This window comes from Pantherophis guttatus, chromosome 4 (assembly GCF_059756535.1).
Source record: "Pantherophis guttatus breed Tessera chromosome 4, ASM5975653v1, whole genome shotgun sequence".
NCBI classification, from domain to species: Eukaryota; Metazoa; Chordata; class Lepidosauria; order Squamata; family Colubridae; genus Pantherophis; species Pantherophis guttatus.
In genome coordinates this window covers 129,754,522-129,984,593 of record NC_142066.1, presented here as the reverse complement: position 1 = coordinate 129,984,593, position 230,072 = coordinate 129,754,522, and the positions used below count along the sequence as shown (strand labels likewise).

The 230,072-nt window shown below is 38.4% G+C and overlaps 1 protein-coding gene across 1 annotated transcript; it reads right to left on the bottom strand.

Annotated features, from left to right (window-relative positions):
* Positions 1-44,739: 44,739 nt before the first annotated feature.
* CALCR (calcitonin receptor) lies at positions 44,740-213,554 on the bottom strand. Its single transcript, XM_034402015.3, has 13 exons — positions 213,057-213,554; positions 126,744-126,828; positions 114,888-115,035; positions 108,069-108,179; positions 92,071-92,183; positions 90,475-90,566; positions 88,747-88,873; positions 71,086-71,239; positions 69,329-69,389; positions 69,173-69,239; positions 66,442-66,660; positions 58,239-58,280; positions 44,740-45,425 (listed from the first exon to the last, which is right to left on the bottom strand). Exons 2-13 carry the CDS (start codon positions 126,789-126,791, stop codon positions 45,204-45,206), a joined length of 1,404 nt encoding a protein of 467 aa, XP_034257906.1. The 5' UTR covers positions 126,792-126,828; positions 213,057-213,554; the 3' UTR covers positions 44,740-45,203.
* Positions 213,555-230,072: the final 16,518 nt, after the last annotated feature.

The following is a 230,072-nucleotide window of genomic DNA, read 5'->3' as shown; positions in this document are numbered from 1 at the left end:
TTTAATTGGGTACACACTAGCAGTGGCTGCCGAGTCAAAATCTGTAAAATGGCAAGTGTAGGAATGAAATTGAAACTCTACTTGAAACTTTTTTATAAGCCAGAATTGCACTCACAAAGGTAAGTAACTTGACCATGATGCTATGTCTGCCTTCTTGTGTTTCAGGGATACTGCTGGTTCATATATTACAGTAGACCATAATATGTCTAATTTTAGCTTTGCAGGATGTGTTCACCAGCCACTGCATCTATTTATAAGTGAGATAGCTAATTTATGAGCTCTGGGACACAGGTCCTCGCATCCCTTACCACTGGCTATGCTGATTGAGATTGCTGCAAATTATATTTTCCCAGCCTTGGCCTATATAAAACGGATTAGCATTGTATTGAAAGCTATACTAGGATAGTAACTGAGACACAATTAGCCAGGGTAAAAATAAGAACATTCTTGGGAGCGGGGAGGGGTTCATACCTATTTAGTTTTCCTGGACTGGCAAGCATTCCACTTGCTGGGCAGAAAATTTATATCTGTTAAATTAGCCAATATTGGTATGCCACAAAGCGTAGTCTTTACAGAATTCTGGGAGATGAACCTTCACATTTGAGACAGGGTTGCATCCAGATCAGGGTAGATTATGACAGCTTTCTATTTTAGGACATGTTTGAGTCTGTTTCTGTTTTTATTTTTTTTCCTTTTACAAGATTATTTTTAATTATAGTAAACTTCTTGGACAATGCAAATACATGAGAAAAGCTGGGTACAAGTTTAGACAGATTAGTAGTTCAACGCATGAGTAATTCACTGGGGAGGCTTCCCCATCCTTTTTTCTTCAATTGTTGCTAAGCTGTAAACTGACTTACTTTATCAGATCTCTTTAATATGGCATTTGTGAACACATAATGATGATATGTGGGAATAACCTTTGGAGGAGACAGGAGGAAAAGCCTCAGATTATTCCATGGTCAAATATGGTGCAGCTTAGCCTTCAGAAAGAATGGGATGTGTGGCAAATGTGATAGTGATCATTTATTTTTAGGGCTATATCTGTTTCTTGGGTTTTTTTTTTAAAAAAAAGGTTTGTACAGAATTTCACGCTTCACAACCCTGATGTGGCCCTCACTCAAAAGTTGTTAAGAATAGTAAGAAAACTATTCAGTCACTACCAAAACTTAATTCATGCTTGTGGAGAAGCATTCCTTATGCATACAATGACAATGCCCTACAAACTATATCAAAATAAAGGTTACATTGAGATTGCGTAAGGCTTGGGAGGAAAAGACTAGCCAACTCTAAAGACAAGATTCAATTCTCATCATTCAGAGAATACTTAAAAGAAAAAATATATAAATCTTGGGGGGGGGGGTGGAATCTGAAGAGAGAATTTATTTATTAACCTGGCAATAGCTTTTTACAGCAGTCAGACACAAAACTATCCAAATTTTGAAGTTCAGTCACTCCAAGATTAACAGCCTTCTTGTAACTATCACATTCCAATAACAATATGCTACAATATACTTCCATAGATGTATACTATAATATGCTGTCCCTTTCCAGTAATAGTTTTAAGAATTCACTTCCATCATTTTTATGTGTGTCAATTCCTGTTTTTTCAATTGAGATTCTAGAAAGGTGTCACTTCCTGAATAGCTTTCAATCAGTTTTAGAAAGTCATAAAGCCTGGAACAGCTTCAAATGGGAGATTATTTATTTTCCCCTGAACATATAGTATACAGCATGTAACTAGAGCAGTGATCCCCATCCTTTCTGGCTTTGCAAACTGGTGTGTGTGTGTGGGGGGGAGAGAGGTAATGGTTATGTGCAAACAGCAGACAAGTGCCCACAGCTCTATTTGCATGAGTGGCAGATACACATACCTGCCATTCGCAAAAATGGAACTGTGCATTGCACTCACCCACTGCTTACGCAAGTAAAGCTGCACAGGTGCAATGCTCAACCACTGCTTCCTCAGCTCAATTCCTTACAGTCAAGGCCCAATAGTGGCCCAGAGCCTGGTGGTTGGGGACTCCTGAACTAGAGGACTGATTAGTACAGGGGTGCTCAAACTCAAGGCCTGTGGGCCGCATCCGGCCCTAGGGGTTTTTAGATCTGGTCCACGGGGCTGCCCTGGAAACAGCGAAGGACTGGCCTGCTATGCCTCTGCCAGCGAAAACGGGCCCCCAATCTCCATTTTTGGCTGGGATGGCCTCCTGCGACACTCTGCCAGTGAAAACGGAGCTTGGGAGGGCAGCATGCTGTTTTCACTGGCAGTGGGTTGCAGTGGGCCATCCCAGCCTAAAACTGAGACTGGGACCTTGTTTTTGCTTGCAAAGCACTCGGGACACCACAGGCGTCCTTGATCTGAGGGACATCAAGCTGGCCATGTCCACTTTGGCCACATCCACCCCATCCCGCCGAGTCCAAACACAACCTGATGCGGTCCTCAATGAAATTGAGTTCGACACCCCTGGATTAATAGTTAATAATTTTAGCCTTCCCTTTTACATATATTGATAAAACTCATGGTCCAAAAGATTGGGAAGTGGTTATAATGGATCTTAAAACAACAACAACAACAACAAAGCAAGATCCAGCAAACTATCATCTTGAGCCTCCCCTGGCACAAATTTTTGGAAATTTGTGGAATGACTCAAGAAAAATATATATTTATCCATCCATCCATTATCCATCTATTCAGTTTTTATGTCTTACAGCTCCTGGGCAGTCAGGTTTTAGATCAAAATGTTGAATTTTAGAGCAAGGCTTAATGTTATTACATGAAAATTTAAAAATATACAAATACTTTTTCAGCATGTTTTTAGTTTTAAGCAGGCCTCTGACTCAATATTGGGAGAAAAACGATAACACAAATTAAAGGCCCCTACACTATCAATTAAAGGGGGTCTGATGTTTCAGTGATTAAAGATGCTGAGCTTGTCAGCTGGAAAGCTGAAGCCTGGGTTCAAGACTCCAATGGTATGGAGTCTTGAACCCAGCCAACCCAATACAACCCAATGGGTTGTATTAACTGCACAGCTTTTGCCCACCTAGCAATTTGAAAGCATGCAAATGTGATAAATAGGTACCACTTCGGTGAGAAAGTTCCATGCACCTTGGCTTCTAGTCATGGAGGCCACATACAATAACCACAGAAATGTCTTCAGACAATGTTGACTCCTTCAGCTAAGAAAAAAAGATGAGTACCACCTTCTAGAGCAGTGATGGTTAACCTTTTTGGCACCTCGTGCCAAAATGAGTGTGCGCATATACGTGCGCGCATGCTGGAACACCGGAACCAGGAAAAGAGCAGTTGGCTGGCACATGCGCGCAATAACATCCAGAAGAGTAGCTGGTGACAGCATGTGTGCCCACAGAGGGTTCTTGTGTGCCACCTCTGGCATGTGTGCCATAGGTTCGCAATCACAGCTGTAGAGTCAGAAACGACTGGACAAGGGAAACGTTCACCTTTACGCTATCAATCGTCAATAGTTTATTCTTAAATGAGCATTAATACCAATGAAGGTAGTACAGAACCAGTCCTTGCAACAAAAGGAGGGAAACAGATTTTAAAGAAATATATATAATTAAATTATTATTTTTTTCCTGAAGAAAACTGAATATACTGAACATTCATGAGAATGTTATCTGGGAAGAGTTTGACTCTGTGACTCCGGATGACGTGGATAGGATTTTGGGGAGACTTAATGCGATCACATGTTTACTGGACCCGTGTCCCTCCTGGTTAGTACTGGCTTCCCAGGAGGTCTCACGAGGCTGGCTCCAGGGAATTATCAACGCTTCGTTGAGTGAGGGTCACTTCCCCGCTACCTTGAAAGAGGCGGTGGTGAAGCCTCTCCTCAAGAAGCCCTCCCTGGATCCGGCAGTATTGGCTAACTATGGTCCTGTCTCTAACCTTCGCTTTGTGACGAAGGTTGTTGAGAGTGTGGTCGCACAACAGTTCCCACAATTCCTGGAGGAAACATCCTATTTAGACCTGTTCCAGTCGGGTTTCAGGCCTGAGCACAGCACAGAAACGGCATTGGTCGCGTTGGTTGATGATCTCTGGAGGGCTCGGGACAGGGGTTGCTCCTCTGTTCTGGTCCTATTAGATCTCTCAGTGGCTTTTGATACCATCGACCATGGTATCATGATGCACCGGTTGGAAGAGTTGGGGATGGGGGGCACTGTGTTACGGTGGTTCTCCTCCTTTCTCTCAGACTGGTCGCAGTTCGTGTTGGCAGGGGGGTAGAGGTTGATCTCGAGACCTCTCATCTCACCTCTTGGAGTGCCGCAGGGGTCGGTCCTCTGACCCCTTCTGTTCAACATTTATGTGAAGCCTCTGGGCGAGATCATCCGTGGCTTTGGGGTGAGATACCACCAGTACGCTGATGACACCCAGCTGTACATCTCCACCCCAGGCCACCCCAGCGATGCCCTTGAAGTGATGGCCCAGTGCCTGGAGGCTGTACGGATCTGGATGGGGAGGAACAAGCTCAAGCTCAACCCTTCCAAGACTGAGTAGCTGTGGTTCCCGGCATCCCGATATAGTCAGCTGACTCCATCGCTGACTATCGGGGGCGAGTCTTTGGCCCCCGTTGAGAGGGCGCGCAATCTGGGAGTCCTCCTGGATACACAGCTGTCTTTGGAGGAACATCTGACGGCTGTTGCCAGGAGGACCTTTTGTCAGGTTCGCCTGATTCGCCAGTTGCGCCCCTTTCTTGATCGGGATTCCGTGTGCACAGTCACTCATGCCCTCGTCACCTCGCGCCTGGACTACTGCAACGCTCTCTACATGGGGCTCCCCTTGAGGAGCACCCGGAGGCTCCAACTGGTCCAGAATGTGACCGTGCGGGTAATTACGGGAGCTGCATGGTGCTCCCGCATAACACCGCTCCTGCACGAGCTGCACTGGCTCCCAGTGGTCTTCCGGCTGCGCTTCAAGGTGTTGGTTACCACCTTTAAAGCGCTCCATGGCATAGGATCTAGTTATCTCCGAGACCGCCTTCTGCCACTGACGACCTCCCATCGACCTGTGCGCTCCCACAGAGAGGCCTCCTCGGGGTGCCATCAGCCAAGCAATGGAGGCTAGTGACCCCCAGGGGGAGGGCCTTCTCTGTGGGGGCACCTACCCTCTGGAATCAGCTGCCCCCAGAGATAAGGAGAATCCAAGACCTCCGTGCCTTCCGCCGTTCCCTTAAAACTTTCCTTTTCCAACAAGCCGGGCTGGCCTAACAATGCCTTTTAAATGATTTTAAATTTGTATGCTTCTTAAATTTTTGGCCAAATTGAGATATTTCCTTCTAATTTGTTCTTAATGTTTATATTATGTGTTTTTATCTGGCTGTACACCGCCCTGAGTTCCCAGGAAGAAGGGCGGTATATAAATTTGAAGTAAAATAAATAAATAAAATAAAAATATATTTTCAGGTTAAATCCAAACTAAAAATGCACATATAAGAAAAATTATGATGATAGAATCCTGACTAGTGAATACATTGTAATGTAAATAATTACATTAAAACTTAGTAACTAATAATTTAAATCATTATTTCAAGTTGTAGTCATTTATATTCCATTTAATTCAAATTAAATCTACCTCAGTTTAGAAAAACAGCTTAAAATGGCCATTTATAGAAAATTCTATGAAGTGGGGAAATGACCCATTATGTCACAATGTTCCATGTCTATGGAAGAATAAAGGAAGAGCTTGAAGTCCACTTTACTTTTCTAAAGTCCTTGTTCCTTCATGTAAAAGGACATTAGAAGACATAAGCAGGCATTAGCACAGATCAAATGGCTGGATCAAATAAATGTTTGGATAAACTTAAATAAAAGATTACATTTTAGATTAGGGTGTTGTTGGTTTGGGTCTTTTTGCCTCATGTTTTAAATCAAGGTATTTGCTTCATTGTGTCCGTAAAATGGAGCTGCAGGTTATTTCTCTTCTTCGCCTTTGTTGTTTTTTCTTGCCTGTAGAAATAGATCTTCTCTGTATAAAGCAGAATCCTGATCTGCTTTATGATCTCAAGCTCTCAAGATCAGCTTTATGTCCCAGTAAAACAGAAATTCCAGTTGCTGCCAGATCTTGGGGTTCTTTCTTCAATTTGGAAATTAACTGTCAGCAGAAAGCTCTTCATTTGAATTGTAGGCCTCATTTGGATGAAGACACTCATGGTTTATATTCCTTTTAGAACCCAAACAATTATTAATGATACAGCAACTCGGGTATTTTGCAATAAATATGTCAAAAGATACTATCTTTGTTTTCTAGCACACACAAAAATAATACATTTATCAGGGTTGCCACTAGTGATGATTTGGGCTTTGAGCTAGGCAGGCTTAGAGGAGATAATGAGGCTATAATTCCATTTTACTCCCAATAATCAGTGTGTAGTTAGCCAATTTTCCCAACACCTGGAGACACAGTATGTCTCTGAGAATTCTAAAAGCTTGCCCTAAAAACAGTTCATCAGGTCTATAGTATAAGTAGGTTATCCTCTGTCCCACTGGGTAGTTCTTTTGGGCTATAATTACATCCTCTCCCAGTAAAAAGGAGAAAGTGGGATAAGAAAGGAAAATAGAATTACTTTTTTATAACAGAGTGGAATAGCTAGATATTTCAGAGTATGGCTTTCATCAACCCTGTTGAAGATGTGTGTATCTTAAATTAATTTTTAATCTATTCCAAATGATTTCGTTTATGAGTTTCCCTCCAAGCTTTCATATGAGCTTCCAGTCTTGCTGTTTTGTGCAGCTGCAGGAAAGTCCCCCTGCTGTCCTATTCCACCTTCCAGTGGAGCTAACCATCACTTCTTCCAGCTGGCAGACAGAAAAAGCACAAAGAAGGGCAGTCAGTCAGCCATCCAGCCGATTCCCAGCTTTGCTTTCCTTTTTTGCTGAGTTTGCTTTTTGTTAAGAAAAGTGAAATATAAAGGAAGGAAAAACTCATTCGTGCAACTTGTGGAAAAATGCAAAGCTGCCCCGTAGAACATTTGGGATGGCAATAGAGTATAGAGGGGAAAAGCCAACATTCTACTTCTAAGCAACATTCCATTTTTTCCTCATCCCTTCAATCCACTGCTCAAGCAGGAGACCACATACTATTCCAGACAAATGGCTCTCCAGTATCTTCTTGAAGACCTCCAGTGATGGAGCATCCACAAACTTCCAAAGGCAAGCCATTCCACTGATTAATTGTTCTCATTGTCAGAAAATTTATCCCTAGTTCCAAACTGAATTTCCCTTTCATGATCCCAATAAAGGAGAATATTTGTAGTTGAAATAAGGGATCCTAGAGATTCGTGAGGACCCTGTTTAATCCCTCACTTGCTGCAGAGTTTGTCTCCTGGTTAATATCAGGTGATTAAAATTCCCCATTACTACTTGGTGTGTTTCTTGCACCCTTAGCTAACCGATTAGCAAAAAGTTCTTTTATTTCCCCTGCCTGATTGGATAGCCTGTAGTATACCTATGAAAATGTCATTCATTTTCCTTTTATATTAACTCATCTGCATTCATGAAGATTTTATTTACGTTTATGGTTTTATACATTTCTGTAGTGATTCTTTATATATAATGCAACTCCACCTCTTGTATTAGATCTGTTTCTTTTGAACAATTTATATCCTTTAAAAGGAGAATATTTGTAGCTCAGGGTTGAAATGAGAGATCCTTGGTTTTATAATTTATATCCTTCCAGCAATACATTCCAGTCATGAATTTCATCTCACCAAGTTTTGGTAATAACCTGTCTACCCTCATGTACTAGGACTTCATAAGTTCATCCTCCTTGTTCCTTGTACTTGAGCAAAAGTGTATAGGCATCTGAATGTATATGGTCAACCCTGTGTTTGCTTCCTAAATCTCCTGTTTTATATATGAATTCTCCTTCCTTCTCACTATTCTCTATTTTGTGGTTTGATTGGTTGTTTTGGTGTTTATATGTGGGATTATGTCCTAAAGGTTCATCCTACCCTTCCAGTTTTAGTTTAATGTCCAGTTTTTTAACTGAATATATTTTGGCACCTCTTCTAATAGGAATATATCATAGGCCACTTTAGAGTAGCATATTTGCATTTGCTTTTGTCATTTTTGGAAGGGTTACTCATTCATTCATTCATTCATTCATTCATTCATTCATTCATTCATTTATTTATTTATTTATTTATTTATTTATTTATTTATTTATTTTTTAAACTTTTATGCCACTCTATCTCCGAAAGGACTCAGGGCAGCTCACAACAATAAAAACAAGCAAAATCAATGTTAAAAATACCCAATAAGATTATAAAATTAAAATTAAATTAATTTAAAATCCCCTTTAAAACCCCTTCAGTCCAAACCAGCCAGGCGAAATAACCATGTTTTAAGGTCACAGCTGATTCCACAGGGTTAGGTTCACCCACAGAGAAGGCCCGCTCCCTAGGGGTCGCCAGCTAACATTGTCTGGCCGACGGCACCCCAAGGAGGCCCTCCCTGTGAGAACGCACCGGGCGATGGGGAGCTGTCGCTGGTTGCAGATGGTCTGCCAAATACCCCCGGCCTAAGCCATGTAGGGCTTTATAGGTAATTACCAGTACCTTGAATCTCACCCAGAGGGCAACCGGTAGCCAATGCAGGTCCCGCAGGAGAGGTGTAACATGAGAGTGTCGGGACACTCCCATTACTACCCACGCGGCTACATTCTGCACCAGCTGAAGCCTCCGAGTGGTCTTCAGGGGCAGCCCCATGTAGAGAGCATTGCAGTAGTTGATCCAAAATATAATTTGTTGTTATATTTTACTTTAATGTCATGAACCCTCATCTTTTCTTAAATAAACTCATTGCGTGTTTTAATTGTCTCTTTGTTTTCAGAGCTTTCTAAGGAGAAGCCCATTCATGTTTCCAATTAAGAAGGTTTACTTTTCTGACCAGATGCGTGTTGCTATGTCTGATTTAAGCAACCAGAATTATGACTTACTTCCAAACTTTGGAAGTTTGGGAACAATGAATACTTGGCATTGGAAATATTTCTGTCCATATTTGTTCATTGTTTGTTGCAGTTTGGGATTAAAAGGGATCCATAGCATTTGTATCTTTGTCTACTTAAATACCAGGGGAAAGTTCCTACCCCTTAGATGCATCATTTTAGATAGCAAGTGGCGTATTACTTTACATAATTCTTGGGACTGTCCACTCAAGTTTGGCTTACAAATAAGAGTATCAGTAAAAGCAGGAGGCTTGAAGTTATCTGTAACCATGTCACACTGAAAAGTACACTGAATAGGGTCACAATTTCCATCACTACCACAAATGGTAGGATGTATTACAAATGACTGTTTTGTGACTGCTTCATTTAGAAGCCATTTGTATCAGTAATGAAAACTTTATGACTAGCTCTTGCATTTACAATCTTTCCGGATCTATAAAGCAAAGAAAAACTGAAATAAAATCATAAGCCCAATCATGATTTCATTCAATGACCATTTTGCTTAATGACCAAGTTGCCACTCTCAAGTGTAGTTATTCTATATTTCTATTTAAAATATAACTTTCATTTGTCAATTATGTTGGATATTTATCCCACGGTTGGGTAGGTAATATATAGAAAAACTATGTTTGTGACTTTCAATGATAAAAGAAGAATGATTGGCTGTGCTATGATCAGGCAGCCATAAAAGTAGACAGGAAGCCCGGGAGCTCCTGCTCCTGCTATTTGATGATTGTTCTTCTGAGGAGGGACTGTGTGTGACTGAAGAGAACTAGTCTGTGAGTATCTGTGTGTTTAACCAGCAACGTATCTCTTTGCTGTCCAGTCTGTTGCCTCCTATGCAGAGGGAAGTCTTACCCTCAACACTGGTTATGGGCCCAGTCTGTATGTACCAGTTACAGCAATAGGGGAATTGCGACACCCATTACTCCTCCAGGTGTTCTGATATATTTCATATCCTGGTGAGGATGGCACACAGTCAAGCTTCAAATTTATCGCTGGTTACCCGCCTGGATGGTACCAGCTACAAATCCTGGTCAACCAAGTGCGGTCTACTGTTGCACAAAGAGGGGCTATGGGATGTAGTGCAGAACCCACCAGATGTGGCCTCCTGGAATGCTGACGATGCCGAGGAGTTCCAGAGGAAAAATGAGAGTGCACTGTGCATAATTGGTTTGACTCTTGACGATACCCAGACTGTTCATATTGAGAGTGAAAAGTCTGCTGCAAGATGCTGGGGTAATTTGAGACGACTTTATGTTCGTGACACTGTGGGGACACAAATTAACATTACACAAAAGTTATTTTGCACACGACTCCTTAAGGGTGGTGACATGTTAACACACCTGAATTACATGAAAGGCATTTTTCGACAGCTACATCAGAAGGAGGTGGTTTTTTCTGAGCAGCAACAGGTTTATATACCGTTATCATCGCTGGATGAGAGCTATGACGACGTAGTAACATCATTTGAAGTCCTCACACAGCAAGAGCTAACTTTGGCCAATGTAACCTCACAACTACTAGAAGAGGCCAGAAGAAGAAAAGAAAGAAAACAGCTGAGAGAAGAACCTGAGTCGACTAATGTAAATGCAAATGCAAATAACCATGTATATGCTGTGAAACATTGTTTTAATTGTGGCAAGAAGGGTCATATAGCCAAGTTTTGAAGAAGGCTGAAACAACCATGATTAGAGATAGGAAACAATGTAATGTAGCTATGTCTGATAAGGCACCAGTTAACCACGAATCGTGGGTTATTGATAGCGGGGCGTCGCTGTGCATTATCAGAACTAGAAACTATTTTGTAAAAATGTTGCCTAGTAATAATAAGATTTCTTTAGCAAACGGGTGGAAGCTAAAAGCATGTGGTGAAGGAACGGCGATATGTCCATACGTAAAAGAAAAAATGCATATGTTATACGTTCCAAATCTAAACTTTAATTTATTATCGGTTAGAGTATTAGTTAAGCTAGGATATGCAGTAATTTTTAGGAATAATGATTGTTTAATTGAAAAGGGTGGAACGAAGATTACTGGAAAATTGAAAGATGGTTTGTATGTATTATCTAATAATCATGTTACAAATGCTGTATACTCGAATGTCAAACCACATGACGAATGTGTTCACTTGTTCCACAGAGGAATGGGGCATATCAGTTTTAAGATGCTGCAGAAAACTGTTAAATTAGTTGATGGGTTGAAGCTGAAGCCATGTAACCAGTATTTAAATTGCAATATTTGTAATCAGCAAAAGAGCAGAACATTCCCTGCCAATAGATTTGACGGATTTAAAACGAAGAGACCACTGGAAGTGGTATTTGCTGATCTAATAGGGCCAATGAAAGCTAGTCTAGGGGGTGTTTGTTATGTCCTAAGCATCGTTGACCATTACTCCAGGTATGGTTTTTGCTACCTATTGAGGAATAAGACAGATACATTTCAGTATTTTGTTCAGTGGATCAAGTTTGTCGAGAGAAAAACAAAGCAAAAAATAGTTACCATTGTAACTGATAACGGTACTGCGTTTATAAACACGAGGTTTAAATCAATGTTGGACAATGCTGGTATAAAACATAAATGTTCAGCTCCATATAGACCACAACATATGTCATATGTTGAGAGGAGAGGACAAACTTTACAAGCAATGATGAGAACAATGTTAGCTGATGCAGGTTTACCGGCCAGTCTATGGAGAGAAGCCATAATGTGTGCAAATACACTCTTGAACAATGTCGTAAATACAACCACTAAGAAAATTCCCCATACTGTATGGCATGGAAAGAAGCCGGATTTGAGTTACATTCACACATTCGGGTCACCTGCACGGGTCACCTGCATGTAAGGGCCAGAGTAAGGCACAACAATTAATATTTGTTGGTTATAATGCAAACCACAGGTCCTACAGATTTTGGCTAAAAGGAACAACAACGGTAGTTAACAGTGCGAATGCAAAGTTTATGGAACATGTAGGGTGGAATGAATTGGGGACTGAGAATGAGATTATCATTGAAACTCAGACTGAAGCTACTAACGACATACCAGAAATACAGAACAAAGAGGTAGTACAGGAACAGGTGAAGGTGGACAGACCATCTGTAAATCCTGATCTTCCAAGAAGGTCGAATAGAGTAACAAGACCACCTGATAGGTATCAGGCAACAATGGTCTATCAAATAAACAAACTTCCTACAACATATAATGGGTTAACCACGTTTCCACCTGAAGACCAGGAAGTGTGGAGATCTGCGATGACTAAAGAACTAAATTCTTTGCAGAATTTAAATGTTTATGAAACTCTAAAAATACCACAAGGTAAAACTATACTCGGTAGTAAGTGGATATATAAAGTAAAGACTGGTATAAAGGTTGAACCAATATATAAGGCTAGGCTGGTAGCTCAAGGATTTAATCAATCTCCTGAAGATTATGATGAGGTATTCGCTCCAAGCTTAAAAGCTATTACACTAAGAGCAGCGTTGGTATGGGCAGCTAGATATGAATATATAGTTAATCACTTGGACGTAGAGACTGCATACCTACATGCACCACTACAGCACAAACTCTATTTAAAGAAACCCTCAGGATTAGAGGAGAATGGGACATTTGACTGTTGGTTATTAAAGAAAAGCCTTTATGGGTTAAAACAGTCAGGATACGAATGGAACCAGTGTATTGTAAGAACATTAGAGAAGATTGGATTCAAAGCAGGATTAGCAGATCCATGTTTATTTAGAACGGAGAGAGATGGTAAAGTGTCATTATTACTTCTTTTTACTGACAACACAGCTTTGATTACAGAAAATGAACAAGAGACCAGCAGGATTGTTGATCAATTAAAAACTCATTTCAGAATTAAAAATCTAGGGGAGATACAACAATACCTGGGTTTACAAATTGAAAAAATCAGGGGAGGATTTAAATTATCCCAAACTGATAAAATCAATAATTTATTAAAACAATTTAGGATGGAGTTATGTAAATCATCAAAGACACCTATGGTTCAAGACTATTGTAACACTGATGTAAACAGTCCGTTATTTCATAAAGGGATTTACCAGTCGCTGGTTGGCAGCTTATCATATATCAGCAATTGGTCTAGGCCCGATATTTCTTATAGTGTTAACCAATTGGCTAGGTTTAACAAGGAACCTACAGAAAGACACTGGCAGGGAGCAAAACGTATCCTAAGGTATTTGAAATATACCATTCATCATGCATTATATCTACAACCATCAGAAGATTTACCCATAATTGCTTATGCGGATGCTAGTTTCGCAGCAGATGTGAATACAAGGAAATCAACCTCAGGAATCGCTATATTTCTGGGAAAGTCTTTGATATGGTGGCATTCAATTAGACAGAAGCATTTGAGTATGTCTACAATGGAGGCAGAATTTTCTTGTTTATTATGTACTGATCTGATTAGTATTAAACTACTGATGCTAGATATAGGAATAAATATAAGAGATCCTATAACAGTACACGAAGATAATCAGGCAGCGATTCAAATGGCGACGAATATAGCTGTGAAAACTAGAACGAAGCATACAGATCTTCAGTATCTAAATGTAAGAGAGCGTATAATGAACAAGACGATAGAACTTGTATATTGTGCATCGGAAGACAATGTGGCTGATCATTTCACGAAAGCACAAGGAAGTAGGAAACAAAAAGATACATGTGAACAATATGGTTTGAGATTGTAAATATATTACACTACCTAAAGGGGAGAATGTTGGATATTTATCCTATGGTTGGGTAGGTAATATATAGAAAAACTATGTTTGTGACTTTCAGTGATATAAGAAGAATGATTGGCTGTGCTATGATCAGGCAGCCATAAAAGTAGACAGGAAGCCCGGGAGCTCCTTCTCCTGCTATCTGATGATTGATCTTCTGAGGAGGGACTGTGTGTGACTGAAGAGAACTAGTCTGTGAGTATCTGTGTGTTTAACCAGCAACGTATCTCTTTGCTGTCCGATCTGTTGCCTACTATGCAGAGGGAAGTCTTACCCTCAACAAATTATACTGTATATACTTGAATATGTGCCAACATTCCATTGCTTTACTTTGCTTGGTGATACATTTTCTCTTTTTTGACATTGCAAAAGTGTCCAAGGCTTCCTGACATATAATGAGCAGAGTTGTGCACAGATCATAATCTTGGGTGTACAGTAGCAGTGGGGTTAATCCCTACTGCCAAACTACATTTAGAGTAATTGTCCCAAGGTAGCATTGTTCGAAGTTAAAATTCCTCCCAATCCTGGCACTCTGACTTTTGAATTTTTGCTTAGTTAATGAACCATTCTAATTCAATGAGATGCAGAGTTACTTAGATTTAAGTAGATGGCTCCAATTTTTTTAAAAAATCAAATGTCTAATTTGCATGTCCTCGTTTCATTGGGACTAATTTTTATATTAGCAGAATCTTAAAAGAAGCTAATTATAAGCATTATTAGAATCTTCTTCCTGAGTCCTAATGAATCACTGTCATGATTTGAATTGACATTTTAATAACAGGATGCTGTGCCAGCATGAAATTAATTGAATTTGCCTGAGGTTTTCAAGGAGAGGGAACTGAGAATTTTTGACAATAGTGTCCAATCCACCACCCAATTCTTGCTTCTTGCTTGTGACCTATTGATTTATTTTCAAATATGAAAGCTACTATGGAGGTATAAGCCTCAGAAAATTATACTTTAACTTGATAATGAAGCAAAACATGTAAATATTTCTGTGCCATAGATTACATATGGGTGAAAAATTGAAAATATTGATCCCTAATGGGCCTGAATTGATAGAAGAAAAATAATAAAAAACAGAGTAAGCTTTTCTAGAGGAAAATAGAAATAGCACTTAGACTTATATATAAGCGGTTTACAGAGTCAGCATATTTTCCCCAACAATCTGGGTCATTTTACCAACCTCGGAAGGATGGAAGGCTGAGCCAACTTTGAACTGGTGAGAATCGAACTGCTGAACTGCTGGCAGCAGTTAGTCAGCAGAAGTAGCCTGCAGTACTGGATTCTAACCACTGTGCCACCACGGCTGTGGTGCTGATGAGCATTTGATGAGCATAAAAAAGCAGAATTATTTACACCATTTTATCAAAGAAGTTGAAGAAAAGATCTATGAAACATAGAAATCACTGAGGCACCAGGATAACCTAGATAAGTAAAACCATCATTTATTCTTTATCTGTTATGTTATGCATAGTTTGGAGTTATTTTTTAGTACAGAAGGTATTGAAATATTTTCTTGTACTCTCATCTTTTGGATAATACAACCATCTGTTTTTGAAGACCTGTGTTAACAAACAAACCAACCAAGGACAAGCTTGAAGTTGATGTCTCACTGGCTCCGTATCTGGATGTCCTATGCCCATGATGGCGAACCTATGGCATGCATGCCAGAGGTGGCACACAGCACCCTCTCTGTGGACACGTGAGCCATCGCCCCAGTTCAGCATGCATGTGTACCTCCCACTGGTCAACTGGTCTTTGGGTCTCTTCCATGCATGCGCAGGGGGCAGGCCACGTGTGTGGGGGTTCATGTGCATGGGTGGGGAGCTGTGTGCACATGCGTGGGAGGTGGGACACGTGGGGCACAAGCACACATGCATGGGATGGGGCACGTATGGGGGTGCGCATGCATATGTGGGGGCGGGGCATGTGCAGGGGGGCCAGGGACCCATGCAGGGGGGTGGGGTGCATGCAAGGGCACGTGTGCATGTGCGGGGACCACGCACGCCTTGCATTTTGGGGGTTTGGCCGCACATGCTTTGGGCACTTGATCCGGAAAAGGCTAGCCCTCACTGTCCTATGCTATGTGTCAAAACACAAACATGCCCAATATATTCTGTGGGAATATTAAATGATTATCCAGCGCTCACCATAATTCATCCTGATCTTTTTGACAACTTTTTAAAATCCATAGTTGTCTTTTTTCTAAGGTATATTCAGTTTGTAAGTCCTGCATTTCATCGATTTATTTATTTAGTATATGGCAATTTTATCCATGCTTGGTGAGGACAAAGATAAAACATTTGCAAGCACCTCTACACAAATCAATGCTTTCTATTTTGTTACTGGTTCCACTCTCTCCTTTCCTATCTAGTCAGGTTAGGGCCGTAACTCAGTGGCATAGCATCTGCTTTGCATGGTGAAAGTCCATTTATCCACCACCTAAAATTAGGGAACCACCTAGACTAAATACTGTGCTAGAAAAACTAGTTAGCTACCTTGATAAAAGTAACCTATTTTATTCCTAATTGTGACTAGAAATAAGAGTGCAGCACAGATTTTTTTTATTGAAAAGTTTTACAGAAAAAAAAGGATTCCCCCGCGATATTTCCCCCACCCTTTCCTTCCCCTCATTCCACCCTCCCCCCCAGACTTCCCAGAGCAAAATACAAGGTATTTCAGTTAACAATCATAAGCTAAATTAACCTACCTATCCTCAGACTACTAAATCCCCCCCTGAAACCTTAACTCCACTATAGATAACATAATACTTCTAATACTTAATGTTCATTCATAAGCTATTTGATATTTTCTTGTCTGATACTTATTTCGAATATAATCAATCCATCTTCTCTATTCCAATACGTATCTTTCTTGTGTATAGTCCTTCAAATACGCTGAGATTTTCGCCATTTCTGCTAAGTTCGTTACTTTCAGTATCCACTCTTCAATAGTAGGCAAAAAGTCCTTCCAGTATTGCGCTACCAACAGCCTAGCTGCTGATATTAAGTTCAAAATCAATTTAGTCTCTAATACTGTACAATCCGTCGTTATACCCAGTAGAAACAATTGAGGAGTAAATTTCAACCTTTTTTTCAAAATGTTCTGCATCACCCACCAAATTTTATCCAAAATGCCTTGATTTTCTTACAGGTCCACCATATATGATAATAGTTGCATCATCATATTCACATCTCCAACATTTAGCTTGCAAATTCGAGTACATACATGATAATTTTTTAGGATCTAAGTGCCATCTATAAAACATTTTATAAAAATTCTCTCTCAAATTTTGTGCTTGCGTAAATCTAACATTTCTGACCCAAATCTTTTCCCATGTTTCCATCATCACTGGTTCCTGAAAGTTTTGTGCCCATTTTATCATACAATCCTTAACCAATTCCGTTTCTGAATCTATTTCCAATAAAGCATTATACAACCTTTTAATATGCATCTGATTTTGATCTCTAATCTGTTTCACCAGATTTTCCTCATTTTGCATAACACCAATTTTTTGATCTTCCCTCCATCTAGCTTGAAGCTGACCGTACTGAAACCAAGTATAAATTATCCCTTCTTCTTTTAATACATCTAAAGATTTCAATTGCAGCTTACCCCTTTCCAAAAGAAGAAGCTCTTTATAAGTAATCACCTCTGTTTTTTGCTCTATACTTATATTTTCTATTGCATGTCTGGGATTTGCCCATTCGGGTATAACCGGTATCTTTCTCCACTATGTCACTATTAGACCAGTTGGAACATCCCATCTGTATGTCACTTGTTGATTTCTCAGCTCATTTACCAAAAAGCCAAAGTCCTTTCTACTTCTCAACATCTTTGGAGGGATCTCTTTCAAAACCACCACTTCTTGCCCAACCACCTGAACCTTATTCTTGTAGGAAGCTTGTAAAATATCATTTCTGATCCTCCTGGTTGTAAAATAAATCACCACATCTCTTGGCAGCTGTCTTTGTCTTGCCAGCCAGGAGTTAACCCTGTAGATTTTATCAATTTGGCTTGCCACATCTTCTGGTCTTTCTTTAATTATCTCTGCAATAGCATCTGCACAAATATCCTTTAAATTTTCTTTGCTGTTTTCTTTCAGGCTTCTCAATCTCAAGGCAAATTCCATGGACCTGTATTGTAACATTACCAATTCATCAACCACTCTCTCTGTTTTAGTAACAAGTTTTGACAATCCTGATACTGCATAAACAATATCATCTCTTATTTCATCATGCTTTATTGCAACCACTTCTTTAATTGACTTTATATCCTCCTCAACTTTCTTTAATTTCCCTTCCACAAGTACTGTTAAGTTATTCATTGCTGTAGCTTGATTATTCATGGCTTCTTTCATTGCTGTAGCTTGATCCTTTCAAAGCCACAGAGTTCCTTGAACAATTTTGAAAAGTTTGTAATTTATAGTCTCTAATTTATCAGGCAAAATAGTCTTTTCTCCACAAGCTCTCAATTCCAGCAGCTTTAATCTCAATAAGCACTTTCGCTACTGACTTTCACTCTCACACCCATAACAAAGGTGCCATCTTCAGCCTCCAGCTTCAATTTGAAACAATGTAAGTCCGGAGTTAAGCTTTGTTACTTTACAGCTTGTTATCCTGTTTCCGCTCTGCCTGCGCTTGTAATCAATCAAACTCACGGTGACAGCAGGATTGGTCGCGGCTTCTAGCTTTGTTTGCACAGAGTTGTCCCGGATTCGGAGCTTCTTGGCGGGCTGACTGGGGAGCTCTCACCCTCCAAGCCTCTGGAATTATTCCAGAGGACTTTCAGGGAGCTCTACTCTCACCCACCGGCTCTCCTCTCCTTCTTCTCCCGAAGGGGAGGTTTTTCAGCCGCCAGACAGCCGATTTGAGCTGTCAAAGCAGCTTTTACGAAGTCGCAGGGCTGGCGGTCTAAGGAGACCGTCCACAAAGCCTGCGGTGCCAACTGGAAGCCAGTGCAGCACAGATTTTGAATGTTAGGGAGCCATATTAGAATCAAGGAATTCTAAATTTAAATATTTATTCACAAAGTGATCTGATTCTGGAAATCCTTTTGCTTACCTCACAGTGTTTTATGGGAATAAATTAGAAAAGAGTGAACTTGAGCTCTTTGAGGCAAAGCTGGAGAGTAAGTAATGAAAACTTGTAGAATGGCCCTACACACATGGGGGGAAACACACTGGACCTGATTTTTGTCTCTGGACAGTGGCTGAGTGATCTCGAGATAGGGGACATAGTCATCGAGCCCTTGTCATGGTCGGATCACTCTCTCCTTCGCCTTGATCTTCGAACCGCTTCTCCCCGCCACAGGGAGGTGGAACCGATAAGGTGGTACCGCCCCAGGCGCCTGATGGAACCTGATAGGTTCCAGACAGAGCTTGGGCCAATGCCTGAGGTCCTGGCTCACGCCTCGACTGGAGACTTAGTGGCCGCCTGGGATAGGGCGGCCGCTGGAGCTCTGGATTGAGTCATGCCTTTGCGGCCTCTGACCCGGCGCCGATCTCACCTGGCTCCTTGGTTTACTGAGGAGCTGAGGGAGATGAAGCGCCGGAAAAGACGCCTAGAGAGTAGTTGGAGGGCCAGTCGCACTGAATCTGACCGGACACTGGTAAGATCTCATATTAAGAATTACCTAGTGGCGATAAAAGCAGCGAAATGTACTCATCTTGCTGCTCTTTTTTTTTTATTTACACTTTATTGATTTTTTTTAAGACCGATAAAATATAATAACAATTTTGTTTTTTTTGTTTTTTTTAATTTTTTTTATTATTAAAATATAAACACAGATATAAAGACAATACAATACAAAGACAAACAAAAAACCCACCACCTACAAACCCACCTAACATTTTACATTTACGCTTTTGTCATCAACAGAATATATGTCATTGAGCTTATATAGTTTAATAAAGAGTAATTATTAAATGTCTAATTCCAATGTTATAACTTTTCACTACCAATTTACATTTCTTATGGGTTCATCTCCTTGTGAAAGTCTTTACCCTAATTTCTGTCCTCTACATTTTTGCTGATTTTCCTTTCCAGCCATTGATACCATTGGTGCCATACAAGATAGTATTCGCTTTCTTCCTTTTCCTGGAGTTCCAGCGTCAATCTGTCCATTTCACCACACTCTGTTATCTTTGCAACGATTTTGTCTTTGGATGGGAGTTGGTCTGATTTCCAGTTTTGCGCGAACAGTAGTCTTGCTGCTGTCAAGATATGTATGATGAGATATTTCGTTTCCTTAAGATGTTGTGCCGTTATCATGCCAAATAGAAAAAATTCTGGACTGTTTTCTATTTGAATGTTCGTTATTTCTTCGATAATATTTTTTATATCTTGCCAATAGTGTTGGGCTTTCCTACATTTCCACCAAGTGTGATAATATGTCCCCTTTTTTGATTTACATTTCCAACACAACGCCGAAGTGTTTGGGTGTATTTTGGCAAGTCGGGCTGGTGGTAAGTGCCATCTATAAAACATCTTAATGAGGTTCTCCTTGTAAGATGTGGCTCTTGTCATTTTTATGTTCTGCTTCCATAATTTCTCCCAGTCTGCCAATTGAATATTATGTCCTATGTCCCTGGCCCACATTGTCATATTATGTTTAACTGTTTCTTCTATTAATTTGTCTCTCAAAAGGTAGTTATATGTTTTAGTAATCATTTTCTGGTCTGCTCCTAATAAAATTCTGTCCAGTTCGTTCAGATCTTTTGCAATTCCATATTTGATTTTATCCGTATTGTATCTTGAGTGTATTTGAGTGTAGTGCCACCAATCAATATTTATATCGCCATTTTGGAGTTGATGTCTTGGAGTGAGTTCTCCTTCATGATTCAGTAAATCTTGGTATCTCATCATCTTTCCGATTTCAAGGGTATTTGGAAATATCAATGCCTCCATCGGGGACCACCATTTTGGTATTTTAGTATAATAAGTTTTCTTAATTCCCTGCCAAATCTTGAAGAGTGAGGCCCGAATTATGTGTCTTTGGAAGTACATGTGTTGTTTGTCTGGTCCATCCCATAGGAACGCGTGCCATCCTCGTATGAGATCAAAGCCTTCTAGATATAACATTCTTTTGTCATCTAATCTCATCCATTCTTTGATCCAGGTCAATCCGGCTGCTTTATAATATAGCTCCCAGTCTGGTACTGCAAGGCCTCCTCTGTCTCGTGTGTCTTGTAGCGCTTTAATCTTAATTCTGGCCTTCTTTCCCTGCCATATATAGGTCATTGTAATTTTGTTGAGATTTTTGAAGAAGTCCCTTCCTGGATGTAATGGTACTACCTGGTATAGATATAGTACCCTCGGTAATATATTCATTTTAATTGAACTGATTCTGCCCATCAATGACAATTGTAGCCTGTTCCAGATTTCCAGGTCTTTTTAAATTTCTTTTAGTAATTTCGTGTAATTGTCTTCTTTAATCGTGGTTGCTTTCGCCGTCAGCCAAATACCTAAATATTTTATCTTCTTTACTAATTGGATTCCTAATTCTTCTTCTAATTCCGATCTCTGAGTCTGGGTCATATTTTTCGTCATTAGTTTTGTTTTTTGTTTGTTTATTTTGAGGCCCGCGACTTCCCCGTATTGTTCTATCATCGACATCAGTCTGGGTCCAGATCGTCTTGGGTTTTCCAAGTTGAAAATTACGTCGTCTGCAAAGGCGAGCAATTTGTACTCCTCTCCCCGGATCTTGAGTCCTTTGATTTCTTCCTCATTCCTTATTTCGTTTAATAATACCTCCAATGCTATTATAAATATTAGCGGTGACATAGGACATCCTTGTCGTACTCCTTTCTGAATATCAAAAATTTGTGTCATGTCACCGTTTATTGAGATTTTTGCTGTTTGTTGGGAATAAATTTTTTTAATCAGATTATGAAATTTCTCTCCACAGTTCATTAGTTCCAGTTGTTTTGTGAAAAAAGACCAATTCAAATTGTCGAAGGCCTTCTGGGCATCAAGGGAGATTATGGCCATTTCTCTGTCTATCTTCTGATCATAGTATTCCAGAATATTTATAATCATTCAGCTCTTTGAGGCAAAGCTGGAGAGTAAGTAATGAAAACTTGTAGAATGGCCCTACACACATGGGGGGAAACACACTGGACCTGATTTTTGTCTCTGGACAGTGGCTGAGTGATCTCGAGATAGGGGACATAGTCATCGAGCCCTTGTCATGGTCGGATCACTCTCTCCTTCGCCTTGATCTTCGAACCGCTTCTCCCCGCCACAGGGAGGCGGAACCGATAAGGTGGTACCGCCCCAGGCGCCTGATGGAACCTGATAGGTTCCAGACGGAGCTTGGGCCAATGCCTGAGGTCCTGGCTCACGCCTCGACTGGAGACTTAGTGGCCGCCTGGGATAGGGCGGCCGCTGGAGCTCTGGATTGAGTCATGCCTTTGCGGCCTCTGACCCGGCGCCGATCTCACCTGGCTCCTTGGTTTACTGAGGAGCTGAGGGAGATGAAGCGCCGGAAAAGATGCCTAGAGAGTAGTTGGAGGGCCAGTCGCACTGAATCTGACCGGACACTGGTAAGATCTCATATTAAGAATTACCTAGTGGCGATAAAAGCAGCGAAATGTACTCATCTTGCTGCTCTTATTGCGTCATCAGATAACCGCCCGGCCGCCCTGTTTAGGGTGACCCGCTCCCTGCTCCACCAGGAAGCGAGGGAGGACCCCTTGGAGGGAAGAGCCAAGGACTTTGTTCAGTATCTGTATGACAAAATCACTCAGATTCGGGAAGATCTGGACTCTGACTGGGTAGATCCAGTGGGGATGACGGAGGCAGGTCCTGAGAATGTTATCTGGGATGAGTTTGACTCTGTGACCCCTGAGGACGTGGACAGGATTCTGGGTAGACTGAATGCGACCACATGTTTGTTGGACCCGTGCCCCTCCTGGTTAGTGCTGGCTTCCCGGGAGGTGACGCGAGGCTGGCTCCAGGGGATTATAAATGCTTCATTGAGTGAGGGTGTCTTTCCCGCCGCCTTGAAAGAGGCGGTGGTGAGACCTCTCCTCAAGAAGCCTTCCCTGGACCCGGCAATATTGGCTAATTATCGTCCAGTCTCCAACCTTTGCTTTGTTGCGAAGGTTGTTGAGAGTGTGGTGGCACGACAGTTTCCCCGGTACCTGGATGAAACGACGTATCTAGATCCAGTCGGGCTTCAGGCCTGGGTACAGCACGGAAATGGCATTGGTCGCATTGGTGGATGATCTCTGGAGGGCTCGGGACAGAGGTTGTTCCTCTATCCTGGTCCTATTAGATCTCTCAGCGGCTTTTGATACCATCGACCATGGTATCATGCTGCACCGGTTGGAAGGGTTGGGGGTGGGAGGCACCGTATTACGGTGGTTCTCCTCCTTTCTCTCCGACCGGTCGCAGTCTGTGTTGACAGGGGGGCAGAGGTTGACCCCGAGGCCCCTTATATGTGGGGTGCCACAAGGATCGGTCCTCTCACCCCTTTTGTTCAACATTTATGTGAAGCCGTTGGGCGAGATCATTCGTGGTTTCGGAGTGGAGTACCATCAGTACGCTGACGACACCCAGCTGTACATCTCCACCCCAGACCACCCCAACGATGCCCTTGAAGTGATGTCCCGGTGCCTGGAGGCCGTACGGATCTGGATGGGGAGAAACAGGCTCAGACTCAACCCATCCAAGACCGAGTGGCTGTGGTTTCCGACGTCCCGATATAGTCAGCTGGTGCCATCGCTGACTATTGGGGGCGAAGCATTGGCCCCCATGGAGAGGGCTCGCAACTTGGGTGTCCTCCTGGATTCACGGCTGTCTTTAGAAGAGCACTTGACGGCCGTGACCGGGAGGATTTTTCATCAGGTTCGCCTGATCCGCCAGTTGCGTCCCTTTCTGGATCGGGACTCGTTACGCACGGTCACTCATGCCCTCGTCACCTCCCGTCTGGACTATTGTAACGCTCTCTACATGGGGCTCCTCTTGAGGAGCACTCGGAGGCTCCAACTGGCGCAGAGTGCGGCCGCGCGGGTGGTGATGGGAGCGACGTGGTGCTCCCATGTAACGCCTCTCCTGCGCGAGCTGCACTGGCTCCCGGTGGTCTTCCGGGTGCGCTTCAAGTTTTGGTCATCACCTTTAGAGCGCTCCATGGCTTAGGACCTGGTTATCTACGGGACCGCCTGCTACCACCAATAGCCTCCCACCGACCAGTACGCTCCCATAGAGAGGGGCTCCTCCGGGTGCCGTCGGTCAAACAATGTCGACTGGCAGCCCCCAGGGGGAGAGCCTTCTCTGTGGGGGCACCTACTATCTGGAACGAGCTCCCCCCCGAGATACGGAGGATTCCAGATCTGCGTACCTTCCGTCGCACGCTTAAGACGTTCCTATTCCAGCAAGCCGGCCTGACCTAAACTTCTCCTCTTTTAAATGGGAATTTTAAATTTGGTTTTAAATTATTGGGGTTTTAAATATGGTTCAGCCAAATTTATTTAACTTGTTTTATCTCTATTTTAAATTTTGTATTTATATGTTTTATTTCATGGCTGTTCACCGCCCTGAGTCCTTCGGGAGTAGGGCGGTATACAAATTTAATAAAATGAAAATGAAAATGAAATGAAATGAATGAGTGCTGCAAAAAAAATATATCAAAGGATAGATTTCATCAGAACTGTTCTTTAATATTCTCAGGTAGCTTGTTCTAACTTATTTTAGGTCTGAAGATGAAGAAAATGTAGGACAACCTACAAATTAAGGACCTTTTACTGTGATCCTTTACCATTGACCTGAGGCTAATGGCAGTTGGGGTTCAGCAGCATCTAAGAGTCAGAGTTTCCCCATTTCATATAACCTTCTTTAAAGACTCTACTCCTGCTACTCTTTTGTCTTTCCTCAAGCCATTTTAGAGGTTTAATTTGCAAATGTTTAGCATGGTTAAAAGGGACGCAGTGGCTAAGATACTGAGCTTGTTGATCGAAAGGTCGGCAGTTCAGCGGTTCAAATCCCTAGTCCCCATAACGGGGGGAACTCCCATTACTTGTCCCAGCTTCTGCCAACCTAGCAGTTCGAAAGCACATAAAAATGCAAGTAGAAAAATAGGGACCACCTTTGGTGGGAAGTTAACAGTGTTCCATGTACCTTTGGCATTTAGTCATGCTGGCCACATGATCACGGAGACGTCTTCGGACAGCGCTGGCTCTTCAGCTTTGAAACAGAGATGAGCATTGACCCCTAGAGTTGGGAACAACTAGCACATATGTGCGAGGGGAACCTTTACCTTTAGCATAGTTAAGTGAGTCACAGTTTCTGGAATCAATCATGATGTGGAATTTTTAATTATTTCTATATATTTTGGCAAAAGAATACAAAAGTGATATTAGCTTTGGTGGGTACCATCTTGTCCAGCTATTTTGAATTGCACAGGGCTAACCAGATACATTTTGAAAGCGCACATACATTTTTTAAAATCTTAATAAAAGTTCCTAATGGAAGCATTCAAATGAGGTTATAAAGCAATAGAGCTCACAATATTGTCTTTTTATGTTGAATGGTATATATTTTAAATAACTACTTCTTAGGCTACCCACTTTCAGAGTTTTTAAGATGAAGAGATCTGCTTATATTAGATGATTGAGATGGGTTTATTCTGCAGGTCTATTTAAGATTAATCAGTAGTTGTTTCCCAGAACAACAGACATTTTAAACGATTTTCAAAAATGACTATGATGTTCAGCAGAAATGTACACCAGAGTTTTTAAAAGCCTGCTGTGTTTATTGATATTTATTAACTGCATCAATGAAACAGAAGGGAGGGCTTTTTTTGAAGGTGATGATTCCATAGTGATCACATGGCCAGTCAGAATACATGGAGTTTAAAAATTGAGGTTTTTATTTTTGAGGGTGCTGGGTTCAATTTTCATTTTCCTTCCACTGGGGCCCACAGATCTCTTCTATGAACAGAATGTATAATGCCAAGGAATTGCTCATAATGGGGTGTAGGAAATGGGAAAATAATACAAAGCTGTTGAATGGAAATTGCAGTTCTCTTCAACTGGAGGTGTTTGCTGAGAATAGTTAAATGCTTATTTCCCAGAACAATTGTTGCTCAGGTGTTCATTCAGCATGTTGTTGTTGCATCTTCCCTTCCAATATTCCATAATGAGCAAAACAAGCTCAAACATAGACATGCCTCTACTTATCAATCCAAGGCTATCCTGTAATTATTTTTATCCATTCCTGCAATCACTCCATATCATTTTGATTTTCTGCATTCTTATTTCTCTGTACCTCAGGACTATTCAGTTCTTAAAATGCACAAGCACACACACATTAATTGCTTGCCTTTCATTTAGAGCACTATTCCCTGTTCCTGGAGTGTTGCCTTTGTGGAAAATAAATATTTATGGTTTTTCAAAAGTTTCTTCCAAGAAAGGCTAGGCCATTTTAAAAAGCTACTTCATCATCACAGATTTTGCCATTAAGTAAAGAAGATTTTTAAAAACCTATAGATAAAGTTGCCAGTGTATTGAGATATTTATAAAATACGGGAATATTTTGTTTTATGACTAGGCATATAACTCGAGTGTTGCTTGATTATTTTAAGGTCGGTTAGGCCAGTAGATGCCCTCATTATTATCCAAAGAGCCACGGTGGCACAGTGATTAGAATGCAGTACTGCAGGCTACTTCTGCTGATCACCAGCTGCCAGCAGTTTGGCAGATCGAATCTCATCAGGCTCAAAGTTGATTCAGCCTTACATCCTTCCGAGATGTGTAAACTGAGGACCCAGATTAGGGAAAATATGCTGACTCTGTAAATTGCTTAGAGAGGGCTGTAAGGCAGTATATAAGTCTAAGTGCTATTGCTATATTGCTATTTGATTTTCTCTGTCCCCCCCTTTTAATTTTCAAATTCTAATTCCCAGGGTGAAAAGGCGGAAGGTGGCCTGTTACAGAGAATGTACTAGGGTCTGGGATAATTTTTATTTACAGCAATGACCTGGGCTATATATACACTCTGTATACATTTTCAGAAATAACTCACACTGTTTCCTAATGCTTTGGAAGTGCATCAAGTTCTTGGCACATTATTTCTGCCTTACAAACAATTCAGCCACCTAGATTTTATTTCATTAACCTGTTTTTCTGGCTTCCAAGAGTCACTGTTATTGTGTTTTGTTTAGCCAGCTAAGACTGGTATTTTTCGGCAGAGAAACAAAACTGAAGAAATTAGTATCAAGTGGTCAGAATAAATTGTGGGTGAGCGAATTTCATTTACACACACACAAAAAAACCTGCCCTTGATGTCTACTTTTTTAACATCTCTTTGAATCCTTTGATTATAGGAGAGCTGCTCCAATGGCAATTTGTTAATTTGTTTAATTTGCATTGCTTTGTCAACGGAGAACTTAGAAATATTTGGAACTAATTGGAGGGCAAATACATATTAGTTTATGTAGTCAGCAAACATCCCAACATTTCCCCATTCCATTTTAGACCTACTATGAATGTATCACGTTCCCTCAACTTGAGGTTGATCTTGGTGACATCATGGAGATTTATGGAAATGGCCTGCTAGTACTTTTATCTGGGATGTAGTTTGTTTTAATTACTGCTTAGTCAATATTTCTTGGTGGTCTCTTATCCTGTCACTAATTTGTTTACTTTGAGAATCAGCCAAAGTCCATGCTATGGTGGGAATATCAGTGTAGAAATACAAAGATCTAAAAAAGAAACTGTTATAAAACTTGGCAGATGGATGGACTGTCCAAAATAGTTTAACTTTATTAAATTTATCTTGTATGGATATGCAATAAAAACAGGTGTTTGAATGTTTTTTATATCCTCGTTTTCAATATTTTTTTCAATGGATCTGTTACAAATAATTAATCCCATGTTGGTGATTTCCAAATACTGTATTAGAAAGAATTAGATAGTATTTCCATCCTTTCTATTTTCACTCTTTCTTTTTTTTTGGGGGGGGGTATGTTTTGACTGCATTTCTTGTGAATAAATAACCCACAACAAAACAAGATTTTTTTAAAAAGCCAAAACAGAAAAAAACCCCACCCAAACCTGAACAAAGTAGGAAATTATTTGTGAATATTTAGTCTTTATATTTCCAGAATAAAATAATAAAATCTTACTAGTGCAAAAGGTTATGGCTCAACTTTCAGTGTATATGGATTCATTTTTATTGCCATATATATTAATAAAGCCTGCCTTTTTCTGGATTATAAACTACTCTTCTCTGTATAGTATGTATGAGACAGAGATGATCGTAGTGCAGTTAAATAATACAATATTTTTTACTCATGTCTCCACTTTATTCAGCTATATGTCTTGGTGTAGATTGTGCAACAGATAATTCTTTCAGAAAAAAAGGGCAATCTATACAGCAAAAAGAGAGTATGATTGTGTGCCATTTCTTTATATTGCATGAAGGAAGAATGATATATATATTCTGACACAAAACCATCTCAGTACTCAGTACTTTTGTCACTAGGACTGCTTACTTTCCCAATCATTGGTCACGCTCCCAACAGCCATTGTCCTGCCATAGTACCTCCCCACATGTTGTGGAGCTCTGAATGTCCACTACAGATTTTTCTTGAGAAAAAGTAGCTTAGTGTATACTATCCAGTGTTGGCTATTAGCCCACGTCTGACAATAAATGAGACAGAAAAAAATCAGCCTGATTACCCACTAGACATGCTCTAGAGATGGAGACCAAGCAGTTATATGAGGGCTAACTAAGCAGAAGTTTTCAGAGTCAGGCGTAGTCGCAGTCCTTACGGTATTGGACCACAGTATTTACACTGGTATGGTGTACACTCCCTGGAAGTCATTCACAGAAAGGAGTGCTGTCCAATTTTTATCTGAAAATTCCAGGGATTGATCCAAATATCTTAACAAGGAACAGGAATACTTTTCCTTTTCATAAAATGTTCCTCAAATGCTATTTATTTGCAGTGTTGTATCATCGGTGTCTGCCAGTCCACTTCATCAGCCACAACTGATTCCTGAAAATAAATTTGCTACCACCATACAGTACAGTAATGGTTAAGATTGGCTTAGGCAGCCCTTTTTCTGAGCAGGCTTTTAGAGTCATGTTTGTGTGTGTGTGTGCTGTGAGAGACAGAGAGATCACAAGTAAAGGAGCATTCCCCCCTCCTCCTCCTACCATGACAGAATTTTAAGGAAGAGAGAGGTTGCACATTCCTGGTTTTGAAATTTACAGCCAGTTTGGAAACAAGTTCAAGCTAAACATCTTACCAAAACAACATGTACAAAAATACAAACCTAATACTTTTCACAAAGAATCAACTGCCAAATAGAGTAAACCGGAAAAATTAAGATTCTAAAATCATGCAATGCTGCTATTCTTTTTCTCCTAAAAGAAACCCAAAGGCCACAGGCAAAATCAAATTAGGAGCCTATTGAAAAGTGTTCCTTTTATCTCATGATCTCTTTTGCAGAGATGGCTTGAACCAAAGAGTATTTATGGCAATATCAATTTCTTTGCCTTTTATTGTGTCTTGATTTTTTTTTCATTTTCCCTTTAAAAATATTCTACAATGATAGAGAAAGAACCTGAAAATAGTTCTGAAAAACACATCCATTGACAAGGATACAGTACATGCAGGCAAATTAACCAGTATAGGATTGCGGGATTATTGGATTTGAAAAGGCTACCCTGGAATAGTTATCTGAAAAAGCTTTCCCACACTATATCAAGAATTAATGTCAAAATGTATTTACAACAGTTGTAGCATTGCAGGACTGCGACTGTCATTTGCAACTTTTCCAGTGGGCTTCTGATAAACAGAGCCAATGAAAGAAATCAGATTTGTTTAATGACCACAGCAACATAAATCTGCAAATCAGGTTTGACTGATTTAATGTAGCTGTGGCTGTGGCTGTGGAAATAACAGACTTCAGCTAAACCCTAGTAAGATGGAGTGGCTATGGATATCTGGAGAGTCAGGGCCTGGATTGGAGTCTTATCATCTTTAGTTCCAGATTGAGTAGCACTATCCCAGACAGACCTGTTGCACAATTTGGGGGTTCTGGTTCTCCTAGATTTGCAACTCCTGCTTGAAGAGCAAGTGACAGTTGCTTGTTAGACCTGGCAATGGTGAACAGCAGGACAATTGCAGAAAGAAACAGATGAATTAATTCTGGTTGCACAAGACTAAGCCTTACAAATGCATATAAAACTAGACAACAAAGACAACAAATGCCATCTCTGCAAAGAAGTTAAAGAAACAGTGGATCACTTGGTTAGTTGCTATAGGAATAGCATAGACCCGTGATGGCGAACCTATGGCATGCGTGCCAGAGGTGGCATACAGACCCCCTCTACTGGCACGTGCACCATTGCCCCAGCTCAGATCTTTGTTGGGTTTCTTTCATGAGTTCCTGTTTCCCTGCAAATGACGAAACAAGCTCACGAAAGAAAAACATCTGTTGCCGAGCTGCTGGTGTTGGTCAGCTGGTCTTCAGGCGCCTGCTGCGTATGTGTGATTGTGTGCACATGTGCAAACTGCGCACTCGCACACACGCAGTTTTGGCACTCAGTGTCTAAAAGGTTCACCATCACTGGCATAGACTGATTATGAACAATGCAGTGGTGGGTTGCCCCCGGTTTGCATCGGTTCTAGAAAACCAGTAGTAAAACTGGTGGGAGGCTCCGCCCACCAACCCCAACATCATCAAAATGCTTCTGCACTTGTGCAGAAGAGTGTGCACATGCACACGTGCGTGATCAAAGCAACTGCGCACATGCAGCCCGTTGCGAACCGGTAGTAAAAGTAAGTAGAACTCACCCCTGGAACAATGGCATGACAATCTATCAACAATGGTACATTGGAACATCTGCAAGAAATACTATCTGCCTGCAAACAAGAACTGATCATAAAATAAAGTAATAGAAAATGAAGAAGCTAAAGTGCTCTGGAATTTTAGAATTCACAGATAGACACCTGCCATATAATACCCCAGACTTAACAATTGTCAATAAAAAGATAAAATGTATGGATAATGGATGTGGCACTACCTGGAGGCAGCAGAATAGAAAAGAAAGAAGTGGAGAAGATAGCAAAATACAAGTACATAAAATTAAAACAACTGTGACAAAAGAAAGCAAAGGTAATACTAGTAGTAGTCGTAGACGCCTTGGGTACCATCCCAAAATAACCGGAGCACCACCATTGACAAAGTCACTATATAGTCAATTGCAAAAGGCAGCTTTACTTGGAACATCCTGCGACAATACCTTTAACACCATCAAACACCAACATCTGCTTATCCAGAATTTTGGGAAGAATTGATAAGTGGATAAAAATACTGCACCATATCTGAACATCTGGCTGACTGTGATAAACCATAATAATAATAATCACATAGCTTAGCAATGGAAGCTCCAGGCCCAATTATAGTCAAAAGTCAAGGACTACCTGTATCATATTCTTTTGGTATGAAAATTGTTTTCTATGCAAAATGAAAAAACAGGCATGCATGCACCTGTCAGTTTTTGAAAATATTTGAAGTGAATTTTGTGAAATTGAGTACCTGCAATCATTCAAAATTGCTAAATTGGGAAAAATTGAGCCGATCTCGTTTTCAGAGATTTGATTTTTTTTTTCAGGTGGATTTTCAAGGAGCTGTTGATTGCCTTTCAAATGTATAAGCATTTGACATTTAATTTCAGAATAAATAGATCTAATCTAATTGATCTAATTTCATGTAGATCACAAGATCATCTGAACTTAAAGATATGCCTTCTTTTCCTGGAGTAGATTTAGTACATGTTTTTCAGGGATAGGATGGACAAATAACTATTGTGAAAATTGCTTCAAACCCACTTGGGATCTCTTAAGCACCTTCTCATGAAAAACACTGGCTGCATTCACACAAACACATTGGGGACTTAGAGAATGGTTTATAGAATCTTGTATGTAATTCTAACTAGATACATATCTATCTAATTCTAACACAGTTCATCAATTTTAATGGATTATGGATTATGAATTCCAATACTTATGAATGCCAAACCATTTACTTGGCTAAAAATATCTCATTGCATTAGCTATATCCTGTATTTGCTACAAATATTTTCTTCTTGTTTAATTCTAATATTATCTCTCTAACACCTGGAAGTGCTGTTGAAAGGTCAGAATGCTTAACTAAATGACAATTGTTCGACAGATAAAAAGTACAGTATGCATGGCTTGTTAGAGCTATTCTGTTTCAAACAACTATACAAGTGGTGAAATATTGAACCATTGAAAATAATTTTATCATATTTAATCTCTTGCAACATAATTGAAGTTATCATTAGTATGTGTTTCCACAAATTGTGTGTGTGTCTGTGTCTGTGTAATGTAATCTACATGGGTCCCACCAGTAAGAAGCTAATATTTCTTTTGTGCATTAGAATTTGTTCCAGCTCTCAAAAGTATCACTACCATAAAGTTTTCCTAATTTGATACCTTCTAAACATATTGAGACCGCTATTCTCTAAATTAACTGCCTGAAAATTGTTTAAAGAACTAAAAAGACTGTCCTAAGAGAATTAACATTTTAGAAGATAAGGAAAATTTTGTGAGAAAAATTTTTGCTTTGTGAATTATTGATATTATATCATCTGTCTGTTAAGGCATTAGTATGTAAAGCAGCAGCCCCCAACCCTTTGGGCACCAGGGACTGGTTCCACAGAGAGGTTTTTTTCTGCAGACTGGAGGGAGCGTGGTTTTGTGTGCTGCCTGCATCCCACAGATGGGACTTTGCTTGTCTGCGCCACCTGTTTCTCGCATGGTGCTGGTCCACAGGCAGGGGTTGGGGACACCTGATGCTAGCCAAGAAGAGTTATAATATGTGATCTCTCTCTCTCTCTCTCTCCTCACCTATCTTTTCATCTATAACTACCATACTTTTGAAGTGTAAAATGCACTCCCCCCCCCAAAAAAAGAGGGTGGAAATGTTGGTGTGTCTTATACACTGAATACAGTCATTTTTGGCCTCCCGAAACCTCGCCCCGAGCATCCCGTTTTACCCCAAAATAGGCCCTTTGTCGCAAAAATGGGATGCACAGAGAGTTTGGGAGGCCTGCAGTGCTCCTGGGGGTTGGGAAGGGCAAAAATGCAATGTGTGGATGGGTTGGAAGGCCAAAAACAGGCCCTTTTTTCACAAAAACAGGATGCACAGAGGATTTGGGAGGCCTGCAGAGTGCTCCTGGGGGCCAAGGAGGAAAAAAAACCAGATGTGCGGAGGCCAAAAACTATTTTTTTCCCTTGTTTTCCTCTTCAAAATCTTGGTGCATCTTATACTCCAGTGCATCTTATACCCCCGAAAAATACGGGTATTTGTATTTCACAAGCACCATGAAAGTGTGCAAGTGCTAGGATTTCCTGCATTCTTGGTTTAAGGACACAAAATTTAAGAAGGAGTTATCCATTGTTATCAAAACAAAAATACAAGGGCAAAGCCTTCCACAGGGAGGCTCAAAAAAAGTCAGAATGGAAGCCATGACTCTGTAATTGCTGTTTCTCGCTTGACTTTTTTTGATGCCTAGGTTCAAAGCAATGGAATAATCTGGAGAGCATTGGCCTCTGCCTTTGATGAGGACACTGACCTCCCAGCAGCCAAAGGGATGCAAGTTTCTTTCTGCATTTATTCTCAACCCTCTATTGAATGTTACCATATCTTAGTCTTATGGTGAATACTTATTGTCTAAAGTTATTTTCTTTTGCTTTGTTCAATAAATCTTTTGGGCTTTTATTCATTTATGTTTTATTGCATTTGAATCTACAGACTTACTCTCCACATTTTACTGTGGCAAAATAGCATACAGATAGAGGAAAGGATGGAAATTGCTTTTTCAATCCAAAGACAGAAGACACAGAATCCAAAGACAGAGGACAAAAAATGAATGCTTACTGGAATCAACAAAGCCAGGATAGAATGCCTATAGAAACTGACTTCTTAAAGCAATAGTCATCTCCTGACAAATGTAGGCTTATAAATGGAAATGTTTTATACTTAGTCACAGTGACAAGGCTAATCAGAATCTTGAATAAGAAGGTGGGTGCAGCAACCACAGGAATCTGGTCAGAAGTCAAGAGAATGGACAGATATCTTAAGATATCTAGAGAAATGTAGACACTGAGCCAATAGCAATCCAGATTGATGAGCTATATTAGGGGTCTGCAACCTTAAATACTCAAAGAGCCATTTGGACCCATTTCCCACAGAAAAGAAAACATAGGGAACTCCAAAACCTGGGTGGGCATGACCAGCTTGATGTCACTCACTTCCACCAGTCATATGACCGCCCCCCAGCCACCCCTACCCAGCTGGTCATTAGGGTGGAGAACCAGGAACCACAAACACCGGGAACCACAAAATCCTTTTAACATCTCTCTCTCTCCCCTCCCTCCCTCTCTCCCCCCCTCTCCCCCTCTCTCTGTATCTCTCTATCTCTGCCCATGGCCGCATCTCCATCCCCCACCGTCGCCCTTCCCTTTTCAGGCCAGGCAAGGAGTGACTGGGAGGGGAGGGCAAGGGGTGGGGCTGGCCAGTGGTGGGATCACCTGACAGGGAGCCACAGCAGAGGGCCCAAACAGCTGCATGTGGCTCTGGAGTCGCAGGTTGCTGACCCCTGAGCTATATGGATGCAAAGTGGGCAAAAGACAGGCCATATATACAAGTGTGGACATCATTTCCTGCATGGACATGGGAAAATCAGGCAAGCAGAAGATATCAATTGTTACCTGGTCATCCACTGAAGCAATCAATTCTATTTTCAATAAATCAATAATAATTTGAAGTTTTCAGGCTCAAAAGAATGTTTATCTTTTCAGGGAAATAATACAGAAGGGGTTTGCCATTGCCTGTTGCCTACAGTGCTTCCTTTAACACAATGGCTAGTCCTGATTACAATAATCTAATTCTCTAATTCTGGGGGAATCTCAGCAAGATCCTTTCAGCTGCTATCTAATTCCCTTTAAATAAGTCTGCTGCCAACTGTTTTATCAGCAGGAGGAGTCTTAGGGGCAATTTTCCCTTTCCTTCTGTAGATCCAGTAAGAGACACTCATAATATCTAGTTATATACAGACGAACACAGCTTTACTTTATACTTGCATGAAGAAACAGATACAGAGCAATACAGACAGAATTACCAAGGTATCCATAGATAAACAGAACTTTATAGAAGAGGAGTTTTCAGTTCACTGGGAATGAAGCTCTTTGTGGGAGAAAGAGTTGATCAGAGATTAAGGCGCCCTTAAAGGTGCAGGATATTTGAAAAGCAAAGTACACATTTACACAAATTCATCTAAGTTCAGCTGCTATGAGTTCATTTGAAGATCCCTCTTTTCATGCTTCCTGTGTGATCCCTGCATTTTTCTGGGAATAGTGCAAGGCTTGGTGTAGATGTTAAGTTTTGTCAGATTCTGAGTAGTAGAATTGAAGAAACAGAGAGCTATCATACTATCCACCAATAATCATTGACTTATTTTATATTGATCAGTTGAAGGTCTTTGAATCCTAGATTTTGGGCATCTGAAGGACAAAGAGGATGGAAATAATATCCTGACCTTACTATGCAAATTATATAAATTAAACACTTTGTGTTATTCGCATGATGACCATCAGAATGACATCATTGTGGCTTTCATCAAGGGCTGGCTACATATATATTTTCTGCCCTGTGCAAAATCACATTATAGCATCCCCTATATTCCGGCTCATCTTCCAATTTTGTTAGGAATTTCAAAAAGGCACCCTCTTCTTTTTCTTTTAATTTTTGAGCTTTACACATCTTCAGACTCGGATTTTTATTTTTTTTTTGCCTTTCTTGGAAGTTTTACCCTATTTTCATAGTAAATCATTTTAATTATGTCAACATGTATTATTTTCATATGGCAACAATTCCATGAAATTATATTTAACTCCCAAGCAGGTGCACTCTTTCAGAGTGTGCCATTATTGCTTTTTCTGTTTTTATTGTGGTTTTCAACTTTAATATTCCCTAAAATTTTGCATCTCAAAGCTAATATTTACTCAGCCTTAGCCAGAGCATGCCTTGTTTATATTAAATGTTTTATGGGCTTAGTTCTAGCAAAGCTAGGTTCCCAGTTTTCTGAAGTTTTAACAAAATAATCTAGTTTTTTTTAATAGGGAAACTAGAAGTTTAGTTAGATACTGATTAGAACAATCAGTATTTTTTGCTATCCCAAGAGCATAACTGTTGTGATCATCTTCTGATTCAGAAAGTCATGCTGTAAAAGCATCAACTTTGGTCTTCCATTTACCTTTATCTTTTAGATAGAATCAGAGTTTTTTCCAGAATATTGAATGAAGAAACTCTTTGAGCATTGCAAACTGATATCTTCTTATTAACTTCACCCCAGTCTCCACTGCAGCCATAATTTATATATAGCTGGAGGGACTATGTATGATGGGTCCAGGAGGACCAGTTGTACCCTTGCCACAATTAGAAATAATAGAAATAAATCAGAAATAATAGAAACAGAGAGGCCACTATCCGCTTGGAAAACCATGTTCACTAATAATTTCAAGCTATCTTCAAAAATACTTTGTTTACTTGGCTTTCTAACTTAACCTATGGCTGATAACCTGTTGAAATCAAGGCTTGGGGGCAGTTTGCTTGCTTCTCTTAACCTACTGGCATCACAAGACTTTTCTAATTGTTGTCATCTTGTTGTTTCCCAGGTAGAACAGTTTTGCCCTGTGGTTTAGAACTGGGTAAGTCCACCCTTAAGGGTTTGTTCACATTTGAAACCTGCAGTTCTGGCTTCTTCACTATGACCTTTGGAATCCCTAGGCTTACTTGCACTTAAAAAAAAAATGCTAGTCCACTCAGGCCTGAGTAATTAGAAGAACCCAGAGTCTATGCTTCTGCCCTTTTAAAATTTTACATTTCAGCTGGGACACTGCTGAGTTCTTATCTGGTCCTGGCACTTCTTTAACTCAGTTTGAACTCTTTGGTAATTACTGTGGATGACTTGAAACTGTCCCATTTTTGCAGAGAAATATGCTTCATTCAGCTCTTCCCTTTCTTGCTCTTGTTAATACTAATGTTATTTTCTACATGATAGGCAGATTGTGATATGCTAATTTTTGTGACCAGGTTTTATTGCTTATTGTTACCATTAGTTATTTAAAACATTTATATAGTTGCCCATCTTCTAGCCAACTTTGGATGGCTCCATTACAAATAAAACAGTACAGTAGAAATAAAACTTGTACTGTTTGATTGGAGATGGCTAGGTGGGAATCATTTTCTCCTTTCTCAATGAAATCAAGGTTCAGTGACCCCAAATAAGAAAAAGACACATGAACAAAATTGGTGGACTATTCACACATTACATCTGATCTCTATTGCCATTTTAATGCAACCTGTAATACCATTACCTCCTATATACTCTGGGCTCGCATCCCAGGACTTCTTCCACAGCCTGGCATGTTCAAGGAGCATGCAACACTATTGGTTAAGTTAAGTACTACAATTTGTTTTCATTATGAGGCAGTTTCTCTTAAGGCAAATTGGCAAACTCTGCTTCCATTCTAATGTTAAAATTAGAGAAAAACATGGGACTAGTTCTCAATCAGAAAATAATCAAGAGTATAGAGACAGAGTTTTAATGCAAACCTGAGCACACGTAAGTCAGAAATAATAGACTAATACAACTGTGTAATCAAAATCTTTTCTGTACACAGTATTTCGTCATGTTGTTCTTTTTCTCATTGGAAGTTCATAGTTCTTAAAAACTTTCTCTCAACCATGGCTAAATATGTTCTATTTTTTCATTCGTCAACAACCATCATCCATAATTTTCTTCTCTGCCTCTGCCAGCACATTTCCCCCATTTCTGGATTGCTAAATTCTATGTTCTTTAAAATACAACCCATTGTTCTCTATTTTTAAAATAGATTAAGAAAATTATGTCAATATTCATACACATTTTTGCCAAAATATAGAGTGCTCAACATGAAAAGAAGTTGATTATATGAAACTTTGGACTGTGGAACTATAGCATTCATAGAAATGGCTTACAAAATCCTAATTAAGATTGTATTTATAATGCCTAGTGTGTAGTTTCCCCAACTTACATTTATTTTAGTTATGACTATAAGAATTGGGCTGTCTTCTTTCTGGAAGGAAATTGCCAACTTAAATAGCCTTGAAAAAGAGTAGTTAAAAGATTTTGAAAGGGGTAGTTTAGGTACACTATTCCACACAATACAGAAAAAAAATCTTCTGCTCTGTTTTTTTGGGGTTTTTTGACTGGTATATAGGAAGAACTCATAATTTCTTCAGAGCTGTTTCCCAATATAATCCCATCTTGTTTATTGGAAAAACTGGACCCAAGGTATGATGCACACACTTATAATTTTAAACTAAGTTATTAAATGAATAGAAATGGAGTGAATGGGGAAAATGGCACCTATTCAAAATTTTTCTTTACTTTCCATGGCATTTATGATTGCTAGATCAATGCTATGAAGTTCAACTAACGTTTCCACAGTTTTACTCCACATTCTTGCAAACAAGTGAATGGACTGAGTTACTCAACAATTGAGGAGGAAAACATTTCAATACAAGCACCAGACTGTATTTCAGTTTTATTCCCTGTAAGTTTTAGGATATTTCCCATCGAATGACTTTGTATTTGTGTATTAAACTTGCTAACACTGGTGGGATTCAAATAATTTAACAACTGGTTCTCTGTCCTAATGACTGGCTGGGTAGGCGTGCCCGGGTGGTCATGTGATTGGGTGGGTGTGGCCAACTTGATGTCACTCATTACATCCAGCCCCACCTCCTGGCCACTTGCTTCAAAGACAGAAGTGGGATTCAGCCGGTTCAGACCAGTTTGGGTTTATCCCACCATTGGCTGTTTTTCGGCCCGTTTTGAAGTCCACAAGTCTTAAAGTTGCCAAGATTGGATACCCCTGAGCAAGATGTTCTGATAGATCAGTGTTTTTCAAATTTGGCAACTTTTAAGATCTGTATGGGCAGGGGCGGGGGCAGCCAGTGGTGGGATTAGCCAGTTTGCTGAACTGGGCATTATTTTAACAACCGGTTTACCAGAACTGGTCCGAACCAGCTAAAGCCCACCTCTGTATGCTAACCACCATCATTATTGCCAATTAAGACTCATTCTTCAGGGTTGGGGAACCTTGGGGAGCTGCAACTACAAAGAGAAGAACCAACAATAAAAACAATTATTACTGTGACCAATTTGATCCTTGCAAGGAAGAGTTACATGTGTCAGACTGCAGCTTGTAAAAGATAAACTGATAACAAGTTATAAATATTCTATGTCTTTTCCTATGCTGAAATTAGGGAAAGAAACAATAGCTATGTGCTGTTTCTATAAAGAAAATTTCCTACCTCCATCTGCATGCAGATCTAAACAGCCGGGAAAAATACTTTGAACAATAGATGAGTCACAGGTGAAACTTTAATCCCCAGAGCTATTTACTTAGGATCCCAGATTACTTTTAGACATGTCTTCTATTTTTCCATCCTTCATCCAGTGCATATCTAGAAGGCCCGTGGGCTCCAGAAATGCCTTTGGTTAAACACAAATGGTAATTAAAGAGAAAGAGAAAAAGCAAGTGTTTTCTTCCATGAAATTCATTTGCTATACATTGGGATTTAAAAAAATAATTATGCACTATGGCAGCAGTCATTCCTTTTGGTCATAAAAGTTCACGTCTTCAGCAAATGCAATTGTTGTACACCATCAAAGATATTTGAATGACTCAGAAATAGGCTTCAGTGTGCATGTATTATTTTTTTCAGCTGCAGTTTATTTTTTACATTTTCAGCATGACTGTTGGTAACAAAGAAAATATTCCAATAGCATGAGGTATTTGAAATATGGTCAATAAGAACCCATTCATTCTGTTTAAAGATTTATATGATAAGGATTGGCTTGGGATAGAACTTCTGAAATACTTTTTCTTGAACAAAATAAATTTTCAGAACTTTTTTTTTTAATAGTCAAAACAAGATTCAATGAATATAGTAACTCGATGAATCAGAAAGCTGAACATTTTTTTCTAGATAAAAATGACAATAGTAGGAATTTCCATGGATATATAGTACATTATGTAAAATTCAATTATCTATGTTATAGTTTTTAAAATGTATCATGCACATTTTCCGTCAATGGCTCATTGTTGTCCTTAAAATGATACAAAATTGTTACTATGACATAGCTTAAGAAATCTACAAATGGTCATAAATATAGAATTTCTTTTAAGTGATGTTTTATTAAGAAAAGAATTCCTCAGTTTTATTCATCTAGCAAAAATATATGCATTTCTGTGATGGTTGTAGGGTAGGCCACCAATTTAAAATCCAGCCTTTTTGACCTGAATCTTTTATAAATGTTAGGGAATTGGAAGATAAATATATCTTTCAAACATTTCTGATTTAAAGGCAAGAACCAGTTTTTAAAAAGATAAATATAACAGGCAGCTCATTGTACAACTTTTAGGTATAATTAGCTGATAAATCACAGTTCTTATTTTGCAGTACGAAAGGCATAATCCAAACAGCTAAGCATTTTTAACACCCCTAGTTTCAGAGTGTGACTCAAAACATAGGCTTAAATGCATTTTAGTAAAATACACAATACTCAGATATGGTTGAAATGTGTCCTTTTTTCCCTCTTTATCTGACAAGCTTAAAGCTTTTTTTTCTTTTTCTTTCTAGCAGACAAAAAATTAAAACATTGAGGTCTTTACAGTTTCACAAGGGATTGTTGTTGTTTTACTATAACATATAACTGTAATATTCCTTAGCTATTTCCACAACCAGTCATGATAATCAATGCAACATTATGACCTCAAATGTGCAATATTCAGGAACTCTTTAAAAATCTTTCCCTCACAATACTATATATGTAAGTTCTCTTGAAGGTGTATGATAAAAATGAATGAAATTCTAATATCTTAACTTTCATGTTTAAAATAGCTTTTCTAAACTGATGCCTACCTTATAAGATTTACACTTTTAGACAGACAAACAAGGGCTGACCAAACTGTATGACTAGCATGCTTACAATACAAATCATGCAACATGGCTTGTATGTGATAAACAAGAACAAAGAAGCCCAATCTAAACTCTTCAGATTCCATTAGTCAGACATTATAAGTATGATCATAAGTATATGAAAGGCATCAATTTGCATATATCTTCTCAAACCTATTTCTATCTGTATGGAATATCTAACTTCCATGTCCAGGAGCTATCTATTCCCCCCCCCTTTTTTTGGATTTACACAGTATTCCCAATTTCTAGTCTTATATGCAAATGGCAAGAGCTTCCAAATTGAACTTAGACAACTGAAGTGCTTGATGTTAGAAGAAAACAGAAAAACAAATGTTAAAGAAATCTTGTGGAATGAAAACAACCAAGGGCATATGCATATACAGGAGAGAGCAAAAGGCAAGGGCACAAGTACAATGAATCAGGAGGGTCAGTTCTTTCAATAAGGCTTAGACATTATTCCAAACTACAATAATACAATTTCCGATGGAATATATACAATACTTTAGATTAGGAAAGTTGAAGTGAATATTACAGTGTTTATAAAAGAACCAGAGATGTTGTGACAGTCAAGAGCACTTCCTTCAAAAAACAGAATTTTTGATCAAATGGGAAGAATGGAAAAGAGCATAAACTACCACAGATAAAAGATGCAAAAAGACCACATAGCAAAAACATTTTAGAAAACCATTAGCAAAACATTCTTCAAATACATTCAGAATAATAAATTAACCAGGCCATGTAGCTGTTGCATGACAGGGAAATTAAAGATGTGCTAAAGAATAATAATAAAACAGTACCGAAACTGAAGGATTATTGGCTAATGGTATTCACTTCTGAAGATATAGAACAGATGCCAAGCTGGCTTTTTCAAAGGAAAAATTATTTATTGTTATTTATTAAATTTGTTCTCTACCCATTTCGCTGCAAGGCGATATCAAATTGGGTGAGTTGAGACCAATGATATAAACAGAGATGAGTTTATAGTTCAGATTGACAGGCTGAAACATCCTCAGTTCAGATAGTCCAGAAGTTGTTGAATAATTTAGGAAACTTTATTTTTATAAAAACTAAGCATCCCTTTCATCTTAATCTGTTGTAGATATGCCACAGATTAGTATCAGTTTCCTGACTAGATATTAAACAAAGTGATTTTTAAATCCATTTTTAAAAAAAAAGGATTGAGGGGCAGGAAGGGAAACTAAGCTAGTTTAACATTTGTTTGAGGAAAGTGGTTAAAATATTAAAGACAAAGTAAGCAAACATATGAAAGAATAAACCTTGTGCAAATAGAGATCTTGCCTCATTACCCTTCCAGAAATTTTGTAGGTATCTTCAAACATGTAAAAAGGGATTCAATAAATAAAGTACACTTTTGAGTTTTAAACAATCTATGCCAAAGTCTCTCATCACATGGGATAAAGTGGGTTAAATACCATAACCCAACAGATACTATGTACTTTGATTTTATAAAAGGTTTTAGTAACAGTCCTCATAAAAGGCTCCTGAGTGAAACCTAGTTGTCATGGCACAGAGGCACTATTATAGGCTGCCAGCTGATCCAAACCCTCCAGACAATAGGTTCTACAGGCAGTTCACATGCTGCAAAATGGAATTTCTTAAGGATGAGGGTTGTTCCAGTGATTTTTAACTTGTACATAAATGATCCACAGATATCTCTATCATCCATCTATCCATCCATCCATCCATCCATCCATCCATCCATCTATCCATCCATCCATCCATCCATCCCTATCTATCTATCTATCTATCTATCTATCTATCTATCTATCTATCTATCTATCATCTACCTACCTACCTACCTACCTACCTACCTACCTACCTACCTACCTACCTACCTTCTCTCATCTTCTCTATTTAACTATTTATCTATGTAATACGTATATATGTTGATACATTCAGGTCAGTCTTGACTCTTGGCAGCTGCCTGGAGAAGTCAATGTAGGGTTTTTGTTTTGTTTTGGCAAGATTTAGCTATGACCGAATGATAGTCCCAGTTGCTTATATATTCAACTGGGATTAGTGCTATTAGTCTCTAGCCTAGCATTTTAACCACTTTCCCAAATTGGCTCTTTCTAAACTATCTAGTATGATAAAATTATAAAAGAACTATGAAAAACTTGAAAAGAATCCCATTAAACTGGATTAAAATGCTAAGAGCATTTTGGATTTGAAATGCTAAGAGCAATTCAACAAACAAGTATAAAGAAATGAAGGCTGGCATAAAAATTCTAGTGAAATCAAAATAGAAGAAGATTCAGGACTCACAGAAGGATTTTTCTCCCTGGCTATATTAGGAAATTTGCCACCAGTCTTTGTGATAACACAACTAACAGGTGGTTTTAAAACACAACTAACGGGTAGTTTTCAAAGAGGACTGCACAGGATTAATTGAAGTGCAAGCTATTAATTGCTACTAACACTCAAGGCTGTGTACACAAACAGCATGCTGGTTGCTATGCTATAATAGATAGTAGAAAGGGGATATTGGTCCATTGCTCCCAACTTACACTTATGAACTTTCCAGACACATCCAGTTAGTTATCCTGTGACTCTGAATACTGATGAAATGGGACTTCTAATTGCTTTCCCGTAACCCAGCTATTTATTTGTTCAAATTATACTTTAGCTAACAAAAATTTAAACAACTATTTGTAACAGTGAAGCTAATTGCAACCTGTTCTCAAAGTTGAAATATAATTGGAAATATTAAATGCATATAATGTATAAATGATTCTTAAATTTATTTTGATCATAGTATATGCATTAGAAAATTAAGTAGATTTTTTTGAAGTGTTTTCAAGGGAAAAATAATATGCGAGTATAAGACGCACTGGATTATAAAACGCACCTACCTTTTTTGGTGAAGAAAAGAAGAAAAAGAAATCTGCCTCTGCCTCTGAGCAATTTTGCCTCATTGCAGCAAACAGCCTGTTTTACTTTCATTTTTGCATAGCTTGATTAGCACAAGCGAGAAAAAAAATCTGCTCCAGCAATTTTCTTCCTTGCAGCAAGCAGAACAGCTGAGAGCAAGACAGCTGAGTGTCGGGAGGCTGATCCAATCAACTTGTGCTAATTAGGCTGTGCTGAAGCTAAAAGGAGCTGCTTTTTCTTGCTGTTTGCTGTAAGGAGGTAACTGCTGGGGGAGCAAAGAGTGGGGGCCAGTGGGTGGGCGGGGCTGTATTCGGTGTATAAGATGCACCTAAATTTTCACCCCCTTTTAAGGGGGAAAAAGATGCGTCTTATACTCCGAAAAATACGGTACATTGCAAAAACAGACTCTTTTAAAATTAAAACTATGTCAAACTTTCTCATGTGCAAAATTAAGATTTAGGTGCAGTTGAATCCAAAAGTGACATGGAAATCACTTTTCTGTGCTGCTTAAAATTTCAATAATATTTGTATGGAATAGTATAAATAATAATTTTAATTACTATTGATACTATAAATTCTATTTGTGAATTTCAAGAAGAAAAATTTGAACTGGTTCTGACTGGCAAAATGAATGAATATTTAGAGTCAGAAAAACATCAATGATAATATCAAAGAAGAACAAAAAAGAAAGGAAGAAAGAATTAAAGAATTAAAGAAGCTATTTTCCAAATCAAATTCTCACTTTATTTCTAGAAAAAAAAAATGGTTCCCTATCTCTAATTTTTTGGACTGAAAAATATGGCTGACAAATTTTTCTTGAAACAATTTATATATAGCTGATGTAGTGAACAAGACTCTTGAATCCTCTCACTGGACTTCCTGACACAATATTATATTCCTATGATAATATTTAATTTCTTTTTTCTAATCTTTATGATACAATAAATAATTTACCTTCATTTCTATCTCCTGCTTGATGTCAGAATAATACTGAATAGCTAGTATCCTGTTGTAGTAATAAAAATTTACATGTAGGACATACAAGTTGGCTCCAAGTTGTGGGGGTGGGGAAAATCACTATGACACAGCATTTGGACTTACTGAAAATAAAATAATAAAAATGCTCCAATATAATAACATGTTTATGATTCAAAATAGCACTAGCTCTTTACCATCTCCAATTTGTACTTAATTCGATTTGGATAACAAGACCTTTTGTAGAAATAATGCAATATCTAGTGGGATTTCTGATGCAAAGTTTTATAACTATTGCATCCTCATTTTATATGGCCAAGTTCTGGGACTAGCTTTTATCTCCTTTTCTTTTGAAAGTGTCATTGGAAACTGGGATCAGTCCCCATGTCTGAATCTCTATCAGACGTTCATGAACTGGTGCCACAAGAGAGCTGAATTTCTGCACTTTGCATATGATGGTTCCAGCTTGCTGAACAAGTATGCACATTGCCGGGGCTTTACAGTCTGCTCCTTTGTGCAGAAATAAAATATGGAACCCTTTAATTATAAATTAAGCAGATGTCTCTCCAGATTTTAATGCAACAAGTTCAGAGTCATGTATGTACTTTCCATTCAGATGCTCACTGTTGGAATCACGATGATATAGATAAACAGGAACCTCCGTGATAGATGTTGCTGTGTAGGACGTAGATCGTGTAGAGCAATGATCACGTCGCCTTTGACCCCACTGAGTTTTATACTGCATCCATTGCCGTTTCAGAGTTCCTTGGACCTATAACAAACATATACGAGTTTCTTAGCAAATACCTGTGAATTAATTTTAAGGGGAAAAAATGGCTGATTCCTGAAAAACATATTTAGAATGGAAATCACTTCAGTCAAAATACTGCTCAGTTTTCTCAAATAGTCTTCCCATTTGTTACACTATAACTCCCCTAGCAATGATCACACTTTGTATGGATTATAGGAGTTGATATCCCACATACCAGCCTAGGGGTGGTTGCCATAATCAATAAGTGACCTCAATAACAACTTCAATGTGATATAAACAAGCGCATGTGGAATTCAGTTCATACAAAAAGATTGTTTCTTGCCTCCTTCCTAAAACATGCTCTTCCCTTGTTAGAATATACTTAGAGATCAGAAACTCTCCCAAACTGTGTAGTATATGCTTCTGGAAATTGCATATAGAAAGAACAAGACATCAGGATCAATCCTTCTTGTGCCCGAACAAATGTTCCTTCATTCAAGCAGGGCTTCTGCCTTCTATTTTGCCTTTCTTGGAACCAACGGTGCCAGAAGCTATGCTTCTTTGTGAATTTTTGGGGAAAGAAAATATTAGCTATCCAATATATGATTCTCAGAGGAAATTTAATGCTCCTTGTGGTATTGCTTTTAATATCTTTTAACCTGCAAATTGCTAGAGAGAGTTAGTTATTGTCCAGAATCTAAATAGTAGTAAAATATTTTTTTTTCTGCTCAAAAAAATAAAGGGAACACAAGCAGAAGACATCCGAGATCTGAATGAATGAAATAGCCTTATTAAATAGTTTGTTTGTTACATACAGTAGTTTTGTGTTCCCTTTAGTTGTTTGAGCAGTGTATAAACTACTGTATGTAAAGAACAAAGTATTTAATAAGGCTATTTCATTCATTCAGATCTCGGATGGCTTCTGCTTGTGTTCCCTTTATTTTTTTGACCAGTATATATAAAGAAAACAGCAAGTTCACACAGCTCAAATTAAGCCCAAGTGAATCTTTGAAAAGAGGTCAAAGGAGTCCCACAAAAGTCAGTTAACTAGCTAGCCCTGCTAAAGAGTTTTTTTTTAAAAAAAAATAAGGTAGCATTATAGCTAAAATCTATGTCTTGTGACACAGCCAACAACCATTCAGTGTGGAAGCAATATAACATAGTCTCATACAATGGAATTTTGAAATCTTTCATATATGGCTTTTATTGTATTATTTTCCTGGTTCTCTTTCCAAATATTTTTATATGAGCCATACATGCCAACATCCACTTATGCATCCATTCTGATTTGTAATTCTTGTTACAGATGTGTTTTATTCTTCAAATCTAGATTCCTGTTCCAATGTCCCCAAAGTCATGGACAATAAACAACCATTCAGCAAGTCCAAAACTTTCAATATTTAGGAGCTTCGGGAATCAGAAATGTCCATTGTGATTAACTCAAAGGGCATCCAGACCATTCTCAGCTACTCAAGCTTTCTATTTTAATTAACTATTTTAATCAAGTCCTTCCAGCTGCTAAAGCTTATGCCCACTTATTGCCTGAGATTCAGTTAAAGCCATACAATGAGATGAAAATATTAGGCAAAGTTCAACCCAAAGTTTGGAAAATATTTCCCAGATCCTGTGCTGCATTTCAAATGTAGTATTTAGACAAGAAGAAAGAGCCACTAGAGTTGAATCTGGCTTTTAGATTATTATCTTTAATTTTTTTAAGGATTTGTTATACAGTTTGATTGGCCCTTTAGTTATAGGAGACATTTTTTGTTCCACATGAAAAAAGAAACATTACTAAGAAGTTATAATTCTGCGGATTTGCTTGGGATACCTCTTTGCCATTTGAATTAGAGGAAGCCAATTCAATTTGGAATTAAAGGAATTAAAGGAAGGCCATTGGTAAAGTGTAGAAGGCAAACTGATTACATAGCTTGCACCTTTGATGTATTCATTAATAACCAATTTCGAAAATATAAACCAGTCAGCCATGTGGACAAAATCATTGTTCCAAATTTAGAAGAGCTTCATACTTCACTCACTTTAACACTCTCTCCAATGTTGGAAGTGAACAACAGGAAAATTAATTTTTCCAAATGATTGTGCCCCATTGATGCAGGGGCAATTCAATCCAAAGTGTGTTATATGGCCAATTCTAAGCGACACTCATTTGCAATTGATCTCTCTATAAATTCACAGGACATTCTGACATCCAGTCAACCAACCAATATTAAATTCTTGGCTCCACATCAGGGTTTTGATACAAACAAAGGAGGGAAATCACGCAGAGCATGGTTTCCAATCGCCCCCCCCCCGCCAACCAATCTCTTAACAATAGGTTCCCTTATGACAAGCTTAGAATGCAGAAGAGTTCAGTTTTCCCAGGTGACAGTCCAACCGCTTCTCCCACAGAGATCTGATAATTTTAAAAATTATTTTCCCCTTCCAAAGAATACATCAACATCTGGGCCATTTTTAGCTCAGCTGTTTTGCTGGTTTCTTCTACCAACCAAATTTGGTTCCATTCTGTTTAGTGTTCAGGGTGTTAGCCTGCTGATGGGCAGTCTTAAGCTCTTTCACATACTTTCTTGCTAACATTGTATTGCAGTGAATAAAATTGGATTCTTCAGGCTATTCGTTTTTAAAGAAATGCTTTTGGCTTTTTCTGAAATGATATCATCCTTGGTTAGTAATAACTCACTCTCATTTATCCTCTATTAATAATAAATTGTTAAAAATCAGTCTGAAACAACTTTCTCTTCCTAAACCCCAAATCTCAGTGATTATCTCCTCCTCAACTTTAAAGGGTAGCTAGCTTCACAGAATGGTCAGGCTGCATAAATCTGACAACACCGAAATTGTAACATAAAGAATATCTATATAGAGCATGTAGATTAAACTTTATATTACAAATGTATCTGGAATGTTTATAGAAAGTATCTATATCCAGTTCTCTACTGGTTCTTCCTTTCAAAATGATTCCGTAAAAGAGAAAAATGGGCAATGATCATAATAAGCAACATGAATTTCAGGCTGGAAACTATGAAAAAAGACATCTTTCTTTAAATTGAAGAAGTATCTTATTTAGTTTCATGCTTCTTCACTAGGTGGGATTGAATTTAGGCTATTACACAAGTTTGCAAGTTAATTGACACGAATTTCACAGGTTTGATAGCCCTGAAAAATTTAGGCAACTTATTTCTGACTCAGTTGCCACATATATGAGATCTCAGAGTCATTGCATTTCTATGGTTATATTAGCCTTTGAAATGATTGGCCATTAAAGGAAATTCTGACCTCACTCATTTTAAACTAGTGAGTCTTTAAAAGAGAAAGAATGCTTTATAGACATGAAACTGTTTAATTCTTATTTTTTTTTGGTAAATGCCAAAAGTCATAATTGTGTTTTCCCTTTTTTTTTCTGTAAAGCAGGCTTTTCCTGATTATTGCAGGAAAACTTACAACCTATAGAAGTTTGAGATATCAAAGTTCTTTTCAGTCATTATTTCTAAGTGTTTCTAGAGATGATGAAAATAGAGATGATTTTTACATTACTTTGTGGACTAGAGGAATGAAAACATATAGAAGTGCCATTAATTATATCAGAGTCCAGTAAACTTATTCTTATAGAATAGAATAGAATAGAATAGAATAGAATAGAATAGAACAGAACAGAACAGAACAGAACAGAACAGAACAGAACGGAACAGAACAGAACAGAACAAGAGTTGGAAGGGACCTTGGAGGTCTTCTAGTCCAACCCCCTCCCTACACCACTTCAGACAAATTGTTATCCAATATCTTCTTAAAAACTTCCAGTGTTGGACCATTCACAACTTCTGGACGCAAGTTGTTCCACTGATTAATTGTTATAACTGTCAGAAAATTTCTCCTTAGTTCTAAGTTGCTTCTCTCCTTGATTAGTTTCCACCCATTGCTTCTTGTTCTACCCTCAGGTGCTTTGGAGAATAGTTTGACTTCCTCTTCTTTGTGGCAACCCCTGAGATAGTGGAACACTACTATCATGTCTCCCCTAGTCCTTCTTTTCATTAAACGGTTCCTATGTTTTAGCCCCCAGTCCCCTAATCTTCTTTGTTGCTCTTCTCTGCATCCTTCTAGAGTCTCCACATCTTTTTTACATCGTGGCGACCAAAACTGAATGCAGTATTCTAAGTTTGGCTTATCAAGGCATTATAAAGTGGTATTAACACTTCACGTGATCCTGATTCTATCCCTCTGTTTATGCAGCCTAGAACTGTGTTGGCTTTTTTGGCAGCTGCTGCACACTGCTGGCTCATATTTAAATGTTTGTCCCGTAGGACTCCAAGATCCCTCTCACAGTTACTACTATTGAGTGAGGTACCACATATACTGTACCTGTGCATTTTGTTCTTCCTGTCTAAATTCAGAACCTTACTTTTTTCACCATTGAATTTCATTTTGTTAGATACTATGTTTCCCCGAAAATAAGACCCTGTCTTATATTTTTTTGAACCCTGAAAAAACGCTTGGCCTTATTTTCAGGGAGGACTTATTATTTTGGGGAGCAAGATGGGTCTCCCCTTGCCATCTTACCTGATTTCCAGCTCTGCGTTTAAGTATTTTCGGAGGGGGGGTTATTTTTCAGGGGGAGGCTTATTTTAGCGCATGCGCACAAAAGCCCGATTGGGCTTATTATCAGGAGATGTCTTATTTTCAGGGAAACAGGGTAGTGCCCAATGTTCAAGTCTGTCAAGATCATTCTGTATTTTAAGCCTATCTTCTGGAGCTATTCTTGGCTATTCCTGCCAGTTTGGTGTCATCTGCAAATTTGATGAGTTCCCTATCTATCTCCTTATCCAAATCATTGGACAGACTCAGTCCTGTCTTTAATTTACTGTCTGGTGTTTCCTTCAAATTATGGCCTGACATGTGAGGTTTCTCAAACAGAACAAAAAGGAAAAAAAAAACACCTAGAAACTTGAGACTTACCAGTTCAATAGAGATATAAGCAGTGCTATGAATTAAGTAGTATAGCGTTTTTGAACTCACATTCACTTTAGTAATTTTTTTATCAATATCAAAGATTTTTCCACATAAAAACTATCTCCTGGATTTTCTCTGAGACGCTCGCCCCCCACCTAACAACCTACTTACATATTTATATTTTGATGGTAAAACTTTTAGTTGTTACTCTTGTTAAACAAAAAAATCTTACAGGACTACCCATAAATCCCAGTTTAATGTCTTCCCATCCTCCCTTTAAGCAGTTTTTTAAAAATGAAGATTAAATAAAAATGCCAATAGATTAAACTCACCAAGTTACAGAATTGGAAGGCCAACAGAGCAGGGGTGGGTTCTAAATTTTTTTACTACCGGTTCTGTGGGCGTGGCTTATTTTGTGGGCATGGCTTGGAAGTCATGTGACTGGGTGGGCGTGGCTAGCTGGTCAAGTGACTGAGTGGCCATGGCTATGTGTATAGGGACTACTCAGAGGGCTGAAAAAAGTCATTTCTGACAGGTCCTCGCACTTTTGACTGGTCCTCACACTTATGGCCATCCTCACATTTATGCCCGTGCAGCATTCTTAATAACCATGTCACTCATTTCACAACTGCTTCTCTTCACCATGGTGATAAGATAGGGCAAAAACGTAAAATGTGAGGACAGTCATAAATTCGAGGACTGGTCAAAAGTGTGAGGACCAGTCAAAAATAACTTTTTCAGCCCTCTGAGTAGTCCATATGCACAAAAGGACTACCCAGAGGGCTGAAAAAAATGATTTCTGACAGGTCCTCGCACTTTTGACCAGTCTTCGCACTTATGACTGGTCATCATTTATGCCCATTGTAGCATTCTTAACAACCATGTCACTCATTTCACAACTGCTTCTCTTCACCATGATGACAAGATAGGGCAAAAACGTAAAATGTGAGGACAGTCGTAAGTTCGAGGACTGGTCAAAAGTACGAGGACCAGTCAAAAATAACTTTTTCAGCCCTCTGAGTAGTCCATATGCATAAAAGGATACAGCAATAGAGGGATGAAGGAAGGGAAGGGAAATTAGAGTAGGAGTGAGGGTAAGAGAGGGAGGAAGAGAGGAGGAGAAGGAGAAAGGAAGAGGAAGTAGGGAGGAGAAGAAGAGGTGGTGGGAAGAGAAAGTAAGAAAGAAAGAAAAGAGAGAGGTTGTAGGTTTGAGGAGAAAGATTGCTGTACAATAAAAAAGATGAAAGGGAAGAAAGCCAACCCCAAACAAATATAAAGATATTAAGATAAAGAATGAATTGTTAAACTTTAAAGAATAAAAAAGAAAAAATATGAATAAATAGCAATAATTAGAAACACACATACAAACATACAATGTATTTTCTTTGAACAGAGTATTTGGCCGGTTCACAAATTTAAACAGTGTTTAGTCATTTCAATTAAATTTACAATTTCTATATTTCCTTTTTGCCATATTTATTCCTCATCTATTTTTTAAAAAAACCAATATTACCCTTCATCCTCATCTCTAATCTTAATCAAATTCAATTTTTCCCTTCTATTCTATATTATACCCCTTCCCATTGTCATCTATTTTTATATCCATCCTCACATTGGTTAATTATGTAATTATGTAATACAGTTAATACAAATACAACATTTTAATATAAATCAATTAGTTATATAACTATCTTTTTTGTATATTAATCAATATGAACATGAATATTCCAATTATTTCCATGCAATCCAATTTCTTACAGATCAATTGATTATATTTACCAATAATAATAAACCAAATAATTTCCCCCATATATTCCTCCAAACCACAACTTAACCATTTCTGCTTTCAACACAATATACAACTAATAGTATCTCAATTATTACAATTCCCTAGTTAAATAGAGCTTTTTTTCTTTTGTGTTTTAAAATCTTGAACTCTCCTCTTTTGCCCTAAATTTCCCATTGTTTGCAGTTTTGCACCTACTTTTTTAGTGAGGAAAAAGAAAAAGAAATCTCTCTCTGCCTCATTTTGTCACGTTGCAGCAAAGACCTTGCTTTACTTTCAGTTTCGTTTTTTCAGCATAGCTAGGGGAAAAAAAATCTGCTCCAGCACTCTGCAGCTAGCAACAGAGCCCTGCCCAAAACAGCTGAGAGCAAATCAGCTGAGGGAGGCCTATCTAATCAACTTTTGCTAAATTAACCTATGCTGTAGCTGTAAGGGGCTGTTTTTTCTATTTTTGCAGGCACCGGTCTACTCATTTGTTTTCTTTTAACACTGATCAGCTGTAGGGCGGCCCTTTGAAGCCCCAAGAGTTTGAACAGTTTTTTTTCCCTCTGGCCAGCAGCTGGGACTCAGGAGGCAGCATAGATTGGGAGTGGGAGGGGTAAGCGAACGGCTACCGGGCCGGGAACCGGTTCGGGGGCATGGCCAGCCAATCTTATTATCAGTTCTCCGAACTATTAAATTTTTTTATTATCGGTTCTTGCGATAATGGTGCGAACTGGGAGCAACCCACCACTGCAATAGAACCATTGAGTCTGACTCCTCATTCAGTGCAGACATCCAAATGCAACCATCTATGATACTTGATTTTTTGGTTTTTGAGTTGGGCACATTCAACAAAGAAGAACCCTCTCTTTCCCTAAGAAATTGGGGTGTTTTTTTTTAATAAAACTGTTCTTATCATAAGTTTAGGTTGAATGCAGATTTAATTATATAGAGTGTACTCGTAATCAATGAAATATTTATTTCAGTGGATTTTCAAATATATAAAGATTCAGATTCAGCATATTTTATTTTCTCATTTTTATTTAAAGGATTAATATTTAATTTCATCTTGTTCCTTCTAAAATGTTGAATTCTAGATACAACTGGTACTGAGAATTTGTAAATAACTAAACCTGCAATATTTGTTCCAAATGTAGTTACAGAACAATAACTTTTGAAATCCTTCAGTCTATCTTGCACAGTGTACTGTACAATGGCCTAAAAATATGTAATTCATCTTATGATAAAATGTAACTTTCATCTCATCATAGTTAATCTCATTTTGTTGCAAAGTAATTGTTTTCTTTCTTTAAGAAAAGTTTCACTGAAAAAAAAATGAAAGTGAAGAATCTGTGCAGATATCTTCCCACTGTCATGGTTATATTGTTAAAATTAAGTTGCGGAAACGGAGTGTTTTCAGTGATTTTATATATATAAGTCACAACTCAAGGCAGCAGTCCTTATACCATTATGGGAAAATGGATGCCCAATCTTTTCTTGAAAATGTCCAGCACTCACAACTCTGGATGGCAAACTCTTCCATTGATTAATTGTTCTCATTGCCAGGAAATTTGTCCTTAGTTCCAAGTCTGATCTCTCCTTAAAGAGCTTCCACCATTGCTTCTTGTCCTGTCCTCGGATATGTTAGAGCTGAGTTCCCCAACCTTTCTGCCTTTGTGGACCAGTGGGGAGGGGGGTTGGGCAAGCATGCATATGCTTGCACAAATATAGCACAGATGCACATGGTCGCCCACTTCCATGGCCTGGTTCCGATGGGCTCAAGGCCCAGTCATGGGCTATGGCCTGGAATTGGGGACTCCTGATTTAGAGAATAAGTCAACTCCTCTGTGACAGTCCCTCAAAAGTACTGGAAGGTAGCTATCCTGTCACTCCTAATCCTTCTTTTCATTAGGCTAAACATACCTAATTCCCTTAACTGTTCATTGTATGCTTTAGGCTCCAGATCTGTTATCATCTTTTGTTGTTCTTCTCTGCACTCTTTCTAGGGTCTCAGCATCTTTTTTATATCGTGGTAACCAAAACTGGATGCAGTATTCCAAATGTGGCTTCATTAGTGCAGTACAGGGCAGGACTATCACTTCTTGTGATCTTGATGCTATCTCTCTGTTCACACAGCCTATGACTGTATTTTGTGTGTGTGTGTGTTGCAGCTTCAGTATAGTTCTGGCTCATACTTAACTGGTTATCTACTAGGTCATTTAGTTCCCTCTCATAGTTACTACTGTTGAGCCAGGAATTGTCTTTTCTATATTTGTGAACCTGTGAAATTATTGAGAGTCAATGCCTAGTCCACAACACTAGTGCTATATATTTCAGGAAGCCTGCTAGCAAGTAGGTTGTCGTATTTTCCCCCATATTTGATCTAAACAGCCGCACATTGGTTACTGCAATCTAAATGCATAGCAATTAATGACACAATTCGACAACATTTTGGTGTGGCAACAATTATAGAGAAGATTAGAGAAGATCAGCTCTGCTGGTATGGACATATCCTGAGAGCAGCACCTTCCACCATTGCCAAGACAGCTTATCAAATAGAACTTAATGGCTGGCTACCTCACAGGCACCCAAAACAGAGATAGCAAGATACCATCAACAAAAATATGCAAGTTGTGGGCCTGCGCCCTGGAGATGCAGCTAACTGTGCAAAGTGGCACTCTGATCAGAAAAGCGAATCTTGCTCTTGCAGGAATATGCTAGGTAGAAGAAGATGATTTAGTAAGGACATAAAGATTTACTATATCAGGATCTTCAGTCTCTAGTTAGGGATGTTTCTACTTGTCTATCCATCAGTAACCATGAATGCCCAGAAGAATCATCAAATCACACATCCCAAATCATACATAGGTAGTGTCGCTTCCTTGGATTCTGGAACTGATAGAGAGACTCATGATAGAGAAATTCTAAATCTGTTTTTCTTGAATTTGATTTCAGAATGTTTCAACCAATCCAAACCTTCACAGCCACTAGACCCTGACAAGTGCTTCACAACCTCATCTGGGACAGGGATATACTATTCAATATCAAAAACATACTTTAAAGAACTATGGTGGTGCAGTGGTTAGAATGCAGTACTGCATGCTATCTCACTGTTCACTGCCAGAAGTTTGATCCTGACCGGCTCAAGGTTTTTTTTATTTTATTTTATCTCGAATTTATATACCGCACCTTCTCCCGAGGGACTCAGGGCGGTGTACAGCCAGATAAAAAACATACAATATAAACATTAAAAACAGTTAAAAGGATATATATTAATTTGGCCCCAATTTAAGATAACAGACCAATTAAAAATTAAAAAATTAAAAATATGTTAAGCCAGCCCGGCTTGCTGGAAAAGGAAAGTTTTAAGGGCACGGTGGAAGGCACCGAGATCTTGGATTCTCCTTATCTCTGGGGGCAGCTGATTCCAGAGGGTAGGTGCCCCCACAGAGAAGGCCCTCCCCCTGGGGGTCACCAGCCTACATTGTTTGGCTGATGGCACCCTGAGGAGGCCCTCTCTGTGGGAGTGCACAGGTCGGTGGGAGGTCATTGGTAGCAGCAGGCGGTCTCGAAGATAACTAGGTCCTATGCCATGGAGCGCTTTAAAGGTGGTAACCAACACCTTGAAGCGCACCCGGAAGACCACTGGGAGCCAGCGCAGCTCATGCAGGAGTGGTGTTATGTGGGAGCACCAAGCGGCTCCCGTAATTACCCGCGCGGCTGCATTCTGGACCAGTTGGAGCCTCCGGGTGCTCTTCAAGGGGAGCCCCATGTAGAGAGCGTTGCAGTAGTCCAGGCGCGAGGTGACGAGGGCATGAGTGACTGTGCACAGGGAATCCCGATCAAGAAAGGGCCGCAACTGGTCAATCAGGCGAACCTGACAAAAGGTCCCCCTGGCTACAGCCGTCAGATGTTCCTCCAAGGACAGTTGTGAATCCAGGAGGACTCCCAGACTGCGCGCCCTCTCTGCGGGGGCCAAAGACTCACCCCTGATAGTCAGTGATGGAGTCAACTGACTATATCGGGATGCCGGGAGCCATAGCCACTCAGTCTTGGAAGGGTTGAGCTTGAGCCTGGTCTTCCCCATCCAGATCCGCACAGCCTCCAGGCACTGGGACATCACTTCAAGGGCATCGTTGGGGTGGCCTGGGGTGGAGATGTACAGCTGGGTGTCATCAGCATACTGATGGTACTTCACCCCAAAGCCACAGATGATCTCACCCAGTGGCTTCACATAAATGTTGAACAGAAGGGGTGAGAGGACCGACCCCTGAGGCACTCCACAAATGAGAGGCCTCAAGGTCGACCTCTGTCCCCCTGCCAACACGAACTGCGACCGGTCTGAGAGAAAGGAGGAGAACCATCATAACACGGTGCCCCCCTCCCCAACTCTTCCAACCGGTGCAGCACAATACCATGGTTGATGGTATCAAAAGCCGCTGAGAGGTCTAATAGGACCAGAACAGAGGAGCAACCCCTGTCCTGAGACCTCCAGAGATCATCTACCAACGTGACCAATGCCGTTTCCATGCTGTGCCCAGACCTGAAACCCGACTGGAATGGATCTAGATAAGATGTTTCCTCCAGGAATTGTGGAAACTGTCACGCGACCACACTCTCAACAACCTTCACAACAAAACGAAGGTTGGAGACAGAACAATAGTTGGCTAATACTGCCAGGTCCAGGGAAGGCTTCTTGAGGAGAGGCCTCATCACCACCTCTTTCAAGGCGGCAGGGAAGTGACCCTCACTCAACGAAGCGTTGATAATTCCCTGGAGCCAGCCTCGTGTAACCTCCTGGGAAGCCAGTACTAACCAGGAGGGACACGGGTCCAGTAAACATGTGGCCGCATTAAGTCTCCCCAAAAAGGTTGACTCAGCCTTCCATCCTTCCGAGGTGGGTAAAATGAGGATCCAGATTGTTGGGGGCAAAACTCTGTAAATCGCTTAGAGAGGGCTGTAAAGCACTGTGAACTAGCATATAAGTCTAAGTGCTATTGCTATGAATCTAGGGAAGACAAAATGTACCATAAGTCCCAGTAGTTCTTTCCCCTAGGCCCAGGTATCGCTTCAGATTATGTAAATATGGACAACTGAACATGAATTTAGATGCTGATGTAATCAACTGTATCAATTAATTCAATGCGTTATTCACAGTTATCATGAATCCCAGTCATACCAAAACTTTTCAAAGCAATTGTCCTTGATGTTGGTGAGTTCTTGCTGTGAACATTTAATATTTTGGACCTTCAGGAGTTTTTTTTTATAGGTAGTCCTTGACTTATGACCACAATTGGGACTGGAGTTCCTGTCACTAAGTGAGGTAGTCATTAAGTGAGTCCTGTTCAATTGTTGCCATGGTTGTTAAGTGAATCACATGGTTGTTAAGTGAATCCAGCTTCCCATGTTGACTATGCTTGTTGAAAACTGGCTGGGAAGGCTGCAAATTGTGATCATGTGACCCTGAGATGCTACACTCATTGTAATTACATGCTGGTTGCCAAGAGGCCAAATTCTGATCATGTGACTACAGGGATGATGCAATGGTTTTAAATGTGAGGACCAGTCATAAGACAACTTTTTTTTAACCACTATCATAATTTTGAATGGTTGCTAAACAAATGATCTTAAGTCAAGGACTACCTGTAACATGGGTTAAAATCTTTTGTTTTACTTCCCCATACTGAAACCATAACTTTTTTCTACCTGATCCTAAAGATTTTATTCGTTTCCTAAAGATTCATTTATTCATTGTATTTTCATTAGTCACACTACAGTAGCGGCTTGCAGAGTAATAGGCAATAATAAAAGCTCATAAAAATCCTTATAAAATATTTCGACACAGCAAATAAAACAAACGGTAAGTACTAAAACAGCAGAGATAAAATGGATTAGTAAACTATGCGTGCAGCATTAAGATAAATGTTAAAAGATCTGAGCAATGCCTGACTAAAATTGACCTGGCTCAAAATATCAACCAAAGTATTTCTGTCATTTATTAGGAGTAATTTGTTTTGTTTTCCAAGCTAATCTAACGTGAAGTGTAGTTATCAAACTAGGACTAAATGGCAGTACTAAATGACATGAAATGAATTTTTTTTGCTTACCTCTCCATTGAAGAAACAGAAAATAGTTGCCACAAGTAAGCCCTGAAAAGAAAAATGAAAAGCAAATTATTCAGATTGTTTCTATGATTATAGAATTTATATGTGTGTGTGTATTAGAATAAAGTAAATCAGATATATTTTATAACATTTCACTATATGCAGGTATAGTTACAGTATAATAATTCATAATTCAAGAATTCTGCTAAAGAGCTATCTAACCTAGCATCCTGTTACAGAAAACAGACAGCCAGGTCACTTATGAACTAATCATCATCTGTTTCTCTAATACAGGGCTGTCAAACTCATGTCGTCACAGTGGCATCATGTGATGTATCAGGACTTTTTCCCTTAGCTAAACCGGGTATGGGCATGGTCAGCCCATGACGTATCCGGCCCAGGGGCCACGAGTTTGACGACCTTGTTCTAGTTTCTTCCTCTGTTTCTCTAATCTCCTTTTAAAACTATTTAAAAAGGGATCTTGAAGTCCTAAGTAAGAAGGATGGAAATGAATGTCTCGATACTGTTCTGCTTCAATGGTACTTGAGTCGGTAATTATCACCACACATAATGAAAAGAAATTCCATTATTGATCTTCAGTTACATTTTCATATTGATGTAAAACACTTCATTTTGTCTGTCCCGAATTTCACAATTTATTCCTTACATTTAGTGTTCCTTGATCAGAGACAAAACAAAAGAATATCCTGAATGGGGTCAAGGTGGAGTCTCAAAAAATCAAGATGGCGCTTGAAATCAAATTCCAATTCCATATGTATAACATATTTACAGTATGTATGTATGAATAAAAAGAAAGGGAAAAAAAACTCCATACAATTATGCCTTCGGCCCTTCTTTCTATTGAGTAATTATCATGTTGAACTTTTCCCCAAACACTTAAGTCTAAACCCCTACTCCTTTTTTAACAAGAACTGAACCAGTAACACTTCTAAGGAAATGGAGTGGGATTCAACAATGGTCATCATGACAATGTCATGACTTTTTGACACCCCCTTCTCTGCCTCCTGTGGATGCCTCTTATGTAAAATAAAATGTGGCATTTTTCAAGTACTCACTCTTTCTTCCCATAAAAACCAAGTCATTTGATAGAAAGTGGCATTTTCACAAAGAGTGGAGAAATTTGTGGAAAGAAATTATCATTTAAATGCAAACTTACAGGGAAAATTAATGGTCTGAAAATACTTATTTCTTTTCCAAAAGAATACAGGACAAGCAGCTTAGAATTTTGGGACATTTGAAAAAAATAAACACACCTATTTGGTGCAAGCTTTATTGATGGCAGCAATTGCGATATTCAACCAAAGGACATAACAGCTTTGGATTGGGTGATCTTTTGTCAGCAGAACAGCAGAACACGTGTATTTCCTTTTCTTTGCTTGTTATTTTCTTGTCCCCATTTCTTATCTGCTATTTTAAAATAGAAGTGGAAGTTCTAAAATCCCATCAACAGGATTGCTATTAACCGAACTACCAAAATCCAACTCTTCATTAGATGGCACAAGGCTATAGGAAACTCTTTGCTGCCATCCAGAGGACATCTGGATTGTTGTAGTTCAGATATTTCACTCCTACCCTTTGATACATTGACAAAGGGTCCCTAATTATTTCTTGCCGCCCTTACAGTAATGGTGTGTTGCTCCCGGTTCGCACCAGTTCGCAAGAACCAGCAGTAAAAATTTGTAGTAGTTCGGAGAACCGGTAATAACATTGGTTGGCCACGCCCCCGAACCGGTCCCCGGCCCCGGTCGCCGCTCGCTTACCCTGCCCACCTCATCAGAGGCTTTTGGGTTTTCTTTATTTTTAAAAGCATTTTTTCTACAACCTCTTTGGCTGAAAAATGCTTTTAAAAGAAAAAAAAAAAGCCTCTGATGATCGCGTGGCTCAGCTGGGATCATCAGAGCCTTTTAAAAACATTTTTTAACAACCTCTTCGGCTAAAGAAGTTGTAGGGAAAAAAATGCCTTTAAAAGTCTCTGATGGTCCCAGCTGAGTTGCCTGATCATCAGAGGCTTCTCAAAGCATTTTTTTCTGCAACCTCTTCAGCCAAAGAGGTTGTAGGGAAAAAAAATGCCTTTAAAAGCCTCTGGCAATTCCAGCTAACTTGCCTGATCATCAGAGGCTTCTAAAAGCATTTTTTTTCTGCAGCTTCTTAAGGTTGTAAAAAAAATGCTTTTAAAAGTAAAAAAAAAAAAAGTTGGCCACGCCCACCCAGTCACATTACCCGACAAGCCACGCCCACAAAATAAGCCACGCCCACAGAACAGGTAGTAAAAAAATTTAGAACCCACCCCTGCCTTACAGCCCATGCCAGTCACAAGGATTAACACCTGCATTATGATGTGGGAAATGAAGCAAATTGTAGAACTCGTCCTAAAATAGTCTTAGCCTAGATTTTAAAAAGCTATTTTCAAACCCAGTGGAAATAAAACTCTGGCCTTATGGGTCCATACCCAGCTTGTAAATTCCTCCACCTGTTGCAGCCCTCACTCTTCTGAAAAAATATTAAATGCAGATCGGAGTTATTAAAAGGCTGCACATTTGTGCTTCAAAAATAAACACATACACAAAGAGACATATTGTGTGTGTCTATGTGTATATATATAAAATAAATTCTTGCTGTGTGACATTCTCATTACATACACATCCACACACCTGGAAATAAGTACTTCTGAATTTTCTTAATTTTCATATACAATTTAGTAAATGTATATAACATTGCAGTCCTGCATCCTTTTGTAATGGCAATCTTCCTCTTTTTAAAAAATATTTCTATCTTGTTTATAAAAGCATTTTGGGTCATATAATTTCATGAACATATTATATTTTGCACAAGTATAATCTAATCTGAACGTGTTCAGATGGTTTTGAAATAAGATTTTAGTTCACTATTCTGTAGGCAATACTATCAAAGGCAATACTACAGCAATGTAAGAAATAGTGACGAGGTTAAAGGCAATAAATGAGGTAATTTCAAAATAACTAATGCTCATTAAAAAATAGCTTATTTTGCTTTATAACAGTTTGAACCTGAAACTATTATCCTTGCCTAAAACTACTGTTCTTCCATCAATGCAGCCTTCTCCAACTGAATGACTACTAGATTTCTTGAAAACTACAGCTTCTAGAATTCTGAACCACTAGATTATCTGGTCAAGTTTGCTATGAATCTGGAGAATGGTAGTTCCAACAAAGTCTCAGTTTGAGAAAGAATGCACTGCAACATGGCAGCGCTGTGGTGATTATTCAGGGGGAAAATAGTGAAGAAAAAAAAATACATATCCAATAACTCCAGGAAGAAATGACTAGAAAATAGGTATGATGTAATCAGTGGACACATTATAATGCATTTATTCCAGTATTTTAAGGCATTATTCCAGAGCGGTTTTAACATAATTCATCTATGTTTTGCTAGAGATAAGGTACAATAATGTAGTAATTATATCTCAAGCATCATAGGACAATACCCCTGAAGTGCTGTTCCTACTTGAACAATTTTGTAATCCAAATTCTGGAATAAGGGGGTTGCATGTACTGAGCTTCCATAACTTCATTACAGCATACAAATGCAAAAATGGCAATTCAGTAGTACTAGAATCATTCTGTTTCTTCCTGTCCCAGCTCAGCCATTCTGCTATGGCTCACACAGAGCCATAAGGTAAGGTTTGTAAGGTTTGAAGCAACTTGAGGTAATATATAATAGAAGCTAAACAAAAGTAACAATGCTGGCATCATACATTGAAATGTAATTTGAAAGACTGTCCTCTTCTGGGGAGTTATCGAAGATTGTTTTTAAGATTAATAAAGCAGTAACTCCTTTAAAAGCCAAACACACTTGTTTCCTATCATTTTTTTTTAACCACAAATTGATAATAAATCACAACCACAGCATTGTATGGAGATTTACACAAACTGGCAAATCTCAAACATAGGCTTTGGGAATTGTGTATGGCTTGCAGACTCAGGGTTTGTCCTTCTGACAGAGTAGAATCCATGGTTTATAAATTACAATATCAACAGATTAAAACGAAACCAAAGTACATTGTGGCTCAGTCAATGAATGACTATCAATGGAATTAAGTGATACCACAGCATATTCAGAAGAGCAGATGATACTTATATTCAGGGCTTTTAATTAAAAGGAAATCACATGATTTCTTCAATACTATCCATGGGTTTGACTTGTTCACAAAATATGTTCCATTACAAACTAAATATTTTGAGTAGGTTTTTCTTATCTTCAGTGGCATTCCATTTTACATGAAATACTGATGATCTTAACAGCTTTCCATTAAATAGATTTAATTACCCAATATCAAGCTAAGTATGCATGGGCTTTTGTAAAATTTTATTTAGCATTATTCCAGAAGGATAATTCTTGTATGATCATCCTCTTGAGAGTAGTCACAATATTCTATCTTGCCTAACTATCTAGTTTATTTCTTTGGTTTATTTGTTTTTAATATCTTATAGAGGCAATAGTAAATCAACAGATGAGTTCACATCTTTTTGCATTGTAACATATGTATAAGCTTACATATATTATTATAGTTTGGAGAATGCATGTATTACAAGCTAATCAACACATTACTGCAATAATATAGGAGTCAATTTAATGTGCTTTGCTTTCTTGCAGAATACACATTGATCTAGATTAAAGGAAAATGTGACTCTTTCTCGTGCCAGCATTGCATTATTTGCAGGCCACACAACTTTTGAATGCAGGAAATCATATTGTTGATCTATCCTGATATTAGGAGACTAGCATATTGCTGCATAATTTTTGGTCTGATCTGATCTTGGTTTGATATCCTGGCAACATAAATGTTGCTGTTTGCTATAAATATACACAGCTAAACATAGTTTTTTAATATAGCTGAGATGTATTTAAATTTCCTTGGAGCATCGGCAATGATTTCAAAGTCTGATATTATCTAAATGCAAATATTTGCTCAGTGAACTGTTACTTAGCAATTAGTTATTTATCTCTACTGCTGAAGGATTTAGATTATTTCCCATTTTGGTGGCCTAAGAACCATCTATAGCTAGTCTTCAGCTTACAATCACAATTAGGACTGTAACTTCCATTAGAAAGTGATGTGGTTGTTAGTTCTGCCTGATTTTACAATATTTTTGCCCTGTTTGTTAAGCAATTAACTGTGGTTGTTACAAATCTGAATTTGTTTATTGGAAGCCCTCTAGGAAGGCCAAAAATGATGACCACATGACTCTCAGTGGCAACAACTGTTGTAAATAGGTGCTTGAATTTTGATCATGTGATCCTGAGGGATGCTGCAACCGTTTCAAGTGTATAGACCAAGGGACCTCAAACTTGGCAGCTTTAAGACTTGTGGACTTCGACTCCCAGAATTCTCCAGCCAGCTATGCTGGAGAATTCTGGGAGTTGAAGTCCACAAGTCTTAAAGCTGTCAAGTTTGAAGACCTCTGGTATAGACTGATTGTAAGTCATTTCTTTCAGCACTGTCATCAACTTTGAACAGTCAGAATTACAAATGGCTGTACAATGCTGTAGGTGTTTGATTTAGGACTAGGAATGATGGAGCCCCACTTGAGAGAAAGGAAGAAAGAGATTTTATGCAGATCTTGTAATCATGGAAAGAAAATATTTATTTTCACAATTGTTATTTATTATTTTTATCAGATGGGTGGGAGGTCTACTGCAAACTTAGGCCTCAGGTTCATAGGCATTTTTAGACAGATCTGCCCAACAAAAATGGGCTGCCAAAGCATGATTTTAAATCATTGCAGAGAGAAGAAAAATCTTACTGCTTTTCTGACTTCATATAGAGAAGAACTGAAACAGGGCTAAAAACAATTTTTTTCAGTTTTGGGACCATATCTGGTTGTTCCACTTGGAAAAAACAGTGCTAGGATGCGTAAAATTAAATACCATTCACTATCTTCCCCAAATCAAACTTTTAGGAAAAAACAACAACAAAAGACCTACAAAGGGATGTAATTTATTCAAACTGTACCAAGGACATTTCTTATGTTAAAGGAGGTTACAGTAGGGAAAGATTTCAAAGCCTGCACAGGGAAAATGCATGAATAAAAAAGTAATCATTAAAAAATGATTTTCTGGCAATTTGCATTAACTGCTCTTTATATCAGAGATGCTCTAAATAATCACAGAGATGATCTTGGAAAAGCATGTGACAGTTAGGATGATTTAAGTCCAGGAATAGAAAAGAATATTAGAGAGAAATTTATATTAGCTCTGCAGCACCGGTGGGTTCTACTTACCTTTACTACCAGTTTGCAACGTGGCCAGGTGCGTTCACTTGCTCTTCTGCGCATGTGCAGATTGTCATTTATGACGTCCGGGTGGGTGGGCGGAGCCTCCTGCTGATTTTACTACCAGTTCTATAGAACCGGACAGAACCGGGAGCAACCCACCATTGCTCTGCGGTAATTCTCTTTGGTGTAAGAGGGAGGGAGTGAAACACTGACTATGTTTCAGGATTCTATTACTATCAATAAAGTAGGTTTCCAATATTTTTTATGGAGTCTGTTTCCTGACTAAGTCTACATTGAAGGGCTGACAGATGCTTACAAAGATCCCACAAGTCAGAAGGTATTAATTAATGGACCAGATTACTGACATACAAATGTATAAAATAAAATATGCCACATTTTTATTGATCCATTTAACTCTAGAAGGGCTAGCCCACTAGTGTATTATAAAACATCTTGATCTAATTATTACCTACAGATATTGAAGCTGCAGGTAGGGAAGAAAAGAAGTTTGCCATATAGGCACCTGTTGTTCAAATGAGCTATAGGAAAGGTGTGCGCACTTTTGATGGCTGAGGCCATCTTTAACTAATAATAAATATGGGAAGATTATGTCGCATCTCCATGGGCAGGGAGGATTATCTGAGTTTTCTTGTCCTTTCCCTCCAAATATTTTTTCTTCCTAAACTCTTCCCAAAAGTGCAGGGTCCACTTTTTTGTATCAACAAAATATTGATCCATTGTTTGCAACAGCAATTGACTGACCAGCTTTTTGCCCAGGCTTGACACTGCAGGTTGAGTGAAACTAACTAGCCCAAAGTCACCCTCTGACTCACTGCAGCCACCAAATCAAACAGTGATGCAGTTTGTTAAAATGTGGAACTAGAACTCACAATCTCCTTAATTGCTAGATCAAACTGGCTCCCTCAAAATATATTATGCTTATTTACTGGATTTTAAAAAATAAATTTCCATTAAGATAACAAGAAACCATGCCAGTGATTTTCAACAACTAGGTCACTTTGGAAGTCACAAAAAAGGAATTAAATGGCTGCATGCAGTTTCAGCTTGCATTTGTCCATTCATTGCCATATGGATCCTTGTGACACTGCCATTCCTTTACAGTTTTCAAGGTGCAGTATGTGGTCTTCTTGATTTTTCTGTCAGTTACCATGAATGAGGAACCCTGGGAAAAGTATACCAAGCACTGGAAAATTTATACCAAGCACTTTCAGGATGACCAATGACCAATTAGCAGTATCTCAGACTAGCAAAAAAAAAGTGGAATGTATTCATGGCCTGTCAGCCAAAGTAGCCCTTTTCCCATGGTGTTGGGAAAAGCACTTATGCAATCTAAACTGATTATATACCTAGTGACAATTCTCATTCAGACTAAATTTGCCATTCACATTTTTCTCCATCCTTTGGATTTGCAGGTACAAATATTTATTCTTTCCAAGAATATATTTTTAGATGTGAATATTAAACTCATTATCTAGGCAGTTAGACAGGGAGGTAGTTACTTGCCAGGAAGAAAGAGTATACATTTATTCTCTCTTCTTCAAGTTAGTTTTCCCTACATACTATAAATCCCTGCATAATCTGTCTTTTGTGTAAAATAATATTTCTACATTAAAAAATAAGGGATAGATCTAAAATTGTGTCTCCATCTTCCGTAAGATTCTATGTTTACTCAGTTAATATGCAAAAGAACTCAGACTAAATTATCTCACATATTTATGTGTGGATTGTTTTATTTGGAAAATAACCCATAAATCAACTAATCTGCTGTAAAGTTGATTTATTCTCATTGACTTTAGTGGCACTAATCCATTATCTGAAGCCAGCTGTGTTTCCTGGGAAAATATTGTTTTGTCAAATAAAACCTACCAGCATTACCAAAACAAAAAAAACAAAAAAAACCATAAACATACCTGATAGTGCATTAAAATATGCATGATGTAATCATATATTTCTCCAGCAAGTTTATTTTCTGGTCTCCAGGGAAAAATGACAAACTGAATACCTAATAAGGGCACAAGAATTAAAGTGGCTCTGACAGCTTTCATGTACATATTGGATTCAGCCCGATGTGTATCTCTCAGTTTTGTAATGAGAACTCGTACAATGTTGAGCAAAAAGAAAAAATTGACCTGGAAAAAAAATGTGTTACTTTTATTCTTATAAAAAATTAAGCATAGGTAAAGACATATGAATATTCCAATATAAAGAAAATATTACTCTCATTTTCATTTGTAGCCAACAGGGAATTTAACTCACAACAAGGAAATATGAAACTTTGCAGAGATATTTGCAAAATGTTTGTAAACCCAACTAGAAAAGGGGGCACATACAAGCAATATCTGTCTGTCTGCCTGTCTTTGCAGCTTCAGCAAAAGCCTATCCATTTATCCATTTTGTGCCAGAGCACCTCCCTAATCATGTGGGAAGCCTTCACCTAGAATAACTCCTTACTTGGTTCCAATCTGAACATGCCAACAAAAGAGTGAAAAGAAGATACAGGGCCAAACTGTGTGCTCTGCTCTGTTGCCTGCACTCCTAAACCTGTCTCAGACTATTAGTAAAGATTTACTCATTTCGAGTCAAAGCACCCTTCTCTCTCCTTCAATATCTTCAACATCATAATCAATGCATTTTTGAAATAGCAAAAGTAGTGTAATATGAAACCCAGATAATAAAGAAGGTTTGAAGAAGTTTTTCCCTTCTCCCCCTTAGTAGTAATTAGGCCTTTAAAAAAAATGATATATTTTATTTCCCAGTGTGACTCAATATGGAAAGATACATGTATCAAACCAGTGGTGGGTTTCAAAAATTTTCGCTACTGGTTTGGTGGGCATGGCAGGTGGTGGGCATGTGACTGAGTGGGCGTGGTCAACTTGACCTCACTCATGCCCACACCAACTCAGTCACATGACCCCCCACCTAGCCATGCCCACAGGAAAAGATAGGAAAAATTTTGGAATTTTGACCTATCTACCCCTGCCCTCCCTTCGCCAGTTGCCCCCATTTCCCCTCCTTCAATGGCCCCGGCCCTAGCCCTGTTTCCTCCCCCACCACTAACTCTTTGTTCAGGCTACTTACATTCTGTGGCAGCTGGTCCAGAGTCCAGAAGGCAAGCTGACCAGAGTTTTTGGCAGCCCCCAACCAGGCACCACTGCTGGAAAGTGGCTGGCAAAGAAGCCGCAGGCCACCAAAAAGTACCAGACGTCATGGAAAAAGCTGCTGCCGTCGCTGCCATGTTCTTCGCATATGCACATCCCATTGGACTTGCAAGGCAGAGGGATGCGTGTGCGAGAAGAACATGGCGGCGGTGAAAATGGTGGGCGGGGCGAGCGGTGACCGGAGGACCATTTCAGGGGTGTGGCCAGCCAGCCATCACTACCGGCTTGCTTATTTATTTATTTATTTATTTATTTATTTATTTATTTATTTATCAATCAAATTTCTATACCGCCCTACTCCCGAAGAACTCAGGGCGGTGAATAGCCAAGATAAAATACAGATAATACAAACATTAAAAATCCATTAAAATTATTAATTTTTTTGGCCAAAACAAATTTAAAACACCCAATTTATAAACAAATTTAACGATTTAAAAATTTAAAAGGGAGAGTTAGGCCAGGCCAGCCTGAAATAAAAATGTTTTAAGAGCACGACGGTTTGGTGACCTTGGCCAAATTTCCACCAATGGTTCACACGAACTGGTGCAAACTGACTGAATACCACCTCTGTACCAAATCATATTGGTCTTTCTGATACTTTGGAGAGAATGATTACAGTAAATCTTGATTTGATTGAAATTTTTGGAAAACCAAGAATCAGGAATGGTATTCCCTTTCAAAGAGTAAGATGTAGTAGGATATTATGCACAGCAGCTGGTTATCACAATCTGTTACACTGAAAATATTTATGCAGTCTTTCTATTAGGAATTAATGAACTGTATGCAACAAGTAACTTATTTTTAATGGGGTTTTTTCTAGGAGTTTAATCTTTGCTATATTTAACATAACTATGATCAGAATATAAGCTTTTATCAGATGCTCCAAATTATAAACGCAGGCATTATAAAAATCTGTCCAGCTGTTAATTCCTGATCTTTTTTCCTAAGTAGCTGTATATAATGGTTGCGATCTCTTAAGAATCCAAATTTTAGTCTGTTACTTCAGATTAAAGGCTCATCCAAACCAACATTCTGCATCAGACAATGGTCAATCCAACACATGGACAAAATGTGCAAATATGGAGATCAAATAGGTGAAAAATAACCCTTCTGCATTTGCTAGGACTTTTTTTTACCAAGTAAATACATATTATACCAAGAAGATTCCAACTACTCAGTGTACTCAGAAAAATTCCCACTCAAGTTCAAAACATTGGATTATGGTACCATGTTATTGATAGATTTTTAGGATCCAATTTGCTTCTCTAACCACGAAGACAGAAATCTGTTTCAAGTCAAGATAATGGTTCAGAAGTCTTAAGGACAGAAGGAACCATGGAATTGGATGATTGTTTTTATAAAGTACTTAGCTATCCTGAATACTGTGCTGAAACAGGGGACAAAACATCTCAATAAGAACAATGAAGTATAGCAGAATTAGTTAGTGTTGAACTCACAATAAAGTAGCAAATAATATTCTCACCAATAAAGCTGCCATAACAGGCCCATGAACAATGTACAGCAAATATGTGTCGACACTAATCCAACATCTGGAAGAAAATAAGTAAATTAAATAATGAATATATATATATATATACAGATCCTAATTAAGTTTTATATAAAGTAGCACAATACTCACTTATCATTGAAATATCTGGCTCTGGCCACAGCGTGAATTGATGCTGGCACTAAAGGAAAACCTAAAATAATAAATCATATATATCAGATTTCATATTATTTTAGATTCGATTATGGGCATGTATATATCTGTATAGGTATGCCTTAGAGACACGGAGTTGGAAAGGAGAATTTAACCTAATACTCTTCTTAGTCTTGGTATTTAATCAAACTATTCCCAGATCGTCCAATTTGTTCCTGAACAGATCCAGTGAAGGGGATCTTAATAATTGGTTCCATTTTTAAACTGCGCTACTGTGAGAATTTGCTTGTTCTAGCATGCAGTCTCAATCTGGATTGTTCTATATACAGTACATTTATATCCTGCCATTGTTCCACTAGCTCAAGTTAGCCAAAGTTATGCATTAGTAAAAAGTAAAATTAAACAGATATGTTAATTGACTACAGCAACAGCAACAAAAATGAATTGCATAACTAGATAGGGATTTGAACAGTGACCTTCAGATCTTAATCTAGGTTTAAATGAGCTTTAAAGCTGATTTAAGCCATCATGAAAAAACAAAAGAGTCAAATAAGGCAGTAAGTCCTGCAGCAACTGTGAGAGAGACCCAGATCCATTCCAATTGACAGTGGCACTTATCTGCTGTTGAATTAGCCTTCGCTGGCTAAGTCAAGAGATTGACCAATGGGTCATATAAATATATTCCATTTATATGACCAATGGGTCATATAAATATATTCCCACTCAACAAGGATTCCCTTTTAATGTATTTTTTATGCAACTCAATGTTTATCAAGGAAGCTTAAGTATATCTTCAATATTTCAAAGATCTCCTTTTAAATGGCTATTACTGAAGAGGAACAAGTTTTATCTGTTTAAGAGATGTAAGCACTGATGGAAATTGTATGGAATTATAATGATAACACAAACAGTTATTTCTACAATGCATTTTGCTTTAACATTGCCTTGCAGATCACTGTTAAATTATATGTGAAAGAATAAAAATGGACCAAACAACATTTTATATGATAAAAGTTCTGGTTTGACTGAGATACATTTCTTGAAATAAATGTGAGCTATCAAATTCACCTTGACTTGACTCCAGAGCTGGGGCACATCACTGTGAGGCAACCTTAAAAACTGCTATCCTGATTGTATGGATTTTTTTTTCCACCTACAAATCTTAAAAGAACTAAAGGTCACCTCCAGAAGTATATTCCCACAAAAAAGAGCAATTGTGCAGTCTAGGAGTGTTTCTTGACCACCAGCTCTCTCTTAGCTTTTAATCGTGAGTTGAGCACAGTGAACAATGATGGGTAATGTATTAAGTGAAATGTTCTTCAATCACTCAAAACAAAGGTCAAGAAATCCTAAGGCATGTCAAATTACTTTGACATCTGAAGCCAAAACCTCTACTAGACTCTCCCTGATGGGAAAAGCAATATAATGATTAAAGTAATCTTTTGCTATATCCTGTCTATCCTTTCATTTGAGAGGATATAAAAACAAATCCCAAAGCCATCCAACTGACTTTCTTGTGTGTGTGTCTAGTGTTAGCATCTTAGCCACCCTACTGTTCCAATCTGCCATATTGGTTCTCATTCATTTGTACAAAGATTCTACACAATTTTTTTTTGCATAATAACTTATAGGAGCTGTCTTTTCCTGTGGATATTTGCATGAGTCAAAGTGGCAATTACTTTAAAAACTCTGTGACAAAATGAAATATTTTAACAACTGGGTGGAAGACCACATACCCCAGCCCAGGAGATAATACCAATGCAAGCGCTGTTCTTCAGCAAATACTGCCACCACAATCAGTGTATGAAGATATATTCCTTCACAAAGCATCCAGAAGTAGTTACAGCCCATTGTATATTGGTGAAAAAACTGAAGCACTTTGCAGCTTATCTGTCAGAGAAAAGCAGCAGACAGATGTGGAACAGATAACAATGTTTATAAATGAATAAGGAAACATCATAATAGACTTTCACAAGTTTTTCATGCTATTAAATCAATCTGTATCCTTCAGCATCTTCCAATGACTGAAATTCTAATGTATCAGACATACTGACTAAAGCTGTCTCCTACATTAGGGCTTTGTGGAAGAAACCAACATGTCAAACACTAAAATCAACAATCCATATAACCCTTCAGAAAAGGAGATAATAAGGAAGATATTAATATGCTCAGAAATGGATAGATTAACATTAGAATTTAAAAATAAAGGAGACACAGAATATTATGACACATGGAAAAGATTTTATCAATGGCTGGAAACACAAGGTGGGAGTTGGAACATGAAACAATTAGGCTAAGTAGATCCGGAATGAAACATTATATATGTACCACAATGAATACGCTGGTCAAAAATAATTGTACAAAATTAGCACTGTGTAAGAAGTATAAATGTTATATGTCTTTCACTTTGGTTTTTATGGCAGATGAATCGCTAGGATGGTCACACTATGTTCGATATACTTATATGTAAATAATAATAATAATAATAAAAAAAAACCCAATTCATATTTCAGATATTTTTGCTCTGATACAGAATAAATGTGTGTAAAATTCAGTAAAATCAGGAACTACACTACCTGAATTCTTCACTAGTCCACAGTAATCTGGTTTTCTTAAAACTTTCTTTGTCTTATAATAAGCATTAGGTGGTGCTATATAGCTAGAATGATTTTTTGAAAACAAATTATTTTTAAAAAACTTGGCTGGCTACTGAAACTCAGTTTCATGAAACCACAGATTTCAGTATCAAAAAAATGGCAATAACAGAAATAATAGAAAATTTCCATATTATTGCAGTAGTATCTCTTGGGTATTGGACTAGGATCAAGTAGACCCAGGTTCTAATCCACTTTAGCAAGAGAAACCCACTGTCTCTTATTCCAACTTCATTAGATATTTATTGTGTAGAGAAAAATTGCTGTACAGAATGCTACATTTAAAACATCAATACATGTTAACCAAAAAAAAAAATTCCCTGAAGTTTCCTGGCAAAATACACCCATAACAAATAGTCAGACAATATGTTCACATACTGCAATAAAATTGGTCTTGGAATTCCTGCCTAAAAAATGTTATAACTTTTTGTTCATCTCAGGCTAGGGAAGGCTGAGAATGGTTTAGATATAGCAGTTCTAGAACAGTTTGCATACAATGGAAATGCTTTATTGCTGGAGACGCTTTTAGAATAACCTTTTCTATGGGACAGGACACCAATATTTACTGCACTCTCATTTATATAGGAAAATTAAGGCTTTCCCTCAAAATAACATTTTATCAATATGACTACATATTTGTGGTAAATCAAAGATGAACATACTATACTTCATATACATCTGTATCCTTAACATATTGTTGCTAAAACTACAACTTTAAAGAACTGGATTTACATTAATAATCATTTTTCCACCCTTTCTAAAAAATGCAGTAACAAAATGCTGTCTATGTAGTAAGAAGTAAAGTCCAATTTAAAAAAAACCAATCCTGGACGTGGTGGGACAAAACACTATCAGTTTTTTTCTCAGGAATAAATATTTGCAGACAGTAGAACTCATCAGGAATTAGTTTTCAGATCTATTTTTTATTCTCAAACTTTGAGTGATGTGACATTCACAAAGGACACATTTTCATTATTTGTTATTCTCAAAGTTATTATGAGGCAGGTTTCCATATTTTGATTTAATTTTATTTTTGATGAATAATAGGAATATTTTTGAGTGAATGCATTGGTTTTCTGCTTAGCAGGTCTTAAGTCCATGCTGGCATTACATTATATTTAACTCTTAAATCAGAGATGAAAAACTGGCCTTTTTCTAAGTGCCTCCATTTTAATTTAAGTCTATAGGTTTGGCTTCCTACATTAGATTAAACAACTGCCATTTTGGGGATGGTCTATAAAAATTTACTGGCTTCGTTTCTTTGCAGAAAAGAAAAGGTGATGATATCTTTTGAAATCCTCTGCTGTTCCTGAGGATGCTAAGACTTGGTCCGTATAGTTTTGGTAGACAAATGATGGATGGATATTTGCAGCACATAATGAATAAGAATGTTCAGTGATAACATATGCACATTGTTCAGTTATTCTCGTATGGATTGTCCTATCTATCTACAACCTTTTTTAAAAATGGGTGTATTCACTAAGACTCCTAGCTTGTCTTTCTCAGACATGTCAGGAATTGGAAGCCAATAACAAAACATGTCAAACTTCACCCAGCTGGGCAAGATCAAGAATACAAGAACACATAGATGTTAATCAGATATGTTAATGCTAGCTCTGGGGATAATCAGAAATTGTGAAACTTTCTCTCCTAACATATAGTGGATTAATTAAGGCAGTCTCTCTCTGAATAACTGAAATGCTTCTTCCAAGTTTTCTTTCCAGTTGAAATAAATTGCCACTTACCTAAATAATCCATTAAATTACTCACTTGCTACCTTGTGGTTATTAAGGTCCACATTCTCTTCCATTTCCTTCCTAATATCCCATAATCTTCCACAAAAGAAGCATCTCTATGTTTCTTATGCACTGGTTGATATGATCATTAATACATTATTTCCCCCTGAACACTGTCGTAAAGTATCAGTAGTTTCACTGTATGCTAAATAAGCTATTCTGTGGGTATTTGAGGTAACCTTTTCTTGTTTATATTGATCCTCATGGCTTGTAGAATATTTCAAAGATTGACTGGCAGTGTTAGTACATAATGCTCTCTGATCATGATGGAGCATTGTTTAATCAGAGCATGTCTATATCTAAAAAAATCACCAATAAACAATTTCTGGCTTTCAGTTCCACTATTTTGTGGACATTTTATTAAACTGTTCTAAAGAGCAGTTAAAAATGTTCTAACTGGATCTTGGCATATGTCTATAAATTTTATGTGATTATCTCAAAGTGTGCTGCTGCATTTTGTAGGTATATTGATCAGAGTACATTGGTGTCTGCATCAAATCAACAAAATCTTGCATGTATCTTTTCTTCTATACACTATTCTGTTTTAAAAGAAAAGACATATCAAAAACAGCTTCACTTTGGGTTCTAAACGAGTTCCTGCTGGCATATACAGGTAAACTCATTTAGTGATTATCTTCTACAGTGACTATATTTGCAGTAACAGTGTTGATGAAAAAGTAACTTTGGGACCAATTTTCACATTTACAATCTTCTCAAGTCTTTAAAACAAAGGAAAGCTGAGGTAAAATTGTAAGCACAATAGCAGTTTCATTTAGCAACCAAATTGTTGCTCTTAATTGTGATCATTCAAGGAGGACAGCCTGTAGGATGTCTCTAATAAAAAAACAGAAAGACTACTAATGCTGTATGAAGCATCCACATGGCCATACTAATTTTAGGAAACTATGAAGCATAGCAATAGGGAAGTCAATGCATGAACTAAGATAACATGAATAGGTTCACATACTGTGTTAAACCATAACACAGCTTGTTTAGCTCTAGCTGGACTGTGATGGGAACCTAGCCATTGTAGTTTCTAAATTATGATTTGCAATAGCAAGAGCAGTATCAAGCTTACATACTACTCCATAGTGCTTTTACACCACCCTCTAAGCAGTTTACAATGTCAGCATATAGCCCGCAACAATCTGGGTCCTCATTTTACGGACTTCAGACGGATGGAAGGCTGAATCAGCCTTCCATCAGTTTACCTGCAATACCGCATTCTAATCACTGTGCCACCAAGGCTCTAGCTTTATAAATTTACAGATTTATATGTTGCATAAGTGGACTAATTATTGTCTAATAAATTATAATTAAGCAAGCCATTGTTTTGTAATGGTATTCAAGCTCAGTTTGTGTCGTTAGTTTGATATTTTTAATATGAAAACCAGAATTAGCTGTTTATAGCTTTAACAACTTTAATGAACTACTTTAAAATTATAAATGACTGATGGAAAAATAGGCTAATTTCATTACTTTTGAGAAAATAGTGCCTTCGGTATCCTCTTAAGGACAATATCTTGACCACAGAAACACAACAGAGAGAATAAACTGAATGCATAGGAGAAAAAATACAACTGATTTGCCTATAGCACATGAGAATGCATAGAAAAAGATGCTAACAAATTATTGTTAATAAATGTGTATCTTCCACATTTATTATACTTCCACAATGTATCATCTACATTGTCTACATTGATCAAATGTAGTCTTCAATTTACAATCATTTGTTCAAAGTTACAATACTGAAAAAAATGACTTAAAAGTGGTCTTCACACTTACAACCATTACTGCATCCCCATAGTCACAAGATCAAAATTTAATTTGATATATATCTCTTCTAATGACTTCCATGTGTAAGCTCTTATATCAAATTTTTAGATTTTTTTAATATTGATATGATAGATTTCTGCGGTACCTAATTTTATTAAATTTCACATAATACAACATTTCCTAAACATAACCAGTTTTCTGTGCTCAAACAGAAATGCTTAATTTACCACAATACTGAAAAAAATGACTTAAAAGTGGTCTTCACACTTACAACCGTTGCTGCATCCCCATAGTCACAAGATCAAAATTTGGGCACTTGGCAACCAGCATGTATTTATGTGGTTGCAGCATCCATGGTCATGTGATCTTTCTAGTTGGCAACCGGTAAGCAAAGTCTATGACGGAAGCCAGATTTGCTTAATGTAACATGATTTACTGAACAATGGTGGCAGAAAAGATGGCCAAATCAGCGTGACTCACTTAACAACCATTGCTTAGTAATGGAAATTCTGGTTCCTATTGTGATTGTAAGTGGAGGACTACCTGTACTGAATTTAGAAAGGTGCCATGTACTGAGATACCTTGGTCACTCAACAACTCTATAAGTGTGTCTACATTGGTCAAATGTCACTCACTGAATGTTATGTTTTTATATTCTGACCTGCTAAAATAACTTCACATCTAAATACAGATGTATCATAACTGTATTCTCTAAGAAAGTTTCAGCTAAACTGATATACCTGTTCAATTAAATGTTGAAAATATGGAAACCAATTGTCTTGTAACGTCAGGGCTTTTAACTTAGCTTCCACTATTTATTCAGATTTTTTTCCTTATATTACTCAACATGATCTTTCTCATAGTAACGTCCAAATCTATTAAAGCTTCAGTTTCCAAACTTCCAACCTATGAAGGGAATGATTGGTTACAGAAGGATGCCTTAAGATTATAACCTCTACTTGTCAAATATTCACTTTAATCATTCAGTCAAGCTATAGTATGGATTACCATGGATTTCTTTGATAAATCAAAATTACTATATTCAAACCATGAATCATATTTAATGACTTAACCAAACTGAATTCATATAACAGCAACACATAAAGCAAACTGCATTACAGCTTATAATATTAAGTAAACTGAGTATGATGTATTTGGCTTCCTGATTTAATGTATGATGTATATTTCTAGTTTAATTTGATATATATCTCTTCTAATGACTTCCATGTGTAAGCTCTTATATCAAGTTTTTAGATTTTTTTTTATATTGATATGATAGATTTCTGCGGTACCTAATTTTATTAAATTTCACATAATACAACATTTCCTAAACATAACCAGTTTTCTCTGCTCAAACAGAAATGCTTAATCTCTGTTGAGTTCTGATTTAAATTCAGCAACCAACCTGACTTAATTCGCATTCATTCAGTTCAATTTATGGCTTTTGGATAAATTTAGTCTCTTGATATATAATAGGTCTGGGAAAGCTTTTAGACAAGGCATAAGGGATGTGTTTAGTTAGTGCTAAAGTTTCATCTCATCAACTTTATAACAAAGGGAAAAAGGCTAGCATGAGGAACTCAGTCCCAGTACTATATAGTATAGCCTTTATTATCATTGTACATCATGTACACAATGAAATTGATTTTAAGCTCACTGGTGCAATCCATGAAAAAAAATACAAACAACATAAATAGTATAAAGAATAATTCCTATGCAAGTAATTAGGGGGGGGAAAGAAAAAGAAAGAAAAAATAAAACTAGTCATATGTTTCTGCGTGTGCGTGGAGTGATTGTGGTTGTGTTTAAGAGTCTGACAGCCCAAGGACAGAAACTATATCAAAATGAACAGCATTAAAGAAATATTCAAAATGCAAGAATGGTTTGTCTTCACTTGAAAACATTTGTAGCATTTTATGCAGAAATGGATCAAAGTTATATATAGTCTGGACTATGTTCACATTTCAGCTTCTTTCATTCAATCAAAATGTGATCAGAAGTCTCTGACTGCAGTAGCAAAATCAGAAGCACTTAAAAGCCCTTTCCAGATTTGTCATTGATATAGCCTTGAATTATCAGGAGACCATATCTTCTACTAAGAGCAGAAAAAAAAAAAACAAGAAAAGAACAACGAAAACAGTTTTGGAACAAAAGCAAATATGTGTTTGGTTCCAGTGGATGGTAATGCTTTATTGGCTGGAAAAGAGCTCTTCATGGTTGTTGGCTGTTGTCGGTTCTGACATCTGTTATTACAATCATCTAGATGCTTCTGAAAATATGTTGGCTGTTTCACATACTCCCGTGTAAATCAGACTTAATACAAACTCAGTACTGAAAAAGCACTGGAATTTAGGTTACTTCATCATGTTTTGCTTCATTAAGATACGAAACAAAGCTCTTTGAGCAGTTAATCTCTAACACATATATCTCATAACTACATTTTTTGGAAAAGCAGACATACTCTTTTGTACATCACTTCAATCAGAATAGAGCTGGAAGGGAACTTGGAGGCCTTCTAGTCCAAAGCCTTGCTCAAGCAGGAGACCCCATACCATTTCAGATAGGTGGTCTTTTCTTAAAAACCTCCAGTGATGAAGCAACTACAATTTCTGAAGGCAAGCTTCAATCAAAGTTTATTCTTTTTACTCATAGGATGCAAATTTTATTTTGTTTTCCCCCAAGTAAATATATTCAGTGAATTGCCTTATATTCAGTATTGAAAATCACGGGACCTAAATGTCTAATTTTTTGTGGATATTGCCCAGACTATCAAGCCATAACTCTACTTCATACTCCAAGCAAAATAACTTGATGCCAGATTTGAAAGCAGCAATAAGTCAAGCTAGATATGAAATCCGTTCCTTAATTGCAAGTATGCCCTGACCCTAATGAGTTGAGGCTGAGGTAATGGGGTATCGACAGCTAATGTATAAACAAACAAAACAACTCTAATTCTTATTAGTATCCATTCTTTGTAGATAATTTCTTCTGACAACTTTTTCAAAATGAATTACAATTTTTTGAAAATGGAGTTCTTAATTTCAAATAAAATACAAACGGCACTTATGTACAATATAAACAGATTGTAGCTATAATTAAAATTTGGGAGTAACAGGATGACTTTTGCAATGATGTTGTAAGCAGAACAAGGATTTCACATTGAATTAGCTCCAGCGCTACTGGATGAATCATACAGATTTCTTTAACTTGATTTCATCTAGATATGTTGGACTTCAACATCCACATTTTCCAACAAAAATCAACAATGGTGTCCCAAAACAACTGAAAAAAGACTCAGTTGGGGAAGCCTATAAATACAATTATTATCCAAAAATAATTATGTTGAGAAGGATCTAATTAATTTTTTATATGTACTTGAATTTCAGAATTCAGAATAAATACTGATTTCCACAGGTAATCCAGTACAACTAGGCAACTTGTATGATGAAATCAACATAGAAGAAAACTGTTATTCAACAAAAATCAATTTATAGGACTACTCCTTATTTTATTTAAATAGATAAAACAGTGGGTGGCATATTATATCTCCAGCATCTCTCAGTATTGATCATGCTAGCTAGGACTCCTAGGAACTGAGATTTAACAACCGCTAGGACAGTGATGGTGAACCTTTTTGGCACTGAGTACCAAAAAGGTTGCGCGGAAATGTCACCAGGTACACACTTGTTGGGGCCGCGCTTCGGAAAACCCAAACTTCTGAGTTCTAACATGTATGCGCCTGATGATCAGCTGGCTGGCATGCATGCACAGACTGATTTTTGGCACTGCCGCATGGGCAAAGGACAGCTGATTGTCACACTCGCATACGTGCCAGAAACCCGGAAGACAAACAGGCAAGGCCATGCATACTGGGTGACATGGCTTTGCATGCCACTTTGAGCACGAGTGTCATAGGTTCACCACTGCGGTGCTAGGAGACTATATGTTGTCGATTAAAAAAACTTTAGATACAGAAGTATTTGCATTCTATACAAATGATTGCATGAGGAAAGAATAAAAGCAAAAGTTTTTATAATAGCAATAGGGACATTTCAAAATTATTTCAATCTATAGATTAAACATCATATTTCTAATACTGGATCAGCGATTTAAAAAGTGTATCTAGGCTTAATATCCAAACAGTGAGATAAGGAAGTAAGGCAGGTCTTTCTGTTGTTGTGCCACATGGCATAATCCTGGAAACATATGTCATTTTGTGAGTGACCACAATTTAACACAGCTGCTTAGAAAATGGTGACCAGTTCCAGGATGATGCCACATGGCCCAGCAAGGCAGCAGCTTGCTATGCTTTCCTAACCTGAGTTCTACTGCAGAATGTTGTGAAAGGCTGTAGAATACTCCGGAACGTGTGGCAACATAATAAGACACTGCATTGCTGGGCTGCATGGTGTCATCCTTTAAGCAACCACCACAATCAGTGCAGCCACTTGAAAAATGATGGCTGCTTCCAGTTACATGGTCCAGCAATGCCACAATCTGGTCTCTTTCCCTAATCCGAAATGGATCTTTCCCTACTCTTTGAAAAGTAAGTGAAGAGAAGGAAGATGTGGAGCTCAGTGGGGTGGGAGGTAGGTACAAGGTCTGCAGGAACATAGTAGAGTGAGGTGAGGGAATATGGTGGGGGGGGGACGGTTGGTCATAAGGGCAAATGATCATGAGGATATTACAATGGCTGTAACTTTAGAAACAAGTATCTTCTCAGGTGTCCGCCACAACTTAAATGATTACTAAACAAGAAGTCATAAGTGACGATTATTTATATAGCTTGTATATCTTTTCCTCCATTTATATTAATTGCATTAACTTTTTTTTAAAAAAATAGGCTTTTGTAATTTTTAATGTTTTTAGGAAACAGAAAAGAAAGGATAGTTTTGAAATTCCCCTGAATATTGCTATTCATATCTGTTAACCCATTTACACTGCAAACCTATTCAATAAGGAAAAAAGTAATAAATAAACTATCTTCCATTGGAATGAAATAGCATAAGAACTTGTTGGCTGGAAGTATTTGGATCGATTGTGTTCTCAGAGTGAAGAGTTCATTAGAGCCCCCAGCTGCTTTAGGAAGTGACCCGAATTTCTTAAATGCTGATGCAGAAAGCAAATAAAACAAAATACAATACTGAGAGAGGCAGTACATGGAAGCAGAAGAGAGAGAGCTATTTTTCACAAGGGGGAAACACAACAAATAAACAGAAGGTGAACATTGTGGAGCAACACACTTATTCCAATAAATATCCCACCAAAAGAGAAAGATAAACATTTGCCAATATGGAAGGCCAGAATCCTTCTATATACTCCACTGTTCATATCTTCTTGGCTAGTGGGATAATAGAAAGTTGATTGTGTAGTCAGAAGAGAGGCATAGTAGTGGTGTCCACAAATAACCTTTTCCTTTGATATGTTGCTTCTTAATTGCACAAAGTTATTATATAGGAGAATGGTAAAGCCAGCAGCCTAAGCCTGGAACATCTATTCTAAGCTCTCAGAATCTACCAACTCATTCAGCTACTTATGTTGATTAGGCCTTAAATTGCAGCTAAACTAAACAACTGCAGTTAGTTTGATGTGCAACCTGAAGATGCTTATTTCAGAGCCTGATATTCAAGTCCATAGATTAACAAATAACTTTGTGAATGCCTTACAATTCTAGTCTCTTAAAAAAAACACCAATGGTTCTGCGGATGTAATATAATTACAGAAAATTTGCTACATTTCTTTTAACACTGAAAATAGCTTGAGGGTCTACCTCACGTTCTGCTGATATCCAAATTGAAGATATTAAGATACTTTGTTTGGACCATGCAATTTATATAAAACAAAGCTGCATTCATCTTGGAGCAATTAAATTTTCTTTGCTTCACAGATCACAACCTTTAGATTCCAACTTAAATTCAAAGTTATCCATAGCTTCAAATAAATAACCTTTTGCCCTCAATTAAGCATCTTTAGTTTTAAGTCAGTTTTATGTGAGAACATAATATACTTCCTGGTAATACTGCTATGTATTTTCAAATGTTAAGCCATTCACCTCAGTCTTTTTCTAATAGAAAATGGACAGTCAAGATTTCTTCTTCAGGTTGTTGATTAAATTCACTTTTTTCATATCAAAGTTCCCGTTTCCCAGTTTTTGAAACATTATCAATAATATACAACTATAGTGTGACATTTATACAACCTCAATGAAAACAATTTTGCTCATTCAGGCATTGATCTTATTAGTCTTTTTCCCACTGCAGCTCACATGTATTCCTCTATGAGAATTATAATCTTTTCCATCTGTTATTGCCCAATAACTTAAATTCACAGGATTGGTCTTAAGAAATGATAGGCTTGCAAAGGAAAAGAACTGATATACTGTAGTCACAAATAGCAAGTATTATTAGATGGGCTAATAGTATTAGATGGGCTAATAACATGCTAGCCAAACAAGGCGAAGAGGAATGAAATTTTGACCTGTTTTTAAAATTATTCATATAAACTAAAATAAGTCACCTTCGTGTCAGGCCTAGCTCCTGCAATTAGAAATATTTTCGTATCACTGTCTTTTAAGATGGGCTTTCCCCCATCTTTCTGGTATAGTCTAGTCTAAAGCCTTGCCATTCCATGGCAATGTCTAAACCTAAACTAATCTGTCAGTAATGCACAAATGGTTGTAATAAATTCATAAATAAAAGCATAGTACAAACAACTACTGTATGTATGTGTTCTCTATATTTTTCCAAATAGTACATTCTGGTGATTGCATTTCAATGGAAAAACGTGAATTATGTCAAGTTTCTAATGAAATATTAGGGGCGGTCTGGTGGATCAGTGATTAAAATGCTGGGCATCTCAGCTGGAAAGTCAGCAGCTCAGTTTCGAAACTTGAGCGCCATGCGATGGGGTGAGCTCCAATCCTTGCCCCAGCTTCTGCCAATCTAGCAGTAAATGCAAGTCAATAAATAGGTACCACTTCAATGGGAAGATAACAGCATAATGTCATGTGGGCCACATGAATGCAAAAACATCTTCAAACAGTACTGGTTCAATGGCCTTGAAATAGAGATGAGCATCTCTCCCAGAGGTGGTATGTATGTATGTATGTATGTATGTATGTATGTATGTATGTATGTATGTATTTATTTATTTATTTATTTATTTATTTATTTATTTATTTAATTGGATTTATATACTGCCCTACTCCCGAAGGACTCAGGGCGGTGAACAGCCACAGAATAAAACACATAAATACAAAAATTTAAAATAGAATAAAAACGAATTAAATAATTTTGCTGAGACAAATTTAAAATACCCAATAACAAATTAAAATTTACATTTAAAAGGGGAAAAGATTTAGGCCAGGCCAGCTTGATGAAATAAGAAAGTCTTGAGCGCGCGATAGAAGGTGCGCAGATCCGGGATCCTCTGTATCTCCGGGGGTAGCTCGTTCCAGATCGTAGGTGCCCCCACAGAGAAGGCTCTCCCCCTAGGGGCCGCCAGTTGACATTGTTTGGCCAACGGCACCCGGAGGAGCCCCTCTCTATGGGAGCGTACTGGCTGGTGGGAGGCTATTGGTGGTAGCAGGCGGTCCCGTAGATAACCAGGTCCTAAGCATGGAGCGCTCTAAAGGTGATAACCAAAACTTGAAGCGCACCCGGAAGACCACCGGGAGCCAATGCAGCTCGCACAGGAAACGTGTTACATGGGAACGCCACGTTGCTCCCATAACCATCCACGCTGCCGCACTCTGCACCAGTTGGAGCCTCCGAGTGCTCCTCAAGGGGAGCCCCATGTAGAGAGCGTTACAATAGTCCAGACAGGAGGTGACAAGGGCATGAGTGACTGTGCGTAGGGAGTCCTGATCTAGAAAGGGACGCAACTGGCGGTTCAGGCGAACCTGATGAAAAATCCTCCCGGTCACAGCCATCAAGTGCTCTTCTAAAGACAGCCGTGAATCCAGGAGGACACCCAAGTTGCAAGCCCTTTCCGTGGGGGTCAATGATTCGGCCCCAATAGTCAGCAATGGCACCAGCTGACTATATCGGGACGTCAGAAACCACAGGCACTCGGTCTTGGATGGGTTGAGCCTGAGCCTGAGCCTGTTTCTCCCCATCCAGATCCATACAGCCTTCAGGCACCGGGACATCACTTCAAGGGCATCGTTGAGGTGGTCCGGGGTGGAGATGTACAGCTGGGTGTTATCAGCGTACTGGTGGTACTTCACCCCGAAACCACGGATGATCTCGCCCATTCGGCTTTACATAAATGTTGAACAAAAGGGGCGAGAGGACCGATCCTTGTGGCACCCCACATATGAGGGGCCTTGGGGTCGACCTCTGTCCCCCTGTCAACACAGACTGCGACCGGTCGGAGAGAAAGAAGGAAACTAGTATGACTAGTTCTGGACAACCGGTAGCGGAAGTTTTGAGTAGTTCAGAGAACTGGTAAATGCCACCTCTGACTGGCCGCGCCCACATCTATGCTCTGTCTCCTGAGTCCCAGCTGATTGGGAGGAAATGGGGATTTTGAAGTAATCTTCTCCGGAGTGGGGAAGGAATGGAGATTTTACAGTATCCTTCCCCTGCCACGCCCACCAAGCCACGCCCACAGAACCGGTAGTAAAAAAATTTTGAATCCCACCACTGATCTCTCCCTATAGTCAGCACCAACTAGCAAAATAAAATCTTCAAAGACTCCTTTATCTTTTTTTTTTCTAATGAAATATAACTGTGTTATATGTAGGGAAATCTGAAATCTAGGTCCTTTCCCTGATGGAAATTGCTTGCCCATAGGGATTATTTTATGAGAAGAGCCAGGAGCAAAGAAAAGGATTACCCTAGAAAAGAAATTAAGTTTCCCATATAAAAAATATGAAAAGCAAAAGCATACTTATGCATACTCATTTGACTCTTGACAGATGTTGTCACAACAAGAAATCTTTCAAAACAGATTGTTTGGTATTCTGTACTAACAGATCAATTCTGACTTAATTTATGTTGGAGGCTTTGATTTAAAACTATAACTGTAGTAGTTGCATCCCACCATACAACTCCTTCTCCTTCTCCTTTTTCTTCTCCTAGCCTGCTCTTCCTCTTCCTCCTCCATTAATTTCCTTGTTTCTCTGCTTTTAGAAAAACCAGATATGAAAGTGAAAAGAGACGTACTACCTGATGTTCCAAAACTTTCTGTGAACCCTAACAGTCTTCAGTTAGAAGAATCTTGAACCTATTACCAAATTGCAAATGTTAATGTAAGATAAGTGTAAGATACTAAATTCCTTATTTAATGAAACAAAATCAGATTTAGTTTTTGTCCAGTCATATCACTATGTATATCGTGGCCTCCAGCATTCCATTCAAAGGCCTTATTTTAATCCAGAAAAAAATGTGCATGTCTAATATATAAAGGTAAATAATTTGGGTGAGGCTCTATGAGAAGTGATTATAAATTGAGGTCTCTCCTGCAGAGGCCATAAATCTTCACAAAGGATTTTGCTGGCTCAGTGGGTGTTAACATCCAGTCTATATATTCTGGGGTTCTGTATGCATCATCAGGAACCTGATGTTTTTTTTAGAATTCACCAATTACATACCTATAATTCACAGAAATTAATATTACTTTACAGATTATACCAAACTGGCACAAAGAGAAGCGAAATGTCTCACACGAGTCCTTCGGGAGAAGGGCGGTATAGAAGTCTAATTATAAATAAATAAAATGTACTGACCATAGAGGTGTATAAGGTGAAAAGAAACAAAGCTGAAAAAATAGAACTTAACAGTAACAGGTAAAAAAATAAAACAGCTAATTGATATTAGGTTAATTTTGAAAGATACTAGATAATTTAAATATTAAATTTTTATCAGATTTTGAAACTACTTTTATAAAATAAATTAAAAAGTTAATGCTATTATTTCTACTTTTGGGAAAGATTACATTTAGATGAGGTTAACTTATAAATCATGCATCCTTATTCCCTTCAATTCTTAAGTTTCTAAACCCTACATAAATGTCACAAAGACATTTCAGAAATCTGCCAACCTCTGCCAACATAAGCATCATTTTATATTCATTCCATTTGCCCATTTCAATAAACAGCATGTTAAATAATCATAAAAATTATTTCTGAACAAAAATATACAGAAATCCTATTCTGTTATTATTTATGCCAATTGTGTATCATTTTAACAGATGATTAAAATTCAGTAAAGATTTAGCCAAACTAGAATGTAATTTAATTCTGGATGGATTCTGGAATTCTGGAACCAAATGATATTATATATTTGATCTATTGTTCATCCTTATTTGCAACCCGTCTCTAAATAAAATCCAACTGAAAATAGCATTACTTGGGAGTCAGTTTATTCTGTCTGATCTGTTAAGACTTAATGATGATATTCTACCTTTCATTGGAGAAAGTCTGAATATGTCTATTTCATGATGAATATATGTACTTGATACTTTTCAGGAGATAATAGGCCATGCATCTTAGTGCTATAAAAGAAGGTTTCTTAAAATAGAAAGTCTATCTAAATTATTCAGGTACTTGAAATGTTTATACAGATATTATACTTTGGAAACTACAAATATCTTTAGGATATTCAGTTTTAATGATGACTGTTCAGTCATCAATAAAGACAGATCAGGCTTAGTTTTCCAGCTTATTTTTGATAGGTTTTTATTGTACCATATGCAACTCTACTGTACATGATTATGCATATGTTCACAGTGACATTTGTGAGGGAATATCAAGAAAAATAAAACAAAGTAACAAAAATTTAACCCTGAATTTTGCTTGAAAAATGTGAATGTTTATCTTTGGGGCAAAAAGCGTGTATTTTTGTTATTGAATTACTGTAATACAAAAGGCATTTTTCCCCCTTTTGTTCCATAAATCATACAGTAACTCTTTCTCATTTGGCAATCATTCTCAGATATTTATATACAATTTTTGTCTGACTTAAATTATAGTAAGTTATTAATTATACTTTTACCTCCATTTACTATGAATGTTTACATGTAATTTCTATCATAAATTTCCATGTAAATATAAATAAATTAATTACCTTTTCCATGCTGCTTTTTTTAAAGATTAATTGAAAAAAAGAGAGTCTCAAATAATGACAGAAATTTTTTTACAGGAGGATCTGGCAGAGTATATTTACTTCTTAAATTTATTTCCTGCTTTTTCTCTAGGAGCTGTGGGAAGCTGACTGAATTCATATCTCATCTCAATTATAAATAGACTCTTTGCTGGTCATAATATGAAACAAACAATGCCCAGTGCAAGTAATCCTCGACTTACAACTGTTCACTTGATGATGGTTCAAAGTTATGATGGCCTTGACTTACAACCTGATTTACAAAAGTCATACCGATGGTCACATGACTCCAATTTGAACACTTGCAACCAGCTTAGATTTACAATGGTTACAGTGACTCACAATCATGTCATTGTGATTTACAATTTTCCCAGCTGGCCTCTGACAAGCTTAGTCAATTGGGAAAGCCAGATTTGTTTAATGACTATGGTAAAAAATGGTTGTAAAATCAGATCTGGTATGTAATTGTAAACTGAGAACCACATGTAATAAAAAAACAGGAAAAAAAACACCCCATAGGCTAAAATAGTATCTGGTGTCAACCTCCAAATGTCCTCTGGAAAAGCTTCATATTCATGGCTTCTGGAAGACAACTGGCATGAGGCCAATATATATCCCACAGGACACTATTCTAGAGAACCAGCCCATTACAAAACAACAGTGCTTCCAGCTTTGGTCCCTCTGACCTCCTGAAAGTGGAGGACAACAAGCTGCTGGTACAATCAGGTAGTCCAATTCTAGTGGAGATATGTGGTCCTACTGTGGGTTATTTATTTATCAGATCCTCTTCCCAGCCCCACCATCAATAACCCACCAAAACTATTCCTGCAACATCCATCTTGAAAACAAAAATGATAGGCTGAGAGGTAATGAGTCACTTGAAATCATGTAGTAAGCTTTTATGGTTGAAAGTAGATACTATATACTCCTGGATTTTCCTCTAACCCTGACTTTTTAGTTTGAGTTTAAGAACTAGCTGGTTCTCAGGTCAAAAACCAGTCAATTTTATATCTCTCCAGACATAAAATAGGCATTTCATATTATATATTATCTACAACTTTTAATTAAAGATGCTAAGATTTGAACTTGGACTCATGAGAATGCTAGAGCACTCCAGTTATGGTTTCTTTCCTACATTTAATATCATACAGCAGATTAGATTATACAATTCTAGATCTATATTTGATCTATTGATGCTATTTTCTCACAAAAGTTTCAAGTAATTGAATTGTCAAATGGTATTTGAGACAGCTATTTCACTATGTTCGCAATTATACTAAATCTTTTTTTAAAAAAATTGGCTTCTTAATTAGAATGTTGTAGATCAAATAAATAATGGCTTCTTCTACTAATTCTGAGTTTCTTTACTATCTTTTCCTTGCTCTTATATTGTATTTATGTGGATTACTTAGAGAGTTGGATGAAGATCAAAGCAGAGTAAGGTTGAAAACCTAACTTTTCCAGTGCAATGTGTCCTGAAGCCAACCTTTTCATTATAATGAAGTGGAGACACATTCCATCATAAAGCTGTATATAATTTTAAGCCAAGAATCCTGGCTTAATAAGCAATCATCTAGCATGTTGCTGTATGCTAGTACTCTAAATTTCTACTGTGCGCAATTATGCAAAGGAGGAAGGAAGTAGCTTTGTTATGCCCAAACTCAAGATTATGACATACTGTGTTCAAACAGGTCAATAAATGAAAATCAGTTCTGAATTAGATATGGAGGATAATAAATCATAATTCTGAACATGGACTTAACATAAATCTAAGCAAAGAGTGAAACAGGAATATGGATTTCATGCAGTAGTACACATACACAATATGGCTTACTAAGCCAAAATTTCTGGCCTACTATTTATAAAAGTTTAAAATTTCTAGCCAGTATCAGGATTTAATTGGGATGAAATAAACTTGATTTGATACTTTTAAAAAATATTCTTCCAATACTGCATTATCAAAATAGGTGACAACTTTTTTTTTTTACATCCTGTGGCAATAAGGCAGGAAGGTCTTTTAACTTTCAATGTTTTAAGTTCAAGATGAAGTATAACAAATTACTTACTGGATCTTTTTGGACCAGCTCTCGGTCAGGCACTACTGCAATGAGGTGGGCAAGTGTAAACACAGAGTTAAGAACATATGAGCAAAATAGATTCTTATGCAGTGTTATCCTTTGACAGCTGAGGCTCCTGAAAAACATGCACCACAAATATAGTATAAATTAGAAATTATTAGAGTTGATTCTGAGGTTGCTTTTATAACAAGAACATGTTGGCAATTCTTTCTTAAATATGCAATCTGACACAGGCAGTCAGAAAAAAATACGGGGGGCAGTGAAGTCATGAGAAAAAAATTCTCTCCCTCTTACAACTGCTTACATACTACACGCTTTCTCAATCGCAGTTAGGGGACTTCTCATGTACATGATCAAGTGGCAGAAAAATTCACAAAATTACTTTGATAATAAGATATATTTAATTATATTTAATATATTTTATCTAATAAATAAATAAAAACAGCCCCCATATAGGCAGATTCTTTGGAGCATTATATTAAAATTACAAAATGCTTTCAGAATGAGTTATCAGCTGAGTAAGAAATTTTGATCTGGAATTTTTCTGATGTTAGGGATATTTAATTTCATTCCTTGCATGGTTGTGATTTCTTTTTGGTTCCCAAACTCTAAGACATTCTTTCTGCTTTATTAAAGTCAACTGAATCAAGAAAATTACTATGCCATTTTTCCTCTAGAATTACTCACAAATAAATCACTAAGCCCACTGAACAACTTTGAAACAGTCTGATTAGACTTTTCCCTTTATTGAATAAAGGTTATATAACTATATATTGAATTTCATATGCCACTGACTTGTTCATATACCTAACATGGCTAGTTCATTCTAGACTTCTTTATAGTTAGTTTAAATAATTGAGGCTCCCACGAAATTTGGAAACTATTCTTGCTTGCTAATAATAGAATAAAAAATAGCAGCAATATTGAGGGGAAATCACACAGACTGGTTCCTTCCACTATGATAATAACCAATTACACAATTATTCTTGGTATGAGAAGCATTATCAGATCATCTACCTCCTCCACCCCGAAACTGCAGTATCACTGACATATCAAGAATAGATTCAGAAATCCTACGAGCATTTGATAATCTTGCATAATATGTTGGTGATCTGTTAAAATAATGTCAGATCTTGCAATCTGAGTGATGTCTCATGAGTTTTGGATAATTTGAGGAGATGCATATGCTAAAGTGATAGTGCATAGTAGCTCCAGCAATGTGAAAATGTTACCAACCCCTTTTAACCTTTTAATTTTCTTTATACGTATAAAAATTCTTCCCACTGAGTTCATGTTCATTTTATGTTGAAGAATCTTAAACCAACCCCAAACTCCATCCCTTCCTTTACAGATGACGACAACCACTTCGTTTGCCATCATCAACTCTTCCCAAAATGTTATGTAAGGCCCTAATTTAATGTTTGCCACATTTGATTGTGTCTAATCATTCTTTGTATTCTATTTTTGTACACACACTCTTAGGATACAGAGGAACACTTAGAATCTGCATTTTGCCTTAAACAAATGCATATGACTCCAAGAATACATGGTACTTCTATTATAGAGAATTGGCACACATGGCACATAGATAAAAATCATTTGTAAGCCAATGTGGCCAGTAAGCAAATGACTGAACTATATGAGTCAAAGAAATACTTCTATAACTCTTGCACATACTGCAGTAAGAATAAATAAATAGTTGAAGGATGTACTCACTTGAAATGGAAGAAAATTCCCAAGGAAATCAACAGGGAAATCATAGACAATACATGTCCTACTATAGTCATGTAATAAACTATGAAAACCATCTGAAATTTAAAAAGAAAGACTAAATAAAAAATGAAGATAGTTTAGAAATAGTTTAGAAATTATTGTGGGATACAAATAGTAGTAACAATGACCGCAAACTTTGGAATATCCTTTACTTCATTTTAGATACATGGAACTAACTCTAAAAATGAATTAAATTGTGTTCACATTTACAAAGTCACATTATAAACAGTACTATTTTATATATGCATACATATATTCACATAGATATATAATTAATGTCCTTTGTTCATTTGACTACCATAGATTTTTTTCGTGTGTTCTATTTGATTTCTTGTTTTCATAATCTTTGTTCATGGTGCTGCTATGAGCTGCCCAAACATAGTCCATCTGTTCAAAACCATATCAAAGTAACCTGTGTTCTGCTCTACATTATTTCTCCTCCCTCCCCCCTTGCATATAGGGTTCATTATGGCAAGATTTTCCCTCATGAACTATCTTTTTAATAGGTATTATGACAAGCTTCTGTAATTGGCCATATAAAAGTCAACTCCATAAAGATTTACATAAAACTTTGAGAATTATTTCTTATAACGAAAGGTCAGAAAGTGTCCTCAGCATTTTACAGAATATCTTATATAAATCTAATTAGGCTTTTCCCAGATTACAATGTAATAAGTAAGGCATGGTTCAGTCTAAATGCCACATGCAAAAATGGCTTAATATTTTTTTAAAAAATGGAAATTCAAATCCAGGTCACCTTAAAAAAAAAAGAAAGAATACAAGGAAAGATGTAAAATATACCCACCCATTTTTATAACATATACAAACTTTATGCATTCTCTTCCTTGCAAAGTTCAATGATCATTTACTTATCTCTTCATATAAAGAATGCTTTCAGATACCTCTTTCTAATTGAGATGAAAGTCAGGCATCATTCCGATTGTACCCATCAACCATGTAAAGGGAATGTGCTCAGACATTTTAACCAGCCTTTAAAATCTCATACGGATTATAATGCCACCCTTTTTGTGTTCATTAAAGCCAAGTCAATACACCTAACTTTAGTGAAGGCCAGTGGAAATTTGACATTTTATCAATTTTTGAGTGGAGTGAAGTCTGTTCATTTCTCTCTAAAGTTCATTGCTGGCCCAAATGGGGTCAGCACTTTGGCAAAACTGCTTTCCTTTCTATCAAGGACAACAATAGAGAAAAAAAAAAAGAGAAAGAAAAATTGCCTTGGGAATCTACAGTTCATAATATGTAAATTCATTCAATTTTAAACAATAGCCACCAGGGATACAGAACTATAGGCCTTGGTGTTATATTAGGAGTTTTTGTATAAAACCTGTGAGTTGGACATTGATTTCCTGTGGAACAATTAAACATGGCTGAAAGACAGACAAATCTTTCTACACTGCATCCATGATTAATATGTATTAATCTCTCTACACTGCATCCATGATTAATATAGAAAAAAAAACCTCAGATGGATAAAAGTTAGGCATTATCAGAAACTCTTCTAAAATTTAAACAACTTACCTTACGCTTCTCATTGGTAAAAGAATTGCAGCGTGTGTAATTGGACCAGGTTCGATTGGTTTCTGGATGCCGAAACCATGTTCCTGTCTTATCACAATGTTTTGTTGCTATTTCTGTGAATTAATAATTCAGTGGATGTAATTCATTTGAGAAGCTTGTACCTATATATTAAAGCCTATTACTTTTCATACATTAATTAAATGTGGCTGGAATTAAAGAAAAATCATTTATCACAACAGTGAAACAAATTGTGATCATTTGCCATTTCATTTCACTTGTAAAAATAGCAAATAATTAAAAAGAAAGTAGCATTTACTGCTTTCTGTAACATATTTTGCTCACTGTAAGCCTCAGTGACAGAATCAGTATAATCAAAGTATATGAGGTAAATTATGGGTAGCCTACTTGTATTTAATGCATTAGAAAGGATATAAGTTTTTATACTTTAATTCTGATTTCCTCTTAGTTGAACATTATTTTCGCACTTTAATGGAGACATTCACTAAATTAATTAAGGATGGTCCCATAGGCAAGTAAATTTGAAGAATTTCAGGAATATTTTGCCTTAAATATGAACTGGGCAAATAACTGTTTTATTCTTTAACAATTCAAAATTCATTTCAAAAACAATTCATTGTTGGTTAGAGTAGCTGCCTCACCATTTCTCATAATTATAGATGTTTGATTGATAGAGTAATGCCACTATTGCTATATTTTTACTTGCAACTAACTTCTACAAAGTACTTAGCTCTATAAGGTACTGTTTATAGCCTTATGGACTACTCACCACAACATACTTAGCCCTATAAGGTATACCAGACAAAGAAACCAATGCCACGTAGAACTAGAACTATCTTGTTTCCCTCAAAATTAAGACATCCCCTGATAATAAGCCCAATCAGGCTTTTGAGCATATGGCAATAAGGCCAAGCGCTTATTTCAGGGTTCAAAAAAATATAAGACAGAGTCTTATTTTTGGGAAAACACAGTACTACTCAGTTACTGTGCTGTACAACAACAGAATCTTACAATTCTGAATGTGATTCCGCCTCCCTCACTTATCTTTGTGTGAATTAGGGAGCTCCGAGACATTTACTCAAATTCGTTTCTTAGAATGGACTCAAGCTGCACTTCTCTGAATTGTTAGTAGATCTTCCTCCTGTCCTTGAAGGCTATTCCCTATTCCCTCTACAGCTGCATATTTACACATTTGCCAGGTTTCACAACAACAGAGCCTCCTACTATCATAAATCCTAGTTTGATTAATTATATTCATATAATAGCTAACATAATTGCTGAACATTATGAAATTTTACTGTTTCACAAATGGCCCATATATATCAAGTACATAGCAGTCAAGACTGATTACAGTGTTGGACTATTTAGACAGAAAATCTCAAAAACAGTTTTTCCCAAGAAGCAAAACTTCAACTACAACAAATTAGCAATTTGCCACTATTTTTGGCATGCTTGAGACAGTTAATTCATTTCCTTCATTCTATTATCAGGATCCTTTATTAATTTAGAGGAATGGTATCCTATTTTTCACTTTAATACACCAATAAATAGCTCTACAGTTTTGTTTTAAAAGTACAATCATAACCCTAAATATTCCTAGGAGAAAATAATCACAGGAGCAGTGCCAAAGCAACTTAACTACTTATTCCTTTAAATTAAAACAGTGAACAAGGAATACAATCCTATTAGAAGTTCAAGGGTAAGTTTTATTGAGTTCTTGGTATATTCTCTGAGCTTGGTTTTCTTCATACAAATATTTCATTACTAGCCTTCAAGTGTTTTGTTAAAGGGAAATCCCAATGTGATGGGAAACACCGCAGAAAAAGACTTATTTACAAAAACCATTCAGCTAACTCTTTAAGTATCTTGAAACTGCCTTCAATTGACAGTAAGTATACATTGGAGAAGTAGTCCTTCAAATACTCTGTTGCTCCAGAACAATATAAGACCAAATCTTTTTGATGTTTTTAAATAGTTTTTCTGTTGACCTTTTGCTAGGCCTTTATAAAGCCAATAATAAATGTGGTACAAATAATGGACATTATAATGGACATGTAATATTCATAACGTAACAGCTTCAAATACTACTGATCCACTTCTCAAGGTGCTAATGTGATATTTAAAGCCCTACACAATTGGGGACTGAGCTGTATGATGAACTGCACTTTACTATCTATGTATGCCTGGATTTTAAAATCTTTGAGAGATGTCCTTTTTACTCTGCATATATTGAAAACCAACAGACGAACTTTGTATGGTTAACATCAGCTTTTGGATTTCTTTATTCTATCTTTAGTTCCTAATAATAAGCAATGAAGTTTTCATTCAGATAGGCCTTGTGTCCATAAACTGATTTGTAAAATTTGACACTATTAATTAATTTATTTGTTTTCTTTTTTTAATGTTTTTTTCATTATATTTTATTGCAATTTACCATATATTCCTAATTATATTCTAGGACCAACACTCTTCATACTATACATAAATGATCTTTGTGATCATATTATAAGCAACTGTGTTCTCTTCGCCAATGATGTAAAAATATTTAATACCACTGACAATGCTGCTACCCTTCAAAAAGACCTTGACTTTGTGTCGGAATAGTCAAACAATTGGCAACTCCAAATCTCAACCAACAAATGCTCTGTCTTACACATTGGCAAAAAGAATCAGAACACAAAATGCAAGCTGGGTGGACATGACCTTGTAGATAATCCTCACTCTGTCAAGGACTTTGGAGTACTCATATCTAATGATCTAATTGCCAAAGCCCACTGTAATAACATCGCAAAAAAAGCATTAAGAGTTGTAAACCTCTTGCGTAGCTTCTTCTCTGGTAATATATCACACTGCTAACCGGAGCATACAAAACATTTGCTAGACCAATTCTCGAATATAGCTCATCTGTCTGGAACCCGCACTGCATATCAGACATTAATACAATTGAACGTGTCCAGAAATATTTCACAAGAAGAGTCCTCCACTCCTCTGCTCACAACAAAATATCTTATGCCACCAGATTTGAAATTCTGGACCTAGAAAACTTAGAACTACACTGTCTTCGGTATGACCTAAGTGTAGCTCATAAAATTATCTGCTACAATGTCCTACCTGTCAATGACTACTTCAGCTTCAACCACAACAATACACGAGCATACAATAGAGCCACTCCAAACTTGATTACAGAAAATATGACTTCAGCAACAGAGTGGTCAATGCCTGGAATACGCTATCTAACTCTGTGGTTTCATCCCAAACCCCCCAAAATTTTAACCTAAGACTGTCTACTGTTGACCTCACCCATTCCTAAGAGGTCTGTAAGGGGCGTGCATAAGAGCACCAGCATGTCTACTGTCCCTGTCCTAATGTTTCCTCTATTTGTATCTATTTTATGTATTCAATTCATGCTTATACTTATATGTATTATCTAATATGTTCTTGTCTCAAGTAACGCTTAAAGCTGATTGAATAAAACGTACCACTGAGTGTTATTCCATTGATATCAAAGGAATCATATTAACATTTATTTCTCCTCTTCAATTGCTTCACTTGGAAGGCAGAGAGGGAGAAGAAAATAAAGAAAATAGCTCCTTTAGTAGTTTTTGAGTCTAAATTCCAATATTTCTCTTTTATTAACAAGTTTGACTCACCAGCAGTCATCAAAGGACATTTTCCTTGATACCTTCTACTCTATAAAGCTATAATAAGAAGATATATCTTAGTTGTTGAAACTTCACTTTCCTTAAGATAGAAGATTTGTCTCAAGTGTCTAAGGAATGGAGGAAATGGGGTACTGTTGCTCTTTCAATTGCTACTGCTTTTCCTTTATAAGAAAAGAGTTGGTGGATCTTGAACCAAGCAATATTAAAAGCTTAGGTAATCTCTTTGTGGCTGAATTTTTATATCCATTCACCAAACCCCAAACTGCTGCTTTTGGATGAATTTAAGATATTGTAAATACTTTTTCCATCTCTTTTATGGTAAATATCCTAACCAGGATCCCCTCAACTGGCACCCAACAGACACTTATAAATAGCACCTCATAAAAAATTATAATGGTCAAAGTTAAATTTGAACAGCATTCTGTGTCACACAGCAGCCAATCAGAAATGTTCATGGGAAGGTCACATACATGAACTGAGGGGACAATGTTTTTTTATACTTTTTTACTCTACCATTTAAAATAAGTTTCCTGTGATTAAAATGGGTGTAGTCCATTTCTCCAATCTCTTTTAAACCTGTTTAAACTGGTGCTTATCATCTTGTCTAATGGAAACAATTTCCAAAATTTAAATATATATTGCACAAAGAAGTACTTCTTTTTTATTGATCCTATTTATCCTACTAAGATAACATTTTAGAAATGCTGGGATTCAGTCACTGATTATATCACTGATTTCTATGCTCCAGCATTCAGATGAAATCTTGATGGGCAGCTCCATAAAAATTTGCAATTTTATATAACATTAATTTCTCCATTGCTGTTTGTTTTCTCTAATCAAAAAGTAGAAATAAAACACATGATGGTTTTAAAAGTATACAGTAAATGACTGAAAATGAAGAACTCTTTCTTATAGCCATGTTAGTATGAATTTTGCATTTGTACTTGGAAGAAAGAGTATGAATATAAATTGTTCCACCTTAAAAAGTCAGGCTGGGAAATGATTTACTTTACTTACAGATATGATATGGGTCAGTAAAATATTCTCATAGGAACTAGAGTTTTATTTTTTTACTCACATTTTATTGTCTAATAAATCAAACACCAAACTCCTTGCAAAAACCCTAACTAACCAAAGGAACCCCTTTTATCATCAGCACCCAAATTCTTCAGAGAATAATAATCCACTTTTTATAGTCAGTGAGGAGCAGGGGTGTCAAACTCACGTTGTCACATTGTTGTCACTAAGGTGACCAACTTTTTTACAAGCAGGAGGAGGACACAAATTGTTGTGACTAGCGGGCTGACAAAGATGGAGGCTTGGCTGCTGTGAACACCAACTTTATTGCTAACACATATTGCTAATAAGAACAAGGCAATTCCGCGTAGCGGCAACAAAGACAACTCTTGCCGTCTGACAGCTGCTTAAATAGGGATGCTTAAATAGACGGTGCGAACCAATACGCGAGCAAGGATTTCCCACTACTTTTTTTTAATTATTTGATTTATATGCCGCCCTTCTCCGGAGACTCAGGGCGGCTTACAATGCGTTAAGCAATAGCCTTCATACTTTTGTATATTTTTATACAAAGTCAGCTTATTGCCCCCACAAACTGGGTCCTCATTTAACCTACCTTAGAAAGGATGGAAGGCTGAGTCAACCTTGAGCCTGCTAAGATTTGAACCTGCAGTAATTGCAGGCAGCTGTGTTAATAACAGGATGCTTTAAACCACTGTACTACCAAGGCTCTACTTTAGTTGCTCGCAACTCAACCAATCCGCGGCGGCTGGCAACAAGGCCAGCGTGAGTGGAATCGTAACTGTGAGGACTCAACACCCCTTCCCACCTGGACCGCGCACGTGTAGTCTGCCAAGTACGTCGGACGACAACGGTGCCATCCAGACCGTCTTAGTTCAGGCATGGTCGACAACGAGGGTGGAGCCGAGTCCTTGCTCCCTGGAACTATTGGATACTGCGCGCAACCAGGGGAAGGAAGACCCGAACTCGCAGCAGGCCCTGGAGCTCCAGGTAGGCTGTCTGACGAGAACAACTCGGTCGGGGAAGGGTGGCATGTGTCGGCCCAGGCTGGCGGGCCTCCTGAAAGTTTTTTAGTAGGTGAAATCGGCTGGTTTTGAACAGGTAGCGAGTTGGTCACATCGGTGACTCTTCGTCTCAGTTGATTTACATGCTGCCACCACACTCTTGGTGAGCTGGACCCTATAAGAATAGGGCCCAGTTAGTTGTGTTATTTGCCCCGGTAGCCACCTTATGTCATTTCTGAAGTTCAGGGTGTAGACCAGGTCCCCCACAGTGAAAGTCCTGGACTGTATTCGCATCCCTGGAGGTGATTCATGGGTGTAATTAGGGTGCAGGCGATCTAGAGTTGTCCGAATCCGCCTGTCCATGAGGAGTTCGGTGGGGCTGTGCTTGGTGGTTGTACTAGGGGTTGTGTGTTGTGTCAACAGGTACTGGTAGATCTTATGGTACCAATTTGTGGTGCCCAAACGGCGTAATACCTCCTTGGCAGACCGTACGGCCCTTTCCACCAAACCATTAGCGGCTGGATGGAATGGGGCCATCTGGGCATGGCGGATGCCCAATTTAGCTAGAAACAGCTGGAAGGGTACCGAAATGAACTGCGGACTGTTATTGGTAACTATGGTGTCTGACAGCCCATGAGTCACAAACAAACCCTCTAAAACCCGAGTTACAGCCGCCGAGGTGGTGGATGGCATGAGGGCGAGTTCCACCTACTTAGAATGTGCATCCACCATGATTAGGAAAGTTTGTCCAAGGAAGGGGCCCGCGACATCCAGGTGAACTCGTGCCCAGGGTGTTCTGGTGTCTCCTACTTGTGGACTGGGGCCGCTGTGAGGACGGGTCTAGATTGTTGGCACTGCTGACATCAGGCCACCCACTCCTCTATGTCCTGATTAATGTTCAGTCACCAGATGTAACTACGGCCGAGGGCATTCATGAGCATGATGCCCGGGTGGACATCATGGAGGCATGACAAGATCCTAGATCTGAGGTTGGGGGGTACTACCACCCTATTCCCCCACAAGAGGCAGCCCCTTTGCACAGACAACTCATGTTGCCTGCGGTAGTAGGGTAAAAATTCAGTTGCCACCTGTGGTTGCGGCCAGCCCCTGTGCACCCAGTCCAGGACTTTGGACAGGACAGGGTCGGAGGCGGACTGGGTCTGAATGTCTGAGGCGGTCACTAAGGAAGGCAATTTGTCTACTAATAGGACGGATGCTGCGGGGTCAGGGTCGTGGACAGCCAAGGGAAAGGGACAACGGCTGAGGGCATCAGCACGTCTGATGGCCTTTCCGGGCTTATATTGTAATTGATACGAATAGGCCGCCAAGAACTCCGCCCAACGAGACATGCATGGTGATAGTATCTGAGGAGTTTGTTGGTACCCTGCCAACAGCCCTAACAATAGCTTGTGGTCGGTAATGATGTAAAAATACCGACCATAGACGTAGTCGTGGAATCATTTGATTCCTGCCACGGCTGCTAACGCCTCCCTATCGATCTGACTGTAATTCCTCTCCACCGAAGACAAGGTCCGGGAATAGTACACGATAGGTGCCTCTATGCCATTGGACAGGAGATGGCTCAGGACAGCCCCCACCCCATAGGGGAAGGCGTCACATGTCAAAGAGAGTGGCAAGCTGTCATCGTACTGTATGAGGATGGCGTCGGAGGTGAGGACATCTTAACTGCCTGGAAGGAGGCAGTTGCCTTGTGGTCCCAACGCCACGGCGTTCTTGCATCCAGAAGCCTATGGAGAGGCTCCGCTAGCGAAGCCTTATGGGGCAAAAAAACAGCATAGAAATAGAGGACACCGAGAAAAGCCTGTACTTCGACCCTATTGGTGGGAATGGGGGCATTTTTAATCGCTTCCACCTTGGCTGGAGCAGGGCGGATGCCACAAGAATCAATTAAGAATCCTAAGAACTCGACTCGGGGCACCCCTATTCAGCACTTTTCCTTTTTTAGCTTCAGTCCTGCCAGAGCCGCTCCATGAGGCTCTGAAAAATCCCAGGGGCGACGCTAACCCCAAACTGGAGGCGGGTACATTTGAACGCCCCCCTGGTGAGTAACAATTGTCTGGGCCAGGGCAGTGGCTTTATCCACCAGAAGCTGTTGATAAGCCTGCGCTAGGTCCAGCTTTGCGAAGACTTTCCCCTGGCCCAGGGAGTGTAGCAAGTGCTGTACCACGGGTACGAGGTAGTGGTTTGCCTGGAGTGCCCTATTTAGGGTGCCCTTATAGTCTGTGCAGATTCTAATTGAGCCATCCTGCTTGAGGGGAATTATTATAGGGGTCTCCCACTTGGAGTGGTCAACTGGTTGGAGGACTCCTTGGGCTATCAGTTTATCTAATTCCTGGTCTGGAGCACAAGTGACACCCTTCGAGGTTTCAGGCGTATAGGTGCCACTTGGGAGTCCAAATTAAAGGAAATGGGAAGCCCCATACCAAGTTGGCTATCAAACATGTCTCTGAATTTGTGGGTCAGCTCAGCAGAGACGTCAGGACTTTTTGTCTGAATCCCAGAAACGGCCAGATGCAGGACAACAAACCAGTCCAACCCAAGCAGACAGGGAAGGCTGTCCCTCATGACAATCAGTGGCAGGCAACCTGCAAAGGTGTCATAGGCGACGTGGAATGTGCCACAGTCAAGAGTGGGAATTGGCTTCCCCTTCAGCTTGATGTGGCAAGGTTGCAAGCGCCGCTGGGAGATAGTTGGTAGCAAGGCTTTGAGCGTGGACCACGCGATCAGGGATTTGGAGGAGCCCGTATCGACCTCCATCTTACAAGGTGCGCCCTCCAATTGGACCGTGATATGAATTTTGCTATTGGAGAAGGGCATGGAGGCATGGCTGATGGCCACTGCAGCGACCTTGGCATCATGGGAAATCGGGAAACAGTCCTCGCGGCGGCCGGGCCTTCTGTCGCTTGGGTGCAGGCTCCCCCGCATCATCTGAGGCCGGAAAGGTTGCTCGGCAGTCCCTTGACAGGTGCCTTTGTTTCCCACATCGTCAGCAGACAGCGGATTTGAATCTACACTCAGCTCGGTTATGCATTCCGCCGCAGCCCAGGCAACTACCCTGGGTTTGACAGCAGTCGACTATTTCTTTTTCTGCGTTATCTTGAAGCGGCTCACCTCTCTGTCCACATCGGAGGCGCCTTCTTGGTCTGATCCTTCATAGTGGACGGACTGAGAAGCATTAGTGGGATGGCCCCCTCCTGACTGGAAATGTTGAATCTCCACCGAAGACTTGGCTCTCGGAAGCCCTGGCCTCGTCCATGGCTATAGGGAGGGTCAGGTCGGAATGGGCCAACAGCCTCCGCTGAAGCTTCAGACCAGCTGGTCAAGGAGCATATCGTCCAGCTTACGGAATTCGCAATGTAGCGCAGCTGTTCGCAGGGAGGTCATATACTCATTAATGGACTCCCCCTCTTTCTGGGTCCTCTGGTGAAACGCATGACGTCTAGCAATTTTCAAGGGAGCGGGAGAATAGTGGCATTTTAACTTGTCTAGCAATGTCTCCCACGGCACTGTAAACACTGGTTGTGGGGCAGCCAGAGCCCTCGCTGTTCCAAAAATCTCTCGTCCGCATGAACTAAGGAAGTAACCCCTCTTCCTAGCGCTTGACAGATCAGTCAGGTCGTTGGCTTGTAAGAAGCACTCGAACCTCTCGAGGTAATCGTCCCAGGTCTCAGAGGCCGGTTCGAAGGGCGTGAATGCCGGGAGGGCTGCTGCCATTGTAACTAATGCCGGGAATTTGCCTTAATGCAACGTCTCGTCGCCCGTGACTGACTGGCACCAATTGACTCAGGGCGCCTCAGCTCGGTCGGTGTTTCTGGCAGCCGTCACCTCAGAAACATCCCACCTTTGTCGCCAAGTGTTGTGACTAGTGGGCAGACAAAGACGGAGGCTTGGCTGCTATGAACACCAACTTTATTGCTAACACATATTGCTAACAAGAACAAGGCAATTCCGTGTAGTGGCAACAAAGACAACTCTTGCCGTCTGACAGCTGCTTAAATAGAGAGCTGTCAGACGGTGTGAACCAATATGCGAGCAAGGATTTCCCACTATTTTAGTTGCTTGCGACTCAACCAATTTGCGCTGGCTGGCAACAAGGCCAGTGTGAATGGAGTCATAACTGTGAGGACTCAACACAAATAAATTGAAGAAAATAAATATTCACTGAGAAAGAATGAGTCTAATGCATGTGTGTGTGCCGAGTTTTGGTAAGAAGTAAACAAAGCCGCTTGCACACAGCACACTTGCGCGCAGCACACTCTCTCAAAACAATTCTCCTGTGCGGAGCATATGCGTCTCATAATCATGTCTCGCTGCACTGTACTGAGCCTTGACAAATCATCATGTCAAATAGAAATACGTCACATCACACACAACGGATTGGATTGGCATCGATCCAATACAGAGATTTACAGATTAGTCTTCAAATATCGAAAAGGAGGACATGTAGGAGGACACTTTTTGAGAGAAGATAGAATTTACAAAAGAAGGACTGTCCTCCCTAAAGGAGGATGATTGGTCACCTTATTGTCACATGATATATCATGGCCTTCCCCGCCTTTGCTAAAATGGCCCATGGGCCATGAGTTTGATACCCCTGACTTATAGGAAAGTCTATCCAGGTAAAACAGAAGTTAATGCATAATCATACAGGTAAAGGAACTATGCTAATTAGGAAAAGAAAAAGAAAAAACACATGCACAGAGAAAATAGTAAGTGTGTATAGTAAAACTGTAATATCATACAGTCATGGATGATATTCTTCAGTATGTAAAAGTAATAAAAGAAACATTTAATTAATCAAATTCGGTTCTTAATGAATTTTGTTGAACTAAGTCATGTCCAACATCGTGGACAACAGCATACCTGTTCTCCACTTTCTCCCTAAGTCTGCCCAAACTCATGTTCATTGTCTTGATGACACTATCTAACCATCTCATCCCCTGTGGTCCCCTTCTCCTGTTGCCTTCTATCTGTTTCAACATCAGGGTCTTTCCCAATAAGTCCTCTCTTCTCATTTGGTGGCTAAAGTATTGGAGATTCAACTTCAGTTAATGAAATACAACAAAATAAGGAATAAATAAAGAATGCTTTTTACAAATTTAAGGACCTAAGAAAATGCTAGAGACACAAATAGATATCCTGCAATGGGACACAATACGAAGTAGTTTCTTGGTGCGATAAGTACAACAAAAAGTAATGTGACAATACAGCAAGTCATATTTTACAGTGATGAAAATGAGATGCTGCATAATTTGGGCTTTGCTTATTTCCTTCCATTTCTTTTTCTGGCACAGCCACGTGGAAGGTTTTGAACATGCATGCTTGGCTTCTGTCTGAACTTGAGATATGTTTGAATCTTTTGTTTTGTTTGAATCTGGCAGAAGATTCAGAAATGTTTCTGTTTTTGATTAATTTCTGCTTGCCAATTTATCTGAATTATTTATGGCATTTTTATGCTAATATCAACAGCAGAAATATTATCTAAATCATTTTGAAAACAGTCACAACAAAGCTTACTGATGATTAGTCTCAACAAGGCCAGAATTGTAGGCATGCAACCCATATGTGTCTTCTCAAGTGGCAGGAAGTGATTATTAGCTTCGAGTCCTTTCTGCATGTATTTGGAACAAAATAAACAGATGGGCCAGCTCTGGTATAGGAAGCTGGAGCTAATCCTGCTAGACTTCCCTATTCTATTCAATTGAAGTTAACAATCTGTGGCCTAAGATTGCCAGCAATCATTTGCTTACTTTAAGTGTCCTTAGAACAGGCTGTTCCATTGCATAAAGTGCTATTACAAAAACAAGAGATAAATCACAAGTGCACATACTTCAATAGGTACCTGAATGTGTAAAAATCTAACTATGGAAACATAGATTCTTCAGTTAGTCACATATTGCTTATTCCTTCTACTAAGTACAATATATTTTTAATAGTATAGTTTACTGAACAAGCTACAGATAAAGAAATAAAAACATGATTTACAAGTCAATATGCCCATTCACACAATATTCTAAACCAAAAGTCAACCAATCATGATTGGTTCTGTATTTAACACAATACAGAAACCTATCATTGGAAAAAAAATACAAATGTGGATTGCTATATATATATCTTGCTGTCTATACCACATATTTCTATGAATATTTTAGGAAAAGTAATAATTACACACTTGGTGACTTCATAAAATGTCAGGGGTGTTTTCAAGATATGATTTTGAAAAAGGTACAATGGTATACACAATGGTGCAACTGAAGCTTGATAGTATGTATACAATAGGTAGAATTTCAATCATGCTATTGTGGCTTTGACAATATTGATGATATCCCTATAAAGCAGTGTTTCCCAAAGTGTGGTATGCGTACCCTCAGGGGTACGGGAAGAGTTTGGTGGGGGTACGCGTTGCACCGGAGTTTGGTGGGGATCATGTGGGAATATCCACTGCACCGTGCTTAGCTGCGCCCACAGAACAAGGAAAGAAATAGGCGTGTATCGCCATTTTTACACGGGAACTGGGGCCATCATACATCGTATCGCAACTCATTATGGCGGGAACTTCTGCGCATCCTTCGCGCAGCTCGGGTTCGGCCATTTTTAAACTGCGGGAACATTAACAGTTGATGTTGAGCCGCGGAGCTGTTTAAACGCCGGAGAATTGCAGTGTTATCTAACGGTTAGACAGTCTTGTGAGGCGTGACACGGTATGAATATACTGCACTTCGTTACAGAGACAACTTACTTCTTTAATAGTTAGTTCCGGGCGCCTGTTATCGTACTTTAGTAAATTCCACTGATTTTGATTATTTTTATAAAATACAATTTTTATCCCTAACAGAGATTATGGATCACTTTTTTTTTTATCCCTAACAGAGATTATGGATTCTGTTAAGAAAAAAGCAAGGAAAACTTGCAAGTACGACAAAGAATATCTTAAATTTGGATTCTCATGGATTGGAGATGAAAATGAGCCTATTCCAGTTTGCGTCATTTGTTTTGAAAATCTAACAAATGAAAGCATGAAACCATCCAACTTAAAGCGCCATTTTGAGACAAACCATAATCAGTACAAAGATAAACCCATAGATTTTTTTGAAAATAAACTTAAGGGTTTAAATCAGTCTCGAAAAGTAATGCGGGGTTTGACGGGAGGCGACAATCAAAAAATACTAGAAGCTTCGTATCGGGTGTCGCTTTTAATTGCCAAATGTAGTGCAGCGGAAACCACTGGCGAAATTTTAATCAAGCCTGCAGCCAAGATAATGGCAGAAGTAATGATAGGAGATAGAGCGAAACAAACTTTTGACCGCGTTCCTCTCTCAAATAACAGTTCATCGACGAATCATTGATATGTCTAATAATGTAAAACAGATGTTATTATCTGATATTTCTCAAAGTCGTTATTATGCATTGCAAGTCGATGAGTCCACTGACATTGCGAATTTTGCAAATCTTATGGCGTCTGTTAGATACAGTTGCGGCCCTTTCTTGATCGGGATTCCCTGTGCACAGTCACTCACGCCCTCGTCACCTCTCGCCTTGACTACTGCAACGCTCTCTACATGGGGCTCCCATTGAAGAGCACCTGGAGGCTCCAACTGGTCCAGAATGCAGCAGCGCGGGTAGTGATGGGAGCAGCATGGCGCTCCCATGTAACACCGCTCCTGCGCGAGCTGCACTGGCTCCCAGTGGTCTTCCGGGTGTGCTTCAAGGTGCTGGTTATCACCTTTAAAGCGCTCCATGGCATCGGGCCTAGCTATCTTCGAGACCACCTGCTGCTACCGACGACCTCCCATCGTCCCGTGCGCTCCCACAGAGAGGGCCTCCTCAGGGTGCCATCAGCCAATCAATGTAGGCTGGTGACCCCCAGGGGGAGGGCCTTTTCTGTGGGGGCACCTACCCTCTGGAATCAGTTGCCCCCAGAGATAAGGAGAATCCAAGACCTTAGTGCCTTCCGCCGTGCCCTTAAAACCCACTTTTTCCAGCAAGCCGGGCTGGCTTAAGAAGAAATTTTAAATGTTTTAATTGGTTTGTATTTTTAATTTTGGGCCAAATTTATATATATTTTAATTGTTTTTTAATATTTGTATTTTATGTTTTTTTTTAATTCTGGCTGTACACCGCCCTGAGTCCTCAGGGAGAAGGGCGGTATATAAATTTATATAAATAAATAAATAAATAAATAAATAAATAAATAAATAAATAAATGAAAAAAATCAAGAAATTCATGACGACTTTTTATTTTGCCAGCCTTTATTAGGTCACACAACAGGAGAAGATATCTTTAATGTTATGAATACATTTATGCAAGAGAACAAAATTGATTGGAATAGATGTGTTGGAATAAGCACAGATGGAGTAAAAAGTATGGTCGGAATTAATAAAGGACTCGTTGCAAGAATTCAAAGTGTTGCTCCAAATGTCATATCCACACATTGTTGCATACACAGAGAGGCTTTGGCAACACGTAAGATGCCCGCTGATCTACAGAAAGTTCTAGATGAAAGCGTGAAAATCATTAACTACATTAAAAGCCGTCCTTTGAATGCACAACTTTTTTCGCAAATATGTGAAGAAATGGGAAGTAGTCATACTCAGCTGCTTTTTCATACCAATGTTCGTTGGCTATCTCGGGGAAAAATTCTAAACCGATTGTTCGAACTTAGACATGAACTTCAATGCTTTCTTAATGATAGATTTGAGTTGAGAAATTGTTTACATGACTGGAAATGGCTTTGTAAACTAGCATACTTAGCAGATATATTCTCTGTTTTAAATTGCCTCAACTTATTGTTACAAGGCAAAGAAATTCCATTGTTTCACGTTCAAGATAAAGTGAACGCTACCATCGCAAAACTAAATTTATGGCAAAAGAGAGTTGGTAATGGAGAAGTAGACTCGTTTCCCTCTCTTCATGAGTTTATAACAAGTTTGGCTACTAAAATTGAGGCTGATCCTCTGAAATGCATAATACAGCATTTGGAGAGTTTGCAAGTTGGCTTGAAAAACTATTTCCCTGATTTAAACAAAAATATTGAATGGATAAGATATCCGTTCAACATTAACACAACATCCATGCCAGAAGGTTTGTCGCATGCGGAAGAAGAGCAATTGTTGGAGTTAGCTTCGGATGGATTCTTGAGAAATAAACATAATTATAAAATAACATCATTCTGGTTACAAATGCAACATGTGTATCCGGTTTTAACAGAAAAAGTCCTGAAATACATCTTGCCTTTTCCAACTTCATATTTATGCGAAGTGGCTTTTTCTGCATTTGTAGACATTAAGTCGAAAAAAAGGAACAGACTATTGGACGTGGAACCGCATCTCAGATTAAAATTAACAACCAGGGAACCAAATTATGATGATCTGTCATCTCAACATAAACAATTTCATCCTTCTCATTGAATCAAATAAATGTTCTTTATAATATAACTTTTGTTTATTTTGTGTATGTACCAAAAAAAGAAAAAATAAATATATTTTGATTTTTATTAAAGCATATGTTTTTTATGAGGGGTACTCAGCGTTATGAAAATTATAGAAGGGGTACACATATGTCAAAAGTTTGGGAAACACTGCTATAAAGTATTATGTTGATACATTTTATACAGCAGCCTTTGATCATAAAATATTAAAAAACACTAGGAATGAGATTCATGCCACACAAATGAACCAGTTTTAGTAACTGCTATTTAATTCCCTACCAATAGAATTATGAAAAAAATGACTGACAGGAAAAATAAACTGCCATTTTCTGGCTTGTCAATAGTCAATATGGCAAACAGCAAGAGGATTTAAAGCAAAACATTCTGAACATTCAGTGCAGGTGTGAATAGAACTCAGTCATGATATAAATAAAACCTATTTAACCTGTTCACTTTAATTTTAAACAGGAATGACTGCTTGATTTTCCTACTGTAATATTTGCATTAAAAAAAACAGGTTATTTTTCTGTTTGCAGATTGGATTACAATTTATCTGTACACATTCTGTTCTGTACATTTTTGCCCCATATAGGAGTATTTGCAAGTAATTTTCTCACATGCTAATATATGTATTTTTTAAATAAGAGAATTTGCATCAAAAGCTTGGAAAAATCAGAAAAATTCGCAAAAATTAACTGCTCCAGCATATGTACAGTAACTAGTTCTGGACATGTAAATGCAAACCAACTGTACTTTTAATGTTGATAAAATTTATCCTTTAATTTCCATATTCTATCAATTGGCTGAAAGTAACAAAGGTACTATACCAGTTGGATCAAAGTCTTGAAAATAATCGGGACAATTCTGGTCAGCATATTCTCCAGCTGGTGTATCATCCCAACACAGCCATCCATCCCAGGTCCGGTTACAGTACAATCCTAGAAATTTGAAAGAAATATAGCTTGATAGTTTTGGGGAAAATACACTGACCTTCTTTTCTAAGATCAGAGTAATGTCTACCATGTTCATGAAAATGCCTAGCATTTTTGTTGTTTTTGCGTTAAAAGGCAAAGACTCCTTTGAGTTGAACTTGACTCCTGATGATTATATCTGTAATTTTCTTGGCAACAATACAGAAGTGGTATGTCTTCTGACATATTTTTTTCAATTTTGCGGAATGTCCTACCATCCCAGGATATTGCACTATCTCCCAATCCAATTTGTAATTTGGTTCAACTTGACTTAGTTTTTCAAAGCTGCCAAGTTCACTAGGTTATGTCACCTGCACTGGATAACATTGTTATTATTAATTATTAGAGCTTACTTCACATTACATCCCATCAATCCAGGATAATAGAGTGAATTAAATAAGGTCTATCAGAATTTAAGCCAGTATTGACATAGTTAAGTGGTCCCTTAAGTGCAGTGGTGGGATTCAGCCAGTTCGCACCACTTTGGGAGAACCGGTTGTTAACTTTCAGAGCAGTTTGGTGAACTGGTTGTTGGAAGAAATCATTAGGGCAGAGAACCGGTTGTTCTCTGCCCTAATGATTATTTGAATCCCACCACTGCTTAAGTGTGTACTATAACAGGGATCACTGATAATAATTCCATGACCTCGTTCTCCTGCATCATTGCAACTTGTTTATACAACAATTTCTTAGGCACCTAGATTCGCCTTTAGTAAGATGAGTGGCATACAGGTTAGATGAATAAAAATAAATAAATTTCTTGTTATGCTGTAAGGTTCCTGGTAGCTGACTTAAACAAACATTCAATTTTAAAATTTTGTTTAACAGAATTTATTGAAAAGAAAGGGATAGAATTACAAGATTTTCAGCAACTGAATTACAGAATTACTTCAAAACATTATCAGCTTTTTCCTAACAGACGTAATGTGAACTGGAGAACAGCTGGTTCTTTCCCCTTATTATGGAGAATTTGCAGGTGGCAGTTTATAATACTTCTGAATCTCTCTCTGTCTATGAGCATGTCGTTATTATCTGCTAACAACAGCAATAGTAGAAAGATTCAGAGCTGGTTGCTTCCAATATGGCAAAAAGTAAGATATTTGAGTAAATAGGAACACTGACAACGAGGGGACAAGATTACTTAGGCTGGATGGTATTCTTGAGTGTCAGGGCCATCAAAATCTGGATCTGACAGTATAATTATGTTACTTAAATCTGGCAATAAGTCAATGAAATGGGAAAGTCATCTTTGAAAGTTTTGTGGCTAAATGATATTAGAACCCAAAACACTAATGGGTGGTAAAAATTGTTAAATATATCTAAAATGCTTGGCCACCCTTGGAGTTGCTATCTAAAAGAAAATACTACTGATTTGTTGGGCAGCTTGAAAGTAGCTCCCAGGTGCATTTTCCTCATGATGGGAAGTCCAAGTGTTTCAGGTGTGGGTGGATGGTCTTTTCTTAGAAACACAAAAGTTAAAATGTTCAGCTTTTTGTCTGATAATTATTGACCTCAGCAATCCTATTTCTTTTTTAGATATAGCACATTTTCTTCCAGACTTTGTACTGGATAAAAGAACCCTATCATGGAATTAGTGGAAAAGATTAAGAAAACAACAAAAATGCAACCAAAATATATTTCTGAAAGACAGCGCAGTCAGTTATGTAGGAGGCTTAGTTTTTAATTTTGAAAAGATTTGTCATTCTATGAAATGAAAAACATTTGTATTTGCTAATACAATACAGAAACTTTTTCACCTGGGGGAAATAAAACAGGTTCCTCCACCTGCACATTCTTGTTATTTTTGAAAAAAAGAATAAAAACTAACTTTATTTCTGCACAATATGTACTTTCAATCTGCTTATTTGTTACCCTCAATTATTTGTTGCCTCATTAAAACAATCTTTTTTCCTTTTTACTATATATTTTTTTCAGTTCTGTATTATGCAACCTTACCAATGATATTTTTTTCATTTAACAAAGATATTATTTATTCTGTTCCTTCTACCGAAGAAGATAGCATTTTTTGAAAGCTAAAAAGACCCCTACTCTGTGTGCCATGATTTTTTGAATGGCATGCAATCAAGTTAAATGGTAGAAGGATTAAAACAAAAAAATGTATCACAATGCAGCAGATATCTCTTGAATATGTTCTATCTAAGGAAAAAAAGGCAAACTCTTTTATACATATTTGTTAGAGTACCTTGCTTAAAACATTATATCAAGAACAACTCTCTAATATCTATTATTAGATATCTAATACTTCTGCTTTAGGAGAATGAAATGAAATTCCAAAGCATTTAAAAAATATTATATAAAAGTAAGCTCTATGTTATGAGGACTTTGGTGGCAATAGCAACAGTATGCATTTTAGATCTGCTCAACATTAAAGGTGATATTGAAATTAATATCTCAAACCCAAGTTTCCTAGTCTGCTTTCCTCAAGATATTTCATACAATATGCACTAATTATATAAAAATGGTAAAAATAAATGTGCATTTCTTGGTACTATGCTTACCAAAGATGAGAAAAAAGAACATTTAAGACATTCAAATGTTGACAGACTGATGTGAGCTTTATGTAGTTCACTGTGAAAAATTAATGTTTGTCAAAAGAAAAAAAGTGGCTGTGCATTGCAATATAATTCTACCAATTTTGCTAAATGGAAGTCAAATTTAGTCTTTCAGAAGAAATGTAAAATCTAAATGCTATGAAAGTAAGCTATGTAATAAAATGATGATGCAAACAAGAAGAATAAGTTTAAGAATTAATAAGGAATGATTATTGATTGAATACAAAAGTAAATGAAAAACATAGGAAGCAAGTATATAGAAGTTATTTGATCATATACAAAGGACATAAATGAGGACTGAATCACAAAACACATAGTTAGCAGTTAATATATTTAAACAAACCATCAGTCCTGGATGTGATTGATAACATCACGGGAAAAACTTATATATATATAAATTTATGTACAGACTTGGTAGAAGCAAATTTTTTTTAGGATATAACAGTATAAAGAGATTGAATTAAATTAATCAATGGTATATTTAGCTATTTTCATTAATTATCTTTTTCTTGTTGCAATTTGTTTGGCTTAGTATTTCTTATTCCTTGTTTGCCCTTGTATAATTTCCTTATCCCAGGAAGAAAATGGTTACGTACAGAGGTGGGTTTTAGCAGGTTCTGACAGTTCTGGAGAACAGTAGCAGAAATTTTGAGTAGTTTGGGCAACCAGTAGTAAAAATTCTAATTGGCTCTGGGCCCATCTATTCTCTGCCTCCCAAGTCCCAGCTGATCAGGAGGAAATGGGGATTTTGCAGTATCCTTCCACTGGATTTGGGAGGAAATGGGGATTTTACAGTATCATTCTCCTGGAGTGGGGAGGGAATGGAGATTTTACAGTATCCTTCCCCTGCCACACCCACCAAGCCATGCCACGCCCACCAAGCCACACCCACAGAACCCGTAGTAAAACAATTTAAAACCCAGCACTGGTTATGTATATATAAGTATGTCTGTAAATAATTTGAAATACAAATAGTCTTTGACTTACAACAGTTCATTTAGTCATTGTTTGAAGTTATAACGCCACCAAAAAAAGTGAATTATGACCGCTTTTCACACTTATAACCATTGCAGCATCCCCTTGGTCATGTGATTTACATTCAGATGCTTAACAATTATGATAGTTCATATTTATGATGATTGCAGTGTCCCAGGTTCATGTAATCATCTTTTGTGACCTTCTGACCAGCAAAGTCAATGAGCAAGCCAGATTCACTTAACAACCGTGTTACTAATTTAACAACTGCTGTGATTCACTTTACAAATGTGGAAGAAGAGTTGTAAAATGGGGCAAAACCCACTTAACAAATTTCTCACTCAGCAACATAAATGTCAGGCTCAATTGTGGTCGTAAATTGAGGACTACCTGTTAGGCTCAATTGTGGTCGTAAATTGAGGACTACCTATTGAAGATATAGATTCTCTTTAAAAGTGCTTCTTCCTGTATTGCTTTTGTCTATATCAAAGCAAGCAAATTAGATTCATGGTTTGTCATGCTAAGTTTCTCCTCACCAGAAGTATCACAGTACTTTATGAGGGGAAGGTTTGGCTCAGGAAGTGATAACTGTATACAAGCTGTATGTTGGATGATCTCTCTGTTCTCCTTACCCTGTTTAGTGTTTACTGATTTTCAGGAATCAATGAATAATCAGGACAAGCATTAGAATCTTTCAGCAAAGCTCAAGAATGGCTTTTTTGAAAAGTGAAAACCAAAACAAAGAATAGGTCCACATAGCTCTTGATTAAAGTAATATATATTCAACCAATGATTTTCCTTGGAATCAAATATTTTCTTATGGTTATTAATCTCTTTGATGGTTCTGCCTCTTTTATTCAGCATGATGTGGCATCAAGTGGTGTCTCTCTTTTTAAAAGCTAGCACTTTAAAACCACTTAGCCACTTAAATATTCAGCCAGATGAGCTGCTTCATTCTGCTCCAGAGATAAGGGTACAAAGGATCTCCCTGGATTCAGCACAAATGTAATATGTTTTTCCTAATTGGTCTTGATTCCTTACTGAGGGCAGGAATCTTAATTACCAAAATCTATTCTTTAATTTATTTTTTTCTTTGATGGAGCAGAGCAAGAATATATTTATGTGTAAATAATGAAATGAAGACATCAATTAAATAAAACAGGTTTTATTCATATGATATATTCATCCGTAGCGAAGTATAGTATTTCAGTAGAGATCATTTTCTGCATTCATTAAAATGATAGAGTTGGGTCTGTACATGCTAGACTAAACTGTAGTTGGGTATTGTATGCTTGGTATGTCATAGCCAGAGAGATAATTAAGGGATGATTAGAGAAGCAATAACAGGACAAAAATTACCAGGAAGAAACTTTCAGTTAAAGACTTAATACTCTTTTATCCACATTCAAATGATGGGTATAAAAACAGTACAGATAGTCTTTGATTTACAATCACAATTGAGCTCAAAAATCTGTTACTAAGCAAGATAGTTGTTAAGTGAGTTTTAAACCATTTTACGACCTTTCTTGCTACAGTTAAGTGAATCACTGTCGTTGTTAAGTTAGTAACATGATTGTCAAGTGACTCTGGCTTCCCCATTGACTCTGCCTGTTAGAAGATCACAAAAAGTGATCACATGACCCTGGGACACTGCAATCGTCATACATGCGAGGCAGTTGTCAAGCAGCTGAATTTTGATCATGTGACCATGGAGACGCTGCAATAGTCATAAGTCTGAAAAATGGTAATAAGTCACTTTTTTCCAGTGCCACTGTAACTTTGAACAGTCACTAAACAAACTGTTGTAAGTTGAGGACTACCTGTGTTTGTTTTGTCTATGAAATTTTGTGATAATTCAAATCTAAATAGAGGAGAATACAAAAAAATACTTTCAACATGGGGGGAAAAAGGACCACCACATTTTCCAGATTTACAAAGAGAGTATGGCTTAATAAGAAGCTGACAGAACATACAAAGAATCAGGTCTATTGAGCCTGCGTCCTGAGCACACTCTTGTACTGCAGTGAGTCATGGATCCTTTACTCACTGCAGGAGAGAAAGTTGAACATCTTTCATATGCACTGTCTCTGATGTATTCTTGGCATCACCTAGCAGAACAAAGTTCCAAATAGCGCAGTCTTGGAATGTGCTGGAATTTCTAGCATGTATACACTATTGAAACAGCGACATCTATGCTGGCTTGAGCATGTCGTGAGAATGACTGATGGTCGGATTCCGAAAGATCTCCTTTATGAAGAATTAGTGCAGGGAAAGCGCCCCAGAGGGAGACCACAGCTGCGATATAAGGATATCTGCAAGAGGGACCTAAAGGCCCTGGGAATGGACATTAACAACTGGGAAACTTTGACTTCCGATCATTCAGCTTGGAGGCTAAAGACGCAGCATGGCCTTCTCCAATTCGGAGAGACACTTGTTTGGCAGGCTGAGGCAAAGAGGCAGTCCCGGAACCAGTGAAATCTGGGGCTGGGCAGGGGACAGAATGTATCTGCCCTCAGTGTGGAGGGGATTGCCACTCTCGAATTGGCCTTTTTAGTCACATTAGATGCTGTTTTAGGACCTCTTTCCAGAGCACAATACCATAGTCTCTTGAGACTGAAGGATGCCAATGCAAATGTAACTTTGAACAGTCACTAAACAAACTGTTGTAAGTTGAGGACTACCTGTATTTGTTTTGTCTATGAAATCTTGTGATAATTCAAATCTAAATATAGGACAATACAAAAAAATACTTTCAACATGGGAGGGGAAAAGACCAGTATGGGGTCAAGGTTTAGAAATATGAACACCAAATCAGTTGTAAAAAAATGTTGCCCTGCATAACATATTCAATACACCTTCAAAATGAATAAGCTTTCTGCTTAAATGAAGAACCTTTCTGCTTAAATAAATGTTATTCATAATCAAACGTTGCCCTTGACACTTACACTATTTATAAAATTTTGTGAGATTTTCATTCTAATAGTTATTACCAGACATGTTTTCTTATAATTGTGTTCATGTTGATTTCTCCTTACTCCCTTTTTCTTTTCAGCAATCCAAAAATCTAAGCACTGCTTTAAATAATAATTTCAAATAATTTTTTTCTTTCTCTTGTTTGTTTCTTTACCTTTTTTCTTGTAAGGAGGTGCTCTGTTCATCCTTTCATAGCACTTGAACTGTGAATCTACTATTTTCTGGCGTATCACTGAATATTCCATAGACTCTAAAGTAGGATTGACATAATTTACAGTAGTGGGGAAACTTGGAGCCATTCTCTGTGTATATAAAAAAAATATGTTAATATTTGTAAGTTATATCAGGACAATTCAATAAAAAAAATTCTATTTGTTTGCTTGATCAAGGAATTTGGAGTTGCAAGGAAAATGTACAATGCTCTTAATCTCAAGGACATGTATCTATAGAGTTGCCAACAGGCAGGACTGAATGCGACTTTGAATGATTGTGTGCCTTGATTCCCTGAGAGATCTTCTATCGTATTATAAAAACATGCATAGAAAAACTGTGTGGAAAACTTCATTCACTGTAGTGATCTAGCGTAAGAGCTCTCTATAATTTCTTATCTCTTCTTTTAATGACAGTAGCAAGATACAGTCATTAAAAGGTGGTTATGAGTATATCCTTATTAGTAGATATGTTATTGTTACTGTATTCTTTGATTATGTTGTTAATGTTGGAAACAAAAAAAGAGGACAAACGCCCCATTCCCATTATTTCAATAGTACAACTATTTTTTTGTAGCAATATTCCATCTATTTTATTATTAATTTCCAGTGTTATCAAGACCAAGAAATACTTATCTAATTTTTTCACATTCCTACAGTACATGCAGTCTCAGGACAATGTTTCACATATTGGTATAAAGAAGTGTAATACACACAGGTCAGCTAATTGTGAGTAAGCATATTTTATCTTTGTTCATATAATATAGTGGAACAGTGTATATTCCCATAAATTAAAATAAAATTATTTAAAGCATGAGTGGTCAGAAGAGGGATTTAGAAGTACTCCCGGAATTCCAGATAACTTGCCTGATTTCTAACAAGGACAGATAATCAAAGAGAATATGGGCAATGCTGTTAGCTATGATTCAGGGTTGTATATATAGTTTATATATATATATAAACTATATATAGTTTATATATATATATAAACTATATATATGTATATATAGTTTTATATATATATATATAAAAACAGAAAGAACACCGGAGATGTTTTTATGTTAAGCTGAAAAAATGAAATAGGCTGTTTTGACATATCAAACCAAAATAATCTATGTCAATCTCAACTTTTGGTGACTCAAATTTCTTGGCAACAGTACATTGCTTCTGGGATACTTTTTAAATTTTCCAATCTTGTTTATAGGACAGCTACCAATCGGATTTTTGCAGCTCTGATCAGGTTGCCCTTGTCTATACACCTGGAACTTCCTGCTAATCTCTTTAACTTTCAAGTCCACACAAAGTCAGTCAAGTGCTGTTAAATACTGAGATTCCAATAGCAAAGAATAGAATTTTGTTGTTTTTTTTATATGCTTCCAACAATAAGGGGTGGATTCACTCATCATGCAAGACTAATCCGCAATCAAATCACATTATGATTTTATATTGAGCATGAACCATGCAAATCAGTGATGGCTTATGCATCAGGAATTGCCAATAATTTATTTTCATTCTACTTCAATCTGCAGAACTTACTCAATTAAAAGATATAAATAGTAGGGCTGTGCCTAGCATGTGAAAGTTATATGGAGGCACAAATGAAGCTTCTCTCTTTGAATTGTTATAGCATTTGTGCCTTTTGCAACACTGTGCTTCGCTGGCTAGGTTTATTTTCCCAATTGCCCCTTTCAAATATTATGCACAGCTTTAATATGAAGATTAATATGTTAATGTTGTTGTAACTGACCAATATTCTTCTCCATTGAAATAGAAAGGACTTTTTAAAAAGGAAATGTATTTTGCTGAATACATCTAGCATTTGATATGATCAAATTCTTAGACACATATATTAAAAATAGATCCCACTGAATTCAGTAAGGGTTACTTCCAAGTAAATATGCAAACAGCTGTCCTATTAAAATACAACATACTTTTTGCCTTTTCTCCCTATCAGCATAAATTTCTATATACATCTTTATACTTCTAAGTACAATTTATGCAGCAGGTACATTTTTGTACCAGGTTATTTCTTCTTTTTTGGATTTAGTATATTTTAGTTAAAACCTCTGGTTTAGATTGAACATGTTTCTACACTGATTCAAGACTAAAATGACAAAGGTGTATAGCTTTGGAAAGATTAGGTAATTTTGCATTTATTCTTATATTTCCATCATCCATTTTTATTGGTTCAATTTACCGTGGAAATGTAAATAAGGAAGTCTACTGATGGCATGAAATCTTTCTTTTTCTCAGGGCTACTGTATGAGGCATTTGGAAATATACTAATCTGTTCCTTTCGTAAAGTATTCTGCTCATCTGTAAGACACTTAATGACCTAGTAAGAAATGCCATTGTATATCTAAGGGAACACATGAAGACTTTTACAGTTTAATATCAGTTTCCTTTTCAAAGGCAGCAGCAGGAACCTCTTTGTCATCATTGCACTATTTAATTTGACTTACTACTATCACATCAACAGAACAATTTTCTTGGTGTTGAAAAAATAAATTGGAACCATGTTAACTGTCATGTTCTCACTTTTAGATCTACTCCATCCAACATTTATAATCTTTATACCAAATCTAACAAAAGCTATATGCAAGTTACGTGTTTCAGCTTCTATCAGTCAAGTATCTAGAACAGATATTTTTAACCCAACCATATGTTCGTTTAGAAAGTTTATTACAGTCTGTCATATAATAGTCTCCTAGAGCAACTAACAGATATTGAACAAGATAGAAATTACTTTAAAATGCTAAAGTTGACAAAATAGCATGCTGCATAATATAGATCACATTAAAAGATAATTGAAGAATCAAAACTGAAGTGTCTCCTCCCATTGATTCCCCTCTACCTCTTACTGAATGTTGGGAGACCAAAAGAAAGCCCTCTAAAATGGAATGACATTAGGTATTACCAGTACAATTTTAGGAATATGGCATCCAAGCTCTTCTACAAAGACTGCTTCTGATGAAATTCATTTGTTCATTTATTTATCTGGCTGCTCATCTCAAGTTCATGATAGTGGACAGGTAACAATAGTGAACATTTATGTAGAAACAAGCAAAAAACCCCTCATATTAAAACCTTATAAAGACAATTAGCAGCCAAGGTACAAAAACCAGTAGCAATTAATATAAGCATGGACTTTGTAAGTTATTAGGTCTTATAAAAAGACACAAAGGCCGATCTAATCTTCAGGGAATGCTGTTCCAAAGGGCAGGTGCATGGAAGAAATGAGTGTCTTCTGGGCCCTGCCAGGTGACATGATCTAAGTCTAAGCGATGGTATGCAGAACATGTGTCTTCTGCTGAATGGGGATTAGGGTATAATCCAGGGGTGGGTTCTAAAATTTTTTACTACTGGTTCTGTGGGTATGGCTTATTTTGTGGGCATGGCTTTGCGGGGGGGGGGGGGTTGTAATGTCACTGGATGGACGTGGCCAACTTTTTTTTTTTTACTTTACTTTTAAAAGCATTTTTTTTACAACTTAAGAGGTTGCAGAAAAAAATGCTTTTAAAAGTCTCTGATGATTGCAGCTGAGCCGCACAATCATCAGAGGCTTTTTTTTTTACTTTTAAAAGCATTTTTTTTGGCCAAAGAGGTTGTAGAAAAAATGCTTTTACAAGTAAAAAAAAAAGGCTCTGATGAGGTCGGCGGGGTAAGCGAGTGGGCCGGGGATCGGTTCGGGAGCATGGCCGGCCAATGTTATTACCAGTTCTCCAAACTACTACAAATTTTTACTACTGGTTCTTGCAAATCGGTGTGAACTGGGAGTAATCCACCACTGATATAATATGATGGGACAATTAGACAAAATCCAGGAGAGGTAGACCCACAAATAACTCGAATGTTTGGCATTTTTGTCCATTGAGTTCCTTCCCAATGACATCTGGAATAAGCAGATGCTGTTTGATGCTGTTAAAGGTATCATTGCAGGATGTAAGCTGTTCCAAGTAAAGCTGCCTTTTGCAACTGATTGATGATGATTTTGCCAGTGCAAATGGTGTTCTAGTGGTGCTCCAGATGTTCTGAGCTTGCACCCAAGGTATCTATTACTATTGGTATTACCTTTGTTTTATTTTGCCATAGTCATTCCACTTCTATTTACAGGTATTTTGTGATTTTCTCCATTTCTTTCTCTTCTCTTCTCCTTCTGCCTTATCCACTATCCACACTTTTTTTGTCTTTCCAATCAACAATTGTTACATCTAGGATATTATGTGAATACTAAAGTTCCACAGCTTCTTCATTATCTATTATTTTGTCTGTTTTTGTGCTCCTACCAGCTTTTGCTTGCAAGCAAATGATATTTCTTTCAGATCTTCTAATGTACTATTGTTGCTAGTTTGTCATGCCATTGTTTGTAGTCAGTCTGTGAGATCTTACAGCAGCTAACTAGGTGTCCACTGTTTTTTCAGCTTCTTTGAAGAAGTGGTAGCTGCTGCCTGTTGCTGTCTTTTCAATTCTGGCTTTGTATTCATTTGTTCTTAATCTTGGTCTTATCCAATCAGAATTAGCCCCTCTGTCTCTTTCTTCAACTTTGTTGCTCTTAGCTCTTGCTGGGTCTTGTAGTTATGTGCATTTACTGGTACCTTGTGTGTATGTGCATGTGTGTACTAGCCATGTAATGCTTTCTCTTCCCATGTCTCTTTTCTGTTCCTCATTTTGTCTTTTTGTAGGCCAGTTCAGTCTCTCCAAAAGTCAGTAAGCCTTCCTGAAATATTAGCTTCAGTGGATATTCTTCACTTTCCTTCAGGTATTTTTCTAATGTCCTTTTGTCTTCTTTAACTATCTGGTGTACTTGCAACATTCCATGCCTACCTATGCTCCATGTTTAGGAGAGTGAACTGCTTGATTGATCACTCAGCTCCAATGGACTCTAGGAAGTGTACAAAACTATAAAATAACATTAAAACAGCTAGTTGCCTTATAGAATGAATAATCAGAAAAAGCAACCGAAAACGAAGACCTCCTCAATTAAGCTCACGCTCACTATAGACCCATTTATTCTTGGTCTTCGTAAAAGCTAGTATTCCATGAGAGAAAGGACAGAAGTAGATAACAGGCTGGATTCTATCTTCCTCTCCAATCAACTGCAAACTACCCTCTGGTAAGGACTGCACAATAATAGTTTTACTTTTATTTTGAAATATAGTTTTAATGCATCAATAAATATTTGTTTAACCTTATTCACCATGCAGACTTAGATGTTAGGATCCATACAGTAATGATTCCCTGGAATTGCTTGGACTTCAGAATGAAATAACAAACCTTTCTCCAGTTTGGCGGAGGGAGATAACATATATTTTCTGTAACCAGTGTTCCATTTCTCCAATCTTTGATAAAACATTGACAGGATCTTCGTAGCACATTACAGTACAACAGAAGTGAATGGCATCTCCTGGCCAATGTTAAAGTGGGATTATATATACACACACAGACATCTAGGTTGGGCCTCCTTCTTATTCCAGTTATCACCTACTACTCATGTGCCTGATGAAACAGAATTTAGACCAAAGATGCATAATTTGTGGAGGGGAAAGAGGCACACTAATACATTAAAAATTTTTCCAGGTCATGAAGAAAGTATCTGGCAAGCTGATCAACTGGCTGATCAGCAAACTGGCAAAGGTGGGGAAACTTGGAGATGCCCAGAAGTGATACATGAATTGACTTTTTTTAAAAAATGCTGCAGGGTTTCATGTTGTTCTGGCGTGATCTAGATGATGAAATATAATAGTATAATAAATCTCATTTACATTCTGCATGATCTGGGGATTAAGAAGCTGAGCTGATTATTTTTGGTTTCAGATCCAGAGAAAGTGGCACAAGAACAGTTTTGTTTTTTGTGCAATTACAGATGGTTTTTGAATTAGTGGGCCTAACTAGCTCTTCCAACTCTCCAGTTCTTGGGACTGTTTCCTCCCATACCTGAAATTAAGGAGCTATGGTGCCTTGACTTAATCACTCATCTCCAGTGGTCAAGAAAGCTTGGAGAAGCAACTTTACTGCTGCCCCAGTCATCTTTTTCCCTATTTGCTGCAAAAAAAGAAAAGAAAGAAAGACAATGCCTGGACATTGACTGCAACACTAATCTTTCCACTGGCCAACAAGATGGTGTTTCTTTTCTCATCAACTTCAACAAGCAGCCATGAGGATATTCCATGCGGGTGGAAGTGTAGCAGAAGGTAAGAGCACGAAGGCAGTAGATGTTTGGACCTCTTTCTCTTTAAGGGGTTAACACACCTGTTGTTTTTGCAGCAACAAGCCAGTTTGTCACCATAAATATATTGTTTCTTAGATATGTCATCAAGATGCTGAATGCAAACTTAGTCTGGGACTTAAATATGACATTTTAGAAAGAGTAATTATATTATAGACAAGACATTTATGTACAAAAATGTCTAAATGCCACAGTATGGTATCAATTCAAATATTAAAATAGATTTTAAAAAATAAATGTTGACCTTTTCTATTACATATCTCATGCTGAGACATGTTATCCTGAGTTTATGTGTTGTCTGTCTGTCTATTATCTCTAGCTGTCTATCTATATTTATCTGTCTGTCATGGCCCCATTGGAGTTCAGTTCGGAAGAAAAAGTATTGAAACTGGAACTGTCGGACAGGGATGGCACGTCTCCCTTGGAGAAGCCAAGGGATTGAGGATGATGCTGTCCTGGGCCCCTCAGGCATTGTGGGAGGTGGTTGATCAGACAGAACTACCTGCCTGCACAGACACAGGAGAGAATTGGCTGCTGATAGTAGTGCTGATAGATAGCAGATCCCCTCTAATGAGAAACAGCTGCCTCTACCATTAGATCCAAGGGCATGGACAGCAGAGCATAGACAAGCTCAGAGAAGGGCTACAATGCTACTCAGGTGAAGGTTGCCCCACCCTTCCTCACAAGGAACATCTAGAATGGATTGACTTAAGGAGAAACCATGTGGAGTTAGTCTTTGCCAGAAACAATTATTTGTTCTGGCTTATACTCCTCTGGCTTTGACTTGTCCTTTTGCCTTCTGCCTTGCCTTGCCTTGCCTTGAGGACTGCCTTTTGTCTTGTGTCTTGCCTTTGCCTTGTGGACTACAGTTTGACTCATGGACTCACTTAGCTGGGTGGACTGGACTTGGAACCCTGGACTTTGCAGAAAACCAGGATCACTCACAAGAACTCTTTATAAAGATTCCCCTTGAAGAGATTACAAGACAGAAATCTCTGGTGGCTTTTAGAGCTAGGGGAACCAAAGAAAAGTCATCTCATCTAAGCCATGATTCAGAGCCTTCAAATGAACATTGGATTCACATATTTTCTTCTTTAACTACCTTAGAAAATTTCTTATTAATTGCTTTTGGAATGTTTAGAAGGGCAAATTTTTTCACATTGACTGAGTTTCCTTTTAGCCTTGATGAAAAAAGTTTGATGCAAGCTTATATATATGTGTACAGTTAATATCTCGGGTTTCTTCCCGTGTAATTGTAAACATATCCCTAAAAGGGTAGTAGCGACGTTTCGACGAAATTGCATTCGTCATCTTCTCGGTTTTTCTTATGTTTGTCCATAAGCACCAAGCTGAGAACTTCAGCCAGAAGATGACGAATGCAATTTCGTCGAAACGTCGCTACTACCCTTTTAGGGATATGTTTACAATTACATGGGAAGAAACCCGAGATATTAACTGTACACACACACACACACACACACGTATATTCTGAGGTTTTCGTATGTCAGTGTGTTTGTATGTCAGTCTTTGATTATTCAGGTTTTCTCCCGCGTAAAATTGGAAGTGTCTTGGTGATGTTTTGACGAAGTCTCATTCGTCATCTTCAGGCTGGTGTTTTCGGCTTCGTGCTTCTAGGAGCAATGTGTGATTGCAGCTGTTTCTTCCTTTTAACTGCTAGTGGGGGTGTGAACTGATTGGGTGGGAGCTTGGCTGTGTTCTGATTGGGTGGAGGTGTATTCTGATTGGTTGGGGGCTTGGCTGTGCTCTGATTGGATAGGGGCTTGGCTTTGCTCTGTTTGGGTGGGGGGTGTTCTGTTTGGGTGGGGGCTTGGTTGTGCTTGGGTTAGTCTGAGTTGCAGGGGAATTTGAGCTGGTGAGCTGCGTTGCTGTTGTTATATATATATATATATATATATATATATATATATATATATATATTTGTTTGTTTGTTTTCTCAGGTTTTCGCGGGTGTTTGTATGTAGGTTTTTGGTTATTCGGGTCTTCTCCCACGTAAAATTGGAAGTGTCTTGGCGACGTTTCGAAGAAGTCTCATTCGTCATCTTCAGGCTGGTGTTCTCGGCTTCGTGCTTCCAGGAGCAAATTTGCTCGAAGCACGAAGCCGAGAACACCAGCCTGAAGATGACGAATGAGACTTCGTCGAAACGTCGCCAAGACACTTCCAATTTTACGTGGGAGAAGACCCGAATAACCAAAGACCTACATATATATATATATATATATATATATATATATATATATATATATATAAAAAGGGAAATTGGAATGTTGATTTTGGAAAGTTTGGAAAGGGGAATTAATAAACTGGGCAAATTATTTTACATGTGATCAATTATAATTCATGGTACTAATTTAATTAGTATCAAATTATTGTCTTGATAGATATAAACACATATAGAAGAATGCCATTTTAATACCATTAATTGGATGGAGTGAGAAGGAGTGCATCTCCAACTTTGTTTTAGCTGCAAGTTAGGTTGAAAGGATTGAATCAAATTATTTGATTTAATTTGATGTGAGGGAAGTCACCCCTCCTAGAAGAATGAAATATTTTGAGAAATATTAAAAAGGCAGAATATTATATTTATCCCAAAAGAAAAATAGAAATCTTAAGGTAGATAGAAACTCAGCCCCAGCTCCCTGCCCCCAACAGATATTTGGTTCCCATTAAGAAAGACTGGCCTATCCTATCTACAAAACAAAAGATGTTCAGCTCCAGGATAATGGGATTAAGACATGACCTTCCAGATAGGATTATCTAGCAGCAGAATTTACTGCATTGCAAAATCTCCTAAAGATATTGCATCAGCAAACTTCAACCAAACTTATCTCAGACCTGACCACACATGGCCCCATGGGAGTCTGACCACTGCCAATAAAATACATGTTCTTGCACAGGAACAGGAAGCTCAAGTCCAAAGCCCAAGAGACGGTATAAATACCCCTCATTCTCAACTCCATGTGGTCACCTGCACCAGAACCATGTGCTTGGTGGTTCTGGCCCACTTTCCAATCAGCCTCCATGTTTCCAGTGTCTTTCTCCTGGCTTGGAACTGAACCAGATGGATATTTTTCACAACAGATGTAAATCAAATAACTAAACAAATTATGATATCTCATTAACTTGCACAATGCATTGAGGTACATTTAATTAGACCAAGTGTGGTTTGACCAAGACAGCAGTAGGAACAGTGGGCTTAAAGTTGTTTACCCTGCATAATATAAGGTGACCAGATTTTAACATTGGTAAAGAGGGACATTGTGGGCGTGGCTTATTTTGTGCGCGTGGATATCTGGTCATGTGACTGGGTGGGCGTGGCTAGCTGGTCATGTGACTGGGTGGGCGTGGCTATCTGGTCATGTGACCGGGTGGCCATGGCTATGTGTATAGGGTAAGGTGAACAGATTTTAACATTGGTAAGAAGGACACCATTGTGGGCGTGACTTATTGTGTGGGCGTGGCTTGGAGGCCATGTGACTGGGTGGGTGTGGCTAGCTGGTCATGTGACCGGGTGGCCATGGCTATGTGTATAGGGACTACTCAGAGGGCTGAAAAGTCATTTCTGACAGGTCCTCACACTTTTGACTGGTCCTCACACTTATGACCATCCTCACATTTATGCCCGTGCAGTATTCTTAACAACCATGTCACTCATTTCACAACTGCTTCTCTTCACCATGGTGACAAGATAGGGCAAAAATGTAAAATGTGAGGACAGTCGTAAGTTCGAGGACTGGTCAAAAGTGTGAGGACCAGTCAAAAATAACTTTTTCAGCCCTCTGAGTAGTCCATATGCACAAAAGGACTAACCAGAGGGCTGAAAAAAGTCATTTCTGACAGGTCCTCGCACTTTTGACTGGTCCTCACACTTATGACCATCCTCATATTTATGCCCATGCAGCATTCTTAACAACCATGTCACTCATTTCACAACTGCTTCTCTTCACCATGATGACAAGATAAGGCAAAAATGTAAAATGTGAGGACAGTCATAAGTTCAAGGACTGGTCAAAAGTGTGAGGACCAGTCAAAAATAACTTTTTCAGCCCTCTGAGTAGTCCATATGCATTAAAGGATACAGCAATAGAGAGGGATGAAGGAATGGAAATTAGAGTAGGAGTGAGGGTAAGAGAGGGAGGAAGAGAGGAGGAGAAGGAGAAAGGAAGAGGAAGTAGGGAGGAGAAAAAGAGGGTGGGGGAAGAGAAAGTAAGAAGGAAAGAAAAGAGAGTGGTGGTAGGTTTGAGGAGAAAGATTGCTGTACAATAAAAAAGATGAAAGGGAAGAAAGCCAACCCCAAGCAAATATAAAGATATTAAGATTAAGAATGAATTGTTAAACTTTAAAGAATAAAAGAGAACAAATATGAATAAATGGCAATAATTAGAAACACACATACAAACATACAATGTATTTTCTTTGAACAGAATATTTGGCTGGTTCACAAATTTAAACAGCGTTTAGTCATTTCAATTAAATTTACAATTTCTATATTTCCTTTTTGCCATATTTATTCCTCATCTATTTTTTTAAAAAAAACAATATTACCCTTCATCCTCATCTCTAATCTTAATCAAATTCAATTTTTCCCTTCTATTCTATATTATACCCCTTCCCATTGTCATCTATTTTTATATCCATCCTCACATTGGTTAATTATGTAATTATGTAATACAGTTGTTTAATACAAATTCAACATTTTAATATAAATCAATTAGTTATATAACTATCTTTTTTGTATATTAATCAATATGAACATGAATATTCCAATTATTTCCATGCAATCCAATTTCTTACAAATCAATTAATTATATTTACCAATAATAATAAACCAAATAATTTCCCCCATATATTCCTCCAAACCACAACTTAACCATTTCTGCTTTCAACACAATATACAATTATTAATAGTATCTCAATTATTACAATTCCCTAGTTAAATAGAGCTTTTTTTCTTTTGTGTTTTAAAATCTTGAACTCTCCTCTTTTGCCCTAAATTTCCCATTGTTTGCAGTTTTGTACCTACCTTTTTTGGTGAGGAAAAAGAAAAAGAAAAAGAAAGAAATCTCTCTCTGCCTCATTTTGTCACGTTGCAGGTTTAGTTTCGCTTTCGCCTTTGTTTTCAGTATAGCTAGGGGGAAAAAAATCTGCTCCAGGAACTTTTTGCAGCTTTTTGCAGCTAATTAACCTAGCGGAAGCTGTTAACAGGGGCTGTTTTTTCTATTTTTGCAGGCATGGGTCTATTCATTTTTTTTTAACACTGATCAGCTGTAGGTCGGCCCTTTGAAGCCCCGCGGCAAGAGTTTAAAGAGTTTTTTTTCCCTCTAGCCATCAGCGGGGATTCAGGAGGCAGCCGGGACTCAGGAGGCAGAATGAAAAATTGGGACTTTTTTAAAACGCCGCGGGACGCGGGACAAATTGCTCAAAAGCGGGACTGTCCCGCCAAAAGCGGAACGTCTGGTCACCTTAGCATAATATGGTTTTTGCACTTAAAAACATGCAAACTTTGGCCTGAGTGGTTTTCAGATCAATGCTATTAGGCTTTTTTTTTTTACTTACAATTAGTAGAATGATCAATAAGAGATAACCATTGCTTTTTTTATCCATTGCAGGTCTTTTCTGGAGTAATATGTCTTTCCTGGCTCTGTGGGAAATTGAAAAAAAGCAGACTTTGTTAGATTTTATTTTATACATTGTCAGTTAAAACATTTCTGTCCTCTGGTATTACATTTTAAATAATTACACTAAACATTTATGGCGTATCAAGTTTTCCCATTAGTTCTTCTTTGGAAAATTAAATATGTCAATGAAGCACAGATTATAAAATTTAATTTAAGCTAGTGCTAAGATGATTTACTGTGAAGCTCAGTGTTTCACATCATCGAAGTTTAATCAGATAGCTTCATTAATTCTTGTTTTGAGCTAAGATCACTATGTGAAATAGGGGCCCACATAAGTCCTTTAAATAAACAAACAAGCAAATACATAAATTCCCTTACTTTGCTGTTCCTAAAATGAAGACTTGCCCAGCATTACTCTCTATAAGGTAGGTTGAAAAATTAGTTTCTCCATGGGGTCAAGCTTGCATACTCTGCCAAATTATAATAATGCATGGAAATTCTTTCACTATAATTATAAAGTCAGAACTCAAGAACTAATTTTTTTATATGACCCCTCGACAGTAAGATAGTTTCCTCTCTGTCCTTTATTCCCATGTAATGTAAAAAATGGGCTGGAGCTTCTGAGATATTTCAATTATGATCACACTAAACCATTATATAGTTTGTTTAGTCTTGCTGTATTGCTTGGCCTTAGCATAGTGTATGAACATAGCCATTTCATTTATTGAATGAACAAGTAGTGGTTAATTCTGTAAATCATAATTAAATAAAATATGAACAATGTATGAATCTACTGTAGAACCAATATCCAACTAGCTTTTAAAATGTGTAACAGAATGTGTGTATGACCTTGGGGGATGAAGGGAAGAGATCTGCCTAAGAAACAAGACATATGGAGACTCCTAGTGGTTTAATGGTCAAAGTATAAGTTTAGGAAGTAGCCACCCTAATTGATCCAGCAGTTAAAAGTGGAGGCGAGAAATTTATGTCTTCAGACATGCAAGTTTTAAATTTACAATAAAGTATAATTAGGTCATCTAGTCGTGTTTCCTATTTGCTTTACCTGGGAGAACTGACAAAATATGAGTTTTAATTTTTGATTGGGAGATTAAGCTGAGTTGGAATCATAAAATATGTGTTTATTTTATTTTATTTGTTTGTCAAACATGTACAAGATAACAAGTATAGGTATGAACATAAACATGAACAAAGGACGTAAATACAGATAAATGGGGACAGTAGGACAGGGACAGTAGGTTTAGGTTTAGTATGCCGTAGTTAGCAATACAATGTTATCGGAAAAGAAGCTTCACATATATTTATATGATATGATCTTAGGAGTTGTTAGCTTTCTATGGTATATTTCTTGAAGAAATTCAAAGCAGTGTGCATGAAATCCCCTGTTCTAATTTTATCCCCATTACAAGCGAAGTATTGAGAAGGTTGAACTAAAAGACAAAGTATGGATTTCACTCATTCAGCTTCTCTATCTGAATGAGGCAGTCCTAGTTCAATACTTAATCAGTACACCATTATGGGTTATTGGCATATGTTCCAAAATGATACATGTAGTTTTCAATTTTCAACCATATATTTAGCAACTGTTCAAAGTTACAATGGTACTGAAAAAAAAGATTTATGACTGATCCTCATATTTAGTGTACAACTTCACACCATCCTCATGGTCACATGAGGTGCTTGGTAACTAGCATATATTTACAATGTTGTCCTGGGGTCATTTTTTTTTAATTTGATTTATATGCTGCCCTTCTCCGGAGACTCAGGGCGGCGTACAGTGCGTTATGATCATTATTTGTGACCCTGCCAACTGGATTCTGAATTTGTGGCAATTTGCTTACTTAGGTAGGACTGTTTTGTTTTAATTTTGCCTCAATATTTCTAGGATAGTGAATTTAAAAGCTGGATACTTTTGAGAAGATTATAGTTTAATGGATAAATCCTGGCAACTAGGTAGAGTTCTTATATTGAAAAAAATATACTTTGGAGCAGATATCAAATATTTGTTTTCCTATTATGTGAAAGAGAGGGCAAGAAAAAAATCAGAGAAAAATGTTCTCATCCTGGGTAAGCGCAACCTTCTGATTAGATTTTAAAAATGTATTAATTTAGAATATTATTTTATAATTTAGAGCAATTTAGCAGATGCACATATTTTTCTGCAATGTTTTGTACATATATGCTTAATATAATAGTTTATTTTAATCTTTGAATACTATATATTTTCTTGCCTGCACAGTTCAAAATTTAATAGACTAGTCTTGTCAGAAGCAGTAAGAAATGCTTAATTGCATATTTAGTAAAGTGATGGTTTGAGCCTAATTGACAGGGATAATTGATGTCATTTTAGAACAAAAATGTAAGAAAAGCATATTTTAATTCCTAGAGGCTGAGAATAAAAAAGTTAGACCTCTGATACATTACTCCCAATGTATCAAATCCCAATGGATTTTCCCCTTCTATCTTAACTGAAAGATGGGAAAGAAGCCTGAGTAACGATTATCAAAGTATTTCCTTTAGACAGTTTCTCACAGACTTAATTAATATTGATTGATTTATAATGTGCCCTCAAGTCAGTCCTGATTCTTAGGATCCACATATACAGTTGGCAAGTTGCTGTGTCCTCAATATGTCCTTTCAGGTTTTCTTTTAATGGTACCCCTTTGTAATCAAGTTCATCCATTTTGCTGCTCATCAATCTCTTCTCTTTCTGTCCACCTCTCCCAACACAATAGCTTCTCAAAGGAGCTGGGGCTTCATTTATTTATTTATTTATTTTATTAATTGAATTTCTATACCGCCCTACTCCCGAAGGACTCAGGGCGGTGTACAGCCATGAAATAAAACACATAAATATACAAAATTTAAAATCAAATAAAATAAATTAAATAAATTTGGCTGAATTTATATCCATAATTTAAAATACCCATAATTTTAAAATACAATTAAAAATTTAAAATTTTCATTTAAAAGGGAGAAAATTTAGGCGAGGCCCGCTTGATGAAATAAAAGCGTCTTCAACTCGCGGCGGAAGGTGCGCAGATCCGGGATCCTCCGTATCTCTGGGGGGAGCTCATTCCAGATCGTCGGTGCCCCCACAGAGAAGGCTCTCCCCCTAGGGGCCGACAGCCGACATTGTTTGGCCGACGGCACCTGGAGGAGCCCTTCTCTGTGGGAGCGTACTGGTCGGTGGGAGGCTGTTGGTGGTAGTAGGCGGTCCCGTAGATAACCAGGTCCTAAGCCATAAAATGAATCCAAAATATAATAATTTTAACCTGGACATTAGTGACTCAAGTGAAAACAGGTCTGTTGTATGCTCCATTAGTTTGTTTCCATGGCTATCCATGACATTCTCAGAGGTTTTCTTTTAACACCAAAATTCAAAACCATCAACATTATTTTTATCCTGATTTTTTTCAAAGTCCAATAAGTAACATTATAGTTAAAGTTACAGAGGCCTGGATGTAGCACAAACAAGGGATAAATGAAGAAATACTGAGTGGGGTATATGGTATATATTCAAATTAATAGTGAGCAGTGCATCTTTTGCAGCCGCTGGTGTGTGCACAGGTTGCAGCTGTCATCAGCACCTTAAGGAAGCTAGATTTTTTTGTGGTCTTGAAAGTAGCCATGAGGTCCCAAAAGTACACAGGTTGCTAGCTCTTTAACATCCGCTGAATTAAAATTCCTGGAACACCAAATGAAGAAAAAAACATGGTTTCTTTAAAGTGCTGCTGATATATAAGGAGGTAAGCTTTACCTCCTGAATCAAAAATATCTTTTTAGTTTTGGATTGAATACCTGCATATCCCTATCCATACATATGTACTCTTACATACAGTAAAAGATGCCCTGAGTCTGGCCAAATCTTGAATTAAATTTGTAATGATACTGTGCTTCTACAGTATAAGGTGTTGGGATCTGTCAAGAAACAGAAATGGATTCTGGAGAATTGCAGAAAGGCAGACAGTTTATAACTAATACTCCTTCCACCCACAGGTACATTTTTTTCTCTGTTAAATGACAAAGTAGTTAGCGGGGGAGTGATGACTGGATTTGACTGACAGATCTATCTCCTCAGCAAAAGGAAATAAATTATTAAGAGTTCCTTCCTGGCATTTACTTCCAAAATTCTTTCACTTATGAAAATGGCAGGTTTTAAACTATTTTGGTGGGAAGGTAACAGCATTCCATGCGCCTCAACATATAGTCATGCAGACCATAAAAATGTCTTCAGACCACACTGGCTCTCTAAAAAACAAAGATGAACAATGCCCCCTACAACTGGAAAGGGGAAACCTTTATCTTTATTCCCTCAGAAACGTACAGAAAATCAGTACATTTATTTAATTCTATAAAAAGTAAAAGAAAAATATAGCTAACTGTGCACAATTGAATTTTGCAGAAATTTTTTGAAATACCATGGAATTCAAAAACGTAAGCAATCCAACACAAGCAATGGATTACTTATTTTGTTTGGCTATTATTTATTTTAATACTTTATGTTGAACCTAGCCAAAGAGTTAGTAAACCCAAAACTGTTGACATCCTGGGCAAATAAGTACTAGAAGAATAAAAGTCAAAAGAAGAATAGCTGGTAAAACATAGTTACCACAAGCTCTTTCTGAACTTTAATCCAAAAACTCAATTAAAGGAGGGTGTTTTCCCCTCCTTAATAAATATTAATATTTATTGGTTTTCATTTATTTCTATTATATTTAAATTCATTACTTGTAGAAGAGACCATCATTTCATTGAGAGCAGACTCCTCCATAAGGTTGGAGGACCCATAGAGGCGGCTATGGTTTCGTATGTGGTTTAAGCTGAATCAAATGGAATTTGTTCAACAGAGTGTATCTTAACACACTGTGCGAATCTACCAAAACTGGAAATCTAAGCACTCTAGGTGAAGGAGGACAGAAAGGGCAATTCAAATGAGGAAAATCACACACTAGTTCCATAATCCTTCTTAGCCAGATCTAGTTGGATCCGAAATCTTGTTGCTTTTGTCTGGGCAGTCTGCTGCTGCGGAAATGTCTTAGGTTATTTTTGTCCTCTTACACAGTTTTTTTTTAAAAAAATATTAAATTCTTTAAGAAAAATGAAAACTAAAGGGAACAAATACTTGCACAAAACAGAAAAAAATTAACATGCCAGAGTTTGGTGACAATATTTATAGATTATTTTTAAAATGTTATATAATATAAGAGTTGAATGTAAATTTTATTTTTTTTTCATGTGCTGAAATCAGAAATCTTTTTTGTATTTCTGTTTATATATACTGTATGTATGTATGTATGTACATATATATATATATATATATATATATATATATATATATATATATATATACATACATACACACAGTGTATGTATATGTATGTATGCATGTATGTGTATATATATATATAATTTTGTTGCATCTCTTACATAGTTAATATCTGCTTTCTACCCGTTTTCTCACTTGCTTTCCACTTGTTTGATCTATTGCTTTTAGTGATTTAGAAATGGACTTGAGCCTCCAAAAGTAGGTTCTTTTCCCTCCTAATTTTGATTCACTGCACTACAGAGAAAAAAGTTTCTCCTGCACACATTCCAAAGTTGTATATCATATAAGAATGAAAAGAAAAAATAAACTCTCAGTGCCTAATCTAGTATTTTGCCATCTTTTGTACATTTTGTAAAATGCATGGTGTTAGTCTCTGAGTCCATTAATCATGGAAGGTGCAGGAACAACAATGAATTATGTGTATAGTTTACAAAAGATCTATATTTACTGCCAAGATAAATCAGACCAGTTATACACACAATAGCAGTTGAGAGAATGGGTTCAATATACAAGGCATGTCTGATCCAATCCCACAGATTTACAGTTTATATATAGTAGTAGTTACAATGCATACTTTGTGTGGCTTCTCTTCTCTAAAATAGGATTCTCATAGCATTTCTTTGATATTCATAGCATTGCTTTGGCTATTTTTACTCAACTTTTAATAAACATGTCTTCATTGTCATTGCTCAAAACCAGATGAATGGTATAGTCCCTATCCCTGTGATGGTGAACCTATGGCACAAGTGCCAGAGGTGGCACGCAGAGCCCTCTCTGCTGGCACACGCATTGTCACCCCAGGTCAGATCTCCGTGGCGTTTCTTTTGTGAGCTTCAGTTTCTCCAGTGTGGTGACGATAGTCTCCAGGCATGGGGGATGACTCTTTTCTCCTAGCTCTTTAGACTGAGTTTAAACTGAAGTAGCAGGACAGCCCTGAACTTCAGGTGGTGAAAACACGCAAGGCGCAGCCAGTTAGTGATGAGGAATAGGAATTACCTTCTGCACTTGATCCAAGAACAGAGAAAAGGCAAGAGCAGTGAAAGTCATCCCGATTACTCACAAGAAGGTAGACTTGCTTTTCTTAATGAACGGCCCCAGAAGCTGGCTATTTAGCACAACAGACAGATGGAAGCGATGCTGGGAACAAGGTACTCATTTCCTTGCTGTGTGTTTCCTGGTTGTTGTGATTCCTGCCTTGCCTTAGATTGACCCAGTGCCTTAACTTGGATTGTGCCTTGTGAACTCTGGACTTTTCTTGTCTCGTGAACCCTCTTGTATTGGGGATTTCATTTTGCCTGATGGGTTTTTCTTGTTTGGGAAACTTTCATGTGCCTTGTGGGCTCATTGGCCATTGCTCTGTGGACTAGCATTGGTCTGCTTTTGGCTGGACTTAATTTGGACAGTTCTGGACTTTTGGTGAAGGGAATTGCTGGTGAATATTAATAAACCCACTAAACCACTGTTATGTGAGTGAGTGGGACAGCACAGCATTTTTTTAAATATTGTGACCAGAACTAGATGCAGTATTCCAACAAGTGTGGTCTTACTAAGGCTTTGTAAAGTGATAGTAGAACTTCACATGATCTTGATTCTATTTTTTTTTTATTAATGCAGCCTAGGATTTCAGATAGGATCATGTAAACTATCAGATGTGAAGTAACCAAATCTTATGTCATTTACAAATCTCTTGGATATCCCTTCCATAAACTCTTATGAGATTTTAGCCATTTTTAATTTGAATTTCAAGGTATCAAAAAGCATTGTGTGAGACTGCAGCGTGATAATGAAAGTCAACCATTGCCCTAACAACAGAATTTATTGTCTCAGCAACTGTGGAAATTACATGTTTACCTTACATCTTGAGATTGTCTTACATCTTGTGCTTCAACTAGTTTTATAGCCATTAATATCAATCAATCCAAGATCTTCAGTGTCCTCATGAAGCACACAAAAATGTTATTTCTAAAAATGTCTCTGAGACCTCAAACAGATTTCTTCCAATTTTTATAGAAGAGATGTCAAAAACTCTATTCTCCTTTTACATTGTTTTATTTATTTATTTATTTCGAAGCAGAGTTGAACTGAAGGACTCTTGAAAGACAGGACTGCCTCCTGACGGCTTTCAGATAAAGAAAATATCTGAAAGTTGGCATGTGGCCAGTCAAGAACACATGAGAAGATCATTTTGTAACACAGATTTTGATTCAAAGGTTTTTTTAAAAAATAAGGATTAATTCATATTAGCTGATGCAACTTTTAAAAACATTTATTCTGCTGTATAGGAATATTTTGTAATGTGACTCTGGTGGTATATAATAAATAGAAAATAAAATAAAAGGTGTGTCACTTTGGACAACTCATTTAATAATTTATTTCCATTTCTAAGTCTTTTGATATGAGAGTGTCTTCTAGTACAAGTTGCCATAGCTATCTGTTACAAGCAGCAGTAACATAAAAAATATGCATGGTGACAACACAGTGCAAATGACACAATTACATTTGTATTATAGGGACCACCATAGAACATTGCTCATTTGCATAAGACTTCTAAAATAGCAATAGCAATAGCACATAGTCTTATCAGTATATGCCGCTTTACAGTGCTTTACAGCCCTCTCTAAGTGGTTTTACAGAGTCAGCATTTTGCCCCCAACAATTTGGGTCCTCATTTTACCCACCTCGGAAGGATGGAAGGTTGAGTCAACCTTGAGCCAAGTGAGATTTGAACTGCCAAATTGCAGGCAGCCGGCAATCAGCAGAAGTAGCCTGCAGTACTACACTTTAACCACTGTGCCACCATGGTTCATGCATGTCCCATAACCCATTTGTGTATTGCTTAGATTTCTACATTGGCATATCCTAGTCAAATGTGTGATATATGTTCATGAGCAATTAGAACAAATAATAATCAGAAGTGCATTGTCAGGATTGACAGGATAATAAATTTTGATTGCACTCATTAGTTATTTGAAGGGGGATGGGAGATTGTGTTCCACTAAATTTGTTTCCAAAATCTGAAGCAATAGTGATTGATACTAACTTTGTGGTAAGAGCACCGGTGTGCTTTTCATGTTGAGATTATGTAAAATTTATTTCCAGAAGACCAAGTCCAAATTAGTCTTGAATCCAAGAAATACCTGCAATAATTTATTATTAATGAATGTGGAGTTGAAATATGTATTGTAATTATTGTTATATTTATCTTCCTTCTGAAAATACTTTCTTTAGCAAGATCCTGGGCATCTTTTTAATAGTTTCTTTTTAAAATACAGGCTAACAGAGAATTGTAGCTGGATGTGAGGAATCGTTTCAGATTTCAAGAATCAGGAGTAATTTGACAGCAAACTGACTTACGTGGTTACAACTGGGAAACACAAACATTGATGATTTTATACAGCTTTCTAAAGGTACACATTCAGTTAAAACAAATTACAGCTGTGAATGAAATTAGCTATACTTATGAAAGCCAGCATGGGGCACATTGGAAACGCCACAATGATTTAATGAGAATTTGCAATGTTGAATCAGAATGTAATTTGATTCACCCACTACAGCAGAACTCCTCTTCCATTTCTGTTCACAAAAGCAGATCTATGCATCAAAATTGCATAAATGAAAAATATCAGCTTTCAGTATTATGCCTACATAATTTTGAAGAAGGAAAATTAATAAAATCTTATTTTTTCTGTCTATATTTGCAATTTTTAATGGGTTCAAATTATAGAAAGATACTCAAACTAGTTAGTCTCTCTTTTTAGATTTGTTCAATTGACTTTTTAGATTTGTTCAATTTGTTCAATTGAAATTGACAGAAACATCTTTCTAAGCCGTTACTGAAGTGTACATTCTCTTCAATCCAGTAATACCCATTTCTTATGTTATAGTTTCAATACAAGAAAGAAACAGAAACTTTAGTTTTGAATTTGAAGTTCAAGCTATCCAGAAAATATGCACAGCTATCCAGAAAATATGCACATTGCAAATGCCAAAAAAAATTGGAATCCTAACATTCATAAAAAAGAAATTGTTGAACTGAGCTTGATTATTTTGGGGCTTATCACTCATTATTTAGACCACAGATAGTAACACTGATGATTTAACAGATGATGCACTGTTGGGGAGAAAAATTTCGAAGCAGAACTCATAGGCGAACTCATATACCAAATGCAAACTTTAACCCAGTCAGCATAGCCAATGGTGAGAAGGAATAAAATTTCCCTATAAACTTCAGAATGCATTTCTCCTATTGGGAGTATATCAATAGAGTTGAACATTGTGATCCATAGGTGGGTGTGTATAAGACACTCTTTTTAAACCAGATACACTCCAAAGAATTTGGGGTTGCATCTCCTATAATTCTCACTCATCTTGGTCAATGTGTGAAGGAATAATATATCCTAGAGTCCCACAATACTCTTATCATTGATCTAGGGAACTGGAAATTCTGGGATTTGTATTTTGACGTAGCTGGAAGATGTCAGTTTGATGAGGAAAAATAAATATTTTGCCCATACAAGATATGGAGGAAAGGTGGACACAGCAGAAAATTAAACCAAGTTTTAAGTTTGTCCTGAGTTTGTTCCTCTCCACAACAGTATTGATGTAATGCTAGTCTTATTCATCCAAGAAACCGTATCATTACCTGCTTTACAACTAGGCCCAAACATGCTTGGAGGGCAGCAGAGAATGAAATATCCTGCAATAATTCTGACAGACTTTCTTATCACTATCTGGTGTGGACATCTAAATCCAAGAGATTATTATATAACAGCCAGAGGGTGTTAAATAAATATCTGCCTGGAGTAGACACCTGATAATTGTTATCATCCTAGATTTGGAAAATAATCATATTTTTACAAATGCTGGCATTATTGCTTTCTTGACCTTCCATTCCAGGTGTTACTCTCTCACATTCTCATCAGTGGCTGTTTTTGAGGATTCTATTTTTGTTAGATAGTTGGATAATTTTGTTTCTCAAAGAGTAAAAGGTAATGGCTTTATGAAGTACTGACGACAGTAAGGATGCTAATAACAGGACAGGTATGATTCCTAACAGCTAGTTTTTACTCTTTTCTGAAAATTTAAATACCATTTGTTTTGATTTCTGGAGTGGGAACAAGAACTCCAAGACCTTTCCACTATATTTATATATTTTACTTGAGAGAAAGTAGAAGATAATATACTTTCTTGTGGAATGTAATGACTTAAATTTATCTGAAATGCTCACATTTTTAAACTGATATTTTCAGATGAACTCAAAAGCTGGAGTGTCACAATTTGGTAATGGAAGATCCCTGATGTTTTAATCTGAATATAAGAATCCTAAGGAAGAATTATCTTGACAGATAATTATCTTGACAGTGAAAATAGGACTATTTCACCCTACTACCACCCAGCTATATTAATCATATTCAAAGGACACATTAGTTCCACAAGCTTCAGTGATTTGTATACTTTTTCTTTGGCAGAGCAATTGAAGTTTAAAGGCTTTTGATTCTGCTTTTAACACAATACCTGAATGGCCATTTTAAAAGTGAAGATATCCTTTGGCCATGGTTTTTAAATTTATCAACTGGTTATAGTTAATGGCTAGACTCATACATTACAATATGGTTAGATTTGTTTTACTTTAGCATAACAAAGCATAACAATGACTCTAGCCATTGTGGTTTATCCAATTCACCATCTTTGAAACAAACAATGTCTTAGCATAAGGAATGACTACCATTAAGCATTTTCTAGATGTGGAGAATATTAAAAAACTATGAGGAACTAAAGTAGAAAAAAAAACAGCTACTAAATTGCACCCAAAAAACAGCTACTAAATTTTCCATGCAAGAGTGGCAAGGAAAAAAGAGTTAAGCATATGAATATTTATAATGTCTACATGTCACAATTTATTATTTATTAGTCATTTATTTATTAGTCATATTTCTATGCCGCCCACTCTCCGAGGACTCTGGGCGGCTTACACCAAAGACAGTAAACTAAATAGCATATTGCCCCCAACAATCTGGGTCCTCATTTTACTCATCTCGGAAGGATGGAAGGCTGAGTCAACCTTGAGCTGGTGAGATTTGATCCGCTAATCTGCTGAACTAGCAGTCTGCTGAAGTAGCTGCAGTACTGCACTCTAACTACTGCACCACCTCGGCTCATAAATAAACCTTGTCTCTGCATGTTGCTTAAATATTGTCACTAAAATTGGGTTCACATATCAAGTTTGTGCTCACTGAGCTTGCTTGTTTTCTTGCAGATGTTTCATCACCCAAACTACCACTGATGAAGTTACCTAGTTTGGGTAATGAAATGTCTTCAAGAAAACAACCAAGCTCACAGAGCATCAAGGACCCCTCATTTCAACCATGAACTATAAATATTCTTCTTTATTGGTTATGTATGAGTTATGCCTACCTAAGCTGAATTTTCCTTACTTACAATTTTTTTTATTTCTTATTCTTTGAAAGATTCACTTCTCAACTATTTCTAAGGTGACAAAGGTTTCACATAAAGATATTGTGTGTTTCCGTCTGTGATAATCCCCAATTCCTTTTTGCCATAGGCAGGTAGACTTTTGATGCTCAAGGATCAGACTTAACTATTTTGAGTGAATGATCCAACATAGCTGGGCAGGGCTAGATTCTTGTAGGGTGGGTTTATCACTTTTCCATTGGCTGTTTTAAGTCTTATGCTACAGTTAGCATTTGTCCCCCTTCTCCCTTTCTTGAGACTTAGCTGCCAAAATAAAATAATAGAGTTGGAAGGGACCTTGGAGGTCTTCTAGTCCAACCCCTTGCTTAGGCAGGAAACCCTATACCATTTCAGACCAATGGTTATCCAAAGTCTTCTTAAAAACTTCCAGTGTTGGAGCATTTGCAATTTCTGGAGGCAATTGTTCCAATGATTAATTATTCTAACTGTCAGGAAATTTCTCCTTAGTTCTAAATTGCTTCTGTCCTTGATTTGTTTCCAAACATTGCTTCTTGCCCTACCCTCATGTACTTGGAGAATAGACTGACTCCCTCTTCTTTGTGGCAGCCCCTGAGATATTGGAACACTGCTATCATGTCACCCCAGTCCTTCTACTAGACATACCCAGTACCAGCAACCGTTCTTTATATGTTTTAGCCTCCAGTCCCCTAATCATCTTTGTTGCTGTTATGTATGGATTGGCTAGAATCTACATAAGTTTTCATGCTCACTACTGATTGGCTGTCCGGACCGTGGGAGATTTAACCTGCTGTCATTGGCCGGCTGGTCTGCCTGGAGCTCCTTAAAAAGGCAAGCTCCAGCAGCCCAGCCGGTAGAGCGCAGTCACATTTTGCTGGAAATAAAAAGGTGCTGAATTCACTAACGACTCTCGTCTGTTGCCTTGCGCCGATCTAACACTGGCGACAAAGGACAAAAGGGATCTGAGAACCTCCTTGTGAATCACGCAGCTGTCTTGAAACAAGGACCTCCGACCACCTGCACAAATGGCATCGCAAGTATCGCCGGCCCCAGCGATCTTCGACCCGTAGATGGAAGACTGTCACACATACATGGGCCGTTTCAGAATGTTCCTGGAGGCCAATGATTACCAGGACAGGCCAGACAACAGGAAGCGAGGGTTATTCCTGACCTACTGCGGCACCAAGATCTACAAAATGGCACAGATGCTGATCGCCCCAGCAGATGTGGAGACTGTTGTCTGGGCCACCCTTCAACGTGCCTGGAAGACCACTACACACCATCCACCGCCCCCATGGTCAGCCAAAATGAGTTTTACCACCGGCGCCAACAAGAGGGAGAAATCGTCAATGATTTTGTGGCCAGCCTCCAGGAGATCGCTACCAGGTGCGAGTTCATAAATCCCAAAGAAATGATGAAGTGCTGGATCATCCTGGGGATGAAGGACCTCGCTCTACAAAAGAAATTGTTGATAAGGAGATAGGTCTCATTCAAAGATGATGTCGAGGAGGCCAGGGCTGCAGAACCATCAGGCAACTCAGCGGCAAACGTAAGGAAGACCAGCGGGGTGCACCACACATACTGGAAGCCCAACTGGTCAACCGAAGTCCTTGAGTACGATGACGACTAGGACAACACAGACGACCCCATCCACTGCGTGTACCCAGAAAAGCGGTAAAACCCCAGGGTCGCGGAGAGCAGGCAGCCACGTTGCCCGGGCTGCATGGGTTTCCACACAAGGGTGGTTTGCTGTTTCCAGGATGCAACATGCCACCGATGCCAAAGAAAGGGCCACATTGCTGAAGCCTGCAAATCGCCCCATCCCATTCCCTTTCAGCCAAAGCCTATAGCCCCATCAGTAAGACCAGGGAACCCTAGAGCCGGCCAACAACGGAGCAGACGAAGAGAGGACCAATACCAAGCTCCCAGAGAAATCCATCACACCGTGCGACACACATATGCATATGAGCAGGAGAAATACCACGCAGTTGTGAACATTGAAGGGGAACCATGCAAAATGGAGCTGGACACAGGGTCATATTTTACAATAGTATCCTGGCAAATAATCAAGAAGTTGAACCCAGCCACAAGCAGGAAGTTCCTGAAGCCGCCAAATGTCCGCCTGAATGACTATCAAGGGAACCGGATAGAGGTACTAGGCAGAATGGAGGTCAAAGTAACGTTCCACAAGTTCCAGGGCTGGCTGCTGCTCACGGTCATTGGCAGCCACCGGCCATCACTGCTGGGAGTAGAATGGTTTAAACCCCTGGGCCTGGATATCACTGGACTGCATAGCGTAACCACCCACGAACTGGACCAGCTGTTGGCAGAGTTTGCAGATATCTTTGACGAGGGCCTAGATAAATATACGGGGAAACCCATTTCATTCAAACTAGACCCCCATGTGACCCCCATCAGGCTCAAACCCTGTAGGGTACCATTTGCTTTGCGGTCCAAGGTCAAGGAACAATTAGACAAGCTCATTGCCCAGGGAATCCTCATGCCAACCAACCACGCGGTGTGGGAGACTCCCATAGTCACCCCCGTGAAGCCAAATGGGTCCGTCCGCATCTGCACAGATTATAAGCGTACACTGAACAAGGCCCTCCAGCAGAGCCCTCCACCAGTACCCATGGTGCAACATCTGTTGCATTCCCTAGGAAGCGGGAAGATATTCACCAAGTTGGACCTTGCCCAGGCCTATCAGCAGCTGCCAGTAGACAAAGCCACCGCTGAAGCACAAACCATAGTGACTCACATTTAAATGTACCAGGTTGCAGTTTGGGGTCAGCGTAGCCCCAGGACTTTTCCAGTGCCTAATGGAGTGGCTACTGCATGGGATCCCAGGGGTGGTGCCATACTTTGATGACGTTTTTATATCAAGGGAGTCAACAGGCCAGTTGATGGAATGTGTGTGCAAAACCTTGGGGAGGTTCAAGAAAAAAGGACTCAAAGTGAACCCTAATAAATGCAAAATTGGTGTAAGGCAGATAGAGTTCCTGGGCTACCTAATAGATGGGTTGGGCATCCACCCAACTGACAGCAAGATGAAAGCCATTAAGAATGCCCCTACCCCAAAGAATAAGGCAGAACTGCAAGCCTTCTTGAGACTGTTAAACTTTTACAGCACATTTTTACAACAGAAGGCCACCATTGCTGAACCACTCCACAACCTCCTGGTGAAGATGACACCGTGGACCTGGGGACAGAAGGAAGACCAAGCTTTTGCAGCAGTGAAAGACCTCCTCTCGTCCGACAGCATCCTAATCCAATATAACCACACGTTGCCAGTTCGGATCATCTGTGACGCCTTTCAGAGTCGGGGCGGTCGTCAGCCACCGCCTACCTGAAAGAATGGAAGCACTGATAGCATACTACTCCAAGACCCTGTCATCGGCCAAGCGCAACTACAGCCAAATTGATAAGGAGGCCTTGGCGTGGTGGTAGGGATCAAGCGGTTCCACGAGTATGTATATGTTAGGCATTTCAAGATTGTAACCGACCATAATCCCCTATTAGGACTTCTCGCAGTAACCAACAAACCCCACTATACTTGTCCCCGAGGATGACCAGATGGGCCATTTTCCTCACGGCGTACGACTACGAGCTGATCCACCGCCCCAGTAAAGACATTAGCCACGATGACACTCTCAGCCACTGCCTACTGCCAGAATTGGTGGAAGACCCCGCACCCACCACCCAAGTCCTATTGATCGACATCGACCCGGCCAGCCCAGTGACCGCCAGCACCCAAAAAGACAAAACGTTAAGAAATGTTCTGAACTGGGTGTTGAGGGGGTGGCCACAGGAGAACCTGGGGGAGGAGTTCAAGAGTTACCACAGCAAGCAAACCGAACTGTCAACCATTAAGGGCTGTTTGCTGTGGGGAGAAAGGGTCATTCTCCAAAAGCTTTGGAGGCGCGCCATGGACGCCCTGCATGTGGGACACCCTAGGATCGTGAGGATGAAGGTGTTAGCCCAGAGCTGCATCGGGTGGTCCCAGATGGACAAGGACATTACCGAGTGGGTGGCCACCTGCAACCCTGCCAGGGGACATGACCAGCACCACCACCGGCACCCACTCATGAATGAGAAGCGGCCAAGGGGCCCTGGTCCCACATACATATTGACTTTGCAGGGCCAGTAGAAGGACAGACGTTCCTGATTGTCATGGACGCATACTCCAAGTGGCTAGAGGTGATCATCATGCAGACAACCATGACAGAAGCCACCATGCGAGTCCTCCGATGGCTGTTCGCCACCCACGGTCTACCCGACATCCTGGTTTCCGATAAGGGCCCACAACTAACAGTCAAGATCATGGAGGCATTCTCGCAGAGCAAGGGATCCGGCATGTACTCATCTCTCCTTTTGACCGAGTGAGCAACGGGCAGGCTGAGTGAAGGGTGAGACTAACCAAGGAAACCCTCACCCGAATGGGCCCAGGGAATTGGCAGGGAAAAGTCAACCAGTTCCTCCTTGCTCAACACATCACCCCCTATGTGACCACCAACAAGAGCCCAGCAGAGTTGCTGATGGGAAGAAGGCTGAGGTTGCAACTTGACCAATACCACCCGGACTACCTTCCTGAGACTCTCCTGGACTCCGCATGGCTCACACGGGCATTCAATGTACAGTGACTCTCTGCGCATTCCCAAGATGGCGGACTTGGCTTGAGATGGTCCCGGGGGATGGGGGCGATCTCTGGTGTTTTGGGACCTCTGGGGGCCAATTTGACCATCGTGGCCCCCAGTCCTAGCGAAGGGGGCTTCTTCTTGGCATGTTGAGGGGTTTTTCGTCCTCCGCGACATCAGGACCCATGAGGAATGGCCGTTAGAAGGCGCCGCGGGGTGACGGCAGTAGCAGCTGTTCGGCGGCATTTTCTTCCCTTTACTATGGCTGGCGGTGGTTGGGGCAGCAGCGGCAGCTCTGCGGCGGCGGCGGTGATATGAGGGCCTCCCCAGTTCTCTGGCTTCTCCGGAGCTTCTTTTAAGGCCTCTGGCATTTCTGGAATGTGGCGGGAGCCCTGGTGGAAACGGCAGCATCGGCGGCAGTGGTGCCTAAGAGGCGTTCGACTGTTTCTGGACGTTGGTGGAAGCGAGGGGGCAGCAGCCGATTGCTACTGATATAAACGGTGTGGTGAGAGGCCAACAGCCAACAGCCTGGACTTATTAGGGGCTGGCTTCTGTGGGCCTGTTTCCTGCAGGAATCCAGAGGCCCCTTGAGTTGGGGCTGCAGCCTGTGGGCATAAATGACCAAAGACCTGGGGAGTGGGAGAGGTTGGAGGATGGTCGAGGGCTGGTTTTGGGTTGCCTCAGGCCATACCCTCCTCCCCCTTTTCTGCCTTTTCTGCCTGTGTAGACCCCATTATGGTCATTACCCCAGCTGCCTTTTGCCTTGTAAGCCATTTTCTCTGTCTTTCCATGTGTCACCGAATTCTGCCCCAGGGCTTACTATTTATTTCTGCCTTCTGGACTGGCTTTGTCATATCTATGCCCCTGACTATTGGACAAATGGACAGCTGTGATGTGGGCCCTGAGGGAGTCTGGGTTACTACTGCCATTCCTTACCAGAGGGGACAGTTTTTTGAACTTCTCCATAGCATATTCCATCTGGCCAGACATCGTGAGAGGATGCCTGGGAGGAGCATCCCCTGGATTTGCTGAAATAGCATAAGACTCCTTCCACTGTTGTGGGAGGACAGTGGAATCCAGTTACCCATGCCTTTGAGTTTGCTGCCTCTTTGTCTTTAGGACTTTTAGACTCTATGGAACCCTGGCCAGAGGTCATCTTCACCTTTTCCGCTTTGTGGATGTACTCAACTGTTGAACTTCTTGTGCTGCGAGACTCCCCCCTCTTGCAGGTTTGGCCCTCCATCTTGTCGAGGGCCTACCTTGATGACGGGTCTTGGAACCCAGAGAGGTGGAATCCCGCCAAGAGGGGGTTGAGGGTTTTTTTACATAAATTTTTAGCCAAACTTTTAAGGGGTTCCGGGGGGGGGGGGGTTGGATTAGAATTTGGACTGTGGATATGGAGGATAATCCACTAAGGGGAGAGTCAGGTCTGGCTGTGAAGCGCGGCATGGGGGGTGGGGGACCTGGGGTCGAGGGGGGGTTAGAGCTTATCCAGATGGTGTGTCTAACATCAATACTGTGGGTCGGAGGGGCCAATATGGGGGGAGCAGGGGGCCATATCGTGTCAGGGGAGTGCATGCTCACTGTCTATGAGCAGTGGCACGCTCCGGCCCCCAAGGCTCCACTCATTCCCCAGGTTGCACAGACCCTCAGGGCCCGGGCCTTCGGCTGATGTTGTGCAATGCCAGGTCTGTAGTAAATAAAGCCCCCCTCATTTGTGATCTTGTTCAGGAGGGGGGGAGCAGACCTGGCAGGTATTACAGAGACCGGTCTGGGCCAGGAGGCGGGGGTTCCCCTCGTTGAAATGTGCCCACCAGGTTTCCATGCATTCCATCAGCCGAGGTCACAGGGGAGGGGCGGGGGGGTAGCAGTTATTATTAAAGAAGGTCTTAGACCGAGCGAGGCCACTGTTCCTCAGACGGCCGGCTATGAGTCCCTCCTTGTGAAGTGGGGTCATGGGGTACAGATGGGTTTGCTGATCACGTACTTGGCCCCCTGGCATGTGGGAGCAGCCCTGCCTGAGCTACTCAAAGTTATCGCAGCGGTGGTGGTTGATACCCCTAGACTTATGGTCATGGGGGATTTCAACCTGCTGTCCGTGGGTGAGACGTCTGAGGTGGCTCGGGAGTTCATGGCTTCCATGAGGGGGGAAACACGCTGGACTTGGTTTTTGTCTCTGGACAGTGGCTGAGTGATCTTGAGATAGGGGATATAGTAATTGAGCCCTTGTCATGGTCAGATCACTCTCTCCTTTGTCTTGACCTTCGAACCGCTGCACCTCGCCACAGGGAGGCGGGGCCGGTAAGATGGTTCCGCCCCAGGCGCCTGATGGAGCCTGATAGGTTTCAGATGGAGCTTGGGCCATTCCCTGAGGCTCTGGCTCACGCCTCGACTGGAGACCTAGTGGCCGCCTGGGATAGGGCGGCCACTGGAGCTCTGGATTGGGTCGTGCCTTTGCGGCCTCTGACCCGGCGCCAATCTCATCTGGCTCCTTGGTTTACTGAGGAGCTAAGGGAGATGAAGCACTGGAAAAGATGCCTAGAGAGCAGTTGGAGGGCCAGCCTTTCTGAATCTGACCGGACACTGGTAAGATCTTACATTAAGAATTACCTAGTGGCGATAAAAGCAGCAAAGTGTAATTATTTTGCTGCTCTTATTGTGTCATCAGATAACCCCCCGGCCGCCCTGTTTAGGGTGACCCGCTCCTTGCTCCACCAGGGAGTGCGGGAGGATCCCTTGGAGGGTAGAGCCGAGGACTTTGTACATTATCTGCATGACAAAATCACTCAGATTTGGGAAGACCTGGACTCCGACTGGGTAGTTTCAGGGGGATGACTGAGGCAGGTCTTGAGAATGTTATCTGGGATGAGCTTCATCCTGTGACTCCTGATGACGTGGACAGGATTCTGGATAGACTGAATGTGACATGTTTGTTGGACCCGTGTCCCTCCTGGTTAGTGCTGGCTTCTCGGGAGGTGACGTGAGGCTGGCTCCAGGGGATTATAAATGCTTCGTTGGGTGAGAGTGACTTCCCCGCCGCCTTGAAAAAGGTGGTGGTGAGGCCTCTCCTCAAGAAGCCTTCCCTGGACCCGGCAGTATTGTCAAATTATCGTCCGGTCTCCAACCTTCGCTTTGTGGCGAAGGTTGTTGAGAGTGTGGTTGCGCGACAGCTCCCCCAGCACCTGGATGAAACAGTGTATCTGGATCCATTCCAGTCAGGCTTCAGGCCTGGGTACAGCATGGAAACGTATTGGGCGCATTGGTTGATGATCTCTGGAGGGCTCGGGACAGAAGTTGCTCCTCTGTCCTGGTCCTATTAGATCTCTCAGCGGCTTTTGATACCATCGACCATGGTATCATGCTGCACTGGTTGGAAGAGTTAGGGGTGGGGACACTGTGTTGCGGTGGTTCTCCTCCTTTCTCTCCGACCGGTTGCAGTCTGTGTTGGCAGGGGGGGCAGAGGTCGACCCCGAGGCTTTATATGTGGGGTGCCACAAGGATCAGTCCTCTTGCCCCTTCTGTTCAACATTTATGTAAAGCCGTTGGGTGAGATCATCTGTGGTTTCGGGATGGAGTACCATCAGTATGCTGATGACACTCAGTTGTACATTTCCACCCCAGACCGCAACGATGCCCTTGAAGTGATGTCCTGGTGCCTGGAGGCCATGCGGATCTGGATGGGGAGAAACAGGCTCAGGCTCAACCCATCCAAGACCAAATGGCTGTGATTTCCGATGTCCCGATATAGTTAGTTGGTGCCATCACTGACTATTGGGGGCGAATCGCTGGCCCCCACGGAGAGGGCTTGCAACTTGGGCGTCCTCCTGGATTCACGGCTGTCTTTAGAAGAGCACTTGACGGCCGTGATCGGGAGGATTTTTCATCAGGTTTGCCTGATTCGCCAGTTGCGTCCCTTTCTGGATCGGGACTCCATACGCATGGTCACTCATGCCATCACTTCCCGCCTGGACTACTGTAACGCTCTCTACATGGGCCTCCCCTTGAGGAGCACCCGGAGGCTCCAACTGGTGCAGAGTGCGGCTGCGCGGGTGGTTATGGGAGCGACATGGTGTTCCCATGTAACACCTCTCTTGTGCGAGCTGCATTGGCTCCCGGTGGTCTTCCGTGTGCGCTTCAAGGTTTTGGTTACCACCTTTAGAGCGCTCTGGTTATCCATGGGACCGCCTGCTGCCACCAGTAGCCTCCCACTGGCCGGTACTCTCATAGAGAGGGGCTCCTCCAGGTGCCGTCGGCCAAACAATGTCAACTGGCGGCCCCCAGGGGGAGAGCCTTCTCTGTGGGGGCACCTACCATCTGGAATGAGCTCCTCCCGGAGATACGGATGATCCCAGATCTGTGCATCTTCTGCCATGTTCTCAAGACCTTTTTATTCCATCAGGCTGGCCTTGCCTCATTTTCCCTTTTTTCCCTTTTAAAATGTAAAATTTAATCTGTTCTTAATTATTGGGGTGTTTTAAATTTGTCTTGGGCCAAATTGTTTAATTTGGTTTTATTTTGCTTTTAAATTTTGTATTTATGTGTTTTGTCTTGTGGCTGTTCTCCGCCCTGAGTCCTTTGGGAGTAGGGCGGTATATAAATCAAATAAAACTAAAACTAAAAACTAAAACTACAGGACCGGGTATTCACACACAACTATGCAGGGTACCTGACCTGGCTGCCGGGCCGAGTCGTGGCTGTCACTGGCCCCAAGTCATACAGCATTGAGCTGGAGGATGGGCAGATCTGGAGGAGGCATATCGGCCAACTCAGACACCGCTTGGGGGACACCAAGCTGAGGAACCAGGGTGACTGGATCACGACCGGAGGGCCAGAGCAGAAGTCGCAGAACCTGAGGCCTTTGCCCCGAGGAGCACGCTCAACCTCCGGCCGGGAAGCAGATGAGCAGGAACCAGGCCTACCTGGTGGCCCAACAGGGGGACTATTCGCCAACCAGAGCCGCAACCATTCCTCTGGAATCGAGGGCATCCAGTGGGAAGCAACATTTTTGGAAGCCGAAGGAACCAGGCCGGAACTCGATTCACAGGCCGAGGAGCTCCAGAAGGTTCTTTCCCAGGCAGCTGGAGGAATACAAGACTTTACCACTGCAGCCAAGATCCCGGGGACAAGTGAACTGCGCAGGTCCAGTAGGAAGCCGGCGCGCCCCGCCTACCTAGAGGACTACGTCATATACGTAGGCATGGGATTGGACACTGTTCATTCTAGGAGGGGAGGGGTGTTATGTACGGATTGGCTAGAATCTACATAAGTTTTCATGCTCACTGCTGATTGGCTGTCCGGACCATGGGAGATTTAACCTGCTGTCATTGGCCGGCTGGTCTGCCTGGACCTCCTTAAAAAGGCGAGCTCCAGCAGCCCAGCCGGCAGAGCGCAGTCACATTTTGCTGGAAATAAAAAGGTGCTGAATTCACTAACGACTCTCATCTGTTGCCTTGCGCCAATCTAACAGTTGCTCTTCTCTGAACTCTTTCTAGAGTCTCAACATCTTTTTACATCATTGAGACCAAAACTGGATGCATGGGGGTGGCCTTGGGTTCCACACAGAGGGAATTCAAGGAGCCATGCGGCTTGTGGCTTACTCTCCTGCTCTGTGTGATGTGTTTACCGGTACTGCAGGGTTTATAGGCCCCTTGGCTTCAAGAGGATTAGCATATAGAGATCTGAATTAAAATCTCTATTCAATCATAACATGTCACTGGGTGATTTTCAAAGCAATGATTATCAATTTAAATATTTGTTCTACACAGTAATTGAGGTTGAGCCATAATAGTCAGGTGCTTTGCTGCTATGATGCATTTCTGAACCAAAATGGAAACATCTCAACATGGAATTGAGCACAAAGCATCCTTTCCCAGTTTTAGACTATAAATGGAAACTGCTGTCAGAATACATCATTAGGATCCAGTTTTCAATGTGTATTTAAATATAATATATATGCAATGTTTCTATGTATGCTATTGTTTATAATACAATATTTGTATTGCTATTTTAATTATGCATAATATATTATTTTCAGTTTTAGAAGAAAAAAACAAGGCATATCAAAAAAGAGACAAATTAAATGCAATTGCAGCAGCCCATCACAGCATAATTGTTTATGCAAATAAACACAATATAAACCATTCTTACTGTTATCAGAAAAGCATGATGATTGAAGAATGCAGCAAAGTAGCAGCCTACCAATTTTAACATATTTATTCATGATCTGTCCCAAGTTAAATGATTTAACTTTATGGATTTAAGATTGCAATCCATTCAACAGGAACAAAAATTCAGTGAGATTTAGTTCTGCTAAAACATGCATTGGATTAAATTATAAACCTATATTTTGATCTCGAGGTACCATAAACATTTGAAAAAAGTTTGTAAAGAAATTCAAAATAAAAATCACTATCAATTGGATTTCCAAAGTACAATGAAAGGAACACTACACTACACTAATGATACCATCAAAATGGAGATGTGTCACCCATGTTTCTTACAGTGAAAACTCTACCAAAAAAAAAAAAAATCTCTGAAATATACATCTTGAAAAAGAGCATTTTAAAAAAGTATTTGTACAATACATGTAAAATTAAAATTGGAGCATAAAAAGAACAGTGACATTTCCCTATGTTAAAATTTATTACACCGGGGAAAATTCCTGTGTATTAGAGAATGTTTCTTATGAAATTGAGTTGTATATATCTTTAAAAAAAAATCCAGCAAAATAAATGCTAATAGATTGAAATATGGTTCAACCAACATGGAACATCCCTAATTGGAGGTGGAATCTTCTATAAAAAATTCCACTAAACTTCGACTATTGATCACACTCTAAGCACATTTGTGTTTTGGGTATTGAGTGGTACCTCATTATTAATTGGTTCTAGTGTCACAATGAGTATCAAAAAAATGAGTGCCAAACAAATTTTCCCATAAGGAATTATGTAGTGAGTCACAAAGCAGCCAATACCGACACGGTCTAGCTTGTGCATTGAGTACCAAGCAAATGATGAGTATTGAGACAAAAATTTTGCTTCAAAATACGTTGAGTATCAAATTCTATGAGTTTCAAAGCAGTTGAGTACCAACTTATTACTGTATTTATTAAGCATTTTATCTACATGCAAAGTGGACCAAGAACTACATAAAGAAAATACATATAAGAGGACACTTCTATATAGTGTTTCTCTTCATCTATTGATCCTATTCTTTGAATTGTTCTGGTATCATATTTCCTATATCTGAAAGTAAATCTCACTGAAATAAGATTTGAAGCAATGATGAACTTTCATACTGTGTTCTAGTTTTCTTTTGTTCTGACATTCTGCCAGCAGCTGAGGCTGGTATCTTCAGAGACAAGAAAGTGCATTGTGGTGAACCCTTTTGACTGCTCACAGGCAACTGAATTGGGCTGAACATAAATCTAGTTTTTAAAGGCTATCATAGTTTCTCTCCAGATATAATTCTCACCTTCTATTAATAAAGCATTTGTCTAGATTCCATTCTGCTTCCATTAGAGGACATAAAAGATATCTGAAAAATATTAACGCACATGGTGGCAAGATTGTGCATGTTGATTTTGTTTCTCCAACAGAAAAATATTATGTTACATAAATAAAATATTAAAGCAAGATACAGGAATATGGACCAAATAAAGCCTCTAGAATTTCTATACCTCTTACTGGATGCAATTCAGATTTAGCATTTTTAGTTCTGTTCCATCTCCAGCTACATAACTAATAGATGAACCTTGCACATTTTGGTTAAGAAATTCATAGATGCAATTCTATGTTCCTGGCATTGTTTACTAATCAAAGGTAAAAGTCACTATGTGATTTTTCCTATTGTCGCTTCCAATTTTGGCCTTGGCTGCAGCTAAAATGTGACTGTTAACAAGTTTCAATCATGTTATCAACCAGAGAATGTGCATCACTTTTTCCACACAATTATTTCTATATCACAGTTTGGGAAAGGCACTGAACAATGGCTCTAACTAACAATTGCTGTTAAGTAAGTGCATTATTTTACAAAATTAGTTCTTATATTGAAGTTCACTGATTACTCTATTGAAAGCTGAGTAAGATTTATGATGTTGGAAGATGCATGTTAGGAAGGAAATGACATCAAGAACTAAGGTTAACTGCCTCGTGCAAGAAACCTATAGATCCTTTTGGCTGTTTTCTGTAAAAAACAGAATGGAAACTAGTAAGTAACTGGAACTATTTAACAAGTACCCGTAAACTTTGCTTAACTAAACTAATTAGGATCGGAAATTCTTTCACCAAGTGAAGCGGTCATAGGTGAAATATCATGTGACTGCACTGTTTAGCAATGGCAATTCTGATGCTCCTGATTGCTCTTATTAGGTGATATTAGGCAGTGACCATATGCTTCCCGTTGTGCCATGCTCACCTCCACTTCAACTACCGTCACCCAACTATCTTCCCCATCTCTGCCTTTTGGGCTGCCCTACACTCTACCACAACTGCCTATTCCTGCTACTGGTCCCAGAAGACCTTCATTATCTTTCTCCTGCTGCTGACAAGGCCCATCCTGCCAAAACAGCTGCTGTTCTTTCCTGAGGATGTGCAAGGCCTTATTTTGGCCTTCCCAAAGCCTTGGAGAGGATTTCAACACAGCCTTGTGGTTTTTGCATTGCCATGCAAGGCCTCCCCCCAAGGCGATGGCTGACGTGCCCATTTTCGGTACACATCCGTCACGGGCCTAGTTGCTGCCTTGCCTCCTTGTGCCTTTTCAGCAACAGGAGACAGACGATGGCAAAGGTTGGCTGGTCTGTTTTTTTCTATAATCTACCCTATCTAATGATCCAAAGTATAAATCACAGGTTCATTTTTTATATTTTTATGCAAACAATCCATCCAATTCATTTGTTAGGAATTTCTGATTTTCTTGTAAGAATATTTTGTATATATTTTCATCAGCATTTTTCTAAGTAATACCTTTTTTCCACAAGCTTTGCAAAATAATGTTCACTTTCCTCCAATATCCATACTTTGATATGTATTTTTGAAATTTAAATTGCACTGTGTTGTTGTTGTTGTTGTTTTGTTTGTTTGTTTTGGGCATTGTTTGTAATAAAATGAAAACAACATTATTCCTTCTCCCTCATGCCTTATTAAAAAGATACGTATGGGCACTATAGCAGATTTAGCTACAGACTATAAACCTGACCCAAGTTTTTAAAAACCATCAAACATTATTTGGTGTCAAATGAAAAAATACACTTTCCCCAACATTTTATTCTGTTCAAGCTAGTTCGGCGTTTCAATTTGCCTTTTTGAAGGTATACAAAGTAGCTTTTAAAAATTAAGTGTCTATTATGTTGCAAATCATTTTTAGGTTTCTTTTTATGACTATGTGGGATTAAACTTTTTCTCTTGACATTGTTCATTATTTTTCTTTCTTAGCATTCCAGGTTTGCAGGGTGAGCAATAGGCTATTAGTTACTTGTCTTCCATAACCAAAAAAAAAAAAAAAAGTGGGGGGGAGAGATACAAGGGAGAATTAAAAAAAAAGATTTATGCTACACTTGCTTTAATTGAAAGAGAATCAGGAAAGTTGAAGAATATGTTACTATTAAATTTCTGCTTTATTATGGTTAAATGCTTAAACAACATTTAGGTATGACAGAATCTCATATAAAAATACTTCATTCTGATGTTTGATGTTTAGAATATAATAACATAAATAATCTAAATTTGCAAATACTTGAACCAACATTTAGGAGGCTATAACAGATGCACAACACTATTGATACAGTATTTTAATTTAAAAATGGAGTTTAGCAAGTGTAACATCCAAAGGGAAACCTTTGCTTTTAAGGAAAAAAAATAACATTTTCAAACTGTCCTTATTTTTTTTTAAATTTTTGTATTTCAATTTTAAGTATTATTTTAGCTGCTGAAAATTATGGGCATCAAGAAGTTCTAATTCATGAAAACTGTTTATGGAGAAACTATCATATAACATAGCTATTTATGTTTTTCACAGGCAGACTATACTTTTGACTGCTGTATTAAAAATAAACAGAATAATTATCCTGCAGCTTGTGACTTTAATAAAGCATATTTTTATTTCACCAATCAAAGAACTGTCTTAATTTTTAAAAACAAAACAGTAGGTCAACATCAATGGTTCCTTAGCAATTTAACAAAGGGAAATATTAATACCTCAGTTTTGTAAAATTATCTACTATTTAATAATTGCTTAACTTACAGGCTAGTTTCTGCTGCATAGTCAAAAGTCGTTCCCAAAATATTGATTATATAACAATAGAAATATTGAGTAAAAATTAAGACATCTTCAGGCTCTTGTTGCATCAGGCCATGGTTCCATCATGTTTTAAGATTACCATCATTGTACCAATGCCCAAAAAAACTATCATCACATGCCTTAATGATTACCGTCCAGTTGCACTCATTTCTATTATGATGAGAAATTGGTAAAGGGCTATATGGTTTCATGCCTTGCCCCTACACTTGAGTCATTACAGTTAGCCTATTGGAAAAAACGCTCTATAGATGATGCACTTTCTTATGTGCTTCATCTTAGCATGGCACACCTGGAGAAGAATACTCATGCGCGAATGCTGTTTATTGATTTTAACTCGGGGTTCAGCACAATCATTCCTCAGTATTTGGTGAACAAACTGGGACTATCAAATGTTGTGGTCTGCCTGTGGACTGGCAGCGGAGTCAGACAGTGAGGAGGCTGAGGAGGAACATGGGCCAGTCCTGGAGTCTGGGGAAGGCCCGGACAAGGTCTCTGCATTGGAGGCAGAGATGGGCCAGGGTCATCCGGGAGTGAGGTGTGGACTCCGGAGCTACCAGAGTTGGACAGCAGAGAGGCAGAGGAACAGGAGGAGCCTGTTCCTAGTGTGCACATGCGCAGAGCTGTCAGAAGGCACGAACAGTTAAAACAAAAGGGACAACTTGGGAGTAAGGCCTGGAGATGATTGGCCCCTCCCATAAGGCTTAAAAGAGGAGCAAAGGCACGTGGGCACTTTGCAGGAAAGCAACATTGTTAATTCTGTTCCCAGTCTGCATTTCTGTTTGATTCTGGAATTCATGTGGCTTTGCCAAGTAAGTCTTTGGCAGAATGTCAAGGGAGATAAAGGTTGGTGATTATCCTGAAGGACTTCTCCCGAAGGCTTTTGGGACTCAGCTGTGAATGAATGTAATTCACAGCTGTTGCAAAAAGAGGTTTTTGGGACTACTTGTGTGTTTTAATGACTCCGGAAGCCTAGGTCACAACATTAAGTTTTAATACTCCTTTTGGTTATTGGATACTGGATTTCCTTATTGATACATCCCAGTTTGTGTGAGTTGGGAAAAAAGTTTCCAACTCCATCTCCTTGAGTACAGGTTCCCCACAGGGCTGTGTTTTGAGTCTGCTACTGTTCACCTTGATGACCCACGATTGCTGTGCCAAATCTGCCACAAATCATATTGTGAAGTATGTGGATGACAAGGTTGTTCTGTTCTGAGAACAATGAATGAGAACAGAGGCGAGGCGAGGTAATTAGAATGTTTATTAAACAACAACAGCTAACAACAGACCCACTCGGTGCTAAGGGCCTTGAAGAGTGGGCAGCTTCTGAGGCACTGACAGCTCTTATATATTCAGAGCTGTCAGCGGCTGGGCCAATCAGGAAGCACCCATTTCCTGCCAGCTGGTAGCCGTCAATCAGGCCAATCGGCTGCTCCGTCCTTGTCATGTGTGCAACATTTGGACGCAACACCCCTCCCCCATTGGATGGTGCATGCGTAGTCGGCGAGGTAAACTGGGCATCTCCGGCTCCTCCCAGAACAGCGCAATCCAGTAGTTTCAGTCGGGGTAAGTGGACCTATATTCAGCACCTCCGGAACTCCTTGCGACTTCGACAACTTTGAGGATCAGTTGATGGTGTGGGCCCAGGAACGACTGGTAAGTCTGCTGCCTGCTGCAACCTGGGTTAAGGGTTAGGAGCTGACTGTTGTTTAGTAGCCTTGAAACTGATGGGGCCGAGTTGAGCCTGGCTAGGGGCCCTTGGCTCTTCCAAATCCCTTACTGGTGCTCGGGGAAGAGCTGACTATTAATCTGGCACTGTTGGCACTACGAGACCCGTACAGTGATGGCTTCATCTAACTTGGGCCACCATAAGTAACTGGGCCAAGGCCTTCATTCGGGCAATGCCCGGATGGCCAATATGCAAGGCGTCCAGCACTTGGTGCCTCAAACCTGTAGGGATTATTACTCTAGAATCCCACAAAAGGCAGCCTCTTAGACTGAAAAGTTCCTGCTGCCTGCGTTTGTATGGCTGGAATTTAGCATTCACTTGCCCTAGGGGCCATTCCGTCCTCACCCAGTCCAGCACCTGGCGCAGGGTGGTATCTCTAACAGTGTATCGGGCGACATCTAAAGCCGACACTGGGCTTAGCTGGTCATCTATCTGGAGGATCGGTGGAAGCAGAGCAGGGTCATCTACCTGAGCAGGCAGGGGGCACCTGCTTAGTGCTTCAGCATTTCCCAAATCTTTACCCAGGCGATGAGCAAGCTGGTAGTTGTAGGCATTCAGGAACACAAGCCATCTGGTCATCCTTGGGGAAAGGATTGGTGGGGTCTGGTGATCGCCGGCCAAGATCCCTAAAAGCAGCTTGTGATCTGTAAAGATGTGAAAAAAACGGCCATATAAGTAATCATTGAAATGCTTAATGCCGGCAACTATGGCCAACATCTCTTTGTCTATGTGGCTGTAGTTCCGTTCAGTGGCAGACAGGGTCCTCGAGAAATAGGCGATAGGGGCTTCGGTTACATTGGGCAGCTGATGGCTTATAACAGCCCCTACCACACAGACGCATCACAAGTCAGCGTTAAAGGAAGGATGTTGTCGTACTACACCAAAATGGAGTCAGAGGTGAGCAGGTCTTTGACCGCCTGAAAGGCAGCATCTTCTTGACGTCCCCACTTCCAAGGGGCCTGTTTGTCAAGGAGACGGTGAAGAGGCTCAGCAACCGTCGCCTTGTGGTGCAGGAATGAGTTGTAAAAGTTCAAGAGCCCCAGGAAGGACTGTAGGTCGGATTTGTTAGTCGGTGTAGGGGCATTTCGTATAGCTTGAACCTTGGCCAGAACAGGGTGAAGGCTGGCAGCATCAACGAAGTAGCCGAGAAACTCCACCTGCGGAACTCCTACTTAGCACTTGGCAGGCTTGAGTCTGAGTCCAGTTTGACGGAAACGGTGGAGAACTGTGCAGAGGCGGCTGGTTAGTTCAAATTCATCATTGGCAGAGACAAGTATGTTGTTGAAGTAGGGAGTTATACCCGGCAAATCGTGCAGAAGTCTTTCCATGAGGGATTGGAAAATGCCAGGAGCTACGCAGACTCCGAACTGCAATCGACGGCAATGGAAGGCGCCCTGGTGGGTGACAATCATCTGTGCCTGAGCAGTGGCATAATCAACTTCCAGTTGTTGATAAGCTTGAGCCATATCTAATTTGGCGAAAATTTTGCCACAGCCCAAAGAATGAAGCAGTTGTACTACAGGGACAGGATAGGGGTTTGCCTGTAAAGCCCCATTGATGGTCGCCTTGTAATCTGTGCAGATGCGGATGGATCCATCAGCCTTGAGAGGGATGACAATTGGTGTCTCCCAACGGGCATGATCGACCTGTTCTAAGATGCCCTGAGCCACTAATTTATCTATTTCTTTATCCACTTGGGGGCGAAGGGCAAATGGCACTCTACGAGGTTTAAGCCTCACAGGAGTGACTGTAGGATCCAAATTAAAGGAAATTGGTGTGCCATTGTATTTGCCTAGCCCTTTACTAAAACCGTCTGAGAATTCGCGGAACAAGCCAGAGAATCCTGCAGACGTAGTAGTGTGAATTCCTGTCACATTTAATCCCAAGGCATCAAACCAGTCCAATCCTAGTAAACTAGGTAGAGTGCCATCAACGATAATTAGTTTGAGACGGCCGCAGAACCCATGGTATTTGATGTGAAATTTTCCAGAGCCCACGACTGGAATTTGATTGCCCTGGTAATCACACAGGTGAAAACGACAAGAGGATAAACGCCTTTTTGACATGGAGGGCACCAATCGTTTAATAGTGCTCCATGAAACAAGAGACATGGAGGATCCCGTGTCCAGTTCCATTTTACAGAGTTGCCCCTCAATGAGAACTGTGAGGAAATTTTTTTCCCTCAAGTTCACATTGGCCTGACTTATGATTGTTTCGGGGTGACAAACCCCCCTGTAAATAGTGAAACATTCTTCCTCTATTCTACTCTGTCTGTTTTGGGGCCGGTATTCTAGACTGGGTCTGGATAAATTATTAGGAGTCGGCTGGCTTGCCTTACAGACCCATGCGAAGTGGCCTTTTCTCCCACATCTCCTGCAGTCTTAAACCTACATGCAGAACGGGGATGATTTCCTCCACAACCTATACATGGGGCTTGAACCTTTTTCTTTTTTGGGCCCCAGATTTTCTTTTGAGATGTTCAGAAGCAACTCACGTCCTCCTCGTCTTCTGACAACTGATCTGGGTCGACCTTGTCCTGGTGCACTGAGGATGCTTCCCGGTTACCAGACAGGCTGCTGCTAAGGTCTCAGTGGCTGATTTTGAGGATAATTCAGAGGCTCTAGCCTCATCTATTGCAGTTTGCAACTTACTATCCGTTCCAGCTAATATCCCTGACCCCACAAATTAACTGGTCCAGGAGGAGATCTTCTAAGTAATCCCTGAAGTCACAATACAAGGCAGCAGCTCTTAATGCTGCCATGTATTGACTGATAGTTTCCCCCTCAGCCTGGATCCGCTGCCTGAACGCGTAGCGTTTGGCAACTCTAGATGGTAAGAGTGCGTAGTGCCCCTTCAAAGTGGCTAACAAGGTTTCTCACGGCACATTGTGGACTGTCTGAGGTGCCAGGAGTGCCTAGGCTGTCTCAAATATGTCATGTCCGCAGACACTTAAGAACACAGCTAATTTCCTGTCCCCTGCCAAACCTTTATAGTCATTGGCAGTCAGGAAACAGTTGATCTAAGAATGAGTCCCAAGTTTCTGCTGCTTGATTGAACGTGCGAACGTCAAGAGGGTGGCCATGTTTGTGATCCCTTGTCTGTCTGTCAGCTTCTTTCAACTTCTCGTAGCCATGACCAGTTCAATCTCTCAGCCCATTGGTGGCAGCCGCTCAACCTGCCTCCTCACAAAAATCCCACCTTCGTCGCCAATTTATTATGTTCTGATTATTATGTATGAGAATGGAGGTGAGGTAATTAGAACGTTTATTAAACAACAACAGCTAACAACAGACCTGCTTGGTGCTGAGGACCTTGGAGAGCGGGCAGCTTCTGAGGCACTGACAGCTCTTATATATGCAGAGCTGTCAGCGGCTGGGCCAGTCAGGAAGCGCCCATTTCCCGCCGGCTGGTAGCCATCGATCGGGCCAATCAGCTGCTCCGTCCTTGTCACATGTGCGGCATCCGGACGCAACAAAGGTGGTGGGGGTCTTATCCAGGATGGCAGTGAAGATGCTTATAGGGAAGAGGTGAAGGCTCTGGTGGACTAGTGCAATAAAAGTAACCTGGCTCTAAATGTTAAAAAAACAAAGAGATCATCGTAGATTTTAGAAAGAGACAGCATATCATACTTCACTCAATATAAAGGATGCAGCTGTAGAGGTGTCAACAGTATTAAGTAACTGGGGGTGCAGGTAACTAACAATCTGAACTGGTCTCTCCACACGTTATTCTTGGTCAAACATGCAAACCAGCATCTGCACTTCCTGTGTCAGATGAGGAGAACACATCTTTCTTTTTCTATCCTGGCCACTTTTTACAGAGGCATGATTGAGAGCATTTCAACAAACTGCATCATTGTTTGGTTTGGTGGCTGCAGTGCCTCAGAGAGAAAGTTCATTCAGAGAGTGGTAAGGGCTGCCGAGAAGATTATAGGAAGCTCGCTTCCTATCATTCAGGATATTGCTTATAACTGCTATGTGCTTAGAGCTCAAAGCATTATTAGAGACACACACACACTTACTTCATGGACTGTTTCTGTTGTTTCCCTCTGGGAGAAGGTATCTTTGAAGTATTTTTAGCAGGACTACCAGATTCTGTAACAGCTTTGTTCCCCAATGCCATCCATCTGGTAAACTCACAAGATTCATTTCTGTCACCATGTACATGTATACATCTGAACTAGATTGTGTTGTTTCCCTGAGTCATATAATATATGTGAGCATATACATAATTTAAATTTATTTAGCTATGTTTATGTAGAGTATATTAGAAGTAGAGACCCCTTGAGAGCTTTATGCAATGAAATTTCATTTTAATGTATGCCGATTAGTGTACATTCACAGTGACAATAAAGTTATTCTAAGTCTAAGTCTAACTAATTCCTAAAATGAATTTAATGGCTTAATCTATAGATTGTAGCTGGCTTGTTTTAAACATCTCACAAGCTCTCACTAGGATACCTTTTTATATGTCTGAAACTGCCCTGGTTTACAACAACGCTAACATAGAATTTTTAAGTGTTTTTTATTTATGAAAATTATGGGCACCAATAATTTCATGTATGAATCAATAATGTTTGATATGTGATGTATGAATCAAAGTAATATGATTCATATATAATGTCAACTGATAAAACTAAATTGAGGTTGAATTCACATTCAAATTCTGTCCTACAAGGTGTAAATCCCAACATAAGATCAATATCAGACCTTTTAAACATATAAATCCAGGTAATCTGGTTACGGTGAACTTCAGCAGACTAAAATATTGCTGTTCTTTGACATATTTTCTCCCTCCCTCTGTCCCACCATTAGCTGTAAAAGCCAGATATTCATTAGGCCTAGTGTGCCTTCACTCTGAGTGCAAGGTGAAACATTTATTTATGCACACAAGCAAAGAGGGCCCTCTTGACCTCTCAGCTAAGAACAGGAATTATTAGCATTACTTTTATATGCTTATACTTGAGAAAACAACAAGCAGATTACCGTAATTTGGCACATCACTGACATTTTTGTATCTGCCCACTGACTTTCAAGAGCACCACTCCATAATATATTTAACATGAGCCTGTTAATGTTCATCTAATTATTCAGAAGGTATGTTTTCACCATTCTAATGAATATTTGAATGCAAAAAAGGTCAAGCAGGACCTTCTTGACCAGTTCTTATAGGTTTAACTGTTTATCTATTCCTCTCTATCTGAGGGATATAGGAATTGGAGGCATCTGCTGACATCAATCCCTCACACCATCATGCTACCTCAAGTTCAAATTATAAATTCAGATTTGTGTAAACCTTGCCAGTATTTTATCTTCATTTTTAGTCCTAAAATTAGCAAGCTTTTAAAACAGTGCATCTTTCTACACACAAAATTGTGGGTGAGGCTGAAGTAAGCAGTTGATCCAGAAAAATGGTTGAGTTCCAGATTTATTCTCATATTCATTTTCTTATTTGTATCTTCCTTTTTTCTTTCTAATACCATCTTTTCTGTCTTTTTTTCTCCTGATAGCATAGGTTGAAAAGGAAGGCAGATTGCTTCATTCAGAGGACTCAAGTGACTGCAAAAGACTGATGAAGTTAAACCAAAATGAGCATTAGATTGAAGTTGCATATGACTTATGACCATAGATCATCCATCATGCACTGTGGATCATGAACTATGGCTTAATAGTGGTGATTGTAACTGACACTCCACAAGGACAGAAAGAAGTTGCTTGAAATATATTCTGAAAATAACTGTTTCAAAGGATCCCCCTTTATGTAAGAAACTGAACAGCAGTATGAATCGACTCAACCAATTGGCTTGCCTTTGTGCAAATCCTAAGTATTTTAGAGTACCAAACCTGCCGGTCAATTGGCCATATATTCTGGATTTCAAAACTGACTTTCCACATTGTCCAACTGGCAAAGGCTCACTGTGCTAGTGGAAGGCTATTTGGCATGATAAAGTGTGCCCAGTGTGCCCACTGATTCCAATTCCATCCATCATGGATAACATATTCTTCAGATGCTCAGAAAAAGCAAAATGACAATACTAATTTCCATATTTATTTAATTTCTTATTTGCAATAATCAGGTGATACTTTGGCATGCCTTCCCATGATCATATAATACACATGCTACTCACATTGTATGAATCAGGGCCCAAGCTATTCCTTTTCAAGATCATTAATCCTTAGTTACAAAGGAATATTGGAGAATAAATTGTTAAAGGTTGGAATCAAGAAGTCAGATAAAATTTCTGGTTCTTCTACACCAATACAATGTTCAAGAACTAAATCAACCCTCCCTTTTTTAAGCTTATGAAAGATATAAAAGCATTAGGCCAGAGTTGTCCACTAGATATAGTCAACAAAATCAAGATGGCAGTCGCAATGGCGAGAATGAAGATCTCTTATTTTATATGAAGAAAGCAAAGGAACAATCAATATGTTTGACTAAAAGCAACCAAACTTCACAGCTACTTATGCTGTTAAAGAAGAAAACAACAAGAAGATAAGAGTGGTGAACAAAATAAAATTCACTCAATTTGCTGAATCATTGACTTTTGAAGATTCTGTAACAAAAACAAAACAAAAGACAAGGGCAGAAAGTCCATCAAATAAGAATTACAGGTTTTCCCTATGATATTTGTTCTCCGGCTTGTGTGACATTACTGGACAATAAGTCTCCACCTTCCTTGTGTTGGTTATTTTGGTTGAAACAAAAGCCAGAGGGCTCCAAGTTCCCATTCCTGTTTTAAAATTTCTACCATTCACATTAAGGAATTCTAATTAAAGAGGGATGATAAGGAAAAGTCCAAAATGATGAACTTAATTACATAACTATGGCCTCATCATCTTTTATCTTCCTCACAGGCCTGCTTCCAGCAGCTGATTGTGCAGCTTCTGCTTGAATATATCCAAAAAAGTTAAGTCCACCACATGTTACTTAAATAAGTTGATTGGATTTGTAGCCTAAATGATTCCTTCCATGGTTCTATTATTGTTTTCTACATTTTTATGGTCAAACAGAGAGGCTGATATATTTCTCTGTTCAGAAGCTATATTAATTTTCTTATCTAATTTATGAATCATCACAGTATCATTATTTTCTTTTCTCTCAACTTATGGATACTGTGAAATTAAATTCCCAGTCATGCATGTACTGGTTGTGGTTGCTGGAATGAAAAAAAAATATTTAGAGAATCACAAGTTATCAACCTATTGTGAAAGAAACTGGAGAAAGAATCAAGTTAATATTTGTTCCAGCTTCATTTAAATGACCAGAAGCTATCCAGCTGTGGCTAATTTCAATGGATTAAAATGGATGATAAACCAATAGGTAATATTATGTAGTGGACTGCAGTAGGCAAGAACAGACAGCATAGATACAACAGCATTTATTGATTCAAGTAGAACTGCAGAACAACATGCAAATTCCTGTAATTTATACTCTGGTCCCACAGGGCCTCAACCAATCATTATATTTGAAAAAGCCCGCCCAAATATGAATGTTCTAAGTTTCCCTCCAAAACAGTTGAAGTTAACAGTTAGGGTCACCTAAAGATTAGTTTCACTTTAGCAGGGCTTAATACAACTATATATATTCAATACATAACAGGCAATATCAGAGCAATAAATTGGATTGGAAAGTAGAAACAAAACAATTGGCAATATGACAATTTCACACCACTTTGATACTGGTGCAAGAAACTGTAAGATTAGGGCAGTCGAGTTCAACTTAAAGGAAATCTTTTGTGTACATTTAATTAAAAAAAGTAATTCACTCCTAGCTATTAATTATTTTCCTTTTATTTCCCCCATCCCAGATGTGGGTTTCAGCAGGTTCTGACCAGTTCTGGAGAACTGATAGCAGTAATTTTGAGTAGTTCAGAGAACCGGTAATAAAAATTCTGATTGGATCCGCCCCCATCTATTCTCTGCCTCCCAAGTCCCACCTGAACGGGAGGAAATGGGGATTTCGCAGTAATCTTCCCCTGGATTGGGGAGGGAATGGACATTTTACAGTATCCTTCCCCTGAAGTGGGGTGGGAATGGAGATTTTACAGTATCCTTTCCTTGCCACACCCACCAAGCCATGCCATGCCCACCAAGCCACATCCAAAGAACCGGTAGTAAAGAAATTTGAAACCCACCACTGCCCCCCACTCCAGATATCTGGAGCATGCTTTGCATTTGTTACTGTTATTCTATTTCTCATTATATTTTCGAGTTTAATTTGTATTTACTTTTACTTCTGCAATAAAAAATTCAATAATAAAGAGATCTGGAGCATGGTCTAGTTGTTAAGGCACCATGTTGAAAACCAGGAGACTGAATTGTAATCCCACTTTAGGCATGAAAAAGTGTTCGATGACTTTGAGATGCATTCCCTCTCAGACCAACCCATCTTACAGAGTTATTGTTGTGGGGACAACAGGAACAGGAAGGAGAATTAGGGGTATGTTTGATATTAGTTATTTATAAAGAAATAATAAAAGCAGGACAACAAAAAATCTAAATCTTTTTTCCTTCAATGTGGAGCAAATTCTCTGTTCCTTCATGATATAAATATCGGCCCTTAGATGCTTAACTAATCTCTGTAAAAGTGTTAGAATAAAGTAGTTATGACCAGAAAATTATGAAGCCAAAAGTAGAATTTATGGTTCATCATGAGGAATAAATCTCTTTGTATAGCAGGACAGGAGATACACATTAAATCATCTGGCTTATCCAATTGGGAATTTTGTTAGGACTTCTCCAGATGTTTCAAATGGGAATTTTCACACTATCTGACATTATCATCCAGTTCCATTCCAAAAGGAGAAAGTTTATTCAAGTGATATAATATTCTCCCATTTCACTGAAAACAGTGTGGCTACATTCTTGAGATATCTAAACAGCTTGTAACAGCTGGAAACATGTCTGTTCTTAGCCATCAGTTGTAGTATGCCCACATTGGATTAATACTTTTTCCTGTCAATCAAAAAAAGAATCAAACTGGTAACACACTAATGCATGTTGCTTGGTAGAAATAATTACAGAATGCAGGTTAGCAAAAAGAGTGTCCTTCCAAAATGTCTCACAACACATCATTTCAGAATGTTGAAAACTGAGACTCAAGACCAGCAAGTCAGAATGAGAGGCAGAGAGAGAACAGAACACCATTCTTGGCTTCAAGGAAGACTCAGATTTAGTAGGCATACCAGTATGCAGCTGTCAGGCATCCTTGTCCCAGGATACCCCACACTCCCTGTTTCAATGTGTACAACAGAATATTCAAACTCTATGTCAGTTCCATAGAAGTATGGAGTAGATATACACATATGGCCCTGAATAAAGAATTCTGCAAAACCCAAATATAATTTTTGAATTCAGTGGACTTCGCCCAGGTAAATATGCACTCCAGTACATGTAGTCCTCAAAACTGGTCACTCAGCAATCATTCAAAATCATGATAGACCTCCCTGGGGTTATTTATGACGCAGTTCTAACAGGTTGCTCTAGCCCTCCTCTCTGTGGCCATGTGATCACATTTTGGGTGCTCCTCAATTGACCCACATTTATGGACACTTGTGGCCTCCTGAAATAACATGATCACATGTTACTGTATTTTTGACAAAAGTCAGCATTTACTCCCAGCATTGTTTCCAAACAATTGGTTCGCTTAACCAACTGCTGCAAAAAATGTTATAAAATTGAGTTGATCACATGGGTGACCCTTTATGGCTATCATGACTTATCACTATAAGGTCCATTACAGTGGGTTAAGTCAAGGATTACCTATATAAGTTTTTTTATATGTAAGGTATTATAAAGTCCAAGATGCATCAGAATCACATTAGTCTTCACTGAATTAATAGAGAAGATTTAGTTCCATATTACCGTACTATTTGTCCCGTGTGCTACTTTTGTTAATTCAGAACAAAAAGAATAGAGATTTTTCTCCCTCACATCAATCTTTGATTTCATCAACAGATTAAACAAAGCAAATATATTTGCATATTTCAAATTTAATATGCAAATTGGATATGTTCTTCAGATTGCATACTACTCTCACTTTTGTGATGCATTTTTCAAAAAAATAAAATAAAAGTTAGAACATTAGATAACGGTAGACATAAAAGTATGACTATTGGGAAATTATTTCCTTAAAATATTTTTATGTACCTTTTAATTAGAACAGGTTAATGTCTGAATATTTACAAAGCTGAAATAGATAGAAATAGGATGATGTAATTATTTCTACCATTTATCCAATTATATTTTCACGACAGACCTCTAAAAGTATTATTATGTAGGGAAAAATGTCTGAATATTTTATCAGATAGACTGAAACCTCCACTTTGACTTCATCAAAAAAAGAATACATTAAAAATATTACTTGGTTGAAACAATTGTTTTTTATATTACATCACTGAAAGGCAATTAAGATCAATAAATAGGTGAAATGCTGAAATTAATTTATGTTAAATATTAATAACAGGTACAATAAATAAATAAATGTTATTTATGCTATTATGCTGCCATCTTTTTGTAATGTTTTACACTGAATTCAATTATATTTAGCTTGTCTTAACTGGGATGAAGTATTACTACAAAAAAAAGAAAAGAAATAATAATGTGAACAAAATGTTCCAAAAAATTTATTACTGCAAGGAATGGTGTTTTTTTTTTTTACACATGACTAGTTAATCATAACTGATTTGACAAAGCTAAACAAAAGCAGTCTTTTCAGTACTATGAGAGACAACAAGGAAAGCTTTGAGCTAATTTGGATTATTAAAAAAATTATGAAACATTCTAATGATAGTTAAATTTATGGAGATTTTCAATCATACAGGTCATGGAAGTCAGAACTGAAGAAGTTTCTTGGATGAAACATCTTCAAGAAAAAACAAAGAAAATACAGTTGCCTTTTGAAAAATATATACACACATATATACACACAAACACCTAAAGCGGAGGTTCCCAATCGTTCCACCTTGGCAGCCCAGTGGAGGGGGTGGAGGAGAGGGGGTGGTTCTATGCAAGAGGCTGGCATTTGAACAAGCAGGTGCAGCTTATGTAAATGAAGCTGTGCACGTGCACACATTTGTCTGCTGCTCATGTGACCCAGTTCTGAATGGGCTGTCGCCCGTATTTGCGCTGCGGCCCAGGGCTTGGGGACCCCTGACCTAAAGGACTGTAGCTTTGATTAGTTAATATATTTAGAGATTTAGTGAACAGTTTTGACAGTGCTCAGAGCAGGGGTGTCAAACTCAAGGGCCGGGGGCCAGATTTGGCCCACAGGGTGCTTAGACCTGTCCCGCAGAGCTGCCCTGGAAACAACAAAGGATCGGCTTGTGGTGCCTCTACCAGCAAAAACGGAGCATGCAAGGGCTGCGTGCAATCCTCCCAAGCTTCATTTTCGCTGGCAGAGGGTTGCAGGAGGCCGTCCCAGCTAAAAACTGAGTTCGGGAGTCTGTTTTCTCTGGAAGAGCACTCAGACCACGACAGGTGCCTCCCAACATGAGTAATGTCATGCTGGCCATGCACAACCTTAACCCCACCCACCCCAGCCCTCCAAGGTCAAACATAACCATGATGTGGCCATCAATGAAATTGAGTTTGACAGCCCGACTCAGAGGTTCTAAATAGGAAACAATGAACTATTTTTGGACAGTTTTTTTTATAGTTCTTGCAAAAAAATAGGTTTATAAAAGCAGAAAGAAGAAAAGGAAATGAGAGTGAAAGTAGAAAGAATATAAGAAAAGAAACTAAAAGAGAACAGAAAGGAATAAACAGTACAAGGAAAAACAACTATAATAAAGAGAAAAGAAATATATAAAGATGTAACATTAAAACCATTGCAAGTGTAAATAAATTTAGTGAGTCTTCTCTCATTCTAAGGTTACAAATATTTATCTCCTCATCTCATAGTTTAACCCTTATCTACAAACAAATTCCATAAAGTATCAATTTTTCAGTCCTGGTATCAACAGAAAGTTGATAAGAATAGCATCATATCTTGTTTTAGTATTGACCAAATAAACAACTTTATAACACTTCCTTTGATTTCAAACAGGCTTAATCTGTAGTTTAATCAAATATTGCTGTAAATTTTGATTTCTTTTCATTTCTTCATTGTCCCATCTCACACAGTTCTTCAAGGCTTTGACAAACCTCTTTTGTAAATCCAATAGGGGAAAAAAATCCTATCAAAAAACACCTTTGTGACAACTTTCGGACATAGTCTATCCATAGAAACAAACTTCATTATTGAAATCGTTGATATTGTTACTATTTTCTGATTTCCTTTTTCAAAAGTCTTTTTCCGTTTTTTGGTGTTTTTTTTTTGCTACTGTTGTAATATTTTGCATTCTTTTAAAAATTTGAATATTTTTCTTTTACATGAAATCTCACTAGTGCTCACTAGTGTCCAATTTTTGAAATCATAAAAATGTTTGTATTTATGATGTCTGATAAAGACCAAACCAGGATCTAAAACATGAAAACTATTTGTTCTTTATAATTAATTCCCAAACACTGTTGTAAATGTTTCAACATTCTTCTTTAGCTTTCATTGCATACTTTAATAAACATTAATTCCCATGACACAATGCAATATGTTATCAATGATATTTCCAGCTCTAAAATAACATAGGCTATTCAAATGCACAAACATAATAGCCTGTAGATGAGATGGGAATAAGCTTATAGACAAGACAGGTGGCACATAAATCTAGTAAATAAATATTTTTTTTAAAAAAATAATATAAACAAATATGAATTGAAGATATACTTGCTATGTCTCAGGTTCTGTTGTTTCAACAGATGTTTTCAAATCTTTTGAAAAATATATTCTTCATGTTTTAGAAGTATCCTCTTGGTTCATGACCCACTGACTCCATCAAATGAATGAAATGCATAAAACTGCAGGAGGTTGCAAAGAAACTTAATAAAGATATGCTGTTAGTTGGAAGATCATTTATCATCATTTGTACTAATAAACACAAATCAGTATTAAAATCCAGCTCCAGAGGAGAGTAATCTCCAATCTTTCCATATCCCATACTCAATAGCTCTATGTTTATGCACATTGAAATGGTATTACAAATCCAAATCTATTTGAGATGTAATCCGAGCCTCTCAACTCTTATTAATTCTCAGATAAAATATTCTGTGCTTTTAGGAAGGATCTCACAATCTTACAAGATAATCTGAAAGATCTAGAAGGTAACAAGATCTTATGAGTGTCACTGCGTTATTTTATTTACCAGCTGAGCTCATTATTTCTGGACTGTCAGACTCTCCGTAGCTTTGCCAACTTCTTATCAGTAAGCTACGTGTTTCCGTATCCACCCACATTCCTTCACACACTCTTTCCTTTGTTCTCTTTTCCAGCAAGGTCCGGCTAAGAGATAGCCGGCCCGAATTACTTTCAAAAATGTAACAATTAACTTTTCTTAGTTAGTGAGGTGTTTTATTTTCTTTATAACAAATAAATGAGTTTTATTAGAAACCTTCTTCGCGTTTCTTTTCAAAATATTACAACAAGGAATAAGCCTCGACTCATCTCCTCTAAACCAGGGTAATTAGTCCCAGAGCCAAACATGGGATTAATAAATGCCCTGACAATGAGGATAAAGCAGATAGGGATGAATTGCTAAATCTAGTTAAATCCAGTGTTGCTTGTCTAGAAAAAGAGAAGGAAAAAAAGACTAAACAAGGATTACCTGTACATACTTTTTTCAGAGAGTTGCTTTCTTAATTTGTGTAATTATGAAAAATGCTCAAAAGACCATGTTGGCCAAGTTAATATTTCTTAATTCAATCTACCTAAATGCAATTGACTGTGCATAATTGGAGAGAGAAGGATTGGAGTGGGGCCACTATAACCCCCATCCTGATTTCGCAGAGGAAAATTGGATATGAATTCTGTGAATAAGAGGACAAGTAAGTTCAAGCTTAGCATGGGAGTCATGCCATCAAACAGCATATGGTCATAGCCAGTGGTGGGTTTGTACCGGTTCGGCCGAGCCGGTAGCAGTGACGATATGACGTCACCAAACCGGTTCTCTTTGTTCGGGAGCTGGGCCCTCCCGCCCCCGTTATTCTTACCTATAATTTGGCCCCGTTCCCAATCTATTTGCTGCCTCCCGAGTCCCAGCTGATCGGCTAGAAGGAAAAAGCTGTTTAAACTCTTGCTACGGGGCTTCAAAGGGCCGCCTACAGCTGATCAGTGTTAAAAGGCAGTGTGGTGGTAGACCGGTGCCTCCAAAAACAAATGGGTAGACTGGTGCCTCCAAAAACAAATGGGTAGACCAATGCCTCCAAAAACAAATGAGTGGACCGGTGCCTCCAAAAACAAATGGGTAGACCAATGCCTCCAAAAACAAATGGGTGGACTGGTTCCTCCAAAAACAAATGGGTAGACCCGAACGCTCCAAGAACAAATGGGTAGACCAGTATAGCTCTGCAAGCAGTTAAAAGCCTGGTAGACTAATACCTCTGCTAAATCCTAAAGAATTGTCACATGACCATCAAACCATACCCACAAAATAAGCCATGCCCACAGATCCAGTAGTAAAAATTTTTAGAACCCACCCCTGATCATAGCAGAACTATTTGCGGGGAGAAGTCAAAAACTTAAAGATGGTGCAATGTACATTAAAAAGGGACAGGTTTTCAATCACTTCCTCCCTCCTAGGAATCTAGACAACAGAATAACAGAGTTGGAAGGGACCTTAGAGGTCTTCTAATCCAACACCTTGCTCAAGCAGGAAACCCTATATCATTTCAGACAAACGATTGTCCAATGTCTTCTTAATAGCCTCCAGTATTGGAGCATCCACAACTTCTGGATCAAGTGGTTCCACTGATTAATTATTCTGACTGACAGGAAATTTCTTCTTAGTTCTAAGTTGATACACTCCTTGATTAGTTTCCATCCATTTCTTCTCGTTCTGTTTTCAGTGCTTTGGAGAATAGGTTCACACCCACTTCTTTGTGGCAGCCTGTCAAATATTATTATGCTATCATGTCATCCCTTAGTCTTTCTTTCATTAGCTAGTCATACCTAATTCCTGCAATCGTTTTCATATGTTTTTGCCTTCAGTTCTCTTTGTTACTCTTTTCTGCACTCTTTCTAGACTCTCAGCATCTTTTTTATATCATGGAGGCCCAAAATAGGTGCAATATTCCAAATATGGTCTTACCAAGGCATTATAAAGTAGAATTAACACATCATTGATTTTCTATTAATGCAGTCTACATCCGCATTGGATTTTTGGCAAGTACAGCATACTTCTATCTCATATTTAAGAGACTCCAGTCTCATATTTAAGAGATCCCTTGCAGTTACTAGTATTGAGCCAGGTACCACCTATTCTATTGGCTTTTCGTGCCTAAATGTAGAACTTTACTTTTATCATTCTCTTAGATAGGCTTCAGTGTTCAAATCTGTCAAGATTCTTCTATTTCTTAAGCCTATCTTCTGGAATTTTGGTTACTCCTGCGAGCTTCATCTGCAAATCATTGATGAACATATTGAAGAGTACTAGGCCTAAAACAGAGCCTTGGGGCATGCCACTGCATACTTTTCTCCATGTACATGTAGATGCAACATTCCATCACAGTTTAGTACTGTGGGATATCAATTCCATCCAGGATGAAAGTATGATGCATACAATAATAGATGACAGGAAAATGAAACAATTTAAAATAAATCTTACTTTTACTGATGTGAATGAGATATACTCTGATTTATTGATATTACAAAGAGTTGGTAAAGAACTTTTTTAAAAATGCGATTGCTGCCTAATTTGCTGAAATGTCAGAAACTTATTTGGGCTGCTTGATGTCAAGAATTTTATTGAGATAGAGAAGAAAATGAGAGCTTTTCAAATGGATTATTAGTAGAATGAGACATTTATCACAGCCAACGGGTCAAAAATTTAAAAGGAATTACTCTCTACTGCAATTTTCTTCTTTTCATCGCTTGAGTGGCTTGGCTGTTCTGTGGGGTGATTTTTTTCCTCCTCTTCCTCCATTTGTTGTAAATGAGCCAAACATGAGTTCAATATAATAGCTTTAGATACTATGTGGAGAGAACAGGCAGATCTGTTTGGCAATACTTTAAGATTAAAAAAAGAAGGAACACCTCACAGTTCTGTACTACTTCATCTTTACTTCTTTCCATGTGCCTTAATTCTATGCTTTAAAGAGTTTTCCCAAACACAGTGATAAATATAGTTATAATGTCTACATAGTAGAATTAGAACAACTGCCATATTTTTATATCATTAGTCACCAAGACCACATCTCTCAGTAACAAAAAAATCTTGCTGCTGTCATTTTTAATTTGAAATGTCTATAAAGGTTGTGTGTGTGTGAGGGGGGTGGCACAGGGCATTTTAGAAGGATGTAGAGGATCAATGTTAAAACAAAATGCAGCTTAACTCTTTAATGCACATTTTCATGCAATTTGATTTATATGAATTGTGTTTGCAATATATATTTGAAAACGGTGCACAGAAAAACAGTTATGCCTATTGGTTTCCAGAATACTTTTAATTCGCTACTTTATGGCAGGAATTTACTACTAATTTCTAGAGATAATACACATTTAAAACTGCATTGTTTCATCTATTTTAACTTTCTTGAGAAAATTACAAACAGCTCTCATTTAACGACTGCTTGTTCAGCAACCTTTCAAACTTATGACAATGCTGAAAGACTGTTACCTATGAGCAGATCTCATATTGCAACATCCCTGTGGTCAGTCAATGGGAAAGCAAGCAAGAAGTCAGAACTTGCAGTCATGTGATATCCTCACTTACTAACTCCCACAATTCTTGCTAAATGATGGCAACTGGAACTGCTGGAACTGGCATCGCAAACAGCATGGCCACATTTTTTAAATGTAATATCATATTGCCAACCAACAGAGTTTCCAGTCAACATCTGAAGGATACCAAATGAAAGAATGGAATAGGAATAGGAATAGGAATAGGAATAGGAATAGGAATAGGAATAGGAATAGAATAGAATAGAATAGAATAGAATAGAATAGAATAGAATAGAATAGAATAGAATAGAATAGAATAGAATAGAATAGGCTTTATTTGGCCAAGTATGATTAAACACCCAAAGAAATTGTCTCTGATGCATTAGAGAAGGTTTTGTAGCTCACTCATTTTATTTTATGTGTTAGATTTATATCTTATCCTTCCTCCAGGAGGTCAAGGCAGCATGCATTCTGTTCAATGTTCAAAAAGCGGAGAATTATTCAACCTTTCAACTGTTTTAGGAATCTGCAGAGCAAACAGTTCTGAAGCCATGGACAGAGCTACAGAAACTTTTTTACTAAATTTACAGAACACTCTAGAGGCTAGACCATAACTTTGGGTTACAAACATCCATAATTTTTGCATTTACCTAACACAAACAACCATATTATAAGCCCTATAAATTCCAGGGGATAAACAGGCACCAAACTGACCTTTTTCTAACATATTAATAGTACAAACCTGCCTAGTAAGTTAACATATTATGTGTATCTAATTTATTCTGTTCTTTTCTAAGGAAACCCAGGCTCATATGTAATCTAGTAGAACACTCACATGGGAGACTTGTCTTGTGTGTTCAGATTCATGCCTGGAATTTCAAACTGAACTTCTGAACTTAAATGGTTTAAATTCAATCCTACAGTACTACTATGGGAAAATAGATTCCAACAAGCCACAGAAGTCTGCATCGGTACTGTTCTAATAATTTATATTGTCTATTTTTCAAAAAAACCTGGAAATGTCACTGAAGAGGTTATTCTACCAGCTACCATTCTGTATTTTCAGCAAAGCTTTGTATAAATAAATCGTATGCATTATTCTAACTGAATATGATTACCCCACTTTAATATTAAAGAAAGTCTCCAAAGGAAATACCTCATTTCCATTAGAAAGTAGTTATATTCCTAGCACATTCAGCACATTCAGTTTAGAATATTATTCATATGTATTAATGGTTAGCACAAAAATATAATCTGAAAACGTGTTACAGAAACCAGAACCCAATGATTATCTACCTTTCATCATAGCAGTTTAATACACAGATGTGCATCAGTGAATCAATTTTTAAAAATGTTTTCCAGCTTTAAAAAATTCCTTAGTTCCTTATGCGGAATGCAAAACTGTTAACTTTAATACCTGAAATTTTATAATCTATTAGAAGAAATTGTCATTCCCAAAGCTACTTGGGCATGAAATTGAATAGAATTTCATTTTTTGTAGAACCTCATCAACTTTCCTCTATTTCAAACTTGATTTGTACCTATTTATTTATTTTTCATATCCCACTTTATTATTTTCACAAGTAACTCAAGGCAGCGAACACATCCAACACACCTTTCTCCTAATATTTTCCCAACAACAACCACAACCCTGTAAGGTGGGTTGAATTGAGAGAGAGTGAATGGCCTAAAATTACCCAGCTAGCTTTCATGACTAAGATGGGATTTAAATTCTGACTCTGTAAAGTTGCTCTGTAAGAAACACAAGCCTGAAATCCTTCTGGTATGTGAAACTATTGGCACAGGTTTGTAGATCTTGGTGAAACACTCATGATTGTGCTATGCACACTGCAAAACTGCTTTAGTGACCAATCAGGATAATATATTCTAAATTGTATTTTATATATTAATGTTTTTTGTTGTCTGGTAAATCTTTCCTTCAATCATATTTTGAAGTTGAACTTAGAGTTAAATTTACTCCAAGTGTATATTTTAAATATATCTTAAAAACTATAAAAGCTAGTATCAAGTGGAAAATAGAATTAGTGATGCAACAAACTATACTGCTCAAAAAAATAAAGGGAACACAAGCAGAAGACATCCGAGATCTGAATGAATGAAATAGCCTTATTAAATACTTTGTTTGTTACATACAGTAGTTTATACACTGCTCAAACAACTAAAGGGAACACAAAACTACTGTATAAAACTACATGTCGATTTGGTACACAGAATGTGCTCAAGACTTTAAGGTAGGGATTGATAAAGTGCAATCTTAGGCTACATGCAATCCTTGAAACTTTTCTTTCTCTTGCTGGATAATATTTCCAAACGTTATCAGTCACTTCTACAGCATTCAAGCGGGAAACATGAATATAGACTTAAGTTTCTTTTAAAAATAACAATAAAGAACACAAATCCCATAAAGGACAAGAAAATTAAAGAAACAATTTAAGAATTTTGGATTTGCTCACATAGGTAATGTGGCCGTCTATTTTGTGTATTCTTCTGACTTTTGTGATGCTTGATTAATTGCAAGCCTTGAACATTCAAAGATTCTTCATCCACAGAAATACCAAGCACTGTGACCTTTTAGAGAAGGTTATCTAATCAATCCTGCTATCCTTAAACTATGCAAAAATTCTATAGCTAATGAGGCAGAATTAGATCCCAACACACAGCTGAAAATAGTCCTTCATCAGCTGAATGTAAGAATCTTCCACTGTGTTTCCTTGAGACTTTAATTTGCATTTGATGGATTTATCACTATGGAGGAGTGTATTCAAATCTTAACATTTCCAGACAGTTTCAGTCAATTCATTTCTGATTAAAAACTGAACATTTCAACATTCCATCTAAGAGATGATTGAAACAGCAATGTTGTTCATAAGAATCTCTCTGGAGGCATCTGTCAAGTAAAAGGATCTTCATTTTTCAATCTTCTGTTGCTCAGGTCTTATTGGTAAAAAACAAAAAAGTGCTACAAAAATGGCAAAAGCAGCAAAGGAGAGGGGAATGGAAAAAAAAGCATAGTGATACTAGCTTTGCCCCTCCATCCAGCCCTTACAAAGAGAAAAGATTTGGTTGAAGCCTGGTAGAACTGGTGATTAAGCTCTGAATCACTAGCCCAAGAATACAGTCTGGATATGTGCAGTGTGTACTTTGTACTTGCTAAGTACAAGTACAAGCATAACAATAACAACAGCAAAAAGAAAAGAAAAGAAAGAAAGAAAGAAAGAAAGAAAGAAAGAAAGAGGCTATCATAGTAATTCCGTTGAAAATACTTTATATGTGGAATATGTACTAAATGTTTGTTTTTTTACTTACAGGATTATGGGCCATTCCAATCAACTGACCCTGCCACAAAGAAGGTAGGGGTCAACCTTTTCTCCAAAGCACCTGAAGGCAGCAACGGATGGAAACTAATCAAGGAGACAAGCAACCTACAACTAAGGAGAAATTTCCTGACAATTAGAACAATTGATCAGTGGAACAGTTTATCTCCAGAAGTTGTAGGTGTTCCAACTCTGGAGATTTTTAAGAAGAGATTTGGACAGCAATTTAAGAAGACAGCAATGTTGAAATGGTATAGGGCAGGGATGTCAAACTGGTGGCCTGCAGGGCGGATGCATCACACACAGGTCACGCCCACCCGAGCTCCACGAATGGGAAAAATATTGTGAAACATCACATGACAGCAACGTGACACAGGGAGTTTGACATCCGTGGTATAAGGGTCTCTTGCCTGAGCAGGCCGTTGGACTAGAAGATCTCCAAGGTCCCTTCCAACTCTGTTGTTCTGTTAATTGTCCAATACATAAGTGGGAGTAATACAGCACTTGCTAATTTTAGATATGGTGTTACATTATTTACATTAAGAGCCATAGTGGCACAGTGGTTAGAATGCAGTATTGCAAGCTAATTCTGCTGACTACTGACTGCCAGCAGTTGGCAGTTCAAGTCTCACCAGGCTCAAGGTTGACTCAGCCTTCCATCTTTCCAAGGTTGATAAAATGAGAATCCAGATTGTTGGGGTCAATATGTTGACTCTGTAAACTGCTTAGAGAGGGCTGTAAAGCACTGTGAAGCTATAGATAACTCTAAGTGCTATTCTATTTAGAAAGAGGACTGATCAAACAGATCTATGAATGAGGAGGCTGTACCCCACTGTAGCTTAGTAGCCTCTGTATAGTATATCGTTATCTCCTTAACCATGGAGAGCACATCTTTGAAACCAGATGCTGGGCAGTAATAATGGTATAAGAGCATCACATATATGAACTTCTCAGATGTACTTCTTTGACAATACATGACAGAATATTCTCCACACTGTCTGGAATTCTTTCAATTACCTTTAAAACTGAACTATGTATAAGTACCCTGTTTTTCCCAAAATAAGACACCCACTGATAATAAGCCCAATCAGGCTTTTGAGCGTGTGGCAATAAGGCCAAGTGCTTATTTCAAGGTTCAAATATAAGACAGGGAATTATTTTCGGGAAAACTTGGCAATACATACATACATACATACATACATACATACATACATACATACATATATGTCTTTGGTTATTCGGGTTTTCTCCCGTGTAAAATTGGAGGTGTCTTGGCAACGTTTTGACGAAGTCTCATTCGTCATCTTCAGGCTGGTGTTCTCGGCTTCGTGCTTCTAGGAGTAATGTCATTGCTCATTGCTCCTAGAAGCACGAAGACGAGAACACCAGCCTGAAGATGACGAATGAGACTTCGTCAAAACGTTGCCAAGACACCTCCAATTTTACGTGGGAGAAAACCCGAATAACCAAAGTCCTACATATGTATGTATGTATGTATGTATGTATTTCTCTTTAGCCAGGTTCTTCCTATGTAAACCAAGATTTTTCTGCAGCCCTAGTTCAGTGAAATCCCAATCCACTAGTTTTTAGGCTTTTTTTCCAGCAGCCAGCAAGCTCCCTGCTGCCCATTGAGAGACTAAGGAGACTAAGATAGATCTATTTCGGATTTATAAGCCCTCATCAGTTAGTCACACCTTGTATCCCATGTATCCTTCCTGTACAATATTTGTTTTCTTTTCTTTCCGTAGGCCTTTATGTGTATTTTTCTTTAGCCTCTCTTTAGTCTCCTTAGTCTCCCAATGGGCAGCAGGGAGCTTGCTGGCTGCTGGAAGAAAAAAAGCCTAGAAACTAATGGATTGGGATTTCATTGAACTAGGGCTGCATAAAAATATTGGTTTACATAGGAAGAACCTGGCTAAAGAGAAATATATATATATATATATTCATATATATATTTTTATATATATAAAAAGTGCATGCGCGCATGTGTGTATTCATTCCAATTTGGGTACAGATGTACTACACTACTTTCTAAAAGTTGGAATATGGTAGCTTCCATGCTTTGCGTGGACTGTACAAGCACTCTGAAAATTTTGCACCAGGATTTAGTGAACTCATCTGTTAGCAACCTACAATTTCCAAGATTATAGATGTGTTTGTAGATTTTTCTACTACCCACAAGTAGGCAGGGAAAGGAGCAAATTGTTTTATGCCCATTAATCATCTAAAATGACATCAGGTTGTATTTTTAAAAATAAAGTATATGTTTCTGTTATAAATTCATTCTACAGAAAAACAGAGTACAGATCAAACAAACTGTAATCTGTGCACTAGAAAAAAAATAAAGCTGTATCAGAAAATTAATTTCAATGTGAAATATAAAAATTAAGATGATGTGGTTGCCAGAAAGTGATATGCTTTCAACTTATTCAGCTCTACAATTCATTCTTATATGTTATATTCCTTGACAAATATGTTCCACTATGGCCTGAATTGTTACCTAAAGTGATGCAGTATGGTGTCAACTAATGGAAACCAGTTTTCATCTGGAACCAATCTTACACGTAGAGAATCTGCAGTACTAAGAGCAAAAAAACCAAAAAAACAACAACTACACCCCAGCTTTCTATGTGCTTTTTATAGCTATTAAGATCAATTTTTGCAAATTGGTATTTTTTTAAAAAATCTCTGGCCAATATATTCCAGTCATGACTAACTTCTGCACAGAACAAGGCCAGCAGCCAGAATGATCAATATAAAGTCAAAACTTGCTTATTTATTCAAAACCTGCTTGATTAAGGAGAAAGGAAATCTAAATTTCAAACAGGTGTGGGAAGCCTCCCTCTCCTAGAAGAATGAAATCTTTTGAGAAATATTTTAAAAAAGGCAGAATATTATATTTCCCTAGATGAGAAATGGAGAAATGTTTTTTAGAGGCAGGAAGCAGCCCCAATCTTCCTGCCCCCAAGCAGAAAATGAGGAGGCACTTTTTAGAAACATAGATTTGGTAATCCATTAAAGACAGGATATTTTGAAACTCCCTGCAGCAAAGTCTGAACAAAGGCAGAATGGTAGGATTAGAAACAAGCCCACTCACTCAAGATCCAAAACAGCACAAAAGCCATTTAGTCATAATAGGAAGTGCCCAACAACCTTTCAGAACACAAGCCACCTCATTGCACCACTCCCACAGCAGTCCAAATGTCACCTTTGAACAAACATATAATATAAACATATAAACAATAAGCCGGAAGCTGACAAAATTAGCTGAGACAAGCACCTAGGATTTGTACTTCATCTTTTGCCTATAGAGCTAGCTATGACCCCTACATGGCCCCATAGGAATCTGACAACAGCCAATAGAATATTAGAGGGCATGTTCTTGCACAGGAACAGGAAGCTCAAGTGCAAAACCCAGAAACTGGTATAAAAGCCACCCACTCTCAATTCCATTCCGCTCCATCAATAAACCATCTTTCCAATCAGCCTCCATGTTTCCAGTGTCTTTTTCCCAGCTTGGAACTGAACCAGATGGATATTTCTTCCCACACAGGAGCGCTCCAATCATTTGAGAAAGAAAACTAACATAAGCAAACTTCTTAAATTGGGTCTGGACCAGTTTTCACTGGGAAAATATGGCCCAGTAGATCAGGGGTGGGTTCTACTTACCACCGCTACTGGTCCGCAACGAGTAGAAACTTCTGCATATGCACAGATTGTTTATGATGATATCTGGGTCGGTGGGCGGAGCCTCCTGCCACCGTTACTATCGGTTCGCAAGAATTGGACCCAACTGGGAGCAACCCACCACTGCAGTAGATTCTATGAATGTCCATGGTCTCTGATTTTTCCACTTCAAGATAAATGGGTCTAACTTATGATTATCACTTGGACTGAAGAGAGACTTCACCTCTATTAACGGCAATGTATCATGAAAATATGTTTTAAAAGTGATTGCAAAAAACTTCTTGTCCAATTTTGGTCAACAACATTTGGATAACTGATTACATTTGGTTAGTATTTAGAAGGAAAACCTGCAGTGAAATTTCAGGCAGTAATCAAAAAACAGTTTGGAAGAGAGCAATGGCAAACCACTCCTGCAGATTCCCTGAAAAATTTACATAAAGGTACCAAGAGTCAAAATCACCTTGAAAAAAATATCTTTAAGCCATAGTAAACATAAAATTTGCAGCCACTGAAAGACAGTGCTGACATCTTAGACAGCCCAGTGCTGTTCACTTCCTGCAAACCAGTGTCAGGGAATAAAAAACTGATTTCTCCCAATTTATTCCCTGACTTATACTCACAGAATCTTCCTGTTTATTGAATAAAATGAAGACCATGCTAGTTATACGGCAGACAGTTGGACACAACATACATTCTGAAAAATTCTGATTATTTTTTTCAAGCAACTTTCATTTCTAAATCATTTGTGAAGTATCAAAAAAGATATGCATATTTTTATTCCTACTTAAATATCTCAATATTTTAAATTTATTCTCTACCACAAAAAACAACTTAAGAGGCCAACAGAATACTCTCTTACCAAAATGTCATCAGTCACTTTTAACTTTTGAAAGAATTTTATTACTATATTATTTTATAGTATAATATAAAATATACTATAAATATACTGTATAATTATAGTCTTAGAGTGTGTTTAGGTGTTTATACTATAGGTATATAACAATTAGATATAATATAGAATTTAAATATATTTACAACTTGAAAGCTTATTGGCATGTATAAATGATTTAAACAATTCTAAAAAGGAGTGATTTCTACTTATGTATACCTACATTATTTTTCTTATTATACACATTCTTGTATTCATTTCTGTTGGAAAGCTGCATTGTTTGGTTGCAATACTTCGAGCATAAAATGTCTGGTTTGCTAATTTGTTTGTGAAGCGTAACTTCAGTTGATTTATATCAAAATTTGAACTGAATTCATTTGATTCCATCTAGCTTTCATAAATAGCAGCCCTGTCCTGTGTTTACAGTTTCATTTCAATAATGCATGTCTCAGATAGAAATTATCACGTCTACAGAAAACCAAATGCTGCAATTTGAGAGACAGGTTCACGCCATGATCCAAGATAGCATGTCAAATTTACTCTGTGAAAATCAATAACACTTCACTTCAGGTTTACCCAACTTGTAATTTCCACCCCGCCCCCCAGACTTTCTCCTGGGAACCAAGGAATTCCCACAGGTGGCCAGAGAGAGGAGGAGTGAAGTTACCAGGCAACTGGACGGCACCTTGATTGGACCATATGACTGATTGTTTGGGAAAGGGAGAAAACTTTTACTTTTAATTAGGTGAAAACCGCGGGAACATTCAGAATTGGTTTTCACCAGCCTGTGCCAATATGATATATCCAATAAAACTATTCTTTGAGGAATCTACCTGCTGTGGAGTTCTGTTTGCTATGGGAACCCTGACATTGAGTTAGCATAATAGAGAATATGTAATCTCGGAGTTATAGGAGTTATTTAGTCTTACCCAGAGACTAAAAGGAAAAATTGATTCCAGAAGAAGAAATGTATGTATGCAATAAAGAAACCTGGATGATTAGCATCATATTCCTAAGAATCCAAGACATTTCGGCAATCATAAATCAACTTGAAACTGTAGTGTTCCGTGGCCTTCTCCCAAATTTGTTGAATTAAAGAGGAGATGGTCCAGAAGGACACTTTGAGCAACAAAGAATAATTGCACAAATATTCAGGGATCCATTTATTGTGGCCATGTATTGGTACAGCTCTCAGAAGACAAAAATAGAAAGGTATAGTATTCCAACAGAAGCCCTTGGCTGCTTTCAAGCATTCCCGGGGTTAACAGATAATTGACAAATACCAAGAAAGCAGGAGTGTTAATCAGTAACACCAAAGAAATGAGAAGTGCCAAGGTTTCTTAAACAACCAACTTGAACTTAAAGGTCTTTCACAGTAATTGGTTTTTCAATTTGAAGGGGGAAAAAGTTCCTCCAGGGAGAATTCTTGTTGAATGGAGAAAGCAGCACATTCTCAATAAGTAGATTACAATGTCTTCTCACTGAGAAAATTTGATCCCCACTGGCTCTATCTATTGCAACTGTGATTACTGGCATGTGGTTACATGCAAATTAGAAAAAATGATGCCAGCATCACTTGCAATAAACTACTTTCATCCTATACCCACCAAACATTACAGGTTAGCTCAGTGGTGAAATCCAATTTTTTTTTACTACCGGTTCTGTGGGCTGTGGCTTGGTGGGCGTGGTATGACTTCGTGGGCATGGCAAGGAAAAGATACTGCAAAATCTCCATTCCCACCCCACTCCAGGGGAAGGATACTGCAAAATCCCCATTCCCATCCCACTCCTGGGGGAAGGATACTGCAAAATCCCCATTCCCATCCCACTCCTGGGGGAAAGATATTCCAAAATTTCCATTCCCACCCCACTCTGGGGCCAGCCAGAGATGGTATTTACTGGTTCTCCGAACTGCTCAAAATTTCCACTACCGGTTCTCCAGAACCTGTTAGAACCTGCTGGATTTCACCCTGGGTTAGCTGCTTTGTAGACCTACAAATAATAAAAGAGAATTCTGTCCATACTGTCTTTGCTTCTTGCTTATTTTAGTTTAAATCAGGGATTCTCAACCTTTTCTTCACCATGGACCCCCTTTGAATACCACCTGTAACCATGGGACATGGATCCCCAAGATTTAATTCAAGGTTTAAATCATAACTTCTGTTCAAGCCTTTGCAGACACCCCCCCCGGGATGCTCAGGGGGGGGGCACAACATCATGCCCCCCCCCAGCATCCACAGACCACAGGTTGAGAACCACTGGTCTAAGTTAAGCAGATTTCTTTTGTTACTCCTTACTGGGAAAGGTCATTCAAATAAACAGTTTTCATACCTGCAGTAATATCAAGGAAGGGCATTAACATAATTTTTCATTACTTCTTAAAGCAATTTATTGGTTTTCAATTGTTATTTCATCTCAGGTTGTACACATTTACTGTTTATTTACTGAAATAAATTCAGCTCCTTACATTCTTTTAATAAATAATTTCTGAAGTGTGTGTGTATTCAAATTATACGCTTATAACAATATGTAAATAATTCAGTTACTAAATTTATCTGAAATCTATTGTTTGAAAAATGCACATGGTTTTCAAGACCTCAAGTGATGACAGCCGGTTGAAACAACCCAAGACTGCATTGACTGTCTGGCAGCTACAGAACATGCTTAATCTGTGGTCAGAACACTTAGATCCTTCTCAAAAGCTTTCTTATAGATGTCCAGATAAATTATATGCCATCACCTCCATCCTTAGGTCTACATATGTAGACCTTTACAAAGTAAATGTTCTAGTTCACAAAAAACATTATGAAGGTGCAGTTACATGCTTGGCATCTCCAAATCACATGGATCCTATTATTTAATTGACTACATTATTTTCAGTGCAATAATTTGTTTATAATAACAAAATCCTTGAACATAAAGCAGCTCAGTTGGACCTAAGAAGTAGTCTACTAAGATCCTTGATACAATTCAGTATTATAAAGCTTCTTTCTTCCATATTTCTTTCTGCACATTCTAATTTTATATTATAGAGGGGAAAATAATGTGGGAGGGAAGTTCAAGCTTCTCTGGCTTGAACTGCTGCATTACAGTACTTATGAAGACCACACAATCCCATATTTTGTATAATTTTACATTCAATTCATAAGCCAACCACACAAATACCAACGGAAGAGATAGGAAATATCTCTATTATGTTCAACTGTCAAGTACCCCAGTAATCTCCTGTACTCATCTCATTAGCCTACTTTGAAATGTTCTAGCACAACATTCTTGTTTGCCGGTAAATTATATGCAGCAGAGAATGCATGCAAGCAAGACCAATATTTATAACGATTGGTGTTGAACATTTTTGGAATAGAAAAGAAATCATACGGAGTCAGAAGCAATTAAGCCAATTAGCAAAGCAGTACAGAATAGCTGATTGAAAAAATCCAATTAACTATTTTCTCATGTAAACAGTGGCCATCAAATACTGATGAAAACATTGCCACAAATAGGAAAAACAGAATCAGGCAGCTGAATCAATAGTTATAAGTTTGCACAGAACAGCACGAATATACTGTAAATACTTCCTAAGCAATAGTTATCTTATCTCTTTATAGTGAGCTGCTGTATATTATGGGATAATTGATGCCAGAAGAACAGAAAAGGAAGTTAAAGACTAGGGGACCTGCTTTTCTTTTTAAAAGTCTTGTACCATGAATGTAACCCAATAAATGAATTCTGTTTTTGCTGGACTGAATTCACTTAAATCCCTGTGTCATGGTGCAGATAAGGATGCCTACTTGAAAGGTCCCCCCCCTTTTTTTAATAGCAATTGGTTTGAAAATTTTGGTGCAATTTAATCAATTAACTTCTGCACTTGCCAGCCTGATTTTTAAATTTCATCCTGAAACATTATGCAGTTATTTAAAAAAAAAAAAAGCACTTCACAAACAAAAGAAAAGTATGAACAGTATGTTAATATGTTGCCATCTACTGGTCGTTCTTATCACCCATCTCCTAGCAATCTGATCACAGCTCAGATGTCTGCTGTTTTTTTAGATCTGTTTTAAATATCTGGTAGGAAACCATAATGTTAATGTTGCCCTGGGATTCCTTAGCAGAGAATATGAGCTCTTATTTATTTTTCAATACTTTCTCGTATGTATCTATTTTCTCTTTTTCTGCAATTGTCTCTATAGGAATGTATTAAGAATAAAATTTATTCATTTAATGCCTATTTATGAATTTACAGCTAAATAGTCAGGATGTAGCTACATTAGCTAAGTGAAAACTAAAAAACTTGGGGGAGTTGCAAGTTTATTTAATGTTTAACATAAATGTACAATTAATACATGGTGATAAACTGATATGCTGTCATTGTTTAAAAAATGCACATACTTTATCAAAAAGTATTTGATACTTTTCTCCTTATGCACAGTCACTCACGCCCTCGTCACTTCCCGTCTGGACTATTGTAATGCTCTCTACATGGGGCTCCCCTTGAAGAACACCCGGAGGCTCTAACTGGTCCAGAATGCGACCGCGTGGGTAATTATGGGAGCGACCCGATGCTCCCATGTAACACCACTCCTGCGCGAGCTGCACTGGCTCCCGGTGGTCTTCCGGATGTGATTCAAGGTGTTGGTTGCCACCTTTAAAGCGCTCCATAGCATGGGCCCTGGGTATCTACCAGACCGCCTTCTGCCACCGATAGCCTCCCATCGACCGGTACGCTCCCACAGAGAGGGGCTCCTCTGGGTGCCGTCGGCTAGACAATGCCGGCTGATGACCCCCAGGAGGAGAGCATTCTCTGTGGGGGCCCCTACCCTCTGGAATGAGCTGCCCCAGGAGATTCGTAGGATTACCGACCTGCGTTCCTTTCGCCGTGCTCTAAAAACATTACTATTCCAACAAGCAGGGCTGGCCTAAATAATAATATTTTTACTATTTTTAATGGGTTGTTTTATTAGAATTTTTGGCCAATTGATTTAATTGTTTTAACTTGTTTTTAATTTTTCTATTGTCATGGTTTTATTTCTGGCTGTACACCACCTTGAGTCCTTCAGGAGAAGGGAGGTATAGAAATTTAATAAAATAAAATAAAAAATAAAATAAAAACAAAATATGGAGTCACTTTTCAGCATAATTTAGCAGGAGTGAGAGAGAAATTTGGACATCGAGATTCAAACTCTCCAGCAGTGAGTTATAAAAGGGTGTTTATTGCAATATAATATTCTAGAAAATGACTTGAATATTAACATAAAAGAAAAGTTTAAAACTTTGAATAGCAGAGAGGAGAAATCATCTGATCATAAAAGTTGTAGACACAAAAAAGCCACAAAAAAGAACTAGTGCTAAACCTGCATAATTCTGTGAAATTTAAACTTGTTCAAATGTATATAATTTTTGGAAGCTTAATTTAGAGTTTTCAACTATTCCTCCAAACTTTCAATATCATCAATTTTATCCATTACGATGAATAAACAATAATAAGATAGATATCTTAAACCATAATAAAGATTTTGGGGCACTTGATTCCACAGTTGACAGAACCAATACAATATACAATTGACAGTAATAATTCAACACATACACATGTATTTTATATCAACAATTGTATATACAATTGTGTTGTATTGCACATAATACATGTATACAATATTGTATTGTATTATACATAATACATGCTATATATAAGTATATATTCTATATAATAACCAAAAACATGGACCTTTACTAAGCCTGCCTATAATACCCACAATTAGGCATTCATACAGTCTGGATATTGAAACATTTTTTACTCCATGAAATTTGTCTGAAGATGAGCAGTTTTAGACAACGATTTTGAAAGCCTTTCAGATTTCCAAATGAGAACCAGAATTACATAATTAAACACTTTCCTGTGTTCCAATCTCTTTGCATCAGTAACCACTTCAGAAGAGAGATGTGGATGAGCTTTACTTGTCACAGTAATTTCTGACATAGAGCTTTGGAATGACAAAAAAAAAAAAAAGCCCCAATGCAAAACATATTCAGTAGTGTTATAGTCTTCTGAGATTGTATAAGCAGCTATTTTGGATCATCTGAACCAGATCTCAAAAAAGGTATCTGAAGTCTGAAGAAAACAGAGAAAACTTTTCTAAATTTTTTTTAAACTAAAAAAACCCCCAACAACATTGAAGTAATGTCTCATGGTGAAATACAGGTAGTCCTTGACCTATAACAGTTCATTTAGTGACTGTTCAAAGTTACAACAGCTCTGAAAAAAGTGACTTATGACAATTTATCACAGTTGCAACTTTTGCAGCATCCCCATGGTGATGTGATCAAAATTCAGATGCTCAGCATCTGGTTCATATTTTATGACAGTTGCAGTGACCCGGGGTCATGTGATCACTTTTTGTAACCTTCTGACAAGCAAAACCAATAGGGACACCAGATTAACTTAACAACCGGGTTACTAATTCAACAACTGCAGTGATTTCAACTGCAGGAAAAGTCACAAAATGGGGCAAAATTCATGTAATAAATTTCTCACTTAACAACATAAATTTTGGGCTCAATTGTAGTCATAAATCAAGGATTACCTGTATGGAGTCCACCTGGGTCTTATTAAAATACACTGAATGAGACCCTGATCATAGCAAGAATAAAACACTACACAGTATTTAAATGAGAATTGCAAAAAAAAAGTGTGTGTGAGAGGGAGGGAGAGAAAACACCAATCAAATTAAGTATGAAGTTACAAGTAGAATTATAATTGTTCTCATGAACAAAGTAATTCTATCGTTAAAGAAACTTGGTTTCCAATGACTGGATATTATACAAGTTCACTCTTAAATATCCATAGCTACTAATGATAAACTGAGATTACATTCATCAACCAATTACCTGATTTTGTTGCAAAATCAGAAAGACAAACATGTAATCTGTGTTTATAAAGAGAGAGGTTATGATTATAGAAATGACTGTTTCATTCCAAAATCTTTAACTTGACTTTATATGTATGCCTTCTCCTGCTAGATCTAATGTGAGAAATCTAAATATGCAAGATTGGATTGCATGCATGATTTAAAACAATAATCATCCTATCTGTCTGTCTATCTAACAATAATATCTATCTAAGATAGATAGATGAATGGACAGAAGATAGAGATGATAGACAGACAGACAGACAGACAATGATAGATAACTAGGCATCATGTAATTATAACCAATTTTATTATCTTTTTGCAGTGATTAAGTAAATCAAGTCATTAAGTAGCCATTGCATGGCAATGACTTGTGAACTTTCCTGCTGGTTTCCCATTGATTCTGTCAGAAGCCAGCTAGGAAGGGGGATGGTGAAAATATCATAAATGCATGACAATTGCCAAGTACCAAATCATGATCATATGATTGCAGGACCACTGCAACAATTATAAGAGCGAGGATCAATCACTTCTTTCAGTGCTGTTGTAACTTTGAATGGTTGGTAAGTGAATGGTTGTAGGTTGAGGACTACCTATATAAGGCTCCTAAGTAACTGCTTCCATTTTCTTACCATGTTGCTGGGTAGCATTTTTTTAATGTGTCTCCAGCAGCCGTACGTAGTAGCTTTGAGTCTAGGATAAAGCTTTGAAATCAACCAAGTAGCTAATGCAATATTAATTCCAGTGGATATTAGGGAGCTTCGGGAAGGGGGGAGAGGAACAATGTATAATTTTGTATTTGTATTCTGGAATCATCCACTGAATATGAAATGATCCCATTTCAAACCAGTATAAAATACTTCAAGGGATGTAAAATTAGGATCCAAGTAAATAAAAAAGCTCAAATAAAGTGAGACAAATAATCTTGAATATGGCTCTGAATCATACTTTTCTCCTCTTACTTTTATCAATTTACTAGAAAAGGACAAGGAAATATTATCAAGGATATAATTTAGTCATACAAAACTTAAGAATGTTGTTGTGATCTTCAAGGATCAAGATAAGTCAATAATGTTAAACAAGTGAAATAATACACTATTCTGAAAATCATCTTCTTTCATTCGTTTTGGAGCATTAGGATAGCAATCTCCTTGAATCACTTAAACCAAGTATGTGAAGGACATTTTAAAAGAACTATAGTTAGACATAGTAATTTTTCACATCTTGAAAGACAGGGAGAACCTTCATTCATTCAAAACTATCCATCAAAGAGAAGGGCAGATCAATCCCATTGTCCTATTTTTGTCAGCAGTTATACTAAGAGTAATGTTGGTGGTGCATAATCACAGCTTTAGATCATAGTCACAGAAAATTCCACACCACTCTGAGCAACTCTATTACCTACACTAAATTGGGCAATGGAATCACCTGGTTTGAAAAGGTAGTTTTGCTTAATGACTGGTCACTTAATGAGTGATCAAAATTACAAGTAGACCTCCCCAGAGTTATTTACAACCTACATCCAAAGTTTCAACAGCTGCACAGCCCTTCACATTCTCATTTTGGGACTTAACAGCTGGGTCGCATTTACAACTTTTTGCAGTATCTAGTGATTACATGATCCTGGTTTTTTTGCTTATTTTTTTTTTATGGTTTCAGGTATTTACTTATGGTTTCCGGCAAAAACACCCATTGGATTTAGTGAATTCATTTAACAACATGGAGTTTGCTTGATGACTGCAGTGTTTGCTAAATAAACAAGAAAGGTCATAAAAATGGGTGTGGTTACTTGGGGATCTGTTTAATTACCACCATGATTTACTGTAATCCCAGGCTCAATTGCAGTTGTAAATCAAGAATTATCTGTAGTAAAATTGCCATATGAGAAATACTGCCAAAAATAGCCACAAAGCTACCTGCAATACTGGAGTCAACAGACTAAAAGATAAGCAGGAACTTGTATATGCCATCAGGGTATTATCCAAGACTCCTGTCAAATAAACTTGAATTCTCTTGTAGCCCAAATGAGAACAGAAAAGGGAACTTCCTTTTTTAGTTCCTGTTTGGAAGCCCAAAATGAACAAATTTTCCTTCACAGATATATATATATATATATATATATATATTCAAACTTTGTTTCATAAGAGTAAAACAAACCCAAGACATAAATCATGCCATAATTCTTTTTTTCAGGAAGGATTTGCCTCTTTTAATCTTCTTCCTACATTACTCTCCAAAGGGGAAGTCAAGAAAATTTCATATATGCTCAGATTATACCTAAAATAATACTAGCAATATCAAAACAATAGATCACATCAATTGTATATGGATACTCCTGTTTTTTTTATTCTTGGTGTAAACAATTTACTGTTCCAACATACTTTATTTATGACCATGGTTGTTTGCTTGCAGACATTTCTTTACCCAACTTTGTAATATCATCAGTGTAAGTGTGGGGTTTGCTCCCTAGGAAACCCCACATTTATTCATACTAATAGTTGGGTAATAATACAAGCAAACAACCAAGCTAGAACAAGGATACAAGCAAACAAAAGAACAATAATAGAAGCAAACAACCAAGCAAGGACTCCATTGTTCAACCGTAAGTTAAAGATACTCTCTTCTCTCAGTAGTATACTTTAAACATTACTCTCAGATAAAAACCCTTCTATCTCCTACATGTAAGTTTTGTTCTATTTGCAAATTATACAACACCAGCTATTTCAGGGATAGATCTGCCAAATCTCAGAAGTCATGACTCTATCTTGAAATATTTTATTAGGTTCATTCAAAAAGCAGTAATAATATAGGTGGTTTTAATGACAATTAGAACATAGACATCATTATAAAAAATCAGATTAAAAAAAGGAATTATATTCAGAAGTATATCTTAAAGAGAATTTTGCAGATAAAAAATACTGAAGGACTCTTACACTTAAAGGTGTAGGAAAATATAGAACAGATTGTGTTGTTTTTTTTATTTTATTTTATCAGCTTTCTATTATTAGGTTCACTCTATCTTCAATATAGTACCAACTATTTCAGCTTCAGCAGACACCTGTAATTTTTATTTGCTTAAATATAACTTTATAGCTTTTTTGTATTTTTACTACATCTTTTTTAATTTCCTTCAAATTGAACAGCAAAGAACTGTTCAAGAGTTTAAAAGCCAATTACAAAAGGAAGCTTTTCTTTTAATTTTAATTTCAGAAACTATATTTTCATAATACCTCTTTTATACAACTTTCTTTGCTAAATATCTGGTTCCTAATAGCCCCTCTTGGATGACATTGTATTTTTTCCAGTACAGTGAACCTCTTTCTTGATGTTCTAACAACTGGTAAATTGGTTTAGCAACTAAGGTCACCTAAATTAGAAGCATTTAATTTTTTTTATTTGTAGTACTACAAAATTTAGAAGCACAACACCATTATGGCATTATAAATAGAGCATAATGGTAATAACTAACTTCATTCAGTTAAATATGACTTATTTCACAGTGTACCTGGGTCAATTGAAATTGCTACAGAAATAGTTATTATATGAACTATTAAATACAGCTGCTTAAACAAACCCACCTGTATCTTTGGGCTATTAAATATAGCTGCTTAACAGACACATCTGTGTATCTGGGCACCAAACTAATGCAAAATAGATGTGCTCCAATCTCTTTTTTCAATGATTTAAAGGATGCCATGTAATATGCTGCATAGAACATGAGTTAGGGATGTTCATTGGGTATGGTTAAAAAGTCAAGATGGTGACTGCAATGCTGTGATCAAATGATGTTCTTTATGTGCTAGTGACCACCATAGACACTTGATTTGTTTTTACTATACTCTGCAGACAATATTCGGCAGACATCCCAACAAGAAAGGAATAAAATGGAAAGGACAGACAGTTTGGCAAATGTTGGGGCAATTTCCTAACAGAAAGATCTGTCAACAGCAGAATAGACCGTCAGAATAGAGCTGGAAGGACCTTGGAGATATTCTAGTCCAACTCCCTGCTCAAGCAGGAGACATTATACCATTTCAGACAAGTCCAGTCTCTTAAAAACTTCCAGTGATGAAGCACCCACAATTTCTGAAAGCAAGCTGTTCCACTGGTTAATTGTCCTCTGTTAGGAAGTTTCTCTTTACTTCCAGGTTGCTTCTCTCCTTGATTAGTTTCCATCCATTTTTTCTTGTCCTTCCATCCAGTCCTTTGGAAAATAAGTTGACCCTTTCCTCTTTGTGGCAGCCTTTCAAATATTGGAATAATGCTATCATGTCTCACCTAGTCCTTCTTTTCTCTAGACTAGTCAAACCTAAATCCTGAAATCATTCTTCATATGTTTTAGCCTCCAGGCCTTTAATCATCTCCTTTGCTCTCCTTTGTACTTTTTCCAAAGTCTCAGCATCTTTTTTGTAATGCGGTGACCAGAACTAGATACAGTATTTCAAGTGTGGCCTTACTAAGGCTTTATAAAGCGGTACTAATATTTGCGTGATTTTGATTCTATGCCTCTGTTAGCTTTCTGGCTGCCACCGCACACTTTTGACTGCTATTTAAGTGATCGTCCACTAAAACTCCAAAGTACCTCTCACAGTTACTGTTTTTGAGCTAGGTTTGGACTTAATCTGTATTTGTACTTTTTCCTGTCTAAGTGTAAAACCTTGCTTTTCTCCACATTAAATTTCATTTTTTTGAATAAGGCCCATTGCCCAAGTCTGTCAATATCTTTTTAGATACCGAGCTTGTCTTCTGGCTGTTGGCTATTCCCTCCAGTTTAGTATCATCTGCGAATTTGATGAGTTCTCCTTCTATTCTCTCATCTAAGTCAATAATGAAGATATTGAAGAGTCCTGGGCTTAAGAGAGATCCTTGTGGTAACCCACTGCTTCCTTCCTTCCATGTAGTTTCCACATTAGAGACTACTAGTTGAATATGGTTTGAATAAAATAAGATTGGTTTGGCACGATCTGTTTTAAAAAAAGATTTGCTGGCTTTTAGTTATAACTTTGTTTCTAGATGTTCACAGATCTGGTGTTTTTTATTAACTTTTCCAGTATCTTCACAAGGTATTGATGTTAGGCTGGTTGGCCTGTAGTTTCCTGGGTCTGTTGTTTCCTGGGTCTGTTTTTTCCCCCTTTTTAAAGAATCAGTATCAGTTCTTTTCCAATCCTCAGATAGGTTCCCTTGTGTCCCAGGATTTTTGAAAAATATGGGACAATGGTTCTGAGAAAACATCTGCCAATTCTTTCAGAACTCTGGGATGTAACCTGTCAGATCCCGATGATTTATATTCGTCAAGTTCATCTAACCATTTTCTTGCTTATTTTAAGTCTGTCATTTGTAAGGTGACCAGACGTCCCGCTTTTGGCGGGACAGTCCCGCTTTTGAGCAATTTGTCCCGCGTCCCGCGGCGTTTTGAAAAAGTCCCGATTTTTCATTCTGTCTCCTGAGTCCCCGCTGATGGCTAGAGGGAAAAAAAACTCTTTAAACTCTTGCCGCGGGGCTTCAAAGGGCCGCCCTATGTTGATTAGCTCGGCTTCCCCCTCTCAGCTGATTTGCGCAGGGCTCTGCTCTTCCTAAATTGCTCCAGCAGTTTTTTTTTCTCTTTGTGCAAACCAAGCTCAAAACGAAAGTGAAAGTAAAACAGGCTGTTGGCTTTGGTGTTTGCTTGCAACGTTGGAAAATTAGGCAGCAGATTTATTTTCCTTTTCCTCACCAAAAAAAGTAGGTGGAAACAATGGGAAATTATTTAGGGCAAAAGAGGAGAGTTCAAGATTTTAAAACACAAAAGAAAAAAAAGCTCTTTTTAACTAGGGAATTGTAATAATTGAGATACTATTAATTGTATACTGTGTTGAAAGCAGAAATGGTTAAGTTCTGGTTTGGAGGAATATATGGGGGAAATTATTTGGTTTATTATTATTGGTAAATATAATTAATTGATTTGTAAGAAATTGGATTGCATGGAAATAATTGGAATATTCATGTTCATATTAATATACAAAAAAGATAGTTATATAACTAATTGATTTATATTAAAATGTTGAATTTGTATTAAACAACTGTATTACATAATTACATAATTAACCAATGTGAGGATGGATATAAAAATAGATGACAATGGAAAGGGGTATAATATAGAATAGAAGGGAAAAATTGAATTTGATTAAGATTAGAGATGAGGATGAAGGGTAATATTGTTTTTTTTAAAAAAATAGATGAGGAATAAATATGGCAAAAAGGAAATATAGAAATTGTAAATTTAATTGAAATGACTAAACACTGTTTAAATTTGTGAACCAGCCAAATATTCTGTTCAAAGAAAATACATTGTATGTTTGTATGTGTGTTTCTAATTATTGCTATTTATTCATATTTGTTCTCTTTTATTCTTTAAAGTTTAACAATTCATTCTTTATCTTAATATCTTTATATTTGTTTGGGGTTGGCTTTCTTCCCTTTCATCTTTTTTATTGTACAGCAATCTTTCTCCTCAAACCTACCACCTCTCTTTTCTTTCCTTCTTACTTTCTCTTCCACCCACCCTCTTCTTCTCCTCCCTATTTCCTCTTCCTTTCTCCTTCTCCTCCTCTCTTCCTCCCTCTCTTACCGTCACTCCTACTCTAATTTCCCTTCCCTTCCTTCATCCCTCTCTATTGCTGTATCCTTTTGTGCATATGGACTACTCAGAGGGCTGAAAAAGTTATTTTTGACTGGTCCTCACACTTTTGACCAGTCCTCGAACTTACGACTGTCCTCACATTTTACATTTTTGCCCTATCTTGTCATCATGGTGAAGAGAAGCAGTTGTGAAATGAGTGACATGGTTGTTAAGAATGCTGCACGGGCATAAATGTGAGGATGGTCATAAGTGTGAGGACCAGTCAAAAGTGCGAGGACCTGTCAGAAATGACTTTTTTCAGCCCTCTGGTTAGTCCTTTTGTGCACATGGACTACTCAGAGGGCTGAAAAAGTTATTTTTGACTGGTCCTCACACTTTTGACCAGTCCTCGAACTTACGACTGTCCTCACATTTTACATTTTTGCCCTATCTTGTCATCATGGTGAAGAGAAGCAGTTGTGAAATGAGTGACATGGTTGTTAAGAATGCTGCACGGGCATAAATGTGAGGATGGTCATAAGTGTGAGGACCAGTCAAAAGTGCGAGGACCTGTCAGAAATGACTTTTTTCAGCCCTCTGGTTAGTCCTTTTGTGCATATGGACTACTCAGAGGGCTGAAAAAGTTATTTTTGACTGGTCCTCACACTTTTGACCAGTCCTCGAACTTACGACTGTCCTCACATTTTACATTTTTGCCCTATCTTGTCATCATGGTGAAGAGAAGCAGTTGTGAAATGAGTGACATGGTTGTTAAGAATGCTGCACGGGCATAAATGTGAGGATGGTCATAAGTGTGAGGACCAGTCAAAAGTGCGAGGACCTGTCAGAAATGACTTTTTTCAGCCCTCTGGTTAGTCCTTTTGTGCATATGGACTACTCAGAGGGCTGAAAAAGTTATTTTTGACTGGTCCTCGCACTTTTGACCAGTCCTCGAACTTACGACTGTCCTCACATTTTACGTTTTTTGCCCTATCTTATCACCATGGTGAAGAGAAGCAGTTGTGAAATGAGTGACATGGTTGTTAAGAATGCTGCACGGGCATAAATGTGAGGATGGTCATAAGTGTGAGGACCAGTCAAAAGTGCGAGGACCTGTCAGAAATGACTTTTCAGCCCTCTGAGTAGTCCCTATACACATAGCCACGCCCACCCAGTCACATGGCCTCCAAGCCACGCCCACACAATAAGCCACGCCCACAATGGTGTCCTTCTTACCAATGTTAAAATCTGTTCACCTTACCCTATACACATAGCCATGGCCACCCAGTCACATGACCAGCTAGCCACGCCCACCCAGTCACATGACCAGCTAGCCACGCCCACAAAATAAGCCACGCCCACAATGTCCCTCTTTACCAATGTTAAAATCTGGTCACCTTAATCATTTGCAATTAAGTTTTTGGTATATAGGTTGACCTATATTTTCTTTTTGCGTGAAGATGCAAAGAATGGGTTAGGCAGTTCTGCTTTTTCTCTGCTGCCTGTTACTTCCTTGCCATCTTCTCTCTTTAGTAGTCCTACTTTTTAAATTATCTTTGACATTTGTTGCAAGTCTTTGTTCTTTCTGAGCCTTTGCTTTCCTGACTTCATCTTTGCAGATTCAGGCTATCTGCAGATATTCTGCCTTAATTATGTGTTTGGTGCTGTTTAGAATAGTACTGCAGGACATCATGAAGCCTCTGAAAACTTTGGATATAATGCTCCCTGAAACTTGCTGCCAAATTATGAAAGATAGGAAAAATTATGAATGCAGTGACAGACTGATCACATGAACTATTTCATTAGTTCAACCTAATATCAATTACATTTAAATAGAACAAGGGTGGTTTATATCTGTCAGGGATGTTGCAATAGTCATATTCCTTCACTTAGCAGAGTACCTGAGTTTTACATAATTCTGTAATTCACAAATTTTCTGGAAATGACTTCAAAATCATTGGCGGCTAGTAATCAAAATGATTCTGGTTTGGCCCATAGCAAGTGTGTGGTGGGGTGTTATTTACTCTTTTTCCCCTCGACATTCCCTGCATCAAATTCCATTCTCAAACATTTATTTTATTTATTTACTTTGTCAAGTACATATTAGATAATATATATATATGTATAAGCATGAATTGAATACATAAAATGAATACAATTAAAGGGAACATTAGGACAGGAACAGCAAGCACGCTGGTGTTCTTATGCACGCCCCTTACAGACCTCTTAGGAGTGGGGTGAGGTCAACAGTAGGCAGTCTAAGGTTAAAATTTTGGAGGTTTTGGGATGAAACCAGAGTCAGGTAAGGCATTCCAGGCATTGACCATTCTGTTGCTAAAGTCATATTTTCTGCAATAGAGCTTGGAGCGGTTCACTTTAAGTTTGTATCTATTGTGTGTATTGTTGTGGTTGAAGCTGAAGTAGTCATTGACAGGTAGGACATTGTAGCAGATGATTTTATGAGCTATCCTTAGGTCATGCCGAAGGCAGCATAGTTCTAAATTTTCTAAGCCTAGAATATCAAGTCTGGTGGCATAAGGTATTTTGTTGCGAGCAGAGGAGTGGAGCATTGAGGGATAAGAAGTCAGAGACAAGTAAATTTATATCAAAAAAAGACATTAAAATTGACAAAGACAAAGTATCAAAAAGGAATGTTGGACATCAAGTAAACCAATCACAGAAAGTTGTAGAGTAGCTAACCAACACATTGACTAAATATTTTATTTAATTAATAGCAATGTATGATTTATAACTCATTCTAACCTTATTAAATCAGCTACTTGCAACATGAGAAATTGTCTTATTAGATACAGAGCCTCTTGACAGGATCACTCCTTTCTATATACTAAATAGAAAGCCATAGTACCCAAGATGAAAAAATAATAATTTGAATATGTCTCTTAATAGTAATTTGAAAAATCATTCTTCAGGACTTTACAAACTACAGTATATGTAAAACTAACACTTTCAGTTTGGTTTAAAATTTGGCTAAAACCCTAGAAAGAAAGTAAATACTATCTAATCTTTTGGACCAAATGCCACATGTGTATATAGCTACATGGTACACAGAGATTACTTGTCAGGGCACAGCACAAAGCACTTCTGCTGATTGATGAAAGTCAAGAAGGTTTACAAAGACGAGGGATCTTGAGGCACAGTAGATAAGAATGCAAATATATATATAGACAGCTCTTCCCCACTCATCATCAACCGAATTGTTTTGTGTTTTTACTGGATTTCAAGATACATGAGCAACATGCTGTTGCCACCTCTGATAATACGAATATAGTAATGCAAAATATACAGATTTAATAGGTTAGAATTGAATCAGACCTACTTAATTATGAATATTATGAATATTGACTATATAAGTAATATAAATACTATTTTGCTATTACCATTGTGGAAAGAAAATCCTTTGTTCTATTTCTCTGCTGCATGGTTATTAGCCTATTGCTCACACACTTTTTTTTGTCCAATGAGTTACAAATCCATTAGAAAAATAGAATAAATAATCCTACTGTAACCTAAAACCAGAGGCAAAGGGATCAAGCTAATACGTATTTCTACATGAATTAAGGGTCATGTAGTTGCCCAATATTTTCTCATTCTTGGTAGCAAGATATTCTATCTTGCAAGATATTCAGGGCCTACTTCCTCCCTAAAGCTTTGTATCATTTTTTTCTAACTATTGTTTTCCCACGTAGTCTTTTTGCTTTGCTTAAAAGTTTCATGCAAGAAGAAAAAAATCTCATTGGATGGATTATTATAGACCAGTGATGACGAACCTTTTAGACATCGAGTGCCCAAACTGCGTGCATGTGCATGCCCAAACTGAAAGGTACACACATTCGTGCACGGATATATGCATGCATGTACATGCATGCATGCACAGCAGAGACCAAAAGACCAGCTGGGCGACGGGAGGTGGGGCATCTCAACACTGGCAGCGCAGCGAGAGATAAGATCTTTTTCTTTTGTGAGCTTCTGTTTCGTCATTTGTAGGGAAACAGAAGCTCACGAATGGAACGCCATGGAGATCTGATGGCGCGCTTGCCAGCAGAGAGGACTCTGCATGCCACCTCTGGCATCCATGCCATAGGTTCACCATCATGATTATAGACCAAACAAACCACCAATGGCAAATCCATCTCTTCCCTGAAGTTTAGGGACTGTAATTTAGCACTCTTGTACATTGGGGGTTAGTAGATAAACATGTTTTGACTTCTCAGTCTAGAACTAAGAGAATGGCAGATTTAAATCTGGTATGTGTATCTAAGGGAAGACTAGAGACTGGAACTACCCATTCCTTAACCACCATGTGCACATGAGTGCACATTTTCAAACCAATGCCAATATAAATTTCTGGCTTTGCATCTTGTTCTTTTGTTGTTCATTCCCGGTAATGATCCAGTTTAAACCCTGCAAGGAATTCTGGTATAAGCCTATGATACAGATCCTGTGTTTAAAATACAGTATTTAAGAAAGAAACATATGAAGGTGAATGTTTCAGTTCTTTTCTTTTCCTTAGTTTTAGCCTGTTTTGTTCTCCCTTCCAATCTGTGCAAATAACTATTCACTTCAAGCCCATCGGCTAACCTAAAGGAGATATAATTTTTCCAAGTTTTCAAACAATATCAAAGAGAAAACCAAGAGCAGATCAACCAACCACAATGCTCCATGCATTGCATCTTAATTTTGAGAGAATTTATGCTTAAGGATTCTTTAGAGATAGATTAAAAGAGGGTAAGGAGGACAGGTTGAAATCCAGCTGTGCAATGTTTGTTTTTATGTAGAATAATCATAATAAGGTATTGTTATGATATCAAAAAATGTAGAATATGTCCCAAATGGATAATTGCATAAGCAAGAAAAGGTACCAACAGCAATTCAAGAATGTCTTTATTTTTATTACAATTTTATTGTGATTTTTATATATCTGTATATATATTTATAGTTTTATTTTGATATTGTAAGCAGCCTAGAGTTACAGCAAGATGGTGGCAAACAAATTTAATAAACAAATAAAGATAAAATAAATACTAAAATAATAGCTGTGTGTCTTCTGAAACAAATCTTACAACTTTTATGGAAATCCACAACGGAGGGCAACTGCACATCACTTAGCGAAATGTTCTCCACTTTTTTTGGGTGGTTGCAGTTATGACCCTACTTTTTTCCATAAAACGTTTTTCTTATGCTTCATATTGAATTATAACAATACCTTATTACAATTAACCACTTGGTACAGTTGCTTAGAAAACAAAGAAAAAGAAGTCAAACAGATCAAATTGGTAGTATGTTCTTGTTGTAAAAAAAATCAGATTTGTATGTTTTCCACTACCCAGTCTGTGATGGACAGTCTATGATAGACATTCTATATAGGTAGTCCGACTTATAGTACTTAAATTAAAATAGTTTGTTTATCAACTGTTCAAAGTTATAATGGCACCGAAAAAAGTGACTGACCATTTTAACATTTATGACAGCAGCAGCATCATATGATCAAAATTCATATGCTAAGCCATTGATTCATATTTATGACGGTTGCAATGTCCCGGAGTCATGTGATACCTTTTGGAACTTCTGACGAGCAAAGATTTATTTAACAACTATGTTACTAACTTAACAACTGCTGTGATTCACTTAACAACTATGGCAAGGAAGGTCGTAGAATGGGCCAAAACTCATTTAAGAAATGTATCACTGAGCAACAGAAATATTGGGCTCAATTGAGATGATAGGTCAAGGACTACCTGTATACTGAACAGCCATACTGCTTTTTTGTTTGAATGGGGCCCCTGATCCACGTGTGAAATATTTTACACTAGGAGTCATAAACTATAGATCTAGATCAAGAGTATCAAACTCGATTTCATTGAGGGCCTCATCAGGTTTGACCTTCGGGTGTGTGACCAGCTCGACATCACTCATCGAGGCTCGTTTTTGGCTGTGACAGCCTTCTGCAGCCCTCTGTGAGTGAAAACGGAGCTCGGGAAGGCCACACACCACCTCCCTGAGCTCTATTTTCGCTCGCAGAGGCACCATCTTTCCTTTGTTGTTTCAGGGCAGGCCAATAGGCCAGATCTAAGCACCCCACAGGCTGGATCTGGCCTGCGGGCCTTGAGTTTGACAACCCTGCTCTAGATATCATATTTCCTAAAAATATATAATGCTACTTTTGAAATGATTTTCTTTTGAAATACTTTCTAAATACTGACGGCCGCAACCAATCCATGACTTCTTATTTTTCACATTACATTATGACTGGGCCAGCAAACTATTTTGTGTTTTATAGCATGCCAGATTTATAAATAAGGTCATTGCTATATCTGTTGTAAGCAAGCTCACCAAACAAGGTATATACCATTTAGCTCCTGCAGACAGAGAAAGCCCTGTCAGGATACTTAAACTGAATTTTAATATAAATTGTTATTTTTTTTCAAGATTAACCGACCAATTAATTAATTAAACATATGAATAATCAGTATCACTTATATGTCTAATTATTACAATTAGCCTAGCAAACAAAGATAGATATATACTGTATTTTTGGGGACTATAGACACACTTCCCCCCCAAAAAAAAGTGGGTGGAAGGGTATGTGCATCTTATAGAGCGAATATTGTGGCGGGGGAGGGAGGTTGGTGCAGTGCCAATCAGCTGTAGTAGGTGGCGGGGACCACTGCCACCTATCACCGCCACTGCCACCTGTTCAGTGAATAGGCTGCAGCAAATGGACCATGGCGAATGGGCCGTGGACATGGCTGCAGGAGAAGCAGATTTTTTTTCTTGTTTTCCGCCTCTAAAGCTAATATGCGTCTTATAGTCTGGAGCATCTTATAGTCCGGAAAATACGGTATGTTTAATGCATACTTATTTACATTATTCACTGTATCATTTTTAATATAAGAACTCTATTTAGATTTTCTTGAGTTCCTTTCTATTTATTTTTCAAGCAAACTATTTTCATGATTCACAGGATTTTGCTTCATTCCTTTAAAGCACACTATTCTGATAAGCATCAATTAAATATCAGCCTTTTTCTTTTTCTTTTCTCCCCTTTCATTTAATCATGTTTGAATTTTGAAGACTGTCTGGACAAGCCCCTCTAGTTTTCATGGAAAGGTTTTTCAGAAATAGTCTTCTCTCAGGAAGACAATGACAGAGATAGTGATTGGCCTAGGTTATCCACCAGTTTCGTAGTTTTTAACCTGATGCCTTAACTATTACACCAAGTTTGCTCTCTTTTTGCTTTCTTAATCTCACTTAATGTTATCCTTTCCCATTGTGATACCTTAATCAGACCTTCTTTCATTCCTTGTCCTAATCTTCTGTTGTTAATTTCCTATCATTTTCTTTTATTGCTTCTACAAAATTTATGGCTCATTTTTTGAGGTCTTCCATGGCCTCTCCCTCTCTTCAAAATTTTAGTCAGATGCCATCTTGGTCTCCCCTGGATGGTGACTATATTATAACTATTCCTTGATACTTGCATTATTATTTTACTATTTATTTATTTATTTAATCTAATTTTTATACCGCCCTTCTCCCGAAGGACTCAGGGCAGTGCACAGCCGAAGATAAAACAAACACATATATAAAATTTAAAAGCAATTTAAAAACATATTAAATAATTTGGCCCTGACATCATTAAAAACAAAACAACTAAAATTAAAATTAATGTTTAGGCCAGCCCAGCTTGTTGGAACAATGTCTTGAGGGCACAGTGAAAGGTGCGTAGGTCAGGGATCATCCGTATGTCTGGGGGCAATTCATTCCAGAGGGCGCGTGCCCCCATAAGGAAGGCTCTCCCTCTGGGGGTCACCAGTCGACATTGTTTGACCGACTGTACCCTGAGGAGTCCCTCTCTGTGGGAGCGTACTGACCGGTAGGATCCTATCGGTAGCAGAAGGCGATCTCATAAGTACCCAGGTCCTAAGCCATGGAGCGCTCTAAAGATGGTAACAACACCTTGAATCACACCCAGAAGACCACTGGGAGCCAGTGCAGCTTGCGCAGGAGAGGTGTTACATGGAGCACTGTGTCGCTCTCATAATCACCTGCGCGGCGGCATTCTGGACCAGTTGGAGCCTCCAGGTGCTCTTCAAGGGGAGCCCCATGTAGAGAGCATTACAGTAGTGCAGATGGGAAATGGTCTACTTCCCATCTGGACATCTGGACAACTGATGTTGTTATGCTGTTATGTTTAATATTAATATTAATTTTATTTTGGAAGTCTGAAAGACACTCAAAATAGACATGTTGCACCGACAGGTAGCGAACAAATTTAATAAATAAGTAAAATAAAAATGATTGGAGCAATATAGAAGACTTATAATTAATTAGTATACAATCCTCTTACTCAAGGCCCATTTCTGAAGGAAGTAGGTTTTTATTCATCCCCATTCTGATATTTGTCCTTTTGGAAGGATACATGACTTTTATTTTTAAAACACCCTGAATAATGTTGTATCAAAACAAATGCTTAGTAGCTGCCTAATCTTAGGAAAACCATTTACAGATTTCAGTCAACTCTGCTGTATAAATTGTTATTTGAAATAATCAAGAATATCTAAAGAATTGCCTGAAATTGCATTAAACATGTTGCATAATTCAGTTGAAGAAACTGAGCAGTTTTCTTGCAAAAGTGAAGCTCTTAATATATTATCTTATTTTAAGCCGTTAACTGGGGAGCTAATTCAGCAGCCTACATTTATTATTAAGAGTTCAAATAGTAAGAATTTAAAGTTGTCTTCAACCTCAAGGAAATTGACTAGGATGGGAAATATTATTATTGCAGACGTTTTTATTTGCCTTTAAATGAGGTCCATGGTGTTACCTGCAGTCTAAAGGTTGTGATTCTAAGCAAGTTTGCTTGCAAATAAATACCATATTTTTAGGAGTATAAAATGCACCGGAGTATAAGATGCACCTTAATTTTGGGGGGAGGAAAACAAGAAAAAAAGAATTCTGCCTTTGGCTACCAGCATCAAGATCAGCCGTGTCCTCACTTCCACTCGATTTTGATGAGCAGCACAGATCTTTTTATCCATTTAAAACAAACCCTATCACTATATGCACATTTAACTGGAACGACTGGGGTGGGGATGATTTTCATGGGAGCAGAAGAGGGACTTGGCACCGAAGACTCTGCTCCCAAGACGTCCCCGTCTTCCTACCTATAGCCGTAGGCATTGAAAGCCTGGCTTTCTTCCTTCTTTGGCCTGGATTATGGTACGTTTCTATTTTGTTGGAAGCGCGGCTTTTGTTTCCCAGTTACTCAGAGGCTTTGGTTTAAGGTGGCGCTGCTTTACACCACCCTCCTCCTCCTCCTGCAAGTGAGAGGTGCCTTAGAGACTCAGCTGGGGAAAGAGGGCCTTGATTACCGGTACTGAATTCTTTTCCAGAAAACCTATCGGGGTGCTCCTGTGATCTGCAGGAACTACTCGCTTTCCCCCGAAGAGACCCTTCACATGCTCTGGGGGAGGGTCGGAGCACAATCTGAGGAACAAACCTCTTCAGGATGGTCTGGGGAGCAGTTTCGGCGAACAAGACAGGCCCCATGGTTCCTGGATGGTCACCCCTCTGGCTGCTCAGCGGGCAGCTCAGGGCAGACAATGGTTGTGATGACTTCACTCCCCAGCAATGTGAGGAGCCACCACTACCATAGCCTAAGCCCTCTCCGTCCCCAGGAGCCGAGCTGATCGGGAACCCCTAGAAGTGTCCCTCCTTTCCAGCCACCGCTGTCCATATTCCCCAATGCAATTCTCATAGCTGCATTTCAGGCAGTGGCCAGTTCCCCTGCAATGTGCAGCGGGTAACAGGGAAACGTTTTGGATTCGGGGAGGGGATCGCAGCACTGCCACCTGAAAATGCTTTTCTTCCCATTGCACATACATGCCCTTGTCTTCCTTCTCAGGTGACTCACCTTCTCTTTCCTCTTGGCCAGATCCGCCGCCTAAAACGTGATGCACTATTTTGCCTCTGCACATATCATTTTTGGAATCGGGAAGGGGACTGTGGGTCTGCTGCCTGAAAACACTTTCCTTTGGAATAAGAATAGATTCCAAAGACAGCTTTCCTTCCCAATTCCAAAGGAAAGCATTTTCGGGCAGCAGCACTATGATCCCCTTCCTGAATCCAAAATAGTTCCCAGTTCCCGACTGCACATTGCAGGGGAACTTGCCACCGCCTGAAAATTGCTCTGAGAATTGCATTGGGGAATCTGGCCAACAGGCAGTGGTAGCTGGAAAGGAGGGATGTTTCACTTTAGGGGCTCCCACTTGGCTTGGCTCCTGGGCGCAGAGAGGGCTTAGGCAGTGGCGTTTCCTCACATTGCTGGGGAGTGAAGTCATTGCAACCATTGTCTGCCCTGAGCTGCCCGCTGGGGAGCCAGAGGGGTGACCAGCTATGAACCGTGTGGCCCGCCTTGTTCACCGAAGCTGCTGGGCAGATCCCCCCCCAGACTGTTCCAAAGAGGTTTGTTCCTCAGGCTGTGCCCCGACCCAGATCCCTGCCACATGGAACTGCCCAAAAATGTCCAAAGGGTGGGGATTAGTAGATGGGTGGGACTACATTTGGACTATAAGACGCACCCAGATTTTCACCCTCTTTTTGAGGGTAAAAAGGTGTGTCTTATACTCTGAAAAATACGGTACCACATATTATCAACTGATTTTAAATATAATGAAATTTCAGGTGCAAAAGACCGGGTCCACACATCAAGGTTTAATTAAGCTGATTTATTTCTAAAAGTTATGCACAGGAATCTTCTCAAGTAATGATCAGCACCAGGTTAGAGTTAGATAAGGGCCAATGGCACTCAAGAGAAGGTTGAACTTAGTTCATTTATGCTATGTAAATCCCTCTTTTCATTCAGCCCCCAAGTTCTTCTATTCTTTCTCCTACATGAACCATTTATTAAGTTGGATGTGTAAATCTTTTTTTAAAAAATAAATATACAGCCTTCCTAGGATCCTGCTTATTTCTTTAAAAGGAATATTTTCTATCCTTTGATTTCTGCCAGCTGTCTTTAACCCAATATCCCATAAAAATATCAGACTTCTTTTCCATTCTTTCCTGGCAATCTGGATCATGAGACTTGATAGTTGATGATGCCCGCTCTACATATTTATTTAATCCCTGTATGAAAATATAAACAAGTCAAAATAATATCATCAATTTGGTATAATTAATTAATTAATACTTGCAAAATAGGAAAATAAAAATGAAGGTATATTCACAATTAAAAATAGATTCAGAATTATGTGAGGATAATCAATTACGCAATAGACAACAGTAGTGTATATTTTAATTTAAAGAATGGTTAAAATAGTTCTAATAATTTTCACTAATATGAACAAAGCCAAAATAGATAAATTATATAAAGTGATTGTTTTTTTTTTTTTTTGCTTTAATTTATATGCCGCCCTTCTCCGGAGACTCAGGGCGGCTTACAATGTATTGAGGTTCCTTTGTAAAGCTTAACCTGATTAGCAGTCAAAATTTTTGGAGATGGACCAACTAGTTTTATTCATAAGAACTGATTGTGTTTATCATTCACCCTCTCACCTTAACCTGTTTCACATCATTATTTTAAGCATATCTGGAGGTAAATGTATAGTCCTCTGAGATCTTTGGAGAAAGGATAAGACAATAAGATTATTTCATTTTGGTGGGAGGACAACATATAGAAAAGCAAACATTTAATAGTTCAAAAATGATGTGGATGTTTGCAATTACTGAAGAATTTGATGAATATGACATTAACAACCATGTGAAATTAAACTTTTGCTATATGTTACTGTTCAAATAGTTATTGGGTAAGGAATATATATATTTAAATTGAAGATGGATAATACCAGTGCATTTCTGAATTGGCGTACAGTTCTTCTAACAACATAATTTCATTAAATGTCAAATGCTAACAGAAATGCAGAGTACGTGCCCTACACTCTGAGGGTGTGTTACGCTGCAATTCCCAGAATAGCTACTACTAAGAAAGATTTGAGCCAATACTAATGGAGGTATCATATTTGAGAATAGAATAGAATAGAATAGAATAGAATAGAATAGAATAGAATAGAATAGAATAGAATAGAATAGAATAGAATAGAATAGAATAGAATCTTTAAGGGACCTTGGAGATCCAGCCCCCTGGTCAAGCAGGAGAACCTATCCCCATGACGGCGAACCTATGGCACGCGTGCCATAGGTGACACGCAGAGCCCTCTCTGCTGGCATGTGCACCATCGCCCCAGGTCAGATCTCTGTGGCGTTTCTTTCGTGAGCTTTTGTTTCCCTGTAAACAACGAAACAGAAGCTCACAAAAGAAAAAGATCTTACTTCTTGTCGCGTTGCCGGTGTTGGGATGCCCCGCCTCCCACCAGTCAGCTGGTCTTCGGGTCGCTACTGTGCATGCACGCAGGTCCGTGCATGTCCACGTCCATGTCCATGCACACCTTTCAGTTTAGGCATGCATGTGTGCGCAGTTTGGGTACTCGGTGTCTAAAAGGTTCACCATCACTGACCTATACCATTTCAGACAAGTGACTTCCTAGTCTCTTCTTAAAAACCTCCAGGGATGAAGCACCTATGATTTTTGAATGGTTAATTGTCCTCATTGTTAGGAAATTTCTTCTTAATTCCAGATTGCTTGAATAGTTTCCAACCATTGTTTCTTATTCTGTCCTCCGGTGCTTTGAAGAATAATTTGACCCACCCTCTTCTTTATGGCAGCCCTCAAATACTGGAATACTGCTATGTCACCCCTAGTTCTTCTTTTCTGTAGACTAGTCAAACCCAAAAGCTGCAGCCATTCCTCATATGGTCTTTTATCAGCATAGTTGGTCTTTTTTGAACTTTTTCCAAAGTCTCAACATCTTTTTTGTAGTATGGTGACCAAAATTGGTTGCAGTATTCCAGGTATGGTCTTACTAGGGTTTTATAAAGCGGCACTAATATTTCACCTGATCTTGATTCTATGCCTCTGTTTATACAACCCAGGATTGTATTAGCTTTTTTGGCAGCTGCTGCACACTGCTGGCTCATATTCAAGTGATCTCCACTAGGACTCCAAAGTCCCTCTTACAGTTACTGTTTTTGAGCAAAGTCTTGCTTAATCTATCCTTATACCTTTGATTTCTCCTGCCTAAATATAAAACTTTACTTTTCTTTACATTAAAATTCATTTTGTTGGATAGGCCCATTGTTCAAGTTTGTCAAGATCTTTTTGGATCCTAAGCTTGTCTTCTCGGATGTTGGCTATTCCTAAAGTTTAGTCCCATCTACAAATTTGATGATCCCCTTCTATTTTTCTCATCTAAGTTATTAATGAAGATATTGAAGAGTACTGGACCTAAGATGGAGCCTTGTGTTGTCAACAACTACAAATCCATCTAGTAATGATGTTGTCTATTTCACATTTTTCTAGCTTACCAAGAAGTAAATCGTGGTCTACTTTGTCAAATACCTTACTGAAATCATACTATGTCCACAGTATTTAGCTGGTCTACTAATTTAGTGACTTTATCAAAGAATGAAATAAGACTGGTTTGGCATGGTCTGTTTTTAACAAACCTATGTTGGCTACTAGTTATAACTTTATTTGCTTCTAGTTGTTTGCAGATCTGTTTTTTTTTAATTATCTTTTCCAGAATCTTCCCAGGTATTGATTGTTAGACTGATTGTTCTGTAGTTCCTGGGTCCAGTGTTTTTTTTTTTTTTTAAGATTTAGAAAATTCATGCAGAAGACAGCAGTATAGTCCACCCACAAACTTTAGTCTTCTAACCTTAAATATCTGCATTGCAAAAATATTTAATCTGCATATCATATCATACAACATCTTGAACCAAAGAACACACAAAAACCATAATGAACTCTCTCTTTTGTTTTGGTTAAAAAAGGTAGGAAGGGGAGAAGAAGGTTGTTTGAATCAAGGACTTTAGCACAGATAATTCTTTATTAAGCAATATTTTTCCAATTTAAATTCCCTCCATATTAGAATTAGAGATTTAGGGAGACTAAATTTATGTATAGGAATCTGTCCTTCATTCCAGATAATTCTGATGTTGTAACTAAATATCTTCTGTTTACACTCTTGTAAACTGGGTAGCCAGTTACTGACTTGAGATACAGATATTCTTATTTTTCTTTCCAGCCCTCTTCCATTAATTAGAGAGAGAATACCATCTAAGATCCTGAGATTTTCAAAGTCTGCAGTCATACAAGCTAGTCTTTTCAGTATCATTTCCCCTTATATTAGCAAGAGGGTAATGCTTTGGAAACTGTGGCAATAGCATAAAAGAAACCCCTCAAAGAAGGTAGAATTATTTCTGCTTTATATATATTTGGAATAAATGCTTAAGTCCATTAGTTCCTCTTTTACAAAGTATTACAAAAACACTGTATTTTGTGCTGGTTTTGAAAAAGGAAATTAACCATAGTACTGGAAGAACAAGAATGGAATTGACTGAGAAATCTCCTTTATTTATGTAGTGAAGCAAAGTTACTACAGAGGAATGAAAAATGCTAGGGGAATAATAACAGCTCCCTTCTTATGCCTTCTGAGCACAATGAGCAGGAGACACTAAGTGAATTTCAGTGTTTAAAACTAACCAAGTATTCTCAGGTACATTAGAGGAACCTGTCTAATCAGTGTTAAAGTAATTCAATTGCTAGTCCAATGATTTCTGTATGTCAAACAGAACATACAGGCAACATATTAGGCTGGCTTTGGAACTATACCACAGAATGAACAGAATTTAACTTTTAGCATCAATGGGAGTTTTTCTAATGCAACAAAGACAACTATCCTGCCCATACCATAATATATGATCCCTACTCACTCCTATTTAAAATATCTTGCCCATACCATAATGTATGATCCCTACTCACTCCTATTTAAAATATCCATATGCATGAATGTATTCATTGAAACTTGTAGCCTAGTACAATGGGATTGAGGTGCATTTAATTTGTTAAGACATATATAAATCACATTCCATGAAGCAGACAGAGTTTACAGTTAGCAAAGCAATTCTTTTCTGTGTTACTCTGTTGAAATAAATGGCTTATTTATAAAATTACTACTATGCCTTTAGGTGGTTTCCACACACTTCAATGGAACTTCAGTAGAAGACATTTGTTATTTGTTTATTAGTATGTAAGGTGTCACTCAGGTTTTTTATTTTCATTATTGAACATTTGAGGCTTGATAACACGGTTGGATAACTGGAAAGCAAATGTATATAGAGAGCATTGACATAAAGGATGGATCAAACTCCATGTCATTCATAACATGGGTTCATTGATGCTTTGGCTTAGTGCAGTGGGTAAACCTATCAATTTTGATACTATGTGATGCAAAATACTACAATTTATTCAACAAGTCAAGGTTTTAAAACTTTGCTTAGCAGAATATGAACCTCTTAGTGTCAAAACTGAAATCAGGTTGGAGACTTTTTTGTTGTTATTGAAAAACCATGATTATGATAAAATATGGAAGTTAACTCCACACCTAACTTGGTTAGATATCTCATTTAGATACCAAAAAGTTTCTTGACACCTAGGAAATACTAGCTTTCATAATTTGGAGAAAATACAATACAATGGTACAATCTCAAATTGCAGGACATTTTGTGGCAGAAGAGGGAGGGGGACAGAGAGATTGAAAATAAAGTTTCTCATGGGCAGATGATACATATATATAAGTCTAGAATTCTTTCTAAATAATTTAATTTTTGCTCTGTCTGAATATATTTTATTCCTACTTATTCTCCAGATCTGAAACTTTTAGAGCACTCTGTGTTCTTTCCAAAATAACAAAAATAAATAAATAACATTTCTGAATGCTTGGATGTCTAAATAAAAATCTTAAAGCCACCAATTCAGGTGTGAAATCCAGCAGGTTCTGACAGGTTCTGGAGAACTGGTAGCGAAAATTTTGAGCATTTTGGAGAACTGGCAAATACCACCTCTGGCTGGCCCCAGAATGGGGTGGGAATGGAGATTTTGTAATATCCTTCCCCTGCCCTGCCCACCAAGCCACACCACACCACACCACGTCCACCAAGCTGCGCCCACAGAACTGGTAGTAAAAAAAAATGGATTTCATCACTGCACCAGTTGGACTCAAACAGCAAACGTTCACTGGCCACAATAGCTTACTAAATGACCTTGGACCAATCATCCTCTCTTAGTCCAGCCTAACAGAGTGTTGCAGTTCTGAGCATAAATAGAAGGAAAGAATATTACTTTGGGCAAATGAAAAAAAAAGCAGGTTATATCAGGGGTGGGTTCTACTTACCTTTACTACCAGTTTGCAGCAGGAGCGCGTGCGCTTCTGCACATGTGCAGATCACCCATGATAACATCGTGGCAGGTGGGTGGAGCCTCCTACCGGTTTTACTACTGGTTTTATAGAACCAGACAGAATCGGGAACAACCCACGACTGGGTTATATATATTGCTGATTAGAATTTATTCAATCAAGAATGTTGGTTTTTCAAGTCTATTTAAAATATTTTTGAAATAATATCTCCTTTATTATTATTGAGAATTGGAATAAGTTTATTTTTTTTCTTTAAGTTCCTAATATCTTTTAGGATTTGTGCCATTGGATTTCCATTTTATTAGTATTGTTTCATTACCTGGAAGCACCCAGAATTAAACTGTATATTTTCTTGAGTGTTTTGCTGTAGAAAAACAATTAGCTAACTATTATGAATAAGCAAAATAATTCTAAACCAGAGAACCACATGCTATTTTACAGTACTTAAATTCACAGTATCTTAGTTTTCCTCTGGAAGCAAAGAAAAGAGTTGAGTATAAATGGTGGCAGTTTAGCAATCTTAAAATGCACTGAGTATCTTGGGAAGCATTAACTTGAGGCTATTGTGTTCCTGAAAATCAGCATGTGACCTCGTATGATACCACTTCATGTCCATGTCCAATTTTTTAAAAATAAAATTGAAGGCAACAGATGAAAAGAAGTGATTTCTAGTTTATCTTATTTAGAACATTTATTTTATTCACTCTCACTCCTTCTGTTTCATCTACTTAATGACTTTTTTTTTTCCAAATAAGAATTATCTCTTTTCCTAATAATATTTGGAAATGCATTGAGAAAGGACTCTTCCAGTTGGAACTGTCAGATGTTACAGAAATAAAATCATGTAATAGCCAGTAACTTCATTTCAGAGATTCAACTTTTTGAACTCTGAAAGCCAATGCAAACTTCAGGGTTGAATTCTCTGGCAGCAAGAGAAAATCAGAATGGAAAAAAGTTTATTGTGTTGAGTTCTTTCTTAGAAACAAGGAGAAATAGCAACTCTTTATGAATGTGTAAAATAAATTTTGTTTCACAATCTTTATACTATTAGTAAATGCATGCTATGCTGGATGTGAGAACATGTTTTCTGAGCCTAGTGGCACACAAATATAATAAACACATTTACTGCTGTTTGCCAAGACAGAAGGCATTTTGCTAACTTGTCCTATCCCTAATAAATATGAGATGCTACCATAGTCAGGACACAAGGAATTTTTTTCTTAAAATAGCTGTTATTTAAAATTTCATTCTGAAGTACCAATGTGTTTTATTCTGTTCTACCAGCTGCAAAGTCAATTTTGTAGTAATAGCAAGAACAGACATCAGCTCTGCCAAAGTTATCAAGTGCTTGAACTACAAAGAAACTTAAATGTAAAGAACTCTTGTGTGTTTTATTTGTTATGATCCAATATACTGAACAGCCCATATGATAAATAGCTGGGTTTAATGCAGTTTTAATGAAAACCCATGTTGAATGCATTTCCATAAGTGAATGAGTGTTGACACATTGACACAACATTTCCAGCTGTTTATATACATGTATCTACAATAAAGCAGTACCTTAGATAACAGTAGCAAAACATTAATTTCATCTCTAAAGAGAAAAATAATTTATTTAGATGAACACGGCTGTCAGCCCTACTCTGAACTGATTTCCTTCAAACTCCTTTTACACTGAGTAAAGAGAAAACATCTTTTGAGTAGAGTAATGAAACTCTGCTACTATTACCCAATGTAAATAACATGTAGTATGCAACATAATATTTGGAGCTGCAACTATCAGATTTGAAGTCTTGGAATAACTATGTATATTTTTTTTAATCCAGCCACCTTATGAAAGACAGCTATCTATTTTGAAATGCAATGTACAAATTTAATAAATAAAATAAATTCTGCATCAATTTATATATACTGCTACAAGCCCACAACCTAGAACTGCTGTTGCAGTCTTACTGCTTCCAACGCCATATGTAGACATACCTATCACAGAATCTGTTAAATGCCATATAGAAAGAAGGGGGGGGGGAATGACAAATAAAACCCAGAATACCTCAAGGTATTGAGAAAAAATGATTTGCATTTAGGTTTTGTAAAGATGCAACTTCTAATTGTGACATATAATGACTGTTCAATAGATACTGCACATATGCAATACACACATAATATTGCACATAATTTCATTCCACTGAGCAGTATTTCTAATGCTAGTTACATATCCTATGCATACTAGCATCTATGATTTATTCTGCATTCATATTAGACAAAAGTTATATGAAAACTGCTAGGTTTGTTATACCTTCACTGATACCCAAAAGTTAGTAAACATTTGCAACTGGCTAACACAGCCATTGCAGTGTCCAGTGCAATTTCTACTGTTCTTTTCATAAAACAGGTAGAATTCCTTCACTCTGCCACATCAACTGCACAGTGTCTCTGCATGTTAAAATTTCCATCCAGCTGCCACATTGGCATGTTATTTGTTTGCTGTGTCCAAGACTGAGCTATCACCCTTTATGTGGACTGCAAGGGAATCAAATTGTTTCCAATATGATAAGAGAGACTCCTGCAAGGACTCTTCTAAAATGAAGACTGAGGAATTCTCACCCACATTGGATGCGGGGGTGGGTGGGTGGGTGGGTGGGGTGCTGCCCTCCAGTTGACTTTATCCCCCTTCACAATTCCAATTGCTTTCATTTTCCACTTATAAACTAACTGGCATCCCTCCTCCAACACATAAATGTTCAGTGCACCAAGTTCCTTCAGAAAGATGCTCTACTTTACTACAGTGAACACTGCAAGGAACTGAGCAAAAGAAAAAGCTTTAGCTAAGCTAGAAGTTCATCTTGAAAGGGAGGGGGAAGGGGAGAAGATTATTTCGCTTCTACATACTGAATTCCTAGAGTGAAAAGGAAAAGGCAGGTACAATATTCTGTCTGTTCCCCTCTTAATAGATTTTTCTTTTGGAGAAAAGGAACGAGAGAGCAGAAGCCCCCCTATAAATACAGGACAGTAACAAGTGGAAGATGATGTTGAATGTCTGAATCCTGCAAAAAATAAAAAATAAAAAAAAAATCCTAAGAATGGATGCAGGGAAGCTCAGTGCAAAATATTGTAAAGACAGCAACCGCTCAAATGAACTCTTGCAACTGCAGCTTTCTAAGAGGGAATTGGCTTTTTACACTACCAGCAAAACTACGCAGATCCACAGTCTGAAAGACTCCCGTACCTTCTACCGTTCTCCCTTTCCCAAGATTTAAAAATCCCCACATAAAATCAGCCAAAGCTCCAACTTGACATCACTTACCTCTCCTCTGAAAGGCAGACAGGGGAGTTTATTCTCTCTGAATCTCCCCTGCAGCACCAGGGTCCCAGCACTTGGAAATTAGCCGGCTATCTTTTTGCAAGATCTGATCGCTGAATTCCACCTCTCCTTCCCAAAGGTGGGCTGGGGGGAGACCGAGTTGGAAAAACAATCGCCCACGGATGCCCAAATGGACAGTAGTTGTACCACGAGGGCTACCGAAGTCTGAAAGAGGGCAGGAATCAACCCCGCCGGCTCAGACAAAGGTTCCCCACCAGAGCGGAGTCCCTTGGCGCACGCTGCAGGATCGACGCCCTTTCAGGCTGAACTGAACTGCCTCTCTTTGCATACCCCGCAGCAGCTCACTCGGTCACTCCGCACCGGCAGAAGGTGACGGAAAAGGACCAGCGCACAGCGCCTCCTTGCCCAGGTCCCAGCTGGGAAGCTCAAGCGGGCAGAGGCAGGGCTAACTGGCAGCTTAGCCCAGACTTTAAAGGAGCCGCACGCTCGGGTGCCTCCCTCCAGCGATGCCGAGGATAGCCCTAGAAACTAGGCGAGCGGCTGTCACGGGGACATGAAGAGGCGGGGGCTTCCTACGGAAAAGAGGAAACCTGGCTGGTGGCGTGGGTGTGGACGTGATCCGCTACACCCCTTTCCAGTTGGGCAGGCACGCTTGTTCAATTTTCCGAAAACTGAGGAAGACGTTAGAAAGACCCGAGCACATACCCGAGCCTGTATGCTCTAGTCTAGTTAAGATACCAGGCTAGTTAAGTGGAAGGCCATGAGTTCAAGTTCCGCCTTATCCATGAAAGCCAGCTGGATGATTTTGAGCCAATCTCACAACCCCAACTCACCTCACGGGGCTGCTGCTGTTGAAAAAGAGTGAATAAGTTCACTGCCTGGAGTTGTTTGTGAAATAATAAAAGCGGGATACAAATAAATTAATTCAATCAATAAGCATATTTACCTCAGCTATTGATTCCAGTGCTTGTTTGCTCTTAAACCATCATAAAGGTGGTTTAATGCAACACCATGGCTACACTAATATTTCACACGAATTTTTGGTGTATGCGTGAAAGCTGACTCCCAAGCAATAGAGGTGATTTAGCAATAACTTGCAGTCTTGGTTAACTTTTTCCTGTCTTAGAGTAGCAGAGATCAGAGATCTGGTCTTGACCTGAAGACCAGGATAAGGAGGCCTTCACAGATGTTTGGCTTACTTGCCCCAGCCTTGCCATGTGAGGGGAGCACTGCAGTGGTAGGTTTCAAAATTTTTTACTACTGGTTCTGTGAGTGTGGCTTTGTGGGTGTGGCATGGCTTGATGGGCGTGGCTTGGTGGACATGGCAGGGGAAGATTACTGTAAAATTCCCACTTCCTCCCAATCAGCTGGGACTCGGCAGAGAGTAGATGACGAGCAAGCCAGTCAGAATTTTTACTACTGGTTCTCCGAACTACTCAAAATTTCCGCTACTGGTTCTCCAGAACTGGTCAGAACCTGCTGAAATCCCTGTCTGGAGCACAGCTGTCAGATGATCCTTTTGCTGAGAAGTTGGTGGAGGTACTGGACCTTTGACTTTATTACAAACGTTGCAGCCAGAAGATATGATATGCATTAAATATTAAATATTTTATCAAATACACTTGCCCATTCCTAAAGTCTATAGATGTAATACAAAGTAGGACTAACATACAATAAAATGGTATAAAAATAAGAGAGAATATGAGCAATCATAGAATTAATATGTCCCTCCAATGCCAAGTCAATTAAAATAAATTGAGGCACAGAATTTGGGAAGATACATCAGAATCCAAATTGTACTCTCTGCCTGAGTGTTTCTTCAGAATGGAATAGATTAATGTAATCTGACATTCCCGACAAGAGAGCAACAGAGGACCATATGGCTCAGAGATTCCACAGAACATCCGCAACAGTATACACACTGATAAAGAGGGATATTTTTTATAATGCCCCAATAGGACTACAGAAAGTCATGCATCCAGCCTGGCCCAATGAAATTTTAACATAGTAATGGAAGAAAGATAAAGTGGTGGGACCAGCCCATTTGAAATAAAATATTATAGGCTGTGGATTAGATATTAGGCTTAGACTAGTTTAAAAATTTGCATCACTTCCCAAGGCAGACATGCAGAGAATAAATGGTAGCTGCTTCTTTAAAAAGCACCTTCCTTTTGCTGGCTAAGGCTAATTCAGTCAGAATTAAGGTCCACAAGCAAGATAGATGTTTTAAAAGGAAAGAACTCTTAACTATGCCTTCCTATAGGAAGAAGGGGGGATGAAGGAAATACTAGCAGTCAGTTATTCAAGCTCATCATCTGAGGGGTGAAAAGCTTAAAGAAGTAACTGATTACTTGTTTTACAACACAACATTGCACAACATTGTGCAGAGAAGGAAGAGATAAGTTCTTCTTGCCTGTCCTTTTTCTATGGTAGTGTACCTGAAGTTGTCATGATCATTGCAGTACACATCTAATACTGACTGGTACATTCGTTAATTTAATAGATATATTACAAAAAAAACTTGAGTCTCAGAACTCTGTCATGAAATAAACAAACCCTGACCCCATAAAACTTACTGTGAAAGCTAGTATCAGTTCAGAGACCTGGGACTATTAAAAATTATTTCTAAAGGAAATTGCAGTAGCCTTTTGCAGCAAAAATGACAGACTTCTGGCACATAAAATAATAAGACATCTGTTTAATTTATTTGACTATCTTTATGCCACCCACCTACCAATATTCTGAATGGCTCACAACAGTAAAAGCATCATCAAAACATCTCAGCTGCAAAAATCATAAAACATCATCCAGATAATGTTCTAAAAACAGACTATTACATATAAGCATTTTGCAAACTAGTATCATACTTCACCTGCAAAAGTGCATTTACTGTGTTAAATTCCCCAAAATTATTTGCTTGTTTCCTTAAGAAAAAGGTCTTCTTTAGTCAGGAACTGAATGAACCTGATATAGGCCTCTTCTAATCAGTTTGGTTCATATAAATTCATGTTCACTGTGTATTTGATAGCACAGTTGCAAGAAAAGCAAAACTATTCTAATGAAAGTCATTTTAAAATGCATTGAACAACATCCCGGCAGGGGTGAAATTCAAAATTTTTCCCTACCAGTTCTGTGGGTGTGGCTTGGTGGGCATAACAGGGAAAGGATATTTCAAAATCTCCATTCCCACCCCACTTGGGGGCGAGTCAGAGATGGTATTTGCCGGTTCTCCAACCTAGTCAAAATTTCTGCTACCGGTTCTCCAGAACCTTTTAGAACCTGCTGGATTTCACCCCTGATCCCGACTAAATTAAGCTTTACAGTGTGCCATTCATAAATTATTAGTAAATGTGATTATGTGAAGAGGCAGTTGTGTTGGAGCTGAAAGAACGAATAAAAAACTATTATTTCAAAATAAAGGATTTCCCAAAAGATTAATTTCTAATTCGCCTGAGATCACTAGGTATTTTCCAGCTGTGCTATTGAAAGCTAATATGCTGGTTCTATGTGGAATGTGTGTGTGAAAGTAGAATACAGAAAAGGAATCAATGGAATAAAATACAGGAGCTGGGGAGTAAATTAAGGTTTACTGTATATGTACAATAAATAATGAATCATGTATTGTATCATGTTCCTTTGAAATTTGGAAGGACCTTTAGCAAGCACAGCTTACGTATTAAAATGTATTTCTATTAATACATTGACAAACTATGTATATGGCACTAGTTGGTGGCTTTAAAAACACATGAAGAAATGGATCAAATTACATTTCAGAAAAGAAAACACTGTATAAGGTTGTTTTAGCTATGAAGTGCAATCCTGTAGATCTGAATCCACTAAAACAATAGGGATTATTCCTAAATTAATGTACCTGTAATGTATTACAGCTTGAATAGTTGCATATAACACAGTCCTTAGAATTGTTCACTATTCCTTCTGTAGCCACATTTCATACTTTCCCTCATGTTAACTGCTAGTGTTGGGCTAGTGAAAAATTGTAGTTTGACAGTCTTCCATGTTATACAGTGCTTCATAACTGTTACTTGTCAGTCTTCTGAGTCTGTAGCATTTATACCCCGAAACAAAATTTTTAGAGGAGCTTCCTTGATAAGAACTACTGAAAGTAGAAAAGCTTTGCACATGGGAAACACTATCCAATTGCATTTTAATTTACTGTAATACTGTTGAAACACAACCTTTGTGGTTAGTTTATGGATCTTTATGTTATGCCAATTGAGCCAATTACTTTGGGTTAATCATGGTTAAGTTAACCATGGTAAGCATTGTCTGTGATTATAGTCTATATCAATAAAAGGGCAGCAAATAAATATGCCAGAAAATCAAAGAAAAGCGTATGAAAGGACAAGATGGCATTGATTGCAGGATAAATCAATTAAAAATGCAAACCAAAGGAATAAAAATCTACAGACATGAAATTAAACAGAAGATTAAACAATATGGGTAAACCAAAAAGGTCAATGTCTAGTACTGGAAAATCATCAAAATAACCAGAGACAAGTTATTTCAAAGGACATATCTATGGTCAAAGAAATCCATAGATTGTTCTGAAAATAGCTTTGGAAGGTGACCTCATGACAGGCTGCAAGTCTCCAAACTGTGAAAAGTAAAAAAAAAAAAAACACAATACTTTAATACAGGCTTGAAATTATCTGGAGGATGATCAAGTACTGATTCAATGCATATTTACTGCTCACTTCCTATTAGCAGTCCCACATTGTAGTTTTTTGCCCGTTTTTAAAAGTAGTTCCCTATGTTCTACATTGCAAAAATCAGATATTAAGATAAATCAATATTGAAAAGTTACAGTATAACATTATGGTATAACAGAAAACCATAATAGAAGAAGGAACAGTCAGAATTGGAATGAATCTAGGCACTGGAAGCTAGAATAATAACAGAAAGAAAAATACATAAAAACATTTTACAATTAGTGAAGCCACACCCTTAAAATTAACCACGCAAGCCTCTCACCAAGAACTCAAGTTACATGGTGCATAAAACTGTGAGCCAATGGTGGGATTCAGCTGGTTCTGTCAGGTTCTGGTGAACTGGTAGTGGAGACTGCGGGAGGCTCTGCCCACCCGCCCAGATGTAATGTGCAAGCAAAGAGCATGTGTGGAAGGCTGTGCACGCTCACATTTGTGAACCGGTAGGAAAAGTAAGTGAATCCCATCTCTGCTGTGAGCCAATAACTGATAATTCTAATTTCTAGCTAGATTAATCCACCATTATTTAATATATTTAGATAACAATGCTAACTTCTCTTCCTAGACAAACAACTCTGAATCTTGTGGCAACTTAAAAGCAGATTTATTTAGCTTATATTTTTGTGGGCTACAATCCATCCCAATAAATGCAGATAATGCTATCCTGTGAAGGATACATTTTCATGTATCTCCAGGGTTTATAAGTGGGGAAGTCAGGGAGGAACCCCATGCTTAATTATTTGCATATGAGTACGCATATATTTATATTTGTGCAGATTTTATAATGACGTAGACTGGGTTTCATTGCTGCTAAAGAATTCTGGGAATTGCAGTCCGAACATATTTGAAATAGAGTATGATCCATGAAAGCTTATAAAAAATCTATTAGAATTTAAAATGCACCAAGACTGTTTGTTATTTTTATTGAAATGGAAAAATGTGGTTATGTCTCTGGAAATTACTAACTTGCAAACTTTTTTTTCTTTGGCAAGGACTAGCCTTCCAAAAGTTTTGCAGATGTAGATGAGAAAGTTTAGAGATATCCTCTGTCTGGGCTGGTTTCATTTGGTAGCATCCATTCTATAATTTTTGAAATTTTAGATAAATTCTGTTAGAGCATTTGTGTTATAATGCATGCCACACACTTACAATATAGTTTGACCTGTTCCTCTCCTGCACAAGTATTTGAGAGTTTTCTGTTTTCAATCTAAAACTCTTGGTGCTGTTAGTTTCAACCTTATCTCAAAAATTATCAGTACTTTTTCCCATGAATATTTCTTACTCTGAAAAACAAGTTGTTGGCAAAGAAGAAATGGAATTATACTTCTGAGAAATGAGGAATTTTTATTTTAACTACAGCCCTGTTCAAAGCAGGAAAAGACTGGAAGGTTCCATGCATACCTCTGCCAATGTATTGCAGTCCTAGGCTAAAATATCTTCTCTATTCAGGTTCTGGATCTTCCCTCATAAGAAGATGCCAAATATGTCAAATCATTCCAAATACCCCCAAAAAATTGATTAATCTGACATTTATGCTGACTACCTGAAAACTCCCCTAATCCAAAATGGCATACCATCCATGCATAAGAGGAAAATCCTGGAAAGGCTGGGAGGACATTAGGACTGAAGAAATATAAGAAGATATTTGGGGTGAGAAGAATTCAGAATGAGCCCAATACAGAATGAATGTACTCAGTAGCCAAGGAATGTAGACTGGATTTGGGAGACGGGATGGAAAACAGGCTGTTTCCAAGCAGGAACCTTCCACTTGATTTGGAACATAACGTTGTTAACTCATGGCCAGGTCACTTTAAGATTACAGGAATTATAGTTCAAAATTTGTGGAGATAGAGGAGGGTTGAACTTCATGGTGTCAAACATGAGCAGGGGAAATCTGCATTGTAATATACAATTACAGATCTTCCCATGTAATATTAGATGTGGCGGGAAAATGTCTCTATTTGCTGGTAATAACTGCTATTTTACATTATTTATTTAGTTTTTAGACACCTACATTTAAATAATGTGGCTTGTAGCCTTAATGAAGCAAATGGGGGCAAAGTCTCAGTGATCAAAGGCATTATAATTTGCAGACATGGATAGAATTTTCAGCATACATAGAGAAATATAGGTCATATAAAATGAATGGCATCTGGATATTATGGATATTTCAAACAAGACTACTTATTCATTTGGTAAATCATTTACATCTGTTACCTGCTAGTAGTAACTCTTTACGGCAAGCAGATAAATAAGCAGTGAATAAGATAATCCTGATTTCTCCATCTAAAAAGATCTTGGAGAGTAGATGCAACTAAGACAAATATGCATAAAATCAGCATGCTTTATCAATTACAATTATAATTCAAAATGATTAATATTAATTAAAAATGCAATCACTTTGAGATTTCTATTTAACCATAATTAGACTGAAGAAGTATTAAAGAGTAGAATCTTAGGCTTGAGGTGATAAATCATATTTAGGAGGCAAATATAAAACTATTTTCTAGGGAAGAAGGATAGGGATTGTTTTAGAAGCAGGGACACCCAAATAATTTGAGCAAAGCTTTCATCATACCATCAAGGCAGTGGTGAAATCCAAATTTTTTTTACTACCGGTTCTGTGGGCATGGTTTGGTAGGCATTATGTGGCTTGGTGGACATGGCTTGGTGGGCATGGCAGGGGAAGGATACTGCAAAATCTCCATTCCCACCCCACTCCAGGGGAAGGATACTGCAAAATCCCCATTCCCCCCCACTCGAGGGGAAGGATACTGCAAAATCCCCATTCCCTCCCCACTCTGAGGCCAGCCAGAGGTGATATATGCTGGTTCTCCGAACTACTCAAAATTTTTGCTACTGGTTCTCCGAACTACTCAAAATTTCCACTACCGGTTCTCCATAACCTGTCAGAACCTGCTGGATTTTATCCCTGCATCAAGGAATGATAGACTGAGCATTATTTATCTGTCAATCAACTATTGATGAATAGCTACCAGATTTGTATCCTTACCTTTTGTTCAAGGATTGAAGGTGCCATATATTTCCTTCCATGTTTTCCTTCCACTATGTATAGTCACAACTACAATCCTTTGAGGTTGGTTGAACCAAGGTCTCTCAGCCAATATCTCCTATATGAAAGTTATTCCTGTCCTGATGTCAAATATTTGGCATGGCAGGATTTTAAATGAGAAGCTAATAATTTGGAATGTAAGATGACAACCTGTCCATTTTTTCCCCCCATACCAGAGAAATTAAGTTATGGAGAAAAGAAATAGAGTATCTGATTGGAAGTGCAAGTAATTCGTGGTCTGAAATCACTTTTGGTGAAAATATACTTTCAGTGATCCCACAGAATAAAATACTAGAGCCAAAATGAAAAATGAGGAGAATATATCTTTTTTCACTCAGGGATTTTTTTTCACTCATGAAATATTGCAAGATGCAAGTGTCAATTTGATTTGGTGGTTAAGGCATCCATTTAGCAACCAGGGGACTGTGAATTGTGGTTCTGCCTTAGGTGTGAAAGCTGGCTGCATGTCTTTGGGCCAGTTACTGTCTCTTAGTCCAACCCATCTTGTTGGAGAGCATCGTAGGAGGAACCTATTATGCAGGTTCTTCATGAGTTATTTATAAAAAAAAATAAAACTGGGATTAATTAAACAAATAAGTAATTAAACTTCTCATTTCAAGACAGTAGCAACGCATATAGGAAACTAACAGGAAAGAGAAGTTCTTGCCTCTTGAAATATTACTTCAATTTTCACATTATTCCTAGAAGGGAAGTGATTTGTCTATACATTATCCTGATCGCACTTTGCTGAAAGCAAAATCTCCAGGAATCCTCCAGTCTCATCCTCCTTTCCTTTCACTTTTGAAAAGGTATCTGAACACTTTGTGAGTGCTAAGATTATTATGCAGCAGTTTGAAAAGAAAAGTCAAAACGCCATATCTGTGAATGTAATTTAGAAAAATGAATGATTCCAAAGACCTTCAGTATACAGTACAGAGAAGGAATGCTGCTTATAAGACCCCCAGAATCTCAGTTGCCATTTTGCTCCATACATTTATTTGTTATTGAATTGGAATTCCTCCAAGATTTTTCTGTAGTTGGTGGTATCAGAAAAATCAGATATGAAGAGATAACAATTCTGGAAGAAAAAGGGAACATTTTAAGTTTAAAATGTAAAAAGATTTTATCAAGTTCATCTATAATTAGAAAGAACAAGAAACTCACCATTAATTTCCTTTAGATTGAAAACTGATTTAGTAGTATGGATGACAATAAATTCATCTTGCACACATGAAGTGTGCAAGAATTGTTCATTTTCAGCCCCAAATATTAATATAATGCACCAGATTTGAGAAGAAAAGAAAACTAGAAACCATAATTTTGAAAAATTAGTGCAATAAAATGTATAGATTAACTAAAGAAACATTAACTGGAAAATGTTACAAATACATTTCATTGTGGATATTTTGGTGAGTTTGATGTAATCAAGCAAAAACAGTTGGGGAGGTTGTTGTGTTTCCTTGTAACTATGTTAAGCAAGCCTGTATTCATTAGAATAATTTGTACTCTAAATACATGTAAAATGCCACTAGTAGAGAACATTCAGTATGAAAAACGATGCAGGAACTTTTGTTACAAAAATAGCAAGAGGTTTAAAGGAGTAAAATAATAAGCCATACATACCTATCACCATACTACTTTTCACAAATGGAGGAAAAAAGAGAAATAAATACAAAGAGGAGGTGGGATGTGATCAACAGGGACAGGGAGGTGTCAGAGGCATGAGTCAGGGTGTCAGCAGTGCTGGTAGCCCTCCACAACAGTCCCAGTTACTCATGAGGTCCCTTGGGAAAATTAATTGCCCACACCTGCTATACAAGTTTAGTCCTCAACTTAAACAACTGTGATTGAGCCTGGAATCATAGCTGTAAATCATGATAGTTGATAAGTGTCCATGTCTTTTACAACCTTTTTTATAGTGGTTTTTAAGCAAGCAGTCATTAAATGAGTAAAAAGGTTTGGGTTTTTTTGTTAGAAACTGGAAGTAAAGGCAGAAACGGACGTAATGGTCATTACAGTCAATGACTACAGCCCATCACAGTCATGTGACCGCAGGATGCTGCAAATGGCCATAAATGCAAGTCAGTTGCCAATTACCCCAAATGCAATCGCATGACCATGGAAGGGAGAGTTAGGTTTCTCTTGACATACCTAATTGTCATTTCAGTGTAATAGAAGGCAGGAATAAATTCACATTTCTTCATGTCATTTCTCAGCAATCATTAATTCCTGGCAATAGGTATTATCTACTAGCATTCTATTAGCATTTGCAAGCTTTAAATATTTTCCATCCATTTTCTAACATTTACTAAATATTCCATGTACCACATATCATTCATCCATTTGCTCATATTTTATTTTATGTTTAACTTGCAATCATTCACTCCATTTTTCTTGTCAAGCACAATTCCCTTATTCTTTTATACATTCATTTTGAGATCCATATTCTTCATTTTTTTATGTAAGCTACCCAGCATTTGCTACGTATCATTTGGATTTTCAGCCAGCCATGTATTTTCTGCATTGAAAAATTTAATATTCATGTTCTCAAGCAGTACACTGCAGATGTCCACATAATACATTTAACTATAAATACATTAATACATTCATCTTGAATGTTGAAGCATTCATGATGTGACCTATAGGGAACACTAGTGATGTCAAAATGCAGGAATCTACAATTATAAAGAAGCTGCACAAATTAGATCTGCATAGGCAATATACCAGATTGAAACTTTCGGTATTCGAAAGAATATCAGGGCAAAACTAAAGTTTGTTCATCAACACTTCATTTGAGAGCGATTGGAGGACAAGCCGATCTGAATCTGACTGAACACAGGTGAGATCTTATATTAAGACCTCCCTAGTAGCGATAAGAGCGGTGAAGTCTAGCTACTTCTCCGCTCTTATTGCATCTGCAGAGAACCGCCCAGCCGCGCTGTTTAGGCTGACCCGCTCCCTACTTCAGGTGGGGGTACGGGAAGATCCCTTAAAGAGTTGAGCTGAGGATTTTGTACAATTCCTGCATGATAAAGTCGCTCAGATTCGGGAAGGCCTGGACTCTGATTGGGTAGATCCAGGGGAGGAGATGGGGGCAGGTCTTGAGAGCGTTATCTGGGAAGAGTTTGACTCTGTGACTCCTGAGGACGTGGACAGGATTCTGGGCAAGCTTAACGCTGCCACATGTTTATTGGACCCGTGTCCCTCCTGGTTGGTACTGGCCTCCCGGGAGGTTACACGAGGCTGGCTCCAGGGGATTATAAATGCTTCTCTGAGTGAGGGTGTCTTTCCCGCCGCCTTGAAAGAGACGGTTGTGAAGCCCCTCCTCAAGAAGCCTTCCCTGGACCCGGCTATATTATCAAATTATCGTCCAGTCTCCAATCTTCGCTTTGTTGCGAAGGTTGTTGAGAGTGTGGTGGCGCGACAACTACCCCGATACCTGGATGAAGTTGTCTATCTGGATCCGTTCCAGTCAGGCTTCAGGTCACGATACAGCACGGAGATGGCATTGGTCGCGTTGGTGGATGATCTCTGGAGGGCTTGGGACAGAGGTTGCTCCTCTATCCTGGTCCTATTAGATCTCTCAGCGGCTTTTGATACCATCGACCATGGTGTCTTACTGCACCGGCTGGAGGGGTTAGGAATAGGGGGCACTATGCTTTGGTGGTTCTCCTCCTTCCTCTCTGACCGTTCGCAGTTTGTGTTGGCAGGGAGGCAGAGGTCGACCTCGAGGCACCTTATTTGTGGGGTGCCGCAAGGATCAGTCCTCTCACCCCTTCTGTTCAACATTTATGTAAAACCGCTAGGCGAGATCATCCATGGTTTCGGGGTGACTGTTCATCAGTATGCTGATGACACACAGCTATACATCTCCACCCCAGACCACCCCAATGATGCCCTTGCTGTGATGTCCCGTTGCCTGGAGGCCGTGCGGATCTGGATGGGGAGAAACAAGCTCAGACTCAACCCCTCCAAGACCGAGTGGCTGTGGTTTCCGGCGTCCCGGTATAGTCAGCTGGTACCATCACTGACAATAGGGGATGAGATCTTGCTCCCCACAGAGAGGGCCCACAACTTGGGTGTCCTCCTGGATTCACGGCTATCTTTAGAAGATCATTTGACGGCCGTGGCAAGGGGTGCCTTTTATCAGGTTCGCCTGATCCGCCAGTTGTGTCCCTTTCTGGATTGGGACGCCTTGCGCACGGTCACTCATGCCCTAGTTACCTCCCGTATGGACTACTGTAATGCTCTCTACATGGGGCTCCCCTTGAAAAGCACCCAGAGGCTCCAACTGGTCCAGAACGTAGCCGCGTGGGTGATTATGGGCGCAGCTCGTTACGCCCATGTAACACCTCTCCTACGCAAGCTGCACAGGCTCCCAGTGGTCTTCCGGGTGCGATTCAAGGTGTTAGTTATCACCTTTAAAGCGCTCCATGGCTTAGGACCTGGGTACCTACGAGACCGTCTTTTGCCACCAATAGCCTCCCACCGACCAGTTCGTTCTCACAGGGAGGGACTACTCAGGGTACCGTCAGTCAAATTATGTCGACTGGCGACTCCCAGGGGGAGGGCCTTCTCTGTGAGGGCTCCAACCCTTTGGAATGAACTGCCCCCGGAGATACGGAATATTTCTGATCTCCGTGCTTTCCGCCGTGCCCTCAAGACCCTGATGTTCCAACAGGCGGGGCTAAACATATGAACATGTGAATGATTTTTTAAATGTTATCTAATTCTGGGTTTTATTTAATTGACCAAACTAAGTAATAATTTTAATTAGCAATTTTATGATGTTTGTGTGTCTGTATTTTTCTTGACTGTACACCGCCTTGAGTCCTATGGGAGAAAGGCGGTATAGAAATATAATAAATAAATAAATAAATAAATAAACACAGGCGAAGAATTTCTGAAACAATATGCTCTGGGTAGACAGAACAAGATAAAATTATTTGGCCATAGCACCAGAAGACGTGTTTGACAAAAATCAAAGAGAGCATTTTATCAGAAGAATCATATTCCAAAAATAAAGCATGGTAAAAATAAAGCATGTAATGGTCTGGGGCTGCTTTGATACACCAGATCTGGACAACTCACCATTGTAGAATCAAATAAGAATTCTTCATTGTACCAGAGGATATTTAAGAATAATATGAGACCACCTATAAGAAGATTGAAATGCAATTGAAGTGAACTTTGCAACCTGACAATGACACTAAACATTTCAATCTGGATCCAGTCTGGGTTAATCAGTGGGACCAGACGTTTAGTCTTCTGAGGTTTCAGACTATGTGCTAGAACCTATTCTCAAGGAACTTCTCCACACCAGAATGTGTGTTTTGGGCTTTGGGCATAGTATTTATTGTGGTGCCTGTTGATTAGGGTGTTGATGCTGGGTATTAAATCATTGGCTGTTGTCTCCTTGTGCTGCCAAGCCCTCGGCTCCTAAGTACCTAATAAGCTGATGGTAAATCAGCACTCCTGTTGACTGACAAGGGGTCCTGTTTCTCAGGCTTCACTCATTTCCCTGGTTATCTTTGTACCCAGTCAGCCAACAATCTTAGTAGCTGTGAAATTGAATGTAGGCCCTTGTTCATTACAATGTGAGGCTACCAATGTATTCGAGTCTCCTCATTTGACAGTTTGCTTCTGTTCTTACAACCTGGTGGTTAGTTCTTCCCATCTGTTCTAAATAGTCACAGGGACAATTTATGCAGGGGAGCCAATAGATTACATTAGAAGTATCTCCCACTTCCAAGCGATCTTTGCAATGCATCATTTGTCCTCGTATTGTAGTCTCTGGATAGGGTACGATGTTCACTTGTGAGAAGCCCTCCCTTCTAGAGAATGAAATATTTTTGGGGAATATTAAAAGAGGTAGAATATTATATTTCCTCAAAGAAGAAATTCTCTTAAAGACAGAAAGCACCCCCAGTTTCCTGCATAGTAAAACAGCCTCTGGCAGATGCCTGAAGTATTTAGAGATGTATAGTTTGTGGCCATTGAGAAAGACTGGGCCAATCTATTTACAAACAAAACACCTTTAGCTCCAATTGATGGGATTAGAATTTATATCTCCTCCACACAAATTCTAAGAACAGGACATGGCCTTTAGGACATAATAGGATTAACCCATCACCATTACAATAGCAAAAGACATTAGGCTCACTACATTGCACAGTCCCCTGCAGCATTTCAGAAACTGTATAAAAAGCCTTGCATTCATCAAACCAATTGGTCAACTGCCCCAGAACCACATGCTGTTGGTGGTTCTGCTCATCAATAAACGGACCTTCTTTCCTTAAATGGAGCTAGCCTCCATTTTATTTCTAGTGCCTCTCTCCCAGCTTGGAACTGAACCAGATGGATTTTTCTTCCTACAAGATCTTGGAAGCTGATTTCTATTGCTTCTGAAATGTTTTTAATGTAGGGCAGGGTGTGCCGTATAGATGATTTTGTACCTACTTTCTTTCTTTCTATCCCTTACATGTTTCAATACTAAAGATAGCTTTAAAAAAGAAAGAAATGGTGGGCTCTGGAAAATCCACATCAAATCCCAGACTATCAAGATGTGTGGTTTGAAATAGGCTGTGCATCCAGAAAAACTTCTCAAACATGGCATAATAAAAACAGAAAACTCTGCATGGAAGAGGGTTTTTTTAAAAACTTCTTTGTTATAGTTTTATGAACTGAAGCATATGAAGTGTTTATTATGTTCAGAGTTGTAAATAATTTTTCATCCTAAATGAGATACTAGCAAAACCCCCCCCCCAAATAATGCTGAACACATTTCGGGAAGCAATGCACAATGGGCAGCTTGGATTGGTGCAAAATTCCTTGGGCACGGCAAAATTTGAATAGCAAAATAGTACAAATGAGAACAATGTAAACAATCAATATAAATTATAGACCATACTGATGAGTTTAGGGTTCCTTGAGTTTATGAGATATCTTTTAAAGAGGATGTAATTTAAGCAAAGAATAAAGCATTTCCTCTTACATATGTCTTTTCATTATTCATAATTTCATTTATAGAAATACACGTGTTACTCTGCTGAATGATAATTATTTTCCATTTAGTATTGTTTCAATTTATTTTATATCTGTTTTGTTCTTTTCCTGTCCTCTGAAAGATTGCTGTAGCAGGCTTTAAGAAGTGCAAAATTTCTTCACTGTGCCTTGCTGGGAAGAGGATAGGAATCAGGGAGATCTAAATAACAGCAATGAGTCACTGAATTACATGAATGGCTTAAATGTGTCAAGCTATAATGCTAAAGTTCTTTTCTTAACCTTTCCTAAAGCAGTACTTTGTATTATGTTCCAGACCTTCTGTTGATTTATTTGAGCATCAAATACTGCTTCATAGTAGCTGGCTTAAGGAGATGATCTCATTGTTATTGGATATTGTTCCAGACCGTGTATTTGTATCGGTAGTCCTCAATTTACGACCACAACTGAGCTTAAAATTTCTGTGAGACACTACAGTGTTTAAGTGAGACATTTGTTAAGTGAATTTTGCCCCATTTTATGACCTTAATTGTCATACTTGTTAAGTGAATCACTGTTAAGTAAAACTGGCTTCTCCATTGACTTTGCTTGTTAGAAGGTTGCAAAAGGAGATCACATAATCTCGGGACACTGTAACCGTCATAAATATGAATCAGTTGCGAAGCACCTGAATTTTGATTGTGTGACCATGGGGATGCTGCAATGGTTGTAAGTATGAAAAACGGTCATAAGTCACTTTTTTCAGTGGCATTGTAACATCGAATGGTCACTAAACAAACGGTTGAAGGTCGAGGACTACTTGTATTTAAAATACCTAAACTTTTATGTTGTGGATTTAGAGATATCACATGAAATAATATTTTCATTAATATGTAGCATTTAAATGGTTAGTTCCTTAGTACTATGGGGTTTTATTTAAAAAATAGTTTTGCTATGAGTGTTGGAAATGTTTTTCACTCTGAAGCCCAGTGAAGGGCTTCCACTGAAATGACTTCTCTTTCCAGCAGATGTCGCTGCAACCAGTTGGAATGGAAGAAACAGCTGGTAACGTAAGCAAGAGAGGGTGTAAGTATAAGACTGAATAGTTTAATAAGAAGCAACTGTAGAAAGAACATCTGGGAAAGAAATTTGGGTTGAATCATTCAAAGGCAGTTTGATTTAAGGATTAGAACAAGGATGCTGATCAAAAGTATATTAGAAAAGCTCATGATATTTGGTACTATATTTAATACTTAACAATTATAGTTAATACTTAAGTATTAACTATATTTAATATTTAACAATATTTAATAAAATTTGAGTGATGATATTGTACAAGTAGTCCTCGACTTAGAACAGTTCATTTAGTGACCGTTCAAAGTTACAATGTCCCTGAAAAAAGTGACCTATCACCATTTTTCACACTTATAGCGCAGCATCCCCATGGTCACATTATCCAAATTTAGATGCTTAGCAACTGATTCATATTTATGACAGTTGGTTGCAGTGTCCAGGGGTCATGTGATCACTTTTTACGACTTTTTGACAAGCAAAGTCAAGGGGAAAACCAGGTTCACTTAACAACCTTGTTACTAACTTACCAACTGCAGTGATTCACTTAACAACTTTGGCAAGAAAAATTGTAAAATGGGCAAAGCTCACTTAACAAATGTTTCAGTTACTGACAGAAATTTTGGGCTTATTTATGATTGTAAATTGAAATTACCTGTATAGTCTTTTTTATCATCCTTGTTGTATCTAATTGCCTAAGTGTGTGATATGCATAAAAGCTGCAGGAAATATTAGAAAAAGACTAACATATAGACAATTTCAGACATCCTATAAGGAGGGCTGAGATAAAGAAAAAGAATTAATGGATGGCACAATGTAAAAGTAATTAGAAAATGAACTAAAGTACCTTGAAAGTTGGACTACCATAATCTTTTTTTAATCAAGAGCCAAAGGTAGGCTACAGATAATAAAGACTATTCTTAAAATATTTCTTGTTCAAATATGTAGAAATATGGAGTAAAGTATGTGGGAATTATCTAGGAGATTTCATCTGTGACCGCACTTCTTGATATGTGTATCCTCAATCCTTTCTTCTAGCATTCACATGGGATATACAGGCTTCAGAGTTCCAAAAACTGGAGGATACATCCATATATTAAGATGTCAGAGGATCTGTAAATTCCCACTTTCAATGGGATTATTAGC

Bases quoted from the DNA above. Each gene is read 5' to 3' on its own strand.
- CALCR (XM_034402015.3), bottom strand. From the start codon at position 126,791: ATGGATAAAAAAAGCAATGGTTATCTCTTATTGATCATTCTACTAATT. The intron at 71,240-88,746 runs GTAAGTAATTTG...TTTCTCTGACAG, and splicing joins AGCTGGTCCAAAAAGATCCA to ATAAGCTGCAAAGTGCTTCA. The intron at 45,426-58,238 runs GTAAGCAAAAAA...TGTTTGTTATAG, and splicing joins TCTGTTTCTTCAATGGAGAG to GTCCAAGGAACTCTGAAACG.